General features: G+C 46.7%; 5 protein-coding genes across 10 annotated transcripts; all 5 read left to right on the top strand.

Moving 5' to 3' along the window:
* Nucleotides 1–10,299: 10,299 nt before the first annotated feature.
* ZNF148 (zinc finger protein 148) lies at nucleotides 10,300–51,896 on the top strand. 3 transcript variants are annotated; one of them, XM_082314649.1, is made up of 7 exons: nucleotides 10,300–10,496; nucleotides 31,074–31,419; nucleotides 32,627–32,752; nucleotides 35,813–35,936; nucleotides 36,606–36,689; nucleotides 42,626–42,744; nucleotides 43,092–51,896. In XM_082314649.1, the coding sequence occupies exons 2-7, from the start codon at nucleotides 31,090–31,092 to the stop codon at nucleotides 44,682–44,684; spliced, it is 2,376 nt and encodes a 791-aa protein (XP_082170775.1). In that variant the 5' UTR covers nucleotides 10,300–10,496; nucleotides 31,074–31,089; the 3' UTR covers nucleotides 44,685–51,896. The 3 variants fall into 3 exon arrangements, with proteins under 3 accessions (XP_082170775.1, XP_082170774.1, XP_082170773.1); XM_082314648.1 differs by lacking the exon at nucleotides 32,627–32,752 and having other exon boundaries at nucleotides 10,381–10,496; XM_082314647.1 differs by lacking the exon at nucleotides 36,606–36,689 and having other exon boundaries at nucleotides 10,381–10,496.
* An 11,208-nt stretch (nucleotides 51,897–63,104) lies between these two features.
* On the top strand, nucleotides 63,105–112,780 carry SLC12A8 (solute carrier family 12 member 8). The gene is given in 15 exon segments (XM_082312554.1): nucleotides 63,105–63,183; nucleotides 63,983–64,129; nucleotides 66,991–67,182; nucleotides 70,775–71,006; nucleotides 88,116–88,229; nucleotides 95,499–95,586; nucleotides 97,078–97,165; nucleotides 98,339–98,405; nucleotides 98,408–98,436; nucleotides 100,336–100,482; nucleotides 103,427–104,102; nucleotides 104,966–105,063; nucleotides 107,363–107,480; nucleotides 109,720–109,780; nucleotides 112,450–112,780. Coding segments are annotated over 15 exon segments (2,292 nt in total). The 5' UTR covers nucleotides 63,105–63,114; the 3' UTR covers nucleotides 112,616–112,780.
* Nucleotides 112,781–121,682: 8,902 nt separating this feature from the next.
* On the top strand, nucleotides 121,683–177,786 carry HEG1 (heart development protein with EGF like domains 1). 4 transcript variants are annotated; one of them, XM_082312047.1, is made up of 23 exons: nucleotides 121,683–121,884; nucleotides 141,194–141,472; nucleotides 142,490–142,714; nucleotides 143,091–143,342; nucleotides 144,086–144,274; nucleotides 144,797–145,105; nucleotides 145,517–145,822; nucleotides 146,889–147,212; nucleotides 148,153–148,461; nucleotides 149,157–149,486; nucleotides 150,047–150,346; nucleotides 150,886–151,224; nucleotides 152,199–153,566; nucleotides 155,819–155,938; nucleotides 157,572–157,666; nucleotides 158,969–159,027; nucleotides 159,513–159,673; nucleotides 161,448–161,582; nucleotides 167,092–167,134; nucleotides 167,246–167,283; nucleotides 167,828–167,915; nucleotides 169,412–169,586; nucleotides 171,109–177,786. In XM_082312047.1, exons 1-23 carry the CDS (start codon nucleotides 121,704–121,706, stop codon nucleotides 171,256–171,258), a joined length of 5,775 nt encoding a protein of 1,924 aa, XP_082168173.1. In that variant the 5' UTR covers nucleotides 121,683–121,703; the 3' UTR covers nucleotides 171,259–177,786. The 4 variants fall into 4 exon arrangements, 3 of the variants coding, with proteins under 3 accessions (XP_082168173.1, XP_082168172.1, XP_082168171.1); XM_082312046.1 differs by having other exon boundaries at nucleotides 144,086–144,283; nucleotides 149,160–149,486; XM_082312045.1 differs by having other exon boundaries at nucleotides 144,086–144,283.
* A 5,753-nt stretch (nucleotides 177,787–183,539) lies between these two features.
* On the top strand, nucleotides 183,540–205,855 carry MUC13 (mucin 13, cell surface associated; the record flags this gene model as incomplete). The annotated part of the gene is made up of 15 exons (XM_082311481.1): nucleotides 183,540–183,597; nucleotides 188,222–188,278; nucleotides 189,426–189,482; nucleotides 190,285–190,341; nucleotides 192,030–192,068; nucleotides 192,728–192,853; nucleotides 193,793–193,899; nucleotides 195,524–195,582; nucleotides 197,012–197,157; nucleotides 198,442–198,567; nucleotides 199,728–199,839; nucleotides 200,922–200,959; nucleotides 203,207–203,294; nucleotides 204,367–204,571; nucleotides 205,805–205,855. The coding sequence occupies 15 exons, from the start codon at nucleotides 183,540–183,542 to the stop codon at nucleotides 205,853–205,855; spliced, it is 1,326 nt and encodes a 441-aa protein (XP_082167607.1).
* Nucleotides 205,856–220,014: 14,159 nt separating this feature from the next.
* ITGB5 (integrin subunit beta 5) lies at nucleotides 220,015–283,885 on the top strand (the record flags this gene model as incomplete). Its single annotated transcript, XM_082314482.1, has 15 exons — nucleotides 220,015–220,123; nucleotides 224,012–224,097; nucleotides 231,927–232,131; nucleotides 237,134–237,383; nucleotides 241,501–241,669; nucleotides 247,835–247,996; nucleotides 249,471–249,566; nucleotides 250,570–250,659; nucleotides 254,684–254,818; nucleotides 258,046–258,475; nucleotides 276,703–276,925; nucleotides 277,638–277,741; nucleotides 281,274–281,390; nucleotides 282,546–282,712; nucleotides 283,304–283,885. 15 exons carry the CDS (start codon nucleotides 220,015–220,017, stop codon nucleotides 283,397–283,399), a joined length of 2,439 nt encoding a protein of 812 aa, XP_082170608.1. The 3' UTR covers nucleotides 283,400–283,885.
* Between the last annotated feature and the right edge of the window lie 1,155 nt (nucleotides 283,886–285,040).

The raw sequence follows: 285,040 nt of genomic DNA, 5'->3' as shown, positions 1-285,040 counted from the left end.
TTTTCTTCATCTGCTTGTCTGGTGTGCACGCATCCAGCCAGCAAAGAAGGCCAGTTTACTTTACAAAGAAACACGCTTTTATTTATTACAAGCCATTTTAAATCATTTATTTGACTTTTAAATTATCCTCAGCATTGAACTCTCATCTGCTTTGCAGATGGAAAGCAGCACTTACCAAACAGCCTTTATTGTCGGGGATATCCCCAGCCCACAGTCAACCCGTTTTGATGTTCTTCTGACCACTTTCATTTTACGTTGTCCCTGAGGCTCAGCCGAGCTCCCTGGATTTCCAAAGCAGGCAGTAATTGCTATTCTGGAGGCTCTCTGAGCCTCCTGATCGACCTCCCAGGCTTTCTCAATCTGCCTGGGCATGAAACATGAGGGTGTGCTGCCCTTCTTCAGGGTCTCACCTGCGGGACGCTGTTGGTCCTCCTTATTCCTCACCAAAGCCTCCTAGGGCCTTATGTCAGTGTGAAAGGGACTTCATAAATGCCGTGCCAGGTGTGATGCTCTAGAGCCTGTAAGCTCCAGGAGACCAGGAGAGATGGTGCTCTTCCATCAAGCTGGTTGGAAAGCATGTACGATTTGAAAACCACACCAGTGCTGTTAGCTGAAAATAGTCTGGTGTTGCTACATCACTAGCTCTAATGTTAAAAAACAACCGCTGCCACTAAGGTCCACCCAGTCAACTGCTGCCACCAGGTCATCTATGGTCATGTATATCATGTGCAGCCTGCCTTCCGTACCAAAGAGGACCCGTGGAGAGAAGCTGAGGAGGGACCTCTCTCCTCATGGTAAAACACTGTGATGTATCAGCATCACAAAGGTCCCATTTTTCTTAATGCCCACATGCAGCACCACGTTCCTTCCCAGAAATTGGTCTTTTGATGTTTGCTTTGTGTTTTAAACAAATTTCTGGCCAAATTTCTGGTATGTCTCTGAGCTGTGTCCTTAAACTGATCCCCCTTCAAGTTCAGTTCTTCATAGGCACTAGCTGAAATGTATAAATAATTGAACATTTAATGGTTGGAGTTATTCAGTAATAAATAGGTTTGTTAAGTCACCTGTGGGTAAGACTTTGCAATGAAGACCTTTGCCCTTCTGTTTATAGGTGCTGTCGCTGCTGCCATCCGGGTTGGAGATCCTTTGTCGCTGTTTGTTCGTTATTGGGTAAACCAGACACACAGAAACGCCTAGCTACACCTCCTTCATACACACACTCAGTTTTCTTAGGATGATAACAAGGCCATGATTTTACAAAGTCTGTTCAAATTACTGTTTTGGGGCAAAGCAGTGGTTTTGGCTCAGGACATGTTATATCTAAGACAGAAAGCGCTTGGATCAGACCTGTCCTCCGTTCTTTCAGCCATGCACAAGTACGACCAGCCAGTCCCCAGCCTACTGGGATGAATAGCGTCCTCTTAAAAACAAGCAGTGCTTCTTTTTGGCCTCTTTGCTGCCTTTTAAAAGAGCAATATCTGAACCTTAGGCTTTTTGGCTGCTTTCCCCCATTGCCGGCCTGTTCTGCGACTGCGAGCAGCAAGCTGGGTTTGCAGTGCGACTTCCCCACGGTTGAGGGGGCTGCCGGCCGGGACGGGTTTGGTGGCTCTTGCCTCGGTCCTCAGGCTGGCAGGAGCACTGCCGCCGGTGGCAGAAGGCCACGCGTGCTTCCTCCAGTGGCTGGTGGTGTTTCGGTGAGGAACAGCTCTAGAGGGACTGAGCGCAGCCGTAAAGGGCCCGTGGGGGACAGCAAAGTGCGGTGCAAAGGGCTGATGTCAGGTAAGCTGAAGCAGACATTTCTTCACAGACTTTACGGTGTCTGTTGGTAAGCCGTTTTCTTTCTGAATCCTTTTGTTTTTAGCATCAATGCTTTGGATGCACCATAGCAGGGAAGTTCCCCATTTTCATCTCTTGTTGTATACTTCCTTTGTTTGTTTGTTTGTTTGTTTTTTTAGCTTTTTTAAATTTTTTTTCTAAATTTATTTTTTTAGTTTTAATTGTCCCACCTTTAGTTTGATAGTTCAGAGAAGGTCCCTTTATTCTACAGTATGAGGCAGGAAGAAGAGAAGTTCCTGATCAGTCTGTACCAGACATTACTTCATGTACTTTTATTCTGTCTCCCTTGTTTTTCTCTGAAGATAATAATCCCAGTCTTTTCAATCTTTCATGAATTGCCATGCCCTTAATCCTACTTGTTGCTCTGCTTTGAATCCTCTGAAGCTCCCAGTCTCTTGGAGATGGCTGGAGATGGCTGGACCACAGCAGTCTGCTTGAGGTTGTACCACAGATCTGTGTCAAGATACTCTATCTTTTTATTGTTCTTCATTCTGTTTTATCTGCTTGCTTATTTTATCTGCACACTGAAAGGCTGGAGTTGTTGGGCCTTCTGTTGCACAACAGCAAACAAGGCCGGGTGGCCCCTGGGGGCAAAGGCAGTGATCTAGGTTGCTTCCTAAAGCATTCCTGGTATATCTGTCTGATCTGTTCCCAAAGACCTCTGGTGACTCCACAGCCCTATAGGCCATCCCAGGGTTTTGTGACCTTTGCTATTAGAAAGACAGAAAAATACTTAACCTAAAGCTTCCTTGCTGCAATTTACATCTTATGCACCTCCCATGGGCGGGCAGGGAAAACAGCTTTTTCCACTTGTCTGTGCAATGGCCTCTTACATGTTTGAAGACTCTCATCATGTTTCCCCTTTAGCATTCTCCTTGGAAACAAGTGCAGTTTATTTAAGCCATTTTGGTCACGTTTTCTCGATCTCTTATCATTCTTACTGTCCCTTCTGACTGGGCCATGTCTTTCCTGAGCTTCATGCCCCAAACCAGACCTAATACTTCTAGCTGAAAGCTTAACAACGCTGTGTAGACTGAATGGAAATGTTTCCTTTGTGTCTTACAAGGTGTAAGCCAGTTCATACATAACAGCATGATGTGCACAGCGGTTCATGTCCAGCTTGTGAACAACCCTACTGCCCTACTAAACCATCTTCTGAAATATTGCTGTCCTGTAGCTCAGCCGTACATTCAGTGCAGGTCCTTTCCTCTGTCCTTATGGAGCTGAGCTCCATCTTCTCCAGCCTACTCCTAGACTATCAAGAGGAGGCTGCACCTGAACCTGGACCCCAGCCATTCTCGCACCCATCTCCAGCTTGGTGCCATCTGAAAATTTAGCAGTCTTCATCCTCCAGCTGAAACACTGAATCGTCTGGTACAAGTCCTGAGCAATTCCATTCAATGCATCCTTATACTTTGAAAGAAAATCAGTCATAACTACTTTCAAGAAAGGTTTACGAATTAGCTTTGCATTGGCCTTAGAGAAATTTCATCTAGTCCACTTCTCATATTATGAGAAAGGCATGCGAGAAAATTACTTAGCAACAGCTTTACCTTCTTGCCTTTCCCTGCCAAGAACCCCCCACCTGAAGCTGTACCTTAGCCATTTTTCATTTGTAAGGTATGTTAGCAGTTTGCCTTTCCTCCTAAATGTGTAACTTCATGCAGATACAATGAACTTCCTTGGCCATTACGTTGTCCATTCATCTAGCTTCTTTGAAAGTCTCTGAAGTTTCTTTAGTCCCCTCTGAGGCCTGGTTAACTTAATAAATTCATACCCATGTTTTCTATCCATCATATCCCAGTTTAGCATTCATCTTTTCCCAATCTGTACTATATAACAAACAACATGAAATGGATTTAGGAAGGAAGGCTGAGGCCTTTGCTGTTAAGCTGATGCCCTGATGAAAAGTGACCACCTAACCCTCCCCTCTGCTTTCTGTCCCTTGGACAAATTCTGACATCGTAAATTGTCAAATATATTTTGGAAGACAAAGTAAACTTAGGGTTTTCCTTATTTCCTACCCTACCAATACAATCAATAATTCTAAGAGATTAGTGAGATCTGATTTTCATTTACAAAACCTTACTTTCCATAACATGATCTTCCAAATGTTTTGAAAGGCCGTTTTGACCGATTTGCAGGTAAAGATGTGTTGCTGCAGTTTTGCTGGCAGCCCAGTTATTTCAGCTTCTGACAGTCATGGATATGCTCGATGTGGTTTGGAAAATGGCTAATAGCCTGTCTTGTTCCAACATTTTCTTCTTATTCTGATGCAATTTTTGAGAGTGCTACCAGAAGAGACCAGCAAAGGGAGGGCAACTCTATCATGTTTTTGATGACGAGACTGCAAAACCCTAGACCCCTCTTTTTTTTTTTTTTTTTTTTTTTTGTGTCGAGCAATTAACTATAAGTTTTGAAGACTGAAAAGCTTGTCAAGAAGTAGCATAGACACTAAGGCCTGAAAAGCAAATGGTTACAGCCAGGTAACTAATTTAGCATGCCTAAGTTTTATCACGCCCGATCCGTACCCTGTCTGCTAGATTATAGAGGTCCAATTCCAACCTTTTAAGGCTTTTTTACTTCTTCACTTCAAAAATCTTTCCCCGTTTGGTCTTCAAGGTCCATTTGTGCCCTTCTCATTTTCCCCTTCTCCACTGCCAACTGAAATTTGAGATTTTCCTTTTGACTGGCTTTCGTAGATTCACATTTCCATACTCTGTCAACTTTCCTATTGGCTCAAATAATGTATGGAAACTTCCCATTTAGCATAATGGCTTGATCCTTGTCACCCTGGGCTTCATTGTTGTTAGCAGTATCCATGTCATGTCCAAAAAGCGGGGGTTTTTTTGGTTTTTTTTTAGGTATTCCCATTTGAACTTTTGGTGAATAAATATCACTCTCCCATCATTATCACTGCATCACAGTTTGGTATCCTACCTGCTCTTCGAATCTTTTGAGTCTCGCTTTTAATAGGGTAAATGTTAGATTCGTGAAGAGGTGTGAATCGGAATTTAAAATACAGTAGTTACTTTAGACAAACTCAGTGCGTATTAGGTGGTGTGATGCAGCCTACAGCACTTTAATGTAAACTAAGAGTACTGACACAAAGTAGATATGAAGTAGCTGGTTAGTGTGCACTGAGTAACCTCCCCAAACGGACAAGCCTTTAGCTAACGGTTCAGCTAATGCTATCTTTTGAGTTAGATCCACCGTAATGCTTCAAACTAAAGAACTCAGCTGCAGTGGGACGCTTGGGAAAGATTAAGATGAATTAAGCAAAGGTGTGACATTAAATTGCATTAGTTAAAGCCCACCAAATCCCTGTGTGGATGCTCTCTCTTTTACAGATAAAATATCCCTAGTTTCCTTTACATTTAATTCTGAAAGGCTTAATTCTAAAATGTTCACGCTAGGGTTTAAGGCCCTCTTACTTTCCCATCTTCAGTTAATTCAACTTAAATGTCTTAGGTAGACAGCCAATCTAAGTTAAGAGCGGATGGTTTTCTGCTCTGCTTATAACTTGTGTTTCAAGGCAGAGAAATTCGTTCTCTAAATTCTGCCTCATTGTGTCATTTGACAATTTATGTTAGGCAGAGTACTACATTATCATCATTTTTGTTGCTTTTTCTGCCTATTAGGCATCTCAGCATGGGACATTAAACATCCTCTTTTCTTTTAATCTGGAGATTTATAATGCTAATTTTATAGGAATGTCATCTGGGACCAAGTCAAACACACTACAGATATCTGAATGTCTTCTGTCTACACTAAACCATCTTGACTGACGCTGACTTGCTGTCTTTCTTTTTTTCAGACAGGTATGTCTCTCATCAAACCATTACTTTTCTCTGGGATTTTTGCTATGTCTTCAGCTCAACTTTTAAAGCACTTCAAGCTGCTGTATTATTGTAAAATAAATGAATGAGTCAAGTCGGGCGTGTTCGTGGCATTAGAAACTAATCTGATATGAAGACTTCTTCAGGGCTCGGGTGGAAGCAGAACAGCGTTCTCCTCTAATAGATTTGGGAGCAGAAAAGATTTTGGGAATAAGGAAAAGAGCCAGGTGACTTGCATGCACCCTCTCCTTCTGACGAATATCTTCCATAATTAATTATTTTTGTTTACAAGCATCAGGTGCTATTTTGAGACATACCATATCATCACATTTCTCTGCATTAGTTAACGTCAGGACAAGCATACCGTACAACTGTGTGACTGACAGCATGGCGATTGCCTCCTGATCTGCTAGCAGTACAGGGCAGTGCAGACTCAATTGAGTCGGGCTTACGTGGGATCATGAATTGAAAGCCTGCTATTAAAAAAAATAATTAAAACACAAATTCAGTCATGGATGCTGAAATGAAGAGGAGCAATTTACAGACGTGAGTGGATGCTCAGACAATGGACTCATTTAATTTTCCGCACTGAATATTTGTGTTAGTTCAAGCCCTGGTGAAATATCTGAATTGAAAAAATCGATGGAAGGAGGGTTTCTAACTTTCAATAGCAAGCGCTCCCTGATTATATCCACTGTTGAAATGTCAGGCATTCATCTAGGCATTTCTGAAGCATCATTTGTTGTATCACTGGCACAAGCTAGTATTAACCAGGCTACAGCACCCTTACTGGTCCAAGGAAGGAGGGGAGGAGAGAAACCAAAGAAGGCATTTAGTTCTCTTTCTGATTCTGTATCTGATAGCTCCATTTAATTCAATGGGATATTTGCATTTTTGAAGCTACACGTGCTTGGCGCTGTTGCAGAGCAGGGAACGAGACATAAATCTGCGACGAAGACTAACCAGTGTTTATCCGTCTCCACTTCTGTGGCGACAAGCCATTTACAGTAAACCAGTTTATATTCACTTCTTTCTTTCTATCCTGGCTTTAGTCCCAATGATGATTACCGTTCCTTTATGCAGTCGTGATTTGGTAGCCATTTTTGCCAAAGGGGTTTCCAGGCAAAATTGCAGGTGATGCCCAGCATGTAGACTGGTGAGACAGACAGACACTACAGCTTAAACTAACTTTCACGTTAAAAGAATAACTCGGGTGGGTGGGGGAGAACACATCTGTTATCTCCGAAAGTCAAGTTAATCGCATCCTGCACCAAAGTTATTAACTTCAATTGTTTGTTTGATGATTGCACAAGCACAGAAAAGGCTGGTTTAGCATTGTTTGGGAAGATGAATTGTGTATTTCCACACCTTAACACCCCATGCTTTCTCTTGGATTTACCTTCCTTTTGAACTTTCTGTTTGCAAATATCTTTTTTGGAGAAGATAAAGAATTTTCAGGCAGTGTTCCCTATCTACAAATTACTGACATAAACTCTTCACTGATTAAAGTCTTTGAGATTCAGCGTAGTAATAAAATACTCAGCAAAAATACTGATAACTGACACGCAGATTGCTTTTCACACTTCCTTTGGCCTGATCCTGTAACCACATACAGACCTGACTAGTTCAACAGATTTTTTTTTTAACTCTAGAAAAGCCATTTGTGTGTGTTCGAAGGAACAAGACTATTAAGCTCAGCTTAGATGAATTCAGACAAATACGAAAGCATAACTTTAAGAGTTAGGCTAAGTGCCCATCTTGAAAACCCACCTAACTGGTGGACTTTTCTTTTCAATTCCCAGACTGGATCTTTCCAGAGCAGCTGCTGAAGTTACTGGCTTGATGCAGAAATTCCTGAACGAAATCCTTCAGTTTGTCATGCAGGAGTTCAAATGAGGCGGTTCCGCTTGTTATACAGTTACTTCTGAAGCCACTTCCTGTTTAAGACCTTTTAACACACACACACACATATACATTCTCCAACGATTCCCCAAAGCCGCTCTTTTTACTATACGGCCTACTTGTGCTTCCTATTTTTCATGTTTTCTAGATTTATACAAAAAACGGAAGAAAAAAAAAGTGCCTTTTACTTTCCACTATTTAGCCTTCCTAAAAAAAGGAAACTGAAACGTACTCTGCTCCACACTGTGTGCACATTGCTTTTTAGAGGATTTCTCGTGGGTGGGCCATTTCTGGAATTCAGAAGGGAGAGGGAAAACTATATTAAAGACTATTAAATTTTTCCCTAGGGAAAAGCAGAGTTTGTCTGCTATTTACAGAGAGGCATAAGGAAAAAAAAAATATAGGTCAAAATGCAAGTGCTCCTTTAAGCTTCTCAAGCTACTGACTTTATTCTTTTTCTAGTTTGTTATGTCGAAACACTAATATTAGTAAATAAACACAGCAGTATTAAAGGTGTGTCAAAACACTAATACAAACAATGTCAGTGCTGTGGCTGTGTGGCTTGGTGAGGAACTACCATCATTTGAAAATACGGGTGGCAAAGAGGGAAAGGTCCAAGGTCTGACGTGCCCCTTTCTTACCCCTGCCTCGGTGCGGGGGACTTCCAGATGAACAAAGCACGGTAAGATTCTCACTGAACGTAATTTGTAGGTGCTCAGTTCCTCCTAAAACAACAGAAAACTCCACCCTAACCCAAACCGACATTTGAAAACTGGAGCATGTCTTGATTAAGGTCATAGAAGAATGGTAGGGGAGTAATGAACAGAACCCAAATATGCTGAGTCTTACTTCTTTGCATTAAATACAAGACAGTCTTTCTTCTTCATATTGCACTGTTAATTGCCAAACAAAATTTTTTGAAAAGCAGGTTCCAATTGATGTGTCCTTGGAGAAAGACTTGTGCTCACCCTGCAGAAAGCTTTAATTCCTCAGTGTATTTTAACATAAGGTTTTAGTGCTGAGCTTCCTGACTCAGACTTAATGAAATTCAAAAGATTTTTTTTTGACAGGTAAAAATGAATAGAGTCACCAAATTAATTGTCTTTGAAGGGGGGAAAAAAAATATCAAAGTTGCATAAATGCACATCTTCCCTCAGTTTCTAAAACTCTATTTTTGGAAAAGTTTCCCATTTTATTCAGCAAGCAGGTTAATAACACTTCTTGTATGCATGTAAAACTGTAATGACTGCATGAAATGTAGCCAAATTTTATTAACTCCTTCCTCTGTTCGTACAGCCTGAGTACTCAGGGCAATTATTTTGAAATACACGCATTGCACAAAGTCAGGGCAGACCTTCAAACTGGGTCTTAATGTCATTAATATATTCTTCTTAATGCAATATATTAGACTGTAACTGGATGGCACAATCTATGACCTGCATAAGGATGCAGAACCTTATTGATGCATCTCGTTAAAAGAACTAGAAACCCTACATAAAGCTGACTCACCAGGCAGATGCGTCTTACTTCTAACAGGACCCGAATGAAGGGCATAAGCCTTGTCGCGGAGACAGGGTGATCCTATAGGACAACCTGGGAATAACTAAGCTTGTAGCAAAAAGCTTTGGGCTGCTCCTGATTGAATGACTCACAAAGCTAAGCCCGATGAAGCTGGTAAATTTTACCCAATACAGCTTATGCAGATTTTGGCTTCAATCCAGCAGAGCACTTAAGTACATGCTTAATTATAAGCAAGCGACATAAAGCAATTTAGTTAAGCACGTGTTTAAGTGCGTTGCTGGGCTAAAGACTATTTAGAGAAACATGGAAAAGTTGGTAACCCCTAAAAGAGATGAAGCTGAGAGATGCAAGAGAGACCAAGACGCAGCCAAAGTGGCCAGGGCAGTTTGGGTGGAGAGCTGTTCCAAGGAACCTGCGGGCTTTAAGAAGATTTGGCCTCTAGGAATTCTCCAAACTGTTCATCATGTGGGGCCACGGAGGACATCGCGATCATGGAGGCTACAGCACAGAAAACTCATCTCGGGACTTACTGATGGACTCAGAGGCCCGTGAGCCCCACAGCCACCACCTCCGTGTGCACGGCAGCGGCCTGGGGTCTCCCGCCGCCTCCTGGACCGGGCCCGCACCCCTCCGCCCCAGAAGGCCCCGAGAGAAGTGGGGTGCATCGGGAGCGGGGCACCGGGCTCTGTGGGGGGATCGGGCTTCACCTCAGCCTCCTCCCCGCCACCGACCGCGGCCCTGCCGGCCCCCTCTCCCCCCACAGCCCGTACTGGAAATGAAGCCGCCGAAACGGGCACCCCCAGCCCCTCCGGCAGCGCCATCCCCTCGCCCGAGGCCTGGCCTCCCCGCCCGGCCGAAGGGCCCTTCCCTTCCCGCCCCACCTCCCCTCAGGGCCGGTGCGGGGCAGCGCTCGGCCGGGCCCGCCCGGCGGGGCTTCCCACGGCCGCGCCGGCCTCCTGACCCGCGCATAACCCGGGCCGCCGGCACCGCCCGCCCCGGCCCCGGCCCCGGCCCCGGCCCCGGCGGGAGGCCCGGCCCGGCTCCCCTCTCCTTCTCCTCCTCGCTTCGCCGCGCCGCCGACCCGCCGCGCCCGGGCGCCCGCCGGTCCTCCGGGCGTGTTTCCCATGCTGCACCGCGGCGCGGCGGCGCTCTGGCCGGGCTGTCGCTGTCACCGCCAGGAGGAGGCTGAGGGAAGGCGCCGCTCGCCCCGCCGGAGCAGGAAGAAGCCGCCGCCGCCGCCGCCAACTTCCCCTCGGCCTCCCCTCCCCCGCCGCCACCGCCTCCCCTCCCCCGTGCCCCGCCGCCGCCCCGCCATGCCCGGGGCCGCGGCACGGGCACTCTGAGCCGCCGCCGCCGCGCCTCGGCCCGGCCCGCCTTCTCTTCGCAGCTCTGCGGCCGGTAAGTGCCGGCGGGCGGGAGCGGGAGCTGGCCGGGTCCGGCCGGGCCCGCCCGCTCGCCGCCGCCGCGGCGGGAGGTGCGCGGAGGGAGGGAGGGAGGGAGGAGGAGAGGGAAGGGAGGAAGGGAAGGGGGGGCCGCGGCTCGGCTCGGCGCGGCGCGGCCCGGCCCGGCGCGTCCCGCCCGCCCGCATGGGCCGCGCTTGGCCCCGCCGGCGGAGAGGCCGGCGAGCAGGGGATGAGGAGAGAGGCGGCGGGCGCCCTCCGCCCCAGCTCCCCGCCGGGCCGGGGGCCGCCGGCAGCTCCCTTCCGCTCCCCCCGGCCGGCGGCGGGGCTTCCCCGGCGGAGCCGGCCCGCAGCGCGGCGGGCCGGGAGCCGCGGGGCCGCTGCGGGGCCAAGCAGGCCTCGGCGGGGAGGTGGGGATGGGGCCGGCGCTGCCAGCGGGGCCGTCTGACAGACGGACAGACAAAGAGCCGCGGACGGACGGACAGGCGGGCAGGCAGCGCGTCCCCCCGGCCCCGTCCTGCCGGGCGGCCGCATCCTCCCGCTGCCCGCCTCTCCATTGTTCCTGGTGTAAGATAGGTGAAGCGTGCCGACTTGTGAAAATTTATTTCATCTGATTTCATTTTTTTGCATAACCTTCTGCGAGTCTCCTCTCAGCTGCTCGGAGGAAGCGTTTGCGAGGGACCTCTCTCCAGCCTCGGGAGCTGCTAACAAGTGCCGGGCTGGAAGCGGTCGGGAGGGCAGCGGGGAGCAGTAGGAGTTGAGGAGAAATTAGTTGGGCTTTAAACACTTTCACTCTTCATCGTCTTTCCTCCCCCCCCGTTCCTGCCAAACCTCAGCTGGGATGTCTGTGGCGATGTCTGTGTTAAGCTGGCTCATAAAAAGGGAAGACATTTATGTTGCAAATGTTATGTTGCATCTCTCTGATCGCTTCGTTTTCATAAACTGTTCAGAGCAGCTGTGAGGGCTTTTGCACAACGATAAAAAAACTAGATATGTAAAATCCAGCGATCACAGCTTTAGTCTTGCTTTAAAAGTCTACCTGGAGCATGACCTATATCTCTGTCTGCATACATGTGACATTCTGGTCCAAGAAGTTTTAGGTGGGAGAGATGTCTTGTTTCTGATGAGCAGCATCTTCGCTGTTGGTACAAGACATATGACAGAGGACTATGTTTTTTTTCTCTTGAATAGGATCTCAGTTGCTTTGTTTATTTGCTGTACTTATTCGCAGATTTCGGTCATACTTTACAAGCTTGCTAGGAATATGTACCTGGGCCTGTCATGCTTAAACATTTTGGAGTGCCCGTATCAGATTTCGTCCTTGTAAGTGATACAACTTTTGCAGTCGTTCTCCATGAGTTTGGTGATGCATGCCTTGTGAAGGAAAGAGGGGGAAAAATAGTGCTAACCTGTATCAATTTTTGAAGGCGTTCTTATGCTGTACTCAAAATCAGACTAGCTGAACCAATGGGCCGACCTAGACTTAAAATCTATCCTGCTATGTAAAAAGTTTGCATACCTTTGGGCAGTGTTCGTTTTTCGGTGTTCTGGTGTTTGGGATCAGTGCACGCATCCAGTGACAGCTGTCATCTGCAGAAGCTTTGGCTGTGCTGGGAAGCTCCAGAGCTCACGAGGCCTGCTTTCCGGTGGATCTCATGGGATCTGCAGACTCCTTGTACAGGGTGCAGTCAGATTCATAGCAGAGGCAGGCAAACCCCTTGATTAAGGAAAACTCTACAAAATTAATTTTTCAATTGCGTGATTTCCTGAAAACAGTTGTCATGGCCTTTCTTGATGAATACTCAGCTGAATGTATGTGTGTATTCAGTTTCCAAAAGTGTTTTCTTTGTAGTTGTTTCTGGATGCCTGCATGCCCCTCTTCCCCAAATATCCATGTAGTTAGTCAGTGAGCTCATGTAACTGAATGAAGCTAAAAAAGATGAGGCTGACCTCTTGTATTTAGCTGCCATGTGCACATGTACTTTTTCTGTCTTCACTCCTCAGGCTAAGGCCTGAGAGAACAGATGTGTATGTAATCTATGTTTCTGTTATTGTCCTTCTTGTCCATATGTGTTTAATTTCTACTGTATTGCAAACATATTCTATTTATGGAAAATCCCTAATATAATGGATTATGAAATCAAATCATAAGTAGGTAAGTAGCTACTTGAAGAACCACAATGGTTAAAAAAAAATTGGAAGAAAAATTACTCAGAATGTGAACAGTTATAGTGCAGGCTAAATTGTTCCTTCACCTGAAGGAACACATCTGTAATATTATTATGTAGCTTCTCAAAAGATGGCTTTCACTCTCAGTTTAGTGTATTCAAGTTTACTGGTATTAGGATTTAAGGCTCTGTGGAGCATGTATTCTAGAGAGAGTTGGCATTGTAAAACCACTGAGGTTGGAAGTTCTTACTTCCAGCTGAGAACTTCTGTGTACCAGTAATGTTAGAGTTGAACTATGAGAATACTAAGAATGTATTACTCTAGTGAAATATGGTGACGGTACATCTAAAAGAGTTTAGCTCACTTCTAGATGGGTTCTTTGCACCACAGGTTCGATAACGTAAATTTGCAAATAGTGAAGTTCAGGTTATCGGTTGTTAGTGTATGGATTTAGGTAAAACATTTTAAAATCTAGTAATGGGGAGGAAGGGTTTGATGTATTCTAGTATTTTGGGGAAAAGCAGAGTGGGATTGTCTTCTGTATCTGCTGCTAGAAATTTGTGGTGTTTTTTGTGACTAGGATCTTTGTAGAGTCTTCCTCTGGTGAGGACTACTAGGTGGGCTGTTGTCCCATTGTAAATATTACAAATGGAGAGCTGTCTGTATGGAGCAGCTTGATGGAGTGGGTCTTAATCTATGAAAACCACTTGAATTATTTAGCATAATTTGGGATTAAGTTTGATTTAATTTTGGCTTTAATATAAAATACATTTTTCTGTGTGAATAACAAAAGTTAAATGAGAAATAGTAATGTTGGTACAACGTCTCTGATAAACAAACATACTGCTATTGTTCTGGAGACCCTAGACACAAAACTGAGGTGTCCAACTTTCTTGTCCAAACTTAAGAATATCTTTTATATTAAATGAATGGGACGAGGAATGAAAAGTAAATGCCATTGGAAATATTTTTTACTTTGAAGGCTCTTAAGTGGATCTAAGAGAGAAATAGATATCCTTTATTTTCAAAAAGTACTTTTTGTGCCTTTGCCTGGCATTTTAATGGTAGCTGCCTTTCAAACCAGCATCATTTATGATGAAATAGATTCAAGCCTTCAGCTTGCAGTCTGATCTGCATAACTGAATGTTTAAAGACAAATGAAGACCCACAAAGTCTCCATGGATGTAAGTAGTCATGGGTGTCTGCTTCTATCAGGTTGCAGGGCTTATGTGAGGGATCAATACTGTGATTAACTTGCACTTTAATTTGTTTGTTTTTTTTGACAGAAATACTTTTGGGAAAATAGCATTTCCTGGAGTACTGAGATTCATGAATTTTGTTTTGTTTTCCACTTCTGTGTACTGGACTCTATGCAGAAATCCTTGAACTAGTATTGAGTTTATGCATTTAACTTACTGGTTTTTAAGAGCTGAGACATAGCTATTGACAGGACATGTCAGCTAAACACAGACATTGGCTATAATACATAGCTATATGCCAAGCACAAACTTCTAACAAAAGAAAATCCATTCAGGTTTTCATGAGATTTATTTTCATTTACACAAATGCTGTTAGTTACTTTATTTCAGTACTTTCCAGTGAAGTTAAAAACACAACTCCATCTGTTTAGCTCATTAGTACTCTATATACATTTTAAATATACATTTTTTTTCTTCATCTACGTAGAACAGAGTATTTTATACATCAGCAATAATGCTGTAAACTACGCAAGTGGCATAGGTTTAACCTATTTGAATTACAAATTACCATACAAATTAAAATACAATAACATATGTGAGTATTTCAATATTATAAGTGATTGTCTTCCCTTGACTGCATGTAGAGATATTTTTCATATATCATTCAGATGTTCAGCATGTTGGATAAAATATCTGGAAAAATCTGTAATATGTTCTCACAGAACTTGATTATAATTGTAAGGGGAAATTCAGTGTCTTTTAGAAAGACCGTGGAAAACACAACATGCAAAAGGGTTAGAATCTCCTAGTGCTTTCTTCCGTACTGTCAGAATTTTATTTTGGGAGATAATACAGAGACTGATATTGCTTTTGCTCAGAAATATTTTTTAGTGTATTCTTATGATATTATCAGTGTGTTAATGTATTCAAGGCTATGATGTCAAGAGGTAACGGTGCGAATACTGTAATATAGTTAATGTATTACTAATTTATATTATTTCATGATTTCACTGTGCTTTGGAAAACAGCAAGACATAGCTCTTTAACGGGCTGTATATATATTGGCCTGATCCTGCAATTGGTACACTCTGCTGGCATATTAGTATTACAATATCTGCATCTTGTCACAGTGCAGAAAACTCTAAGACAGTACTGTCTAATTCTTCCCTTATGACTAGGATGACATTTTTATAAGCACAGAATTAAACAGTCTGATGATAAAATGAAATCTGTGTGGGAAGAAGTTCCAACCTGCAAACAGCAGTAGGGTATAATTTATGAACAGCCTATCAAATATAAACTGTCTAGGTCTCTTGTACTGGGGGGAAAAAAATCAAACCAAAAATCAAGGTGCCTGTAAAATGTCTGTAAAACAAAATAATTTCTTGATATAACAAATGATATTACTAATGCGTAAAGCTGTTGTGATATCTGTGTAAGTGAGCTCGTATATGAGGCTGATAAGTCTTCTGCTCTGAAATTGTTTCAAATGGCAGCTACATTCATAAAGTAAAAAGATGTCCATTCAAAAAATTTTCGACAAGTATCTTAATGTTTTTGTAATAATTTCCCATAAAGTCTGTATTAACTTTTACTACTTATGTACCCCAAAATGGATATAAAAGACATCATTAAAAAGGTTTACGATGCCAGTAACATCATGACCAGGTCACGTTAGCTTAGTGCAAGAGGTGAAGTGAGAAATATTGATGCTGGCCGGATTTGACATAGTCATATGTTCACGAGCAGTGTTTAAGAAAAGGGAAACAAATGTCTTTTTACACTCTCTGAATTTTAACCTCTACATGATTGCCCTGAAAATTTGTCAGATTTCTTTTTTTCTTTTGTTGGGATTAGATTTGAAACAAGAAAGTGGTGATACACTCCTAAAAAGTATGTGCGCACGTGTATGTATGTATATGTAAAACACTTGCAGCAGGTATTTATGATGATGTCTGGCCTAAAGCTCTAGTCATCGAATATGAGAGGTGTTCAGCATAAGGTGAAGTTTGTTTTGCCAAACAGTAAGCAGCATGTTATATGACTTAGCTGCCTGGGATGTAGCTGTGTTTTGTAGTTTACTGGGAAGGGGCAAAGCAAGTAAGTAATTGTAAATTCACCGGCTTTCTGCAGGCTTCCTTTGGTAGTGAAAACTATTTAGTCTTGCTTTCAACAAGTGAATCTGTAGTATTGCATTGCAAACATTCTTAAGTTTTGTAAAAGAAGGGGAGAGGGAGCAAAATGAATATTAAAGTCAAGAAATTAGTACATTTCATGGGATCCATGGATGATTTTTTAGTCTGTAAGCATTATAACAGTCAGTGTTTCCAGATGTAGTGGATGATTTCAGAGTTTTTCAAATAAGAGCACTCTAAAGCAAATTATCATCTCAGTTGCTGACCTCCTGAAGTATGATTCTCCCCTGTTTTTGATCACATACATAGTGGTTCCTAACATAAGTCACTGTTACATGTGAGTCTCTGTCAGATGAAATATATGTGAGATGGATGACAATTGTCAGGCCTTTAAGTTGGGTCATTTACAGCACTGAGCATTTCTAGATACAACAGTAACTATATAAATAAGTTTATGAAATCCTCTCATTTTGTGTCCTTAAAGTTTCTCTTAACAAAGGAGTTTTTCATGAAAGATTGGTAAACTCAACCGACTCCCTTTTTGCTAAAGTAATCTTACACTTCTTACCTTGAAGAAAATTTTTGTAATGACCACAGTAGGTCAAGTGCAGAGGGAGGTGGTCAGTCCTCAGGGTACCAGGATGTGATACAATTATTTTAGACCTCAGTTACTTGCAGGTTTTCTAGGAGTGTCCCTGGAATATTGGTTTTCAGCTTATGTTTTGTCCTTATAACCATTTTTGTTGGTAGAATCTAGTGTGAAGGTGCCCTGCATGAATATTGCTTTAACAATATCAAACAAAACCAAATCATTCATATGGGAGAAAGACTGCCGTCATCCCTCAAGAAGGAAAGCTTTATTAGGCTGCTGCTCTCAGGAGCTTCCTCTGTCACTGGTGAACCTGACAATTATACTTTGTGATGAATTTTCATCAGAGTCAGCAAAAAGACGTATAAGTTATGTGATTGTCTTCTGGGGATCGGGAAGGCTTGTATTGTTAGGGGCTGTAAGGAAGTAAGGGAAAGCTACTTGGCTTTAATGTTGCCTTTTCCTTATACAGATTATGAAGTTTTCTTTTTAAATGACTTGTAGAAAAGAATTTTTATGTATTTAAAATGTATTTTTTATGATCACAAATTATTTATACCCAACATGAAATTAATTTCATGGGGAGGGGGAATAAAATAGAGTTTATAGGAAAGGAGCATGCAGAGGATGATCATCCAGTTGTCATAGTACATTGCTTGAATATGTAGAATAGTTGGCAATTTGTAGAAAAAAACAGTGGGCTTGTTGTCTTAATCTGTCAGCTGAAAGTAGATCATGCAAACCAGGCATGTTCAGGCTTTTCTGGTGCCTGTTAGGAACCTATACTCCCTGTTATATGCGCCACATTGGATCAAATATAAGGCAGCTTTAAGTGTGAGTTTACTATCACTTTTCAAGGAAGAGTGATGTAAAAGGACAAACTGACAGAAAACCTAATCTCTTAGTTCTTTGCATGACCTTGCAGTTTACTGTCTAGTGAGCCTTTGTGTCATCCCCGGCTTACATTTCTTACAGGTCACAGGACAGGCGTGGGGCTTTCCACAGTTGTGGTGGTGATGAGAGTATGGCTGCATATCTAGAAAGCATGTGACCTGTTGTAGTTATGTGTTACATGCCTAAAATTTGCTGTAAGATTGGGCAACTCTTCATTTCCCATCTTTGTCTGGGCACAAGTTCAGGAAAGTGGTCGTGGCTCTGGTGCTTGCATCTTGGGTGCCTGAAATTGTTGTCCTGTCACCTATGGGACATGTCTGTGCATTGAGGGAACCTGGGTGACTGCAGCTGCATCGGCGGGTTGAGAACTTGAGACTCTTAACATGGTTGGATGAGAAAACGGTATCAGGAAAGCAGTCCGTAAACACAGGGCATGCTGGGTTTTTCTTTTACCAGAATCCTGTAAGAATATTTTCTTTACAGGTTGGTTTCCTGCTTGCTTAGTAGTATGGATTGTATTGAATGTATTTCACTAAGGCTTGGCTTCAATGTGAAGTTATTTGGCTATGGGTTCTCAGAAATTTCAGACCTGTTTGGGATGGCAGCTCTTAATTGTTGGCCTGTGAGTTAACGGCATCAAGAACCTTCAAGATTTTTGTTCCTAATAATTATAGGCGTTATTATAAACATGAATCATATCTTTTGATCAATCTGAATTTCTGCTTTAGTGTATTCTAGCACTTAATTAGCAAGAATTAGCTGCAGGGTACCAAAGTTATTGAGGTAGAATCCAATTTCCACAATCTTTTTACTCAAGAGGGCACAGTCCTGAGAAGTCTGAGTTTTATTTTTTTGATTATTTTCAATGTCAGTTAATGGGCCAGGATATCTACGTTACTGTTGCTCTTATAAAATGGCTTCTAGACAGCTCATGTTTTGGCTTGCCTTGAGGAGAAAATGGGCTTAAGTGCTTTAAAATTGTTTGAGAAATGTGAAACTGTAATGGGGAGTAATCACCATGGGGTATGTGACAGAAGTCAGCAGGTTTCCTTGTTCATGCCGTTCTCAGAGTATCAAGGTGAAGAGTTACCTGAAGTTCTTGTTGGGGTTGTGGATAGTCTTTTGAAGAGGATATGCTGCAGAAGCACGTTGGATTTAGTAGTTACTTGATTTGACCTTTTTGTTCCTTTGGAGTGAGGATCAGCCAGATTAAGAGGCTGATTTACAATTCTGGAATTTTATGTAAGCGGGATAGAAATAGTTCTTAGTTGATTTAGTCTGACCACAAACGTTGGTTATCAGTAGGGAGATGGTGGATTTGTTGCAACAATGTGGAAAAAAAATTCCTAGCTGTACAGAAGAGTACTCTTAAAAAACTTTGTTGTCTTGGCAAATTTACATGGTCTGTAACATGCTTGTGTTCCAAGAGGGGGTTTTGAGAAAGTGACCTAGTTGCTCACTTCCATGAATTTAGAGTTTCTAATTCTACTAAGAATTCTACTCCTTCTCCCTCCGGCTGATTTCATACTGTCTTTAAATACTAACGTGTCTGTTTATGTGCTCACTCTTCTTATTCTTGATGAAGATGCTTGATACTGTTCTGATGCTGTTGTAACAGAGCGCTGGTTAGGCCACAACAGCCCCTGATTCCACTGATGAAAATTGCTCCGTGGTGCCCAGTTCATAACTGGTTGAATACTTTGAAGAACAGTGATAGATTTCTTTTTTCTTCTTTCTGTCCACTGTTGGTCAGTGGTCTCCCTAATGGAGCATCGCAAGATCCTCTGCTCCTTGTTTTTCATCGTGCATTAAAGAAAGGGCTACCACCAGAACGTACTGTCTGAGATTCTGCTTCTAATGATACCTAAATCATTGTCACTTCATTGTTTTTATGTTCTTACACAGCTGCCATCTCTGAAGGGTCCTAACACCTTATGGAAATGTCTTGTGCATTATGATTAGTAACTGTCACCTGTGATTCTTTTTCTTTCCTCAGGGGATTATTATATGGGCTTATTTTTTCCCTCGACTGTTATGTGTGTGTTGCCTTGTGTTTATGTTAGCAAATTGAAGCAGATATTTAGGTGCTTGAAGTAGTTTATTTTCTATGCTTCATGTTTAGTTTTGTAATTTTTAGTTGCTAGGTGTTGTGGAATAGGTCTGTGAAAGGCTTTCCTTTTTATTGTAGGTAGGGTAGACCTATGGTGTTTGAGGAGTGGAGTGAAGCAGTCAACTGAGATAGATGTCTTCAAGCTTTAGGAAGGGCTCTTTCAGATCTTCTGGTCCAGACCACTGGTGGCTTTGAAAGATGGCCACTGAAGGTAGCACCGTGGTGTTTGAAAAACGATATAGAAAGCACAGGATTTGCTTGGTCTGCCTGCAGTGAATCTTTTACTGAAGAGGTATTCATTCTATCATGTTTCGGACTAATTGGATTTTTTGAGGTTACTGTTCCATGTATAGGTGAAGGTATGTTTGAAACACAGCTGAAATGCAATAAATCTACATTAAAAACAAAGTTGCGCTGGGATATGTTGCTGCCTCCTCAGCATGTTTAAATGGGAAAATGTTCCTTGCTGGTACCACTATGTGAAAAGTTAGTCTATAGAGAGCCAAGGGTATTTCTCAGAATGTGTTTCTAGATGTTACACAGAATGTAATATTACCCTGAATAAGTTTACCCTAATGAAATTAGGGGAAAAAAGTGTACTTGGTGCATGCTGATGTCCTAAAATTGAAATTGCAACTTAGGGGAATGGTTCCTGTATTCTACACCACGTGCATTGCCCTCACAGCCTGAGAGCCCGTGTTGAAATAATGCTTTCAAATACTGAAGTAAGATCTAGAAATACTGGCTGTGCTCTGTAAGATCTGTTTTGTATCCGTTATCCATGTCCTTCTCGCCTATGATTTAGATTACTGTTGGTATTTTCCTGAAAGTTTTCCATATGCTGTCATGTACGTAAATGAGGGATGTCTTCCAGAATCTGAGACCGTGTTCGCTGCTAACTTCCAATCTTTTGGATCAAAACCTTCTTGATTATACTTCTGTTAGCTTATTATCCAATGTTATTTAGCCTACATGGACATATTAAGTAATTGGCTTGAATTCTTCTGTAATGACTATTTTTCTTTAATGCATGTACACAGCCTTTTACAAAACAATGAAGCTGAAGTAAAGATATTACAGGCAAGAAAAGCATGCTCTTAAAAGAAGAGTTTTAGGTAGAAGTCAAGCATGCAAACGTTAAAATTGCAGCATTGAGCTTTACCTATGCCACCTTAATTTTGCCATCCTAAGTGTATGTACATCACTATATTACTAATATATTGTACCTTAATATTATATTGTAGTCTTTCATGATACATGAACACACTATTCCCCCCCGCAGAAGCCCCTGCCTTTTTGAACGTACAGGATCCATGCTGCTCATTGAATAAGCAGCTGCTCTGTAATTTGCTTTCTTCTCGTTGCATAATGTGTGTTCTCTTACTGTGCTCTGCTTAATCCTGCTCTGAAGGCGGAATGAATATATTTCTTTGTGAAATTGCTGTAACGGTTATCAGTAGGTTTGTGAGGCCTTCATAGACAGTTCCTACTGCTCTCTTCACACCTAAATCCCAGGTGGGTCATTGCCCCTGTTTTGGAGACAAGGAGGTGGAAATATGGGGCAGGGAATGATTTCTAAAGATAACAATTTGCCCAACAGCAGTGGCAGAGCTGAGAAAAGAAGCCAAATCTCTTCTAGTTCTGTTACAACATCGTGGTGGTCACCAGTGTTTCAGTCTTACTATCACGCTTACGTTTCCTTGATGACAGTCCTACATCTGTGTGCCCCCATTCCTCCAGTGATTCTCCACCAAAAAGTGGCTACTCTGTGTTAGCTGGAAACCTACTGGTTGGGCTTTCTGATCAGTGATTAGGTCCCAGGAGAGGCCAGACCCCTCTTGCCCACCTTCTCGCAGTAGCTACCCGAGTAACTGATGTGGGCTTACCTTTTCATCTTACGTGTGCCACCTTCTCCGCTCAGGAGCTGTGCTGGCCGCTGGAACAGGAGCACTGTAAACTGATTAGTTCACCCTTGTGACCTATATTGAACGTTGCTTATTCTTACAAGTATTTCACTATGCCTCAGGGAAAGGAAATGGATATTTCTTATTTTATGGCCGGAGAATTGATGCCTGGGAGTAAGATGAAATTTGTGTTTGGTATGGATGTCCATTGAGCTCTTTAAGAGCTTTATTTAAAAAAAAAAAAAAAATATACAGCATTGCATCCATCTTTGTATTTTCAAAGTGTTGCTGTCATTGATTTAATTGCAGCCTTGAGTACTCAGCATTTAGGGTAAATCTGACCCAAATGTGTCAGGATAAGCACCCAGAAAATGAGGAAAGCATAATTATTGGTCACCTATTTAAAAAAAAAAAAAAAAAGAAAAAAGAAAAGGGTTGGTAGAAATGGCTTGTGTAGAATTGTGTAAGATCTCTGGCAGGATCAAGGATAGGATCCTATGTTGCAGGATAGCATTCAGCTGCTTAAATGATCGTGACTTTCTTTTCCTGCTGTCCGTGTCTTGTTTATACATATTTCAGCCCTTGCAGCAAATGGAGCAAGGATGTCATGAACTATCTCGCTAGTTTCACCTCTTTCTATGGAATAGATCCATCCAGTGTGCCAAAGGAAATGATGCTTTGTAGAAAAATATATATATATAATATGTATCTTATATATATAATCTTTTAATTAAAAAAATTAATCTATTAATTAAAAAAAATTATCACAGTGCCAATAGGCTAGAGAGGCAAATTATGATGAACCAAGGTACCTTAATCATGGTATCCATGACTTCTGTATGTTTGCATGCGTCTTCTTGTATTCTCCCAGGGCTTTTTGTGTATAATGTTTTTAGGATTTTTAAAAAGCAATCTGGAAAGAAACAACAGGAATTCTGTTATACATACATCTATACAGACCTATGCCATTTGGGCCAGTAGGGTAACTGATAGCAACAGCAGGTTGTCATCTTCTGTAAAACACCGCTAGCACAGTGCTAGTGATGAGAAGAGATGCTTCACAAATACTTGCAGATAGTAGAGGAGTGGTGAGACTCAAGGAATTTAATGGCTTGTCAAAAAAAAACCAATCACAGTTTTTAAAAAGCAACATATTTTTCTTTTCCGTTTATTTTCAAGGTGAAATTATATGAGATGGGCTGAGACAGTTAGGCTGCGAATGCTGAACAGGGAAGGGCCCACTGCTGCACCCTGTTTTGAGCTGCTTCTGACACACCGTCTTTATGGCAAATACAGTCGGTGAGTTAACCTGGCAGAAAATTAATAACTAAAAAAAAAATATTTTGCCAGGCTGGCGGACTGCATAAACAAGTATGTATTTATATGAGCACCAGAGCAGGCACAAAAGGTAGGGTGGACTCTCACAGAGACGAGGAGGGAGCAGGATTGCCCCTTTCAGTGACAGCTGTTAGATTGGCTCAGCTATGTCATATAACTGCACTGTTATCAAAATCAAATGAAAAAACATTTGATACTTTAGCTGAAATATTTTTACAGAGATTCAGCTTGAGGCATGCATGCGATACGTGAAATTTCACAAAATTTTAACCAGTTGGACTGAAGTTATAAACTACTGAAAGTACTTAGCAGGTGCGAGCTAGCCTTAGTTATGTGTAGTGCTTTCTTTTCTGCATCTAAATTTCATCTGAAGTCTGCGGAGTGAGCGCTTTGGAGTGCCTGAGTTTCATAGTGTAGGGGCAGAATTCTGCTTTGTTCTTTTGGGGTTAACTGTACGGTGGTAGAAATTCCCATATAAATTCTCAAAATAACTATTTTCTCATAGTTTATAATTTAATGCCACAAAATCAGTGGGCTTTTTTTTCCAGATAAAAAGTAACATCGCCTATGATTTTTTAAATATTTAAAGTATGTTGCTACACTGGTGACATCCTTGTGGATTTTGACATATAACTGGCTTTGTTGTTAACAAAGCTTTCCAATACTCACATTTGATATTAGATTATGGTTATGCTGGTGATGATCTAATACTGATTTTAGGATAAGCAAGGCGGCAAAGATGTTCATGCATGGACAGTTTTGTGCACAATAAGTACGTTTTCTGTGAGTAATCCTGTTGATTGTAATAGGACTATTGACAGCTCAGTATGAGTGTAAATCTTTGTGGGATCAGGCCCGGTACTAGCATGTGTTCAGCAACATGGAGCATTTAGAAATAACTGTGCAACAACTCTTAAGAGTGCTTGTATCATATGTTACATTTTAGAATGTGTTAATTTTATGATCTGTGAACCTTTTCACAATGATTTATGCTTGATTAGTTTCTTTTTGCAAGTCAACACATTTTAATTCATTCTTATAAACACTTGTGTGTTAATTTCAAAATCTTTCTTTTGGCTATGTCTTATTTTTCTGAGTGGGCAGAAGAGATAATTTTATTTAATGTTCTTTATTTAGAACCATTAAGTAGGGTATTATTTTTTACTTTCCAGGCTTCTGCAGTATATTAAAAATTGAACTTTTGATATTGTGAAAGCTAGCTGTGTTTCCTTTTATATTGGACTATGTCCATATTTTAATAGTGCAAATAAATATCTTTTCCGATGTGAAAATACTCAACATGTTTCATTGCCTGATAGAGTTTTTAAGTGGACGCTAGGAACCTGCCAAGTTCTAATTTTTCTTTCATTTGGAGAGAATTGCATTGATGGCAGTTCTATTCATGCTAATGCTTAAACATAACATGAGTTATGCACTTGTAGTTTTAAATATGCTATTAGGCCATGTTGTGCTCTCTTTCTTCATTAGCATTAGGAATTGCAGAATTATTTGTGACTTTTATACTTCCTCTTAGGAAGAAAGCTTTGAGAATGTAGATATACATTTTCCCCCCGATCTAAATTTGGCATAGCTTTTAGGTATGTCTGTGTGGCAGCTGTAACTCCTTCGTTTGTGTGTATACATTGCGTTTGCGGAGCAGTTTCACAATACTCTTTCATCTAATCTAACCGCTGACCGCCGCTGAAAGAAGCGGTCCTTTTCCCTCCTTCCTGCTTCTCCACTTGTCTATCTCCCGTACACCCTGTCTGCACGGTCCCTCTGATCCAAAGGAAAGCTAATGGCTTTTCTGGTGGGTGCATTTTTGTCCGACTCCCTTGCACAGTGCTGTGCTCAGCCCAGTGAAGGCAACAGGAAGGTCTAACGAGGGGAGAGGTGCGGGGCGCTACCCCTCTGGGCAGGTAGCCCGTGTATCGGATTGCTTCTTGCACCTGTATCATTGAGAGCTGGGTTGACTTTTTCTAAATAAGAAAACACAACAAATGTCTGATTGGAATGGCCTTTTGGTTGTTTGTTTCCTTATCTGAATTTCATAATGGATTTATCTTCACTTTCTGATAGACGAATGTGAACCTCTCTTGGCTCGGTAGCAGTCTAGTGGGGTCTCAGTTGTAGTTGCTTTTTACAGGAGTTTGTCTACTTAGAAAGGTTTTATTAGCAGTGCCAGCAAAACTGCTCTGATTATATAACGATTGGCTTTTTTAGTTTAGCTTAAACCTTTCCAAAGTGAATTACACTAAATAGGGAAGGAAAAAACCCCCCACAATTCTGTACTAGAATAAGAATGGTTACTTAGGGAGTTTTGTAGATTTATGTACGTTATCTTCATTTAAGTTTACAGTTTAGCACAAGTCATTGTAGTGTGACCGTAGAGGTGAGCCATAAGAAGCAATAATATGGTTAGGGGTTTCCATAGATTGCCTTTAATTTTCTTGTACACACATTTTGTGCTAGTAGCCTTTATACAGTTTGTTGTTCAGTCCCAGCATGCACGCGTTCTTCCAAAGGCTGTTGTGGTAGCAAGGATGTGTTAGGAATGTACTTGTGTACATCTCCTGTAGCTTCGGGTATTTGTTCATTAGGAAATTTGCCTTGTCTTACCTTAAATGAAAACACACTTCCCAAAATGTGGAACTACAGTAATGTCATCGGGCTACTTCCAGTGTAAGGTTACCCTGAAACCATTTAATACCTTGAATTGAGCTCAGTCTCAGCTTTTGTGAGGGGAATCTCGGAGGTAGATGTTTTCGTCAGAACAGTATCAAGTTGCTAAAGGCATGTTAGAATTGCTCTCGTGCATCCTGGCTCTTGCGTTTGGGTTGTTGAATCTTAGAAAATACGGTCAAAGGGAGTTTATGGCTATATATGGAAGTAATATTTCTATCTCAAGTCTTTGTTAGAATCCTTCAGAAAGAGCTAAGGTTTAACCCAGGAAAATAATTAAATTGTAACAAACTTTATTTTCCTGTCTTCCTCAACCTTCCTTCATTCTATTTTGCCTTGGAAAAACAGGGAGAAGTTAATATAGGAAAGAAGTGGAGTGGGATATGGATATAGAAAGTAGCAAATCCTGCTTTTTAATGCTTAAAAAAAAAGAAGTCTTAAAACAACAAAGGCTTTTGCAGGAAAATATTTACAAATAGAAAAAGTCCATCTTTAAAAAACAGAGCAAAAACATTAAATTAGTTCTGTTCTACAAGTAGATATTAAAATGCAGATGATTTTCATCTTTTGTCTGTTATTAATCCTTAAGCATATTTTCTTTTTTCATCTCTCATAGATCATCTTTTAAATCGTAACTACAGAAACTCCACCCAGTACTGCATATATTAATTTCATTTTTAGTACCAGAACTAGAACCCAATTAGTATCTCTGGGTGCTTGCTCGTTATTAAATAATGCTTTACTACTTGCTTAAGAAAAGAAGGGAGAAGACAGAATAACCCTTACCCACCATCAGTCGAAGTGGAGAAAAAGAGCTGGACCATGTGTTGTACTCTGGTAGCTAACAGGTTTTGCCACTTTCCTTCAGGGTCTCTGTTCAGCTTTACTTCATAGCAGCCACCATCCCAGCAGACTTTTTAAGATCCAGTAATGTTTTCTTTTGATTGTATTTTAATTTTTGATTCTGAATTGGAAAGGTCATCATACTTTTCACTTAGTATGTTTTTGTTTAAATGGCTGTTTCTTTAATTAGGAATATTGTCTTTACCACTTAGCCCTCCAACTTACTGCACCAGTAATCTTTGGAAAAACTGATGTCAGGGTTACTGAAATGAATAGTTCTGAAGTACTGCCGTAGGGTTTGGCGTAGCAGCAGTTTTTGAAATGAAGCAACATGGTTCACTGGCCGTGGATGTTTTGCAAGCAGCTGTGGAGCCCTGTGTGAGAAGAGAAGGTGCTGGGATGATCTGGGAGACCTTTTCTGGGCAGTCCCTCCCCTGCCCCTTTCTCCTCCTCCAAAATGTGTGCACACCCAGTGAAAGGCTTTGCCTAGAGTAAAGGTTTGGAGAACCTCTGCCAAGAAAAATGGATACTTCAGAGATTTTGTTGACTGCTTTTTTTCCTTTCAGTCTATAGAGAAACTACATCTTCAAAGAAAAATCTTAGGATTATTTGGTGAAGCTTAATAAAAGTTCTGCAATTCCATGGAAAGCATCTCGGCAATAAGGATGTGTTTTATGCCAAGAAATGTGCTTGTGTGTGTTAGTATGTCGTTTTCATTATTGTAGCTACCATCAAGATAATCTCAAAATAAGTTGATCTTTATTTCACAGATGCATCTTGCACTTAAAATTTTTATTTAATCTTTGCATGCTTGGTAAAGTGAGCTTGTTTGAATGCTTTTAACTTATATTTTCTTTATCACACTGTCATTCTTCCAAGAACACTTCTCATCTTCAATTTAAATGATAGGATTCCTTTTATGTGAGCCAAAAGGTGTCAGTTGACAAATTACACACGTTTTACTGAATTGATTGCAATTGGGATACTTCTCTTTTGGATTAATAGCTTATTTTTGTTTGTGGTTCTTCATTTTAAAACAGTACCTGAGTGTCATATAACTTACATTGTGTTTCATCACTTAGAATATGCAGCCTCATGCTATGAGTTCTCGTTATTTTTCTATGAAAAGCCAGATGTTTGACAGCCTGATTTAATAAGCAGTACGCTTACTGTACCAGCTTCTGATATGACTCAAGATCATGACTGGAAAACAACTTGAGTGGTTTTGGTTGCATGACTCTACTAAGCCTACTAGTAAGGGTGAGAAAGAAAAAGTTTCCATATCCTTGACAACTGAGAGAACTAACAAGACCGATAAATACCGGTGCACTGCTAGCCTCTCCTCTGTGCAGCTGCCGTACCTTGCCAGCTGTCCTAAGATTCTGCATGTCATGAGTCTTTCCGCCTCTGCTGGTGAGAGTAGCAGGCTCTTCTGCACTCTGAAACACTCAGTGTCTCTATTCGTATTTGTCTGCCTACCTTCCTGCCAGGAAATGGCTTTAAATCCAGGATTTCTGGAATTCATATGTAATTTCAGAGTGATACGGCAGTATCCTCCATGCGGAACAACCTTCTGTGCTGTTTTCGTCTGTGGCTTGAGCAGACAGATCAGGGCCACTGCGTTCTTGCGCTTGATGCTGTTTGTTCTCCCTTGAATGTGTTTCAGCATCTTGAGTTCTTGTTTTCTAGTACCTGTCCACGTCATTCCTCTAAAGCATCTGGAGTGAGCTTATGCTATCACATTTCTGTAGTGTGGAACAAAAGCATATTGAATGATGATCTGTGTAAGATGTACCCTGAGTATGGATTAACTTGGGATGAAGGCTGAAATGAATAAATATATCTGCTTGTTTTCCTTGGAGTCTGTCTTTCATGCTAACATATTTAAAATGCCCTACCGAAGAAACCAGTCTCAACCTTAGATCTTTTGCGCCATCTTTTATCAAATAATGGCTCCATGGGAGACAGATTCTTAAGTTCCTTCTCACATTTCTTACTTGGCACAGGATAATCCACGCTGATAAGATGATAAATTCCGCCTCATTTTCTTCTTTTAGGAGCACTAAGGTCTGTTGTTGCAAGATCTCTCTGGGAGATCTGCATTGGTGGAAAAAAATACAGCCTTAGCATTGTGCCAGGCTTGCTTTTTGTTTGTTTTTGTTATTGCTGAGAAACTATCAGTGTGGTTTCCCAGTTACCTCCAAAAAATACTCCACGGATTATATACTGTCTGCAGGTGGCTGTGTGGCATACCGGGCGTGCGTTTTCCCTTGAAGACATGTGAAATCTCATTCTCTTACTATAAAGTGGATTAACTTGGGTGTAAACTTGTCACCCAGCACTACCTGAGCTCACTTAAGGCATTGAGGAATTGTTGTCCGTATTTGAAGAGAGATACTGTGAAAATCAAGAGTAAGATTTCAAACTTTTTTATGTTAGAATTGCAGAAGAACAAAAAAGGACAAATTGCAAGCGTAAATGTTCTGAATAGGATTTTTCCCCATGTTCTCCTCCTGTCACAGGCTTCTTTGGTCCCTAGAATGTGCTTTTTACGTAGGAAGGAAGAATATTAAAAATTTTGATGACATTGTCATATATAAACAGATTTAGCTTGGTGACTCGGTCCTCCTGACTTCCAGCAGAGGAGGGCTACTAAAAAAATCTAATTCACTGAAAAGCTTCTTTCTTTGGCGTGCCTCTTAAATATTTGAAACTCAGAGAAGTTAGACCATCCTGTCTGTCAGCCTTTCTATCATATATTCAGAAATTTAGAACCTCTCACGGTAGAGAATAGGGACAAATGTTCTTTCACTTTAGACTTAGACGTATGACATGAGTTGCTACCAGAAGGTGTTAATGGACTTTTTTTAAATTTGTTGGGGTGTGTGGTGGCTTGGTTTGTTTCTTTGTTTGTTTGTTTTTTTTAAGAAATTGAGTGAACTTTACTTTCAGAAGGTTAAGAACTAATAGTAGCATTTGAAACAAAGTATAATTAGCAAAACTTGGAGATCTTTTTCAGCTGTTTCTGCTGGTGGCCTGCATTCCTACCAAGTATTCTAGGATCTCACCTGAAGAAAGACTATTATTTATTTTCTAAACTCAGTGTAGTTTGGTTATATATACAAATCTTCACAAATGTTTAAGATACATTGAGAATTTTCAAAAGATTTTCCTGGTGAAGAAAATGATTTGGAAAGTGATCGAATGGATCAAACTGAAAACTGAAATTTAAACATTTTGTGTACATTTGTTTGATCCAGTCTTTTTGCACGCTGGCAGGCTGTTAAACTGGCAGGGGTTACAGAGGTGCAGTTCTGCAGGGTGATGGCCCGGCCGGTTCTAGGCAGAGAGATTTGATTTCTTCGGGTACGAGTTGTCATCGAGAGCTGGAGGGAAAGAAGCATAGCCTCTGGTTTAAAACTGAAATGGAGCTGGAGCCTTTCACCATGCTGTATGCTCAGGGGGACAGAATTTGAAGCTGATGACTAGCAATATACCAACATCACCGTTATAGCCTAATTCTGAATGCATCAAAATGAAGGGTGCTGATGCTATCGTAATGCTCCCCAAGACACCCGTCTCGTGCTCTGGCTGGGCCTGCTCTGCGTTGTCCAACTCCGCTGTGCCTCTGCTCCCATCCCTGTGTCTGCTGTAGCCTTTGTATAGCCTTTGCCCTCCAGCTGTGGGGAGGTGGAGCGATGGAGGAAGGATGTCTGTCTGTCCGTCTGTCTGAAGGAGTATTGCAAAGCACTGTGGAGTGGATAGAAGTTAGGGGCCTGGGGAACAGGGTGAAGGAGGCTGACTGCTGTGACTGGACATGCAGTACGCCAAGGAGAAGAATCATCCTAGGACTGCCTTGCATGTGTAATAATAAGTAGAATAAATAGATGCTGCCACTTCCAGCTTCACAAAAGCCTGCTGCCCTGTGTTAAAAAACAATTAATGATGCCATGACACTTGATGGAATATTATGATTTTATTACCTATCTGTATATCATGTCACTGTAATGGTATTGCTATTCATGACTGGAATTCATATTTCCTGACTAATGCTCCTGCTTAGTGGGTGTGAAAGTGAATGCCTTTTTAATAAACAGATTTGACCTCTCTATAGTCTTTCTTTGACATATACCTTTAGCCAGAAAGTTGCCTTTTCTCTCACTTGTGGATATTAAGATGTTCCAGCAGCTACAGTGTGCCCTGGGGTAGCGGTAGTGAAAGGGCGCTTAAAGAACAAGGAAGTGGGGAGAACAGGACCAATATGAAAGAGGCATTTGTAAAAGACAGTCAAAACGGAAAAAGGGAACAGAGTAAAAAGGGCACACAGGAAAAAAATGTTTTCTAAGGAAGGAGGAAGAGGAATTAGCTATCATTTAATTACCAGAATTTTGCCAGTAATCAGAAGGCACTTTGATTTGAAACTTTTTCAAAGACTCATAGAATCGTTAAGGTTGGAAAGGACGTCTGAGATCATCGAGTCCAACCTGTTTTTATTTGAAAGTGTTCGTTTGTGTACACATGCATGTGTGTGAAAGGAGAATCTTCTCATGTTGAACCAAGATATCCAACTTTTTGCTTTTATTTGGATATCAATTTTAGGAATGCATGTGCGTATGTTGAGTACTGACTGACTTCTTATAAAATGTTTTTAAGTAAAAATTTGAAGCAAGAGCACCAATTGTAGATGTTTACTATTAAAACTTTCTTTGTAGGTTATTGCACTTAAGAATGAACATTGAAGACAAGCTGGGAGGATTATTTCTTAAATGTGGTGGCATAGACCAGATGCAGTCATCCAGGGCTATGGTAGGGATGGGTGCAGTATCTGACCAGTCTGGAGTCTCGGGAGAACGGCAAGAGGCAGTGCTTCAAGATCGGACTATGGCGCACCAAGAAATTCTTGCAACAGATGACGTATTACAGGAAAGTGAACTTCGACAGCAAGAGATGATTTCACATGATGAACTCATGGTCCATGAGGAGACGGTAAAAAATGATGATGACATGGATACGCAAGATAGACTTCCTCAAGGGCTGCAGTATGCTGTTAATGTCCCTGTAAGCAATTTCTTTGTGAAATATTGGAGAAATTACTAGGAAGCTTGATCTGGTAGCCTAATCCTACTCTGGCAAGAATCTATTAATTGCTTGTTTGGATTTTGATTACCACAATATTTATGAATGGATGCTATTTATGAAAATGTCATTTGCCTCTGGCTGTGGATAGATTTTGCCAATTAAGTATAATCTTTAAGTATCTGTTTTATAAATATTTTATAAGCAGGCTGTTACCATAGAATTAATGCGTTAAAATGTGCTCTTTTAAATATATTTAATGTTCAAGGGTAACTACAAACCAGAATAAATAGCGTTATTAAAAGGTGCATACTGTTTATGCTGTTCATAGTACTATTTAGTTTCTTTTGCTATAGGAAGCATCTTGTATGTTTTCAAAGTATGTGGACGCTTAGCAATTGCATTCACACTGCAGGTTGGACTGTGACACTTCATACATGACCATAAATATGCCCCTCCTCGATATCTCATAGAAGGTGTACTTCAGCTTTCCCAGAGAGAATATTGATGACTTCCTTTTTGAAAACAGAGCATCTGTCTGTAATGCAGCACATCATCACTGTTACCCTTCAAACATAAAGGATAATTACCAGGACCTTAAAAGTAGATAGCCTTATATACGAAGAATAATCTTTAGAAAGGTAGCATTGTTAAAACACTACTCTGTTAGCTGTAGATCAGGTGATTCAGGCATTAGAAAACTGTAAGAGTATCATGCTCTTTATTAAAGTTTACATTAGATGATTTTTTGGAAAAAACTTCAGTAGCACTATTCTTGTTTTCTTAAAAAATACTTCTGTCTTAAATATATAATAAACTATTCCGTTAAATCTTGCATTGACAACACACGGACTAAAGTAAAATAGGTATGAAAAACTGAATGGTTTTACAGATGGAAGTGATTTTAATACAAGAACTGATCTCAAACTCACCACAGGTCAGAAGGAAAAAAGACTTTGGGAGATGAATGAAAGGATACATCAAAATGTCACTGTAGAAATTAACTATGCCCTTTTTATTTAAGATACTTATTATTCCTTTCACTTAAATTTCTGAAAGAATGAAGCCACAAAGATCATTCCCTTAGAAAAAGGTTTTCTGTTTCAGCAGTTTGTCATCTTCTAAAATTGAAAAATTGCTTTTCTGTAGTGAGAACCTTACCTGAAACTGGCACTTGGTATCTTAACAGATCAGTGTAAAGCAAGAAATTACCTTTACTGATGCATCTGAACAACAGAAACGAGACAAAAAACAAATACGAGAGCCAGTAGATTTGCAGAAAAAGAAGAAAAGAAAACAGCGTTCACCAGCAAAAGTAAGACATTGATTTGGCAAAACCAAGATTAAAAGAACCTGAAGATTTGGTTGACTATGACTAATTTCATTAGCATTTGAAGTAGTTAGGCTGGAAATTGTTTGTTTGCTCAGTAAAGATGCAGTTCTGAAGTTCACCAGAGACCCAAAACAAAACCTGATATAACAGTGTTTTTCTTTGAACTCCTTTTAGCAACATGAACCCTTGACATATTTTAACATCTGTCTCTCCAGGCAGTTCTCTCTCCAAATATTTTTTTTTAAATTATGAGTCAGTAGCTCTGTAGACAATTTATAAATCATTACTCTGTATCTAATAATTGTGCTTTTCTGTGAGCCTGATAATTTTATATGCTTCATGCATAGTAGTGAAAAGTTTTTAAAAAGAAATCTAAAATGGTAGTTTTGAAAATTCTAAAAAATTTACTAATATATATAAAATAATTTACCAGTAGGGAATATTCCTGTGGTCATGATCATCTTCATATATGTATTTATTTATATCAAAAGATTCTTACCATAGCTGCTGGTTTGTTACTTCCAAATTTGTTTTGTAGATCCATTCATGAAGAGTATGTATCCCTGTATGTCTGAAAACAGTTTTCTTCTATTGAGACGCACTTCAGATAAAACCAGAGTCATTTCACCTCATGAGGTAGCAGTGTTATATCTTCTAGTAATTCCCCAAATCAGTATTAATCTTGAGACTTAAAATAGAACATATACAGGCTGCTCTGGTAGGCAAAAATCAGTACTATATGGTCACACAGCAGCGTTAAAATACGCCTACTCTGAAATCAATCCAGACTGTGTATACATTGAAGGAAAACTCGTCCTAACACCAAGAAAAACTCCAAAACCTCCTTTTTGTTGGCCTGGGAGTGGAACCCCTCAGTCCTCCTCAAAGCGCTGTCACATTAGGTTGCATCTGTAGTATTCTTGGACAGTTGAGACGTTGTTTCAGATTGGGTGTGGAAGCAAGTTCCAAATCCTGTGCATCAAGATACTTCTCCCTTTGATAGAAAAAGGACATCTAGGTTGAGTACCTCCAGATCACTTCCATGGAAACATGGCAAGGTAGGAGAGGCACGTGTCCCTCTTTCTACAGACGTGTACTTGCATGCTTCCTTTTTATCTCCCAATCTGTCAGTGTTAGTCTTTTGAGATGACAAAAGATTGAAAAATGATCAGGAGAATCGTTAAACAGGTTCCTTCTCAGTCTCTCTTCCCCTTTTTTCAAGCTTGTCAGAGTAGAAAGGCAGAAAGAAGCTGAAGAACTGGCATAGGTGAGAGCCTACTGCAGTTTAAGTTAGTATTCCCAGAGTAATGGGGTTGATTTTCCATCCAAACAGCAGCTGGGACTTTTACAAATGGAAGTCAATTAACATACTGAAACATTTTAAAATTTATTTTATATTAATGTAGTCATCATATAAAGAAAAAGTTAACAGCTTTTATGAATCCTGTCTACTTTTCCCTCTTCCATGCACACAAACACACGTGCACACGCATACACACATGCACGCGCGCACACACACATGCACAAGCTTTTTTGTTGCTTTTATTAGGAAAACTGCACTGATAAAGTTAACTTTCTTCATTTAAGAGGTGGTACCACGAGTAGATGCAATAGAAGAGCCCAGGTTTAGGATAACTGTGAAATTAAGTGTATTTTCTGCACAATTATTTTAAAATTTCAGTATACTATATGAAAAACATTTCATAACATATATTTAAATTTATTTTAAATAACCAGTCAGTGTTTCATTAGCTGTATGTTGTTACAGAACAGAGTTTTTATAATTGTCTGTGTCTGTGACTTACTGGAGCTGTAACATACCAATCTTACAAACGTATGAATGTGCTTGTCCTTCAGAGTGAATGCACAAGAATTTGTTAGCTCGAGACTTTCACTCTTGCTGAGTTTTGATGCAGCAGAATTAAAAATTGTTTAAGTAGATCCTACAGTATTTGCTACTATTGCATAGATATTATTTCAGTTATTGACTCTCTTTCTCATCACTGTCATTATCATAAAACCTGAAACATCGTAGCTAATCAAATTGCAGATGTGTTTCCCCAGCAGACTTTTATTTTTTGTTAATAACAAGGGACTAAACTGTTTTACTTAAGGTTACTTAAGCTCTTCTTTATAGTTCTGTTTCCAGTTAAGTAAGACTTTTGGAAATGTAATTTGTTTACTGGTTTTCTTATTCTCTTGCCAGAGATAGTAGAGAGTTTGGGGTTTGTTTTTGGTTTTGTTTTTTTTTTTTACTTTTGACAAATTAGAGAAAACCTGTGATGAGCTTTATTGAATAAGGTAGATATGGTGCAATTTTTTTCGTTTAAGTTTTTTCAACTTTATATGAAAATAGTGGCTTTGTTTGACAGCAAAGCAATTGAGTGTGGCAAGTTGAATTCGTCAGAGATGCTCTAATATGTATATTGAGTGAGCAATATTTTATTGACTGAAAAACTTGAAAGGGGAGAAGAAGAATAATACTATTTTCTTGGTTGTTTGGCTTTGGGGTTTTGGTTTTTAAAATATAATTTTGTCTCTGAGACTATTGGTATTATGTAGATACAGATAATTTGTATGACTATCCTGGATAAGTTTTAATGCCTTTTAGCACACATTAACAATCATGATTTGAAAAAAGAATATAACTTTTTGCTTTTGCTTTAAAATATGATTATCCATGGTTCAGTGCCCAGAGGTGGTTTGGTTACTTTGCATCCTTTCCAACAGACGGACAAAGTAAACAGTAGCATATAAAGCGACTCAGCTGTGAATAGGGGAGCTCTAAGCTGATTTTCCATGAGCTGCTTTTGTCTCCGTCCTGTTGAAGTATCTCTTAATACACAAGACGCAAGTTGGATTGGACTGCAATTGGAATTATATACGAAAAGCCTAACACATAGCTTTGTAGAAATTAGCATTGTTTTACCTGAAATATTTAAATTTTCTGCATCGAAAAAATTAATGTTTTTTTTTTTTTTGTAGTTAATAAGACATCTTTAGAGGGTAGTGTGAGAACAAATTTTACTCTTTTTAAAATAGATCCTTACAATAAATGAGGATGGATCACTTGGTCTGAAAACCCACAAATCTCATGTTTGTGAGCATTGCAATGCTGCCTTTAGAACCAACTACCATTTACAGAGACATGTCTTCATTCATACAGGTACTGCTTGACTTCAAATTTGTCTTTTCTACTATATAAAGAGTTGTTTACTTATGTTAAAAATGTTTTCAGCTCTATGCGAATTTCAGTTTTAAGAGTGTAGCTAACTTGGCATCTAAGCTTAGAGATTCCATGCACCAAAGTGTCAAAAGAATACCAGGAAAAAAAAAAAAATCAACATATGTTTAATAAACTGAAGACCTAGCTGTTTACAAGGTTTCTTTTCTTTCTTTATCAGAAAGTAATGGGTTGACTTGTAGCCTAAGTGCCAAAATTGACCCCTTTGTAAAATGTGCTCCGGCTGCTTATTTGCCTGATGAGGTATCTCTCTGGTTCGGAGAAGTGAAAAAGGTACTTACTATTATAATAGCTTGCCAGTATCCTGAATGCAGTCTTATGCCAGCATCGTGATTGATCTTGTTCATGAGGAGATTACAGCCATTTCAGATCACTCTTCCATGCTAGTCTTAATGTGACTCTTAGGATCATGGAAACAATTCTGCAGTTTATATACTTAGTAAGGCTAATGTTTTTTTGGTATTAGAGTATTTTTGGAATTCGCTCAGATGCTGGTTTTTTAATAGACATTTTTAATATTCCTCAAAAGTAGTTATCAGAAACAACAGTGTGTAGTTATTAACTTATGGATGTGGAATTATATTGTTCAAGGTGAAAAACCATTTCAGTGCAGTCAGTGCGACATGCGTTTCATACAGAAGTACCTGCTACAGAGGCATGAGAAGATTCATACTGGTGAGTATAGTGCCTTGAGTATCTTTACTGGCGTGCTTAAAAACTGTTTCCCCACTCAGGCAAGGTTTCTGGTAATATGCAGCCTAAAACCCTGTTGTAGTTTGTTTTAACTTAACAGATGTTACAAAACTTTTAAAAATAAGTTAGTTTTGTGCTTTCAACTTGCTCCACTTTTCTTTGGCTGTAAAGTGAGTATAAACTCTAGGAAGCAAATCTGAAAGTAGTATTCTATGAATAACCCCAGAGCAGCGAATCCTGAAGTTTGTGCATTCATAAAAGTCAAGGTTTGTTAAGCAGTTCTGTCTTTTGTTGTATCAAGTTAATTCAGACAATGGGGACTTCCAAATTACATGTCAGTAGATTTATTTATTTATTTATTTTGGAATTTGATGGAAAAGTGCCAGGACTAAAATGGCCAAAATGCCTATTCCCAAAGGTATTAGTATCAGCTTTACTTTTCACTTTTTTTTTTTTTTTTTTTTTTTTTTTCTGGAAGGTTTAATTCAGAACTGTTCTAAAAATAAGAGCCTTAGTTTAAAAATATGCAATATAGGTCAAATAAGGCCCGAAGTTTTAAGCCAGAGAGTTAAAGTTTATACATGTTTATTTTTGTATCTTCTTGCACCGCACAAAACCACATTCTTTAACAGGTTTGGCTTCATTGGGTTTTTGGCATTTTGGTGCATGGCCTTTCAATCCCTCTTTAAATATTTTGTAATATGGTCCCTTTGGACTAGATGCCAATTTCTCAGCCTCTTTTTCAGAAAAGCAGAGCTGGTGAATGTGCACAGTGTTTCTTGGCTGTAGCATTTAAATGGATATGAAAGCTACTAACATGCAGTGCAGTGTGTGCATGTGTAAGAGTTGAGAGGGAGAAAAAACTCTGCAAAATGAATTTTCAGAGCAGTGTACAGGGAGTTACATGCACAAATGCCCTGTTGTTCATGGGATTTTTGTATCCTAGGTTGCCATGAGTCCAGACTAAGTAGGTTTCCTTCAGCCAGTCAGCCACAGAAGAGTCCTCCATTCTTCTGTCCAGTGTCTTTGTTCTGTTCCTAGTCGTTCCTCTGGCTCTGAATTGGTGAACCATGCTGCCTTCACTTTGTGTAGATATTATTCTTGAAAAGAATGCTCATTCACTCTCTTCCGTCTATCTGCCCACCCCCCCCAAAGGCAAAAATTTAAGTGCAGTCTTCACATTTTTCTGAAGATTTTTTTTTTTAAATGAGGATTATTCCCTGTACGTGGCTTTGAAAATGAGCGTCTGAGCAATATAGTTAATTAACACTTGACTGCAAATATTTTATAAATGGATGTAATTATCTTTTTAAATTCAGCTTCTAGCTCTAATGAGAATTCTCTGTTGATTGTGAGCTTTGGAGGGAGGGTGTGGTGGTGGTGGGGTTGCAGGTTTTTTTGACAGCTCTTACATATACTAGTCTTTGTTTAGCAGAGAATAAGTTGCCATTTAACAAATTAACCATATTGTTATCTGACTTTTTAGATAACTATGTTTTCCTCCTTTCCTCAGCATCCTGAGGTATAGTTTGGTTGTTTCTCAGAAAATTGAAGATGGCGATTGTGTTTAAATTGTTGAATTATGGGTGTTTTCCTAGGTGACAACTAGTAGCTGGTTAGGAGAAAACATGTAAGACCCAGCTGCCAGGAGTGGAAAGAGCTTTCTTGACGTCCATTTAGTTAGGAAGTATTTGACTACTGCTTAATTTTTGATTTGGCCCAGTTATAGTGCAGCTAATTGGCATTCTGCATACCTGTCTGTGCTTTCGCTTCGGTATGACAATATCCACTACTGGGCCTTAGCTGTTCGTGTAGTGTTACTCTGTTGTTCAGAACTGGATGACTGAACCCATCTAGGAAAGCTGAATTTTCAGCTTGCTTCCCTCGCCAGAAGGTGAGCAGTGGGTCTGTGTTTCACTTTGATGGAAGTAAAGGAAACCATTCTTTGTATTATTCATACTCTTTTAAGAAATATTCCTTATAAATTCAATATTGTATTTTTTCTTTTAATTTTGCATTTTTGTCTCTCTGAATGACTGCTTTTAACACCAGCTTTTGTACAATGTTCAAAACACTGATGAAGAACAGGATGTTTCTTACTCTTAAAGATGTTTATCAAATTTTCCAGTTTATTTTAAGCCAGTTGAAGACAGCCATAACACTTAGAAGCCCTATTTATGCCTATTACAAGCCCTGAATTTACAGGTGCTCCAGCTAGTTCCAGTGTGATTTGAACTTGGTTCTCTGAACCACTCCTTCAGATGAAATGTTATGAGGGAGTTAGGAAGCAATCAATGAACAGCCTTATTCTGTGTAAATAATTAAATAGTTGCATCTAAAAGCAGACATTGCATTAATACAAAATTCACTTACGAGAAATAATTGTATGTAGAGGAGGGCAGCAGTGCTAGAACCCTGCTGCTAAACTTGTCACTAATGGTACAGAAAATCACCATTTCAGTTGTAAGAGAGGGAAGAGTCATTGGTACACAAATATTTTCATATTTTGAGTTTACTAGGCTCATGAAGATGCTGAATGTTTTTTTTTTTTTCAAATATGTCTTCTTTCTTTTTGCTTAGAGACGTTTCTATACACCTTACCCACTCATGTATTCATGTGTCCTAATTCCGTAACCCACCCTACTTTCCATTTTAAACACAAAAAATGAGATTACATTTAAAAAAAAAAAACAAAGCAACATTGGGGCTAACAATTCAAGCGCTTTATTGTTCAGTCATGCTGCTTTTTTATTGCCTTCTTCAGTATTTTATAATTTGTATTTTGTCTGTTTAGATTTTAAAACACCTGCGGGTTTATAATTGTTCCAGCCTTCATATACATAGTATTTGTACTACACTTTATAAATAGTTCTATTGCTCAGTTTTAATAGATTTCCAACATAGACACAAAACACAGGCTGTTTTCGTAAATAATGCATATAATCATTGTACCGTGTTTTTAAATTTTGATTTTTTTTTTTTCCTATATCCGATTCTTTCCCACTCACCAAGACATTTCAGAAAAACATGTTCTGGATTCTCTCTACATTAGCAAAAGGTTATTATTAAAGATCTCCATTTGTGATAGATCCTGTTTGAAAAGTACAACAAAATTTCAGAAAGCATCTGAAGTTTCAGGCTTCTGCTAGGAAGAAATTATAGGAAGCATATCTTCATATTAATTTTTAATCTTTTTCTAATATTATCTTCCTTATGAAGATTAAAGCAAGAATTAAGTATGCTATCAGTTTCACAAAGTGTTTCTTAATCTTACTTCCAGAGTGTTCTGGAATTCTACTGAAAATTATTATTTTCTGTGTTGTACTGAATAATTCAAGGGCAGTGTCCCCAAACTTTTCTTCCTGTTGAGGCATGGCCAGCAGTGCCCTCGTATGTACTCTCAAAGTCTCCAAAGTAGCTGGTGGTGGTAGTACTCTACAATGAAAAACCTCAGGAGCCCTGTTTGGCCCTGTTTAAGCCTTGAAAAGGGACTAGGTAGCTGGGAGAGTCTGCTGCCAGTAAATAGCCAGGTCGAGCAGACAAATGTTAAGGAACTCGGTGAGCATTCACTTACAGGAGTGGGTATAAGGCTGAAGGTAAGTCTATCAAGGAAGCATTCTGCATTCGAGCCTTCCTGGGATAGCAGGATAGCTCCTCAGAGGGCTCTTCAGAGCTCGAACAGGACTGAGCCGTCTTGCTTCTCTGACTTGGTTTGGCTTCTCTAAGGCTCAGGATGGTTTTCATCCCAAACAGCTGCCCCTTTCTCTAAAAAATGTTTAAGATGTGAAAGCAAACTTCCAGGCAATGTAAGGAGAGTTGTTCAAAGGGGAGACTTAAAAGAAACACGAAGTAGAATAGTGGAGCAAAGGGAAAGAAAACAGTAAGTAACAAGGATTAAGTAGCTGTGTTTGGGAATGGAAGGGTTCCCGTGTATTAAACTAGAACAACAAGACCTGAACCTCTTGCCTCATCTTCTTTAAAAGTGAAGACAGGGATTGGAATTTGATCCAGAAAGTCTCAACAGGCTTGGTGCAAGTAGTAAGAGTGTAGTAGTACCATAGTAGTAAGGGTGCCTAATGAATAAAGAGAACATGAAGAATGAAACCGGAGTTTGAAAGTTAAGAAATAGGCCAGAGAGGAGGATTTGCTTATAGACAGCACTAGAGAGGATTATATGATAGGCATTATAATTTATAAAGGGTGCTGACAAAAGCAAAATTTTATGGTGATTATTAATAAGCAAGAAACGGTAAAAGTTAGTCTCTGACTAAACATGAAAGAAGAGTTAGGATGCCGAGGTTGTGAGCCTGTAGAAAAAGAACTGATGGAAGCTGAGAGATCTTAGGAGAGGAGATGATTTGGTTTAGGAGAGAATAAATTGGAATAATTTCATCCAAGAAAGGGATTGGCTGAGAAGCCACATGGAGAGGTAAGAATTAATAATTGGAAATAGGGCATAGGCTTACAAAGAGAGATTTAGAAATTGCTTGGAATTAAGGTTGAAACCCTGGGCATTAATGATCTGACTAGGAGCAAATGTCTGGGTGACACAGATATTTTCCATTCTGGTTTCTATAAATACTGGCATCTTATTTTAAGGTACCATATTTCCATTTGTAGAAGGATGTGGCTAAGTATCTCTCTTCTAAGTGGAAAATATGCACTCTAACAACATTTTAAATAATAAAATAAACTGTATTAACATTTTAATTCATTATTAGTAATAATTTAGTGAAATTAGTCAATAAAATAATTTTTAAGAATAAAACTACCTCAGAAAAATGGAAGTAGTCTGCATATTTCTGGAAACAAAAGAACAATGTTTTATATCCCCAAAATCAGTGCAGGACAGTATCTAGAACAAAGACGATGTTGACCGATGCTGCCAAGACAATCCCTGATCTCTATGTCAATTCAAAAGATTTCCTAGTAAATATTAAGGGGAAAGATTACTGTTGTTCAGAGTGAGTTCTATTAAATAATAGTGAACTTTTGTAAAAGCAAACCTAACTTTTCAAGGCACTTGTCAGAGAAACCTAGAAAATAAAAATATCAGAGGAAAGATGTAAGGCAAAATTAAAAGAAATATAAAGTTATAGTTGCTACATGTTTTGAAACGATCATTGCAGGGTTTCTTTCTGAGGAAAAATAAGGGGAGAACTGAAGATGAATTCAGGGCAATGGATATTCTCTGAACAGATATTTCACGAAAGTAAAAAACAAACAAAACAACCAAACGGAATAACCTGTGAGTTTGCCAGCAGTGTCAGTTCAGCTACAGAGGTTTCTTGTTTTCAGCTTAATTTTTTAAATAAAATATTTTTCTTTAATTAATTACTTTTATAAAACTAAAATAAAATAAATAAATTTGGGTTCCATCCAAAATTTTAGGATTTTTTTCAGAGCAGTTTTTTCAATTCTCAATACAGGTAAGAGGAAAAAAATATGGAAAATACAGAGTACCCTACAAAAATTTTAAATTAAAAGCTTGGAAATGCATAATTCTCTTCTAGAAAGGATGGGTTTGAGTTAAATAAGTTGGTCAGAGAATTGAAGTATTTTTATACAATATTCTGCCCTAAAAAAAAATTATGTAGCAGCAGTTTAGGAAGGCTATCTTTGTAGTTCTTCATTTGTTAGATTTAAGACAGATATCTGCACCTACTTTAGAAAGAGGGGGAGAGAATCTAGTTTTGAAGGTTTTTAGTGTAAAAGTTTACAATAATTTTGAAGCATCAGCTACTGAGTTGTGGGAAAACAGGGATGTGAGCAAGCCCTATGTTATTTTTCAATAGCAGCAGACTAAGTCCTCTTGTTTATCACCTCTAATAGAGAATGTAGTATTTGACCTGGTAATTGTATGGAAAAACAGCGATTTATTTTTTTTTAGATTAATATTGCTACGTGTTTTTTGTCAGGTGAGAAGCCATTTCGTTGTGATGAATGTGGTATGAGGTTTATTCAGAAGTATCATATGGAAAGGCACAAAAGAACTCACAGCGGAGAGAAGCCTTACCAGTGTGAATATTGTTTGCAGGTAAGATGACATAGTGAAATCTTTCGCAATTAAAAAACAAAACACCAGTCAATTCCCAAGTAGTACGGATAGGACTTTCTCCAGGTGCTGTAGCCATGTGCATACAAATAAATGCATAAAGAATGTTTTTTCTGTTAAGGTGGGCAGTCTTGGTGCACAGGTGGAGCAGAGTCACAACTGTCTGCGCTTGATTTTATTGATTATATACTGTTGTTTGACACTTCATTTGAAGTAGGTGAAGTGGATGAATTGTCAAGTAAATTTTTTAGAATGAAAAGTTTCTTTTCTTTCTGCTAATATATTTATTTTTCTATAATAATAATGATAATAATAAAAATCTTTTGCAGTATTTCTCCAGGACCGATCGTGTGCTGAAACATAAACGTATGTGCCATGAGAACCGCGACAAGAAACCGAACAGAAGTGCCACCAAAGTTGGCTTTTTGCCATCAGAGGAAGATTCTGGTTTCCCTACGCCTATGAAAGACAGCTCCTTGCCAAAGAAGAAAAGGCAGAAAACAGAGAAGACAAAATCTGGGGATAAGGAAAGTACAGATAAATCCGAACAGAAGAAGGACAAAAATGACTATTTGCCTTTGTACTCTTCTAGTACTAAAGTAAAAGATGAATATATGGTAGCGGAATATGCTGTTGAGATGCCACATTCTTCGGTCAGTGGGACGCACTTAGAAGAAGCAAATTCTGGAGAAATACACCCACCTAAGCTCGTTCTCAAAAAAGTTAACAGCAAGAGGAGTCTGAAACAGCCACTTGAGCAAAGTCAAACCATTTCACCTTTATCCACATATGAAGACAACAAGGTTTCAAAGTATGCCTTCGACCTTGTGGATAAGCAAAGTTTACTGGACTCTGAAGGTAATGCTGACATTGATCAAGTTGACACGTTACAGGAAGGGCCCAGTAAACCTGTACACAGCAGCACTAATTATGATGATGCAATGCAATTTTTAAAGAAAAAGAGGTATCTACAAGCAGCTAGTAATAACAGTAGAGAATATGCCTTGAATGTAAGTACCATAGCATCTCAACCTTCAGTAACACAGGCAGCTGTGGCCAGCGTCATTGATGAAACTGCTACAGCCTCAATATTAGACACACAGGCACTGAATGTTGAAATTAAAGGTAACCATGACAAAAATGTCATTCCAGACGAGGTACTGCAAACTCTGTTAGATCATTATTCACACAAGGCTAACGGACAACATGAAATATCTTTCAGCGTGGCTGACACTGAGGTGACGTCCAGTATATCAATCAATTCTTCTGAAGTATCTGAGGTCACCCAATCTGAGACAGTTGGAACAAGCTCTCAAGCTTCCTCATCAGATAAAGCTAGTATGTTACAAGAATATTCAAAGTTTTTACAACAAGCTTTGGACAGAACTAGCCAAAATGATGCCTATTTGAACAACCCGAGCCTTAATTTTGTGACTGATAACCAGACTCTTACAACCCAGCCAGCATTTCCTTCCATGGAGAAGGTCTACACGTCTATACCCGTCAATAGCTTTCGATCGGGAATGAACTCTCCGTTAAGAACAACTCCAGACAAGTCTCATTTTGGACTAATGGTTGGTGATTCGCAGCACCCTTTTCCCTTTTCAGGTGATGAGGCAAATCATTCTTCTTCCTCCTCTACACAGGACTTCTTGGATCAAGTAACTTCTCAGAAGAAAGCAGAGGCACAGCCTGTTCATCAAGCATATCAAATTGGCTCCTTTGAGCAGCCCTTTAGAGCTCAGTACCATGGGGCAAGAGCTGGAATATCATCTCAGTTTAGCACTGCCAATGGACAGGTGAACCTTCGGGGACCAGGGACAAGTGCTGATTTCCCAGAATTTCCCTTGGTGAATGTAAATGATAACAGAGCTGGGATGACTTCGTCACCTGATGCCACAACGGGCCAGACTTTTGGCTAAGAAATCTTTGTAAATAATACTGGCACTTTAGAACACATTTGTCAAAGGGGGTTGCTCTGTATAAGATGGAGTTCTGTACAGCTTTTAAGAGCGCTATGTTAAAACAAAAGTAAGCTGATATTAGCAAGACCAATAACTGCTTTTTTTTTTTGTTTGTTTGGTTTTTGTTTTGGTTAGTCACCAGTCATTGAACTGGCTGATGTTGGTGCCCCTATCAAAGGCAGTTTATTATTCACTTGTTTGAATCCAGAAAATATTTTACCTTTTATGAAATTTAAAATAAACAAAATCCCCAGGTAAGACTTTCCCCCATGATTGTTTCCTTACTGGTTTACTTGTATGCTTTGGGAGGACAGTTTATTGTCTGATACTATTCATATTGTCATTTCTAAGCTTGTCAGCATAGTCATTGCTCTTCAGCAGGGAATCAATATGTACTAAACACAGAATAAAGAATAAGTTTCAAAGTCAAGGAAATATGGCTTTAAAAAAATGGCATTTTCTAGAAAAATAGTCTTTCTTCCATCTCTCTCAAAAATAATTTTAGACCATGCGCCCTTTATTTCTGCTTTGCATTACCTTGAGTTGTGTTTGGAGGAAAAAATGAATTCTGATAGACTAACTCTACTATTTAAAAGTCTAATTAATTTAAAATACTTTAAACACTTTTTTTAAGCAAAATGCCTAACTGCTCAAGCCTTTACTTCATTCCTGAAGTAATGTGTATTTCTTTGTACAGCTGAATCTAGATGTAACTTTTTAATGACCTTTTCATACGCAGATATCAAGATTTTGAAGTTTTAGTTAAAATACTCTGTAGATGACATTCCCAATTGCATAATGCTTACACGGACTGTGTATTCCAAGATTTAAAAGCTTAATTGTACCTTACCCTACATACTCATAATGATTAACATAGAGCACTTAGTCAACTTGATAGTTTTTGGTTTCTCAAAAAATAAAACCATTTTTAGATTTTTAGGTTTGATACGGTTGCATCATTTTCATCTCATACAGCTCCAATTATTCTTTTCAATGTACATTGAGATTGGGTATTCTCAGCTTCTGAAAAAACTGTTTTAATTCTCTGTCTAGAATTTTGACAATTCAGATCATTAATTTTATTGAAGTATACCCAAAAGCTGGAGAAGTGGGCATTCAAATCCCCTATCTTTTTAGTGGTTGCTTAGTGAAAGTCATTACAATTTTACCAGCCGAAACCGCTGAATGATGCCAGTGAACAGGATTTCTTTTTCCAGCATAGGAGAGTGATCGGAAGTTTTTGTTGCATTTCACAGTATAAATAAACTACAAAGTTTATCCCTGTACCATGGATATGTTTTTTTGAATAGTACTTTGTCTTGAAGTATGCAGTATGGTACGATAAGTAGTTCTGTGTGCATTTTTAAGGTGGTAAGATTTGAGTAGCATAACTATTGTGTAGTTTAAGTTAACAAGTTACAGATTTTTGAACTGTATATTCATTCTATTGCACCTTCCCTAAAGGGACACTGTCTGGTAGTTAAGGCAGTTTAAGCCTAATGTAGGCTGATTAACCAGGGAAAAACACACACACATACACACCGCCACGTGTGTATATATATGTATGTATGTATATGTTTTGTTTTGTTTTTTTTTAGTAGGATTACATACATCCTTTTACAGCACTATGGCTAGCTGGTATCTCTCAGATGAAGCCATCAGCTAGGAGAAAAGACTGCGTCTCAAGGGGCTAAAATATATCCTGTCTTTTAAGACAGGACTTGAGCAGGACATACAACAGTTCCCACCTCTTCCCAAAGCAGTAGCAATATTTTTCTTAATTTTTGCCACTAGGAAGCTGATCCTACTCTGTCTCTTTTCCCTTACAGTATCGCTATTACGGCACTAGCTTCACGTGGTACAGTTGAGGGAGAAAGTGCGTTTGTTATCCATAGCTTGCTTCTTATTTTGACAAGAAATACAATTTATGTAAAGTTCTAACTTAGTACTTTTGTATAAGGAAACAGGTTCTGTTTTGATTCGTTGACCCTGTGTATAATTTAGGAAGGTGTTTCAGTGTGCTATGACTTACCAGTAATTTTGTCTGAATATTTGGCCCTGACTTAAGAAGAATGAGCATCAAGGGAGAATAGTAAATTCCTTATGGATTATTAATGATACATGTAAAGAAATTTCTTTGAAAGAATGTTTTAAAACTGATCCATGTCTCTCTGTTTTTCTTCCTTTATGGTCAGTTTGGTTATTTCACTTTCCATTCCAGTTTGCACAGACATAATATTTATGGCCCCTATATCCCGGGAAGCCACCTCTGGTAACGCATGTTTCGTTTTCAGTCTTTCATTTCCATGACATCCTAGCTTGTGCTGCCTGAATAATACTGTGCGGGCATCTTTCTTCTAATGTCCTGTTGTTGCAAGTAGATGGCCATTAATAGTACTATTTGTTAAATACAACAAGCAGCAAAAGCCAAAATAAAATAAAAGGGCTAGGTTATTACTGCACTTCTCTGGCCCCATAGGGAGGTAAGAGGAATAAAGCCTGCTTCTCCCGAAGGAGATTGACTCAGCTTTATTTAACAAGTCGTGGCATTGATACTCTGCTGTGAGAAAGGGATTGGGGAGTAGAAGGGCGTAGCTCTCCCTCCACGCCATCGTCCCACTTAGGAGTCGCTGCTTGGGTGCGTGAGTGAGCGAGCTATTGTACAGAGTGAAGGAACCTGCTGTTCCCTGGAGCAAAGTGGGAGTCGGAGGAGGAACTGTTATTCCTTATGTCGCAGCTCATTCCCTAGCCTGCTGCTGAGCCGTTACAGCTATACTCTGTGCCTTAGGACAGGTTGTGAAGTCCCCGTCTAGCCCAGGGGGACTGTCTCGTAGGGTTCTTCCACATTTACAGTGAAAGCGGTGGTGTGAGTAGTTGATCCGCTGACGCTTGAAGCTTTCTGTACTGGAGGAGTTAACCAAATATACTGCTATGATTTCCTGAGTACATGCCCTTTTATTCTGGAATAAGTGTGTATGTAGTTCTGGGGGGTTTACCTATGTAAAAGCTCTTGCTTGTTTAATCATTACATTATTTAAGAACATTTTCCACTGCTCATGTTTTGCTGCTTTTAATCTGCTAGAGATGCACACTCTTCATTTTGATCTGGTCAGTGTTCGTTTTTGTTAGTTTTCCGTGGATGTCTGGAAAAAGGCGACTTTGGTTTTCTGTTCTGTTCTCGTACTGATACTGTTCAGTCGGTCAGCGTAAGGCTGGGGTGAGCATTTATATTCCACAGAGCTAACAGCACACGTTCTTACTTAAAGGTCACGCAAGCACTGAATGTGTGTGTGTGTGTAAGGCGGAATTTTTTGGGGATATCTCCTAGTGATGGAGCAATGACGATTTTAAAAAAGAGGAAATTGATGACATTTATTACCGAACTATATATATACACACACTTACTATGTGTATATATATATACGCACATATTCATAGGCCATATTTTGGTCCTAAATTACTTGACAGTGTCCCTTTTAGCATGAATCCTTTGATATGTTTTACCATTAATATAACAGACAATGAAGGAATCAGCTTGTAATGGTATACTAATAATAGGCATTTACATTTTCTTCATTTGATTTGAGAATGAATTAATCATAAATTACAAGGTTTGGGGAGAAGGATTAACCATGTGTATCGCTGTATGTTGGTTTACGAATAACCACATAAACAATTTAAATGGGATGATAAAAGAACTATGTTTATGATCTTGTGTCTCCTAGTGTTGTCTTTAGGAAAATTGTGTTTCAAGAAGAAAATAGGACAAGAAAGTATTCATGTGAAATAACACTTGTATTATTTTTATATTGTACTTGTCAATTTTTTGGATGACGGGAGCTTTTCATTGTTCATTGAGAAGTACAGTAAAATCTTGCTAATTCGCTGACCGCTAATCAGAGCATCCGATAGGTTTATACATCCCCGATGGTCTCTTCCCCACCTCTGCAATGGTCTAAAAAGTACTGTAGCGAGGCCTCGTATTAGTAATACTGTACTACTTCATCCAAGTATACTACAGAATCTATATTAGTATACTGGGAGGTAGAAGAAGTATTGAAAACTAAATTACAGTTGTCAAAATAAATGAGCAAAGTGCATTTTGTGATGTGACATCCTTGCTTTTATTGCCTGCTTCTTCACTATTTTCAAAATTGTCATTTGTAAAGGGTTTCTAAGGCATTGCTGCGAATTATTGGGGTTCTACTGTAACTTTTGGAGTTTATTCTAAAGTATTCATGTTCTCCTATGAAAACTTTCGACCTGGACAGATACATTATATTCCATGCTTGTTCAGAATATTTTTATAGTATTTGTATCATATGTAGTAACTATTTGAAATGAACCAGAATATTTGGATGAGTCCACTCTGAATTTTGCAGCGTTGGATTACTTTATGTCTGTATATTTGCTAACTAAATTTTCTTGGCTTTGAGAGCTTTGATTTTTATTCTTCTTTGTTTGCTTGTTTTAATACCATTACAAATCGCAGGGAAAATCCTAACACTCCTGGGAATCCGTTTGGAAATTTTAACAGGCAGAGATATGCTTATGCAGTCGGTACCAGTACGCACGTGAACTTTCAAATTACATGGTTGGTACTGAAGCAAATGAATAATGTTACAGTTTCCTAGTGTTAAATGTTTTACTAAAATGAAGCCTTGTAACTTTGAAAGTTCATTCGACTTAGGGTAATGCATGTTTATGTTAGGCATGTAATGCATTTAGCTAAACCTCACTTTGCAAAGGACAAGTACTAAGAAAGTATTACTGCTAATGAGAAGACATGTCTTTAAGTTAAAATTTAAACTTTTGTTCAGTTTTAATTTGCTTTGTGTCAGGGAAATAAATCTGTAGTCGCTTTGGCTCTACTCGGCGTATAAAACCTTACGTTTCCTTTTTAAAATTACATCTTTTGGTAGGAAACACAAACTGAGGCAAGCAAACATTTCTAAGAGTTGTTTCTTGCTTTCCTTAATCCAATGGATGGAAAGGTAATATTGTGTAAACAACATTATTTTATTTTTTTATGCAATATCATGCTGTAAATATGATTTATCAAATAAGGATGTACCTATGATTGAATCTTTGATTCTGCACAGCTAGAGTTTATATATAAATATAAATGTGTCTTGACAATCAAGGACTTATGTCAGTCTTCCTTTATGACGTTTCTTATTGTTATGCATTCCATTTGTTTGACTTGAGTATTTGTATTGTCTGTAAAGTATGTAATGTTTTTATAGCTTGTTTAAAAAACAAACAAAAAAGCCTGTAAATACATACGAACTGATCGCAGTACCGCTCTGTTAGAAGGCAAACGATGATGTACTGTTTGTAAGCAATAATACACGACAGTGCTAACTTTACAAGTAGCACAAGGATAAGTTCCAAAAATACCTTTGGGAGTTAATAGCCTTGTTTGCGTTAATGAATATTCTTAATCATTTTTTTATAAATAAATTCAAATGTCCTCCTGCTGGAGTATCTAACATTGTTTACACAGCACAATTTCAGTCACAGAGGGGACAGTCTTTAGATCTATGGCTTCATCCGTACACAGCTTGAGTAAGAAGTGAATGGCTTGGCTGCACTTCTGCGAGATGAGGAAGACCACAAAAGTTGAGTAGCTGTGTCTCTAAGGATGAGAGATACTATTCTGCTTCTGTGCTGATGCCTGACAATTCCTCCACTTAAATTTGGAGTCTTTAAGTCCTGATACTGAACTGATGAGACTTGGGCCTCCAGTAGAAAGGAGTAGTTCTCTTCTTATTTCATATGCAGATAAACAGTGAACTTACAAGTCACCTCTTCATTTGAGTTGCGTATTTTTCAAATTATGAGCTATGAGATGTGAGATGGGTTTATTCCGATAAACTAAACGTCAAACTTATAGTTTGAATTGAATAGGTATTAGACTGTACAGAGCCGCATAACTATTTGAACAGTCATCACTGCTTTAGAACCCCCACCCCCAATTTATAAATGTATATGACCTACATTTTATAGAAAAAAAATGTTTTTAAATGCTAGTCATTTATATAATATGTGCTTTGAAGGATTTGCTAGTCCACTTCTGTCACTTTTAGTACACTGGTATCTTTTATATGTAATGTATGCTTTTTATTATTATTATTATTATAATATTATTATTATTATTGTAGTAAAGCATTTCAGTAGGAGGAATTTTGCAACAGTATGAGGGGTTGAAATTTTCATTGTCAGAAATGAATTATACTGGACTTTGTCTGTGTAGTCTTGTCTTTCTTTTATGCTGTCTGGAAGGGAGCTTGGTATTCAATAAAGCAAGTGACCTCCGTTTCTTTTGAAGGCATACTATGTAGTGCTGAATTGGATCTGGAAATACAATGAATTTGAAGACAGAGAAATTAGTACAAAAGCTAGTGTACAGAAGAAATTGTGTTATGAAAACCCCGATGATCTATCTAGTGGAACACTGTTACAGTGCATTTTCTGATATAGTGTTATTTTCCTGAAGTCCATATGCCGCCTTTGTATTTCAATTAATAAAAAGAAAATGAATCCATATAGATAAATTTAGGATAATAGGTTTATTTCAATGATTATACAGTATTTCTTTTTCCTACAACATCTATTCCGTCCCTTTATTATCAGACAAAAGACCGTAACCTGAATTCCATCAGTAAAAATATGTATATAGGTGAGAGATGCTTTTGTAGGAACCTGAAAAGTATGAATTTGTATATTCCTTATGTTTCTGACAGAAATCAGTATGTGAGTCTTTCTTTATTCCTGTGAAATGAGGAATTTCCAGCTAGCGAGAGAGAGAGCGTGCGTGCGTGTGCGTGTGTGCGTGTGTGTGTAGGTACGTGAAAGATGTTTAGGTCTCGTGGCAAAAATGCCAAAATGACACAAAAGGATTTCATGTAGTTCAACACTTCACTTACATTTAATATGTGAAAGAAACATTTAAATTTCATAATTCAAAAAAGACAAAAATAGTTTTGCAGGAAACAAAACTATTTGGATAGCAGGCTTGACCAAATGAATTTTTTTTGGTTAAACTTGATATATTTTAAATGATTCTATTTCTGCCTTTATTTCTGCCCTAAAAGCAACTTAAAATATTTTGGGAGTTACTCTTCCTGTTCATTTGACTGTGAGTGTAATTTATATCATGGTTTACAAAATGTGGCATGAAGGATTGGATTGTTTTATCTGTATAATACAATGAAAGATTGCTTTTTTTTTTTTTTTTACATAATCATGGTGAATGGTATTGTATTCTTAGGATTGATTTATTCATTAAGTGACTTACTGAGTTTCATCACTTTTGACATTATTGTTTTCTTAATGATTAACTTAGTCTTTTTGGGTTTATAATACCCTTCTATGTATTGTGATACTAAGGGAAGTTATGTTTATGCTTTATTTTTAATTAAACTAATAGTTTGATAATTTATATTTGCAAATGATGCATTTTAAATGTGGTCACTTGCCGTTTGAAAAATAAAAATATAGAATACTGTTTTATGAATAGACTTTAGCAGTATTTTTCATGTTAGATAATTTCAAACAAAATCTGCTTTCTTAATGAGACAGATGAAGGCATGTAAAGATACGTATCGTCGTGCAAGAACTGAAGTGGATACTTTCGACAATTAAATGAAATATTTAAATATTTGATTTGAGACATACAAAACTTATTTGGGTTTTCTTCCCCTTTGGATATCCTTCTTGCCTCCTTTGATTATAGAAAACAGAATATCTGACCTTAGTTTTAATGGTCGTCTTAGAAGATTGCACTGGAATCACTTTAATAGAAACACCTCGTGTGAGACCAGCTTTCCTTCTCTGATTTTTGTTTGCACTAGAGGGAATTTATTCAGTGCCAGCAGCCCAGCACGTAAACGCGAATCAGGACTTTGTTTTAATCTCAGCTGTAAGAAAGGTGAACTTGATTACCGACGTTTTCGAGTCTATGGGAGATAGCTACGCCGTGTGTGCACTGCAGCATTTTGTAGCACGTGTAGTATACAGAGTATTCGTAACATGTTTTTTTCTATCCTTGAAGCAAATATTTAAAAAATATTGAAGATCATAGCATTTATGCACTTACAAAACCAGAAATGTGCCCCACAGCATTAATTACTGATAATTTAGTTTTCTCACCTTCATTTATATATGTGTTAAAGGCATTGTTTTCCCTGAATCTCTTGGTAGGGTCCCTTCTGATAAAGACTCGATTTTTGTGAAATGCATGGCTGTGTTGGTATCACTTCATGTAAGAACAAGTTTTATATAAGAAAATGTTAAGAGTCGCACAATACCTTTTAAAAAGAAAAAAAAATCTGGCGAAGTTCCGCGTTCAGACTTGAGCCACGATGGGATGAGCCCTGCAGAAGGAGCGGTGGGGGCCCAGGGTGTCCGTGGGTCCAGCCCCGCTCCCGGGGCCCGCGGCGTCGCTACCCGGGCGTTCCCCGCCGCCGCCTCGGGGAACCCGCTCCGGGCAGGGGGGCTGCGCGAGGGGGGCTTTTCCCCTGGCCGTAGCCTAAACCCCCTTCCCAGGACGCTTGACCCAGCTGCCTGGATTTGCATGGTAGCAGAGAAGGGGCACGCAGGAGATCGGCTCTGGTGCCTTACCCGGGGGACAGCCAGCAGCCCTAGCAGAGACGGCCGCACGCAGCCACGGTTGTAACCGATTAAATCCGCGCAGACGTTTCTGCAGGGACTGTCGGAAACCGGCCCTAGCGAGGCCGCCCTTTTTCAGTCCCTCGTAGCTGCGTGAGGCCACAGGCGTTGCTGTCTCCTAGTGCCTCGACGTACTTCTGAAGCACGGAGCGAATAGAGCAGTACGACGATATGACACTGTTTCGCTAGTACTCTATTGTGCATATTTTGGTATTGTTTTTAAAACAGCCTGTCGAGAACTTACCGTGGTACCTTAACATCCAGCCAGTATAGTAACTACTTTAAATGGTTTCATGTTTAATAGCTTTAAATTGTGGGTGCACTTTGCAGTATGCCTGAGGAAGCTGTGTCTGCGCGCTCAGCCACCCTGCTTGTCTTTAGTTTTGTTATGTCTGCTTATGTTAGTTATACTGATTTTTATTTGTTTTAATTATGCGGTGGAAATAAGAAAGCAAACCTGATAGTTTCTGCTTATTGACTTCCATGCTTAAAATTGTCAAATAGTAAAACGATCCTGAAAAGAAACATTCTTCAATATTTTGATGTTAAAAACAATTGCCAGAACCAACATTTTGTGTTGAGTGAGAAAAATAATCCATTAAATTAGCCTTTTTTTTTTTTTTTTTTTGCTAGGAGAAGGAAACGGTTCTATGTTAAAATGATTGGTTGGTTGGTTGTTTAGAGGGTTGGAACAAATCTCTCTCTCTGAAATTAGTATTTGTCTTGCACTGCACAGGAGAAACTATTTAGTAGCTCCAGAATAGGCAGCAGTTTTTGAAAGTAGAGAGATTTGGAGGTGGATTGGCGTAGGGAGGTAGTCTGGAAGCGTCCAATTTGTTGGTTATCTTCTGCGTTGCGCTTGCCAAATCAACAGAAGATAGTTTCCTATAGAATATTGTTTGCTTTTTTGTCTGCTCTAGTTGCCAAGATACGGAGTTTAAAGAAGAGAGCCTCCCAGTGGAACGGGGGGTTAAAACGGAGCCCGCGTGTGTCGTCCTTTGGGAAGCCAGCAGCCCGGCCCTGGTTGCTCAGGTAAGTTGCCTCCTCCGCAGCATCCTTCCCCGTTGACATCAGGGCTGGTCTTCAGGTTCGTAACATCCCTGCTGCAGCATCTGCTCTAGCTTTGGAATTTCAAAGGCAGTCGAATGCGTACGCGTACGAGTCACTGGCAGACATGAAGTACGATGACGTGGTGAGGTTCCATCTCAAAACGCGCGTGTGTGCGTATCTGTTGCAGACCAGCCAACTACATCACTTTTGCCGGTGTCGGCAGCCATGACCATCATGCAAAAAGCATGGGATGCAGTTCCTCCCTCCGTTATTTGTACTCACTTCTGGATGTTTGCTGGGTGTACAAGTAACCGCTGTCTTTTCCGCTTGGAGTCCATCTCCCTGGGCAGCTCTGCCTGTCTCAGAGGGGAGAGCCAAGGCACGTGGCTGCGTGATAATTGTACGCTGCTGCCTGCGGGTACGCAGCAGCTTCGCTTTTGTTCGGCCAGCAGCTGCACCTTTCAGGCTAGAAATGTGGGTGCCTAGTCCCAAACCAAGCCTTGTGCTGGTATCTTTTGACATAAGTCAGTGCCTTGGCAGTAACTTGTACGTAGCTGCCTTCATTTCGAGGAGGTAGCACCTTCTCAGCTGCACAGCCTGGGAGAGGCACGCTGGCCCAGCTATTGAAGTGCAAGCTGTGCCACTGAACACGTTAGTTTTCGCTTTGACTTGCACATACATTTTTTTTCTCATGGTCGCATGTGACGATTAGTGCCGTTTCAGAGAGGCAGAAGTAACAGAGCTTTTGTAACCGCTGTTAGATCAAAAGCAGCAGCCTGGCCTAAGTGAAACCAAGAGGATTCCATTATTTTAGCAGTGTAACTCATAAAAAAAAAAAAAAAGTCTTGTAATATGAATAACAACTGTTCAAGATATATAATTTTTACACTCTGAAAGCTCTTCAGGAGCAGCACTCCCTTAATCGGTCTGTCTTATCGCGAGATAAACTGAGTCACGAGCGATGACAAAGCAACGACTACGAGTGCTGGGAATATGCTCAGGGTAACGGCAAGGTAATCTCGACCATGCCGTAACGTGTAAGGACAGAGGAGAGGATGCCATCGGAAGCTCAAAGGATGACTTGTTTTCTCTCAAGTCCTGTGTTTTCTTCCATTTGTCTTGCCAGTTCCTGAAATCATCTTTGTTATAAAACTAATTATAGACAGATCAGAACAGCCTAAGAAATTCCAGCTTGGAAAGACGGAGAAGCAAGTGCAAGGATACCAATGTGCCAAAGTGATCTTTTCCTCTAAAACAGGAGTCAGAAAGGAGGATTTTCTTTAAGACAGTATTTGTTAGCTTAAAGGAAAGCATCAAATCAAAGCGAACAGGATGCTCAGTCACCTGGTCGAACGCGTAGCGAGCGTGGTAGATGTTGCAGCTGCTTGAAAACGGGCGGCGAGGCCAGCGTGGGTCCCCCCGTGGGGCACGGGGACGCGCTTCGGCAGCGCGGGCTCTTGAGTCGCTCTGCGTCGCCTCAAAGTCCGTTTTAAGGAATTGAAACAGGAATGTTGTTTGTGGTGATGCTCAATAACTATATCGATACGTGCTGTATACACGCGCTGAACAAAATTAGGTAAAATGCGTTTTAAAAGCAAAGTGGTTCACAGCTATGAGTGAACTTGAACAGAAAAAGGCCGGCTCTTCATTTAGCCTAGGAACATACTCTACACGTGACAGCCCGTCTTACTGTTGATCTAGGGTTTGTCTGTAGGTCGGTAAGCGATGTGATTAGCTAAATCGTGTAGTTTATTCACAGTTCTGCCCTCGCGTAAAGCACGTGCTGTGCGTGTACGTGGAATCGGCTTGCGCGTTGCTGTGCTAGGAAAGACAGGTATGTCTGGCAACTGAAGACGACCGTGACGAGGTATGTGATAATTAACATCCATTCTACTAAGAATCGAGCCTCTCCACGTTTCACGGGATTGCTCAGACCTGTGGACGTTTCAAATTCACATCTTCTCTTGCTGACCGACCTCTGCGCTGCTACTTTCCCTGCTTTGGGGGGCCACGTTTGTATCTTTGACACCCCTTTTTCCCTTTGACACCCTCTTTTTCCCTTGACCTGTTTTATCCCGCATAACCTTTTTGTCACCTCCTTCACTCTCTTAAATCCATCTCCAGGCTCCATCCGCTGGAGCAGTTTCCACCGAGTGGCACCATAGGGACTGGCGAAAGTCTTCTCAAATCACAGTTCAGGGTGTCCGATATTTGGATCTGCCAGGCTTCGGATGGTCCATCTCACAGTCCCCAGGACCTGCGTAGCTTGAGGGAAAGGATTCCTGCTGGTCCGTGGCATTCGCGGCGTTCGTTGCCAGCCCTGAAAGCACCCAAGAACTGGACTTTGATAAAACGATTTTAGCTCTTAGTTGCATTTCCCCCCCCTTTTCCTCCCAGCAGAGCTAAGGTACTCAGCATAAGAAGAGAGAATTTTTAATTAGGCCTTTTTTTAAAACTTTCTCCAATGGTTTGCGATGGTTTTCTGGAAGGTGGTGTAGGCCTCGGAGCGGTGCGGAGGAAGGCTCGCATGAACGCACCGGTGGCTGAGCCAGCTGTGAGTCAGGCAGCCATCCCGAATTGATACCGTTCCACATCAGCATGTATTTCTTATGAGTAATCGAAGTTAGAGCCGCTTCTCTTGCGTTCGTCTTACCTCCTTATTGTCAAAGCCTGTTCTTTAAAGAAAGCAAACCGCTTTGCACGTGACTGCCACTTGTTGGTTGCCCTCGGAGAAGTGACAGTGGCAGCCTGTGGTTTTGCTCGCGTGCTGAGCGTGGAAAAGCAGCCTGCTCCTCAGAACCGCAGGCGGCCCCGCTGGAGGAGGGCTGCCGACGGGACTCACGTGCCAAGGAGGACAATGTCGAAAATTGCCATGGCTTAAACAGGAGCAGACGGAGACCAACGCCGAGCACTCCTGAAAGTGTTTTTTAACAGCAGCGCTTGGTGATTTTAACGTGTCAGTGTAGTCCTCGAAAATACCTTTTGCTGGATTTCTGCTGTCGTCGTTTCCAGGGGAGAGGCAGGGTTTCCTAAAGGAGTGAGCAGCCGTGGGGGGCGGCAGCGGCAACGGCCCCAAGAAACTTCTGTAGCTCTCGCTCAGAGAGCAGACGCGTGTGTAGGGGCAGATGTGCCTGCAGGCGAGCACAGGGCTCGGCCCTTGGTGAATTAGTGACTCCGCCAGCTCTGCAGCAAATCGACAATAGTTATTTCAGATTTTGCCCTGGCCCTCAAGACGAGAGAATCTGGCTGAACCTGTTCCCGGCTGGTTGTAAGGAGCATAAAGAGAAGGGAGCCGGAGGAGAGCTTCCGAAATATTCCAGGAATGGGATATCTTGGGGAGATATCTGCCGATTTCCTCAGTTAGGCTTCATCCTCCTCTGAGAAGTTGTCTGTCTTCTCTGAACTCTTGCTTTCCTGTTCTGCCCCTCGCTCGTCCTTGCTGTTTCTGCCCAAGGGTAAAGGCTTGTTTGCATTTTGCCTCTGCAGGACACTCCGGAAAATCAAAGCGGGTTCGCTAGATTACATGGATGTCTTGTACGGATACTTTATTGAAAATTAACTGACTCATTTTGCCTTACTTCATTTTGGAAGTAAACGGAGTCAGTGAATGCTATTCAAGCTCTAAGGAAGGGTGTCTAGCTTTAGGTTTGATCCTGTTTACACTGAGACTATCCAAAATTCGTGCCTTTAATTCAGATGGAGCTTCGTCTACGCAGGGTCACAGGGTTTCTTGGCAGCCCTGAATGGCGAAGTTACACTGAATTAAGTTTGTTCTGAAACCAGGTTGCAACCGCTCCTGTGCGGGACCGGAGTCCCGTTTCCCTGTGGTTGGCAGCTTTCCCTCCCGCTGAAACCGAGCGCCTATGAATTTGATTATTTATTTTTTTTGTCAGCCTCCTGAGAATTTCAGATTAGTGGAAGCCTGCTCCTAAACCCTAATTAGTTCGGTTTCCTACGTTCGGCGACGCGCGTGCCGCTGCCGATGGCTTTGGCACCGAAGGCTCTCGGCCCCTCCTGGAAGCGAGAACCGGCGGCTCCCCCGGGCGCGAGTGGGAGCGGTCAGAAGGCAGCCGATAAACCCCCGCAGGGAGGCAGGGGCTCCCCGCCCGCCGCAGGGCCCGCCGCGGGGGCAGCGCTGCCCGGGTAGACGTGGCAGCCGCCCGGGGCCGGGCCGCGGCGGGAGGCGGCGCCGCGGGAGAGCGGGGCCGGGGGCGGCGGCCGGCGGGGAAGGAGGCAGGGCCCGGGTGAGTGGGGCCGGGGCGGCCGGGCCGGGCCGGGGGGGAGCAGCCTGAGCGGCGGCGGCAGCCCGGGGACCGCGCGGGTGGCACCGGGCTCGGCTCGGCTTTGCCCGCCGGGCTGGGGCGTTGCAGGAGCTCGCTCGGGGCGGGGGGGCGAAAACGGGGGAGAGAAAAGCTAAAGAGTCAAAACTGGGGGGGGGGGGGGCGGGGAGGCAAAAAAAAAGGGGGCAAAAGGAAAAAGAAAGGCAAATAGAAAGGAGAAAAAAAAAGAAAAGCAAAAAAAAAGGCAAAAAAAAAAAAGCAAAAAAGAAAGGGAGAAAAAAAGAGAAGCAAAAAAAGGCAAAAAAAATGCAAGAAAAGGGAGAAAACAAAAGAAAAGCAAAAAAAAGGCAAAAAAACGCAAAAAAAAAAGGGAGAAAACAAAAGAAAAGCAAAAAAAGGCAAAAAAATGCAAAAATAAGGGGAAAAGGGCAAAAAGAAAAATGCAAAAAAAGGGAAAAAATGCAAAAAGGGAAAAAAGCAAATAAAGGAAAGCAAAAAGGCAGGAAAAAGGCAAGAAAAAGACGACAGAAAATCCAATAAACGGCAAAAAAAGAATAACAAAAAAGCAAGCAGAAGAAAGCAAAAAAAAAAAAAAAGGGCAAAAAAGTCAAAAGGAAAGCAAAAAAAAAAAGAAAAAAGACAAAAAGAAAAAAGGCAAAAGATTAGCAAGAAAAAGAAAAGGAGGAAAAAAAGGAGGGAAAAAAAGAAAAAAAAAGGACAAAAGACAAATAAAATAAAGACAAGGGGAAAGGAAAAAGGAAGCACGAGCAGGTACTTGGAGCGTTTCCCGGGCGCAGCCCCGGTGCGGCCGTGGGCCGAGCCGAGCCGGCGGCCCTGAGCTGGGCCGGTGGCCGGAGGGACGGAAGGTGCTGGCACCGCCGCGGCCTCTGCGAAACCGAAGCCGTCTGACCGCACCGGGAAATTAAAGCTGCTGGGGTGAGCCCAGGCTTGTTTCCCACCTCTCGCGTTCCGCAGCGTTAGTTAGGCTGCAGAGATACGTAAAAACAAAAAGAGCTGGGTAATTGGCCTGGCTGCGGCAGTAAATGAGTAACCGGGAGTAACTGGGAATAACCGAGTGCTCCTATGCGTGGCGTTACCTTCGTTGCAGTGATGGCTGCTTTATTTCCCTTTAATTCCTGCCTTCCTCAGAGTCCCCTAAATTAGGTGTTTTTAAGAACTTGACCTGCAGAGGAGTGGAGGGGATTTATTAAAACTAAAGTGCTGTTGGCTGCTGGGTCCCTTGAGGGAGGGAGGCTTGGAAGTGCCTGCTCTGGCAGGGACGGAGGCTTCGGAGGTCGTGGGACCACACGCAGTTGTGCTTGGGAAGGTGTTAACCTTTCCTCTTTAAAATCAGCAGCTGTTGAGTAGCTCAGAGCAGCGACGCTTAGCTCAGAAATGGCTTTAATGTGACGATTAATAAAATAGTATTGCTTTGAAGGGATGCGGAGGGCACGGAAATTTCATCTGTAGGAATCTGGTTTTGTAATTAAATATAGAAGTGGCGCAGGAAAAGGAGATGAACCTTTGTAATGTTTCTGTGAGGTTTGCTAAGGGCACTTCTGCTCTCTCGAGCACTAAATGGCATGGAAAGATTAAAACAACCATTCTTCTTTAATTTATAGACCGGTTAGTGTCTTTGGCAAAAACTTTAGGAAAAGTAATATCAATTAACTTTCGAGTTAGAGGCTCGCTTGTATTAGAGGAAAATTGTGCCTGTTTGGTTTTTTTGGCAGACTAGCCTGTATCGGAGGAAAAACTTCTGCTGGGTTGGGGACCTAGATAGATGATAACACCCGACAGCATCTCTGTGCTGTGCGGTGGCGTAGAAACCGCGCTGCGCCGGTAGCGCGCTGCATGGGGCGAGAGGAGGGCTCCTGCCCCACGGGCTTTCTGCTTTCAGAGCGCCAGTTGCAAAAATAGGTGCACGTCGTGTGGGTCGGGCCGTGGCCGCACCTGCAGCGTCCGTCCTGGCGTGTTTGCTCAGCTCTCGCTTCTGCGCCTTACACACCCTCCTCTGTTTGCTTCGGTTACCTCGTCGGGCTGAACGGATCCATACGTTGAAGAGGGATGTAAACACTGCAGGATTAAGTAAGAAGGCGTTGGGCGGTTGGAAGCGCCGCAGAAGAGCAATAGCGGAGAGGCAATTTCCTGCGATTGCAGAGGAGAAAGCTCTTACGCTGAGGGGAGCGGGGCTAAGCAGAAAGGGCACGGGAGCACAGGAGAGGGGTTTTAACACTGAGAAAAAGGGAGGAAATTGTGAGAGAAAGGGGTCTAAATGTCTAGGAGGGGAACGTTTCCTGCAATGTGAGCTCCCGGTCTGAAATCCGCGCGCGGAGCCTTTCTCTTCTGTGTTGTACAAGTTTCTGATGGGTAACACGGGTGCATCGAACCTACCCGCGCTGTCCCACGCGGGGCACGCTGAACAGGCGGCTTCGGGCACCCGGGGCTGCTGCGAGGGGTGGGGGCCGTCTCCTTCTGGTCTCCCGTGGTGGAGCGGTTTAGGAGAGCTTTCTACACCCAGCTGGAGCTGCTGTGAAAGGCAGGAGTTTGGGTGACCACAGTGAACCCTTTCCTGAGTGAAATCTCTGGCGAGGAAGGGCTGCGTTGGGGAATCTTAGGAGAATATGGGCATTCAATTGTAATTTTGTTTCACGTTGTGTATTTTCTTCCTTTTTTTTTATTACTACGGCTATTTGCATAAAAACATGAGCTTTTTTTCTTTAGAGTTCATCTGCTCCTGCTGTTTTTGCCCTGCTTGAAGCCCCAATCTCCGCGTAACAGCAGCTATTTGTGATATTGTGAAGGGTTATTTGCTTCAAAAAGAGGGGAGGGAGCAGCGGGGAATCAATGAACTCGTACGGCTTTGGTGCTGCTTAGCCGGCCACGTGGACAGGGCGAAGAAAAACCTCCCGTGCTGGCCATTGTACCCCAGCTGCAGGAGACCTTCTGTGGTGGAGCAGCGGCAGCATTGGTTATTTATTATAGGGTATTTAAAAGTAGAATAATAAAGGCAGGATGGTGAAAGTGCTGATCTGCGAGCTGACATTCAGACCGTGATGGAGAAATCCTGAGTGACCCAAAGTGGCTTCTCTGTGTCTCTGTCCCTGTGAAATAGGAAAAGCACATTTCTGTTGGTTGTCTTGTCTCCGTAGCTTGCAAGCTTGAGGAGTCAGAGATTCCTACACTGTGCCCTGGTAAATTGGGTCTGTGGGCTCAGGTAAGGTGTCCAGCCATTAGTACAAACCTTGCGTGATCATGGTTGGTTCTGGTAAACATGTGAACTCAACTGGCCAGGAAGCCATCGGCTCCAGGAGAGCAAAGGATCCAGATGTCTGGCTCCCCTCTGGCTGCAGCCCTCTGCGTTACCTAGGCATGGTGAAGCTGTGCTGAGAAACAGGCAGAAAGGCTCTGCTGGCAATTGGTGTGGGAGACTGGGGGCAACTGGTTGAAATAAAGCCTGGTGCTGCTTTCTTGGTACATACATGGTGTTGAATTAAGCCTGACCCACTGCCAGAGTCTGCCTGTGGCAGGTACAAATTTGAAGTTGGGCCACTGCAGGCAAGACGACTGTACCTTCAGGGGTGGGTACGACCATGGAGAAAGGCTCCTGCACATCAGTGCAGGGGATGTGACTGAGAGCACCAGGGCTGCAGGGTGTGGGTCTGTGGTGGTGGCCGCCTTCAGCTGCTCCAGTTCCATCTCGCCATGATACTGGAAGAGGGGGAGAGCAGGGTAATGAGGCCACTTGTCGGGGGAGATGTTACATCGGCAGGACACCAGTTTGCAAAAGGTGCAGCTGAAGGGGATGTGATCAGGGCTGTGAAGTGATTAGTGGTGCTGGGAAGTAAATAGTTCACGTGTCCCATGTCACCGGAGCACGGGGGCATGCAATGAAATTACCAGGCACCAGATTTAAAACCAATGAAAGGAAATACTTTTCCCAGACAGGAAAGCTGTGGAGCTAGTGCTGCAGGATGCTGGGGACGCCAGGGGTGTGGATAGATTCGGAAAAGGCCACCAAAGGCTGTTAAATGTAGGGCTGATGACAGCCTGTGCCATGGGCAGGCCCTGGGAGGGTGCTGGGTGAGTATTACTCTCTGCTTGCTGTGGTGTCACCCCGTGGTTCAGCATCTGCTACGAGCCGCTGTCGGCTCCGTCTGGGTAACAGCCTTGTGCTTCTGCTGCGTGAGAAAGCAACAGCCGTGTCTTCTGTCCTTCCTGCTTTCACAGTAAAGTGCAATAAAACCATGATTCTTCTACAACGGAGGATCCAGCACTGTAGGAATTTGACCGAGGACCACAGCTGACCTTCTGCTCGGATCAGCCTCGCCTGTTGTAGTGTCAGGGCTGTGTGTTTGGCAGGCAGAGGCAACGCAAAGGATACGATGTTCAGCCTGAATGGTGCCAGAAGTGAGGGATATGTCCAAGAGCTGTTCCACGAGGAAGCACAGCAGGTATGTCGGAGAGCTGTTTCCCTTCGTAGCCCAAGTTCCCATCTCTGTGGTCTCTGCATCTCCTCCTGGTCACCTCTGTGGCAGGTAAACAGGACTGAAGTAACAAAACTGCCCTTCTTTTTGCTATGGAAACCTGAGGTGTATTATTTAGAAAGGGAAAGAGGGACTTGGTTTCCAGAGGGCAGGAGGGAGCAGTTGCAATAGGAAAACTGCAGTTCCCCTGGAGTTTCAGGTCTCAGTTCCAGCAGCTCTGAAATTCACTGGTGCCCCAAGTACCAGAGCCCCGTGTCTCCTCTAGAAACGCCATGTTCTGATCAGAGAGGACTGTGTGTGATGGGAAGACCATCTTAACCTACTCTGTCAGTCCCGGTTGGTCCAGCCTGGTTTGTCATCTCATCTAAGAGACTTCTCCAGTGCACTGAGGACCCTGCTTGTCTTGGTGGGGTGCTTGGCAGGGGCAGGAGGAGAAGCACAATGTATAGCTGCAGGCTCTGTAGAGGACCCCTTGAACAGTGTTTTTGGTTCACGTAACATCATCAACGGGGTTAATTCGCTGAGGCTGAGTAGGATTCTGTTGCTGCTTATCCTACAAGAATATAAATAGGGTATTACAGGGAACCCTCTCTTCCAGGGATCCTAACAGCTCTGCTGCCCCTTCATCTTAGAGACAACTTGCGGCAAAGCTGTGTCTTAGCAGCTGTTGGTGCCCATCCCACTGTTGGTGGCCGGCTGTTACACCTCTTCTGCAACCTGCCTGTAAAGCACGAGAGGTACAACCGAAGGCTTTGCTTTCCTCTAGGTATCTCAAACACAGACCAAGCCCTGGTGGAAGATCCAGCTGTTTGTGTGGGAGCCGGTGCTTTTTGGAACATGGGATGGCGTCTTCACCTCCTGCATGATCAACATTTTTGGAGTGGTTCTTTTCCTGAGGACGGGATGGCTCGTGGTGAGTGAGTGCTGACTTGGTTGAATGTGTGAACAGGCGTTTTGCTCCTCACCTCTTTACCTCGTAGCTCCATCACCACCCAAATGTTTTGGATCCCATGCTGTTCATTGTAGACATTGCTTACGTCCTCTGTTTTTTTGTAGCATTTGAAAAAGTTCCACTAAAATGTACAGCTGAAGTGGCCTTTGTAAGTGGTTTCCCATTTTAGCTTTAGGAGAGAAAAAGAAAAACACAGCAACCAACCTTGACAAGGAACAGGGACACCCTTGTGTTGTACTGTTGAGATGAAATAACCGCTTTTCAAGTAAAGCGTGTTGCTGTAGTTACAGCCGTCTTCCCAACACCACTGAAGCAGGTCTCTTCCAAATGTGTCAGTGTTGGAGTCCCCAATGTCTTGAATGGAGAGTCCTCAGCCAGGTGAAATTGTCATCACTATCAAAGGGACTTCCACTTGTGGATCCAGAATCGTATCTCAATGAGAGTGTCCAGAGACAGTGGAAGAGAGTCTCTGCTCCCCTCCTGATGCAAAATATTGTATTGTCCCTTAAAATTTCCCCTTAGAAGAAGGAAAGCTCCCCTAGGGACGGGTGGGATTTGAACTTTGGGCAGAGTTCGTGTCACAGGCACTGTGGATGTCTTTCAAAAGGAGCATGAAGACACTTGCACTCTGTATTGAAAATTGCTTCACCGGAGGGTTTGAGGGGAGCTGCAGTCATCGTGGTGGAGAAGTCGGGATGATTCTCCTAGCTCCCTTTTCCTCTGCATCTTATTTCCTCCATGTCTCCTTTGAAAGCAAGTTACTGCTGGAGCAAACGCAAATAAAAATAAAGCCAGTAAATAAAAGAAAAACTGAAACAGCTGGAAGCCAGCATAAAAGGGAAGGGAGGAGAAGTCAGGGTTGGCAGAGAGCTCCCCTGGACGGTCATATGTCGAGCCGTTCGCAGACTCAGGCTTTTGCTATAAATTTCCAGAGCTGGGGCTGGTAAAGCTTTGCAATTCCAGGGGACCTTAATCTTGCCAAAATGTTCAACAACTATTGTAACCCTGCACTAACCCCTTCCAGCACGCATGCATAAATAAGCATCCGTGTTTAATGGGGGCTTTTTCTTCCCACTTTCTCTGCTTGCTGTTGTTGTTGTGAGTCCAACCTTCTTCCTTGGTCTTCATGTTAATCCCTTCTTCTGTGGGAACCATTGAATTGCCCATTAACTAGCTGCTGCCATAGCCTGGTGCCACCAGCAGATTCTGGAAAAGCCCATGGCTACGTGTATGTTTGCATATGTGTGCTTTGTTTTTTGTTTTTAGTTTTTTTTTTTAACTGAAGCATGTCGTATTTATTAACCCTTTTAACCTAAGGGTTGAAGAAAAACAACGGTTGTCCTTTTAAAAAAGGAGTATCGGGTTGTAGTGGGCTGTGGTGCTGACCTAGCCAGCAGCTGTGTTTATAGCAAACCTTGGCTCCATTCCCTACTGACCAGATAAAACCCCTGTCAAAGGCAGCGGGATGCTGAACCAAAATAGGATTTTATGATGGTAGCAACATCCTGGATATATTTCTGTTGTTTCACAAAAAAGAGAAAAGAAAAAAAAAAAATCTGGGATTTCAACCAACCCCAAAGCTGAGAAGCAGCTTTTTAGTGCTGGTGATACACAAACCCCGTCAAGGCTAGCGTGACCTCAGAAATGAGCATTGCGGGAGCAGGAGGAGAAGGAGCAAGGTTGGAAAGGAGTGATGGGGACATGGCCTGTCATACGAGTAAAGGCAGCGGAAGGGAAGCCAGATGTTAACGAAGCGCTGGGCATGGGAGGAGATTTCTGATCATACAGTTGGAATCACCATGCAATGGGCTGAGCGATTTATCAGCAGGGGAAGGTGGGCTGGAGCACGAGGGAAAACTTTTGACCCTGGAAAATAAATTACAGCCATGTGCGAGGGAGTTGGAAGGTCCCAAGCTCAGAAGAGGTGCTTGAATGCTTTTGGAGGTACTGAGCGCCTTCTCTTTCTGAAAATCCAACCTAAACTGAAGCCCCAAAACCAGAGGTGATGCTGACCCTTAAAGCTGCCAACAGAGACCTGCAGCTGGTTTTGTTCAGAGACGGTGGCTGGTGCAGCGGCTCTTCCCGGGGCCCTCCCTCTGCCCCAAGCAGGAATGAGGTTTTTTTTCAACGGGGCTGAATCCTCTGCAGGGAGAGGGAGAGCCACCTGCCCCGGGCATACGGCCTGCAGAGAAGGCCCAGCGGACACTGGTTTATGCAAGTGGTATCTGTCTTCCACGCCGTGTTGCCTTTGGGGTCTTGTTCTTTGGTATCTCATTGTTTGGGAGGATCAGAGCTTTTAAAGGTAAATGTTCTGAAAAATTAAAATGCGAGCTTGATGCTGTTAATAAATCAGCTGTCGCAAATCCCAGAGGTTCAATTTTGACAATACTTTTTGTTATGAAAGTGGTTTTTTTTTTTGTTTGTTTTTTTTTAACCATGTCATTCTAAAACATGCAGATAGGCGGTGATCCCCTCCCCGTGGTGGCTGAATCGTTGTTTGACCTTGTTCTTTTTAAACCAGAGGACAAAATCAGTGATTCTTGCAGGAGCCCAGTGACGGAGCAGAACCTACTCATGCAAAGGTCTGTCCAGCCCCAAGATGAGGCAGGTCTTCTTCAAAGGAGCACTAATAGGAGCTGTAAATTTGGCAATGAGTTACATTAATTAGATAAGTAGGGGTGTGTGTGTGTGTTTCTTTTAATCTGTAATGACTCAAGATTCATTGATCACTAGTGACTAGAAGCAGATAGGTCCTTTTTCTGTCTCAACAGGGTTGATGTGAATTGATCTTTATTTGATTTTTTTTCCCCCCCTCGTTCCAGGGAAACACTGGCATTGTACTGGGCATGTTTCTGGTGTCCTTTGTCATCCTGGTTGCCCTGGTGACGGTCTTATCTGGAATTGGGGTGTGTGAGAAGTGCAACATCAGAAGTGGAGGAGTCTACTCCATGATTTCTACTGTCCTTGGAGGTCAAGTAGGGGGGACCATTGGCTTCCTTTATATTTTTGGCCAGGTAATTAAAAAGAGAAAAGTTATTTAAAGAAAATGTAGAAACTTTGCAATGCAGATATTAATCTTGTGCTTTCCTGCCGCAGGAAGTAATGCTCCAAGTAAAATCTGAGTAATGCTCCAGTATGCTGGACAGCATGGGAGAGCAGCCCAGGGAGCGTTCAGCCCCGCTCTGCTCCCCAAGAGCAAGCCTGTGCATGGCAATACGCCTCCCGGCATGGGTCACAACGGTGGAGGAACTGGGTGTCTGAACAAGCGAACCATGCAGGACGTGCCCTCCCATCCCAAATTACCCCCATTGCCAGGACATGCCCTTGCTGGCGAGAGACTTGACTTAAACCGAAGTGGGAGAGGCCAGGGTGGCCACCTAAGGCACAGCGAGCGGCTGTGGGCTGGCAGGTTGGCCTTGGCATGCTCCCCATGCCCCTAGGCAGTGGGCAAGCCTTGGCTGCTTCTCTGCCGGAGCTGGTATGGGAGGAGAGCTGGGCAGCAGTAATGGCCACAGCTAATTGACTTCTTGAGATCCAAAAGTCCCAGTTCTGGGTTTTCTGAAAGGCCCCAAGGAGCCGTCATGGTGGTGAAGCACCCAAATACACAAGTAGTAAATGTAAAGAATGGAAAGTAATCTCTTAAACCTGCAGTAACTTAACCCCCTCCCCCCATAAAGATGTTATGAACAGTATAAAATGTGGTGAGCAGAGAAGCATTTTTATTGAGGTTTGTTTTTAACTGACTGGCTTGCAGCAATCTCTGAAACCCCTTAAAAACCCCCAAAGCAAAAATAATCCCCTCTTCTCCTTTCACTCCAGATTAAAAGCAAGTGTGCGTAAAATACAAACTGAACACAGTTACAAGCCAAGATATGGAAATGGGCCACACATGAGAATCCTTCCTGTCATATTTTCCACTCTCGCTCTCCGAGCGGACCCTGTCTGGGAAAGCAATCAGGTTGCAGCCTGTCCTGAGGGTCGTAAAAGCTGGGCTGCGGCAGCCCCGGCCCCTGCCTAGGCATCCTGTGCGCACGGGGGGCTGCGGGGTGGGAGCTGGCCGCTCGCTTAGGAACGCTTTGCCTGCTCCCGAAAGCTGATGCCTTTCCCTTCTCTTTGGCCGTGCTTTCTGCCCAACGTGCTTTGCACCAGCTGCAGGCTGCTCCCCCGCTACAAGATGCTCACGGAGCGCTGTAACCTCCGTCACGAGGCAAGTCTGGCCAGAAATGGGGGTATTTCCCATTCCCTGGTCTGACTGGGGCAGGTGGGGCATGACTGGCCACGTGCTGCTGATGCCTTGGGACATGAGAGGTGGCTCAGTGCCCTGGGGCTGCTGCGGAGGTGGGCTCCTGCTGCATCAGTCAAGGTGAGCTGAGACCTGGTTGGGCTTTGGTGTCCTCCTGGGGTGCTCCAGAGGAGAGGCTTAATCAGATTGCCCTAAACGATGCAGCACGCGTCTACTGGGTCCTACAGAGACTGACGTGTTTGGTCACCTCAGCTCTAACCGTGAGGCCAGGGTTTGGTGCTTTTCTCTGCAGTCTCCTGTCCTGGAGTGGTTTGCAGTAAGACCTGTCTGCGCAAGCAGAGTTTTTCCAGGGTCCAGCCCTAAAATCCCAAAAGCAAAGATAGTGGCAGCGCTTGTCTGGGTGTTGAAAATCTGTTATGTTCCTCACCCAGCAAAGTGCGTGGTTTATAAAGGCTTGTAAGGGACTGATTTCTCCAAATTTCAGCCTAGAACTCAGTTCTGATTTCAAGACAGGTAGTTCATGAGAGACCAGCCTGTGTCACAGTGGCGCTGGGGCCCCGGCCATTGCTGCGTGCGGAGCAGTGGGGTGTTTGTGGGCACCCAGCTCCGCCGTTCTGCTGGTGATGCTCATGGTTCGTCAGAGGAAAGGCTTCAAGGAGGCTTGCGGTGCTGAGACTGTCAGAGGCTCGCTCTGCTCTGCTCCCTTCAGAGTGTCCTTGCCCATTGCCATGCCTGGTGTGAAAGGAGAGTAAGCTTACTTAGTTAAGAAAATTTAACTTCTTTAAAATCTGATGTTGGTCAGATACAGGGAGTTGGGGTTGGGTGATACCACTTTCTGTCTACAGCGCTTTTCTTCATGTGAGAAGCAAGAACTGCACTGGTTTTAATGCGTTTATTGGAGTTACATTCCATTTGGGGTTTTTTTGGCTTTAGGTCTCAGGTGCAGTTTTTGTGGGTGCCCCAAGCGGAGCTGTGCTGGCGCAGGGTGTTGTCCTCTGCTAGCTCAGGAGGGACCTGTTTTCTGGAGAGAGCACCCATGTAGGACATGCGTGGTCCACTCAGTGGTGGTGTAGGCCATGCTAAACACAAGTAAACAAGAAGATATCCACTTGTTGGGGGACCACCTTGCAGAGTCTGAGACTCCTCTGGTGGAAACATTCATGGTGGGACTACTAGTGAGGAGAAAGAGAGACTTTCAGGGTGTAGTTCCCCAGATCTGTGCTAGGTGTCTGCCTATGATGGAAGTGAATCCTTCTCCAGGATCTCCCAAGTTGTAGGTGTCTTGAGTCTGAACAGGTGAATCCCACGCACCTTGCTTGCCAAAAACTGTGCATGAACCCACAGCTCTTGGGTATGGGTCAGGTTGTCCTGACCACCCTCAGTGGAGTGGTGCTGGGTCGGTCCAAGGTGGATATGCAGCGAAGGAGGGGGTCTGCTCTGACTTTTGCAGGCTTGGATGGGGATTTTCTCCCTTCCAGTTGCGTGGGAGCTGTGCTGCACATCCCTCGTCCGTGGATGGGGATAGTGGGGCCGCAGGACCCAAGGTCACGCCACCCGTGCCAGCGTGCGGCTGTGTGCCCCGACCTGGTTTGCCGGGGATGCCATGCACTGGAAAGGGTTCTTGCTGAAATGTCTGCTAGTGGGGACCTCTGGAGGGAAATGTCCTGGTATTTAGGATTGCTGCCCTGCAGTGGGGTTTGAGGCCTGAACCTGTGCTGCAGATGTCCCATCCTGCGGAATCTCAGCCACCCAGGGCAGAGCGCGTCCTGCCCTGCAGCAAGACAAACGAGCAGCTTTCCCGGGAGCTCAGGGGGCATGGCTTGCACAATGCGCTCTCCTCAAAACTGCAGGCTCCGTTCCAGCAGCGAGATGGGGAGCCGGTGAAACATCAGACTTTACATCCAAGCTAAACACCGAGTTAAAAATAACCCCTGGGAGGCAATGAAGGGGGAAGCAAACTGCTGTTCTTCAGGCAGGTGTTGAACTGTGACCCTTTCCTTCAGAGAAACAGAAGAAGGGAAGAAACTTGGAGGTTGACTCATCCTTTTCTCCCTCGGAGGAGCCAGTGTGCTTTCTCCTGGAGCATTAATGGAGGGTAAATTTTAAAGCCAGTGGAAAGTTCCTGGGCTGCTGGCCCTAGCACCCAGCCTTCTCCATTTACCCAGGCAGTAGGTGTGCTGCCCTGGCAATGTGCTGTCTTACAGCAATGAAGTTCAGAGCCTGTAGGCCAGAGTAACATTAAAGATTGTGTTGTGACAGCAAATGTCTGTCTGCCTGAACAGAGACCCTGCAGCCCGGCATGGGGGCTGTGGATGGGGATCCCTCGTTCTCCCGCGGGGCACTCACAGAGCTCTGTCCTTCAGTGCGTTGCAGGTGCCATGTACATCACTGGCTTTGCAGAGTCCATTGCAGATGTTCTGAGCCTCAGCAACATCTGGGCAGTGCGCGGGATCTCCCTGGCTGTCCTGCTGGGCCTGCTGGGGATCAACCTGGCCGGGGTGAAGTGGATCATCAGGCTCCAGCTCCTGCTGCTCTTCCTACTGGCCGTCTCGACGCTGGACTTTGTCGTCGGGTCCTTTACACACCTTGATCCAGGTAAAACTGGGGGTTCATCACATTGGGGTCAGGAGGCGTTGATCCCCCGGGGTTTTCTCCTTAGGTGTCTTTGTGAAGTTACACATCTGAGCAGAGGTTGAGTTCAGTGCTTCCAGATGCGTCCCCTGTCCTTTGGTACCAATCTTTTAGAGGCAACCCTTAATTTTTCAAGGAGTGAGTATTTCTAGAGCATGACTGAAGATGCCTTATTAGTTTAGGTGTTTAACCTCAGGAATCAAGCTCTCAGTGCGTGTGCTTGTTATACTTGTATTGCACTCGGAGGTTTTCTAACAACAGAAAGTGTGCTTGCAGTTGCTCTTTGTAGCCTTCTACTGTCTAACTCCATGTTAAGCATTGTGCCCACGAAAACGGAGGATTGTGACCTTGCCTTAAGGAGATCTTCTCCCCAGAGACCCCTGAGGTCGCTTAGACCCTGGCTGTGGCGAGCTGTGCCACCAGCGCTGGCCCCGGGCTGCACACCGCTGGATTTGTTGCCCAGGGCCGTGTCGGGGAGCCAAGGAGGGAGCTGGGTGGGCTGGGGCAGGTGATTGCTGGGGTTTCAAGGAGCCGTGGGTGCAAGTCTCCCCCGTTAACCTTCCCCAGCCTGACTTCAGCCTGCAGCGGCAGCCCCAGCTTGGGCAAGGAGGAGGTTCGGGGCTCCCACCTGCAGCCCTGCTTTCACCCCGAGCCCCCTTCATCCTCATCCCCGAGAGGTGTTTGCAGGGAAACACATCTCAAGACTGGGGAGTTGCAGTGAAAGGGTCCATTAGTCCAGCAATAACGAAGTGTGATTAGCTGAGTAAACAGAAGGTGTCAGCTTTCTCTTGGCTTCCCCCGTGTCCAGCAGCACCTTAGGGGGTTGCAAGAAACCTGCTAAAGTCGGCTTAAAGGAAAGATCTTCCGTTTCGATTTAGTTAGGATTCAGCCACCAAGTCGGGCGGCAGGAGGTGTGTCACGTAGGCGTTCATAGCTCTGATGACACGGCTGTGCTTTCCCACTGCTGGGTTATTTTGTGCTGCCGGTACGGTGTATAAGGATGGTGGGGTGGGGGCAGAAGCTGCTGCACCAGCAGCTGCTCCCCTCTTGGAGAGAGCCTTGTGGAAAGGCGTTTGCATTTTATATTTAGCACGTAAGAAATGCCCCAAATGAAAGGTGGTGCAAGTCTCAGCAGACACTTGCAAACGAGAACGAAGCGAGGACGGTTGTGCTCGGGGTGGCGTGTTTTGCAGAGAAAGCAACTGACCTGCTCCAAACAGCTGCGTTTCATAGGAAGTTGTTTTCTAAAGGAAACGGGGGGGGTCGCATTTTGGTTGTGCTCGGAGGAGACCTTTAATGTGGACCTAGAGACCTTTCTAATAGTAGAGAGAAAATGAATGCTTGGGGTGAGAGCTGATGATAGGAGAGTGAACATGGGAGCAGGAGGAGAGAATTAGAGGAATACAAATGTCAGCAGGAAGCATGCCCAAGTTGAGGTCGACGTAGTCGTCTTTGATTTCCTCCACTGCCGAGCACTATGGCATTTTCTTCTGACAGAAGATAGAGAAAGGAAAGGAGTGAGGCAGTTGAGCATCGCAGATGCTGCAGTTTAGCTGTGGCTAGCTAAAGAGAGGAGGGTTCCCAGGGCATGGAAGGTCGGGCTGATGGTGGCTGGATCCAAGCCCCAAAGCCCAGTACCCCAGAGCAGCACTGCCCATACGGTGGGACCTGTGGCCATAAGCCTGGTTGGGGAGAGCTGCGGGTTTCTTTGCTTTTACCGACAGCTTTCGTGTGAGAGAGCGGTTTTGAGTCCAGGCTGAACAGTTGGTTCCTCCCAAGTCCTGCATTTCCCCAGAAGGCCTCTGAGTGGTGTGTCAGCACCAACGGTGAGCGCTGGGCTTCAAGAAGCCTTTGGTCTTGCACGCTTTTTGCACGGCATGGATGGATGCTTGTCTCCTGGGTGCGATTGCACCCAGTCAGCAAAGCATCATCCCTCCTGCAAGGCCGTGCAGGAGGCTGCGGGTGGGACGTGCAGGTGTTGGTGACGCTCCATCCTCGAGAGCTGGCTGATGGCAGCGGCGGGGTGCGGTGCATCTGAGCCCAGCACCTGGGGAAGCATCTGAGACCCTTTTGGGGCAGGCAGGCAACTGATCAGCTCTCTGCAGCCTTTGCCTGTGTGCAGTTGTTTCGGGTTTGGATCTTTGGCTGCGGTGGTGACTGAGCTGCGAAGGGCAGCATGCAGGGAGAGCTGTGGGAGAGGTAATTTTTGGGGACAGACCTGTGAGCTGGAAGGATTTCAGCTGACATCTTGCCTGGCTTGCTTCCTTGTTTTATGACAGGTTTATGGGGTCTCAGCTTGCAGCGTCAGGTCTCGGTCTCCGAACCTGTAAAATGGGCCTCGTGCAGTCATCCTGCCTTCCCTGCTCCTACCATGGCAGCCTTTTCCCTCACTTCACATTTCCAAGTGCTGCACGCATACCAAAGGACTGCGCATCTGCCAAGCAGCAGTTATTTGGATTTAAATAATCTGCAGGAATGCCTGTCCATCTTGAAGGTCTTAAACGACTGCCTTTGTGTGGTTGCGCTGGGTGGAGTCCCCTGCTCTTCTCCCCATTCCCTCAGCTCACACCCAGGCACACACCAAATCGGATATTGTCCAAGCACTCACTCCCTTCCTGTGGTTTGCCTTTATTTTTAGGTTGAGGACAGAGTGTGTTTATACAAAAGGGGGCTTCTCAGCAGGGCTTCCCGCTGCTTTTTCTCCTCTTTTTTTTTTTTTTTTTTTTTCCCTCTCTATTGCTGTGGCTCACTCCTGCTCCGGGAGCCGGCTGGGCTCCTGCAGCCTGGAGCTGGGGCTGGAGGAACTGAGCAGTTCCAGCAGACAGGGAGAGCTCTGGGTCGCTTGTCCAGATGCTGCTGACCCCTCTGAGGCTGCAGGCAGGCCTGCCTGCCTGCCTGCTCCCTGCCAGGCTGCGGCAGCCCTCTGCCTGGCCCCAAGGGCTTTTGCTCCTTTCCGCAGGCTGCCTGCAGGGTGGGGTGGGACTGGCTGATTTGTTGGAGTTAATCCTAAATCCTCCCCTTGTCTCTGGCTGGCACTTCCACTGGGGACGGGTCATGGTCCCAGGCTGGGATCTTGGCCAGGGGTGGGTAGTGAGGAGAAGGGCTGCCTGTGCTGTCTGAAAACCAGTCTCCGGACGCTCACCTTAAAATTCAGTCCTACTTCCAGAAACGGAGCACCCGTGCTCCTTCCTCGGGACAGAAAACATCCGTATTCTCTTTCTCCCTAGGCACAGCTTAATGTTTTTACTAAACCTAACGAACGCAGGTGAATTGAAATCAAGGCAGTGCTCGACTTCTCAACCCATAACCAAGACCCAGCGCTTGCTGCAAAACTGAATGGTAGCAATGCAGGGTTTCCTTGGCTTGCATATGTTTGCAGTTTAATTCTGGAGGTCCGTACCTCAAAATCAGCCTGAGTTATTTTGGGGGGAGCGGTGAATGTAAAGGAGAGGATGCTCCCCTCCGTGACCAGCTCCTCAGAACAGTATGTGCAACTTTTTGGCCTCTTCACGTCCCGAACGTTAGAGTCATGGAAAAAGAAGATAAGCCTGCCGTTAATGCCCACCCTTTTATTTTCCTAGCATATCTCTGCTAATTTTTGTGTAGGGTGACTCCCAAATACTCCCTTCCAATTAGGCGCCTGCTTTCCTGTTTTGGCAGGGGCTCTCAGGTGCCCTGTTGGAGCAGAGCGGCTGCGGGAGTGCGGGGGGGCATCGGGGGAGAGCTGGTGTTAGTTTCATTGCGCTTTGTTGGGGAGATGAAAAGAATCGCAACATGAGCAAAAGGGGCCCGACAACAGCCTCTTAAATGCCTGGGGGGAGAAAAAACAAACGTTGTTTTGTTGGGAACTCAAGAATTGGAGGGTGGGACCCCTAGGGCTGGGACCCCCCATCCTGCAGCAGACGGTGCTGTGTGCCTGGGGCTGAGCCCCTCTCCTCCCGGCTGGGGAACCCGGGTAGTTCATTTCTCAGGGACGCGGGGAGGCTTGAAAGGCACGTTGCTGTCAGGGTGCTTCTGCTTGGGATTACTTTCTATGCAAACCACATCCTTTGTGCCACCCGCTTCGGCTTTAGCTTCCCAAAGCTGCTCTCACAGAGCCCAGAAAACCCATTTATTATCGTTACTTCTTTCTCCGAGGATGAGTCCTTTGGAGGATTCATCCCCCTCGGGCATCCTGCGGCAGAGCTGGGGAGCTGGTGCTCTCCCGTGGGTACCGTGGGTACCGCTGGTGAGGAGCAGTGGGAGAGGAGCTTCGCCTGGGGCTGCTCCAGCAGACAGGGAACCTGCAATTGTTAAAGTGATTTATGTATATAAACACTGGTGTTGTAAAGATCCCTCAAATGGTGCCTCGGGGGCTTTGATGGACTGAATTAATTAAATATATTCCCACATATTTAATGTGAAAGTGATCAAAGCCTCCTTATCAGGGGCTTTTGCTTGGCTCTGGGGTGTTTTGTTTTATTTTTGGGCACGAGGGGTGTGCCCCAATTTCATAAGAGAGGGTGCAGGAAGGATGTGTGTGTCAGAAGATGATCTGCAGCTAATCCCAGAGGCTTTATCCAGGCTGATTGCTGACTTCCTGGCCTGAGACACATCTGGAAACTGGCATCAAATTCCAAGTAGAAATCACTGAGCGAGCGGCAGCAGAAAAAAAATCCCACTTTGCTACTGAACAAGGTAGACACCGTGGTGAATAAAAGCAGGAGGCTGCTAATACGCTCTTTATTTATTAAAAAACACGGGATTGCTTTCCCCAGGTTTTTCCAATTATAGCGCATTGAATGGCCCTGACATCACTCTTGAGCCAGGGCCAGCCTATTCAACAGTCTGGCGAAGACATTTATTAACTGGTTACCTGCCAATTGTCTGGGCTAGGAGCTGCGGGACAGATGTGTTTTGAAAAGTGATAACATTGTTAGGGGCCTTATTTAGATAGTGAGAGGAAAGCTACACCACTCTGTCCAGGCTCTCTGAAGTAGGTATTTAAAGCAGTTTATTTAAAAAAAAAAATGAGGTTGAGATATAACTTTGCTGCGTGGTTCCACTCTGCCTCCCTGTTTGTAGGTAGGTTTTCACGGTGTTTCCTTGCTGGAGGACACCCGGCAGTAGGACTTTGTTGAGGAGCAGCGGTCTCGCCTGCCGGTGGACGCTCAGGGTGTCGGCACAGCTGCTGCTGGCCGGGGGCTGGGGCTGGCATCCCTGTGCCCCAGCTCCGTCGAGGCCAGGAGGGATTTCTGAGCCCACAGCCCTGAAGCATCTCCCAGGAGGTGGGTAAGGAGGAGGGGAGGAGAGCTCAGGGCCTGCGGGTCCCTGCCCTCCTGCACCCGCCGGGCTGCGCTGGGGATGCCGTGTGCATCTAACCTGCTCTTAAAAATTTCCAGTGATGGTTCCTCGGCTGCATCCTTGGGGACCCTGCTGTAGTCACTGCTATCTCAGGCTAACCCCTCCTTGCTGCAGCCAAAACCCACCACTTTGGGTCTCTCGAGGACTTGGGGACCAGCTGATGTCCTTCCTTTCTGCATTAAACCGCCTTGCGTGAAAGACCTCTCGTGCTCCTCTTCAGTCTTCTCTTCTCCAGGTGAAGTCTTCTCTTCAATGCAAATGGCTGTGTAGGGCATGGGAGCGAGCTGCCCTCTGCCACATGCTGCCGAGGAGGAGGAGGGTCCTGGCCTCATTTGACACCCTAAAATGTGCCACTGCATGGTGCTGTCAGGGCCGGGCTGGCCCGGGTCCATCCCTGGAGCAGGAGAGGGTTTGACGAGGTTGCTACAGGTTTAAACTTGCTTAATACGTAATACTTCTCCTGATTTATACAGGAGATTTTGTACACGGTTGATTTAACCTTTAATTTCTTTGCTGTTTCCCTGTGAGGCAATGCTAAGCTCGTCTTCCTAGAGCTTGTAAATAAATCCAGAAATACCTCAGCTGGCTTTGTCCCCTGCTAGACGCTGCCTTCACGTGGGCTTTCCCCACCCGCTCCCCCCATAAAACCTCCTGTGCAGGCTCTCCGTTCAGCAGCAACTTGTTTAATGCTAGAGACCTCATAAAACCGACTGGCTCGAGGAAGATATATATCATCCCATAATCTCTCCATCTCTCTCTGTTGCTGTGTTTAAACGGGACAGCTTTATTTAATTGCATTGATTCTTTTTCCCCCCTCTTTTTTTGGTGCCACTACATAATTGTTTTCAAATGATGGAGATATTTTACCTCCTCTTTTTTCATTCCCCCAGTGTTTAATTCTATTCACAGTTCAGCTGTGCCCCGAATCAGCTTTCCTTATTTAGGGATTTAATTTATGAAGGTAATTTCTAGATATTAGATTCTCCAGCCGCTTCACTTCTAGTTTGCATTCCTCTCCTAGGCTAAAAAGAAAACTTTGCGTGGGACATGAGTCTTTATCTACTGCTCATCATCTTCTTTGCTGGCTTGTGTTAACAATTTTTGGCCTTTTTTGGCTGTAGGTAAGAGAATTTAGCCTGGTTGTACCTTCACTGGCCTGGATGATGGCCCGGTGGTTCTTGCTGGTTTTCTTTTCTACGCAAAGGGGAAATGCATTCATTGAAAAGTGTGATTTTGGTAAGGAAAATATATTCTCTTGATTTAAACTGAATTCAATTAATAGTTTCAAACAAACAAACAAAAAAATCCTTTTAGGTGACAACATCTTGCTCAGCCTTTCCAAAAGGAAACACTGTTTGTTTTCCAGTCTGAAACTAGACTTGAAGCTGTGTGTGTTGTATGGATAATGAAAACCTCCCCAAAATAAAATCAAGCTATTATTTTGGACACAGAATCAAAAAATCAACAAACAGAATAGTTTTCTTTGGAAATACCATTGTCATCTGGATAATATATCCATAACTTGGAAGTCGGGGATGCTCTAGTCATGAGTATGGCAGAAGACTCTGTAGACCATGGCAGGGTCCGGTGGATTATGTTGTATTTTGGTTAACTGCTTTCTTTTGAAAGATGGGGGTTTGATCGGCATGGATTGGGCTTTGTCCCAAGCAATACATGGGGTAGCTCCGAGCTAGAAAGGAGGTCACTCCAACGAGTCCAAAGGATGTGTGTCATCGCCGCTGCCGCTCAGCTGCCGTTCATTTTCCTCCAATTGTTGTGCCTTGACTCAGCCTAAATTCTGATTTCTCAAGGCTGGGTTTTTTCATCAGAGAAGTTCTGCAGAACCTCCCACAACCGGGGACTCTGGGCACGACTTCCAAGAAATACCACTCTATAATTAATAATAATATCCCATTGATGCAAAGTATTTTCCTAGAAAAAGGGTGAAGCAAGGAATGTTTTACTTCTCATCCTCTTTGTAATGAATAAAACCATTTCCGCTGGCTGGTTTGAATACCGCTGAACAAGCCAGGTAGCAGATACCACATCAAAAAATAAAATAGTAATGGAAGGATTTTATATATTACAGCAAGTCTGGTGGTTAGCATTAAATAATATAAAACATAAGTGGACTTTATAAAGTTGAAATACCCATGTTAATATCTCTTCCTTTTTTCTCCTAACCAAAATTTCAGGTTTTCCACCTGCAGAAAATATAATTTTTTGGCTTTTTTGCAAAAAATAATTAGAACCCACCAACCTGTAGAGACAGAATGAGTGCCAAACAGCTCTACTAGCTACTTTCACAGGCACGTTCCTGAGTTTTCCTTTATTTAAGCAGTGCCGAGGCGCTGGGCTTTCGTCATGAGGAGCTGCCCGTGTGGGCGCTTTTGGGCTCTGTGTGTCCTCTTGTGTTTGCCGGTGGTTTTCCAGTTCTCCATCCTCCTGAGAAGCTGAGGTGGAGATAAAGCAGGCGCATGGGGAGTTGGGCAGAAACTAGCGTTTCCTCCCACCCAGCCTGGTCCCTCAGGAGATCTGATGTGGCTGGGGAGAGCCCGGGGGGACCGTAGGCTGCTTCACGATCTGAGAGAGGTGACAGCATCCCGCAAATGAAAATTGCCCCATTAGCTAAATACGAACGTCAGAGACAGATTTAAGCAGCTCCCTTTGTTTATTCTGACTTTCCTGCTATTTTTAGCTGTTGGCCAGCACCCATTATTGCAGGTCCGTTGGCTTTAGGGAGAGGAGGATGCTTGTGACCTGATGGCTCTCGTGGCTGGGATGCTCCACGAGGAGATGGATTGAGGATGGAGTGCGAGTGCATTTATCGGGGGTGCGTTTACCGGAGGGGAAGGATGTGAATACTTGGGTTTGTCACATATGCAAAGGCCTGATGGTCCCGGAGCGGGTTTTTTGCAGGTTTCCTCAAACAGATCACCCCCCATCGCTTCTGCTCTAGGCTTCGTTGCTTGCTCGAGGGTGTTCAGTGCACAAATCCCACGCTCCTCCGTGCCTCCCATAACACAGCAGACCATTGCACCAGCCGGTGTTAAACCTCTTTCCGAGAGCGTCCTGCGGCAGGCCAGGCTGCAGGGCGCGCTGCCGAAACCCCGAGCAACTTGAGAAGAGGTCGCCTGCTGCATCCGGAGACTTTGGAGAAGAGCAAGACAAGTGCGTGCTTCCTCTCGACAGCGCTGTCAGTCTCCATGCTTGCTAATGTGTCTGCTCAACTGAGAATTATTTATGCACGGGGGTGATTCATCGCCCTGCAGCAAGGTTGCTGGCAGCCATTGGCGTGATGCCTGTCTCCATGCCGGCACTCGAAGCGTGATCTAAATACCCCGTTTTCATCCCCAGCGGCGGTGGCCGGGACGGACAGGTGCGGTGGAGGGTGGTTTTCGGTAGAGGGTTAACGGTGGGATCCCTCGGAGCCCATGGTGGCAGGAAGCCGTATTGTGTGTTGACTTTAAACAGGAGATTTGGGAGATCAGCTCTGGAGCAGAAAACAGGGGCTCGGGAGGAACAAACACTCGCTGCTTCAGAAGGGCGGCGATTTCCTTTCGGGTAAACACGTCATTAATCTCAGGGAGCACATTCTTTTCCATCAAAAGATAAGGGATTCAAGTTGCCTTTCTCAGGGCTTGGCCTTTTTAGATTGTTTTAACTGTGGCTTTCACTCCTTCAATTACAGACTTTACATAATCTCTCATTTTGGGTTTGCCGGGCTTATTATGGGTGCAGAGAAAGTCTTGGGCAAGGGAACTCCTTTCCTTCTTTCTTTAAAATTGCTCTGATCCTTCTCCCCCCACCCCACTCTTGCCAAATTTTTTTTTCACTAAAACCTGTCTATTTTTTGCTACTTGCAGCTCTGACGAATGTGAAACATAAATGTGCTGTTTGTCCTAATTTATGAAACCATTTCCCTAATGCTAATGATAAAATAGGAGCTTATTTGTTCACCACAAGTGGAAAAATAGCAATGGGCTCCTCTCCCCGCCCTGGGCTGCCTCTTGCTGCTTAGCTTTGGTTTGGAGTTTTTGATGCCACCGCTTGCTGTGGCCAGTGAGGCGTGGGGAGATGCCGGCTATGGCACCCAGCGCTTAATTTTCAGCTGGCACCATCCTGCCGCGCGGGGAGACAGCAGCGGCAGAGGTGCTGCTTTCACTCCCACTGCCTGTGGCTCGGGGTCTGTGATCGCTCTGAGCTCTTTTGATAGTAAATGTGTTTAACTGGCATTTAGGGACGAAATTACAGAGGGAATTTAGTCCCTTCCCGTTCTTACCTTCTCTTCTTCCCGGTACTTTGTGCTGCCAGCAGCGGTGTGGGCTGGGTTGGGGTAGAGCAGGAGCTGGGGAGCTCCCGCATCCCCCATCTCTCGGTGCCCTGCAGTCTTTCTGCACCGGTCTGTCAGTGTGGCCACACGCCATTGTGTTAATTGCGTAATAGCTGCGTTTTTATCACTGCATAATCATTGACCTGCATGTATTCAACACAAAAATTCCTCTCTGTTTTTTCCCTCACCTAATTTAAGACTCCCAAAGCAGAAATACTGAGGTTGTGGGAGCTGTCAGCAGGTAGGACGTGGCCCTGAGGACTGAGACAAACCCAAGGCATGACGTCAGTTGTGACGTACAGAGGATGAATCCGCAGGGACAGGTATCAGGAGTCTTGCGTTCGCCCTTTTCTGTCTGGGCTGGGCTGCACGTGCCCTGTCTCCAGCTATGGAGCTGTGCTGCTGCCCACAAGCCCAGCACGGAGCAGACGTGCTCCTGGCTTGTCGGAAATGTGCGCTGATCCACACTGGCTCACGTGGCACGTGTGTTGCACCGGGGCTGCAGAAAAGGGCGACCTGCGTTTGGTGAACATGGTCCCCTGGGTAGATGAGTCCGGGGGTAGCTGTCAGGAGACAGGGGCATCGATCTCTTCAGTCCATCGATCCTCCAGCTCTGCTCCCCTGCAGCTCTTCTCTTTCACTTCTCTTTCTTCCCAGTATTCCAGCCAAACCTTGTATATCTATAGGTGAAGCAGGAGATGCCCTGGAAGATGTTAAAACATTTTTGTATCCCTGCATGAGTTCAGTGAAGGTTATATATATATATATCTGTACCTGCCAGCGCAACTCTGCCTCTTAATGCACTTTGCTTTCGTGACTCACCCGCCTCTTAGAGGACTGGGACTTTCTGGTGAAAATCTGTTCAAGCATCTCAGGCCAAGTGTCAGCCCACAGCAAGTTGAGCAGTGGAATGGTAGCATGGAAAAAACACCATGCTGTCCTCTGTCCACCTCCAGCGCTGCTTCCCTCTCACTGTTTTCCTTCCCAACCTTTCCGTTTTTCTCATACATCTCTGCCTCCACCTGCCCTGTACCAGGCTGGCAGCAGTAGGGCAGCGCCTCAGAGCAGCAATGGCAGTGTTGGACTTGCCTGGGAAAAAAATATCGTGAGGACCTCGGGAGCTGGAGCTGGGCGGTTGCAAAGGCACGGCTGCAGAAGCAGCCTGGCCTTGGAAGAGCATTGGAAATGTGATTGTTAATGTTGGTGTTAAACAAGCCCAAACACAGGAAGCCACGCGTGTGCACGGAGGGATGCAGCTTGCCACTACACCGCTTTGATTGATTTATTTTTTTATTCTGCTGGGAAAGGTGATTCAAGTGTTATTCATGACCCCCGTGCCCTTTTCATGCCTCTTTGATGATGCCAGTCCGCTGGAGAGGTGCACTGTTTCCAGTGGCCTTCCTTGGGTGTGCTGCGTGGCGTCGCTGGGCTGTGGTTGCGGTCAGCTGGACCCACATCGTTCTCCAGCACATGCAAGTACCCCCTTCGCTGGGGAAGCCCAGAGCCATCCGGAGCGTGGCTGCGTTGGCACAGAGCATCGCTCAGAGCTGTTGCATCAGAGGATCCTGTGCTGCTTGTTGCCTCAAATTAATTCAGCGTTTGCACAGGGTGGGGGGAACACAAAGATAAGACTGTGGGGTTTGGATGAAATTCATGGCTTTGCACCCATCTTTTCACATCCATGGTTTCTGTGTGGATGGTTAATCCTACGTACCTGCAATTGCACACTGAGATGCTGAAAAACCTGTTGTTGGTGGCGGTTTGGCATCAAAATGTTGCTTCATTAAAGCCAGGCCTGCCTGACTTTCCCTTGGTAAGTGAAGATGCTGTTCTTGTGTGATGGGCTATGGGTAGTATGTATGTTTTGGTGGGTCTGGTGACCACCAGACCATCCATGGATGAACTACTTCTGCAGGCAGGGGAAGAATTAGTATTGCAAGGGCTTTTGGAGGGAGAATTTCACTCCTTCCCGGCTGTAGAGCACTTCGACCTATGTAGAAATTAATTCGGTTTAGGCCACCCAACAGTCATCTGACAGACCACAACTTCTGAGAGTTACCAACCTGACAGGGCTTGACTTACTCACCAGGGAGTTAACAGCTCGGATGTCCTGGCTTGTACCTTGCTTTTGGCTAAGAGTTTGGAGGAAGAAAATGCAAGCATATGGCTGGTGAGGAGTGAAACTTTATCTTACTGCAGAGGTGTGTGTTCAGGTGAGGACGGCAGCTGTGGGACCAGGCTGTGAGGACCGTTCTTGTTTTCTCCACACTGGTGTGCCTGGGTATCTCCAGCACCCGCACCAGGACCTCACTCCGGGCATGCACTTGGACTGGTGTCCAAGGGGAGTGACTGGATTTCAGAGCTTATGCCGGAATGGTTTAGAGATGGAAGAAGAAATGGGAAAGACAGAGAGAGGAGATAATTATGCCAAGGATATATAATTACTCTTTGGCTCTCCATGTCTTACATTGCACAGGATCCTGAAAATGCTGGGGTGAGACCTGGGAAATGTGCTGCAAGACAAACACTTCCAGCTGTTCCTCTGAAAGCAAATCTCAGCAAGTACCTTCCAGGCAGGAACGTGTGGGCTTACTTATTTAGGAAAAGAAAAAAAATCTCACCATTTCAAGCCTTCAGCATTCACCTTCGTAATTAAAATCTCTAATCACAAGCAGAGTGCAATACGTGACCGTCTTCTGGGAGCTGTTTCTTAAGGTGGTTTTCCATTTTTGCACTATTTAGCCCCTGCCTCGGTGCCAGGGTTTACTTAACCTTAAGCTTGTGAACAGGCTTATTGAATTTGGCCAAGACTTGACTAATCTGTAATGAGCTCCAGGTTGCCTGGAACTTGGCAGCGCTGTCGTCCTCTGTGCCGTTGCATAATGGCCTGACCCCGTGTAACCACGGCTTCGTCTCGTGCCCCTTCCCCAACCTCCTTGACTCCTGCTCCGAAACCCCAGGCTTCACGCAGGGGCCACCCTGCTAAGGGGTGTCCCAAGTGCCGAAAACCTCCTTGGCTGCTTTCATCCTCTTCCATGGGGCAAGAGGTGGGAGAAAGTACAAGAAAAGCTCAAACGTGGAAACCAGCCGGGGCGGAGGGGGGATGCGGTGGTGGCAACCAGGCGAAGGCTGGTACCTCCTCCCAAGCATCCATGGTGGCTGGGGGGACATGAGAATCCTGGCCATCTTCCTGATGTGCCCTGTGGTCCCCCTGCGCTTGTGAATGGAGGATGCTTATCCTGGAAGCTCTTCCATTTGAAACTTGCTAGGTGGTTTTTATTGTTTATTACATCATTTTAATAAGGGCAACTGGAAGGACTTAATTTGTCAAAAATCACAGGAATAATTCAGATGTTGTTCTAAGTCAATTTTTTCCCGTTGTTTATTTACTTCGGCTCAACCACTTGAGAAACCCATTATTTGCTTACCCCTTATTGAGTATCTAATGATGAAAATAAATTGTTACTGATCTTTATTGTGCGTTTCCCATAAGGCTTACATGACACAGAGAAGGAACCAGATCCTTTTCCTTCTAGCATGACGCCGGGAAGATTGTTTATAGCACTTCAGCTCCAGCCCTCTGCAAGCCAACCGAGAGCAGGATCATTAAAGGCAGGATTTAGAGGTTGTGGGGTTGCATAAATTAATTGAGAGCAAGATTTGCCAGACAAACATTTTGTAATGAGCGAGGAGGGAGGAATCTGGCTTGGATCTTGTGTGCCCAGCAGTAAGCTGGAGGAAAAGATCCTCTTACAAAAAAAAATTAATAAAATGATCTTGCCTTGTTTGGAGATCAGAGAGCCAAATATAGACCCTATCGCGTTTCCTTCCCTCCTCCTTCCGAAGCTCGTCCTTTTGAAGTGCACTTTCAATGGGATGTGGATAATTGACTCTGTGAACAACCGACCGAGTGCTCTGTTGGTTTAACCGATTGGTCTCAGTTGCTGATTCCTGTTTTGTTTTGGATGATTTTCAGCCCAATTGCCCCGTCAGCTACAATTAGTCCCATTAATATGACAGCTGAAAGGTCACAGATGACTTGCTCCGGTCGCAGGCGTGAGGGCAGGCAGGAGATGCTCACAGCGTGGTGTTCTCAGCTCCGCGGTAGCGTGCCGATAGCTTGCTTGAATTGATGGCGATTGCAAATCCTGGTGTAAAACCGATCAGAAAGGGACGTGAGATTTGCTTCACGGGAGGGTGATGGATTGAGAAATGAGGTTGCAATAACAAGTAACATTTGGATGAACTTTTCTTTCATTAGACAAGAGAGCTCCTGGTTGTGTGTAAAGGGGAAACGTGGAATGGCTGGGCTTCCTCTCGCCCGCCAGAGCCGCGAGGAGAGGAAGCAGAAGTGGGATGGAGTCGTAGGCGCATCCTGTGGCTCTTTCAACAAATCCACGGCTGTCGTTTTCTGTGGTTCCAGTGACATCTGCCCTGGTTTTGGGCTTTGTCTCTTCCACCCAGGATTTACACTTAGGGGAGTAAAGTAGGAAAGGGAACAGCAGACGAATGGGTGGAGCACGAGGGATCGTTTGGTTTCTTAAGATTAATAGAGGTCAGATGCATACAGGTGCAGGTCAGACATGGGACTCATGGGTCTCACAGTCTCTTTGGCCATAGTATGGCCAAAACAGTATCACAGAAAATGTAGTCTGGTTGTATACTTGGCTTTTTGTATGAGAAGGGAGACATAAGGCACCCGAACTGCCTGGATCAGCCCTTTGTTGAATTATATAGCCCCAAAACCCGGTTGGAAGACCCGGGTTGGAGATGGTTCACTCACAAAGCAGGATGCTGTGCCTGGTGAGGTTCTGCAAGGGTCTGGTTTTGGTTTGGTGTTATTTGGTATTTTCCTTAACTGCTTGGATGATGGAAAAGAGAATATACAGATTCAGTTTGCAGATGACTCCCAGCAGCATGGCTGAGAGGGTCAGACTTCCAGACGACCTCGCACAAGCTGGGGAAGTGGTGTGAAAGGGATGATTTCTGGTTTGATGAAGACAAACATAAAGTTTTACAGCCTGGCAGAAACCGTCGACTGTGCTAGTGCAGGATGGAGGCTGTTTCCAGTAGGTGAAAGGATGCTATTAAAAAATGCAAACAGCTTAATATAAGCAAGAAATAGCATCGTGAACTTCAAACAGGGTGATTTTGGTTAGACAGTAGGGGAAACCTAAATGATAAAGACAGGAAAATATGAGAGTACACCATCAAGAGAGGCTAGAGTCCACTTTACAGGAGATTTTTAAGAATCAGTGGGGCAAACTTCTGTCAAGAGTGACATAGATATATTTGATGCTGCTGCTGTGAAGCACAGGTTGGAGAAGGTCTGCAGATCTCCTTGGGGCAAGATTAATATTTTGCCTGCTCCTTTTGTTTTACTAATGAAACATTAACATTTCTATGAGGAGCATATACTTTGTGAAAAATCCCTTGGCCAGGGACCAAACTTTTCCTCCTGCAGTTTGGTGGGAGCTTTGCAGCCAGCCCACGTGCTGTGCCGTTGTGGGCACGAATTCCAGTTGAAGGAGCTCAGGTCTGGTTTTGCGGGAATGTACAGCCTACACAAATCCCCCCTTTATTTCTCCAGAAGCTGCACTTTCTGCAGACATCTGTGAGGTCCAGAGGTCAGTGTGTTGCGCTGAGCTTATTCCCTTTAAATCTCATCTGGGACTTGTTCCTAGTGAAGATAGCTGGTGCTTTTAAAAAGCCTAGCAGCAGGAGACCTCTTCTATCAGTGTGTTTCCATCCATGTTTGGGCAACACAATGAATGCAGATGTAGTAGGAAACTTTTGATTATCTATAGGATTTTTCTGTGGCAACTTCAAAGCTCTGTGGTTAGTTATATTCTGAGTCTTTAAATGGATATGTCTTGCGTTCAGAGTCTGATTTAATTTTCCGGTTTAATCTATTGTCCAAACATCATTAATGTTGTCTTTGAGGCATGGGACAGCTTTGATGGAGTCTTTTTTTAATTTCTAGCCATCACCCTGTGCAGCCATAAACAACATCCTGCCTGCTAATGAGAAAATTCAAGTTATTGCAGTCACATGTCTTGTGGAAATAGATTGTAGTGGCAGGAGAAAAAGGAACCGACTTTGCTCACCTCCCACCCCCAGCTGGCACGAGCATTTGGGTTACTGGCAGGGAGGAGACGTTTCCACAGATTAAGATACTCCATTAAAAAGCAGTGTTGCCTGTTGAAAATGAAATTATTAATTTCAGAGATGTATCGTTAATTCCTTAACCTGCTTTGATCCGTTATCTTTTCTACCTATAAGCATCTCAAACCTTTCCTAATTAATGCTCTGCCAGCACCTCAGCTGTCAGGCTCAACTATTCCTAACAAATCCAGGCTTGTGGAAGAATTTGGCCTGTCCTTCCAGTGTGAAGTGAGGGAGCACGATCCTCCATTACATACCCCGTAAACCAATTGCATGACGTTGATATCCTACCCATTGCTTTCCCGTCTCTCCCATCTTCTGTAAAATTTTTTGTTTGGAAGGTAAAACTTGTGTGTGTATGACCTTGGAAAGACTTGGCAGAAGTCAGCGTGGGGAGCGGGGCACAGCCCAAGGTCTCGGCATTTGCTCCTTGTTGCACCGTGAGACACATCTGCAGAAGATTTGGGAGGGGGGCGGCTGGTCGTGATGCACAGCGCTGTGTTTAGCCCTGGTTTGGAGATGATAACGCAGCAGCAGGAGAGCAGTGGCATCAGGAGGGTAAGTGCCCAATGTGGCAGTGGGCAGTTGTAGAGCACCTTATTCCTTCTCCACTGGGAGACCCACCTTGTAGGGGACAGCCTGCCTGCAACAAACTGGGCTCATTGGTAACCAGTGTATAAACCGGGCGCGTTGGTAGCAGCTTCACAGCATGGGCACATCTCAGGTCTTGTCTGTGCAGGAGCTTGACGCGCAGAAACACAGAATTGGGATATGGTGTGAGGGCTTGCTCGCGGATGCAGTTGTCTTATGGCAGCATAATTTTGCTCTAATTGCAAAGAGGATTAAAGTGGTATGGATAAATAAGTATAACTATTAGCTGATCTCTACAGCCAGGTTTCCTCCATGGGCAGGTTTTACAGGAAGATGTCCTGCTTGCTCGCAGGCAGGACTCGATGTGATCTGTGTTACGGCTTGGCAAGAGCTACCCAGCCTGGTGGTGCCTCTTGACATGCTGGCCTGCACAGCTGCACCTTTCCTTGGTATTTGTACCCTTGTAACCACACTGACCTCTCCTCTGCCTTCTCCCCCCACCAAATAAGTTGACATTCATCCTTTCAAACTATCCCTGGAAATGTGTTTAGAGGACGGGTGGTCACCAAGAGCAGGCTGGAGGGTCTCCTGCAGTCCCCGTGGTTTCTGAGGTTCTCCTCTCGCCCTCCATGTCTTTGCAGAGCACGGCTTTGTTGGCTACTCCGAAGAGCTTATGTTCAACAACACGCTGCCGGACTACAGCCAGGGGGAGTCCTTCTTCACTATTTTTGGAGTGTTTTTCCCAGCTGCCACAGGTGCTGTAAGTTATATCCTCCCCCTCTTTCCCTCCACAGTCATATCTTGGAGATGAGCAGAAGCAAGGGGAGTTCCTCTGGGCTGCGAGGCGAGGCGAGCAGGACCGTAGTTGGCCGTAGCAGATTCATGTGGTCGATTCAAAGTGTTCAGGCTTTCCTCCAGCATCTCAAATTTTGCACGCTCCCATCCTGTTCATTTGAATGTGCTCTTCTGTCTCTCTCTGGTCAGAAACTGCTGGTCAACTCTATGGGTTGATGTGGTGATGTAAATCCCACCCTGCCAAGGACAAGGCTCAGGCACTGATCTTGGCCAGTGCTGTCAGGCCACAAGGTATCAAGCCTTTTTAAAAGTGCCAGTCATGATTTATCTTGTTAGATAAGCCTTGTGACTTGATTGCACTGGGAGGGTGGGAAGAGCACAGGAGGGCTTTCCCTCCATCCATACCGCAGGCGGGTGGCCGAGCTGGGCTGATGCCATCGCTCGTGAGGCTGACCCACCACTCTCTGCATGGTGTCATGGATGCATCTTTGTGTGTCAGCAGAGCTCACATTTATGAGCTTAATTGGATGCTTTCATATTATTCATTCCCTTAAATTACCAGGAAGATCCATGTCCCCTTTCCAAAGCTGGCAGTCTCCAGTGGGAATGAAATAACTATGAATTGGAGTTACAATACCTTTTGTTGATGCTGGGTTTTTTAAGCTATAAAAAGTACCGATTATAAGCAGTTTCCATAGCGATGAATCCTTGGATTACAGAATGAATTTTCAGAGGATTAGCTCTAAGCAACTCACTGGAAGTTGTTCGCAGAATTGCTGCGGTACAGGGAGACAAACTAAAGGGTTTTGTGAAACAGATGGGACTGGAGGAATGGTCTGGTAGCAGAAGAAGTCACTTTGCCAGGTGCACCTGGTGCAGGACTTCAAATTTTCCTTTGAAATCCTTTCTCCCAGTTTATCAGACTGGCTATTGCCTCTGTGTAGACTTCCTCCTGGAAAACTCACCTGCCTGAGCTATTGGCACCGTGGAGAAGTTGGCTTCTGCCCTCTTTTTTTTGTCATTTCTGCCTGGCCCAAGTGAGTCCCCCAGCTAAAGGAAGAGACCTTCCTCATGAGCCCTGCCTCTGATGCAGGAAAGCAGTTTTTTCCAGCTCCCTGGTTACAGAAGAAGGAACAGTTATGACAAAGCTGTGCAGAAAATTACCGTCATTAGCCACATTAAATGGTTCTTCATCACTGCTAATGCTTGCCTGCTAGGAGGAAGGCCAAAGCTAATAGATATAATTTATTTAAAGCCCTGGCAGCCTGTTGCTTTGTTAGTTAGCAGTAGTAATACCAGTAGTAATGTTAAACATTCTCTGAAAATACAGTTTGTGCTGGTGTATAATTACTTTGGTTGCTGCACAGCTTTTTCATGCGTTCTTTTTAATTGCTTGGTTATTTACAGGATTTAAATTATTCCTTTGGAGTAGCAGTGCCAATGGTACCATATAACATCTCTATTGCTCCTGTTATTGCTGTTTGTAGCACTGCGGAGTTCAGGAGCCTCATAAAATGTAGGGTTGTGTTTGGTGCTCTACATGGAAGAGCTCGTGATCTGATTAAGAAATTTTTAGGGTGGGAGTCAAGACTAGGGTGCGATGCCAGGGCTGCAGAGGGGACCCCAGGTTTCTCGGGGTCCCACGTGCTGGAGCAGAGCTGCTTCCCACCGCATTGCAGGCACTGCCTGGACGCAGCCCGAGCCTGCCAGCAGGACAGGCAGTCCACGAGACTGGAGATGACATTTCAGGGATGGATTTGGCAGCGGCATTAGTAGCAGGCTGGAGAGATGCGATAGGATTGCCAGCATCTCCAGTGCAGGGCAGGCAGCCTGATACAGATTGCAAGCGAGAGGCAGCGTTAGCCCCCAGCACCTCCACGTGAAAAGGAGCAGCAGGGATGTCCAAACGTCACTGCCAGGCTGTCACCTCCAGCCTGTGCTCCTGCTCCTGCCCAGCCCCATCCCCAACTGGTGCCTGCCTCTGCTGGGACCTCCGCAGTGACCCGGCCGAAGCACTGGAAGCAAAATTCTTTGCGTTAAGATGCATCAGAAATTTGGTGAGAGTTTCAGTGAAACAATATGTTGTTTAGTTTTGAGGGGTTACTTTGAGCCAGTTTGAAACATTTCTGTGACCCACAGCAATGTTCTGTTTATCTTTTATTATTAAACCTCGTGTTTACTCTTTTTAATTTTTAGCATATGCTACTTTACAATCTAAGATGCTCTTTTGATAACAAAGTTTAAAAAAAAAAATGTTTAGGAAATTGTGAAATAAGATAATTGGGCCTTTCTGAGATGAAATGTTCCCTGTTGAAGTGAAGCTATTTTGATGTCTTCAGAATAAGCTCTTTATTCACCCTCCAAAATGGTTATCTGAATTCAACTGGTTTAAGTTCAGTCTCTGGGACATACGAAAAAGTGGTTTTAAGTTGCCTGTTCCACCAGAAATAGCAGTGAAACTGAAACTGCAGAAATACAGGCTGGTAAGCAAAGAGGGGCAGCCGCTTTGGGAAGGGGGAGTGGGCCCTGCGGGGAGACCCTTGCCGGGACCGAACGGGCAGAAGAAGCTGCTGCCTTGGCCAAGGATGGTCGTCCCAGCCTTTTGTAGACTGGTCGCAACATGCTGCTTTCTACGAGCATCCTCCTTTGATCGTTTTGCTCTGAGTCTGGTTGTTTTCTCTGTTTCTCTTTATTTTATCGGTACAACTCCAGCAATGTGAGTGAAGTTATCCCGATTTTACAGTTGAGTGGTGTTAGGCAGAGGCTGGTCCAGTTGCTTCCTGGGTAATAGCTGTTTAAACCATTTCAGCCGGATGTGCAGTGCAGCTGGCCTTATTCCCCCAAGTTTGTCATTTAATAATAGAGAAATAGCTGACTGATCCAAAACATACATCTAGAGCTGGCCTAAATGGGAGTGCATAGGCACGGAAGACTCAGATTTGCCAGCTTCCATTGAAAAGATTAACATACTCGCTGCAGAAGATGTGAGCATACCCCTATCGAGATTCTGTACATTAACCAGATGTTTTTCTGCATGTTTGTAAATACCTTCTTTATGCAGATGTTGTGCTGCCACATTGTGATACGCAAACACCCAGCCACGCATCTCACCAGGGCTTTGCACGGAGAAGGAGTCTCGGGAGCTGCCTGCCCATGTTCAGCGCTTAGGACTGCACAGCAACAGTAGCAGCAGCCGTACAACCATCAGTGCAGCTTTAAAATGAAGTTAAATGTCATTTCTGTTGTGCAGAGAATGTTTTCCTTTTTCTACTAAATCCCCAAGGTTTTCTGTCTAATGAAAGAAGTGTGTTGTCATGTGATACAAGAAAGTAAGACGCGTTTGAAGTGGCGTTAGTGGAAAATATCATCGTGCTGAAACTAGTTCTGAAGTAAACCATATTTGGCACTTGCAAAATGACAGCACATAGATTTAGAAGTTTTGGGCTAAGTTACCAGATGATGTAAACTGGCACAACTCCATTGAAGTCTATGGAGAAGTGCCATCTTACATCAGTGGAGAATTTGGCCCTTTTAAAAAATTAGCTCCAATTCTTATCTAAGATTTTTCCATTCTTCACCTCTTGGGTGAAGGAAAAAAAAACCCGTTATATTTTGTAGTAAATTTGTTGGAAAATGCAATGGGTATTTGCAAGCAGTCACATCTACAGTTATAAACCGTAGCTAGTAGAGTTAGAAGCCGGAGCTGGTGGAGCTGATGGTTGTGTCTAATGTACAATGTAGGTGGTCCTCTCGTGCACGTATCCACTGCCTGGATGATGCCCAGGACAGGATTACGCTGGGAATAGCAGCAATGTACAGACTGTCTCAGCCATAATTTCCTGGCTGAGTTGACCGTGTTTTCATGCTTCTTTGTCCAGAAGCTTTGTCATTATCTGCTGCTCTCTGAGATAATAGCCAGTGTGGAAAATCCAGCCTGCTATCTCGCTGAAACAGAGAGGTGGATAATTTTCTCCGTGGACAATCTGCAGATATGATTGCTTGAGTTCCGAAGGGATTGGCCATTTCCCTAGGGACAGGTCTGTGTCTGGAGGAAGGAACGTCCCAACTTCTCTACATCATTGAATTTTATATGCAAGTGTAGGGTTTTTCTTCTCTTGAGTAACTAGAGTCTCTGGAAAGGCTGTTTGTGGCTACTCACAAGTCAGACCAGTTCTCTGGCAGGGGGGACCGAGGCTATGGATGGTGGAGATTGATTAGGTTTTTTTGAAAATTAATGAAGTTGTCCTTTCATTGAAAAGTCGGGTGGTTAGTCTGCTGCTTGCAAAAGACCTTCTTATTACTGCTCTTTGGCAGCTGTCATCCTGTCTGGAAAATGACTTTTTGGGTGGTGGTGGAGAGGTGCCTTTAGCATAGTCCATACTTCTGTACTACCAGATTGTCCATCCTTCTGTACTAGTCAGGGCTGAGGCATAGGTGCAGCATGGAGGAGATGGCTTTGGCCTCAGCGGCTGAGAATATCCACGTCGGTTCCTTCTGTGGTGGCCTTGGCCATTGGCAGTGGAAGCCATGAGACTCTGGTGATCTCCTGGGGGTCCTGACAGAAGCTAATGATGTGCACTGTCCTGGGTCTGACCCCTAGTCGCTGCCAGGCAGGAGGTCAGTCATCAGTCTCAAGATCCTGTTTATGTGGGATGTTTATGTTTATCTCTCCTGGCTGCTCCTGAGTATGCGTGGGTCTGTGAGAGGGAGGCAGTGAGGTGGCTTGGGCTGTGCAGTCATCGCTGCACAGATGACTCACATGTCTTCAACTTTTTTCATATTCAGTCCAGAAAATGCCATTTTGGTGTTTCCCCAGCGCTTTGCTGAGGTAGGAGTTTGGATGAGGAAGAGGTGAGTCAAGCTCAAGCTGGGAGATTTAGAGGTGGTGCCAGATGTTTGGGAAACTTGGCCAAGAGGCACATGAGATTAACAGCTGTCCTTCTGACAATAGTTTGTTCCCTTTAGAACAAAAATTCAGAGTATTCTCAGCTTTCTGCTTTGTCTCTGAATTGCAAAGTCACCAAAGAGTGCTTCATAGCAGCTTCATTTAGCATGATGTTTGTGACCATTTCCATGGACTTCTGCCTTCCTAACTTTTCTCACCTCCAGCTAAGCCTATTGTGTAGCTGTTGAAAAGGAGCAGTGCTTGAACAGCGCTTGGAAGCTTTATCCAGGGAAAAGCGCACCAGTTGACAGGCTTTTAGCAGTACTGTTCAGAAGTACGTCCACGGAATAGTCTTCCAGGAGAAAATTAAGAACTCATTTTGATTTGTAATGTTTTCGGTATGGTGTCAAGGATTTAAATCTGGTCTGAATCTGGAAGGCAGCTCTTCCAGGAGCTGAGGAATGCCAGGGGCCCATAGGGACCATCGGGGGTCTGGATCTGTGGTGGAGAGAAGGACAGAAAAAAATGGCTGCTAGGTGGGATGATCAAGGGGGGAGGGAAAGATGATCAAGGAAAAAATATTAATAATAAATAAATAAAGCCCTGGATGCTTAGCCAATGTGTTTGGCAACATGTGAGTGCCTTGTGCTCATTAACGTGCTATCATCATGGCAGCACAGCGAGAAGAGTAAGTGTTATGATTTCCATCTAGCAGATGGGGAGATGGAGCTATAAAGACGCACAGCAAAGCCTGGGATGGAGCAGGGAGATGAGCCCCTGTGTCCCGATTAGCAACCCAACCGTTGCTCCCTGTTGGCAGTCCATCGGTGGATACGCAAGGTCTGTAGGGAAGGCACCCATCCAGCTGAGCCGGGTTTGTCCCCTTTGCCCTGGGATTTGTCCTACGGCTCCTATCTACCCTTTATCTTGGGAGAAAATCCTCCTGAGCAGCAGTCAGCGTTTGAGCTTTAAAATGCAATGGGTTGTTGCTGATTTAGAGCTGTAGTCACTCAGATTTGCAGCCTCAGAGACTGACTTTGTCATTCTTGTGCCCTCTGAAAATGAGGAATGACTGCTGGACTTGGCAGCCGAGTGGCAGACCGACGCGTGGTCGGTCCCCTGCTGCCAGGGCTGGCAGATGCTGCGAGCACCGTGGCGCTGGCCTCCTCCTCCTCATTGTTGTTCTGTGGTGATCTCACCCCGGCTCCCAGGGACCGTCCCATGAGCACTGCTGGCTGGCACCTGGCCCGCGCGTCCTTACGAAGACGTTAGTCTGACACCCGAGGGCTGGGACAGTGATGAGCACAAGTTAGTCTCTTAAAGAGGCTCTTCTCTCTTGCCTTCGAATTGTCCAAATTCTCAACAGCGTTCCAAATCATGGATTTTTTTTTTTTTTTTTTTATAGCAGATATCTGAAGTCTTCTAGGAGAAATTTTGGGATAATTTGATGAAAATAGTTGTGTTTTCCTGTCAAGTCTGGTATGACTCCTCCTTCAACTGTGAGCAAAGTCTCATAACCCATTTGTACCTCACGTTCCTAGCCTCAACGTGGAGATCTTTTGCTCCATCCTGTTGTCCTTTCTTCTGTCTTTAGATGGTAATTTTTTAGGCTAAGGACTGTCCCTGATTGTACAATACCCTGTACTCTGGCCTAAAATAACAGTTCAGTACTTTATTCTTAGTCCTACCATGTGTTTTCTACGTGACGCTGGGACAATCACTTGCTCTCTCAGCGCTTCTGTTTTCCTATCTGCAAAGTAGAGATAATGCCTACTTCCAAAGCAGATCCCTTGACTGGAAGGTGCCACCTACGTGCTGAGCACTGTTATTCCCTCTGCTAAATGTGCATGTGATCGTCATTAAACACGGACAGGGCAGGCCGTTTTGTAGCAGCGGTTGTCCCCCATGAATGCAGGGACCTGTAATGGATCTGGTCTGCGGGGGTAGTACCACCTGCTGAATGCGCTGCCATGATGAACGGTAGCATTTTTCTTTTCAACAATTGGATGGCACTGTCTTCTGTGAGGTTTGCATTAAGATAAGATGGGTTTTGTTCAGATTTCTGCTTCTTTCCCCCCCTCCCCAGCATTGTTCAAACTGGACAAAGGGTTCTTTGTAGATGTGTTAGTGGTGGCTTGCTTCGAATAAAGACATTAACAGTTTCTTACCGTGCAAGCGATGGGAGCCAGTATTCGTGTGTGTGGAAGTGCAATGAAGTGATATAGTTACTGTTCTGAAGCAATCAATTAACTGATTAATTAAATTATATTACATATTATAATATGTATTATATATGCTATAACTTAGATTAACTGTAAATTGCATTTGTGTCTACAAAATACAGGTGTGATGGTTGGGTTCAATATGAGCGGAGATCTCCAGAAGCCTGCTACCAACATCCCCCTGGGGTCTCTGGCTGCTATTGGCACCTCGTAAGTCATAGATTGGGGAAAATTTACTCTTTGGAGACTGCCCTGGATGTGACCAATCCATTTCATATTCCCATCAACCTTTTATTACTCAGCCATCTGGAAAATTAAAGTCTGGCTCTCATTCAAATTATCATCCATTACCACCACCCACTCTGGGTGGGTTAGAGAAGAGGTTCATTAATGTGGATGTAATCAGTCCTTCCTCCGCTGGGTGGGATGTGTGTTGGTGCTCGAGCGGTTGTGCTGCTGCAGCCTGGCTGTCCCAGAGCAGGATGCAAAGTTCTCGAAGGCTTGGGGTGCGTGATTTTGTCACTTATTGATTTCAAAGTGCTTTCTTTTTCTATATAAATAGAAAATACAAAAAATATAAAATATTAAAAAATTGTAATTTTTATTATTGGGAAAATGGGGCTAAGACAGGTGAGATGACCTACCCACCTGCAAGGCCAGGGGAATGCAGGTGCCCTGCATCCCCGAGCAGTGCTCTCCCCTGGGAAATGCTCCTTTCCCGGCGTAAAATACTGTTACATATTTAAAAAAAATCTCAGTAGGTTTTTCCTGCCTGCTTTCATTGCCACCTAAATTGCTTTTGAGGTTATTACTTTTAATTGTGTACCAAGGTTCAGACAGAAAGGAAGGATCTTCAGAATTTAGAGGGATTCCTGCTGAAATTGGTGCTTGTTTTAAGTGAGGGAGTTCCACAGGACGCAGAAGTATCACAGATGGATGGACTGTGGTCATTCACCTCTCTGCTGTGTGGGCTTTGCAGACAGACTAGCTTATCCCTCCACCTGAGTACTGGAAGGGCCAGAGACACCAGAGGAGGGTCATAACTCAGGATCAGCCTTGTAGAGCAGGCTGGCTGTGGTGTTTCATGTTCCTGCCAGATGAGGGGACCTGTGGACCTGCAGGATCATAGAATCATGGAATGGTCTGGGTTAGAAGGGACCTTTAAAGGTCATTTAGTCCAACCCCCCCAGCAATGAGCAGGGACATCTTCAAATAGATCAGGTTGCTCAGAGGCCCGTCCAACCTGACCTTGAATGTTTCCAGGGATGGGGCATCTACCACCTCTCTGGGCAACCCGTTCCAGTGTTTCACCACCCTCATTTTTAAAAATTTCTTCCTTAGATCTAGTCTGAATCTACCCTCTTTTAGTTTAAAACCATTACCCCTTGTCCTGTTGCTACAGGCCGTACTAAAAAGTCTGTCCCCAGGACTGGGTTATTCCCCCTGTGCACACATCAAGAGTGCAGGTAGCTTCCCCTCTGTGCGGTCACGCTGCAGTTGTCCCTGGTACGTTGTAGTGGGTAAGTAACGTGGACTGGTGTTAAATTCAGCCCTGAGGCTAAATCATGCAGCAAGAGCCCATGCAGAGTGATTGAAGACCCAACTTGCAGGTACTTGACCGTCTCCTGGCTCTGCTAATGGGCAGAATTCTCCATGGTCTTGTCTTGCTGGAAGAAAATAGTTTATTTTTATTGTTTGCAGGTGGTTTCTGTACATGGTCTTTGTTTTTTTGCTGGGAGCCGTTTGTACCCGTCAGTCACTCCGCTATGACTTCATGATAGCAGAGAAGGTAACTTGTTCGAATAACCCAGCATGATTTTATATAGTGGTGCTTTCTGGTTGCCATCTGCCTTACTGAATGCTTGAATTTTCCAAAAGCCTAAGGAATTTGGGTACCCATCCCACATTGAAATTCAGGGGGATTTCCCCATTGTAAGTCCCAGTGTACAATTGATTTGAATAGCTTTGCATTCACCAGCATATCCAGTAATGCTGAATCTTGGCATAATCACCCGGCAATAGCTTTAAGAGCTAAAATATGCTAATGTGGTCTAATGATAAATGCTGTATTTTATTCAATGTATCCTTTCTCATTGGTGAAAGCTTAGACCAAATTGAAATCTCTAAAGAACCCCACTGCTTATCTTTACTAAGTCAAGCGAAGCTTACATTTCCATATCTAGCAGGCTGTAATTGCAGGGCGAGCAATAGGATTATTAAACTCGAGACATTCCGCATGGGTGTATATACATGAGGGAGGTTTGTAGTGTTACAGGCAACGCACCTTATCATTGCAGGCCTTTAAAAAGAGAGCAAAAGATTTTGGTGTGTGCCATTGTCTTACTTTAAATGGGATATGGAAGGGCTGATTTTCTGTTATTCAGCATTATCCAAAATCATGGGTTCACCATATTTGACACCATTTCTTGTGATTAATTGAAAATTGAGATGTTTGCCATTTATTTGATTCGTAACATGGTTTTAATCTAAAATATAAATTTGAAACTCTGGCTTTGTTTTCTTTCTAAGTAATTGTAGCTCTAGACTTCCTCCAGCCCCTGAAATAAACTCCAAATTATTGGTGGGGCTCCTGCCACTGCCTGCTAAGGTAAAAAATCATCTCTGTTTCAGGGGAAATAAGAATGAGCCTACTTTCTTTAAGGCAACATCTGTGTATGTTAATGACTTAGTGGGCGAAAAGTACAGTAACTAAAAGTATCAGCTTTAAATGAATCAGCTGAAGAGAAAGAGATTGTTGAAGCTGTGTTTTAAATTCAAAACCCACAGGGGGGGAGGCGAAATGAAAAATCGCCCAGTAAAAAATGTGAAGATATTTAATAATGTTAAATATAAAAAACCAAGCAAACAAACAACCCCCCCCCAAAAAGCAAATTCAGTTTTCTTCTCCCTAGTATGGAACAAAACAATGGTGCAATCCCGATATTCATGTTGCTTCTTTGAGTTATTACAAGCTGCTTTAGATTTTAATGACTTTGTTGGGAGAGAGGGAGCAGGGAGAGATCATTACACATCCAAACTCTCCCTTTCTGTCACTCACAGGTGAGCGAGTGCTTCGCTGCTTTTCTCCCTTGTTTGGCTTTTTAAACATAAAAATGAGATTCAGTAATTTCACTTCTAATAAGCTCGAAGTGCCAATTTCTTACAATGTATTCACACTCTCCGTGCTCAAAACCCCCAGCAAACCCTTTCATCAGCCTTGGTGAAAAGGACTCTTCCCCCCTAACCCTGATTTGAATGTCAAGTAGTACATTTAAATGCAAGCATTTTTGGTGGCTAAAATAATATATGATGTCTGGCACAGCTGATTGTTTCTTCCAAGTGTTTCTCAGAGCAGGGCAGGATTAGAGGAGAGGGAAGGGAGGATTCCCCATCGAGCATCTGTCTGTTGGTCTAATGGAAGCTGATATCTCCTCATCTCAGCCTCAAGTTTCTTCTGCCCCACAAGATAAAATTCACAAGGCCAAGTCGATTTTCATGGGGAAAGGAAATGTTGTGGTAGGAAGTTCGTACAGTTCTGGACCACAACGTTAATTTTACATCCCTTCCCCAAACAGCAAGCATTTTGGGGGTTTTTACCCAATCTCCGTTTAGCTGTGTGCGGATTTCATAGATGAGGAAAAGGCAGATGTAGCTTGAATCGTCTTTAGCCATGTAAGTTTTTGTGATTCCTTCTAATAAAGTGTGTGCCACCCGACTTCAACAGGGGCAGAAGCTGGGAGGACCCGTGTTCATTTTGACCTTATTTTCCACGAGAGGATGGGTGGGAGCGAAGGACATGTGGGATGTAGGGGACCTGCATTCAGTGACATCCTCTGCCACGGATGCCTGCGCCTTCAGCAGCTCGCTTCAGTGGAGCATGGGCAGGATGGATCTGGACCAAAATTTGGGGTTTTTCTCCCTGCCTGGCCTTTGTGCTGGGGTTATCCCCATGCCTTGCCTTTCTCTGTGGCTGGCTGCTGGCTGTCAGACTCGAGTGGTCTTGCAGGACTTGGGGATGGCTCAGGTGACCCTAGACCTTAGTCTCCTTGGCTGTGTCTGCCCACGTCCTTACACCATGGTACCAGGAGCACTCCCATTTCAAAGCTTTCTTGCACAGTGTTCGTATTGTGGGGTTTTGTGGATTTGGGTGGGTTTTTTTTAGACATGCTGCCTGTGCTTGCAGCTCTTGACAGTGGAGACCTGTGCAGGGGGACCCCAGTCCTCGCTTCTGCGTGATAGACCATGAGCTGCCCTCCTTTCCCTCCCCACCTGCAGGAGATGCTCCCCATTTGAAAGGGTGCTCACTAGAAACCGGTAATAAACCCAGCCTTGTTAGCACTGTGGCTTTAAACACTTTTTTTTTTTGTTTCGTGTTGGCCAAAGGAAATTCTTTTCTCATTGAAGACAGGAAAATAAGGTCATTGTATTATATCCTTCGGAGCGTATTTTTTGAGATGCCATTTGTTTAAGTGGCAATTTTGATTTGGTTTTACTGTGGGTTTTCTTTCAGGATTGGTTTTCCCCTCTGGGACACAGGGGTTTGTCTTCCTGTTTTGGATGGTTGGAAGCCTGGGCAGCTTTTCCTGTATGATGTGCTCTGTATATAAGTGATCTCTCCTGAAATAAACTCACTTCCAGTTACTTAAGGGGAATCTAATAGCTGCTGCTTTGCTGCAATTGCTCCATGTGACAAAGAATTTCTTGGATATGAGCTTGTCAAATGTCTCTGTCGGTACAGGATGTTCAGTATTAAATTACTTTTATGGGATAATTTTCCTGTATTAATTGCTTGCACTTTATACCACAGACCAGTTAAATTGCTGCTTTCCCAGGGCTCGCTCTGTTCATTTAGCAATGTTACAAAATATATGTGATCTCTTAAAATACATGTGTTTAAGACTGCTCGGGGGTCTTTAAAGAAGAATATAATCAACTTTGCATTGTCTCTGCTTCCTCCAGGTATCCTTGGTGGGTTTCTTGTTTTTGCTAGGGCTGTACATCTCGTCCCTGGCCTCCTGCATGGGAGGGCTGTATGGAGCACCCAGGATCCTGCAGTGCATCGCCCAGGAGAACGTGATCCCCATGCTCGCCTTCCTTGGACGTGGGGTTAGTCATCCTTTCTCTGAGATTGCTGGCAAACCTTGACCTGAAAGAAAACTGGTGATTTAAGAAGCCAGGATTTCTATGTGTCTGTAGGGTGAGATGGGGGTTCTGGTACCGTATGCATAGGCAGAAAAGCCAGGAAATGGGTGGTTTTATTGAAAAACCAAGAGCCCAGCTGCCTGTGGTCCTTTCCCTGCCTGTCCCCTGCGCCGCACCGCCTCCGCCCCAAGCCCTCCCACGGGGCTCGGCACCGCGCAGGAGCAGCCCTGCTTCGCCCCAGCATCTCGCTCCCCCACCTCTGCGCCCCGGTCCCAGGGCCGGCTGTCCTGCCCCCGCGCACGGACAGCCCTTCCTGGGCTGCCGCCCGTCCCCTCCCTCCCTCGGGCCCCCTTCTTCGAGATGTCCCCAGTTAAACAGCCACTTATGATAGAACTTTGCCCGTGGGGGTTTTTTTTGCAAACACCCTATCTACACTGGTGCTGATCCTAACCATGACCGAGGGAGGTACTGAGCTCTTCTCTGCCCTCCTGTCCAGGGCAGAGGCCTGAAGCTTTTGTCCAAGCACTTGGTGAAATGGATGCCTCTTTATCTTTTTTTTCTTTTTTTTTTCCCTTCTTTTTTTCTTACACATTGTCTTTGAGCTGTTCCTATCTTCTTTGGTAACCTCCTAGCTGAGTACGTGGCTAGTCGTGGTGTTGTGGATTCAGTCCGTGTGCACTGGAGAAGATGACACTTTTTTGTAAGAAAAGGTGCCTTTTGGACACTACAAAATAAAAACAAAAAATAGATTTGAAAAGTTAAGTTAGGGGGCTGCTAAGCTTTAGATATGCTTTGAAACAAAGCCTTGCTTTGAATATGACAAGAGGCTTTTTCCTTGTCCTCACAAATAATCCTCATTCACATGAGTCGTTCTACTGAGGTCAGTCAAAGTACCAGTCACTAAGGACTCTGTGGTCTTGGGCTATACATTCAGAGCAAACTATTTTAATGGTTTTCCCTTCTTCTAAACAGAGAGAAAATAATTCCATCAGTCTCAATAACCTGCGGTACCTAACTGTCTGTACCGAGCAGCTGGAAAAACCTTACAATGCTTTGCTCCTTCAGAGCAGCTTGTAAATACAGAAAAATATTTTACAATATTGGTATTTATGAATGTTTTAAAATATTTAAATGTTTTACAAGTATAATCATTTTCTCTTCTTTGTTTTATGTTCCTCAAAGTAATTTTCTAAAATTAAAGCCATAATAATAGCAATAATAATAATAAATAGCAATAATTATAGGGGAAGCAGGAACAATAATGACAGCAAAAACTTCCAGCTCCTGGAGGCAGTTGTCAGGTGATCGCAGAACAGGCTGTTCTCCACTTGGCAGCCCTTGTGAAATGCTCAGTGATTTAGCAAAGTTGACTGCAAAGTTGATTCCCTCTCTTCTCTGATAGTTTTCTGTCTTTCTGTCAAATTTTCTGCTCTGAACTCTGTCCGGGCAGAGTGCCATGATGGGAAGGGCTCAAAAAGAGGTGAGAAATGAAAGGCAGATCACTTTCCCCTCTTCCTTTTCTCTGCCACCTTGAAAATTGTCTAGATTCAGTTTATGGAGAGTTAATGAATTTAGTTTGCACTTACCAGTCTGTTCCACATCAGTTCTTCTTTTTCATGGTTGAAGACAGTGTTGTAGTGACCATAACCCCCGTTGATGGGAAGGACATGAGTGTTTTCTGTAGAGTTAAACCCAAGCCAGAGGCATTCTGAGATCATCCTATCTGTTCCCCATCTCAGTGCGTCTTTCTGATACCAAAGATGCTTTCTGAGAACCATGTCCCTTTGTCCCCGAGCCATATTTCTGTTTCATTGTGGAAAGACGTAAGGTCCAGAACTGGTCCCCTTTTCTATTCATAAATAAGAGCGGAGGAAACAGAAATAGTTTCCATTTGAGCTGTGTGTTTATTAAAGAGGCACATGCATTAAGTGAAAACCTAAGATATTTTGTAAGATATCTTGTAAGATATTTTCCAGCAAGGCCTTTACACAGCCTGCACAGTCTTCTCGGGTACCAAAATGGCAAGACAGTGCCTGGTCCAAGGAAGGGCACATTAGACCTGGGATTAAAGTTCATGAGCTGATGGCTCAAGTCTTTCCACCCCCGATGCCCTTTGCTTTGTCTCTCTTTTTCTCCTCCTGTCTCTGCCTTCACCCCACCCCAAAGGAGAAGAGCAGGCGGTGTTTCTCCTGGCTGCCTGCCTTCCCGACGCATGCCCAGCATCGCTGGGGGCTGACTCCCGCCCTCCAGCATCCTGAGCTGCCTAAACTTTCTGCTGCTTTCCTCCTGCTGCTGGGCAGATGCAGCTTGGGTGGATGAAATGAGGGAAACCCCAAGTGCAGAGGCTCAGCAGACCATGGATTTAGCTCAGCCTCGTGTCAGGGCAGGGCCAGAGGCTGCTGATGTGAAGGTGGCACTGCTCCATGCAGTAGGAGCTTCCTTGGCTGTGTCTGGCAGGCGAAGCCTTTCCAACGGCAGCGTGTGGGAGCCTTTTGGGTAGGCAGCGATGCAGAGTCCTGTAGAGAAATTAGAGACGAACAGTTAACTCTAATTAACACGTTTTATTGCCAGACTTCCCATAAGCCCCACAAATCTCTCTGAAGGTTTATTGCTGCTTTAATGACATTGTTTTACCATGGAGATACCGAGCAAGAGTGGATGAATTTTCCAAAGACAAAGTTTGAGTAAGGCTCAGAGGTGAGGAGCAGCTTTTGGCTTCCAGCCTGTTCTTTAATTTATTAAGCCGGTGAGCCTCTGCTTCCACAGGCATGCATGTATTTCATGGCCTTTAAGGGGGTACTGCAGACCGCCCAGGTAACCACCCATGGCAGCTGAGCAAGTGGGGAATCCTCATGGTGAGGTCCATGGTTATTAATTTAAATGTAAATTTGTTTTATTTATGAACTAGAAAGGACCCAACAAGACTCCAGTGGCTGCGATTTGCTTAACAAGTCTCATCACCATGGCTTTCACCTTCACTGGACAAGTGAACATTCTTGCTCCCATAGTCACCATCAACTTCATGTTGACGTATATTGCTATAAACTATTCCTATTTCTCGGTCTCCATGAGCTACAACGTGCAGCAGAAACCTGACGAGACCCAGATGGAAAATGCTAGGCCTGCTCACTCTTCCCAGCCTTTAATTTTCAACAAGACCTCCAGCCATGCAGCAGATGGAGTAATTCAAAGCGGATCAAACGGCACCTTGCTGGAATTCACAAAAGACATGGACCAACTTTTTAAACCATTTCTTAGTGAGCCAGGTACTTGCAAAAAAGGAGGATCTCAGAATTTAACCCAAAAGGTCAAACAAAAGAAGGCAAAGAAGCCAGCCAAGCAGACGTTACAAGACAGCTTTCTCCTGGATCTCCATCACGATGCTCCCCCGGCTCAGTACAGCTGGGATGAGGCTGCGAAGCCCCACAACAAGAGCCAGCAGGACCTGGCTGAGCAGGGCTGTCGGCGCGACGCGGGTGCGTGCTCATCACCCGCTGCCGATGCCCAGCGGACACCTGGGCTGCTGGAGCGCGGGGAGCAGCTCTGCAGCGGGTCGCCGACGCTCACCGGCCAGAGGGGAGAAGGTAAGGGCTGTAGGAGATGGGCACCTCTATGCTCACAGGGGAATGGTTTATAACCTTGGTACTCCTGGTGCTTTCCTGAAGGCAGGCGTGAAACTAGCTTTATACGGGGCTGTCTGGTGATTTATAGCAATAATATCATTTATTCCAGGTGAGGATAGAGTTCATTGCAATGCATCACAGGAGAAGTTCCAATGCAATTTCCTATGGAAGATTAATCACAGGAAAGCAGGCAGGACTATATTTAGTGTAGGGTTGTTTACTATATACTCATTATTCTACACATGCACGCTTAACACTGTACATTAAAAAGGTTTTTAGTGTATCTTGGGGTTTACTTCATCCTGGTGCGGGGTAGGAGCGATGGAACCACGTGAGTCTAAAACTCAGGCTATCAAAATGCAGTGGTCCCCATGCCAGAGGTGGAGCCTGTAATTCAACATCCACAGCTAAGGGTCTGAATTCGTTTTGTTGGCGATGTGGGTATTTGGTACTGTGTGTTTGCTTGGAGTTTGTCATCTCAGCACATCAGCGTTAGTCAGTTAAGCTTCTTAAACCCCTCTGAGGGAGAAAAGTATTATTTCTCTTTTTTTCACAGGTAGGGAAACTGAGGCAGAGATAGGAGATGTGGCCTTCAAATGGACTCAGTACCAGAGCTGGCAACTTTTTTTTCTTTTTTCTTGCACTTCTTTTCTGTTTTCATTTTAGAGGTTTTGGTTTAACTCTGCCATACCCAGCTGTCAGCTAGAATTTCTGCTTTGGTTTTCTGGTATCTGGTAATGTAAAGTAGGTGAAAAAACCCCACATTATAGCTCATTTCTAATGTCTCCTCTTTTTTCTCTTTCTTTTTTTTTCCCACCCTGTAGAATCATCTATAAAACAACAAAATCCAGAGCTGGGAATTCAGCAAATACCAGAATTCTTCTACTCTAAATTCTGCAATCACTGGGTTTCCTTTGCTGGTGTAAGTAATTTTCTTTCATTTTGAGCACTGGTTTGTGATTGTAGAAAACAGAAGGAAATTCATCACTTACTGCAATGTAAATACACTCCAGTACGTTAAAAAGGCTTTTGATTCTAGTATTCCATGTCACCTGAATTAAATACTCAAGGTACCATGCATCCAGCAGTTCAAATTCATAGACAGCCAGATGGCATATTAATTAAAAAAAAATAACAGAAAAAACAAAACAAAACAAAACAAAACCAACAACAACAGAAAAAAATCAACAACAACAGAAAAAAACCAACCCAAACCAAAAAGATACAAATTCAAAGTCTGGCATCTTAGGACTTTAGAGGTCCATGGCTGGCTGGGAAAAAATCAGTGCCCCTCTTTTCACTGTGTGCCAGCCTGCCTTTTGTTGCCCTGGGATGGAGTGAGACATCAGCTTCAAAGCTGCGTTGCTTTTATTTATGAGCCAGTTTCTGCAAGCTCGGGGTGGGGTTTCATTAGTCCTGACCTCCTGATAACAGCAGCCCGGCTGTGAAATTCCACCTTTTGAGGGAGGAAAGTAGAGCATTCCTCAGCACGTTACTTTAAAGAATAAATAACTTTTCAATACCTTCTGCCTCAAGCCGCTGAGGAGTTTAGGACATTTAAATTCATCTTGGGAAGACAGATTAATGGGCAGATGACAGGGAAAGGGTCAGATATGCATAATGAATGACCCATATGGCTTTGCTGCATGGACAGGGATTTCGTAGCTGTGTGTAAAATGTAACAAACCCGCTCAAACAACACACCAAACCCTTTTAGTTTAATCTTCAGATGGAGTTTGACACCTACTTTTAAATTCACTGCTGCTGCTGCCAGCAGCCAGCTCCTGGCAAGGGGTCCCGCTGGATTGCGGTGCCAGGGGTGGGATGGATGTGGAGGCTCCTCTCCAGCGATGACATCTTTAGGAGGTTGCACCCTGATGCTGTCTCTGGGCTCAGTAACTAACGTGGCTCCCAAGGGTGTGTCGTTGCGGGGCGGTCAGCTCCCTGCCTTCGAGGGGGAATTTGCTTATGGAGATGACTGAGGTGTTCATTAAAGCAGATTTGGTTTCCTGTCAATAGTCAGACTTGGGAGGAGGTTGCAGCAGAGCCGAGAAAGGATCAACGATGCAAAATAAAATCACAGAAGCAAAAATCAGATGCATTTATTCATCCTGGCTCCTTTCCCCTCTGCCCTCTCTCTTCCAGCTTCACCAATCGTGTCAGTCTGGACTCATTTAGCTCTTTCTTTGCGTGCTGCCCCTTGCTGCTCCTACCCTGATCCATGAAGATGCTACCCCTGCCCCCGTTCATATGCCCCTTGAGCCAAATCCACCTCCTGAGCTGGTCAGCCTCTGGATACTCCTCTTGGAGAGTAGCCCAAGCAGAGACCTGCTTCTAGGACTCAAGGTAGCTCTCTGAAAGCTACCTGCATGCTGCTGAAGGTGACACTGTAAACCTGTGCTGTCCCTCCTTTTAACAGTGAGACCAAACGAGGCTCCCTATAACATGGCAACCTCATTACCGAGAAACTTCAGCCATGCCATACCCAAATCTTTTCAGATAACACTGGGTGGAAATGCTCTAGATGTGGCCAAAAGCCACGCACCATGGCATGTTTTGCAGGCAGGAGGTGATGTGGTTCCCCAGGGGTCCTGCTGCACCACCGTCCTCAGCCACCGAAGCCCAGGAGCATCCATCCATCCACGTGGTTTCGACTGGCATCGATCCTGCCATGGGCAGGACCTCGGCTGTACAGCAGGTCTTGGGCAAGGAGAGCCTTTGTTGTGTCCCCATCCCAGGGCATCGTTAGGATGGAGACACCTAAAAGGAAACGCTCCTCAGGATAATGCCTAGTGGCTGCGTCCTGGGTCCTGACTGTGCACATCTCTTATACAGTACTCCTGAGAAGTCCCTGAGAAAGCTGGAGGTGCGGAGATGCCATCAAAACACTGTTTTTCCATGAATTTAAAGCCAAGATTCAGAATTTCTGGAAAAAAAAACAACCAAAAAGTTATTGGTGCTCTTATAACAACTTGAAAGCTCCAGCACTACCTCAGTTATTAAAGAGGTTTCGTTAGAGTTGCAAAGCATGCTATCTTGCATGGGTGAAGAACAAGTTGTTGACCTGATGTGAGGCTGTGTCTGAAGGGGAGTAGTCCTTCCTGGGCACTGCAAGGAGGTCAACGGAGCCGCTGGGCTTTGCAGAAAAAGGACTATCAGCTTGTCACCAACGTCTTATCTTATGGACTTTGGGGTAATGCCAAACCTTGTCTTCCCAACAGGCGATCATGTCCCTCATCATAATGTTTGTCATTCAGTGGATCTACACCCTTACCAGCCTGGGTGCAGCGGTTATTCTGTATTTCTACATCGGCAAAGTGAGCCCAGGACTCCCCCTTGGTGAGTATTTTTTTTCTGTATTATTAAATCTGCTTAAAAATTCATTAAGCTTTAACTTAATTAGGAATCGAGACTCTTGTGTTTAATATGCAGGTGACACAGTGAATGATGAGGTTTTGTTTCATTGCTAGTTTTAATACATTTTCTCGCTGGCTCTTTAATTTTATGTTGGATTCTAACTGCAACTAGCATGAGTTTGATAGTTTGAACATTGTGGTTATTGCTTTAATATATTGTACTTTAAATGGTAAAATCAGATACTAATACTAAGACTTAACAGGGTTGGCAGATTGTAAATGTATCACAGCAATGAGAAAAATCTGCCGTAAATACGTTTTAATAAACTTAATTAATCAATCTAAACCCACCTGAGAAAACTTTAATGAAAATGGGAATTATGAGGAGTATCTCATTAAATCTCAGCATTCATAACTGCAGAACAAGAGAGCCTTTTGATTCCAGAACTAAACAGGTTGAATATGTTGGGAATGTAATCTGGGAAAATACTCTTAGGCAGAGGGCATTAGAAAGGTCCGTGCATGTGATCGGCTTAAACAAGTTCAAAATTAAACAGTGAAGCACAGTCAGAAAGCAGCTCATGAAAGCCTACAGCTCGTTGGCACGGCCGCAGGAGGGGTTTGCATTGGTCTGCGTCTCTGAAGGGAGAGGGTGATATGCACGCAGTGTGCACATACTCACGTATTTATGCATAAAAACATACGTAGGTGCATACACACATAAGTACCTGCATGTGTGTACATGCAATTTTTTGTCCAAGATGAGAAACTGAGATGAGAAAAGTCAGAAGAACCTGAGTTCATGTCTTCTAAGCAATGCAGAAATAGCTACTGGGGTTTATTTAGGTGAAAGATTATTAGACACTAGATAAGTAGGTACTAGATTTCAGAAACCCAAACGATGAAAAAACAAAAAATAGTTGTCACTCAGTAACAGTCAAAGCATCGCTCACCAATGCTTCTTGTTCTACTGTAATTGATTTCTTTTCTATTTATCTATGTATAGATAAATATGGGATAGTAGAAAAGAGCTGAGATTGTGGATAGTACTTGTTAATTTGTATTTTTGAAATATATCTAAGTTTTAACAAAGTTTTTTATATATTAAACATATATTAAACAAAACACAAATAAGGTTTTCAGGCTTTGGAGTTTTCTTTGCCTTTCTTTGTATATTCACTATTTTATATATCTTGGTTATCTGCTTTTGAAATATTTATCAAAAATGACTTTAAAAAGAATTTCTCAGTCAGTGTGTAGAGGATTTTGGAAGGTGATCTGAGGAATGGCAGCATAATTAGACTTTTTTTTCTTGGTTTCCTTTGCACATGCATTCCCGTGCATACAGTAAAACAACTCACGGCAAAGAAGAAGCTAGAAATGAATGCTCCAAGTTCAGCCTGATTTTTATTTGGCTGCGAGTGAACGTCATTGTGCAGCCACATGGCATCCAATGATCCATGAATTTGTTCTCCAAAAGACTGAAGGACCCATCTGTCTAGAAAGGTTGGGAGAGATTAGCTGGAGAGGTGCTCTGGATTAAGGATTAGATTAAGACCTTGGGAGCAGAAATGCTCTGGGATTTTGACATGTCCCATCTCCTCTCTCTTTCTCCCCAACAGCCCAAGCCAAATCCAGCAGGCACTGCTGGGTCTCTGTTCTCCTCCCTGTCCCTCACCACAAACTTCTCCTGCTGCTAGCTCTGGCACTTTGCTGCCCCTGCAGTGAGCCAATGCAGGAAACTAGCTCTCCAGAGAAATCAGAAAAAATTGGTGTTGGTCTAATAAGCTAAGCCAGCTCTCCATGGGATCAGACGGGAGGGAATGAATGGTGAGAGCACAGCCACCCTGGCTGAGGTTGGTTGAATGTCTCCTCCCATCTCCCCATCCCTGAGGTGGGAATGAGCTTTGCAGTCCAGGGAGGAAAAGGTACTGCAGCGGGGGGCTGTGCTTTGCTCACTGCTTTTCTGGGGTTTTCACAAGCTGTCAGTCTGGGAAAGGATAGCTGTTCTCCATGGGAAATTTGGGTTAACTTTCTTGACAATTGTTTAAAAGCCGCAGCGTGTGGGCAGACTGCAGGAGTGTTCTCACCATTGAAAAATCTTCGTGTACTGAAAGCTAATAACAAGCATGTTGGTTTGAGATTTATGTAAAAATTCAATGGTGTAATGCTATTATGAGAGAATTACCAGCATACTGATTTCTTGTGCCTTTTCTCTGTAGGAGCAGCAGCGAATTTCAGTTTCTTCAGCTGGATTAAGTCAGTTTTGGTCACCTTGTGCAGGTTGGTACCAGTCTCTTGGCAGTGACTGAGGCGGTGCTCGTTGTTCCCGTGACCCACTAATGTGCACAGAGAGGGGTGGCAGAGTTGACTTGCTTATTACCTTAAGCAGTCCCTACTTGCACACTCAAAGTTATTCTTAATGGTAAAAATAACTGTTTGCTCCCGTTAGCCTGGTGTATGGCTGACCACGTAAGGGGGAGAGCTGGAGTCCCCTCTGCCTGATGCATGGACACGTCAGCTGCTAACTATATCTTGGTGCCTGAAGTTTTATCTTACCCCAAAGGTCTGTGCTCAACCTTGGTGTCTCAGGTTGAACTGGAAAATCTGGTAGGAAATGAGGAACAGGAGACTCCATCTCTTCCACCCACCATCCATTGAAAGCGAATTACTATGGTAGTGGTGGAACAGGCACATGTGGCAGCTGCGCTCGAATTTCAGAGAGGAAATTTGGGGCGAAGCTGCAGTAGCCACAGGGCAAATACAACAAACAAGGTCTTCAGTGAAGGAACCATTCAGTATTAAGTTTGCATGGGACTGCAGTAGCGTTGTCTTGGGGTTTTCCTTCCCAGAAGACCTTAAGGGTTTTGTTTGTTTGGTTATTAACTAGTTTTGTTAATCTGTTTTGATCTTATTAATTATTAATTCCATCACATTTGGGTTTCCCACAGAGGGTAGTGACCATCTCTGTGCTGTACAATGCAGTGGGATTTTGAGGTTCTCAATCTGTTGGGTTGCTTCTTTGTTGCAGTGGGTGAACACTGTAGTAAGGACTGCAAAACATGAGCTGCCATGCATTATGTGGGCAAATTTGGTAGCTTCTTTACAATAAATGAAAGTCCAGGCATTTAGGCATATTGGGACACACCCGTGCCTGTCTTGCCAGCTCCTGCCTCTGCCTACAGTCCCTATACCATGGCCACATGCCTTTGGTAGCAGAGGTGGCTTGGGAGAGGAGTCAGGGGTGACGGGACCTTTCTTAGGTCTCCACGGCAGGTCTGTGGCATGGCCGAGAACAGACAAGTCGATTCTCCCACGTCCCATCCATCCCTCTCTCTACCAGACCAGTGGATGTCTCCGAGTTTTGGAGTGGGTCCCTGACGACCCACCTGTCCTGCACACCTCTTGCCACAAATAGCTTTGTTCACACAGCTCCTGCTGCCTCACGGCAGTTGTGTAAAGCTGCACGCTTGCCTAAGTGTTAGTGGATGAGAGCCCAGCTTAGGCTACCCAGAAGAGGAGGAGTGAGGGGGTGCAGAGGGTGTGCACTGTTTTCTGCATATCTCATTTGGAGTGAGGGGCTGTTCCTGGCCCCTTTTCACAACGTCTGCTGGACTGGTGACATGAGCCCAAGCCAAGGGTGAGGAGGTGAGGATGGGAACAGGGTGCGTGGGGCCATGCTGAAGCACTGCCAGAATTGCTCATGGCACAGTGAGTCAGGCCCCACTACTTCGTATCCCGGACACTTGTCTGTCTGGTTCCACCTCAGTGTCCAGGCGGATTCATGGCAGGTCATTTTAGCTCGGTGCAGCTATGATGGTAGAGCAGGATTTTCCTCCCGGTTGTCCCTCGGTGCGTCTCAGCCCTGTCTCCTGCCCATTGTCAGAGGTTCCCCACAAGAGGCTGGTTGAGACGTGAGGCTTCATGGAGAGTTACCATGTGTGGAAAGGAGAAACTACCCCTCTTGGAGAGGCAGCCCCACCTCTCGTGGGTAGAGGTGCAGTTGTTGGGGCGGGATTTTATCCTGCAGGTTACCGGACCGGCACAGTCCTTAGTGCATCAGTCAGTGCAATCGATGAGCGAAGACCCCGCTGAGGAGGGCTGAGTGGGGAGCTGGCGAGTGCCCAAGGCAGAAACTGATCCTATTTCTCTCTCCTCAAAGAGTGCAGTCTCTGGGTCAGCCAGCCAGCTTGGTCGCCTTATCCTAATGCCAGTGCTCCTGCTTATGCTGGCACAAAGACAATTTCGGCTCTGCTTGGGGGTCGGGTGCGTCATTTTGAAGCCCACTTTTGCTACACTGAAAGAAATTGCATTGAAGTCATTTACAGGTTTTTCCTAAGCTCTGTTTTCTTGAAGTCCAGGCAAGGTATTTTAATGAATTGGAGGTAAAGAAGAAATCCCATTAGAATGCAAGAGAGTTGGAGGCAACCAAGGATCATTGACACCTCTAAGGCTCTTAGGTGCTCAACGAGGTCTGAGTTGGTGCTATCAGCTCTTACAGTTTTGATTTGCAGATGTGCAATAAGGTTTTTTAAAATCAGCCTCTGGAATAAAGAGATTGCAGGAAAATCTCGTCTTTCATTTAAGAGTTACAAAAATAATTGTACGCTAAAGCTTAGGAAACTATAAGAAGGGTATTTTTCATTAGAAATGGTTCATGCTCCTTCTTCTCCTGCATGGTGTGGAAAGTGTTTGCCATAGCCAAGGTCCAAAGAAGAAACTTATTTGTTAAGAAAATGTATATTTTCCAGTGTTTGCTGGGGGAAGGGAGTATATTTTTTGTGCACCTTCTAAGAAAAATGTTTTCAGATTGGCTCTATGCCTCCTGAGGGCGCCGAGAAGGATTTAACCTCTTCTCAAAGCGCCCTGCCTTGTTTGCGCAGCCGAGAGCACAGCTGCTAATGGATGGCAAACGAGGGGTGATGCAGGCGCCTCTGCTTCTCTGTTTGCAGGAGAAGGCCATCTCCCAAGGAGCAGATTGTGGTGACACCGTCCCTTGCAACAGTTGGCATGGAGACCACGCAGCTCACCGAGGAGAACGCAGACTTCGCCTCACGGGACCGCTATCACCAGTCCTCGCTTATCAGCAGAGAGGAGTTTGGGAATCAATTCCAGTAAGGGACACAAAGAAAAAAAATCAAGCCGTCACTTCAAAAAGCATTTACAAATGCTAATGGCTGCCACGGTGCCTTGTGAAATACTTGAATATATATGGAAAGGATGTGAATAGTTATTTATATATTCGAGGCTTGTTTGTTTATGCAAACTACAAGATTGCTGGGTTTCAAATCTTATGGAAATTGGGGGAAAAAATGGAAATGAAAGGGCCAGTCCAGGGAAGTGATGAGTTACTGAGGACAATATAATCCTTTTAAAGAATTCAATTATAAGCACTATTGAGCTCTAAAGACCGTCACCACTATAAAAGCTTACAACACCTCATTTCAGATGTCCTCTGGGTGACTAGGGATGCTTTGTGCCTGGGAGCGGTGACCTCGGCAGCAGGAGGCAGCGCCCCGCTCCCAGCTGTGCCACGGATGGATGCGACCTTCCAGGTCAATTCACTTCTCCTCTCAGCATGAATTTGCCTGCTTGTAATACAGTAATTTTCTACCTCAGCATTTCAATTACCAAGGTCTTAGAAAGTACTTTAAGGCATTAGACAATAGGCCAGAATCAGTGACAAATGCAAGAAGATTATGAAATATATTCACAACTGGAATCGCACATTTAAATGCAGTAATACAGTATAATGACCTCTACTGTAAAACTGTGAAATGATGTCTTAGAAGCTGTTAGTCAGCTCCCACAAGGAGCTGTTTCTCCCGCTGCCATGATTTGGGATGCGGGAGGTTCAGCCGGGGATGCTGCAGGATTTCCCGGGCAGGCCTCAGGGCTGGTGGGCAGTGGCTGTGGGGTGAGGTCTTGCACGGATGCCCCTGTCACCATCGCTTCTGCTCCCCAGGGGAAAACCCCTCTGCTGAGCACTGTCCTGCCCACAGGCAGTGGTCCTGGCAGAGACCTGGGGAGGTGCGAGGGAGGGCTCTGGGTTGAGGCAAGCCCCAGCACCACAAATCAGTTCTGGGGGGGGAAATCACTGCCTTCATTTCCTTTCATCTCTGAGCATTTCAGCCTTCAGTTTATTTATTTCTCCTTCTGTGCAATAAAAGCTTGAGACACCAGAAACTCCTCTCCGTGCTTGCTGTGAGCATGCTTGATGCCTTTGAGCACTGGGGTTGTTCAGCTTGCCAGCACTTGGTGCCCTGGCATTACCAGCCATGGGGGGACCCTCCATCCCATCTCATGGTCTGGCCAGCTCCAGCTTTGGCTCTCCCAGTTTTCTTACAGAGGGAAGCAAAGGAAGCTTTCTGCTGAGATGAAGAGAGCGATCCTGGTGCACTGCAGAAAGCATATTCATTTTTCAAGGTCGCAGGTTTGTTACTGTTTTTAACCTTAATTATCTCAATAGAGGCAAGAGGGAAGTTATGCTTGTGGGGCCAGCTCTGAGCCACCTCAAATCAGTCATTCTGTGTTGGAAACGCTCCTTCCAGGGTTCCTCCTTCCATTGCCTTTTGCCTTTGGTTTCCAAAGAGTCTGGATCTGTTGTGGAGATGTGGCTCTGCGCCGAAGCTTCTCCAGGGTTCCCTGGGGCCAGCAGCTCCAGAGAGACCCCGTGCTGTGCTCGTAGCATCCTTGACCTTGGCAGCTACTGCTGTTGTGCAGACTCCAGACGCTCCTTGGTGCTGATCCACCGCTGGCAAGCCTCATGGCACCATGTTATCCCCTATTACGGTTTGATACACAACCATAATGTAAAATGTTGTATTTCATAAAGTCCTGTCGCATCAAAATATTGCGGGGTGCCTTCCCTCCCGAGACGGGGATTGCCCCGCCCTGCGTTTCTCTGTAGCTTGGACAGAAGAAAACCTCAGAGCACGGCATGAAGTGATTAATGGGCAGAAATTCCTGGGTTAACTTTGTTCTTTGTTAGCTCCTTAACAATGTAGTTCCCTTAAAATAAGGCAGCAATCAGGAGATCCAGAGAGCGAGGATGAGGAGGGTCCCTTGGCTGTGTGCCCTGCCTGGGAGCTGCGCGCTGGTTGAAGCCAGATGACTTGGTGGTGGGGAGCATTTGCCTCTCTGACACTGCGGTCCCTGCTTTCCCCCAAAACTGGGATGTGATGAGCCAGAAATACAAGCAGCTTCTCCCTTGGGCTAGCAGTATTGGGAAAGTGCCGGAGGAGATGCTCTGCAGAGCACGTCGTGCCGGGGGTTTCTGGTCTTTGGGCTCCACGTGCTGCTGCTGGAGAAACTCTGCCACCTCCTCCGCTGGCACCACCAGCACAGCAGGAGCCAGCTCCCTCCACCGCCCGGGAAGTACAGGCACCTGGCCCTTTCCTCCCCTCGTATCTGCAAGGGAGGAACGCATCACGTAGGGCTGGTTTCCTTGGTTCCTTGCTGCCGTTACAGGTTATGAGTAGAGCAACTTCCCTGGGACATGCTGATCTTTCCCGGAGTGTTAGCTCTGGCACGGTAAGAGTGGAGGGAAACCTTGTTTTAGCACCGATAACCCCACAAACTCGGTAGCGTTGGAGACTTGATGAGTTCAGGCCATACAGGTATGTGGGGCTTTGCACGTCAAGGGAGCTTTTCCAGCGAGAAAGAAAGAGCAGTTGCATTGCCAAAGATTGGAATGTCATCTCAAAAATGTCTGTAGCTTCTGTAGCACTCTAAAAAATGAGTGAAATTAGGGGTAGGAATTTATCAGCTTCACGTTTAGTGGTTGAAGGGAAGAAATGCAGGTGGGGATTGCCACAGTGAGTGGTAACATGCCGCTTTCACCCGCCAGGAGCCAGGCTGTGACTCCAGATGCTGCGGCTTTCAGGAATATTCAGGTTGCCTGAAGGTGGGTTTGGGACCCAGCTCTGAGCATCATATATGTCCCGTATAGGTTGCAGATTGGTTAATGTCATTATGAAAAGGTCCTCTTATCTTCTATGCCATGTAAGCTTTGTTAGCATCTATAATTATTTTCTTTTCAGCTGGAAATTTTACTTTATTATTGTTATTTGAGAAATGAGAATGTTTTGCAATGGGTCAGCGTGTGAAAACATTTGTTTTTGAGAGAGATGTGGATGTAAAAGCTCAGTTTTGTTTCTTTTTGAAGACTCCAGCTGTAAACTGGTGGCTCTCGTTTTGATGGCTTCCTTTGCAGAACATAAAAGCACAGAAGGCAGCGGAGGATAAATATTTTATTACTTGCCTTGCAGCATTGCCTGGAAGCTCATGCTGCGTTTGTGATCCCACAGCACTAAACGGATCTGGAGATCAGGATCTTCTGCCTCAAAAAACTCGCAGCCCAAATAGTCAAGACTAAGAATGGGCAGGAGAAAAGTGAAGTTTTATGGTGATATTGGGATTAAGAGACAGCTCCTCAGTATAAATTGTCATCAGCCACCTGGATCTGCCTGTGTGTCCCATTAGGAGTTCGCACGGGGAGAACCAAGCTCCTTAAATCCATAGCTTAGCTCAAACCTGTCTTTTTTTCTTCCCTCTTGGCTCTCTCTTGATCAGCTTTGAGTGTCCTTGGATGGTCTTTGTTGTGTACGGTGGCCAAAAAATCACACACCTGCCAGGGTCACTTATTCATAGTGGCCAGTCATGCTCACGGTGTTGAAGTAGCAAAGAACGATGACAAACTATGAAATGATGCTTGTGTGCATGGCTGAATTTAGGGACGGGGGCTCTCTGCACCCCATGAGCTGGCGTGCTCTCACCCATGCACCTCTGGTGCAGACAGGCAGAGTTTCTTAAGCAGCTTCATACTTACACCTGCAAGGCTGGAAGAGATTTGCTGGATCACAGGAGCCAGCCTAGGATTAACATAGAGATTAGTGGGAAACTGAGGTTATTTGAATTATTGCCCTTGCCTGGTGAATTTTAGAAAAGGCAATTAGTGGGATAAAAGGAAATTTTGTAGACAACCTATAAATTGGGTAACTCCATATAAAAGAAGTATACAATGGACTTGCTTATATTCCTGACTCTGCAGTGGTGTGTTGCTGAGACCCAGATTTGGCGTAGCATCACTTAAACCTGAGATGAGGTGCAACCTCAGTGGTAACAGCCTTAAAAGCTATGGACGAGAGGCTCTAGCAGCAAACTGCAGGCTAGAAATAAGTAGCTTTAAAGCCCGTACGGCACAAGAGAGGCTCCTTCCCTTTCCACCTTCTGCCCCTTGTGGCTTTTTCCACATGACTTCATGCACGTCCCCCCACCTGCCTGAGCCTGTGCCCCTGATACCTGGTACTTGCCCCCCTCCTGTGAAAGCAAGTGGAAGCATGGTCACGTTCCCAGAAACGCAGCGGTCAAGGAGCGCACCTGTAACTTTATCGGATCCAAACGTTGCTTGTACATTTTGGCAGGGGCTTGGTTTTGGATTTTAAGGGAGCTGCTGTGCAGTGTTTTGCTCAGCTCCAAAATGGCTGGGTTTTTCTTGACACGCTCCAAACCAGAGCTGGCTGAAAAGGGTCCTAAAAGAAATAAATCAGAAATTTAGAATTGCTTCTTCCCAGCAAGATTTAAATGGCTGGGGTTTTTTTTGTTTGTTTTTTTTTTTTTTTTCCCCAGAAAATAAGGGATTTATTTCCAGTGACAGGATTCAAAATGCAACATCATTTTAATTTGTTGTGCTTTTTTCTGTGAAGGATGAGAAGAGTTCACAAGACCTGTATATGTCAAGTGTCTGGAACAAGCAGCTTCCAAGGGAGGTACAAGGCAAGCAGTTCTTGTAAAAATAAATCAATAAAATACCACCACCCCCAAAATTTCAAGAAAAATGGTCAGGTACTAAGTGCCTTTTGGATGATTGGGATCCATTAATGGATGGCTTACGGCATCAAGAGGAGATGGGGAAGGTAATTAATTACTCAGTTAGGAACTATCTGTCCACTTCGAAAACTCAGAACTTTTAATAACAAATTCCAGGAGTAGAAAATATTCACTTTGTACCTTAATTCATCATGAGCTTAAAACTTGTCTGAGGTTTATGAGCCTGATCCAAGTTTTGGACAGATCTGGGCTGAGTTTCAAGGGAGCTGCAGGAGTTTCATGACATTGGCTGGGGCTGCGAAAGGCTCCTATAGAACCGGAGAGAAGGGACCAGTCAATGCAATCCTGACGAAGTGCTACAGAGATGCCTCTTCTGTAGAGACCCCGGGGGGTTTCAGTGATTTCAGACTGAAAAAATGCAGAATGGGGCAAATTTGGCCGTGTGTCTCCAGCCCCCTGAACTGGAAAGTGGAAATCAAGGTGAAATAACAAACTATGGTTTTCCTCCCCCAAAACAAGGTGATGGGTGCGATTCAGTTAATCAACGTATGATATCAATCGTTTTATATAGTTATGTTTTAAGGCTTCCTTTGTTGCTGTTTTTTTGTTTGTTTTTAGCTCCTTCGTGTATGGAATGTGCTGGTTGCTTTCAGATGGAAGCATTAAATGCATTTTATACATAATTTTGGGGAGATGTTTGAGGTTACAGGCTCTTTCAGGAGGATGCTGTGGCATTATTTTACATCAGGGCTTGCCTGATGCAGCCGACTCCTCAGGCATGATTTCATGCATTTAAATCTCCTATTAGTTTTGTGCTCTGAAGGAGGGAGGGGAGCAGCCCTCAGCCTGGAGCTGCCCTGTAACCATTATTAGCAGGATGCGGCAGCGGAGCGTGCAGTCGTGCCACGGGGATAAACAACTCCAGGACCACGCGGGGAACAGCCAAGCGCCGGTGGCCTTCGCTGAGCGCTCGTGCTCCACACAGCTACCTTCATCCTGCTGCATCCTTCGTCCTCCTCCCACCACCGACGCTTCTTCCCCGGTCTCCCAGGAGGGTGTCTAACGCAGCACGTGGGTGGCAGGGGTGGTATCCCCACCACACTACCCTCTGCAGCCCCAATGGATTAAAAAAAAAAAATCCACCTTTTTATTTAAAAAAAAAAAAAAAGATTTTTTTCTCCATGGTTTCGTGTGGTTGTTGGAGCTGGAGATCAAAAATACCAGTCCTAAATTGACTTCTTTGGTGCAGGGATATTCCTTACGAAGTGGTGAAGGTAGGAATAAAATAACAGCAGGAAAACAGTAGCTTTAAATTTACAGCCACTAAACCCTGGCAAATTAAGCACATGGCGGGGTGGGCGGGGAGAAGGGATTGCATTTGGGAAGTCTGAAACTGCCTAAATATTGGTGTTTCATTTCCAGATGCTTGTGAATAATCTGCTGCTCATGACGGGAACCGAGATGGAGAGAGGAGAGAGATTATTTTCTGATGGTAAATACTGGTTTAAACGCACAGGTTTATGCTGTGGGGCTTTTGCCCCAGCTGGGGCTGGTGAAGGCAGCAGCCGCACCGCTGCCATGTGCGTCGGCAGCTGCCCCGGGCAATCCCCAGCCCCGCTGGCCGGCCCGGCGGTGTGTTTTCCCACCTGCCGGGATGTGGCCAGTTCAAGGGCAGCGCAGGGCCCTTCGGCCGGTGTTTCCTGGTGCTGGCCGTGTGTACGGGCGTACGGTCCTCGTGGTCACCCCCCTCACGGTCACAAATGCCCTGTTTGGTTCAGAAATGCAGCATTACAGCAGCTCGGGCAGATTTAGTGGCAATTTGGGAGGGGGTGTTGACTGCCCTCCCCTCGAGGGGGTTAATCCGGGTCCTCACTGCTCACAGCTCCAAGGGTCATGCTACGGACGCACTGCAGGGGCACGGGGAGATGGAGCCATTCGATACGGACACCGGTCGTTCTTTCAGCAACGTTTGTTTTGCGTTTGCCTGCTTCTGCTATTGCTCTCGATGCGCCTGTTGAGTAAAACAGTAGGAAGAATTTATTGAGATTTTTTTTTGGAAAAGCGTTTGATACCGTGCTTCCTGCTGGTTGGATTTACAGCTCGGGAGGATGCAGTAAGAGTGGGGAGCTGCTACATGGCTTAGATGTTGGGGAAGTCTCTTGGGAATGGTGGGGGGAAAGGGATGAGAGCTCTAGGCTCCGTGTTAGGGCCTTCAAGTGTGAGAGTGAGTGGACCCAAGAACATCCATTTCATGTCAGGGGTGGGTTTAGCTTGGATGTGCCCCACGCAGCCCTGGTGGCGTACCGTTGGCCTCGGAGAGGTTTCTGTGCCCCTGCTGCCTCACCTGTGTCGCATAGTTAAAGGATGTAGCAAAGCATCAGATTTGTTTGTTGGCAAGACTTTCGTACCAGGGACTAAAAAAACTTTCTGAAGAATCATAATTATTACTGATATGACTTACAATCTTAGGAACAGGTTATGTGGAGTCCTGCATTTCATGTCTAAAGATAGCCCCAAGTATTTGAGCTGCTGCTCTATGCTCCCTGCACCACCTCCCAAAGTATCAAAATACTTCACAGCTCTTCACCTGAGCTTTAACTCAGTCCCATGATGGCCCGTTGCTTAGTTGTGTCTTGGTATCTCCACCTTGTCAATGAGGAAGTTTTTTTTTTACATAACCTATTCTATAAAGAGCATATAAGTACATTGACATAGGCTGAAGGAGCCGAAAGATGTCCTGTGTGGATCAGGCACCGTGGTGGTACCTGCCTGTGGTTTCTGGGTCGCTCAGATGTCCCCCTTTGCTAGGACTGGGATGTTTACTTGTATAATTAAAGTGTCGTTGTGGTTTATTTGTGCTTCATTTCCTAACGTGTAGTACTTCCCAAACTGACACTAGCTCGACTTGTTCCTTGAGTTTAAGTAAATTTCAAGCAAAAAGATGCCAAAAGTTGTAGGGAATAGAATAGCAAATGGGTTGATAGAGGGGTGCCTCAAAGGGCTGCCTTTTCCAGAGGTTTCATCTATGGTTATGGATTTATACCCGTGTCTGGGTAAAGCCAAGGACGTTACCATGCTGGTCCGGGCTCATCAGTGCCACCTTTTGGGTGGAAAGAGGCTTTCAGGAGAGTTTGTGTTTATCAGCCATCCACTTCTGCTTCTGGTGAAGGGAGGAACGGGGAGTGGGGGGCTATGGACCAGATCTGGGTTTTGTCCGAGGCTGCAGCTAGCGGGATGTGGTGTATTGTCACTTGTCACCCCCCTCCGAAAGGTCCCGTTCTGCTTGGCTTGTGGAAATTAAGCCTGATTCTGAAACAGCTCGAGGGAAAAGCAGAGGGCCCAGGAGCGACTCAGTGGGTAGGGGCTGCCCGGGGGGGGTTGGTGCTCCCCGGGGAGGGGGAGCTCAGCGGGGGCGCATGGGGATGCCAGCGGCCCCCGCAATCCCCGGCCCGCTGCTCTCTCTCGCCGAACCAGGAGCATGGAGTTACGAAAGGGAATTTCAGAACAATAAAGGGAAATCCTTTGCCTGCCGTACAGCCCAGCCTGGGAAATTCACCCTGCAAGACGCCGCAGCTTCCAACGCCGCTGCTGGCATTTAAAAGCGAGCAGGTTAGCTTTATAACCGAGGAAAGATTTGAAGTTTATTTGGCGAGGACTCGATGGGGATTGAGTTTGGGGCTGTCTAATGCTCACCGCACTCATCTGGAAAGAAACTTTCCCTGGGGTGGCCGTGCCGGCAGCGGGGCCGCCGGGGGCCGTGGCGCGGAACTTGCGCGCCGGCTGCGCTTGGGCGCGGTGGCGGCAGGGCTGCGGCCGCGGGGCGGCCCCGCGGCGGGCGGGGGCGGCGGGCAGGGGGCTTCCCGCTCGCCCGCTGCGGCTGGGGGCTGCGTCGGGAAAAGGAAAAGTAAAAGTAAAGATAAAATGAATGTAAATAATAAGGAGGAGGAGGAGGAGGATGCTGCACGCAGGCGGGTGAGGGAGCGGGCGGCCCGACGGCTGCGCGGGGCGGGAGGGGGCGGCCGTTGGGGGCCGGGCCGGGCCGGGGGGGGCCGTGCGGAGCCCGGGCCGTGCCGAGCCGAGCCGAGCCGCGGGTGGGTGATGTCAGGCTGAGGAGGAGCCTCCGCCGCCTGCCCTTTTACTTTCGGGCTCCGGCACTTGGCCGCAGGCTGCTGCCTCTGCTGGCCGCCCCCCCTTCGCCCCCCCAGCTATGGGCACCTCGCACTTTTAAGGCCGGGGCGGCCGCCCTCTGCGCCGCCCCGGCGGGGGGGGGGGGGGGCACGGTGAATTAATTCAAAATCGCTATTTACGTGGTTATTCATTGCCCCGCTGCGGGCATGTGAACAACCACCCCCCCCCTCCATCCACCCCCAGCGCCATGCCGGCAGCCTGCACCCTGCTGCTGCTGCTGCTGCTGGGGCTGCTCCCGCCGGCCGGGTCGTTGCCCCTCGCTTCCCCACGGCGTCTTCCTCCTCCTCCTCCTCCTCCCCCTTCTCCGTCCCGAAGCCGTCTCGGCCGCCCTTGCTCGACTCCCGCCGCGGGACACGCCGGCAGCCCGGGTGAGTGTCCCGCTCCATCGTGGGAATGGGAATAGGGTTAGGGATGGGGATAGGGATGGGATTCAGCGGTCGCGGTGCGGCGGAGAGCGCGTGGGGTCCCACGCCGCGCGGTTCCCCGCGCGGCGTGGGACCCCACGCGCTCTCCGTCGCACCGTGACCGCGGGTTGCTGAGCATCCCAGCATCACCCAGAGCCGCATCGGCTGCAAAGCGCAACCCCTCCCTGCATCCTTCTCCCGAACACTTTTAACCTTGCCCAGCCCATCGTGGTACAGGCAGGCACTTTGGTGAGTGAAAATTTGGGATGGGAGTTGTGAGTGGGAAACTGTAAACACGTTGTAGCTGCGTGGACTGACTCGAAGGCGAGCGGTGGAAAGTTCACAGGGGAACTTGAGGAAGGCTCTGGTGGGTAGCAGGGGCACGGCCGACACGCATCCACCCATCAAAGTGCCTCCCAGGTGGGAAATCAGTGGCTCCCATAGGTGGTCTTCAGGGTCTGGGTCACCTACTGCTCATCTTCAGACGTGCCCTCATCTCACCTTCGGTGCTGATCCACATCCAGGTGTGGGGACAGATGCCAGCAGCTCTCTATAAATACCCTCTCTCTCTGCGTCGCCTACAGACCGTCACATTAGTCATATATAAAGTCACATTTTTCCTTGCGTGCCACATCTACAGTGTCATTATCAGGAGCAATGAGTAGTCTGGTGCTTTACAAATGATGCTGAATTTGGTTTCAGCATGGGATAAACCATATTTTTCGCAGAACAAGCAGGGCTCATTTCAAGTGTCACCCAGTAAACTGGTTCACTTACTCGCCGAAGAAGACACATAGCTCTAAGGATGACTAATTCTCAATGAGTTTGGAAAGTGCTGGGTGTCTGCAGGTGGTATAAGGAAATCCAATATGTCAGAATAGTCCTGTGTAGGTTTGCAGTAGGTTTTAAGATTGATGACCTGCCTGAGCTGGACCATCAAATTTCATCTTTTAATTCCTGATATGAAGAGAATATCATGCTTTGGTACTCGGGGTTAACTTTATCTTCATGGAGCTACGCAATTTCAGGAAATGTGACAAAAACATTTATAGCATTTAAATTTTCTTCGCAAATCCAAAGCGTGCCTGCATAAGATGTATCCATGCTAAACCAAGCGCATAGTTGGGGATAGCAACTGGGATGTACCCTGCAGTGGATTAGAAAGCTCTGAGCTGACAGCGTTTGTGTGAGAGCAGCCTGGTGACGAGGATACCGCACCGAAATTAAGGAGATTTGGGTCTGTTCCCAGCTCGGCCACTTCTTTGTGCGGCTCCAAGTGTCAGTTTGCCCTCCATACCGGGAGAGAAGAACGCTGTCTTACCTGCTATCAGCCTTGCGAAGATAAAATCTGCAACTTGCCAGCAAAGTGCTCGCCTATTATTTGATAAGAGCTGCACAAATTCCTCGGTGGATGGAAAACAACTATTTAATTTCATCTCAGCTTTCGATCTGGCATCTTTTCCTGTGACCTTGATGACTCCTGAGAGTCAGCGGAGGAATGCGTTTCCTTTGTTAAGAGTCTGAAAAGCTCAAACTATCTGTCCTCATGCTGGAAAAGCCATTTGTCTGGCTACCAGTGTCTGGCCGCCCAGCTCAGCAGTGGAGGCTTTGCTCCGTGCTGCCCGTGCTCAGCAGCTACAGGTGCTCGTGAATCATGTCAGCTCCATCCAGAAAGAACGGGGGACGTGTCGTGAAGGAGTGATAAATCGCCTGGCGGTAACTCACTCCCTAGCGAATGGCATCATGAATTACGCTGGGTCCTGACAGCCATGATTCACTCGCTGTTAGCTACAGCTCTGTGCTTGTCAGTCAAGGGAATTGTTTGGTGTTATGGGAGCGGGCTGATGGGAGCTCCTGAATCACTCCCAGGTTGAGCTGTAGGTGCTCGAGAAATCCCTGTTCTCTGTCTCACCGCCGCTCCTGCCCCTCTGAGATGTTTTTCACCTTTGAAAACGCTTGCTTGAAGCAGGGCAGGGAGTGTTTCTTGTAAACCCATCACCCCGGCACTACGTGGAAATGAAGATTACATCTCCATTTGAAACCAGTCTGAGGTTAAGCAGCAAAAACCCTTTCTCAGGCAGGGCTTAGCGAGCAGACAGTGAGGCAGTGGGTGTAGAAACGGGGCTTTTCAGTCTCTCAGAAAGCGTGGGGCGAGGGAACAGAGCGGGCTCCAGGCTGCCCTGCGGAGCCTCGCTGCCTTCCCGGGCCGGCCTGCGCCTCAGACCGCATCTGCCGCCCCTCCCTGCCAAACCCACCGTGGGCTTGTCTGGTGAAGAAACGAGGCCAGATGGATTTCTCGTGTTGTTTAAAGTACAGGCTGAATCCGGGGAGAGGAAGATAGGGAAAAAACAGATGAACTAAAAGCTGGTGACAGTAGAGTTAAAGCATCATCAACCCCCTCTGTGAAATTCCTCCTGGCAGCTGTTTCACATGGGCTGCGGGTGAGCTGAAGGGCACCGTCTGCCACCAGCCTGGGTCGGGCGGGGGTTTGGTTACAAGCTCCGTCCTCTTGCAGGTCTCCTTATTTCAGGTTTCCCATCTGTAAAATGGGAATAATTCCAGTGACACCACAGGGACAGCAGAGGTGGCACCGAGCCCCCGACAAAGTCGCTGTGGCTGGGGTCTCCCCCTGTTTCTGCAACGTCCCTTTTCCCTTTACTTCTGGCGCGGGGCCGCCGGCAATGGGCTTGCCCTGAGAAGCTGATCTGCTTTTCTGCCATCTGTGTCCATCCTTCTGTCCTTTCTCCCTCTCTCCCGTGCCAGCTGCCGCCTTTCTTTGCAGCTTCCCTGGTGGGAGCCCTGGAAATAAGGTGTGAAATCACCCGAGAAGGAATCAGCTTAGCTTGCAGCAGAGATTTAGGCTGGCTGCTAGGAGAAACTTTCCAACCCTCCTAGAGGGGCAGAACAGTCTGCATTTGTTTATGTATTTTTTTAACTTTCTATCTCTGAAACTTTCTGTATGTGGAAGAAGCAAATTTAGGAGCGAGGCAAGAAGATGATGAGGACGCCTGTTTGCACCAAAGTATGGTATTGCCTCCAAACCTGCCACAAATTTCACCGTATGTATTTCGTGGCTCCTGTGGGGCAGAAGCCCGGCTCTCCGTGCAGAGAGGTGTAAGATGCTGCTGTTTAGCTTTGATAGGATTTCAGGTGCCCGTGGGTGGTACAGGAAGGATGCTTCCTCCCCCTGCAGCACCGGGACAGGGAAGGGTCACCTCCCGCGCCTCCGCATTGCTATCAGAAGACCTGTAGGCTGCAGGGTTTTCTTTTCTTGGGCATCTTTGCTGCTCCTCTCTGAGCTGTAAGTGGATTTGGTTGGTATGCTGCAAACGTGAAGTCCCTGGAGTTGCATAGATTTAGCTCTGCTCCGTTGGGGTACATAATTAAAAGCAAAAAAGGAAAGAGAAGGAAAAAGAAGTGTTTCAGAAAAGGAGGGAGATAAGAGATCAGCTTCCTTGCCTGTTCGCCCCTGAAGGTAATGAGGGTCGTGCACTGACAAGATGTGTTCGCATCAGTCTGTAAAAGCACTTTGCGTGATATTTAAGTGGTAAATGAATATGGTCCAAGAGATAATTGTGTAACCCGACTGGCAGGGAGCACGTAGTGATGTGTATTGATTTATACCTTCATACGGAGTGACAGCGAGTGCTAAGCTGTGACGAGGGCACAGCGAGTAAGTGGACAGCTGTAGCTAAAACCTGTTATTGGGCTCTCCACAAAGTTTAATTTCCTAGCAGCAAAACGCTAGAGCCAGCCCGCGCCCATTCAGCAGGCGTTTGCAGCACTCTCTGCTCCAGCAGCCATCACCACTTCAGAGGGATAATTTAATTTGCTTTAATTTCTCTTGTGGCTGGGAGGATGAGGGAGACGGGCAGTTGCTGCCATGTCCGTGGGGGCTGATGCCAGCCTTGCTGGTGCAGGGGTGCCTTCCTCAGGGAATACTATTTTCAGTATCAAAAGTTGCAGATACTGATGAGTTTAGAGGAGTGTGGGATTTCTGGGACAACTTGCTTCCTTCACCTGCTCTTACAGATCCTAATTTTGGGGCTGGCAGTCAGAAACTCTCCGTGATTGAGCTCCCAAGCTGTTCTGCATGCTGCCTCCATCCTCCCCGTCCCGTTCATCTACCGGGGGCATGTCACAGCAGCTGAGTGCCGCGCAGAGGCTAATGGCTCCATCCCCATCACATCTCTAGAAGGTGGCAGAGGATTACGGTCATTTAGTGGAGGAGATGTGGTACCAGGCTAGAAAGGCAGTTGGTGTTGGTGTGGTTGTAGTGCAAAACTCGAATGGATGCTGCCATGGCTGGGACTGTGCCTGTCACCCAAAATGTAAAGTTGCTTCTTCAAACCCCCAGCGTTTCAGGCAATCCTGCAAAAGGGATTTCGGGAGGTGTCTAGGCAACGGGAGCAGGGGATTGCTCTGTCCCATGAGCTACCAAACCGGGCGTTGAGCCGTCCCTTGGGTGAAAGCGGAGACCAAAGCCCAGCCGACTGTAGGTGCTGGCTGCCTGTTTGGGTGCTGCTGCCGGCCAGCCCGGGCTCTGGGGCCGTGCTGCGCTGCTGCGGGAGCGGCTGCTGGCCCCGCTCACTGCTCTTACGGCTGTACAGGAGTGAACTGAGGCCTTAGTAGCATCAGTCTGGTCATGATGGTTTTATTTATGAAGCATTCATGCAAGCTAATAAAAAAAAGCACAGAATAAGGAACTATATCAATTAACAAGTTAATCAAGCCAATAAAGCCTGTCAGTGTAGCAACAGTGTTTCAGTGCTGTGATGTAGAGACTAAGGCACGACCGAAGTCTGCGGCTCTTCTGCAGTTGCTGCTGGAAGGACCCATTGGCTGGTGCTGTGGGTTCCCCATCAACGGTAGCTACGTACCATTTCCAAAATAAGGACAGGTACAGAGTGGTAGGGTTCAACTATGGCTGAGCCTGCTGCCTTTTTGCAGCACAAAAATGCTGTTTTTCTGCCTGCATCTGTGCTGCTACAGGGAGGCCAGAGGGGGCACGGCATGCTGTGCCCGGCACGGCTGCCCCTGCCATGCCTGGGGTGCTCAGGGCAGGGCTGCAACCTCCTAAATACTCTGGGGAAATGATCTGGAGCTGGATAGCTCATAGATAGCCAGTTTAAACTGTCTGGATTCTAGCTTTGCTTCCCCACATAGTTTAAAGAAAGTTTCTCAGGTATGGGAGGTGAGGAGGGTCTGGGTGGGTCAGGGTGTCTCTGCGCAGAATAACGGCACTGCTCGTGCTTGGGCTGATCCACTCGGACACGCACAGAGCTCCTCTGGGAAGAGGCATGGCCAGATCCTGGCACCTGTTATGGTGTCTTTCTCCTGTTGCAATGCTGCAAAGAAGCTTTCGGGGCAGTTTGACCAGCCAGAGGGTCAGAAGGTGCTCCAAGCAAATTAAAGGTTGGTCATTCATAATATTCTCCTGATAATGTCCAATACAAAATCTACAGTCTGTAGCTCATGAGCAAGCTCATCACGAGGCCTTAATACCCCAACCACAGGCCCTGTTATTTACATTCGATTGAAGATGTAGGTCATACGATGTTTTTTCTCTTTCCTGATCAGCTGAGCATAAAAGGCAGAATCCAATTTTCAGTGACAGTAGACCTGATTACAAATTCAAATTTTTATTTCACCGAGCAGTTTTGCAACATTTGCATTGTAATTTGCTGTTTCCATAAATATTAGAAGTTCATTTGCTGGGATATTCACCCAGAGTAGATGCAAGAGGGCTAAAAGCACAGGCTTGGTGGAAGAATTAAGTCTGTGGATGCCTATCAGGAGAAAATGGCTTTGTCACATCTGGCCACCCTTCCCTCTCACCCTGTTCTGCATATATACAGCCGATGCGTGTACACCCATCGCTATGTAGTTTCGATGCCCAGGTGTTATACCATAACATCTCGCTGCTTCGGCAAGGGGCACGGTTCACTTATGGCTCTTTGATTATGCAGAGAGTTCGCATTCATCCTTTCAGGCTGAAATCATTGGCGTCTGAGGACAAGGAGAGAACTTTCCCACCCAAAAGGGAAATGATGTTGCATTACTGAGCGACCAGCCCAAGAAATAATATAATCTTAGAAAAATGCAGTTCCCTCGAGTAAAGGAAGCTCTGTAAACTTCAGCTCCTCCAAGCTGTTCGCGTAGCTGTTGCCTGCGTTATAGTAACACTGCTGTCTGACCCAGTCTACCGAAGTGCTCAGGAGAGCACTGGGGAAAAAGGGAATAAGATCCAGTTCCTGCTTAAAATGAGGACCTCTTGTAGGATCTGAATACTGTGAGGTTTATAATGCAGATTTTAGGATCTTGGGTCACATCCCTTCTTTGCTGTTAATTTGTTTTTTATCTCAGCTGGGTGCTGGACGTGGTGACAGTCACCCTTGGTCCTGAAGAGCTTGGAGAAGGGGCAGGCAGAACCAGGGTGAGCAGAGGGATCAGCTGGAGGAAGGTAAAACCACTGCAAGGCTTCCACAGACTGGGGTGCTGGGTCAAAAGTCTGGTTGTGTAAAACCAGGGGAGAAAGAGGTTCGTTTTTGGAGCTGTCAGTGTCTGGGAAAACCCATGCAATGGAGAGGCATGTGATAAAGTTACTCTGTGAGCAGTACCTGTGGTTTGATCTCTTCTGCTCTCCACGGGGTGGGTGGCGTTAGCGCAGGCCATGGTTTATTTTGGTTTATTATGGGCTCTGTGGGTGCCGAGTATGTACTGGTCCTACGGCCAGGGTGTGAACTGAACCACAGGGACCCTCCTTTTGGTCTGAGGGCAGCAGCTCCCCAAGCCGGACACTTACTAGAGTCTTCTCTAGCAAAGTGCCCGTCTTCATGAGACCTGTAGGAACTTGCTGTCTTGGAGGTCTCTGACTTCCAGGCTAATTTGTTTCAATGTAGGAGGACAGACAAAGCTGTCTCAGGAGCTTCATCTCTTCAGAAACCAGTATAAAATGCATGAGATATAAAAATATAATTTAGAAAGTGCCTGAAATGCAAACCCCAACCTATTTCCTATAAGCAGGGCACTTATAGGAAATATCCTACAAGCTGTCGCTGCTCCCGTGCTGCCGCCCCAGGTCCCTCCCGTGGCTCTGGGTTAAGGTGTTCCCCATTGCCTGTCCGCCGCGCAGGCAGGGCGGTTGGGGAGGGTTATATCTGCTTCTGCATCTGCTGTGCCCTTGACTTGGAGTCATTTGATAAATAGTTTCGCAGTTGGTTACTTAAGCATCTCCCGAGCTGCAGTCAGCATCTCGGCTGTGGGCGAGGGAGCATTGCTGCCAAAAGTCAGGATCTGTGTTGAGAGCCTCCTAAAATTTGGCTGTCTTTCCTTAAAACCCCAACTCCTGGAGTTGTCGTTACAGGAGAATTGCTTAGAGGGGGAGAAAAAGAGCTTCTGGCTGTTGAGGTGGTAGATAAAAAACCCCTGAAAACGTGAGCTGCAAATCCAGGAGACGGACAAGAAGTCCAGGGTGGCTGTATTTAAAAATACCACTAGCTCAAAGCTGATCTCCAGAGGGTTATGAGTCCAGACAGAGGGGCTGTTTCAAACACTCTTGCTTGGCAGGGCTCTGCCTGTGTGTCTGCAGAAGTGCAACCATCTTAATCGTATTGCTTTGCTAGGAAAAGTGACAGTGTGCAAAGAAGTGCAGGGCAATGCAGCAGGAAAACTGGGTGCAAACCCTGTTGTTTTCTGTCCAGCTGTCCGAATACCTTGTGCAAGCGCCTTGACCTTGGCAGATTGACTCTCCGCTGGGAGAAGCAAGCTCCATCTGCCTTTTCATTCTTTGCAAGGACGTGAAGCTAGGAGGACTTTTAAAACTGCTTTCGCAGCACCCCTGCCATGGTCTGGCCAGTTTAAGCTGTTTGAGGGTGACTGTGTCACTTGCAATGCAACCAGATGCTGCAGGTCCTTCTCTTGGCCCTTCTGCGTGAGCACCTCGTCTTGGGCTTCCAAGTCAGCGCTTGCGGAAAGTCCTCTGGAAACACCGTGACCTTTGTGGTTTTTTCGCCAAGGCAAACACAGAGATGTTTGAGGGACCTTTTGTACAGTGGTTAGATGGCAACGAGGCTCTTGCAGCTGAAGTTTGCAAGAAAATACCCTTTGCTTTTTAACCCTGAGCTAATTGAGCTCTGGGATGAAATCAGCTGGGAAAGGACTGAGGAGGAATTTTAAGTGGTCTAATAGAAAGGCGTGCAAACTGTGCATGAAGGGTTAACCAGGCAGGGTTAATGGTTGTCCCAGGGGTGCAGCCTGGGCTGCATCTCCCCAAGGACATTGTGTTGCACACACGCATTCAGGGCGTTTTTCTCAGCATTTTTCAGAGTGCTGTGATGGCAGAGGTTTTAAAGGCCGTTACAGGCATCAGTCTGACCTCTTGCCTCTATAACAAGGCGGACATCGTTGTCATTTCTGCTACCAGAACCACCCTCAGATTCCCTCAGGGATCTCCAGACCATGGAAGAAACCTCGTGTGGGAGTTTTGGACTGGTGGGCAGGCTCCTTTGGGTTGCCGGTAGCAAAGGAAGCCTCTTTTTTTCCTGAAGAGCATGCTAAAGGGCACTTCTGCATCTGGAGTGACAAGAGGAATTTGGATCTATGGAGCACAATTATCCACGTCACCGCTTGTTAGGACACTGGCGTTAACACCCTTCCTCTTGTGGAAAATCTCTCAAGCCCCAAGGACCGGCGTGAAACATCACGCTCTGTTGAACTTCACTGAAGTGGGGATGAATCACACTAAGTTGAAGATTTGGCTTCAATATATTATCGGAAAGATACCTGCAGTGATAGCCTAGCAGGAGGGTACTGCAGCCCACCCAGGGTGGCAGGACTTGTTTTGGGGGGAGGACAGCACTTCTTGGAGGAGCAGAGGTTGGAGTTTGGATATTTGAGGGGTTTTTCATTTGGTTTTGGTTTTGAGTGGTCTATAAAAGCAAAAGGCAAGTCTGGAAGGGATCTCAAGACATCTCCCCTTGCAGGATCACCACAGTAGATGTTTATCTAACACATTTTTAAACATTCACTCCAGAGAAGGGTTTCACAGCATCTCTGAATAGCTGTCCCTCTGCATCTGTGCCATTATAGGTAAGAAAATACTTTCTTATCAGGGAAACTATAGCAGCTGGTAGTTAAACCTTCTGCAAAGAATGATATCCTGTACAAGTGGTGGCCAGGTTTGACCCTGCATAACTTGCAAGATCTCATGAACTGACAAGTTAAGGTAATTTAGCAATCTAGGGAGGTAATGCAAAAGGTAGCCCAGGGTATTGAACTAATTTTTACCCCTGCGATGGGAATGAATTTCCAGGAGTGGAAACATCAGCAAACCAATGGCGCATGATTTGCTTTCCTTGTCAATCGGAATCAAGGACCCTGATTGTGGAGCATAATACTGCTCTTGTAATTCAGCCTTTATCTTTGTGCCGGAGCTGGGCATAATTGTATCTGTGTCTGGAGGGACAAGGAGAAGGGTTTCAGTATCTGGTGCTCACAAAGGCATCTTTAGAAAGCTCCTTACCCCTGGTACAAGCTTGGAAGAGCTTAAAGGAAAATACCCCTGAGTAGCTGTAGGCATTTGAACAGTCATCATTGTTTGATTCGGATTCAGTTACAGGACTAACATCTAAATGTTAATTCTTTTTAGGACATTATCAGCTCTTTCAGCAAATACAGAATGGGGCTGCAGTATTAGACTGGCAGCCAACCCTGCAGATAAAAGCCCTTTGAAAGGATGTTTCTTAGGAGGGAAACTTGATCAGAGAGTGCAGAATAATCATGAAGATGGTCTTTTCTGAGGGACATGGAGCAAATATGATGCATGAAGAAAGCCAAATGAGGACCAGGAGGCTTCTGACCTGGGGAATGGGAGTACCAGCAATTTCATGGCCTCTGAGAACAGTCCATACCATGCAGATGGAGATCCTCATAATCCTGTCCTGCAAATTGCTGGTGCACCTGGAGATCGTACGGATGCTGGGTTAAGACTGAAGTTGATGGTCACTTGATGGCAAGAACGTGCCAAGGCAGTCAGTGTGAGGTGGCTCTGTGCCGGTTAATATGGGTTAGTGTGTGGGCAGATGGGGTTTGGGCGCAGATATCTGGCCTCTTGATCCTCTGCGCTGCCTTGCTCAGCACACAGTGCCTGTATGCATCAAGATAGGCTGTGACCTGACCCAGGCTCCCTGTCAGTCCTCAGTGACAGCTCGGAGGGTGACAGCCCAATCCTGCCCTTCTCCATCACCCATTTCTACTGCTGGTTGCAGGACTCGGCCGCGGGGCTGCCTGCTGCAGAGCAGAGACCTGCACGCAGCCGAATGAAGGCATCTTGTTTTCAGCCTCCCCAAAATACATGCAGAAAGGCACTGGAAATGGTAAATCCCTTCCCCCCCCGGTTCTCAGAAAGGAAACGTGTGACTGCAGAGGCAGTGGGAGAGCGGCGCGGGGCAGCAGGAGGGACGCCTGCTCCAGCCACCCCGGGGCACGCTGCTCCTCCGCGGTGGCCGTGGTGACCGGCTGGTGGGTGCCAGTGGGGAAGGACCTGGCTCGTCCCCTGGAAGAAGGAGGTCTGGCGCCGTCCTGAGCGCTGCCACCGCTGCTTCCGGCAGCAGATCGGTGCGGTGTCATCTAGGAAATGCGCTTTAGATCATCATCCTTTTGCAGCAGATGGGGGAAGGGAGGTGGGGGCCCTTATCTCTTCTGGGGATTAATTTATCTTTAAGCTGCTTTATTTTTTTGCCTGTTTGCCTTTTTCTCTGTCCCCCCCCAAGTCCCACCATCTCTTGCTGGAAGAGTGGGAGCCACAAGAGGATCTGTGGTTCCCACTGCCATGACACTACGTCCTGCATCCCACCTTCACCTGGGAGGTGAGACCTGGGTATAAGGCTCGGGCCGCCATCAGTTTTCCCCTGGGATGGAGTTAGGTTTTGTTAGTCCAGACGGAGGGAGGAATCCAGAGAGCCTTGTATTTGTGTGTCACCAACCTTCATCCACCCTTTGGTAGCCTTGTGATCCTCCTGCATCTGAGAGGGCCCTTCATCCCTCTCGTCCCCACCACGTCCTTGAGAAGTTACTCAGTTCCCAGGTTGGTCATCATTCCTGGTGCGGCCGCCGGCCAGCAAAGCTCGTTGGCGCGTACTTAGTGTTAAGCACGGAGAATAGCTCCCCGGGGAGCTCTTCTTAAGTGCATTGCTGGAATGAAGCTCTGTTCAAGACACCTGGACCAAAGTCCACCCTGCAGCGGTGGGCAGCATCACTCAGGAGCCTGTGACAGCCCCTGGCTGCTCTCGGCATGGCCTCTCAGTGTGGCAGCACCCCTTTTCCTACTCCCTCCTCCATCTTCCTGGTATTTATTGTCCCCTCCTGGCTGTGGGAAGCAGCTCCTGGGCTCAGACCACTTTGGAGCAGGGACCTGTGGTTTTGTTTCCAGAGTCTGACATGAAAATACCGCCTTGTTTTCTCCAGGGTCTGAAAGGTGCTGGAGTCCTTGGCTCCTGGGGTGGACGGCTCCTGCCGCACATACGCTTCACAGCACTGGGCATTGCTTTTTGATGTGTGTTGAGGTTTTGTGCAGAAAAACCTGTGCTTTGGCCCATAGTTCTGGTGGTTTTAAGCACAATCCCAAATAATCAAAAATACCACTAGTTGGGTTTTTTTCCCTTCAAGATCCATTTAAGTTAAATACAAGTCACTGAGCTTCAATTGGGAGTAAATAAGCTACACAGAGTGACTTTGATTATGCATGAGGTCAGGCAGAATGAGCTAATGCTCCCTTCTGGCCTTGAAATTAAACTTTTCAGAAAGCAAAATTTCATCCTGCAGCTTCTAAGCTGCTAGCACCTTTCCTTACGGAGAAGCCCAAGCCCCGGGGCTGCACAGCGCTCTGCACCCTTTGAGGCTGCTCATCCCCTTATCGCCAAAATATAGCCCTGCCTGGAGGCAGTTTTCTTATATTACCCAGTTCAAATGAGTGCGGGCAGCTGCTGGGGGCGTGTGATGGTGCAAGAAAGCTATATGATGGAGTGTGATGCCCTAGTTAACATGCAAAGGGTAATTTATCTCTCCATAGCAGCAGTGGGCTAGCTCCCCTGGAAATATTGTTCTAGCAAGCCCCATGTGAGATTTTTACCCATTGCAAACCTTGTAGACAAATTCCAGGTTTCTGGAATTATTTGTGTGAGAGCTCTAGAGAAAGGTCCATGTTAGAAATTAAAGTCGTCTGCTTACAAAAGCCAGCAGCGGCATCATCCTGCTTTCTCCAGCCCCGTTTCTTTCCACTTAACCAGTGCTGTACACACTGCCATGGCTTTTTTTCCTTTTTTTTTCCCCTTTCTTTTTTGCAGCCAGGATGTTTTTTCTTGCCTTTTTATTGTTCCAGTGACCTAGCAACTCCACTTTGGTGGAGCCCTGCCAGGAGACTTCCTCCCCGAGCCGTCTGACAGTCTCCAGCAGCACTGCCCTCGGACGGGAGCACAAGTTAAAATGACACCGGGCTGGGTCCCTGCACAGCTTTTGCTCTGCCCTCGCGAGCACCGGCGAGAGTGCCGCTGCCTTCCCGCCGAGCAAAGCTTCCAGGGGACGTTAAAAACCCTGGAAAGAGGAAGGAGAAGTGCTACGTGGGTGATATTTTCTGTAACATTTCTGCAGGGTGTTACAGAAAAGCCTGGCGGATTTTAGAAGTGAATTAGGTGTTGCTGGGTTTTAGCATTTGGAATCTGCGGTGCAGGCAGGGTGGTTGGAGACATTTCAGCATCACAGGGTGGTGGGAGAGGGGATGGAGAGGAGATGTGAGTGCTCAGAGAGCTGTGCCATTCGGGAGAGTTCTTTTGGCTTATTTTTATTTGTTTTTCCTGAAAATGGTGAGAAAGAAATCCCTTTGGTAAGCGCTCCTGGGCCCCGTCAGCTGGTGCTGGGGCAGAGCTGCCTTCACGCCGCTGGGGCTGCAGGGGTTTTTCCGGCATTAACACTGGGAGACAACGCCAGAGGGGATACTTTTGAGGCAGAAAATAAATGAGCCAGCAAGCAAGCCAGCAGAGCTATTTCAGGCTTTTTGCTCAGGAAAGGCACGAGGGACGTGGGTCCCAGGGCCTCTCTGGGGCTGGAGGCTCGGTCCCCTCTTCCCTGACTGTATGGATGGATGGACTGGGATTTTACTAGAGTCTCAGCATGGTTATGGGGTTTTTTAGGAGTATGGGCAGTCACGAGACAGCTTATCCCTGTTGGAAGTGGACTTGTATTTGAACGTGTTTTCCAACGACTTGACAATAAAACAGGACTTTTTTTTTTTAATTCAATTGCCAAAAACTATGCAAAACCAAGAGCTCATGAAAAGACGTTTAAGGTGCTGCTCCGAGCCCTGGGACGGTGGTTTTCAGGCAGCGTGGGTCCGTGTGGTCCCAGGGATCTGTGCGTTGAACGCAAACTGTCCAAGAAAGATGAGTAAGATACGCAGGGTTTCACAGGCTTGAGCTGGTGATCTGGGAGCCTGCACCTCCCCAGGGAGATGTTTAGGACACCAAAATTAAGAGGCTGGAAACCACTGGATAAGCAGGACGGTATCCTGTCCCTGCACTGTGCAAGTTTTATCCCCGGTTGCAGGCGGGCCGTATGCATGCATCCCATGCTTTTGGAAATGACTATAGGTTTCATTTCTGTGTGCTCTTTATTTTGGAGTACCTGTTTCTCTGCTTTAGGGTACTGCTCTTAAGAGTGATAATTGGATCCTTTTTTTTCTTATGGCATCTCTGAGCATCAGGCTCTGGGATCATGAAAAAAAAGGTAGGAAGCAAAAATGGCCTTTAGCATCCTCCATGGTTTTACAGGTCCCAGAGGGGAGGTGGTGTGGAAGTGCAATGTGTTTTTGTCTCATAAAGCAGCACTGCAAGCAAAGTGCCGTGGCCTGGCATAGGAAGGACTGAGGACGATGCCGACGTCCCCAGCCCCGTGGGCATCCATCACCCGTAGTGGATGGGTAGGTGTTAACCACCCTTTGGCACTTAGAGCTTGCAGAGTCTGCAGCTGGCATTAAGCCTCCATGACCTTTCTCGAGCTGACATATTAAGCTCCAGCCACCTTTGGTGGCTGCATAAATCCTTCTTATTATGGTTAAGATGATTTAATGTCCTGCAAATTGCTGTCTTGCACTGTGTGGTACCCGGTGGGGAGAGGATGAGGAGCATGAGGACGAGAGCAAGGCGCTGGCGGGGGATGCATCTATAGGGCACCCCATCCAAACCAAGCCCCGCAGCTGGGCAGGAGGCACTGGCAGGGCCATCCTGCACCTCTTCTCTTCCCTGTCCACCCTCGCTCACCACCTTTCTTCATCCACCCTGAATAATTCCTTTTATTAATATTGAAAGAATTAGCAAAAAAGGGTTGACCACTTGTGTTTAAAAACCTCTTGCATTCCTCCTGTGCTTAGTGCACACGAGGGACCTTCCCTAACCAATATTATCAACGTGTTTACGCTCAACTGACCCGTCCCAAGTATGAACATTTTTTTTAAGCTCCATTTCAGCCCCCCCGCTTTCCCCTCCGCCTCGAACTGCTTCTTTCAGGGCAAGAACAAGGAAGGAAATTGAAAATCCCAGAGAGCCCTGGACGGTCCAGATTTAGGGCTGTAGCTTTTGTTCGCACAAACTCACTTGGCTCCTAACCGGCCTCCACCCATGATCCCAACATCCGCAGCAGCCGTTCAAAACACAGCGCAGAGCCCGGCCCCGGCCCCGGCAGGGACCGGCAGCCACCCGTGCCACCCACTGTGGGGCCAGCAGCCCCGGCTTTGCTCCCTGCTTCTCCTCCCTCACAGCCTGCCTTTCTTCCTAACCTTTTCCTACAGCCGGCAAGGAGTTTTCTAAGTTGAGATGAGTTTTTTTTTTCTCTCCGTGAGCCTCAGATGATGTTAAGATTATGCAACGTTAACAGATGTGGGCTTTATAATTATAGCTGCCTGTCCTCGGGAGGAGCCTGCTTTAGCTTCACGCGTGCTCGGCTCAGCATGGGATGCTCCCGGGGTGGCCGTAGCCCTGGCAAAACAGCCGCCGCATGGGCGGCTGTACTGGGAACGGTCCCCTGGGAATCACCACCCTCCTGAGGAGGGACAGCTCTGGCATGAAGGGCTGTTCTGGGCAGCCAAGCAACCACTTTTGGCTTTTCTCATGTGCAAACACAGATTAAATTTGCGTTCCCCGGTCAAGGGAGTGTTTTTCTGCCCTTTGAGGAGAAAAATCCCTTCTGCAGGAAAGCAGCAGGGCTGGGATAGCTCGTGCGATGCTCCTGCCAAATGCTGTCCACGGGGATCATGCTGCCCTGGCGTTAGCAGGAGACGTCCCTCCTCACTCCCTGCCCGCAAATGTCCATGAGAGATCACAACCACTGCTGAAAACTTACAGTACTGTGCTTTTCGGTGTTGTGCTGTCCCATATTGAGCCTTGAGCATCACCATGATGTTGCGCCAGCAGCAGCCACCTCCTGGCCAGGGCAATGCCTGTGCTGCACCTGGGCACAGAGACAAAAAATTGCTGGTCCAAAAGGGATTTTTCAGGAGTCGCACAAGGTAGACATCCAGCTGGGCTGGCAGGGGCAAACCCAAAGCCTTGAGAGATCAGCTGGAACTTGATCTGTTTGTCCTGGCCACGTTATAACTCAGCTCCCAGCAAGCCACGGACTTATTATGCTTGCGAAGAAAAAGTAACTCCGAGCCTCGACCTGTCTGGTGAGCATCACTGCTAGTTTTAACTGTGAGGGAAAACACTGGTCCGGCGGGTGGCAGGAGGATTTTGCGCTGGAAGTCAAATAATTCTCATGGTTGCTGCGGTTGCGTGGAGTTAAAACGTGGAAAGCAATTGGCAGCTTAGGATGTGATGAAATTGTTAGTGACACATCGGTACCTGAGCTAAAGGGCTGCTCTGCTTTAAGCCTTTAATGCATCAGGGGAGGCCATACGGTCCCGCGTTTATTTTTTTGGAAGAAGTTTGCATCTGGTCCGTCCGCTGCAGTAGAGGGTCATTTTTGAAGGCTAATTTCTGCAGGCAAGTCAAAGAGGAGCTTGCATTTATCTTGCACTTCTGGCAGGCTTGATGGCTCTGTGATGAGCTGAGACTTCATGACTATTTTGTTGAGCGGCCCGATTTTTTGGGTTTCCTTACTAGATGCTGTGGGTAGGATTTTGCAGCACGGCTCATGCTCTGCACACCCCAAACTGGGGACCTGAGCCTGTCCTGGCACAAGGTTTTCCTCCCTGCACCGGAGCCTGGCATACCTTGCGGGGCAGAGTTAAAAATGCCAGATGACTCTAAAAAGCCTGTGTAAATAATACCTTCTTATTCAGCCCGTCCACTCCCTGGCTGCACTCAAAGCCAGGTTTGCTGGCGCCCATGATAAGGGGAAGGGTTTTGCTTCATTTTATTCCCAGCAGCTCTGCAGAGCCAAAAGAGGATAGAGAAAACTCTGGGGTGGATTTGCAGGGTGAACAACAACCAGACAAGCAAACAGCAGCATTTTACTTTCAAACCAGTTGCTGTTCAATCAAGGGTCATAGCTGAAGGTACTGCTTGCTGGCATTTTCAGGGTTATTTTTAAGAAGTGGCAATTAAATGCCTGCTGCAGTGCCCCGCTATATATTTTAGCGTGCCTGGCTGGAGTGCTTGTTGACAAATGACTTGGCAACCTGAGAAAGCAAATTTCCCTCTGTCTATTCTCATCCCCTAAGGGTTTCTTTAAGTAACTGCTGCTTTGCCTTTTTTCTGTGCAGCAAAGCTGGCTGCTGGGGCACAGTAAGCAAGGGTTGCACAGCTGAAAGCTTTTAGCGAGAGGGGAACGGAGGGAAATTCAGTGCGCCGCCCTCCAGCACACCCAAATTTTTCAGCATCAGGGCTGCTATAAATGGACTTGTGGGCTACAATTACAGGCTGGGTATTGGCTTGCAAATGAGCGTAGCGAGCATCCCCTGTGACTCTGCATCCCTTCATCCAAGGGGCAACAACAAGCAGCTTGTTACACGGGACAGGAGTGGGCTCACGGGACAGGGCAGGCTCCAAGCGGCAGCGGCCGCTCGGTGTGCTCGGTGTGGTGGACATCACAGCCACTGCTAGGGCTGTCATTAAAGGCACCCAAGGGGCTCTGCTCCACTGCAGCTCTTGTCTCCTTGGGCCTCGTGGTGCTCAGCCTCCTGGGATGAAATGCAGCCTGTCCTACCTACGTACCTCTTTTTTCTTCCACTGAAGCTGTTGCAGGAGAGAGGAGACCGCTCCCGAAATTGCCACCTCTGGTGTGGCAGGTACAGCAACCCCAAAGGAGACACACAAGGCAAGGAGGAGAGGTGTCCCGTGGGGGTTTCTCTGAGGCACAGCTTTCTTACAGAAAGTGCTTGGAGGCCAAGGACAGATGTGCAAGGCTCAATCTTGAACATCAGAGCTTTTGGGCAGAGCCTGAGTGGTGTCTTTAGCCACTGCCTGTGTATCAGCTGCAGCCCTGATTTGAGATGCTGTGTGCATGCCAAGCAGGTTACGTCCCGTAGCCTGGTGGATCTTTGAGCTGCAAAGTGGGGAGAGTTCTTCTCCCTATATGACTTTTCTCAGTTTCTTGAGAGGCTTTAGACCCTGCCACCCTAAACTGCAGTTTGTCTAGCCAGGCTCCTATTCTGCCCATCCAGAGCATGCTATGGGCTATTCCACCCCAGAGGTTGTGTTTTGGTTATAAGGAAGATAGGCAAAACTGGGATCTCTCCATTTCGGATGACACAACTGTGATTTGGACTTGCTTTGACTTGCTGTGGACTTGGAAGAGCATCTGAGGCTGCAGTGCCAGCCAAGCCTTGGGGCTGTAACATGGGGCAGGGACAGTCGCTGCTGGTTTTCACGTGACTGATGTGCAGGGAAAGCCTTGCACAGCCCTGGCTGGTGCCGCGGGCTGGAAACCCCGATTGCTCCAGTAAATCTCACTGGAACCGCTCATGGCAGCTGTCAGGAGATGCTCTGCTCCAGGCAGTATCAGGCTGGATGGCAGACCCCCGGCTGAAGCTACAGCTACCGTACTGAGTCCTGCTGCTGCTGCCAGCGGTCAGCGTTAATGATTGAGCCAAGAAACTGGCTACTGAGTAACGTCTTCAGTCCTTACTTAGGGCCTGATTTGGGAACGTGTTTATATTCGAGAGATGCACACAGCCATCTGTGTGCTTTTGGAGATCCCATAAAGCATGTAATGCCTGTTGACCTCCCTGGGAGAAGTAATTTTTGAGTCCATGAGATACAGCAGGTGGTAGAAATGCAGAAGCAACTTGTGCAAAGAGGGGACGAGATTGCTGATGTTACACATCACCATGGTGTGGAGCAAGCGGGGGGAGGGGAAAAGCTGGCTAAGCTAAAGGGTAATGCTGGCTTGGGAACCCACATTTATTCCGTAAGTGTATTTATTCATTTTCTAATGAAATGAGAAAATGATTCTGGATGATGGGAGACTTTGGAGCAGCCTTCCAGCAGGAGCAAGAGAGCAGACCCAAGCACTTTCAGGATGGAGCAGGGGTTCCAGCCACATTTGCTCATAGAAAATGGACCCGCAGATGCACAAACTTCTCCATCTTGTTTCTCATGTTCTGGTACACATTAACATCACATATGCCAAAACGTCCATCACCTGGGGTGCTTCAGCACCTGGATGGCCAGTGTAATCCACATCATATGTTGATCTCTTCTATCCCAGTGCCTCGTGGTAGCTGGATGGGTTATGCCAACCCTCCTGTTTGCCCTGCAGTTCTCAGACAGCTTCACGCTGGCTCTCTGGAGGCAGTGGGATTCAAGGTCAGGCGTCCAGCAAGCACCGGCTGAGTGGAGAGAGGGGAAGAGCTGCAGGGCCCTCCCTGCTCCCATCACGCCCTCGGGATGGGGCACACGGGCTGTGCTGGGCTCCAGCTGGCCATCAGCTCTGGAGACCTACTCACTCCTCACATGGACTCCACACTGCATGCATCTCCATCGGTTATTTGTTTAAGGCTTTTTTTTTTCTCCTTTAAACATTTATTTCTCCTAACACATAAAAAGGCATGGGGGTGCTGAACTGAATGCACACAAAGGTGGGTTTCAGCATTTGGCCCCACAGACCAGTTTAATTTCCACTGGTGGGAATCCAAAAATAAATTTCATGTCTGTGTTTTGATTATGCAAAATTTTCTCTAGTGTAAATGAGATCAGAGCTTGGCCCCGGTGTTACTGCAACGAGCTGAGCCTGGACATCCAGCACTGATGGGATTTTAATTTTTTCTTGTTTTTCCCTTCAGTCATCGAAAGCAGCCATCAGGCAAGAAGAAGTTTGGACACGGAGATAAGGACTTCTGGCGCTGTCGTGGGCAGCATGGAGCTGGTGACGATGCTGGCCGGGGGCCAGGAGCAGGCATCGCTGCCTGCCAGGCACAGCATGGTGCCGGCGGCGAGCGGGGCCACGCAGCACGTCAGTCCCCCCGCCGGCGGTGGGGATTTCACCTCGCCGGGAGCAGGGCCCCCGGACAGCCTGTCTGCCGGGACAGCGACCCACCTGCCCACCCACAGCCTTCCTCCCGGTGAGTTTTATTGACGCAAGAGTCCCTGTTTGCCTTACCCAGCCCATGGACCGAGCGTAGCCGGTGGGTTAGGAAGGTTTCTCACCCTATTGCTAGAAATTCAGATTTTTGGAAGAAATCCAATCCCAGAAAAGCTGATATTTTTTTTAAATGTTACAGTGAAGGTGATTTCTGGGAGCTGCTGCTGTCGTTATTCACCACCCAGCAGCACCCCAGAGAGTCTTGCCCATCATGGACCTCAAAGCAGAGTGGAGACCCCCCTGCATCCCCATGCCTCCTCCCCATTGCGAACTCAACCTAGATTAAGGGTGCCCAAGTTAAAAATATCTGACCAGCTGCATCATAATTTGTAGCTGAGGTCCTCACGTAGAGATCGTGCAAGTGAACACTTACCTTTGGGCTTGTTCATAATCTTCACCACTTTTGGTGGGACTGTGGTCATGAGTAAACTAATGTACTTTCTTAAGCATGCACTAAATCAAAGCCTGTTTCCCACACCAGAAGGACAAGGCTGTGCTGATTGCCCCGTCTCCATTTCAATTTTTTTCTTAATATCCCCAGATGAAATAAGTGTCTCGCTGAAATATGACCATAGAGGCTATCTTTAATTTTTTAATTCTTCATTTTTTACTTCCTCATTTTTTTCCCTGCTTAGGGACTAGAGTATGGAGCTGGCATGCCCAGGCTGCCAGCTGCTGGCTGTCCTGGCATAAGCTATTTACTGCTTTGTGCATTTTTAATGTTAAAAAAAAAAAAATCTGTGTTTCTCTTGCCATGCACAAATGAAGACAAGTTTTGAAATACTGATATTTTTTGGTGACAGAAACCCTCTGTTCCCAGCAGTCCCTCTTGCAGCGTGCTCTATGTTAAATAGAGGAAACACGGGGGATGCTGCTGTGACCCTGTCTATTGCATATGGTAGGGCTGGGTACCACTGCGGGTGATGCTGCTGCCACCCCAGCCAAGTCACGTTAGCTTGTCCAGGGGGAACATGACTCTCTCTGTGTTACTTTCCAGCCACTGGAAGTCATCACCGTGCTGTGGGCAGCTGGGAGAGAGGCAAGAGGACTTCTCCCGGCACCCCTGTGGCTGCGGAGGGCATACTGCAGGTTTTGGCAGCCACCAGCACTGATTCGGCCGAGAGGACGCTGGGTGGGCGCCATGAGGCCTGGGACATGGCAGGGTTCGACAATGCAACGAGGACGGTGCTGCTGCCTCCCTCCACAGAGACTCGTCCCCCAGGTGAGCCATCCCAGTTCAGCCTGGGAATGAGGTGGATGCTGTTCCCCGGAGAAACTGGGCATCGGTTGAGCCTGGCTTCCCTGCGTTGCTAGAGCTTTGTGCGCTGGATCCGGCCCTCCATCCTCACCATGTGCTCAGGGCAGTTTTCTGGCTTGCTTCATGCACAAGGGTGGAGAGCAGGATCCACGTGGCTTCTCCTGGCCTTGAAAATTAGGAATTACTTGGTGCAGCTCCCAAACACGAAGTTGCTGTAGGCAGAGTACAGGCAAGGGGACTGCGGGCTGTGGAGGGAGGCGGAGGGTGACAGCGGAGGATGCTGGGTGGGCAGCTCAGCCTGTCTCTGTGCTCTCATTTGCCTTCTCCCACTGCCTTGCAGGTGCCGGCAGCCCCTCTCAACCAGCAGGCACTGTGGCCGCTTCACCCAGCCCCTCGGGGAGCAGTGGGGGGATGCTACAGTCCCTCCCCAGCACCCCCCTCCCTGGCTCTCTGGGACCGCCCCAGTCCTCCCCCCGAGCTCCCAGTACCCAGACTGGTGCGAACCTTGTGGCACTACACCTCGGGGATGTCACAGGGGACTCCACAAGCCCTTTTCTCACAGCATTGCCTGCCACGGACAGCACTTTTGGAGGTGAGCTTTGCTGGCCCACGGGTTTGTTTTAGAGCTTTAAAAAGCCTTTATATAGCTTTTGCTTTCTTGAAACAGAGGAGATGCTGTGTTTTACATGCGCTCGGTTGGTTATTATTTGGGTGGCTAGCTGGAATTCCCTGCTGAAAGCAGGAAAAAGCAATGGAAAAAATAATTTGGTCAGAATCCCGCAATGTTTTCCACTTAAAAACAAAACAAAACAAAACAAAAAAAAGGTCTTTGGACCTTATAACTGTGTTCTGCAGGGTGGGCAACTGCAGCTGCGAAATGTCTTGGCTGGTTCAGTGCCAGCTGCAGAGCAAAGGCGAGGTCCCAGCCCCACCTGGGCTGTGTGTCCCACCCGGGCTGTGTGTCCCACCCGAGCTGTGTGTCCCACCTGGGCTGTGTGTCCCACCCCAGCAGTGCTGTAGCAGGACGTGAGGTTGGTAACCCACGCTGACAGCCACGCTGGCTGGGTCTGCTCTCAGTTAGACCGGGTGAGACACCCGTGTTCCAACAACCTGTATGGGACAACAAACCCAAGATCCCTGGGCTCCACATTTTCCCCTCATTTGCTTTGCAAGAAGCTATTTCTAGAGCTTTCAAAAACAGATACTTTGCCCCACTGCACAGGAACTTATTGAAAACCTTGGCATTGCCAAGTCCTTATCCTGTGCCCGGGGCTTGCCAGGAGCAAGTGCATCCCCAGGGCTCTCACATTAACGCGTCCCTTCCCTCTGCCACAGCTGCTGGGAGCAACAGCACAGCTGCAGAAAACCTGAGGTCTGGTATCCGAAGGGCAGCACCCGGTTCTGCGGCTCTGCCCTCGGCCTCGGCGCGCTCCTCAGTGGCCCCAGCGTGGGGACGTTTCCCAGGGTCCTCCACGGAGCACCGGCTCACCCCTTCTCGCCCGGCTTTGGAAAGTGCTGCCACGGGTGAGCTTGGTTAGTCTATGAGTTGTTGTTTTACCCTATTTTGTGCTGGATTTTGCACTTCCTTAAGCATTTTTCCTTGTGTCCTGTTAAACCCTGGCATGTATTGTGAGCTGCAGGCTCACATGGGAACGTGGCCATGCTCAGGTTTCCCCTCTTTGCTGTTTGATACCATATTCAAGCTCCAAAAAAATACTAAGAGAGCTTGCGCCCATTTCCACCAGTCTTAGAGCAAAGGTGGGATTTAAAGGCAAGTCCCTGCAGTCCTTGTCCCGTGGGATTTCCCGCTGGCTGAGCCGCCCTGGCTCTCGCAAAGCCGCGCTGTCCTGGCGGTGAGCCCCAGGTTTTGTGCAAGGTCTTCCTGTGGCGAGGGGATTTATGCCTTTCCAAAAGAGCACTTTGCCCAGATTGAAAACTTCCTATGCTTAATATCCGTATGTGCGCTGTAAGCATCTAGGAAGAAAATGGATCAATCTGTTTATAATTTCATACGTCTAAATCCATTTTTTTTTTATTGTGCTGTAGCCATTGGAAGCAGCTATGAGCCGTCCAACGTCTCGGCCACAGAAAGGAGAGTTTCGGATTTCCCCACCACCAGTACCTCTGTTTCCACAACAGGCACCAAGGGTGGAGGGAGGATGTTAAGATCTCTGCCAGCCAGCACCAGACTGGCCCAAACAACAGAGATTTCCACCACTGGTACCGAAATCACCAGCTCTTCAGACCAGACCTGGTCTCCTGGGATGTCTTTGGGAGGCCAGGGTGGTGGTGGCAGAGGTGCCACAGACTTGCTGCTCACGGGCTCGCTGTCTGCTTCGGAAAGCACTTCCACGAGTGAGTTTTGATAGCTAGCTGTATAACTCAGAACATTATTTAAAGACTCTTTATAAACAAAATACATCCTTTTTATTTTAAAGAAAGGAGGAATAATATTGTATTTGGCACATTCTGTACATTTGAAAACATTTCACAGAAATGAAAGTATGGATAAATATTATTCTTGTTGGAAGAGGAGGATAGATTTTCCTTGAAAACTTTCAGTTGAATTTTGCAAGCAATAACTTCAGGAGTTCCTATGTAGAGACCATTTTTTCCCCCTGTTTTAATGATTTCCTAGTATTAAATATTTCCGTATTGAATATTCACACATACATTGTCTACATCTACTGATAGCGGGATGAAACATACCCAGCTGTTTTCATTTACGTGTATGCAGTTTTATATTTCTGTTCTCCTTTTTGTCAGCCTTTAGCAGCAGTTATGAACCAAAGAGCATCCCAGCTGCAGAAGAGGCGACGCTGCACTTGGATGCCCGTGGTGCTGACAAGCCCAGCATGGTGCCGGGGTCCCCCCCAAATGGCCGCACAGCTGGGGTGACAAGGAGCTCTGCCACCAGCACCGACCCCACCAGCTCTTTGGGAGGGACCTTCTCCTCCTCGGGGGCTGGGACACACCGTCCTAATGGCTCACGGGAAGCCACCGACCTCCCAGCACCTCCTGGGCAGCCTTTGCTCACAAGCTCCCTCTCTGCCTCCGAAAGTACTTCCAGAGGTAAATTTGTTAGTCTGAAAGTTGGCTGCTTTGGGGTCGGATGGGATTTCACATCCCGCGCTGTTTTTCTTTAGATATGGCCATCGGTCGCTATTGGATATGTGGGTATTTTTATTACTGGCTGCCTCGGGCTGGGGGGAAGGGTGGGAGTGGATCTCAGCTTTTGGGTGAAAAAGTGAAAAAACATCAATGTCCTCATTGCTAATGAAACTCCCGTGCTGGGAAAAGCAGCCATCGTTTAGAAATACGTGCATGCACTTTTTCCCTGCCGGAGACACTTTTGCTGGGGATTTGCAGCCGTTGCCTGGCACTGCGTCTGCCGTGCAGGCTGGTCTCTGAGAGAGGTGGCATGTTGAGACTCACCCTGTGCCCTTGGAGTGGTCCCAAGTGAGCTCTGCCCCACCATTCACCATTAATGCACAATTAAGCCCATCACTTTGCGAGTCGTAGTGCGGCTCCTGCTCTTAGTGAGCTGGTGAAATATTGGCATCCCCAGCACTGTGGTTTGGGAGAGCCCTGGGGCAGCACGCCTGCTAAACGTGGGGTAAATCAGGCTGGGTCGAACGCCAGGCTAGGGTGCTGGGGTGTTTATGAGCATCTTATGGGTGAGGCTGTGTCTGGCCCTGTGTGGTCCTCGGTGCCCGGGGCTGTGGGGGGCTCGGCCCCACTGCTGTGTCATCAGCCCGGCACTGAGATGGCAGCCTGACTCTCTGGACTGTCACCAAAAAACCTAAACCAGGCCTTTTTTAGCTCATCCCTTAGAGTTGCTTTGAAGTCAAAGGTATATACTCCTGATTTAAATAGGCTCAAAGGCACCTTAAATGCGTAAATTGGGTATTGTGCACAGCCTGCAGTTAAAAACCATGGTTTTAAGTTGTGATTTTCATGGCTTTTTGTAAGCCACATGTGCCTGAACATAGGGGATTCACCTCTTCCCAGAGCAGCGCCTTTTCCAGGTTGAGAGCTTGGTCTATTCAATATCTCAACAGTGTACAAACATAGACTGTACAAACAATCCCTCAAATGTATATATGCATACATCAAACCTGGTTTTATTGTATCTTAGGTGTCAGAAGCAGCCACCAACCAGTTAACAGCTCAACGACAGAGAAAAACCCCCTTGCTTCCTCTCCCACCGGCGCTTTCATTTCAGCCACGGCCACCGGCAGCGGCGGCAGGCCCCCGAGGTCTGCCACAGGCAGCAGCCGATGGGCAGCAGAAGTCTCCACATCCAGTAGTGGCACGTACAGGACCTTGGGCACGATCGGATCCTCGGCTGTGTCTTCTATGAGAGAGACCTACAGAGTTCGTGGGTCCGGAGAAACCACGGATTTCACGGAGCATAACACGCTAACACGCTCTCACTCTCCTTCGGAAGGTCCTTCCCAAGGTGAGCTCAAGTTAGAAGGGAATTACCATTTTTCTTGTAAGTAAAAGGAGGACAGTTGTTGTATCTTACACTTGCCTGACTCTTTTCCCCTGTCAAAAGACGTGACAGCTATGCAGAATATATTGTTTGGAAGGATGCAGTATGATTTTTGTATCTGAAATATTTCAGCTCTTGCTGGACCAAAACATGTGGTTTGGGTTTTTGACAGAAAGGGTCCATGTGTGGAAAGTTTTGTTACGCCAAGAAAAACAATTAACTTTCAAATCACGATTTCTTTTTTTTACTATCACCAGTTGCTATCTCTATTTTATAGGCAGGAGAACTAAGCAAGGGAGGATTAGATCATGTCCCTGCAGTCCCAGGGACTGGACCTCAGTTCCTGCCCTCTGTCCTGCCCCTTGGACCATGCTGCTCCCCAGAAATCGAACCAGTTCAACAAATTTAAGGCAACTTTGAATGTGGTCTCGGAGGCCCTTCATGCCGCTGCTTGGTCCTAGACCCTGCTGCGATGCTGAAGGGGTCTGATCCCCCTGGCCCCATTTCTTCAGACCTCTTCTCTAAGATTTTCACCCTGCTCAGTGTTGTGCCTTGTCTGAACTGATTTCCAGGCTTTTCTGGGTTGTTATGGTATTTGTTTGTTCTAGCAGCATGGAGTGCACTCAGGCACATAATGGTGAAATCAAGTGTACGGCGTAGCGGTTCAACGGTTTTTATATAATAGCACTTTTCTCAGCATCAAACCATGTTTTTTAGAAGACAAATTTCTGTAGGAAGGATTCACGTGTTTGGAAATTTCCTATTTTCTCTGGATTGACATCTTCTCATATTTTCTACTTGTACATGTACTTGCTGCCTCTGGGTGTTACTGGAGGAAAGCTCGTCTGTTTATTTATAGTTTGACATGTGTAAAAATGTAAATTGTTTCTTTATCACATCTTAGCTACTGGAAGCAGCCATGTGTCATTCAGCATCCTGTCAACAGAGAGAAGAACCGATTTCCCCACCACCAGTACCTCCGTTTCCACAACAGCCACCAAGGGTGGAGAGAGGACGTTAAGGTCTCTGCCAGCCAGCACCAGACTGGCCCAAACAACAGAGATTTCCACCACTGGTACCGAAACCATCAGCTCTCCAGACCATACCCAGTCCTCTTTGGGAGGACAGCGTGATGGTGGCAGAGGTGCCACCGTGTTGTCCATGGACCCATTGCTCACAGGCTCGCCGTCTGCTTCAGAAAGCGCTTCCCCAGGTGAGCTCTGACCGTCCCTGCGGGGCTTCTTCCTGTAGATCTCAGACATCTACTCTGTATGGAGGTGTGAGGGCATGCTAGAAGGTGCTGGACAATGGCATTGGGCATTATGGAGGAAAATTTCAACTTCCAGAGAAACATGCATTAGCTGTTTTTTGAATTTAGTCCCCAGAAAAACCCAGCTTTCTTACAAGACCAGTCTGGCCCCGAGACGGTGTGTTTTCTGAGACAGCACAATTTCAAGACTGCCCCATTGGCTGTGTTTATACAAGCAGGAGGCAACACCAGTCATTCCTGACTCCCTTCCTGGGATGCAAATGCAGCATTTACTGACACCGTACAGCCCTGCCAAGCTTTATTTCAAGTATCAGGGAGTCAGGAGCTGCCATGACCCCACCTCGCTCACCGTGGGCACGCAGTGCCCACGGCTGGAGTGCAGTGCCAGGAGCAGTGCCGAAGGGAAGCAAACCCAACCGCCCTCCCACGACTTGTTCCTAGTGCCTTCTTCAGGGTGTCTTCCCGTGAGCAGCACCTCCTTGTGCAGGAAGGGCTTGGGTCTTCACAGTTTTTTCCAAGTTTAGATCTTCTGCTGTGTTATATCTGTGCCATCAGCCTAACAGTGGTGATGGAAGAGGGCACGCCCACCTGTTTATAGCTTAGGATCTATAAATCCATTTTGCTTTGTCCTTTCTTAGCAGAAGGGACCTTGGCTACAGGAGGACGCCTGCCCGATGCTCCTCTCACCAGTACGCCCAGCTCAGTGGTAGCCACCAGTGGTGGGGAGAGGAGCACAGTGCCTGTGTCAGACACCCGCACAGCATCCAGCACGGCAGGGAACTCTGCTCCCACTCCACCCCGCACCAGCTCCCTGGACGTGGTCTTTCTGCCGTCCTCATCGGCAACAGAGCCTGGGAGGCAGAGCGATGTTTCGCAGAGCGGTGCCAGACGTGGTGAGCTTCCAACGAAGCTGCTGCCTGCATTTTCTCCCAGCATTTCAGTGCCTTCGCCTTCACCAAGTGCTTCAGGTGAGTCTTGTGGTTTCCCAGTTTGCTGTGGAGGACATCCCTCCTTCTCACCTCCTTCCCGAGCTCCCACCCTCCCTTTTCTAGCTTTAAAGTAGATTTGCCTTTTTAGTAAGCCTGGTTTATAGTGAAGGGCATCTGAGGGCATTTCTCGTGTTGGGAACTAGATGGCCAGGCAGCTCTTCTGGGCCACATGTGAGGGCTGCCATGGAGCCTGGACCTCAGCCTTCAAACCAGGGAAGTCTGGCACGAGATGTGCCAGAACTTTCTGCAGGACACCCAAGACCAAGTCCTACCTCCCTGCCACCATTCTTCTTCAGAAACACCATGCACCACGATCTGTTTTATTTTTCTAGTGTAAAAGGGAAAAGTACAGATCGCCTGGGAACCCCACTTAGCAAATAAGTGATGTTGGTCACCAAGCACCACCTCGTCTGCGGGAATTTAAATATTCAGATTTTAGTCCCTGTAGAGGCCTCAAAGGTATTGTTAATACATAAAATATATATATTTTATATATATATATACACACATGTATGTATATCTCTGCTTTGCAATTCCAGAGAGAGGAAAAAGAGTTTCCGGTGCTCCTACTGAGACCATGTACGTCTCAACCGCACTCTTCAGCCATGAGGAGGGGACATCTCGAGCTGCTGCTAACCATGGCACATGGAGTACGGCGGCAGCAAGGCCCACATCTCACCCGCACACGGCTGGGGAGCCCCACACAGGCCCCCTCCCGTCCTCCACGGCATGGCCTGGAGCAGGACACATCTCATCCAGCCGTGCGGGGTACCCTGAACCCGAGGTCACCCTTTCATCCAGGGTCTCCACCTACTTCTCGGCTGCCAGTGAAGCTTCCAGTGAGTTTTTCTGAACTCCGGGATGGCATTTGAATTTGGAAAAAGCCCACTCCCTCTCCCTCCCACTCTTCTGTGGGGTTGGTATGACCACCAACATGTGTCAGAGCTGTTGTGGGTGTCACGGGCAGGATTGATAAGCAGTGGTGATTTTGCTCCTTGGTGTTGTATATCTGCAGCTGTTGATGCTTAATAAAAAAGTCTCAAGAATGAGACATATAGCTTCTTGCTGTAGGACACATCTACTACCTCCCCTGGGTTGGGGTGATAATTATAAATAAAATAAATATGCCCATTATGACTCTAACGGTACTGATTGTCCCCCTGTATTTGGACAGTCCTGTTTCTTCGGACTAGGCTTTGTGTGTTAAATCCACATTTAAGGTGATAGATGTGTGAGATCTACATAATCTGTATTTAATCTGTGTTTATCTGTGCAATTTTATTAATCTGCATTTCCAAACAGAATTATTGTAGAACTCACAAGTGCTCTCTGCTCTGAGATGATAAAATCAGATGCCTACTTTTTGATCCTATTCCAGCCATGGGCAGCAGCCATCACTCCCTAAGCAGCTCGAGTGCCGAGGAAAGGATATCCAGCCCCATCACTGATCCTGCATACAGTTCATCCACGTCTGCTGACGGTGGAGAGAGGACGCTGCACTCGGTGATGGACGGCGCGCTGGCTGGTGGCACGGAGAGCTCCTCTTCCTACGCCGAAACCGCCAGCTCTCGAGGGCCGGTTGAGCCAGCGTCGGTGGAGCAGAGCAGGACGGCCAATGCCTCCGCCAGCAGTGCAAGTTTCACGGGCTTTGCGACAGAGACGCTCTTCACACGCTCTTCCAAGATACCCACTTCTTCTTTCCAAAACGATCTCACAAGTAAGTTAGTGTCTCCTGGTGTACATTTCTGGGGAGGAAGGTCACATTGTCCTGCATTTATCTATGTTGTATACAAGTTCTCATTCATTAGTACATGCAATGCCACCTGTGGGTGCACTCAGGAGGATATTTTCATCAAAGGACTCAAAGCCAGACCCCACCAGGCTGGGGAATCGTTCCAGGGAAACTTTCCTGTTTTGATGGCCGCATTATTTTTTTGCAGCCTACTTGGTTTCTTTTGGGTGATGCTTTCAGAAATGCTTCATGATGACCTAAATCAATTGTAGACTTAAACCAAATTTTCAATACCCTATTTTTTATTTTTAGAGATTGCTGAATTAACTGTACATCCTGAAATTCATATTATAAGACTGACTGCACCTTTTATGCTAAATAATCTGATTTTTTTGCAGACTGATGTGCTACTCATTTAGGATTTCCTGACTGCAAAGTTTTCAATCAATGAGATCATGATAAGCTGCAAATTAACATAATGGAATAATTTCATCCTAGAGAGGCATGAAGTTCACTGTGTCTAAAAACAAACCGACTGAAGAAGATGGATATTCTTTAGTTGGGAATGGAGGATAAAGAGGGAGATGATACGAGTTTTATAAATTAGGAGTGATAAAGAGAACAGATGGGTTTTCCTGCTTAGCTTGCCACAAAATATCACAGAACGCTAAGTGCTCAATCCCGTTAGAAAAGCAGTACTGGAAGAATAGCGTTTTAGAAACCTACACGTTTCATGGGAGGCTTGTGTTTGTCTGAGTTCACCATTTTAGAATGAATTAAGAAGTGCAGAAGACTTCTAATTCAATAGCCTTGCTTGCATGGTGCTCTAAATTGTTGGAAGAGCATGGGCCAGTTCACAGACAAGAACATTTTATGTATTTAGCAAGTGATTTTAATATGACATCAAAATACTTTCACGTTAATCTGTCTTTCTAATATATTTTGTCCTTTTACTCCAGGCTTTTCAAGTAGCCATCAGCCAGCCAGTAGCATCGATGCTGAGAAACGGACCTCGGTTTCTCATACAGACGGCATGTACATTTCAACCACATATACCAGAGGAGGAGAAAGAACCCTCTTGTCTATCTCGAATAGCAGCACCTCTGCTGACTCCTCGGAAAGTTCTACCTTTTTTTCTGAAATTTCCAACCCTTCTGATTCATTGAAGTCTTCTGTGGCACAGGACAGGACAAGCAACGTATCCAGTGATGACAGTTTTGTTGAACCATCTACAGAGCCATTGCTGGTACACTCTTCCAAACTGCTGACTTCTGCTTCTGCAGGCAGCGTACCAAATACAACTCTCTTCAACACTGACTCTGAGTTGTTGACCACTGGCCGATCCTCTCTGTCTTCATCAGCACTTCCAGCCTCTTCCTCAGTGTCATCACTGCATCACTCACTGTCATCAACACCACCACCAACTTACTTGTTTACATCAGCAGAGTCATCTGAGCCACTCTCGTCCTCTGTGATGGCGTCTTCACCCCCTCTGCAGGCTTTGTCGTCCTCCTTGCCCACTTCTTCATTGTCTTCCCCATCTTATTCATTAGCATCTTTATTGCCTCTGTTCTCATCACCATCATCCGTCTCACAGTCCAACGATCGTGGTCAAGTAAGCACCTCTGTAGCTACAACTGTGGTCAGGCGAGTGCCCTCCACAGCTGCCGTGGCCGGGAGCTCGCCCAGAGGGACCAACAAGCACAATGTCACACACCATCCCCAAAACAGCACCACCTTCACCTCCAACAGGTCTCCTCCTCTCCCCACAGCACCCATGGAGCAGCTTGGTGGACACATCGTGTCCGTGTTTGCTCCCGTGACGGTAACGGAGACCACCTCGCTGAGAGCCACCACTGTACAGGGAGGTAGCTTTGGAAAGGCAACGTCGCTGCTCACCACAGCCGGTGATGCCCCCCAGGCTGGGCCGACGGATGCACCCCTTAGTCCCTCACCAAGTGCAACAAACCACAGCATCATCATTCCTGCAGTGGCACTGACCACGGTGAAACCTCCTGTGCTGACAACACTGGCCAGTCGCCAGCCAACCCCAGGTGACACTAGCACCACGAAAGCCCACAGAGCTCAAACACCAGCTGCCACTAAGCACGTGTATACCACTGGTGAAAGCACAGAAGCTGTGGATCCCACCACTGCAAGGCCTGATAAAGTCACCAAGGAAAACATCCCTGTTACAAGTCCTTCTGAAGCCCCTCCAACCAGCAAGACCACTGTGAGCATTGCAACTACTTTGGCTGCTACCAAACCAACCACTGTTCCTCCGTTGAGTAGCACAACTGGGGTGAGGACATCATCTCCAGCAACAGGTAACATGTCTAATGGCACTCATCAGTGGTGGGGCCAGGGATGAGGGGGCCAGGAACACCTGGGTCCCACTTTAAGGGTCTTCAAAGGGTTATGTATGATGGCTATTGTCAGCAGGGTTTGAAGATAAGAACTTGGTCTCCGTGTTGGTATTTTTAAGCTGAGGGTTTAGCAATCAAGCAGAACTGCTGGAAAAGGGTGAACATTTTGGTGAACATTTCTGATAGAAACGTTAAGCTGAAATTTGAGAATTTTAAGAAAATAAAGCTGACTGGCCTTCCAGGTAAGCGTAGGATGCATTTTATATTTGTCAATCAGTCGACAATATCGATTGATATCAATCAATATCTATCTTATTCATGAGAAAAGGAAGTTGGCCAGCACTTGGTATTTGTGTTGGAACTTCTGTTATTATGACCTCTGGTCATTTTCTTCCCACCTCACTAAATAATCTCCTACTCAAGGGCCTGTTGCTTCTCCTGGTAGGCTACGTACCATAGTCTTGCTGAGTGTGTTGCTACAATCATTTATTACTGCTGCCAGGCTCCTTATCTTCTCAAGTAAATTCATTGACTGAAGTTTTATATGAATGGAAATCAATTGTGTGTTTAAAGTTCAGGAGCCTGGCCCTCATGCCACTGCAGGATATTGTGTGTGCTAAATGCATTAATCTCGGTGAAATACTGGCAATAGTATATATTCCATCCGATAATTAAGTATTTAAAGGTTATTTCTCAGGATGATTAGTTTTAATTGCAGCTATGGCTTCATGCAAAAAAATTCACTGTAGGGGAATGGATTTTTTTAATCGAAAAATTAAGGTATCATATCCTTTTTACCAACTCATTCACTCTTTTGTCAAGTTATTCTTTCCTTTAAATACCAAGTTTTGCCATTTACCAGAATGCAAAAGATCCTTCTGCTCCCTTGGATAGGGTGCTTTGTACATCGGTACTCACTGCCGCGAGAGAAGAAGCTGCCCTGGGCCCCACTGTTCAAAGCGCAAACTGAAGGACGACAAAGTGAAAGCCAACATTTTAAAATACACCCACTCATTTCTGGCTGCTTAGATCAGAGACACGAAATCTCCTTCTCACTGATGCTGAGGTAGCCATGCCAGGCTAGTCGAAACACAGAGATTGCGTCAAACGGTGTGTCCTGACGCAAAGGTCGGCTCGGGACTGTCTGGTCTGCAGGGCCTGCGTGATGCCATGCGGTATCGCAGCGCTGTCAGAAATACACGCACGGGTTTGGCTCTCATGCTATGTACTTGAACCGCAAAGCCCATCCTTCCTGCCTCTGCTGCAGTGCTCGGCAGCAGCAGCAAAATAGGTATGAGTGGTGTGTAAGCTGTCTTGCTCATCTTGTAGTGCCTTGTTGCCCACAAGTCCACAGTCCTGCCTATGGTCTGCCCTTGCATGCATGTGTGACATGCAGTTGTGCTCGTGTGAGTCATATGCACAGCAAGAGGAGCATTTTTGACCAGGACATGGTTTTTTTCAAAGGGAAGTATTGGATATTGTCTCCAGAATTTGCAATTTGGGTTGGCTAATCTATGAAGCATCTGAGACTACAGTCATTAATCGCCTGATACTCCATATTTCACAGTTGGTGTCTGCTTCCCAAGCCCTTGCTCACCCAGCGGGAAGTGCATTACGAGCGGTGTCACAGGCAGGTATCGCTGCTGTGCCCATCCTCAGCCTGGCACGGAGGAGGCTGCAGCCCTGGTGAAGGAGGTGACAGCAGCCAGGGCTGCCTCCACCATTGCTGGGTAACCTACGGACTGCCTCACTGTTCAAGCACTAGCTTTGGATCATGGAAATAGGGCTTGGATGAAAAGGGCAGGATTTTGGCAAAGAAAGAAGCCTGTGCTCCCATGTCTAGCTCTGGCTGTCAAGGTCCCTTCTTCGGTCTCTCCATCCATAACTGTGGGGTTGTTTGTCTTTGAAAAGCACCCTGAGATCTGCAGATGAGCAGTGCTGTAGACAAGCTGGGGGTTCATGTTAACATGGATTAACACTGCATCCCAAGGGCTTTTGAGTGAATATTCAAGAGAAAGTGGTTTGTATTTATTCTTTCAGCTCCAACAGAATAATTAAGAACACGATAAATAGTAAGCACAAATGATGCAATGAAGCATCTGATAATGCTCAGGGGGTCACAGAAGAGGAGCCAAGTTTATCTTTTTTAGCCCAACAGTTGATGATTTTTCCTATTCTGTAACTATAGCCTGTGTTTTTTTCTGCTTTTGTAGATGTGGATAAATGTCTTTCCAACCCTTGTCCTGCGCTGGCCACCTGCAACAACACCCGTGGCTCCTATATCTGTCAGTGTCCTCTTGGATATGAGCTGGAAAAAGGAAAGTGCAATTTAGGTAAGAAAACAAAAGTGAAAAACCAGGGGAGAAAAAGATGGAAATAATTACCTGTAATCTTCTAAACTAAATTAACCTAGGCTCAGACTAGTTCAGGAGCTTAATGTTCCTCCCAACCACCGCTTTTAACAAGAGCCTTTTACTGTTTATACAAGTGCAGTGTCTAATGCCTGTCGTGTCGGGGTGCCCCGGGGAGCAGGCGCAGTGATAGCTGAGGGTTTCTTAAAAACACAGCAACAGAGCGGTGGGCTCAGGCTTGTTAGTAAGGACAGATGTGCCTCTTCTGTTCCTAATGTGTTTTACAACCCCCAAAAAGCGTTCAGCAGCTTATCGTAGCTCCCAGCTCTGCAAACCCCGGCGACGGCGCTTGGCTTGGGAGAAGTGAGTGGGGCTATTGTGTAACCTGGCTTCAGCGGGATCAGCCATGTGCGGAAAATTAAGCAGCCGTGAAAGTCTTTGTAAGATCAAGGTCTTGTTTCGTACCTTTAGCATTTTTCAGGCAGCACAGTTATTAGCTGGAACTCAGGTTCTGACCCCCTCCTTTCTGTTAGAGGACTCTCAATCTCAAGGACTTACAATGTCCCATTGTAAAGGGGAATTTGTTTGGCTAGAGTTTCTTCTGACCCTTAATCAGCGAGGATTAGAGGCATGGAAATTTTGCTAAGGAAACATGGGTGAGGTGTCCCTGAAGGGTGTTTTGAAACATTTCTTCGAGTTGGAATGTGTCAGCTTCTAATTTAGAGAGTTGTTTTGATTATGCCTTGAACTGGGATACGGGCAGATTATATAAATACTGTGAAGGTGATTCTCATCTTATTTTTACCCGGAGTTGCTACATTAGAGCTGTCTGATATAAAATTTGTGGTGAAGATAGGCTCTGTGGATGGGAAAAAATGGGAAAGAATTGGAGGCTTTATAATGTTATCTGCAACCGTATTTGTTTTTCTGGTGGAACATAAAACTGGAGCTCTGAGTTCTCATTTCCACCGAGTATCTCATGACACTTAATACAAGATTTAGGGATATTATCTCTCTGAGTCTGGACAACTTGGATTATTACATTCTGCTGCCATGAATCAAATATGAATCTAAGCATGGAAAAATGCATCATTTGGATCTCTTTTCAAATGTCATTGCTCATTCTGTCCAACAATTTGAAAAATGAAAATGTCCTTTCTGCAGTGCTTTATTTTGACTTGCTGATTTCCTTTCCTTCCATTGCAGGGAAGGGTAAGAGATTTGACATGTTTACCTCTAATTATTATAAATAGCTTTGGTACCTGAAACCGTCTTGTTACTAAATTTACCCATCTCCCTCTGTGTTCAGGGGTCCTTTTAAATCAGTCTGTGTTTCTATATAAAATGTTTGAATGCTGCAGTGAAATGGTGGCTGTTCAGCAGCACTGAGCTCTGGAATTTGACTGGGGCTGTGGGAACATCTCAGCAACCCTTGGGAAAAATCCCAAGGCTGGGACTTTGCTTTAATGGGGCAGTGACTCTCAGATGTGAGTTTTCTGTCCGCTGCGTGAAGGAGTTTTCCATGCAGACAGGCTCTCATGTAAGGCAGATGAAACCGCAGCTACGCATGGCATGGGAATGTGTTCCAACTATCTTGTCTTATTCTTCTTTTTAGTAAGAACATTCATCGGCCAGGTCCCCCTGAAACTTAATATTACCCATGGGAATTATGCAGAGCTCCTCCACGTCGAGGGTGAAATCCTGGCGATGGTGAGTGTCATTGCTGGGACTTTGGCAATGCTGATGGGACAGGTCCCCTTCGCTCCTCTTACGGTTGTCATGGGAAGGCACGAGACTCTGTAGCATGGATTTAGCCTTTTTAATCATTGAACCATCCTGGTCTGGTGTAAGTAGGTCTGGTGAGATGTACACTTTTGAATCCCAGCACGCTTCTCTCCCCTGCCCTGCCCAGGCTGCCAAGACAGCAGCGGAGAGATCCGGCTCCGATGGGGCTTAAGACAGTGTATCTGCCCAGAAAATCCTGAAGCCCTTTTCGTGAAGTGGTGTGGCTGGGTTCACACTTCTGTAGCCTCCATCCTTTCCTAGTGTCTCCTGGCTACATTGCCTTTACCAGACCTCGAAAGGGCATTAGTGCTCCTCCAAGGTCAAACATTAAAACAGTAACTCTGGGCTTCATTGTTCATCAGTAAATCTCACAGGTGCTGGGGCGGGTTGGACTGTAGCTGGTGCCACCTTGCTCTTCGCCAGACCCCATGGGATGAAGCACAGCAGCAGCACCCACCCAAACATACCTTCCTCTTGGTGGAGTTTCCCAGCCATGCTATCGCAACCATGTGGCCCTTGGGCAGTTGAGAGCAAGCTCTGGGTGAGCTGGTGGCTTCCCCATATGCTGTGCCATCAGTTGCTCCAAAAATACCACTGGGCTGGGGATAGGTACATCTCTGTGCATTTTTTAGCCAGATCACTGCATGCCTGAGTTTCTCCTGTTAGCAGTTCCTGGGCCAGCTGCAGTTCATCCCAACTCTTTTTGGAGTAGGTGATTTGGAGACGCTGCCAAAGGAGGGGGGAGCCGGGCTGAGTCACCTTGATTCTGCCTGCACGGCTTGTGCTGGGGAGTGAACACAGACAACCGCATGGATCTGGGGAGAGGGAGGCTCCTTGGAAGATGTGCAGTCTCCCAGGGTGCCGCTTTGAGCTTGGCCTCACATGGGGCTCTCTCCCCGCTGGCTTCTGGCTCGTCCTCGGCCTTTGCGGTCATTGCACAGTGGGGCCCCAGGCAGATGCTCATGTCAAAACCCCCAGGTCTTCGTTCCTGTCCAAGGATGCATGATGGTGTCTTTGGCCATCCCTTGCTGGCAAAAGGACGGCGCATCTTTCTTATCGAGCAGCTGAACTGCTGGGATGCTCAGAGCCCCCTCGGCCTCAGCAGGCAGCTCTGGCGAATGCAGGGGATGGTGTCGGTGACCCAGGAGGGGTGTCCCATGCTACGTCCTGCCGGGCTGCCTCCCTCCATCCCCCCTAGGGCACTAACAGCTGCTCTCTCCTCTGCAGCTCAATGCATCGCTGTCGGGCTTGCCGGGGTACCGCCACTCCACAGTTAAGGCGACCAGGTAAGGCTAAGGCTACCAGGGGAAGAATGAGAAACTCGAGCACTTGGGATGTTCAACTTGAGATCCATGTTCTCCATTTTGAGTTGGTGCTGGGCTTGACGCAATCCGGCCTGGCAGTAGTGCAGGGCATGGGGAATGCCTGACCACCTTGCCCGGCTCTCCTGGTACCCTCCTCCTGGCCTGAGCGGCTTGGGGGCGGGCTTGTGAGCTTGTGAGGGATTTATGGCTGGTTTTAAAGTGAGCTACCAGCACCCCTTCCAGCCCCAAATTTACCTCTCTGTGTGTAAGTTTGTCCTGTTTTTAACGTCTGTTACAATGCACGGCTGTTTCAGTATGTATGCAATATTGTGTCTGCGATAAGCATTGCTTGCGTTAATGAGAGTCCTATGTATAATGTGCGTTAATGAGTCCTATGTATATGGTGCTAACAATGACATCAGACTGACCCGTGGTACTCAGGGCTGTTTTGTTTTGTTTTCTGTTAGGGAGGCAAATTTTGTGCATGTTTCAGTGCAATCCACGTTCTCTTTAGCATCCAACGTGACTTTCTACGATGTTGTCAGCAGCGTGAAAAGCTACATTCGAGATTGCAAATCCCCCACCGAAGCCTGCCAGCTCTTCTCCAGCCTGAAACCGCTCCACAGAGGTAAATAGCATCTGGAGGGGGTGTGACGGGAGGGGAAAGGGATGTTTTATTTGGCTCCTTTTATAACAGGGGGAGAAAGATTTTGGCGTTTGGAAAAACCCTTCTGAATCTTTTTTATCTTATTTAAATGGGAGTCATCTTAAGAGCCTTGCAGTACAAAAGGCATGCAGATATCGAGCCTTATCTTCGCCACATGTGTGAGAAATCTGCCTCTCTCTGAAAACATCGCGTAGCACAGGATTAGAGGCATTGTAGGGCAGCCTTTCATCTCTGGGATGTGACACCGGGCCCTGGCCAGATCAAAAAAACATAAGTCTTAATTCTACCCGCATGGCTGGGAGCCGGGGAAACAGTGTGAAAGTCAAGAGACAAAACCCCCCAGTGAAGTCGATTAGAGCCGCTGGAGGCTATGCGGGGAGCTGCGCTCTCCTGCCCGCCCGACTTTGGTGTTGCAAGGTGTAAAAATGGTTCACAATTTAAAACTTTCGATTTCTGTACCGAATCCTCTACCTGCCGAACAGGAACATGGGTGCGGCACAGAGAGACCTGGAGAAGCACATCAGTGTTGTGCAGGACCTTTTCCAGGTGGACTCCATCAGTGGTGGTGGCCCTGTGCCCTGCACCTCCTGGTCCTCGCTTTCCGAGGGAGCGATAGAGCAGATTTAGCCGTGAGAGGTACCAGCAGGACGCAGGCAGTGAGCACCCTTGAAAGACGGGCTCCTGCGAGGAAACTTCTGCACATGGAGCTCTGTGACTTTGGGGTTCAAGGCTTCAAGGTTTGGCTTTGAGGATGAAGGGTGGCAGCGCTTAGCCTGGGTGTAGTGGAAAGTCCTCAGATCGTTTTGGCGAAGTAAACATGAAGATAAGAAATTTAGCATGTGCTTTTATTTTAACGTGCCATATTTTAAAGCCACACTCCACTGTGGATTGAATTAAATTATTTTGGTAGACCTGCTCAGATTATATATAGTCGTTGCCTCTGACAGAATGGTTTTGGTAAAGTCTACTTCTAACTTGAAATAAGCAGAATGAGAAACAAATTATGTACTTGTGTAAGTACTTAAAAGAAAAGATGTCAAATAATAAAAAAAAAAAGCTGATGGATCTAGCAGGGAGAGGTTTATAAAAGGTGAGTGCCAAATGAGTGACACGTTTTCCATAAAATAGTATTTCTCATTCATATTTTTTCATTTGTTCATTCCATTTAGTCTGACCTCCCAGTAAAAAAATGTAAATTCGGTGACACAATTTCCATCATTTACCCATAGTTTTGCTGAATGCTCATTGTAACAAATCTGACTTTCTAAAGTAAAACACTGCTTCAAAGTAATGTAAATGAAAGGACAAATTCTTTGTTTGAAAAATGAAAAAATACAGTGCTTAATATTGAAATGGAAAAAAATTGTTTTGGGTTGAGCAAAATGTTTTGCTTGATATAAACATAAAAATTGGTTTGTTGAACTACTCAGGGGGTGAATGTGTTTCAGCTTGAGCCAAACCAGATTTTTCTTTTTCATTTCCCCTTCTGCCTCCAAGCTGAAACATTTATTATTTGCCCCCCTCTACTTGCCTGTACAAATGATGGTAGATATGCAAGAAATGGTGACATAGTGTAATGTTGACTGTCTCCTAATGGAACAAATATTATTTAAAAAAAAAAAAGAAAAGAGACTAAAGCAGCACATGAGCTGAATGTGATGCCTGGGGAAAGCAAATGTGCGTACCGGTGGGTTCAGAGAGAACCGCGCTGATGTTGGCCACCTCTTCCCAACAGTTGGCAGCTTGTGCAAGCAGAAAGACCCCGAATGCGACAAGGAAACTTCTGAATGCACCGACTTCGATGGAGTCGCACTCTGCCAGTGCAAAAGTGGGTACTTCAAATACAACAAGATGGACCACTCCTGCAGAGGTATTGCTCTTTATGGGGTGTATTTTGCCTGAATTTTGCTTAAACTGTTTGTTCTGATGGAAATGAGTGTGTGTGTGTGTATCACTGTGCATGCAAGAAGCTCAATATTATGAATAAATATTAGCAGCTCAAGTTTCTTTTATTTAGTTAGGGGATGTTTCAGCAGACGCTGAAGATACAGTCTCTCTCTAGGAATAATATTATCTCTTTCTGGAGCACGCTGTGAGTCACAGTGATCGAGAAGAGGCAGAAAGGGGCCCGACGGCTTTGGGCTCCAGTTCAGTGGCACAGAGCAGAGATGACGTGCGGCTCTGCCTGTTTTGATTTTGTCTGAACTCTCAGCGAACTTAGGAGAAGTGCTTTAAACTCATAAGCTTATATTAATACATAATCAATATTTTTAAAGTAAGTATCTGAAAATGATTATGAATTTATTTTTCAGCTGGGTTCCTAATAGAAATTTTAAGCTTAAGGGTTATAGTATTTTTTAGCTACTCCTCAGATCATGAAATCTCTTTTTGCTGCATGTTAAACAAGGTCTTTGTCTGCATACCAGTGGTCAAAATGACTTCTGTAGGATCAGGGTGTCCATTCCCTAGTTCCAGCGGTTGTTGTAGGGCTTCTTAAGAAATGCAGTTTTCTGATGACCTATCAATAAGAATTGCAGTAGTGGTTATACGTTGCTTCTGGCAGTGTCTGCTGGGTTGCTGTTGAAATAGGAGGAGGTGCTTTGTCGATTCCGAATCTCATCAGAAAGTGAGAAAAATGTGCCTGGAAATAACTCATGTACTGCAGGCTCTGGGATGGACATCTGGGAGCTGGGCATCTCTGGGTCCCAGGTCACGGTCCTGCCTCTCCTCCACTCTGTGGCTCCAGGCAAAACCTTTCTCCTTTGTGTTTTCCTTCCCTCCCTTCATCTTGTATGTTGGGGGAAAGATTTCTATCAGGAAATACTGACCATCTCCACTGACCCTTGGGAGACAGAGAAGGGCTTGTATAGTGAGTGGGGAGCTGAGCTGAAACCTGGGAGGCTTTTGCCCAGTTCTTGCTCCCTCATTGACGGTGGGGACCCAGGGTGAGTGACTCCATTTTTCTTGTCCATGTCTCTTGCCAAGCAGTGTTGTGAAGATAAATACATGAAAGGCTGTGAGGCACTCGGATGCGATGGTTGCAGAGGGCTAAGAGATCTAACATCTTGTATGTGTGGTTACTCCCTACTTACGGATCTTGTTTGCTGTGCAAAATATAAAAAACCCTGCCTGCACACAGTGAGGCCTCAATTCCACCTTCATCTCGCTGCTGTCTGTAGGAAACATCTTACTGACCAGCTTGAGAGTGTCTGAAGGACAGGGTTGATGCAGGATTTAGGCTGCAGTGCAGGGGCGTGAGGGTAGCACCGACTGCATGGTGCCACGCTCCGGCAAAATACCAGATTTTCAGCATCACTTCATTCCCATCTGGGTAAGCCAGGTGGTTGGGATTTTTAAAGGCTTTTTCAAAAGCCAGGGTATGGCTCTCATTTGATATCTAGGGCTATTTTCTGATAAATATAGCATACAATATGCCAGTCTCTTTGAAAATCTCTGCCCTCTTAGTGACTAAACAGGAACCAAGGTTTCCTGAGCATCCGACCCTCATTGTGGGTTGTGAAAATGTGGCGTGGTAACTCCAATTATAGTATTTGCAAAGAGGGAAATGGCTATTGTGCTGCCCTGTCCGGTCTCCCTCGTGGGAAGGCGGGTGCGGCTGGGAGAGCTGCTGGGGCAGAGGGGATCAGCTGCCCTGACCCCCAGGGATTGTTCTGTCCTGCCTTGTGGTGTCTGTCCCCTGGGGCATGCTTGAAAAAGCATCCCCTGGACCAAGGAAGGGCTGGGTCTCTGAGCCACAGGAATTTCAATGTGTTGGCCGTGGTACCTCACAGTGTGCGGTTCAGTGGTCTCTGGGTCATTGCTGGCTTTCAGCCTTCCCGGTATCTTCAGGGCTGTTTTAGAAATAGGGCGACAAACTCAATGTGCCAGCTTTTCAAGGGCATGCTATTTTTAATAGTACAGAGCATTTCTGGAGCGAAGCAAGAAGCAGCAAAGCAGGTTTCCAAAGAGACCCCCGAGTCTCTTTTGGGAAGGCAAAGGCAAAGGAATCCTGAGTAGAAAAGCACAACTCCGATAGCTTTGCTTGGCCCCTGACACTTAAGCCTGTTCCCTGCTCATGTTTGAAAGCTTGCCGAGTGAGTGTGACAGTGCGAGCTCTCTGGGAGCATGTTCAAAGGAGCAGGAAAGATGCCAGAGGAGAAAGCAAAGTGGCAGGAAAAGGCAGAGTGAGGAGAGGAAAAGACATAAGCACCAAGCATTTAAGTAACACAGGGATATGCATGTTCAGGATCTTGCGTTTCCTCTTTAGTGCCCCTATAGCCTCCTGGCCTGAGGGCTGTGTGCCAGTGGGGCCCCAGGGCTGCTTCTGCCCAAGGCACGGCTCCAGCTTTGAGACCGCTCAAGGTGTGTGCCCTACACACGGTATTGGGCTATGGCTGAGGGGGTGAGATTAGGCTGGGCTCCAGCATCTGCCTGCGGGCTCCTCCAGGCCTGCCTAACACACAAGCGGCGGGCTGGGGCTGGGGTACACGGGGCTCATTAGAGAAGGCAACTCCAGCAAGTTGTCGAGGTGATGCCTCCCTCCCTTTCACTGCCGATTTCCTTATTGCCTGATCTTGTGGCTCGCTTTGGTAGAACATTTGCTCCATAATGTTTTCAGTCTCCTTTTGTTAGCAAGTGAAAGGAGCAACCCATCCAGTCTCATTTTGCTAATGCCTCGGTGTTATGAATGAGCCAGGCAAGGATCCTTTGGGATTTACTACCCTTGCCCTGGCTGTTTGTTGACTGAGGCTCTTAACTCTTCTCCAATTGCCTCTAGTCTCTTCCTTGACTTCAAAGAAACCATCTTAGAGAGAGAAAAATAAATCCAGTGCAAAAAGCATCATGATGAGATACTGCAGCGCGGCTATGTAAAAAGTCTCACCCTCCCCATCCCCAGCTCTGGGGGAATAAATGGAGTGAAAGAGGTAGTGGGGGAGTAGTGGGGCTATGTAGGGCAGAGAAAGGGGTGCCAGACCAGCTATTGTGGACATCAGCCCCCCTGTCATCATTGGTGCCAGTTGCTATGGCAAGTCTGTGCCTAGAGCTGCAATATTCATGATGTGAGTGCATCACTCATCTGCGTCCACACACCCCGCAGGGAAAATGGCATGCTGAGTGACATGAGACCCTTAGTAAATGGTATATAGGCAAACAGTATTTCAGTATGATCACAAGCAAGGCCAGGCATCCAAGAGCAGAGTGCCAGGCACACTGTGGGTTGCGTCTCCTGGAAAGCAGAGACTTGGGCAGAGCCACAAAGGGGACTTGGCAGGCAAAGAAGAGGTCCCCAGCTCTGGCTTGTAAGGCTAATATGATCCCTGGGTGCATTTAGGGATCACGGGCAGGCAGAAAAGGGGAAGTTTTGTTATCCCTGGGCTTGCAACATCTATTTCTGGGAACCAGAAATCGAAAGGGTCAAAGAGAACCTGTGAGCGTTCAGAGAAAAGCTGCAATAACCAGGGACACTCAAAGATCTCAGTGCACTTGGCTTTATTAAAGGCAAAGGAGTGATTTGATGGTGAGGAGGAGAAATGTGTTCATATAACCTTTTCCAATCTAGCAAGTAAACATCCAAAGGCTGGAATTTGACACTGGGATAATTCAGACCAGAAAGAAGGTGAATGTTTTTAATGGCTGGGGAAATTAACTTTATGAACATCTGACCCAGGGTTGTGGTTGATTGTCCATCACTGAAAATGCTAAAATCAATCTTGGATGGTTCTCTAAAATGTATCTCCAGTTCAACTATTTGATTTGAAACTGGAATTAAATTTAGGGAAGTTCTGTGACCTGTATTATGAGGGGGAGGTCCAGCCACATCGCTCCCTGCTGGCATCAGTATCGCTTGTTACTGGTGCTGGAAGAGCCACAAACTCCTGAATCCAGCCAGAAAACGAGTGCTCTCTCTTGGTTTACTGTGATATTGCCACCCCATCCTAATGGACAACGTTGCACGTTTGTCCTTCTTTTCTTCCTCCCTCCCCTCCTGTGCTAAGTGCTTCTGAAAATACAGTTGCCGGCTGTGCCAGAGGGGAAGAGGCATCTGGCGTGCTGGGAGCAGCAGAGGAGGAGGAGAGGAGGTGAGGGCTTTGCTGCGGCTCTGCTGGGCAGCCCCCTCCTCTCCCCGCGGATTTCCTCGCGCTTGCCGGGCTTAGACAGCACCCGAGCTTTCGGCTGCGGGTTTTCCCTGTGGTTGAAGAGCAAGGCAGAGGGAAGAGGGCTTGAGACCTGCTGTCTCACCATTTTTAAGCATATGGTGTTTGAGGGGGGGAAAAAAATCCATGAGTATTTTTGTTTTCCCCTAAAAATCTAGTTTTATTCCCTGTGGAGTGTGCTGCAGGCGTTTCCCAGACCCCTGGGTGATGTCTTGCAGATCCCCAAGGGCTGCTACCTGGGCTGGCCCTCGCTTGTCCCTCTGCCCAAAGCAACTCCATCCCTGTCACCCCTACTCAGGTCTTTGAGCAACCACCTTCGCTGCCTCTGCAAAAGGCAGCAGATCTGCAGGAGCTCTGGTGGGACTATTGCTGAGAAAAACAGTGATCTTATCAGTAATTTAAAGCTTATAATTCTATGTCCAATGTGTCATCACCTTTGCTGTTCATCAGAAGGGTAGTATAATTTTCTCAGATAATTCAGATGATAAAATAGCTATCCTTTAAGCACAGCACTTATTTTGAAGCGATGGCTTCAGTTTTTTACCAATATTTTGTACACAGCAGTTTTCTGGGTTATTTAGACCTAGTAAAAAAATTAATTTCTATTCTATAACAAAATATGATATTTAAAAATTTGATTTAGCTCCAAATTTGAAATAAATTTTAAAAAGTGACATTTTTCATGAGGCAAAACCTAACATATCACTTTGGGTTAACCATGACTCTGTTTGCATAACATTTTGTTGCAGTACTAACATTGAAAAGTAATGAATAACGTGCATCAACAGTGCAAGTAGCACTGTTCAAACGAAGTTTCAAAACAAAAACTGGAGACACTTGCAGATTTTTTACACTGCTATTTTGTGGGAAGCAATACAAGTGTGCAGTGAGTTTCCATTTGGGCAAGGAGATGTTCTGCTGGGAATTACGTTACCAGCTGCTTACCCTGTCCCAGGCTCTGGGCTAGCTCTGCCGGGAAGCCCTGAAATGGTCCCATCAAAGCCAAGTGGGAGGTGAATTTAAGTGCGCAGTGTTTTGCCTGAACCGGAGGAGATCTTGCATCACGTCAGAGTGCATGGCGTTGCTGCTGTGCCAGCAGTGCAGAACGGCTTGTCGGGCCTCAGTGTTGTTTGGGGTGAGGCTGCCGTGGGAAGCAGCGCTGGGAAATGCCTCCCCTGCACCACTACGCGGTGCTCATGGCCCTTCTCTCTTCTCTGTTTTTAGCCTGTGAAGATGGATATAAGCTGGAAAATGAGACCTGTGTGAGGTATGGTGACTGTTCTGCCCTCCTCCTACCCCACCATCCTTCTTAATATTGCTTTGGTGATCTGTCAGCACAACTAAGCTGATGAAACTCCCTGTTTTTTTCTGTTACCAGCTGCCCGTTTGGCTTAGGCGGATTCAACTGTGGAAACCGTAAGTACCGAGTTTTGTTTCTTTTAATTTCCACAGCGTCAGAAATGGGAAATTTGAAACAAGTAATTGCAAATGATTGTGTCTAAAATGCAGTAGGTACACGCTACTCTTGTCAGTGTTTTTTGTTTCTTCATTTTCTGTTGAAAATTACTTTGTTGATCTTCTTTGACAAAGTTGACTTAATGTTGTCTCCTAAGGAAAGGAGGTGTCCTTTCTCTGGATACTCTGTCACGATAGCACATATAGGGGGCACTCTTGAAGCAAGATATTCAGAGGTGAATCCATGAAATATCGTTTGAATTATTCTGATCTATCAGTGAAGGGAATCTGTCCCCTAGGGAAACAAGAGCTTCTTCTTCCTTCAGCAGGAGATCCTCAACTCCATCCGTTTCACTTGACAATTTAAGGCAATATTGCTTACAAAGTGAGCTAAAATGGGAAATAAACAGTGAATCCCTTTGCCTGAAGACTGTAGATATGTTTACATTAGCATATACAACCACATCGCTGTTTCTAAGTGAGTCTCTGTCTTTCCCGTTTGTAGCATATCAGCTCATCACTGTGGTGATTGCGGCTGCAGGAGGGGGACTTCTGCTTATCATGGGCATAGCCCTGATTGTCACCTGCTGCCGGTAGGTACCACCACTGGCCACGGCTCGCGTGGCATCCTGTCAATGGGTTACACCACACTTAGTGCTCCACACGTGAACCCTGAAGGACCAAAACATAGGTGAACACATAGGAAAGCTAAGGAGGTGGGGTAATCAGAGATACTGAAGTATTACATTGTGCTTTCTTTTGGGGCATGTCTTTTTTTTTGTTTTTTTTTCCCAGCAACCAGGCTAAAAAATTCAACTCAGTGTCTCTTAAGGATGCACCTGGCAATCATGTCCTCTAAGGATGGAGAGGCAAAGGACTCCTTCCCACTCAAAGCTGTAAGGCAGCCAGGTAGCAGTCTCCAAACATGCAAGCTAAGTAGAAAGGAGAAGTTTAGGCAACAGGAGGGGTTACAGGCCATTGCTCAAGTGGTGTTTGAGTTTATTTAAGGCTATTTTCATTTTCCTTTATGGACAAGTCCTGCATTTGCTCTCAGTCTGCCTGTCTCTCCCTCTCAGACACACACACGCATGTACACGTAGTTCCCATAATGTACACACGTAGTTCCTGTACCAACAGGTAGGTTTGGACTAGAACCAAGATGTGCTTGCCGAGGAAGCTCTGCTTCATGATTTACATCATGAAAAGGGCTGCCTTGCAGTAACACCCTCTCCCTCCCATTCCAGCTCCCAAATCTAGGATTTCAAAGCTCTCTGATTAAAGTCAGCAGCTGGATTTATCAGTAACATAGACGAGGCAGTGGTTTGTTTGGCACAGTGGTGTGCACTTGTTCCCATGTGTTTTGAGCCAGGGGGACACCAGCAAGCCCCAGCCAGGAGGTATGATGGCCAGTATACCTCCAGGCCTCAGAGATCAGATCTCTGCAGGGATGGACTGATCTTCTCATGAGTCCTGGCCTTTGGCAGGTTATGAGACTTCCTGGAGGGTACTCTACTTTGAACTGGAAGTGTCACCAAAGTCCACTCATACAACATGGTATTCATGTAGGGGCATATGGTGTCATTCAGACTGGCAGCTTGCAGGCCTTCCTTCTTAGGAATTAACATAGTGCCTAGAAGTGCTATAGTTAAGCACTTGGAGATTTGAATAGCATGGGGGCTCCCATACATTTTTCTTTCTTCTTGGATTTCTATCATTTTTTCATTGACTCAAGTGAACACACATATTTTTAAGAGACAAAGGGCATAAGTTGGAACAGGAGAGGTTGAAACTGAATGTAGGGAAAAACTCTTTCACCAAGAGGACAGTAAGGCAGTGGAACAGGTTGCTCAGAGGGGTTATGCCATCTCCGTCCTTGGAGATTTCAAATTCCACCCTGAGTAGCATGATCTGATCTCATATCTGATTTTGCCTTGGAGCAGAAGATTGGACTATAGCCCTTCTGAGGTGATCTTTGTTCCTAGTCAAGGTTAACAGCATCAAGTAAATCTCCTGAGATCACATCAGAAATGCATACAAGATAGCAGGATAAGTTATATGTTTTCACTTTCCTTCATTCTATTATAAACAGGAAGAATAAAAATGACATAAGTAAACTCATTTTCAAGAGTGGAGATTTCCAGATGTCGCCATATGCTGAATATCCGAAGAACCCCCGGGCACAGGAGTGGGGCAGAGAGACCATCGAGATGCAAGAGAACGGAAGCACCAAGAACTTGTTGCAGATGACAGATGTGTATTATTCGGTATCTATCCATAGCTTAGCTATTAACCCTTTGGGCCTCATACAGCAAAGACACATTCCTTTATTTTTGGAAGCACAGATCCCTTTCCTGCAAAATAAAAGAGCAAATAAATGGCTTCCATAGACAGCAAGGCATTGGTAGTCCTATGGACTCCAGCTATTACACATGTGGTAAATATCACAAAGAGATGTCATTAGGAAGAGTGCTACGGAAATGTCTAGGAACATTTTGGTAGATGCCTAAAAAGCCCAATCCTAGAGTAGACAAGGAGAGTTAAAGGTTTTGGACAGGCTGCTAGGAATTCCTGTGGGTAGTTTTCTCCCTTCTGCCCTCACTGATGATGCTGGAAGGTTGAGACCTCTGCCTGGGGAACTTCACCCCAGGATGGGAAGATGCTGGAGCATCCCTCCAGCTCTGGGGGAACAAACGGTAGGGAGGAAGTGGTGGAGGAGTAATGGGCTGTGTAGGGCAGAGAAAGACGCAGCACATGGTTGCTACCACCTGCTAATGTCTGTGTCCAGAGCTGTTATGCTGCTGTATCATCTGTCACTAACCTACAGCAATACACTGGATGTACTTAAGGTGTGTGGGGGTTACTCATGTGAGTGAAGGCTGCAGGATTTCACCCAAGTCACACATTCTGGATTCCTACTTTCCAGAGCAGAGGGCAGTGAGCAATATTTTTCTGGCTTGTATTTTAGGTTTTCCAGTAAGCAAGTTTATTGGGTTACACAGTATGAAGGGAAATAATCTTCCTTCCTGCTTCCAGTAAGAGTGAGAGATTGGGAAATTAAAATGCATTTCCTAAACATTTTTTCAGACTTTTATTATGCTGGTGACTAGAAAGGGGAGCTTTTTAGCAAGGAGCATGTGATGAGGGCTTTGCATGGATCTGCTCTGTAACAGATCAAACCAGGTGGCTTGATGTTGTTTACTGGGTAAAAGGATTGTACAGTCTTGGTCTTAGACATCAAATTTCCTCAACCAAGTGTCCCCAGGAGATTTTCTAAAGTAAGAGAAGGGAAGAGAAAGGAAAGTCAGATCACTTTGTATTTCGAGTGCCTGTGTTGGGGGAGAAGGTACCTATGGTTAATGGGGAGAGAAGTGCTCCCAGGTAATACTCAAAGCAGGAGCCTGACTTTGATTTTCTAGAAGCATTTCCTTTAAGGATGGGTCTGGGACAATATCCTTTTCGTGAGAGTTGTTTCAGTGCCTGAGCTCATCAGCACAATTCTCTTGGATTAAAAATTAACTGTGCACTTAGACTGTACTTGGTGGAGTCAGATAAACTTCAAGTCTGCTAATTGGTAAGATGTCAAAACTGGATTGCATCAGAATAATCCCTTCAGGCAATGCATAACTCCTACAGTAAAAATCATTCTAGGTTATAGAGATCATTAGCGATCACATTCTTCCTTCTAGGTACTGAAATAACTGCTGGGAAGGGTGGTAAGGCTGTGCCTGAAGGAGCATTTGAGTGTGAGAATAAGACCCTTTTTATTTAATTTTTTTGCTAATACAGCCAACTGGACTGAGAAATCCTGAACTGGAAAGAAACGGACTTTATCCTCCCTACACTGGTTTGCCTGGATCTCGACATTCATGCATCTACCCTGGACAATACAATCCATCCTTCATTAGTGACGAAACCAGAAGAAGAGACTATTTTTAGCAAGGAGTGGAGAGGGAGTGGAAGATTGACACGGTTTTGTGGCCCTTGATCCCTGGGTACAATCTGTCTCCTGGGCAGTTCGGCCTGCCTCAGTCTTACTCTTCCCATTTCATAGGAAGGACTTTGAACTCCATGCCGAGCAGTGCCACCCCGAGGAACGGTTACACTTGCTGAGCAACAGAGAGAAGAAGGAGGAGGAGGGAACGGCTTAAGGTGCACACCACTAAAAGACCCAGACGGAAGTTAACACGTACTCTGGATTTGTTCTGTGCTGCTTCTTCACTCTTTACGCTACATGGCAAGCATGGATCAGTACAGGCAGATGAACTGTGCCCAGCACTCTGCATTGAATACCACTAGGGAGTGTTTTGTTTACAGATCTTGTTCACTGTTGACTGTGCTTGTCTTCTTAGCCAGCCTTCATGCAAAGATTCACTGTGCAACTCCTTTTGGTAGGGCAAGTTTGTCCACTCCTTTTCCATTGCTGCATTGCTTTCTGCTTCGTATACGTCAGGGAAGCTGGCTGGTCCTCTGGCCCTCACCTTCTTACTGGTAGAAGTTCTCCAGATGCCTGGGTCCTTGCGGAAGCCTGGGGCCTGGCGATGTTGGCTGAATTCATGGGTTGATTGTCTCCAAGGAGTATGGGAAAGTGAGTCATACCACTGCAATTCTAGCTGAAAAAAGACACAATTGATCCTGTCCACTGCTTTGAAAACTTCCTGTATGTAGGGAAGAGTCTGAGCATGTTGTTTTGTCAACCAGTGTTGTTCAGAAGTGATGCCACTACACGTCATCATAGTGCTTCTGTATAGGATCTTATGGGGCTCTATTTCCCTGCAGGGATTTAAATGCCTGTAGAAACAGCAATATAATGTTAAATAGTTGCTCACAGGGAAGAAAAACATGAGCTGGGAATTCAGCATGCTCCTTACAAGGAATCTGGGAAGGAGCAATAATGCTATAGCCCTGGTTGGGCAGGTGGAACATGAATTGCGGGCACTGCAGATGTGACACAGTTTTCAAACCTCCACAGCCCACCTTGACTTCAGTAGGAACTGTGGAGGCTTTCAGTACATTGCAAAATAAGGCTCACTGCAGTCAGTTGCATTTAAGGAAGAGAAAAACATGATGCTTTCAATCTAGCGGAACAAAGATGGTTTACGTTGAAGTGTTTTGCTTTCTTACATCCTGGTTTCAAGTGATTCAGACTAGGCAGGTTTCCTCACCTAGGTATGTTAATTCATATTAATCACCTCGGCAGAAGCTGAAGCATGTAAGTTATTACATTTCTCACCAAAGATCAGATTGAAAGCTCACAGTCTGTATTCTGACCTGAGCTGGGTGTTGAAAGAGATCTTCCTAATGAAGTGTATTTACTGCTTATGTTTACTGCAGTGTTAACCTGAGTCATCCAAATCCTGTTCAGATACAGGGTCTGGATACGGATCCTTCCCCTGAATGTGACTGTGCTTTTAATTAAAGGTGGCTGCTTGTATGAGGATAACAAATAGCACAATTCCTTAGCCATTAACCCACCATCTCTGTAGTGCATGCCTAGGCTAGTTTCACTGAAGGGCACATACCCTCTGATATTGCCTTCTCCTCCACAGTGCTGGAAAAGACACTGTGCCTACAAGTAAGTTCATAAGGTAGCTCAGCTCACTGAAGCACTGAGGACCATGGGATGCGTCCCCCAAAGTACCTAACCTCCAGTGAGATTGGCAGTTCAGGTGCTGATGTGTTGCGTGGTTCCTCACCGGAGGCAAGCCTGGGGTGATGAGGAGCCCCCCATCAGGGAGCAGGTAGTAGTACTTGCGTCCTACAGATGCTGTGAGTCCCCAGATCCTTTTCCAGCACTTCGAAGGCTGTTGTATTCCCTATCAAAAGTGAGCAGCAGCTACCCAGAGGAAGGGCAGCTAGCACTAGGCAGTCATCAGCTGCGTGGGCTAAGAGGTTTCTGGTTCCTGCTCACCTTTACTTCTGTTTTCTCAAAACTGCAAGGCAGGAAAGGCCCCACAAATGTGCTTGAGAACACATAGTTTGGTGCACCAGCTATAGCACACAAACACAGTGTCTTTTTATGCCTCACACCTTATCTACTATGTAGAAACAGCAGTGTGGGCTTGCAGAAAAACAGGACTTTATGGATGCCTAGGACAATATGCTTTGCACCTACATGATCTTATGGTGACGATGCATGCAACTTCATGTCTGTCTGATCCATAATCAGCCTTGCAGGTGGTAGTACATGGCTTATCTTAACTGTAGGGAGGAAATGAATGGATGCTCATGGGAAGTACAGCTGCCTAAGGAGCTATATTTAAGGAAAACTCTAGTTACAATGTCCTGTTCCCTGCCACGCTGATCAGTGTTTCCAGTCCGTGAATGATGATGTTCTCCCTTTCGTTAGCAGCCAATATCTTAATTACACAGGATCCACTGGATGATGCAAACTAAGGGCTTGGCTCTGCTGTGCTGTGGGATCCTTCAAAGAGGACACTGGCAGGGTCGTTTCTGTGTGGGTGAGTTGCCTCTGTTTTTGAGAGTGCCTAGGACAGAAAGGATTGCCTTTCCCATGGTATGGAGGAGGGTTTTGTATGTGTTACAAAAGAAAGGGATGGGATTCATGCTAAATCTAAATCCAAAGCATAGAGACAAGCACTGGGCTCTCCCCCTGTTTACTAAAGCAGTTTAGCAAAAAGGAAGAGCGTCCCAGCAATGATGGCAGGATTTAACCACGGGCCAGCATTTTGTCAGATAGGGAAGAGTTTAGGCACATGCTTATAGGTAAATATGTTTAATTGCTTGGTTAGTTCAAAGACTGGGAAATGTTCCTCTGTGTGTGCCAAGTACAAAGGACAAAGTAGGAAATTCCAATTCACAATTGCAGATCAGTCCTTCTATATAAAGAGTAACATGGACTATATGAACAAAACTCCTGGTCTGTATCTCACAGGAAATTGCAGATCGCAAGGGATTTGAGTGGAAATGAGATAGGACTGTTCTTAATTGAGATCACACAAAAGTTGGCAAGTAATTAATTTTCATTTCTTAACGGTCTTCAAATTCTTCTTAATGCTGTATCTGGAGTGAAAGGGTCTCGGTAAACCCAGCAGGATTTCTTGAGTGAGGACTGCAAAACTTGGCCTTTTCCAAAAGAGAGAACTTTATTGCAGTGAAATTTTCTCTCTGCCAGAGCAGGTAAACATTGGGAACTTTCTTATGAGAATGTGCCCATTGCAGCCTGACCTTCCTTTTGGCTTTGGTAAGAAAGGAGTCACGGAGCCGATGCATATTCCACAGGAGGAGGAAAAGGGTCTCTCCTGACCTGCAGCACTTCTCTGGGTTTCCTAGGATGCCCCGCTCAGCAGGCAGGGGAGGATTTAGGCAGGTGTCAGTACCGGGGTGAGCGCCGGTGCTTTCCCACACAGTGATCCAGGAAATCTTTGCGGAGCCGGCGGGTGCAACCCGGGGTGATTCAGCCCCCGGGTCTCCAGCAGCCCAGCCGCTCCCCGTGCTGCAATGCTTCCGTCTTCACCCAAGCCCCACCAGCTCCCAGCTCCGCTAGGGGAGAAGGGGTGGGTGCAGTGTGTTTTGCCACAATTTAGGACAGTAATTTTACTGCAATTATTTACTACCACATCCCAGTATCAATGGGCTTACCCGGCCACGGCAGGGATGTGACCTGTTTCTGTGCAGCTTGCCTCCGTTAGAGCTGCCACCGGGATCCTCTCTGTCTGCTTCCATCTCTGCCATAAACGAAGCACCCTCTGGCAGTGGCGTGGGGTTTGTCGCTCCTCTCGCATGTGAGAGGGGTCTTCACATGCCCTTAAGCCCACTTTCAAATGCAGATGCCTCTTTGTTTGGTACCTAACTCCCTGTAGGATGCCTAAATAAATGCAGCTTATTTCTCAGACTATTTAGATTACTTTTAGCTATCCCAAATTGCAAATTTTGAGCATACTGGATGTTTTTTGCCAAGGGGAATTGCTCTCTGTCCAAGAGGATAAGGTAGAAGTGGCATGTTTCTTGTAAGGAGGATGCAAGTGGTTCAGCCAGATGTGGGGAAAGGAAGAAAAACTACACCAACACTGCACAGAAATCTGCTCTTGCTCCTGGCTGCTGTGGAAAGCTAGGGGAGCAGTCAGCAAGGGCCCACAGGCAGTTGTGTGGGTGGATTTTTGATTAACTTTGGAAAAAATGCTAATTCTGTTGCTTGACAGGAAAGGATGTGGGAGGCACACGTTTGCTGCTGTGGTGCTCTGCCAATTGCGCTGACAAAAGCCCCTCACCCACAGAAATACCCCTGGCAGCCAGCCTAGGAGAGGCAGCCCCAGTGAACAGAGCAGAAAAACGCAGATTTGAGGGATCATTCAAAAGGGAGACTCGTACGCACAGCCTTTCTGTGTCCCTGCCATGCACCGCTGCTCGCCCTGGCCAGCCCTCCCTGCTGCACTGGAAAAATCAGGGGCCTTTTGCATACTGTTGAAATCTCACAGCACTGACTTGGGCTATAGGAGGAAAAACAGGACAGGGGCATTTTGATGTCCTTTGCCCTCCATGTTGAAAGCAGTAGGTAACACAGCAGCGTTGAATCTCATTGCTGTTGCAGCATTTCCCATGTGTCCCACTGTTACGGTCATGTACTGCGTCAGCCCTTGTGACCAGCCTTCTAAAAGGTATTTGACTCCACACTGAGCGGCAGTAAAAGGCTTTAAAAAAGAGCAACAAATTGCAGTTAGAGGTGTGTTTGTCATTGTGAAATTGTTTGTGCCAATACTTGTAAAGGTTGTTTGCCGGGAGCCGAGTGAGCAGCAGAGCGGGTTTGGACATTGCTGCAGACACACCAAGTGCTTCCCCAGGACTTGTCTCTAATGCTGGTCAATGGCCATATCCATTCCAAATCCAGCTGGATTTCTCATTCCCTCATAATGATGTTTAATCCTTAGTTTTCTTCCTTAAATTAAGAAGAACGTATGCATTTTACTTAAATGCTCTTCCTATGCCAACTAATGTTTTTACCTCTTTACACACAAAGGACCTAATCCAGCATCCGTTAGAGTGACTGGGGTAACTCTCTCATGGAATGTAATGAAGTTTTTTTAGGCCTAAATTATTCCACGGCCAGGGTCACCTGTGTGTAGTACATGCTTTCCCGTGGCTCTGTGTTCTGCCTATTTCTATGATACTGTTGCTGCCTTTCCATGTTGTATTTTTTTTTTAGAAGTATACTTATTACTGTAGCAGGACCTGTATTATATGAGATTGAACAAACCAGGTTCAAGATCCGAAACACTTTCCTGAGAAGAGAATGAATGTGAATTTTGCAAGTTGTTTTACTGATCAGCCAACCTGTTTCCTATCATGTAAGATCTTCTAGGGATGTAGAGGTGCTTTCTGAAGTCACAGATAAGAAGTACTCGTCAGTTCACTCTTACTTGTTCCTTCATAAATGAAGCAAGATTTCCCAGTTTTGAAAGGGGTATGCACTCTGTGCTTGTAAGATTTTGGGAGCTTTGCAATGTGTATTTAATTCTTTTGAACAGCTGAAATTGAAAAGCAGGACAGAAATCCATGAAGGGGTAAGAAAATAAAAAAAAAAAAAAGAAGTAAGGAATATGCTTACTGGTTTGCAGAAGTAAACATCTAAAGCGAGTGTGGCTTCTGTACTGTAAGGTCATATGTGGGATGACACCTCTTCTGTATCTAGTTTGTGTTGCATGAGTGTAATATCCTTGGTGAGGGAAAACCTACAGAGGGTGCCTGATGTTCCTCAAAAGTAGCAAGTAAATGCTAAGTTCCCTGGTCTTTATTGGTACAATGCTAGAAGGGATGGGGGTCTTGCTTGGGTTAATGACTGCAGCAGGCAACCCCCAGATCTGCAAAATCCTGTATGGAAAAGTCCTGTGGAATACAGTAAAAACTGATCACTTCTCTTGAACAACGCCATAGAATTCGGCTAACATAAAAGGTCTCCAATAAAATCTGCTAGGATTGGTTTACTTTAAAGAAAAAAAAAACAACAGAATAAACATTGAATAGTTTCCTTTTTGGAAGGAAATTCTGTTAAACTCAGTCATTTTTTTTAAGCCCTGTTAAATTCTACAGGACTTTCTCCTAACAGAAGGTCAAACTTGGTGTGTAAAATCATAATGGTTTATTTGAGCAGCTTTCAGAATTGCAGTAGTAAAGCTCACCTCTTGTGAGCTCTATTTCAAAAGGTAAATTTTCAGCATTTGTTTGTGCTTCTTTTATCAACCTGAATGTAAACCTGCTTTATGTTCTTGACATTGTCCTGTTTCCTTCCCTGTATCTCCGAATGTTTGCTTCCAAGTCACCGGGGTTCTGAGAACATTTTTGAAACCAGTGTTATTTAAAGTTGTATCATATTTTCAGCCTCCACTAATTATACAGTACTGTAGTAGCAAAATATAATTTTTAAGGATTGGATTATTTTTATACCTGCATCCAATATTATTAAATCTGGCGTTCTAGTCAGTATCATAAAAGGATACAATAAAACTATGAATATTACTATGTCTTGGCTTTTCTATTGTCTTTAGCTTTCCCTGTAGAGATATGCATATGCAATTTTAGATTGTTTTAATAATAATTAGAAATCTAATCTATAAAATAAGAAATTTTTTAGTTCTTTCATTCCTCTGGTGGTGCGTGGTGATTGAATAACAAAAATGAAAAGCAAAAAGGAAATGAGTATGTTCTGTTAGTTGTGCTAAAATAACTTCTGCTCAGCTGAAATACAAGTTCTGTTCTGATGTTTATTTCGGTAGCATTTAGCAACTCCAAGTTTAGTTTTAAAGTTTTCCTCAATTTAATTTTTCATCCTGCTGGAAATGCAAGAGGCTTGGTGAAGTTGTGTGTTTGCATGTGTGAGTGCATGTTGGAGGGGAGGAAAACGTCAGGAGAGGTTGGTGCAGCAGGGCTGTTTGCAAGGGCAAGGGACTGGACCTGACCACAGTGAGATCGGTCCTACCTCACTAAGTGCCACCGGGGACTGTGAAGAACATACAGCTGAATGTCTCTTGGAGGAAGAAGGAGGGTATCTTGAATCCGGATGAACACAATGCCCAGCCCAGGCTGCTGAGAAGAGGCGTGATGTGGAAGAGCATCTGGAGTAATGGCAGGTACGTTCGTCTGGGACAATCTTTTCCTGTACTGCTCCAGAGGAGTACAACACTCAACTGCGATAGCAATTGGATGGGACTATGGTGGGGTTCATCTGCTCTATCAAAACTTAGGTAGCCAGTTTGAACCCACCATCTGGCTCCTCCAGTAGCCATGAAAAGAGACAAACATCCGCAGAGGGTAGCTCACCCCATGGTAAGATTTCCCTTACCCTTGACAGTAGTGTCACAAGATCCCACACTAGACAGCTGCCCTAGATGAAGTGAGTGCCACTCACAGAGAAATGGTGAGTCTGGAACATACTTCTTGCTACATCCTGACACTATAGTCCACTTTCTATGGTGACATAGTACAGAATTGTTTTATATGCCTGCTCCTTGTCTAGTAAGACTCCAGGGGGAAAGTAAAGCAGAGAGGAACCCTATTAAATTCTGAGGTTCTGTTCATTTGCAAGAGAAGGAGTGTTACAGTGCCTCAGTTTTATTACCAATACTATTGCCAATTGTTCTATTTTCTGTGTGACGTTGGTATCTTTTAAGGAAATTGGCAGTGCAAAAGGACTGTTCACAACATTGCCATGAGCCCAGGTAAAAGACCTTTGCAGTTATGGACAAGCACGTGATTTAACAGTCCTGCCCACTTCAGATTTGCATACCAGTGCCTTGAAGACCATCGAATGCGTTCCCAGTGTGGGCCCTCAACCATCTTGGGAACCACCTGAAAAGAAGTCAAAGTGCATCTGATTCCCCTGATTATGGGTGAATCTGTATGTATAGCACTTTGATTTAGACTTTCTGGAGGTTTTTTTGAACTTTTAGCTAGTTACAACATATAATATACAGTGGATGTACCAAATTTACATGAGATAGCAAAATGTATAGGAATCTAGTAAGGAATGGGACTGAAAAAATACACAGGAAGGAAATATCCCTCTGATGCACGTGAAGAGCAAAAAAAGACAGTTATTCCTACTTTAACATATGTCTTCCAGCAGCATGATTGCCTCTTGATTACATGCAACTTACAGTTAAATAATGAGGCTGCACCGGACTATGCACCTTCTAATAGACAAACAAGGCCTTTTACCTTTGATACTTCTTTTTCCTGCCCTAAACAAAGATTGAGACAAGAGAACAACTGCTGTGTTTGTTACTAAATATAGCACACTTTTTATTCCATAATAATCATATGACAGTGTTCTCGATTGCCATACCTGAGCTTTGACGCACAACAGTTTTGTTTTACAGCTTCTGTAAAGTTCATAGAATCATAGAATCATAGAATCGTTATGGTTGGAAAAGACCCTTAAGATCATCGAGTCCAACCGTTAACCTAGCACTGCCAAGTCCACCACTAAACCATGTCCTCGAGCACCACGTCTACACGTCTTTTAAATACCTCCAGGGATGGAGAGTCAACCACTTCCCTGGGCAGCCTGTTCCAATGCCTGACTACCCTTTCGGTGAAGAAGTTTTTGCTAATATCCAACCTAAACCTGCCCTGGTGCAACTTGAGGCCGTTTCCTCTCATCCTATCCCTTGTTGCTTGGCAGAAGAGAGACCAACCCCCACCTGGCTACAACCTCCTTTCAGGCAGTTGTAGAGAGCGATAAGGTCTCCCCTCAGCCTCCTCTTCTCCAGGCTAAACAGCCCCAGCTCCCTCAGCCGCTCCCCATAAGACTTGTGCTCCAGACCCTTCACCAGCTTCATTGCCCTCCTCTGGCCACGCTCCAGCACCTCCATGTCCTTCTTGGAGTGAGGGGCCCAAAACTGAACACAGGACTCGAGGTGCGGCCTCACCAGTGCCGAAAGTTATTTAGTTATTTCTGCAAAGAAAGTTTTCTCTGTAATTCCTTAAAGGACATCACAGCTGCTGTGGCTGTGTGAGTCTGTCTGGACTAACAGTCAACTATCTATTGTCTAAATATGTGCTTAATAACTTCATTAATACTTGCATTCAAGCTCCTGATGTTTCACTGACATCAGTTCTCCCGTTTTGGTAATTCTCTGTGTCTGTTCTCCTAAACCATCAAATCTCTATTACTAATTCCGCCACAAATAAATTGGCAAGCAATGGGGCACAGACAGCCTGTCACCCCCCTTCTCTCCGAGAAGAGCCTGTCGTGACCACCGGTGTGTCACAAAATGGGCAGGGGAGGGCAAGCAGGGCCAAAAAGATCTGGCACGTGAAGGTGTATGTCTGTTCAGTGCATTATTTCCTGGAGGAACTGGTGCCTTTTGCATTGCAAATGATTCACAGTTCCCAAACTGTGATCGTGATGAACAGGAACAACCAGGTAAGAATGGAAGTCAACTCTAAAAATACAGGTAATATGCCAGCTCCTGACATGCATTCACTGTATAGAAGAGTTTTAATGTGCAGGACTACACACTCAACCAGTAGATACCAGCGTAGCCAGCAAAGCTGCACCATTTACACCTGCTGAAGACCTGACCCTCATTCTCAATAGTGCTCTGGGAAGTTCTCTTGGTCCTACAGGCTCGCTTCACAGCCAACAGGGAGATTTTAAGACCTGGATTAGTCTAGCTGCACCTTGAGGCAGCATTGGAAAATCAGGATGTATCGCAATGACTGAAGAGTCTAGAGATGGGAGACGGACATCGCCAGAGGACTGGTGGCATACAGCTCTGTCACACACCCTCCACAGCCAGGTTTGTCCCCCTCTGCACACCCATTTCCAGCTGAGGCACGTGCTATGGCTCCCCAAACGGCCAGTGTCCGGGGGCGTTGGGTCTCCCTGGGGGCTCACAGCACAGTCTGCTCAGGACTGAAATGCTTTATTGTAATGAGACTTTGGGGTTAGTTTTCGGGTGCCCCCTGAGGCGAAGCGGCGAGGGCGGTGGTGGCCTGGGGTGGAGGTCGGACGCTGCCCGAGCAGGGAGGCACAGCACCCTGGTGCCAGACGCTTCCCAGGCGTTTCCTTCCTGATTTCTGTCAGCTCCCCAGCAAAGGGGAGTTTTAAGGAGGGGCCTGGAGGAGCCGAATGGGCTGGGATGGGCGACTGGCATGGGAGAGAGCAGCAGCAGCAGGAGCAGGAGCTGGATCCAGCATGGCCTGGAGGGGCAGCTGGAGGGAGAGGGGGGCTGCGGGGGCCCCGAGCACATCCCAGGCCGCCCCAGGGACGGCTCTGAACCTGGCCACCCTCACAGGCCGGCCCTGCTCCCTGGCTGGGGCAGCGGGACAGACCCTGGCTGCTCCTGGTCCCCCGCAGCTCCCTGACAGCGAGTGTGGGCTGCCTCGAGCCCAGGGCCCCCCCACAGCACCGGCTCCTGAGGGACCCCCCCAGCCTGGCCTGAAGCCCCATGGCACTGCCCCCTGCCCTGGGCAGGCCCACCGCCCCGGGGAAGCCCTGGGGCAGCCCCTGTGACCGGGCCCTGGGCCTGTCACCCCTGGAGGGGGGCACATCGAGACCCCAATACCGGCCTCCCCTCACAGCTGGGGATCTCCCCCACCCCACATAACCACCCTGGCAACCGCGCAGGGTGTCCACCATGGGGCTCCCTCAAGAGCTGTGGGCTGGTCCCAGGCAGAGAGGCAGCAACCAATTTTGCTGTCTGTAAGCCACTAATGTTTCCTGGTTCGGTGCAAATTAAATGTTTAGGACAACCCTAAGGTCAGGAAAGACTTGAGTAATACTTCTGGTCTCTCCCACTTTCCTACACACAAGGACACCCACCCTCTGAATATATGAGATTAGTACACAAGACTGCATGTCTTGTCTTGTTCTTAAAACAGCAGATCAAACAAAAGCAGGTGAAGGAAGGGGAGAGGTGTTTAAAACACACAGAGCTGTTATTTCGCATTCATAAACATGTTCATAACCTGCCAGTGCTGCTGGCAGTGGAGTTTGCCAGAGGAGACCAGCTCCACAGCTATTAGAGGTGGCTTTGCGAGGGATACACTGATGGGTTGCTAATCCTTCTTGTCCATGCCTGATAATGACAGGATAACCTGTGTTTATTTCAGAGAAAGACTTTACTGGCAGTTGTGGCAGGATCCAGGGTCACACAGACCTTTGAAGTGAGAGAAATGACACCTTTGCCTGAAAAGGAGGAACTGGAAACCACTGTGGGCCATCCGATTTCTAATGGTCTCAAGCAGTGCATTTTACTGGAGCACAAAGCAGAACAAACACACTGTTCAGCTAGAGAACTCGGGCAGGTAAGGCAGCTAAAAATAAGAGGGTCTGGGAAAACCAGGTCCTGCCCAGAGAGACCTTTCTTCCTGTCTTGGTCTTTATCTAGCGATTTTTAGAGGCTTCCTGGGATGCAATGTCAAAAAGTCTCTGTCTCGCACCTATTTTCCCTGCATCACAGCTCTGTTACCTGTTCCATGGCCTTCCGAGCTATTTCTCATTTCTAGATCTGCTGCGGGCTGCCGGCTCCAGCCTGACCATCCCTGCTTCCAAATGTCTCCCCGGCACAAACACGCTTCCTCTCAAGAAGGGAGGGCTGCCACCCAGATAAAGTCAAACACCTGCTGGCTGTCCTGCCTGCTCTCCCTTCTCTTGCCGCACCACTTTAGTGAGCCCGTAACACACATAAGATGGCAGCAAATGAAACAGCCATAATCGCTGCCAGAAGGGCCAAGATCAGTCCTGTTTCTTTGATGTCAACGATTCAGGTGTTGTCTGTTGCTTCTTACCCTGTTGAGCAGTGAGAAGTGTTTTGGCACAAAATTTTGCTTATAAGGAAAGAACAATTGGAGTCTGAGGCAGAGCTTGTCTGTACTGGTAATTTATTGCAAGGGAAGCGAGCAGATTATACAGCGCCCTCCATTTAGTTTGCACTGAAGGTGTCAGTATGGAGAGCTGGCAGGGCATAGCTGATGTGCTGTCAGTTCTCCCGTCAGCTTATTTAGCAGTAACTTCCTTGTATCGACAGGTCTCAAGCATTTATGACTTAAAGGAAGAACACTGCAGGCCCAGAAATCTTCTCCCAGCCTGAGGAGGAAGAAAAACACAGCTTGGATCTATCATTTGCTGTTTGCCACCATGACGTCAGCTCGGGGCTGAACTCTCTACCTGTGCTGGGACCTTAAATGAGCTGACGCCAGAAGAGAAAAGCACTTTCTCTTCGGTTTAGCAGCAAGTAGCAGCAGCAACAGAAGCGACAATGAGACACCGTGTATTCCTCGCTGTGTTGCTCAGCCTGGTGTTGAGCCTTTCGGAAGGTAAGAAACACTATCTTCTGCTTTGGGATTTATCAGGGCAGCTATTCTGTGGCAGTGAATGGATTGCTTAGTACTTTCAGCAGCTGCTGAGAGGCTGGAGGTCAGTGGCGATACACAATTCGGTATGTCTGGTTTTTGATTAATTAACGATGAAAAATGTCACTGGAAGCCAACAGTTCTCCTTGTTCAACAATGCAAAATCACTGGTGCTTGTGATTAACCTAATTTAGCCTATTCCAAGAGCAGTTTTCAGGACCTGCACACTAAACCCAGGTAACTCAAGCTCTATTACAGTCATAACAAAAGGTGCGACTGTTCCACCCCAGTACCCAGGGAAAGGAGTGCTGCCACTGGCCTTCCAGCCGGAGGCTCCTTAAACAGTCAGTCTGGAAAGCAGCGCTGCCTGAGCTGGCTCGCAGAGCATTCACTCCCTCCTGTTGAAATTAATTAATGGGAACTACACCACCAATTTGGGTGGCAGAAGGTTGCACCGTGGTCTATTCAGACTGAAGGGCAGGTGTCATTTCTTAATACGCTTGCTACTTTTTCTGGCATTGTGACAAACTTGGTAGTTGTGGGCCAGAGCCTCTGCCCAAACTTGCCTGTCCCCAATATACGTGACAGATATGAGGGAGAAGGAGATTCGTAGAAGCAGAGTTAAGGCAACTATATGAAGAATATTGTGGCGACCTGAAGCTGTGAGAGGACAGGAACTCCCAGCTAATATGGAGATAATGTCACAGAGATATGAGCCAAATTAAGACCTTCACTGATGCTGTTAAGCTTGCAGCTGGTGACAGGTGGTTGTGGGTCTCTGTTGACTACTGTGAGTGAACGTACGTATTTCCAGCAACACCTACAACATGCTACAGACCAACTTTTAGCTATAAATTATAAACATAGAAGTCTTCAAGATTGTCAGTTTGTTGGTTTTCTGTTTGGAGGCTTGTAGGTAACAGCAAGACGTGAAAAATCTTGACCCAAGAGCTGCTGAAAGCAATGTGAGCCTTTCACTTACTTGAACTTTGCATCAGGATGGGCCTGCCCAGAAACCTTTTTCATTCTAAGCAAACATTGTAAAAGCTGTGCAGGATGTGTCTGAATAGTACTGACTAAGGCCCTGCCCTGCTCAGCAGCCAGATGTCTCTGTTATTCCATAACCTCGGTTGTAACATCCATTTCTTTATCTCCGTAGTAAACGCCTAAGTCTATTAACAGATCCTGTTTCCTTACACAGAAGGTTGAGTCTAGGCAGACAGAGCCATAAAAGAGCCACCTTTGCTCAGGTTGCCTTTGACAAGCCCATCAGCAAGGTTCAACTGCAGCTAATGTGCTTTGCTGTCACCATGGACATGATTCCTCCCAAGTCCAAAGGGCACTCTTGGAAAACCGTTAGCGAGAGCCTCTACAAGGCTAACAGTTGTTGTAGACTAAGAACTAGCTCTGTAAGAGGGTACTGCCCCAACATCCTTTTGAGAAGGCAGTCTAAACCTGTATGAGAAATACCGTGGCCAGCGGGACCAGGGAAGTAATCGTCCCCCTGTACTCGGCACTGGTGAGGCTGCACCTCGAGTACTGTGTTCAGTACCCTCACTCCAAGAAGGACATGGAGGTGCTGGAGCATGTCCAGAGAAGGGCAACGAAGCTGGTGAAGGGTCTGGAGCACAAGTCTTATGAGGAGCGGCTGAGGGAGCTGGGGTTGTTTAGCCTGGAGAAGAGGAGGCTGAGGGGAGACCTTATCGCTCTCTACAACTGCCTGAAAGGAGGTTGTAGCAAGGTGGGGGTTGGTCTCTCTTCTGCCAAGTAACAAGGGATAGGATGAGAGGAAACGGCCTCAAGTTGCACCAGGGCAGGTTTAGGTTGGATATTAGGAAAAACTTCTTCACCGAAAGGGTGGTCAGGCAGTGGCACAGGCTGCCCAGAGAAGTGGTTGACTCTCCATCCCTGGAGGTATTTAAAAGACGTGTAGACGTGGTGCTCGAGGACATGGTTTAGTGGTGGGCTTGGCAGTGGTTTACAGGTTTACAGTTGGACTCGATGATCTTAAGGGTCTTTTCCAACCTAAACAATTCTATGATTCTATGATTCTAATACTCCAAAACCATTCCCTGTAGCCAACATAGATTCATATTATCAGGGTTATAGGAAAAACGTACATTTCTTCACATTGACGGGAACAAATAATGCTGCCTATAGGACTCAGTGACCAGTGGAGGCAGAAGCCTTGGCAGAGAACTGGCACAATTGCTTGTCTTTCCTCTTCACCTACAGGAGACTAATGGATTACTTCAGTCATCGTCTTTTTGATATGCGTTTTCTACACCTGCTTTATTGACTAGAAGAAAAAAGTTTATAACATTTTCTACACTTTGGATTTTCAAAGCCCCACAAAGCTCTTGAGAAGTGGGGTCTATTTTTCAGATGTCTGTTGAGATTTGCAATATCTTTTTTAATATACCAGCTCTAAGAGTGTGTTAGTGCCAAGTATTTTACTCACAGATACGTTAGACTTCTGGCTACATGTTGTTAATGTTTTAGATTAAATTATGATTGCAGCAGCATTAATTCAGAGTAAATATGTTTATTCCTAACTCATATATTAACTAATTTAGATGAAAGTTAGATCATATGATCCAAACTGGCCATTTGTCAGTATCACGCATCTATCAGCAAGGCTGTTTTATTATTTGTTCTCCTTACTTCTAGATAACAAAACCCCAACACATTCCTTATATCAAGAGTGAAGAATGACATAGTTTAGATATAAAATAAACATCCTAAAAATAAGTAGATAAAATACTTTGGAAGAGTAAACACAGTAACAGGTAATGCTGAAACCAAAATGTGAGGAAAATTTTTATCAACTGTTCTGTTATCAGCCAGGTTTCTCTTTATTCAGAAAGAATTATAACAAGGGAGGGAAAAATGACAAAAAATAATGTATACTGTCATAACTGCATGGAAGTGTAGTCCTGGAAAGAGGGTCTTGATACCACTGATGATAATGTAGCAGTATATGCATTCTTTGAATAAAAATACTGTGCTTTCATGTCCACTTGAATTTGTTACAGCGTAGGAGAAGGTGTTAGCAAAGGCAGTCATTCTTCCACTGCTGCTCTGAAGTAGTCCATATAGAGTTTTTAATGATGCTTCTCCTGAGAGCACCTTCCATAGTTGCAAAATATCTATATATGTACATCTTGCAGCGAATGTATTTTTTGTGGATTTAGCTGAGGTCTAGAGCAAAATCTGAACAGTCACTGTGAACATGTTAACTGTGGAGGGCAATGTCATGAAAATCTAATTAAAACCAGTGCAACTGCTGAAGATGCGTGATGGTAAAAGCACTGCATGTTTAAGGGATGAGCAAAGCAAATTGACATAGCAAGAGAGGGTGGCAACACTGGCACTAGATCAGACAAGAGCTCTGCTGGCTCTCAGGCTGGAGCATATGCCCAATCCAATGAGGTGCCCTTGACTCTGTTCTGGCAGCTGGTGCTGGCCGTGTGGAGCTGCCTTGGGCAGGTGGGGGGAGCTTTCCTGCAGGGAGACATGCGTGTGCCGGTGGCTGAGCCGGCTGTGGGCAGCGAGTGCAGCTGAGCTGGGGGCAATGCAGTGCCCGTGTGGGGCACGTGCTGAAGCCCTGGGATCTGGAGGACAACAGGTCATGGACATGTCAGACTACACAGGCATCATGGCCAGGGAGAGCCCAAAGGCAGGGCGAGGGTGCCCAGGGCTGTGGCTGCTCAGCCCCAAGCAGGTCCCCCACTTCCCTGCTCTGAGGCTGTCCTGCACACACAGAGTTCCCCAAGCCACAACAACCCCATGCAATGCTACAGGCTTGGGGAAGAGCAGCTGGAGAGCTGCCCGGCAGAAAAGGACCAGGGGGTGTTGGTTGACAGCCAGCCGAACATAAGCTAGCAGTGTGCCCATGTGGCCAAGAAGAAGACCAAAAGCATCCTGGCTTGTATTGGAAACAGTGTGGCCAGCAGGACCAGGGAAGTGATTGTCCCCCTGGACTCGGCACTGGTGAGGCCGCACCTCGAGTCCTGTGTTCAGTTTTGGGTCCCTCACTCCAAGAAGGACATGGGGGTGCTGGAGCGTGTCCAGAGAAGGGCAACGAAGCTGGTGAAGGGTCTGGAGCACAAGTCTTATGGGGAGCGGCTGAGGGAGCTGGGGCTGTTTAGCCTGGAGAAGAGGAGGTTGAGGGGAGACCTTATCGCTCTCTACAGCTGCCTGAAAGGAGGTTGTAGCAAGGTGAGGGTCGGTCTCTTCTGCCAAGTAACAAGCAATAGGACAGGGGAAAATGGCCTCAAGTTGTGCCAGGGGAGGTTTAGATTGGAGATTAGGAAAAATTTCTTCATGAAGAGAGTGGTTAGGCATTGGAACAGACTGCCCAGGGAAGTGGTGCAATCACAGTCCCTGGAAGTATTCAAAAAACATGTTGATGTGATGCTTAGGAACACGGTTTAGAGGTCGACCAGGCAGTTAGGTTAACAGACTGGACTCTATGATCTCAGAGATACTTTCCAATCTTAACAATTCTATGACTCTATGATTCTATGACTTTTCCTCCACTCAACGCTAATCAGTGCTACCATCTCTCTTCTTTTCCCTTCCTCAGAAAATGACACTGAAACATCTACTCACCCAACCGAGATGACAACCCCAACAACTACAGGTAAGGAGCAAAAAGCCCTCAGGGAGCCCCTTTTGAGGACAGGTTGGAGTAACTCAGTCTCGGGGAGCTCTGCAGCCCTCACAGGCAGGGACGTGTTCCCCTGCCTGTGTTTCCCCGCATTCCTCTCCCAGAGGAGACAAAGGTCCCCAGATGAAGGCTGTGAATCCTCTCCACTCTTCCCTCTTTCCCTGCTGGCTTTTGCTGCAAGGGGAGAGCATTGGGGAAGTGTGAAGAGGCTGCTCTTTTCCTCCTTGGTGCCTTTGTCTCCCTCACCAGTCCCGGGTGCCAGAAGATCCCTACAGACGAGGTGCCCAGGGAAGCCAGTGACGGGGCCCTGCAGAGAGTTGTTCCTGTGCCTGCTTGGAGCATGGGCAGGGAGGGAGCTGGGGCACACACCAGCATGGGGCTGAGTGCCAGAGGCAGCGCCTGGAGGCCATGGAGCCATCCCTCCAAGGCATCCTCCCTGCCCCTGCAAGCCCCGTCCCAGTGGGATGCTGTGGAGCCCCATCCTGGTGGGTCAAAGCTCATTCTGGGGTCACCCTGAGGAGAAGCGTGCCCAGCCCCTCAGCTCTTCCTCCATCGTGGGCTTGGATGAGCACATCCTTCCTGCTGGCAGCTAGCTTTCCCATCATGCCAGCCCACCATCTGGAAAGATGGGCTGCCACAGACATTCCCTGAATGGTCATGGGGAGAAGGCCACTATGTGGTGGTGGAGGGTGTGCAGGCTGCGCGCAGCCTGAAGGTACCGCTCGACCTGCTCTGGCAGCTGGTGCTGGCCATGTGGAGCTGCCTGGGGCATGCAGAGGGAGCTTTCCAGCAGGTAGAGATGCGTGTGCCGGCAACTCAACATGCCACAGTCGTCTAGAAGAGAAAGTCAGGAAGGGTACAAAACTGCTATTGGTGGGAAGGAGATAAATGTTGAGGTGTGGGAGAAGGACTACGAGGGAAAACACAACACCAATGAGGCACTGAGACTGGGGAGAGCCCAAAGGCAGGGCGAGGGTGCCCAGGGCTGTGGCTGCTCAGCCCCATGCAGGTCCCCCTCTTCCCTGCTCTGAGGCTGTCCTGCACACACAGAGTTCCCCAAGACTTTTCCTCCACTCAACGCTAATCAGTGCTACCATCTCTCTTCTTTTCCCTTCCTCAGAAAATGACACTGAAACATCTACTCACCCAACCGAGATGACAACCCCAACAACTACAGGTAAGGAGCAAAAAGCCCTCAGGGAGCCCCTTTTGAGGACAGGATAGAGTAACCCAGTCTCAGGAAGCTCTGCAGCCCCCACAGGCAGGGATGTGTTCCCTTGCCCAGGTTTCCCCGAGTTTTTTTCCTGGTGGAGTCACAGAGCCCCAGATCAAAGCTGCATCTCTTCTCCTGCATTCCTTCTCTGACCCTGCAGGTCTTTGCTGCAAGGGGAAAGAGTCGGTGATGATTTCAGCAACCCTGTCCCTCCTGCTTGGTGCCTTTGCCTCCTTGAACAGACCCCAAGACCCACATCTGTTTCACACATTGTTGCTATGCAGAAACAGTTGCTGCTGCACGGTTTTCCCCAAACAGTGTTGCCAAGCAGGCCATCATGGGTAGCATGTTCACGGGCTGATGGCTGTCCTCAGCCTACTCTGGCAGCTGGTGCTGGCCGTGTGGAGCTGCCTTGGGCAGGTGGGGGGAGCTTTCCTGCAGGGAGACATGCGTGTGCCGGTGGCTGAGCCGGCTGTGGGCAGCGAGTGCAGCTGAGCTGGGGGCAATGCAGTGCCCGTGTGGGGCACGTGCTGAAGCCCTGGGATCTGGAGGACAACAGGTCATGGACATGTCAGACTACACAGGCATCATGGCCAGGGAGAGCCCAAAGGCAGGGCGAGGGTGCCCAGGGCTGTGGCTGCTCAGCCCCAAGCAGGTCCCCCACTTCCCTGCTCTGAGGCTGTCCTGCACACACAGAGTTCCCCAAGACTTTTCCTCCACTCAACGCTAATCAGTGCTACCATCTCTCTTCTTTTCCCTTCCTCAGAAAATGACACTGAAACATCTACTCACCCAACCGAGATGACAACCCCAACAACTACAGGTAAGGAGCAAAAAGCCCTCAGGGAGCCCCTTTTGAGGACAGGTTGGAGTAACTCAGTCTCGGGGAGCTCTGCAGCCCTCACAGGCAGGGACGTGTTCCCCTGCCTGTGTTTCCCTGCATTCCTCTCCCAGAGGAGACAAAGGTCCCCAGATGAAGGCTGTGAATCCTCTCCACTCTTCCCTCTTTCCCTGCTGGCTTTTGCTGCAAGGGGAGAGCATTGGGGAAGTGTGAAGAGGCTGCTCTTTTCCTCCTTGGTGCCTTTGTCTCCCTCACCAGTCCCGGGTGCCAGAAGATCCCTACAGACGAGGTGCCCAGGGAAGCCAGTGACGGGGCCCTGCAGAGAGTTGTTCCTGTGCCTGCTTGGAGCATGGGCAGGGAGGGAGCTGGGGCACACACCAGCATGGGGCTGAGTGCCAGAGGCAGTGGCTGGGGGCCACGGAGTTGTCCCTGCCAGGAATCCTCCATGCCCCACCAAGCCCCCATCCCAGTGGGACGTTCCAGGGGAGACAAAGAGCCCCTGGTCAATGCTGTGTCTCCCCTCCACTCTTCTCTGCTGGCTTTTTTCTGCAAGGGGAAAGTGTGTGGGATGATTTCACAAGCTTTGTTGCTTTCTACTTGGGGTCTCTCCCTCAAGTAAAAGAAATTAGCTTCAGTAGGATATCTGGAAATACAGCACCTGGAGATGACTCCTGTAGACAATGAAACTTCATTAAGTGTTTTCCTTTCCACTTTTGGGGGGAGGAAAGAGAGTTACTGTATTTTTCCTCATTGCACAGAAAATCTCCTCCTCATCTATGATAATGTACCTATGGAGTTAAGTGAAAGAAACCAGGCAGGGTGAAAAGCAGAATTTGGTGACTTGGAAGAGAACTGTATTTACCATCCTATATATAACATATATTGAAATATTACTTTTAATTACTTATAAACTAATAAATTATGCATAGATTTGAAACACATATTTTAAAATCCTAACAGAATATATAATTACTTAGAGAAAGTATAACTGTGACCATTTTAGGCAAAGAGCATACCCTATAAAAAATTAAATTTAAAGTATATTTGAGATTTTCTAATGTGCTACTGCTCCCTGAATTTCTTTCTTCTGGTGGGTTTGGTATCACATCTTTCTAAGAGTTTTCTCCTTCTTATTGCTATACATGTTTGCAGGCTAGCCTCTTACAGGACAATTTTCAAGGAAGGATTAGCTGGAAGTTTTCGTGTAGTGCTACTAGTCTTCCAAGTGTTTAAACACATTGAAGAGGACCTGGGTTGGCTCAGGACAGAGGCATGAGGCACAGGATGCTCTGGATACACTGAAGATGCTGTGAGGGCGGAAACAAGAACCTTGCCCTGGTTGGGGTAGCAATGACAAGCTTGGCATTGGGGGAGAGGGAGAGACGGTAGGAGCCTGCAGAGCTTTCGGACAGAGAAAATTTGCAGGGAGAGAGCAGATTAAGTGGAGAGAGAGGTTGCCAGAGAAGAGATATCACAGGCAGGCATGCAGGGTAAATCACACTGAGCAACAGGTTGCAGGACATAAGGACAAGGCACTGGCTAGAGTACGGGCCAAGGTAGAAGCAGGATTGGGAAAGGTTTTGAGGCATCATACCATGCTGCCTTCGATGGCCTCAGTATAACCCAGACACTAACAGGGCTGACATATTAAGCTATTTTCCTTTTTCCAGGAATGACCACAGCATCATCTTCAGCAACAACTACAGTAGGTAAGTAGAAGGCAGCAGTCAGCACAAATCTGCGAAGTTTTGCTGCTGTAGAAGTATGGTGTAGTGGCCAGTTAATATAGTTAGTCATGTTATGGTGACAGCTGTAAGCCCCGCAACAAATTACTTAGCAGCATACTTTGATATCTATTGAGGTATGTATACTATGATGATTAACGTGGGAGCCTTCATTTTGTTGATGTGTCTACAGTAGAAGACCCTACCATGACACTATATTATAACAGGACAAGTACATACTAGTGCAGTATTAAAGATGCACGGCTATTGTAGTCTGCCTTTTTCTAACTTAGTCACTGATTTTGGCAACCCTCAATATACTTTTTTTGTTTGTTTTGGTTTTAGTTGTATTAAGTAGAGTTAGATTGTGAATGCTCAGTATGACAGATAATGAATTTTAGCCTTACTCTGTGTCCTCACTGTGATATCCTGTGGGATTGTGTAGGGAAAACAGTTACTATACGGACATTAAGCAAGCAAGACATAGCCATGTGCTCTTTAATTGCATCTATACTCTATAAAACATACTTGTTGTTTCCTTTAGTAGAAGTATATATGAACTATTTAATATATGAACTACTTTATATATGAACTGGCTATTGAAATATCATAGAAATCCTGATGTCAATTATCTTTCATTTTAGTACCAGGGGACCTGTGCAAGCCGGGCACTTGTGGAACAAATTTTGCTAAATGTGTTGCTTTACATAGCACTCATACCTGCGTGTGCCAATATGGATTCTACCATAACAACAGTGATTGCCACAGAGGTGAGTTGTAGAAGGGCAACCTATATTTTTAGTTACTTCACAGGTAACTGCTCAGGTGAATTTTTCTTCCCATATCCCTTGTTCTTATGTTATAACTGAAAACGTAATCAGTCTGGGAAAGCAACTGCTGAATAATGCCTTGCTTTGCAGACAGCCACTGCTACAATGACCTAGATTGTTATCTCACAAAACAGTAACAGCCAAAGAGGTTAATGTACTAGGGAAAGGTGAGTTCTCTGTCAGGCGTGCTGGAGATTAAAATGAGTAAAAAGCAGGAAAAAATGCAAGTGTAAATCTGACATCAGTATAAATGGCCAGGATTTAAAAAAGCCCAAACCCATGAAGACCTCTGAACCACCGGCTTGATTTTCCCTAGTGCTAAACGCTCATCACATTCCTGTTGAAGTGCATCTCTGAGATGCTGCTAATGGCCAAGCGTGTGAGCAAATGGGGCTTCTTATTTAAGTGCCAGCAGGGAGGATTCTCAAATTTACTTGTGAGCCTAAAGAAGCAGGTAGATACTGAATCACTTTCTCAGATATGGTGAACCATGTTAGCTGTTTAGTGGCTGCAGCTGCAAATTTGAAGTCCTTAATATAGATATTTTCTCACTAAATGCTGTAACACTTCAGATGGAGTCTTTTGTTAGCTTCAGGCCACGCTTACGGTTTAACATTATTCAGTTTCATAGTCTGGCCAGTTTGGTTGAGCCCAGGATCCTGCCTGTTTCCCAGGTAGCCAGAGTACATCCCCCATTGTGGCTGAATTGATTGGGCAAATATTTGTCCCCTACTGATTCCTCCAGTATATGAAAAATAACACTGATTGATTGATTTCTGCATTGTATTTCCCCATCTCTGACAGCTGGAGAACTCTAAGGTGAAACCCGACTTAATTGAATGCTTTCTAATTAATTAATATTCTCTGTTCTCATTCCAGGGCTACTATTCCCAGGGGTCATTACACTGAATCAATCTTACAGTGATAGTGTTCAATCTGTAACTTCTGTGCAGTATCAAGAGGTGTTCCAAAATATAACAGATTTTGTGAGTAACGATTTTTTAAATCTTTTGTGTACATTTAATGCTTTCCTGAATGTCATGCAGACAGAGAGGATACACGCTGCCTTTAACGTGGAGCCTAGGATAGTTGCACTTGAGAAATCTACTTCTTTCAAAGAATGCTTCATACTAGTTTAGACCTGTTCATAAAAGATTTTAATTTTGCCCTCAGATGTGTACATGCATGGCTCTTGCTGAAGTGAAGGGAGGAAATAAGTAATATCTGCATTTTTAGCGCCATTTCTATTCTGGGAAGTTCTCACATAAATTGCTCTGTATCTTTCACCATTCCCTCTCCAGAAACCATGGGGCTGAGCGGAGTATTCCAGCCCATTTAGTTTCCGATCTCTGCTGTTTGCTGAGGGTTCAGTAATACTCAGTGGTATGTGTAAAAATGAACAGTTTTATTTTTTTAATAGAAAGCTATCGTTTCCACACAGCACAAACTTTTCAGAATGGCTGTTCAGCCATGTCCAATTAACTAAATAATAAAGCTTTTCCATAAGCATACCAGTATTAGTATTTTAATGCTATTAGTGAAATGGATATCACACATTTTGAGCGTTCTATGATTGTACATAAAATCTTGTAACGGATTTCCTGGAGAATTAAGGTGAACAGTTTAATTTATACTACCATGTTGAAACAAGTGGATTTGCTTATGTCGCTTTCTGGAAGTAAGGAAGAAGAGTTATGCAACTCTACCAGACAGCTGATCAAAAAATATTCTTTATGTTATTAATGTTATATATAATGTTATAATTCTTCATGTTACTATATTGCTTCCTGTGAATGTTTTATCAGAAAGTAACTGCAAATTGTCCCTCCAGAATGTTAAAAAATATTTTGCTCAATTTTTTTGTCCAACATTTTTTCATAACATGGCTATATCTAGTGCATGATATGCAGCACTAGAATAGATATGTAATAGTACACAAAAGTGAAAATAGCATAGAAAATAATTTTTATTTTATTATAATGAAGGATAGTTTATCTTTCATTTCAGTTGACTGAGACACCTTATCCTTTTCTCATGGTGCCTCCTGCTTGTGTGGCAGTTGGAGGCAGCTGCCTCCACCAGTTGTTCCCCGCTTCATACAGGATGAGGGAGAGCAGTGACTTTTCTACCAACACCATCCAACCCCCAGTGCTTTCATCAATGCTGTGCTTCTCCCCACAAGATCAACCCCTGATGATCCCACTTCACTGCATCTTAGGGACACATGCCATCTGTAAAGATGCCTACTTCTCTCTCTTCCCTCTACTTGTATGTAGGTTGGTACCATGGAGACATGCTTCTAAGCGATGAGTCTGCAAGGGAGTATCTGTAGCTATCCAGCCAGTCAACCCTAATGCACTGCCTGACATTCATTCAACTTGTGTCTCTCCATCCCTCCACTGCTCTCCTATATTCCCTCTTTTACAGCACCATCCCACCGATCCTCTTCTGCAATACCTTGCGCGGTGGATGTGACAGATCAGCTTGCTTTATTTGTGCCTATAGTAGCATGTTCTGGATTAAAACTTTACAGCTGAAGCCTCAGTGCTTCATGTGATTTTGGTCTATGTTTCTGCTTGCCTTTAACTCAAATTAATTTATCTTTTACAGTTTAAGAATGCCTTCACTGATTTAGAAACCTATGGACAGACTGTCATTGTGGAAATTCAGTAAGTTCGACAGTTTGGTTTTTGCACAGTGCGTGCTTCCTACACACCTCCTTTTAATTTGTTTCCCATGGAGTACTCAGTTCAAGAAAGGATATGGAATGAGTTCAGTTCAGTACGCCTCCTGTTAAATGAGGGCATTCTTTTTGTATTTTTAAAGTTTCTGTGATGCTGGCCCCATTTTTACCCCATGAATTTCCAATATGTTTGTGAAGTGGGCTGACTGAGACAGCTCCACAGTGGATCTCCCACTTTTAGTACCATGTAGGACATAGCAGTGTGCTACAACTAGCAGCCCCTGTGATATCTGACATGTCTCTGAAATTGTAACAGTTAACTCTGAGGTTCCTATGAACAGGTCCAACTTGGAGTCCCAGTTTAATTTAAGAAATACCCTCATTGCAGAAGCTCACTGCTTCTTGTTGTGCATTTGCCAGTCTCTCCTGGTGGCAGGCTTTGCAAAGATGTTATTGAATGGGCTGTGGTGACTGTGGCTGTGGGCAGAGCTCCTTGCTGATCCAGGAGGACACTCTAAGATGTCCCTCCCTTCCCATCCCCATCTGTTACAGGTTACTGTCCCCAGAGCTCTGGCAGCTTCTCTGTGAGTACTCCCTAACCCACATCAAGCAAAACCTGGCATGCTGGCACACACAGCAGTGTAAACCCTCTCAGCAAACCCCATAAATTAAGCAGTTAAGCAGACTGTTGTTCTAGCTGAGTTGTGAGGGCAGTAACTTCCAGCAGAGCGGTTGTGACAAACACATGGGGCACAGTAACATCTCAAAGCACTGCAGCAATCTACCACTTAAAGGTATTTGTGTGCATATCCCAGCAGCATGAAGTTCAGCTGCAGAACAGAGTAGTCACTGCTGTTCTCCACTTCACCCCAGGGAGATTGCTGTCCAGCTGAATCCAACCCAGCTAGCATGGAATTAGCAGAGATACCTCTAGACTGCAAACACACCTGTCTGAATTCATTGCGGTCATACCCTGAATTATTGTCACCACGCTTCAGGATGGGTTCTCCACGTCGTGTCTGGATGACACCACAGGCTGATGTGAGCATGTAAAAGTTAGGGTCTAACAGATGAGGTCCTCCGCACTGCAGCCAGCTTGAGGATAACCCAGTAAAAAAATATCAGTTGCATGCCAACAGCACACAAAGGAGTGATGTTGTTAGCATTAAATTCAACAGCCGTTGCTTACCAGCTACCTATTTACGTCTGGATCTACTGGAAAGATGGCCATTAATGTATTCCTATGCAAGACTTGAACTTATTTTCAGGTGTCTTAGCAACCACCTACATTGTGGGATGAAAGAAGCTAGGGGAGAGAGGAAGGTTTGGCAGAAATCTTCTCTTGTCTTTGCATCTAGCTTGCTATCCATATGGATTATATAAGACTTTAAAATGATGCTATCTGTACTTTTCAGACCTGTAAAAGAAGGCAAAGCTTCTGTTCCAATGACTGTAACACTGATGAACCTGTTTACGGAGAACTCAAATGTAACCAATGAGACAGTTATTGCCGCAGTAAATAAAGCATTAGAAGGGTCGTCCTATGTCTCTCAGTACAGAGGTATGTAATTCCTTACTGTAGAAGTAAATAATCAGTAGAACCAGAGGTTCCTATCTTCAAAGCTGTTAGAACATTTCTGTGTGCAGCAAAGCCCATCAGAGCATAAGCCGTGTTTTTAAGGAGCTGAATGTTCAATCTTAGCTAATTTTGAAGACTCAACAATTCAGTGCTGGGCTTTTTTGTCTCATTAAGGCTTTCTACTTCCTGTATAAAGAAAAGAAGGAAAATACTTATTTCCAAGTAAGCAATGGCACGTTGATTTTAACCCGCTGGGTGTTAAGTGGCTGGAAAAATCAGGACACAGTATACACAGACATATGTTGTGCTTCTGAGAATAAGCCAGTGTTTTACTGGCAAAATAGGATGTTTTTAGATCTAAACTCTCTTTAGACTTCTTCCATAATTAACCATGGTAATTGGAATGAGGCCTCACTGATTAGCTACTGAGCTGAGTGATTCATTAGTCTAAACGAGTAAAGTCTTGCGTTACTAAAGTGTAACACTTGCAGAACAATTTTGTAAATAAAATATAGATTTGTTTTTCTCTTTAATATGCTCCTATTTTGAAATCAGCTTTCACAAAAGGCATAGCTAATAATTAAAGGAGTCCCTTTCATAGTTTATAGCCTGAGTTTGGTCTCTGAAGGTGACTGTCTGCACCTCAACCATAACATGTTCTGTGTGCTAGTCATGAGGGGGAAACAGAAAAAGCCTGAGAGTTCACAAAGTACCCGTGCAATCACATCCCCCCACTGCATGTCACCCACTGAGGTTTGTAAACCATTCCCACCACTGGGACATGGATCTAAAGAGCAACATGCTGGGCAAACAGCATGCTAATGTTGCTCATGAAATGAGCTGCATACCCATAAATATTTATATCTATATAGAACTGTATGGGATCTGGGCTTCACAGTTCAGTTGTAGAAAAAACTAGGGGAGTAGTGCTGGGGTTTTTCAAGATTAGTCAGAAAGTCAGTGTTCAGAATATGAACTTATGGATACAATTTCCCTCTTCATGGACTGGGGGGCCTGAAGGTTTGGAGGCTGAGAAACAGAAGGTCAGAAGATGGAATGGAAACAGGACCTTAACTGGTAAAGAGCGAGGGAAAAGAAAGGGCTGGTCCAAATGCCTGCAGTATCAATGTCCCAAAAAAAAGGACTTACAAGTTTTCTTCAGAATTGCTAAATAATTGGCTTATGATTTACTGAGCAAGTGCACTGCTTTCTATGAAATGATATTATTAGCACTCAGTTTGCTTCCTGACTCTTTCTCTTTTAAAGTTGCATCCTATTGCGCTGTTTTCAATTGTGATACTCAAACCACAGAATGTGAAGAAGATGAAGTTCCAACATGTAAATGCAAACAAAATTTCTCAAAGACAGAATGGGATGTTCATTCTTGTTCAGGTAAGAACCCTGCTACTTTATCTATCCCTGAAAGGCTGACCTGGTTATTACCTGTCTCAGTCCCTTTTTGAAAAGGGCACTCTGCAAATGTGCTGACCTCTAAAAACTCAGGGAATGTGTGCCTTATTAAGAAAGCCATAGAAACACATTCTCACATTTCACTTTAAACACATTGCTAATTCTATTCCAGTAGAATAAACTACTAAAGCCTGAGAAAATTATCACTAAAACCAGTGAGTGGGCAACTTTTTAAATGCATTGTTAAACTCTTGGTAAGAATTGAAACCTAAATAGGTAGAGGATGGAACAAATTGAATCCTATATTCACAGCCTTCTCTGCTAGGACATATTTTGGGAATAAATTCTACATGCTACCTCTTGGCAGCTATGGGGACGCTGACAGAACTGGAAGTCTCATGATGCACTACAATGATCTGTTAAAGCTCTGTCCATTTTTGGTAGTTCGAGGATTGAATTACCTGTGTTTAGACAGGTTTTAGAGGAAGAATGATTAATGGGATTTTTAGGAACTGTTAGTTGTTGGGGTTTTATTTGCTTGTTGGTTTTGAATCTTTTAATGACTACTCTCTTTGTATTTTTAGCTGTCCGCTTCAGAGTCCTGAGACGTACCTTATTTTCTTCTTATGAAAACTAAAATTTTCATACAGAAAAAAGGCCTAAGATATGAGATTTTAAGAAAAACAAGAAATATTGCAAACACTCATGATAAAATCATGAAAGCTGGCTACAATAAAGGCCAGTGACATGTGGTGCAGTGTAGGCCTTTGTGATCCCTAACCCATCTAAATCTGATCCAGTTTCAGATCAGTTGCAATACAAATCATCTGCTGTGAGATCAAACTGCAGGTCATTGCTTGCCTATGTAAGATGCAGCTTAGCCAGATTTCCATTCTAATGAAGCTGGCTGGTTTAAACAAAGACTGTTTAATTTTAATTTTGTGCTTTTGTATTTCAGTTTCTGTTCTACATAGGTATAGCCCTAAAAAAAACCATTCTGATGCTTTGAAGCACAACAAAGTTGTGTGTGTTTACAATGCAATTAAAAAAAAAAAAAAAAGAGGGGGTGGAATTTTCTCCAGTGTGGATTTTTTGGGGGCTATCTTCAATTCATTCTGTATTTCTTCCCTTTGAAAATACAGATTGTAGTAAAGACTGTTCTGCAGAAGAAAACAAGTACTGTGTAAAAGAAAATGGGACTCCAAAATGCAAATGCATGCCTAACTTTGAAGAGAAGAATACAAAATGTGTATCGTGAGTACTCAGCTTTTTCTTGCATTCCTGTGTTCTAGGCAAAGATAGGGGAGAAGAACATCTAACACAAGGTCACCTTCAATCTAGAAGAACAGCCTTCAGTTATGTGAATCAGAGAGGCGCCTAAGGTGGTTAGCAGGTGGACAAATTCCCATTGCGTCACAAGCTATGGCATTTTAATTGTTTGGCATTAGCCGTTGGTGTGCATTCGTAATACCTCAGAGGAAAGTCAAGGAGATCCAAAATCATCTGTGAGTCAGTGAAGAGGATAAACTACCTCACGCTTATTTTGTGGGTTGCCTACATAAACATAAACTATTCCCTCAGAGTAATTGAGCCATGGGAACTGGTATGCTGAAGCGTTTAGTAAGCAATAGGCATTAGAGCAAGGCTTGTCTCAAATTCCTGGAAAGTTGCCACTGATATCAGTGGGGACTTTGTTTCCTGATAACTTTCAGACCTATGTTATTTCGTCTTGGTTTTCCCTCTGAGGGTATTTCTGTCAGCTCAGAACCAGAACAGAGCAGTGTTGTTTGCTGGTGAAGCTGAGTAGCTGTCTGGTTGTGCTCTGCTCCCAACGAGAAGCAGAGGGACCTTACTCCTCATATCCATTAATGCAGCTCTTTTAGTAGTTATTGCTGCTACATACTGAACACTTCTTACCGTAAAGTCAATATATTTTAAATATAAGAAACTAGTATGGGAGGAAGATAAAGAGCTGCCAGTCATTATAGACCTTATATTGAGGCTTTTGATAAAGACAGTGGGTACCAATTCCAAGTGGCTCAGAGGTGTAGGGCTTAGTTCTTCAGAGAAATCAGGCCCTTTTAACATTTTTCAGGCTGAGAACCTGAAACTTTGAGTGCCCAGCTCACCAATCATTCTGAAAATCTCAGATTGTTTTACTTTAACAATGAAACTAAACAATTCAATATTAAGATAGTATTAAAGAGGAAACCTGTAATGAACGCACCTTGCAGAGAAATTGCTGATAAAAGGTGGAACTATACCATTGTTTTGTGATCATCTGCTTAATGACATTATCTTTCTTTTCTTTCTTTTCCCTTTTTTCTCTCATGTAGTTGTCCAGTGGGCTACTCTGGAGAGGACTGCAAGAACAGTAAGTACAAGAATTTCTGATTTGTAATTACAGCATGGAGAAATACCCAGTAATGTTTAATCTGGCTGAGATAACAAAAATAACTAGTAGCCGTCTTTAGGGGTGCCACCATCCTGTATTGATAGCAGGAAAACGTTAGAAAAAAATGAGAGAAATTCCACTGTTGCCTGGAAGGAAAAATCCTTCTTGAAACTCATGTTCAGACAGTAGCATTTCCTCTAATGACCTCTGCACTAAGCCCAATAGTTTTTAATCAAACACAGGTTATTTGATAGAAAAGCATTCAATCCTCATGTAAAGACATACAACGCTGAACTCAGTACCACTAATGCATTAGTTTCTCCTGTCATTAACCGCTCCATTAAAATGTCAGTGGATTACTCTCATTTGAACTGTTTCTGCTTTAATATCCAACCACCGATTCATGTTTGTGCTTTACCTTGCAAGCAAGCACTGCATAGTATCTAGTACTCTGTAATGGTGAAGAGATGATGGCCCCGACTGTGTTATCCCATAATTGTGATCATCTGGACCAGTTAACCAGACTGGCCTTCCAAAGCTTCTTCCCTTTTCTGAGTCAGTTTTGCAGCTGTTTGCTGCACCTTCTCCAGTTTCCACCATCGTATAGATTAGGAGAGGACATTCTGCATGCCTTCTAGTGTTTGCATGTGCCTACACTCAGAACATCTAATACGGTCAAAGGCAGGTTGAAAAATGAACAGTTATGGCTCTTCACTTCTCCGAATTCCTTTGGCTTTATTTGAGCAAAAGGTACATCCTCATGTGGCCCTTTGGAGTCTGCTGCATTCTTAACCTTATACATGTTTAACATACCTGCGTCTGCAGCTATGAGATCTTCAAGGGTTTTCTTTTAGTTTTGCCTAAAAGCTTTGGAGATTGGCTAATGGTAGTTGTAGAGCAGCACAGAGAATCTTGCCAGGTGTAAATGTTTGGCAGGAAGGATATTTTTCATCACATGGAACATATTTTTCTAGAGAAAGTTTTGGGAATTTCAAGGCCTTTTTCATAAAGCAAATGAAAATGCTAAATTGACATAAAATCAACACATTGTGAATTTAAACACGAATTTGAGACCTGCTAATAATAAACACTATTAATAGCCTCATCTTCTCCATATGGCACTTGGTGGGTACTGATGTGAAAAGTTTCCTGAGCAATAACCAAGGATACTTTACACATGTGTTTGGCATAACGTTCTTTTGAGAAATCATATTCCCTGTTGTCTCGTTGTATGCTCCTATGACTAAACATGCTGGATCGTTCTGCTGGTATTGGCACAGTTGCTGGTTTCATGTTGTGTATTTCCAGTATAGGCATTCAGTATACTAAGTGGCAGAGTCAAAAATCCAGACTGGGATCTTCAAGTAGGTACCACCAGTAAGGTTGGGTAGCTCAAGAGAGGCTGTCTTACTCTTCACACCCTTATCTTGAAATTATGCCCTGCAGGACACAATTCTCTCTTTATTTTTTCCTTACCATGGCTATGCAGAGCTAAGACTAGGTTTTAGTAACAATTCCATTCACAGTTGAAGGAAGATATACAGAATTCAGGTCTTCCTCCCTTACTCATTCTGGTTCTGAAGCAAGTTCAGTGAAAATGAATTTTCTTTGCCAAACATTTATTCAGATATGGGATATTTATGCAGTGTTCATAGTGCCACATAACAGACATCTCAAATCAGTGTGCCTTATGTGCCTAGAGCATGGGAAGAGCCTATTTGACACCTAACTACATATTTTAGCAGCAGTTTAAGCAACCCCTGTGCCCTCCCAGTTTTTCCTGTCCCTCAGCTATATGGGAACAACTACGTCTGAAGCCATTCAGTGCATGGGATTAGGAACTTGAGCTGGGATCAAAATAGCCATCCGGAAGAGATGGTCTTTAATGCAGATTGATTCCTTCATTTACATCATTCTGTGGCCACAGACAGTTGTACTGAGAGAGCACCAGGAGCTGGGAATGAATAACATTCTTTTTTTTCCTTCCTTTCTCTCTTTCTCTCTTTTTCTCTCTTTCTCTCTTTCTCTCTTTCTCTCTTTCTCTCTTTCTTTCTTTCTTTCTTTCTTTCTTTCTTTCTTTCTTTCTTTCTTTCTTTCTTTCTTTCTTTCTTTCTTTTTCTTGCTTGCTTGCTTGCTTTCTTGCTTGCTTTCTTGAGACAAAACTTGGTTTGCAATATTTACCATGAGCTTTCAATTGCTGTTTCTTGTTTGTTTGTTTTTTTCCAGATAGTGAACTCATCCTTATAATAGTGGGTACGGTGTTTGGGGCAATTATCCTGAGTTTAGTGATAGCAGTCTCTGTTGTTTCAGTAAGGTAAGATTATTTCTGACAATTGAATAGAAGCTGCATTGCTGCATGTTCCTAGAGAGCTAAGCAGAAATTTAGAGGGGGGGAGCGCTGTGAATGTGGTTGCATGCCTAGTTGGGCAGACAAATTCATTTAAGTCATGTAGCCATTAGAATTTGGTTTTGCCTGTGTGCTCTCCCCAGAAGTATTTATTCTCTTGCTGTGAATCTGAGCATGAAAGCTTCAGCCAAGTCTTTCAAAACACACACCTGACCCATTAATCATAATCTTGCCCTGACCAGTACTGATATGGCATCTGGATGAGACTGAAGAAGGATGCTGATATCGGAAGACTGTGTGGCCCAAATTCAGACCCTCTGCAGCTTTCCCTGCTGGCACTTCACCTCAAGGCCTGGCATGCCCCTTTCAGCTCAATACAGGTGGCATTTCCAGCCAAGCATTGATTTAAGGCTTGCTATTCCTGGTGTACTGGCAAATTCCCAATTGCAATTACACCTCCTCACTTCTTTCCACACAATATAGAAACACTCAAGCAGCTCCTCTGCCTTTGCTCTCAGCGCTGCACAGGTCAAGATGCCTACAAGCCCACCCGTAGCAGGCATAGCTTGCCAGCAGGTGCACAAGCTGGTGCCGAGAGTGTGCGATGTATGGACTTGTGATCACAGGCAATTCAAATGCATCATTTGAGTGTCCAGCTTTGGCTGCAGGCACAAGGGCAACTTGTCTTAACTGGGCCTAATGAATGCCTCATTTCTTCCTCTGAATAGTCAGTTAGAGCTAGTGGTGGTGAAGGAAACTCCTTCGCTCTAGCAACTAGCTGAAAGAAGCCAAAGTGCCCCTCTGTCTCTCCTAGCAGTTTAGCCCCATCTATGATAAGAGATGCCAAACTTTGCACTCTGTCATTGAGAACAAGGGTTTTGCAATAGGTATGCTAGAAAAACCTGTTGCATGTTTCAGAACAGACTGAGCATTCAAACTACGGTGGGAGTGGACAACTCAATAAGTTGGACTTACTCAATAAGTAAGGCACACTAAAAGGTTTTTTAAAACCTCCTTTGTTCTTTCATTTCCTCTGAAGAGCCAAACACAAACAAGATCCAGAGAAGACGAAACTGATAAAGTCGGGATATTCCAACCCAAATACCTCGGATAGACAGGCCACGATGTTCCCCAGAGTCCAGACCACTTCTGGCCATGCGAACCCAGGATATCAGCCAAACAACCCATATGAGATGCATTCCTCAAATAGGGCTCGTTTTTCGGACAGGGATTATGATGATTCGGTAAGTGTTTCACACAGGCGTATGGGAATTGTGTTCCTGCACTGTAGCATTGTGGGCTACAGACGTTGCTGGAATCTAAACTCCACTCTGTCCACGCTCCCTTCATCTAGAAGGCCAAAGTGGTACAAAGGCAACCAAACAACTGTAGCTGCAGCTGAAAAAATTTCCAGAGATTGGCACTCATGACCTTTCTAAAGCTCCAGTAGTCATCCTTGAGTCACTGGAGGGATATGTGAAAAGCAAGGGTGAAAGCGACAGTTTGGCTGCCCAGTGGTCTGCTGTGTCATAGGACATTTGTCTGTATTGACCGAGCACATCCTTCGGCACAGGCATGCATGCAGGCACCACAGGCTGTTACAACCTGTGCTTTTAAGCCAGCTGTAGTGTCAATAGGTGCTGCAGTGGCACTTCCCAGTTGCAGCCTCATGCAAGATCCACAGTCAGCTTAAGCTGGCACAGCTGCCCCAGAGGGTGGCTGGCCTCCCACCCGCTCTGCCACAGCCTAGTTCACAGCTAGAGCCTCTGCAGTTGCTGCAGCATTGCAAAGGGGTAAAGTGTAAAGTGCCATGAAAAAGCTAGCACAGCTTTTGCATTGATATAGCCCAGAGGAGCCTGTTCAGCAGAAGCGTGTCGTTAGCTGGAAGGTCTGTTCTGAAAAAACTGCCTGTTTTGTCCTTGAACTCTGTAAGGGAGCTGCAGAGGAAGCAGGGGCTTGAGAAGTGCTACGCTGTGATACAATTGATTTGCTGGGTTCTGCATGCATCCAGTAAATGGGAAGCACATTGTCCTTTCAAACCTCATTTAAATGACATTTTAGCTCCACCTCTGCGGTGCAAGAAACTACCCCTGATTAGTGAAGAAGATCTGTTTAGTTGTAATAGACTTATGTGTTTTGCAGAATTGAGGCCTAAACTGTGATAGAAGCAACACAAAAACCTGATGTTTAAAAACCAAAAAAACCCCACAACCCACTTTTAAAAAGCTGCCAATTAAGAGAAGAAAACCATCTATTTAGCTAGTTGATTGATCAGATTCACATGGATTTCAGCATTTCTCGCTTTCCAAAGACGTCAACTTTTTACTGATCAACATCTGCCTGTAAAATATATTTGGTTTTCCTTGAGGGCTAGTGTGTCATTTAGAGAGGGCTAGCATGTGCCGAACTATTCTGAGAATGGAGCTTTCTGACCCAGACCTACTCTTTATTTCTTTTCTTGTCCAAATTCTCTGTAGTACGAAATGTCACGGGAGCCTCAGGGCTTTAGGTTGCAGAGCAGATACTAAGTGACCAGAGCGGTAGAAGGATGGACGACCACTGCGCCAATGGGTCAGACGAAAGCCTCTCACCAATGCAGTTACTTCAGCAGAACAGACAACAAAGTCCATAACCTCAGATTCTCTGAAGATTTGCTAAAGGAAGACCCCTGCTTGAAAGAGATCATGGACAACTCTGAAACAAGGGAAAAATGAAGCAGAGGGTAGGGAGAAGAAGAGGACTTCTTTTAAAAGAACTAATGGGCTCCAATAAACATTAGACTTCTTTCAGGAGGCCAGTACATTGGCAAGAGAGTGAGTGTAGACAAGATACCAGGATTTTAATCCTGCTGGTTTTCAGTTCTTCTGGAAGATGGTCTACGCAATATGTGTGATGCTGAAAAATGTCAGCACCCAGAGCTTTGCCTGTATTTGTGCTCACTCCATTTCAGCTACAGGCAGCCTGCATGGCTTTGGGCAGATCAAAGCAAGATCAGAACTGTTCTTCATGAGAACCTGTTTCTATTTCCTATATCAGATACAGTCTTTTTTCCCTGCTCAACCCCCCAATATTTCCTATCTGAAAGCATTCAGTTCAGATCTCTGCTGACACACGTTGTGTGAGACAATGGTATTTGTCTGACCTTTTATGCAGCCTTCCTTCCCAATACAATGACAAAACCCAATATCTTCAAACACTGTTGTTCTCCATCTTGTACAAATATATTGATTTTACATTCTCAGCTCCTGGGGAAAGTGTTAGCATTTTTTTTCCTTTGTACTCTTTCTTTGTATTTTGATTGACTCATCTTAAGTCTTTTTATTTTTAATTTCTTACATACACTCAATAAATCTATCTGTAAAAGAATCCACATTTTACCATGTTTTACTGAGTGTGCATTATCTATTGACTAGCATTAACATTTCCTTATATATATAATATATATATGCACAAATATGTACATATATTTATAGATTAAGTTAATTTAAAGCATCATTTAATTCCATGTTATATTTTGTGTTTTGGTTTTTATATATGCAGATTAACTTTTCCTATTAAACATTATCGTTTCTCAGTACCAAGGCTTTCTTATGTTGCTGCCCAGTGGTGTAAGCATTTTTTTTTTTTTTTTACAACTCCAGAGAATATTTTATGTTAAAATTTGTGCAGAGTTTAGATGCAAGTGTGCACAGACTGGTTGCATCAGCACCCAGCTTTCACTCAGAGGTTCTGATCAGAAATATTATTAAAACTTAACGAATCTAAAATGTTTATTGTTGTAGGGCTGGCACCAGTTTTCTGTGATCGCTTTCAATGGGAATTGTGTAGTTAGTTCTACTGGGTCTCCTTTGAAAATGCTGGACAAGCTTCTCTCTGTGATGGCAGCTTTGTGCGTAGCAGTCTGTTAATATCACACGGCTAAAAAAAGACATCTCTTCCAACTGAAATGACAAGTTTAGGGGCCAGTGGTAGAGAACACTGTATGTGGCTGTAGAGGTTACCAGGATGTGCATGCAGATGGGTTGTTCCAGTGCTCTTGGTGATCAAAACCAGCTCCCACTTGCCAGTTATGTGGTTGAAAACTGGGAACTAAACAGACCTGATCTTTCTCATGTGGCTTTTCTAGCAAAAGAAGATAGACCCTGCTTTCTCTGGATTGCCTGCAATGAGCAGTTCAGAGAAGTAGCCTTGTGAGAAAAGGTGCGAGTTTCTCTCTGTTGTTTTCCTGGATTTTCACTGTTAACTGGCAGAATGTCCTTCTTCCAGTTGACTCCTGTCCCCTTTGCTGCTGTCACCTGGCTGCACAGTGCCTGCCGTTGGCAGGCGTCCGTAGGAGGCCAGGTTCTGGTGGCCCTAGCCACCCTCCATGGGATGTGTGCATCTCAACGTGTGCAAGGTGACCTTTGCTCCACGCGAGCAAGGCTAGCTGGATTTAGGTATTCATGATACCTTATTCAAAGGATGGTAGAGATTTGATCTTGTTTTTTTGACGTTTCCTCTGAGAGCACTCACCCGTGAGGAGTGAAGCAAGGCATGGGGGCTGCCCTTAGCATAAGAGGCTGAGAGGCCCTGTCCTTCCTCCAGCTCGGAAAGCCCTAGAAGGGGAGCTCCCTTCCCCAACAGTTTCATTAACGTGTGGCCCCCCATGCCTGCTGCCCCCTTCTTTTTCTTTGAGCCCTGTGTGTCCCCATCATTCCCTGGGTGAAGGAGATGCTCCCTGCTTCTAATCCCTCTCCTAAGTCCTTTCATTTTCACCTTTTTCCTGATTTTTCAGCAGCGGGAAAAAGTCCTGCTGCCAGCAGAACACACCAGGGAGTTTGCACAGGGTGAGGCACTGGAAAACGGGAGGGCTACAGGCAGAACAAATGGCAAAAAGTCACGAAGCTCAGTGTATTCTACTTCGTTCAGCTGGCTGCTTTTGCTTGGATGCTCCCTCCTCCCCTTCTTTGTATGGCAGACTGAAACTTGGGGTTACGTGGAGTCTAATAAAAAGATTTCTCTACATCAGGAGTAACAGCCCATGCATCATGGTCTTTCATTGAGGTAAATTGCCTCGTTCCATCAGCTTACTGCAGAGTATCCTTAAAACACATGTAACAAGAGCCTGCTATGGAGGCATATGAAAAGGCTTTTAAGTGTTATCTCTTATTCTTTGTCAAAGCAATAGGGGATGGAAATACAGCTGAAAGCTCAACGATAAATGAAACTTTAATGCAGTAAAACTTTATTGAGGGTGCGATATCTCGACTTTTGCTGTCATTGATAATAAAAGCAGCAAAAATAGTCAGGTGTTTGCGTCATTTAACTGCAGAGGAATTTTCATTGCTCTAGCTCAAAGCCAATTTCTGCAACTGCAACCAGTTCTCATTGAGCCTGTGCTGGGGAGGGGCTATCAGATACTACTGTAAGCCTTCCACTCCTTAGCATTTCAAAGGTTGCTACAGCTATTTTATCTGGACTGGAATTCTGTACCGAAAGGGCAAACTCTCAGATATTTCACTTCTGTTTGGCTATTAGCAACGTGTGATTCTGCTGGGAAATGTGATCATGGAAAACAGCTCTTTGTGGTGTTTTATGACTGCTGCTGCTTGGCTCATGCTTTGTTTCAGCTGCCCATCCTTCAGCATCCAACCGGGCATGGGAAACAGAGCCGTGTGCGATCCTCACCTCTCAGTGTGAGAGAGGAGGCGCCTGCAGGCAGGGTCAGAGGCTTCGGAGAACAGCCATGACTTGTTTCGCATCCTGGGATCTCCCGTCCCTCCGCTCCCCCGAGATACGGGGCGTCCTGCTGGCATGTGTCCCGCAGAGGAGGCTGGAAGCTGGTGCCACTCAAGTCTGCCACCTACTTTTGTCCTGACCCAAAATTACACTAGAGAGATTGCTTGGCACATCTGCACAGGGTGTACTAAAAAATGCTAAATGAGTCAGGGACAGAGGTTTGCATGGTTATAACACATACTGGTATGGGGGTACTGGGATCGCTTAAGTCACATGCCGTTCTTCGTTCATCTGGATGCACCTGAGCATGTTCAAGTGATGCGAGGAGGTAGGGGAGGGGTATGGTGCCGTGGATGGCTGTGGGGTAAGAGCCTGGGTCTGGGCAGCTGTCTAAGAGAAGCTGTCACACAGTAACGTGATGGGGCAGTGGGGTAAGGATGGGCTTAATCAGGCCTGCCAGATCTTCTGCTGTTGGCACTGCTTATGCCTGAAACCAGCCTGGAAAATGAGACATAAAACCCCGCGTTCAAACCCAGCAAAGCCCGGCATCCAAACTTGCATGTGAAGGCAGCACCTTTCAGGCCTGAAAGCAGGACGCATTTTGCATTTTTCTGGTTACCTGCTGGTGAAAACCACTCCTTGTTTCCTTTATGAGACTATTTTTACATGGATCCTGCATGTGATGTGCCAGGCTGGAGGCATAAACAAGTAAGAGCGAGCAATGAAGGTAAGACACCATTGCAGACTCAAGGGCTTGACTTTTCGCTTCTTGTGTACTTCCTTTGACTTTGATGGCTTGTTGTTTTCAAGGTGGACGATAGCACTCCTTCCAACAGGAGGAACAGGCATAAGGGGTAAGGAACCTCTTCCCTAGCAAGAAGAGCTCCTCTCCTCGCCAGGAACAGCTTCCCCGACAGAAACCCCCGGTACAGAGAGCTTTTAGGGAAACTCAGGTGAGGGCTGAAGAGATTCAGGCAGATGCCCTGGTGAACATCACTGTCCCTAGCTGGTTTTGGGGTGACCACCTTGGCTTCATCCCAGGCTCAGGAAGGTGACTGGACCCTGGCACAACCCAGGGACAGAGGATCCTGCTTGAAATTTGGGGTTCATTAGCCCAGGGCTACAAACTGCAGAAAGGCAAGCGAGGCACCCTAGCACTGCCTCATTCTTCTGCCACTCCTGTGAGAGGAGGACTGTCATTTTTCAAGTTTAGCAACTGCAAAGTCATCAATTGCTATTTTTTCCCAGTTTCCCACCCTTCACCATTTTTTTTTTTTAGCCCAGTAATGCTCCCTGTTTCAAAGCCTTGTGTCTGGTGTTTGCAAATGGAGCAGCTTGGCTATTAAGTGTTCCCAGGAGGATTAAATTGACTTGTCCCAGGTTTTGGGGTGTGAGCTGAAGATACTGATTTTTGCAGCAACTAGTCAAAAACTGGGTTAAAAACTGGCTGGACAGCTGAGCCCAGAGAGTAGTGGTGAATGGAGTCAAATTGAGTGCACCCTCAGTAAGTTTGCAGACAACACCAAGCTGGGTGGAAGTGTCGATCTGCTGGAGGGTAGGAAGGCCCTGCAGAGGGACCTGGACAGGCTGGATCGGTGGGCTGGGGCCAACTGCATGAGGTTCAACAAGGCTCAGTGCTGGGTCCTGCACTTGGGTCACAACAACCCCATGCAACGCTACAGGCTTGGGGAAGAGCAGCTGGAGACCTGCCCGGTGGAAAAGGACCAGGGGGTGTTGGTCGACAGCCAGCTGAACATGAGCCAGCAGTGTGCTCAGGTGGCCAAGAAGAAGGCCAATGTCATCCTGGCTTGTATCAGGAATAGTGTGGCCAGCAGGACGAGGGAAGTGATCGTCCCCCTGGACTCGGCACTGGTGAGGCTGCACCTCGAGTCCTGTGTTCAGTTTTGGGCCCCTCACTCCAAGAAGGACAGGGAGGTGCTGGAGCGTGGCCAGAGAAGGGCAACGAAGCTGGTGAAGGGTCTGGAGCACAAGGCTTATGAGGAGCGGCTGAGGGAGCTGGGGTTGTTTAGTCTGGAGAAGAGGAGGTTGAGGGGAGACCTTATCGCTCTCTACAGCTACCTGAAAGGAGGCTGTAGCCAGGTGGGGGTTGGTCTCTCTTCTGCCAAGCAACAAGGGATAGGATGAGAGGAAACGGCCTCAAGTTGCACCAGGGCAGGTTTAGGTTGGATATTAGGAAAAACTTCTTCACTGAAAGGGCAGTCAGGCATCGGAACAGGCTGCCCAGGGAAGTGGTTGAGTCCCCATCCCTGGAGGTATTTAAAAGACGTGTAGACGTGGTGCTCGAGGACATGGTTTAGTGGTGGACTTGGCAGTGCTGCGTTAACGGTTGGACTCGATGATCTTAAGGGTCTTTTCCAACCTTAACGATTCTATCATTCTAAGAAAAAAATCCCTAAACTCAACCCTAAAAGCCCAAAGTAGTCTAAGAACAGGGAAACCCATAAAACATGTCAGGTCACAACTAAACAGGAAATAAGTAGAGCTAAAAATAAGAGTCCATAAATTGCCCTGCAAAGGATGCTCTAACTGCTGATAAAAGGCTCTTTAAATATATCAAAGCCGCAAAGGCAGCTAGGAAATCGGTGGGAATGCTGATGACAAAGGTATAAAAGGGGCAGGTGGGGACGATGAAGATGTAGCAGAGAAGCTCAGTGATTTCTTTGTGTCTGTTTTTACAGCTGAAGCTGTTGGGGAGCTTCCCACATCTGTCATGCTCTGCAGTGGATCAGCTGGAGGAGCCAGAGCAATCAGAAGTAAAAAGGTAACATGGAGTAAAGAGGTAGCAGGAGTAAAGGAAAGTAAGAAAAGTAACTAGGTAACAGGAGGTGTAAGGTCATATAGCTGAAGTGCTTGTTAATAAGTAACCAAAACCAGGCGGCGCTGATCCAAGGGACCCAAAGGGGTGGCGCAGCCCAGCAGTATGGGAGGCTGCGGTACCCAGCCATGTTCCCAGGCCCAGCCAGCCCATCGCACCCCATAGGCTCGCTGGGAGGCGCTGAGCCATCATTGATGGGTCTCTGAAGCCATTGGCTCGGGGTGGCAGCGAACCACCCACCAGAATTTGGGGGTACGCAAAGCTAAAGGAGGTCAGCGTTAAGCAGACAGTAAAAAAATACTTTACAGGCGCAGGTGGTGAACTTTCTGCCGCAGGGGGTTGTGGATGCTGTATCTGCAGGTTCAAAAAGAGAGATTAGGCAAATTCAAGGATGCAAATGCATGACAGAGATGTACCCTCTAACAACAGGATAAGTGGGGGTGCTGGAGGAAGGGGCTGTAAAAGGAGGCAGGCCTCCAAGATAGCCCCTCCTGTTGCAGCCCCTGCAGCAGAGCCTGGGGCTGGATGGACATCCTGGGCCAGGGGGACATTTCTCACTTTCTGAACATATTGACCTGCTTTATTCAGTGGCAGCACGGGCTGAAAGGTGATGCCTGGGGTATGCATACATAGCATGTCTTGTATGCCCTAATTATGCCCAGGCTGTTCATAAACTGTGGAGAGGCAGGGTAAGATGCTGTGCACCGAGCTCTTTACTGTTTATGTAAGAACAGCCTTATAAAGCCTCATATTTCGAGTTATCTGCTTCCATAAATTTTCCCTTGTAGAAACAAGAAAATGCAAAATGCTTCCTGCTTTCAAGCCCAAAAGGTGCTGCTTTTCTCATGCAAGCTCCAAAGAGCAACCTCTGGAGAGCAAAGTCTATTCCTCTCCTCTCCACAAAAAGCAAACAAAGCCCAACAGCTCCCACCCTCCCTCACCTGGTGGAAGCAAAACAGCTTGTGAATGAGCTGTGCCTCACCTGCTTCTCTCTGTCCCCCGACCCTGGGCAGCGTCCCCCATGGCACCCGCCAAGGTGGGTGACATTAAGGGGAGTGAAGAGAAAATATCTGCCCAGCTGCTGGCCCAAACATGGCAGAGGTTTCCCCAGAGGAGCTGGGAGACTTGCAGGGCCAGATAAGGTGGATAAAGGGAAAATACGGCATTGAGAGGAATAAGAAATTTTGCCCAGGACTCCAGAGAGGGCTGTGGAGGGACACTGCTTTGGTGGGCATCTATGGCAACGGAGCACTTTCTTCCTTTTTTTGCCTGTTCTGAAACACTCTCTGGTAGCACCCCGAGGGACATTTGTCCCAGCTGGTTTCCCAGTTTGGTCATTGCTTTGACAGTCAGTTTTCTAAAGTGACATCAACAGCTTCCCAGAGTAACGTCTGTCACGTCTCGGTGGGCTGGGGAGGGCGAGGAAAGCTCTCAGCCCTCCTGAGGTGGCTCCCCTAGACCCTCGCGGCTGTCATTGCTGCCTGCCCCGTGCCTGCTGACATGAGCCTGGTTAAACATTAGGGGATCTCTGCCTCTCCTTTAGTCATGCACATCTAGGTGTAGCTGGGGAAAGAAAGTCTGCCACATAAATGAGATTTTGGAAAAAAGGCTTTCTCTGAAGTCCTTTATGCGTAGAGATCCTTTTAAGGGGTAAATCAGCCAAAAATTTAAAAAAATGTCTCATATCTGGGACAGTCAACAAATTCAAGAGGTTATTATAGTGCCAAGGTACCTAATTCCCCCTCAAGTAGAGGAATGTTTAAATTGGTGGGAATCAGGGGTCAAGTCCAGGCAGGTATTTCAGTGCCTAACTTGTACCGACATTAATGGGAATAAGGGTCCCTGAGGAGGAATTGCAGAGCAGGGCCTATATATCATTCCTATAAATGAAACAGGGCTTGTGTTGCACATGTGTAATGGTACGTTATTATTCTTTTCAAAGCAAGGTCTTTCCTTGTAGACTTTTCATCATTTCTCAACTGTTTTGTCCTTCCAAGGTTGGTGTGAAGAGATTCTGCAGCAAGCTCATGCTGGGCAGAAACTGTTTGCCAGAAAAATAAGCAAAAAACCAGAGTCCAATGATTTATTTCAGATAGTGATTAAATAGCCAAGTGTCAACTGAAATTTGAAAAACCTGCCTGGGGCGTGGGGAGGCCCAAACCGCAGAGATCCAGGGTGAATTTCTTGGAAAGCTGTTTGTACCTCCGGAGCACTCCGCTCACCTGGGCACTTGGGACCTGGGCTTTTACTCCATTCAGTGGGAATTTTGCCAGAGATCTGAGTGGAGCCAAGCCTAGCTGGTGTTACCTGCTGACATATTAAATCATATTTAATGATGCTTCCCCCCTATGCATGCATACAAAGGGAATCTCTTTGGGCTTTCCATTTATGAGAAACCCTCTGCTAGGGTTATGGAGTACTAATCAAAATGGGTCCGGTTTATTTGAGGCAAGATGTGCAGGAAGAGAGAATATTTCTTAATACACCATCCAAGGCGGTAGGGACAGACCTTCAGCCTATCAAACCCTCCTCCCGCTCCCTCCTCTCTGACTTGGCAGAGTCCCTGGCCACAAGATGGAGCTGGCTCTTTGCAGTTGCAGGAAAAGCCACAGGAAAGGCAAAACCTTTTAATGAGCACATTTTAATTGGGGCTAACCATTAACAGAGACCACAGGCAGGCTTCCAGTCAGCTGCTAATTTTTAACCCTCTCCTGTGTCACAGCCTTGTGCATCCCCATGCCCGTCCCTTTGACGGCATGCTCCGTAACTCTGGGGATCGGGGCATATTTTTTGGGGTGGCCCATGGCTGGAGACATCCATCACCCATTTCTGTTCAACGCATCAGTGAGCCCCTCCTGAAAACAGCCGCTCAGGCAGCCAAGTGCCCCCCAGCCTGCGCCGGGAGCTGTATGAACACCAAAACTTGCCCAGTTTGGTCTGGCTCCATTGCCACTGTTTGAAGAACTCATGTTTATGCACTTTAAGGGCATGAAGAAAATCTCCCCCATGTACCTCCCTTGCTTTCCATCCCAGCAGCTCCAGGCATGGACTTGCACAGAGATTTATTCTGAACGCTGCCTTTTTTCATTCCGGAGAGGGACAAAACTTGGCAAGGCAGCTTTAGGTGCCATTCTCTGCTTTATTGCAATGCTTCCCCTCAGCAGGTTGGGAGTGGTAGCGTTGCTCTTGAGTAGCTGAGGACAGAGGTTAGTCCTCAGGTGCTAAAAATAGATATTTTTATGACTCTTTTTATAGCAGGCAGCAGCAACTTGAGCAGCACCTTTAGCCTGAGGATAGCACATACTGTTTGAGAAAGGATAAAATTAATGACTGTCATTTTTTGGCATGTGATTGTTGCCTATTACTGACACGGATTTTGTGTGAATTGGAATTTTTTTGTAGCTTCCACAGAAAAAGCAGGAGACAAACTTTTTCCATGGTTGTGAAAATCCCAGCAGCCAGGTCTGTGAGCAGGTGGGGATGGCAAAGCCAAGCGGTGCCCACAGCGTGTGCATCTTACTCCCACTTCCCATCGCGGCACGGCCAGGAGGACCCCGCAAACACAACAGTCAGGAACTGGAAAGGAAGAGAAAGTGTTTTCCTAATACAAGAATTGCTCGTAACACGGTGGAGGTCCCCAAGGTTCAAAGGAGTTTGCCTTTTATTTCATATCCCTGATCCTACCCCCCAGCTTGATCCCAGCTCCCGCCAAAACTCCTTTTTATTAAAGCCATAAATCAGCCTAGCTTGATCATCATCTAGGTTCCCGTTTTGCCTATCTTCTGTTGTATGAAGAGCTGCTTGGACCAAAGGATGGAGGGACATTCAGGACCCGCTGTGTGCCGGCAGTGCCCGAGGCCAGGCTGCATCTGGATTCCTCTTCCAGCAATCGCTGACTTCACTGACTTCTGGAAATGGGTAATCTCAGCTGTCTTTCTGGCACATGAGAAAGCTGCGCTTGAGATATTATGGTTTCTGAACTGACTGCAGATATGGTGGTTAAATGAGTTATATCCAATAATGAGGTTATAACGAGTTATATCCAGTCAGAAGATGTCTCTTCCAGCTGGAGCTGCTAGTAAGTAGCAACCCTAAACTTATGCCACAGAGTCTAGAAATGGGAGAAAGTTGGAGATGTCCTGGGATTTTACTGCAGGATCAAGGCAATAGTTTGTGAAACATCAAGGCAGAGGTGGAGTGTCACCCTGAAACAGGCTGTGGCCGTGGGCTGGGGCTCTGGGACCGGCATTTTGCTCTGACTGGTGCAGAAAGAGGAATCATCATTGAAAATCTAGGACCTCTTCAGTGCCATGGCAGAAATCTAGACATGACTCAGGTGCTTTTATCCACCCTTCCTGCCACGAGGAAGATATGACAATGAAAACTTATCTTTAAAATATCCCAAGTAACTCTGATAAAGCATTTTATTTGTTTTGACTGATAATAAGAGCCCAAGAACTAACTTACAATTGCATCACTTGCAGATACACTGGGTTTATGTCCTGCTTTGACCATAGCTTTAAAATGCAAGTGATAAGAAAGCAAACACAAAGATTAGGCCTTTCCAGCCCAGGATTTTCCTCTCTCTGTTTCATCAGAACTGTGCAATGATACTCAAAACTCAAGTTCAAGGACCTCTGTGGCACCTAAATACTTGAAGGAATCTGAGGGATCTCAGTCCCATGGACTAAGTGATCCACAAGAATGGCACTTTGTAGACAGGAGACATGATGGTCAAGAGGGAAAAGACATGGGCAGCGGTGATGGCTGTTCCTGGAGATCAAGAGTGACTTTGTTGCTGGTCATCCTTTCGCAATCCCCAGGAGATAGAGCCCTTCTTCGGGTTCCCATCCCAAAATCGTGGTCCTGCCTCAAACTCATCTTCTACTGGTTTGTACGATCCCTTTGTCCTTAATAATCTTGTTAACACATGGGCACTTGAAGCTTTTTTTCCTCAGTCCCTTATTCAGCACAAGGGAATCCCAGGAGGAAGACGAAGGGCCTATCTGGTTTTGTACATGGAGGCAATCTTTTTGGGCATCTGCTGTCACCCTGTTGCTGAATCCGTAAAAGCAGCTGTCACACATCGGTCCAGCACCCTCATCACGGGTAAGCAGGAAGGATTAATACAAACACACTCTCTGGGGACCTCATTTCAGGCCACACATTGCCTCTGATGATGCTTCATTTCTTGGTCTGCAGCCGATCTCAGGGATGCAAAGCTGCCTGCTTGCTCTGGAGCTGAGCTGCCCACCCCATGGTGGGTGCATTGCCCAAGTTCAACCATGTTCAACCACCGCAAAGTCCCCCTCTTGAGGTTACAGCTGCCAGCTTGGTCTTTAGTGTAATTACATCCCCTTTTTTGCTGCATATGGGGGCAAGAGCGCAGCGCTGGCTTCGGAGAAGGGTATTAACGTCGTTCTCATCGGGGAAGCTGCGGCACTTCCGTCCCTGCAGTGCTGCAGGGTCTTTCCTTGTAGAGCAGTGGGCCCACACCATGGTTTGTGGGTCAGCAGTGGTCTGCTGGGACGAGATACAGAGCCTGTGAATCTGCGGGACCTTCACAGGGGGTTAGCTTGAGAAATATGATAAGGGTACATGACTGATTGATAGCAGATGTTGAGCACTGACAACAGCCCACGGCTCAAAAAATGTGTAGTAGCAGCTCCTGACCTTCTCCCTTCTCTCAGGGGTTTCTCGTGGGGGCTGCGCGGTGAGCTCAGACTGGGCATGGCAGGCACCGGGTGCTCGTGGCAATGCCGCAGGCGCCCAGGGAAAACGAGGGCAGGCGCTCGACCTCACCTGAGCCCAGCTAAATATAACTGGTGATTGATGAGCTCCTACGCCTCGCCTGGCTCTGGTCCCGCAGCAATACATTCCTTCTGAAAGTCGTTCCCCTCTTCCTCAAATCCTCTTCTCTACTACAAGTCTCACAAGGTGGTTTTCCTCCCTCTGAGTAGTTTCCTCCTCCCACAACGCTGCTTTTCCTTTCTCCCTCTTGCTCATTCACCACTTGCCCCTGCTCATTCACCACTTGCATCTGCTCCTTCCCCCCAGCGCTCCCCAGGTGGCACAGCAGGACACAGGGACAAGGGATGAGGGATGAAGGACGAGGGTCTCCCTGCTCCTACGGCCAAGGCGATTAAAGCTCTCACACACAAGTGTATCTATGTATGTTTGTACATGTGGTTGTGTCTCAGGGTACTTGGGCATGGCCAGAAGCTCTGAGAAGGGACTTCTAGGTCTACATGAGGCTTCTCTGGGCACTAAGGCTCGCATCAGGCATTTTATCTCATGCAAAAGTAGGATCTGCTTTTCATTTTCTTTCTCTTCACAGAAATACCAAAAACACACCACAGAGGAACAACCTGCTTTGAAGTCCCTGCACACCACGGTGTCTTGCATTTCCAGATCAGTCACAACGTGGCCAGTATTACTTCTATTATTAATAAAGGGTGACGGGATCCTCCTTATTGGGCTCTTGGGATAAGAGACATCTCTGATGCTGCCCCTTGCCCACGCACAGCCGGCGGCTGGAGAGCAGCCCGTAGGTCACAGCCTGGCCCACGCATCACGTTCCCACCACAGCAGATGTTTTGGTCAGGCATCCAGTGATGTGTCTGCACTGGTTACAAGCAGTACCCTTGTGATGCTCCTACAACCCCAGCAGGAGTTAACTCTGATTTAGCAGCACCAGGATGGTTAAAATGTTACAACTTTTGTAGGCGGGTATTTCCTAAGACAACAAACAGTCACTGTAAACCCAAAGCCGTGTCTCCCAGGGGTGTGGAGAGGCTGAAGAAATCAGCGAGGTTTATGAATGCAGTGTTGGAAATCAGTGCAAATAAGGGGAAATTTTGGCAGGTGGCGTTACCATTAATCATTTCTTTCTGAGAACAGCAATGCAACGTATTGGATTGAGGGCATGTGTTTCAAGCAAAATTAAATGGTGAGATTTAGTAGACGTTGTAAGTGGCATGAAGGTCTGCAGGCCATGGGTAGTTAACTGTTACTATAAATTGCCTTTAAAATCTGTGATCAGCTCTATGGTTGATTTATGATTTCTTTTAAAAACAGAAGAAAACAGAAAGCTCCCCAGCAACCCAAACACAATCATAAATCTGCTGTTTCCTTTAGATCCAAAGTGCTGACGTCCCATCGCGCCAGGGACAGGCGGTGGGTGTGCGGACAGTGCCAAAAAGCCGGCAGGCAGGGCAGCGCTGCCCGGGTGCCCTTGCCTAAGGAGCCATTTAACAGATGGACGCAGTTTGTTTGCACAGCGAAAATCCCTGAAGCAGGAAAATGCCACGTAAGAGTGGCCAGTGACCCGTGGGGACATCAGCGCAAGCCCTGCTGTGAGTCAGGAGAGGAGGGAGCGCGTTATTCGTGTGCCTGTGGGCACACGCGTGTCTGTGGGTGCCTGCGTCTGTGCAGGCTGTGCGTGTCTGCCTGTAGGTACGTGTCTGTGGGTGCCTGCGTCTGTGCAGGCTGTGTGTGTCTGCCTGTAGGTACGTGTCTGTGGGTGCCTGCGTCTGTGCAGGCTGTGCGTGTCTGCCTGTAGGTACGTGTCTGGGTGTGCCTGTGTATGTGCACCCCTGGGTCTGTGCAAGTTATGCATGTGTGTGTGCACGCGTGCGGGTGTCTGCACGCATGTATGCACAGGCAGGTGGGTGTATGCGTGTGTGTGTATGAAATGTGCACGTGTGTACACGCGTGATGTGGACATGCACACGCACGTACGCGTGCGCGCTTGTGTGTACGGACGTGCGGGTGTGTGCAGATGCAGCCCGTGTGTGTGTGTGTGCATGTCCGTCCGTGCACACGCATCCACGCGTGTGCGCGGGCCAGGCCGTGCCCGCTCCGCGCCCGCGGGGGCCGGGGTTACGCCTCGCTGCGCGGCGGGGCGGGGAGGTGGCAGCGCACCCTCGGGAGCGGGGCGGACAGGCGGACGGACAGGCGGACGGACAGACACGCGGACACGCAGACCCGCCGCCCCCGGGGCAGCTCCGCGGCGCCGCCCCCGCCTCCTCCTCCCGCCGCCGCCGCCGCCGCCGCCGCCGCCGCGGCTGCACAAAAGGCGGCGGGGAGGGCCCGGCCGGGAAGGGCTGCCCGGCCGCCCCGGCCGCCCGCACCATGCCCCGCCGAGGGGGGCTGCCGGCCCCCGCCGCCGCCCGCCGGCCCCCCCCGCTCCTCCTCCTCCTCCGCCTCCTCCTCCTGGCCGCCCCGCTGCAGCCCGGCAGAGGTAAGGGCCGCTCCGCTCCCCGCCGCTCCGGGCCCTGCGAACGCCGCCGCGGAAGGCGGATGATCCCCCCAAACCCGCCTCTGGGCTCCCTGCGCTTCCCCCGCCGGCCCCGGGGCCTCCCCGAGCCGCCCTGGGGTCCGCAGCCCGGGCCCCCCCCGCGCCGCGCTGCCCCCGGTTGCGGGGCGGCGGGGACCCGCGCTCCAGCAGCGCTGCCGGGCGGGGACCGCATCCCCGGGCTTCGCCGTGCGGGGTTTTACACCTTCGCATCGCGAAGCGTGGAACGGCTATGTGTACACCTCTCGCTATATACATAGCTTACTGGAACAGCTATAACCGCTGCTATTCAGGGAAAAGCACTTCCCTGGGATGTTGGAGCGGCGTGTGTTAACTGATGGATGAAGAACAGCAGCATAAAGCCACCAGCGTTTGCTCTGCCCGTGTCTGATCTCCACGCTCACCTTGTATCGTTCCCCCGCGTCCTTGCCTTGTGCCCGGGGAGCGGTCCTGCTCCCCAGCAGGGATGCTCTCCTGGCTCCCGGATGCACTCGCAGGCTGCGGTGAAGTTTGTGACTCTGCCTCGGTAGTATTGGAAATGAGTTTTCTCTTCCCTCTGAGCACTTGGGAAAACTTTTTATGTAAAGGGAGCCCACAAAATGCCTGAGTCCACCATCCTGGTACTTACTCTCAGTGCTTAATGTTTTAATGAGTTATCTTAACAAGAGGCTCATCTTACAGAGTGCTGTGGCACACCGCTGCAAGAACTCTGAAGAGATTTTTCTTAGCTTTTTTATTTATTTATTTTGAGGGTCTGATCCTTAGAATCGATTATTTGATCATGCAGGAGACCATCTCAGGAAGAGGCTGTTAGAATGCTTATTGTAAGCCTAAATAAAACAATCTTTTTTCACCCTTAGCTAGATAAAGAATGAAGTACATCACTTTTTTTTCCCCCCCAAGCAAGCCAGTACATTCATCTCAGTTGGAGGAGCTGCCCAAACTAGGATTTCTTGCAGAACAGGTTTAAAATGAGGTCTGATTGCCTGGAGCATCTTTATGAGTAAATTGGTTGAGTACCTTTCATGAGTTTCCTATCTCGCTCTGCATCAGCAGTTTGATGTCTTAAAATCTCAGCTGTCTAGTGGCATGCGCTGTCTTCCTCTGCCTTTTTGGGCTCTCCTGCGGTTCAGCCCGAGGGAAGGATGTCATCTGGAGATGCCCTTTGTGCCTGCTGGACACTGCTCTGCAAGATGAAATAAGGTGCAGGGCTTAGGAGTCAGTGTGGGTGTGGAGCTCAGCCATCCGGGGGGTTGGATTATTTTCCTCCAGAGTAATCCCAACTAAATCCTGGATGGAATTTTCCCCATTATAAGAAGTTTAGTCAAAGTTTAGGAGTGGTTTCATTAAATATATCAGAATCAAGGAGCAGACTGAGTTTCTTCCAGTCTTACCTGGTGACTTGTTCCAGCATCTGGAAGGATCTGGACTAGCATGAGCATCTTCAGGTCCTTCCTTTGCCCAACTTGGGAAAGACTGCACTGAATCAAGCACAGCAAAGACTTGCATCTGGAAAATCCTGCGTGTTTTTACTCCAACTCAAAAAGCTCAGGTTTCAGTCCAAAATCAGAGGGCTTAACAAAGCTCCGTTTTCACAACAATGCTGGAAACGGTTTGGTTTTGCTCCAAAGTGGAAAGAAAAGCATACTTGGAAACTTCAAAAGCTGCCACCAGGAGGAATGTCGCCCTGTGGCCAGCCACAGGAGCGTGGGCTGCTTTGGTCATGGCACCCAGTGGAAGGAGGAGACCTTGGTTTTCTTTCAGATATTACCATTACTAAGTAAACTCTCAAAAATCCGGCAGTCAGGAATGGAGGTAAATATTATCCTATTTCCATGCAGACGGGCAAGTGAAGCCGTGGCAGAGCCGGGGCTGGGTAGCCAGGGTACAAACGCAAGTGTTTGCTTTATAAAGCCCATTATTTCTGCTGTGTTACCCAGCGTACCACTACGAGAATAGCGGCTCTTGAGGAAAAGCTTTCAGCTGTGCTTTAGGGTTTGGAAATGCAAGTGTTAATCTCTGTGCGAATTATAACTCAGTCGAACAAGTTACATTTTACTTTATATTACATCTATGTTTTGAGCTCTTGCAATGTCCAGGAACTGGAGTGTAACTTCTGAATGTGAACAAGGAATGAAACGCCTGGGTTGTGGTAACAGCCAGCGAAAAAAAAACCCTAAGAAGGCTCTTGTTCAGTATGAATGAGCCCAAGCAGCCTGTCTGAATGAGGGCCATAGAGAAAATCCAGGGCTTCGTGCTCCCGGGTGAGAGTTAACCACCTTGCGGGCAGCAGAGACCCGTCAGCGCAGGGCTCTGACACGGTCATGCCTTGGTGATGACTGAGAATTACTGACAGCACCTACTTATCCTCTTTTTGCTTTTAGCCTAGGGCACGCTAAGTTCTCCTCCAGCTGTCCGGCTTGATTCACTGCTTCCTGCGCTCACAGCCCAGCCCCGGACGGGAGCGACGCAGGCAGCCACCGCTTTTCATTTTTTGGTGAAATATTCACATGGGATACGGCAAAAATCCCTTTTCCAAAGCTTTTGGGGCAGAAAGTTCTTGGGACAGGAGAAAACTCCGTGTGGCTCTTCAGCAGCCATCAGCAAGTCTGTGTGATCTGCAGATTATACCCAGCAGTGGCGTGGTGCAATGGTATCTGCAGATGCAACTGGCTGAAAATAGAGGCCTGACAATGCTTTTATTGACATTTGGGATAGAAAAAATAGCAGACTCGGAGTTTGTGCCCGAGGCATTTCATTTGGAGTGTGCAGCCTCTGTGCTGAATCCTTGGTTGAAGATTTGTTTAATCAGTTATTGACAGTGGAAGTTAATAGCTGCACCCGGGAGAGCTGGGGCATCGGTGGTATGGAAGGGCACATTCATAGCCACAGGCATGCTTAAATAAGCTGCCACATTCAGAGCCGATACCATTGATGATTGCTTCAGCTTAACTTGTGTGGTTCCGCTTTATTTTTAAAACCCAAAGCCCAAATCATAGATTTTGCAAGCAAGACTCGCTCGGTACCCCTTGTGCTGCTGGACACCAGCAATCTGGGAGCAAGGAGCATCACCGCTGCCCTGGTTGCTGCCGCCTCGGTGGGCACAGAGCCCCTGCTGGCATCGTGGGCAGGGAGAGCCCTTGGCCGCGGCGTGGTGTCTTCCACCCCGGCCAGCCTTGGACGTGCCCCAGTGCAAACACCCTGCCCGGCTTAACCTGGATATCCTGTGGAAATGACTCCCGTAATAAGTTAAAAGTAATTTACTGTAACAGGAGTCTACTATGGAAATCACCTGTGTGGATGGGGGAGGCAATTATCTTCCAATGCTGCTTTAAGATGAAAATTTTGGGGAGGGGACCTCCGTATATTCAGCTGGAAAAATTGAGAAGATGTGCTTAGTGTGACTTTAAAAGTCGGCATCCCGGAGGGTTTTGGACAGCCACCTCCGTGTTTCAGGCTAGTCAAACAGCTATTGCATTCTGTCCAGTGATGGAAGTATTTCGTTAGGAAGATGAGTAGATGAACCCTTTGATTAACCAGAAACCACTGAAAAAGAGGGAAGAAAAATCACCAGTCATATTTTGGTGATTCTCAGCCCCCCCAAAACCAGTTTCTATCCTTTTCATTTTTCTTAGGGAAGGAAAAAAAAAATGAGAGCTCCTTACAGGTGAAGAGAGGTGTACTTCTTCTCTGGCTTTTAAGCTCCTGGGAGATTCTTTGCTCTTGACAGTGTTTGAACTTACGGTGTGTTTAACATTAAGAATATCTCGGAGAACCCCTGAGCACTGTTTTGGAGTGAAGCCTACCCTGCTCTGTTGTTCTCTCTTGCTGAAGGTCTCAATCTGTGCACCAGCGGAAGCGCCACGTCCTGCGAAGAGTGTCTCCTCATCCATCCCAAGTGTGCCTGGTGCTCCAAGGAGGTAGGTGGGCAGACTTTGTCTTGCATGCTTTTTGTAACGCAGAAAGGGAGCTATTCCCCCTCTCGCCTGTTGCTGACAGCATCCCATGCCAGAAGGGGTGGGTGAGGGCAGCGGGGGCTCCCACGCCGAGTGTATTTTGGGTGTATGTGACTCTCCGGCTCTTTGACGCTGTAGGAAATAAGTCTCCAACCCCACTGGCCCCTGTGCATCCTCAACAGAGCAGCACTGTTCCTTCAGTCCTTCTGTCCCTTCAATTACCTTCTTGTTTTTGGTGGGTGCAGGGTCCCTGCATGGGCTCTGTGTTGCAGGGAGCCCTGCTCAAAAGTGCTCTCCCTAAAAAGCCCCAAGGCCCCGGCTGGTGTCCCGCTACGTGTCCCTTGCTGCGTGGCCTGGCATGGCATGGGCTCTTTGTCTGTAACAAAGATGATTCTCCTCTCTGAATCTATTGTGTCATTTTGGGGGACGACCCATGCTTCTGGCATCCGCGTCGTGCCGTGGCGATGAGTTACACAGCTTGACTGCGTGCTTCGGGGTGAAAATGCATCCTTATGTTGGTGCTGAAGCTCCTCACCCATAATTTAATTGGGCCTCCTTGGTTTGTGAGAAATTGCAAATATCCTTCCCTGCTCCCTAAGGACTACTCATGAGTTTAGAGAGTGATATATGTATATCTTATTAAATGTATATCTTATTAAATATACATCTTATCACGTACACTTATGATTTTTAGAGAACAAGGTGTGTGAAAGACCTGATCATGTCCAATGCATAGGTAGCTGTTGTCTGCTTAGTGCCTGCATCTGTCCTAAATGTTTAAGAGAGAAATGAGGATGCTTACAGATGTGTGGAAAGACCCTGCCTACTTGCAGGCAGAGCTGCTGTGCCAGGAACCGGCTTTGGGCTGTGGGAAACCCCAGAGCAGTGGATGATCTTGAACTTCTCGACGGGCACGGCCAGGAGTGATGCTCTTCTGTTCCCTGCTGACCCTTTTTCCTCTGGTGTGGCTGTCTTGGTCCCGTTTTGGGGGAGGCAAGCTGTGGGGTTGAGCACACACTTCACCTTCCAGCTAGAGCTAGTGATGCTGAGCTGAGGATGCAGGTGCTGCCGGCGTGCCCCTCTGCTGCTCCCGTCCCTCCTCCCACCAGCCCTGCCTGGGGTGGATACAGCCCCTCGGGGATGGGGATGGAGACAGGGATGGAGCGAGGGGGGCTCCCGAGGCCCACGGCTTGTCTGGGTCTCGGGAGGTATCCTGGCTTCTGTATCTCCATGTCTGTTTTGCTGGGCTTTCACTTGTAGGCTGTTTTCCAAGGAAAACCTCCTAATGCTACTAACACCGTGCTACCTGACAGCGTAATAGCTTTCATGTTTTTTTTCCGGCAAGGCGGATGGCATGCGGAAGGGAAAGGGTAAAGCAATAGATCCCGCTTTTTGAGACATCTTGTAAACAGCTGTAAGAGCTCCTCTTCCAGCCAGCTCATCTGTGGTGGTGAGACTGGATCCAGGAACGCTGGCTATTAAGCTATGGGTACCCAATAGCTTGGTTTTTTTTTGTTTGTTTTTTTCTCTTTTTGGCATCAAAAGACAACTTTTTGCAAAATGCTGCCAGTGGAAATGTTTATCTGGTGGTCGCTGTGACCACTAATTGTATGGCAGCCCATGGGACTGGCAGCCTGGCTCTTTATCTTGCAAACAGGAGAGTTACCAAAAAAAAAAATCCCTAAATGGAATGGGGAGGGGGCAAGAAGGAAGACGGGTGTTTACAGGGAAGTGCAGTAATACTTCCTGACCTTTAGCCTGCAGCAGCTATTTAAAAATACATTTCAAGGTGTTTCGTGCCAAGAGCTACGTGTTTAAAAGCTGCTGTCCCTGTTACACACGGCATGCTAAAACTTAGCGAGTTCTTATTCTAATTCTATACATTTTTTTTAGAATTTACTGTTTGAAACTCTAATTATTTCTCTTTAACTGACATAATCAGGTGAGGTAATGGGATTGCGAAAGATATCTAGAGGTTTTTGGCTTCAAAAGTTTTAAAGCAATATAAACTTTTAATATCTGCTTTCTTCGTGTAGTCATTTCACCACTTTATTTCCCTTCCCTCTGCCCCAGCCTAGTCAAGTACGCTTATTAAATTGCTTTTAGTCTGTTTTCCTTCTCTATTTCCGTTAGATGTCATTCGCAGCAGTATGTTGCCCGGGAGCGTATATGCCAGTCAAACTCTATAGCTCTGCTGCTGCTTAAGTATCAAGGCTAAGATGTTGGAGGGGTTTCCGCAGACGCTAGTTATGCTGTGCTGGGAACACGATCAGCTGATTTAGCGTGCATTTTCTGCTCCCTTTGCATTTACTTAACAGGTTTGGGAGCAAATTGGGCCAGCTGTTGTCATCTTTGTAGGCCACAATTAATAATATTGTCAGGAAATGTAGATAATAGAAGTCTATAAGTATATATAATATAATTCTATATATAATTATATATATTGTAATATGTATATATGTATTATATATACAGGAAGTGTAGAGATGTATATAATATATATAAAATACGTATATACAAAGTATATTATATATATTATTATACCTTTCTGTGTATATACACCTTCTTATATATAATATTTCTCCCTTTGGGGAATAACATCACTTGGCGGTGCCATCATACCTGTTTGTTCTTTGTCCCCCTGGGTGCCCGGCAGTGCCAATGCTGTGAGGGACACTCTGGCTGTGGGAGAGGAGCAGTATGAGCAGGAAAGCCACGCTGTTCCCTAGAGATGACCATGGTCCACGCAACTTTCTGCAGTGTTGCATCCTCCTCCATCACCCTCTGCATTCCTGGATCCAGGCTCCACGTGACTGCAGAGGAGCAGAAAGTCTCGAGTGCTCATGGCCTGCAAATAGGGGTTAGGAGTGTGTGAAAGCAATTCTGCAGATACAAGAAGCCCTATCCCTATGGCTTTCCAAGTGGGATAAGATTTGTTGTATTTACATTGCCTTGAATTGGGAGGGTAAGAGCATGCGTATAGATAGATGCTTACAGCAGAGTAGTCAACATGCTATAAATTTGTAACTACCACCTCCTAACCTGTTAGTACAGGGTGCATCATGTCTCCTCAGCTTGAATCAGCCTCTATTCACTTCTGCTTGTGTTCAGCATCTCTGCTCCCATCTGAGAGGGTGATGATGGATGAGTTGATGATAGCAGCTTCTGGTATCCGGCAGCCCCGGAGCCCCCGGGGGCTGCTGAGCTAACCACAAGCCTTTGGGCTGTTGGAAATTTGGAAGCAGACATCGATTCTGTTGGCTCCCGGAAGAATACCTTGAAAGGCAGGACTTAAATGGGGTGATCTGTTTAAATGGCACTTAAAAGAGGAGGTAGATATGTGTGGCCTTAACCGTCACCTAAGTGTGCCTTGAAACAGGGCTCTCTGGGGGAAATATGTGACTCTTGGGTGATGGAGACTGCTGCAGCCTTTCCATCCGTGCTGGAATCTGAGGAGATTCCTCAGCTCCTCCTGCAAGCTCCCGAAGAAGCTGGCAATGACTAGAAATTGCTGGCACGCTGCTGGTGAAAGACTGGCTGGAAGCTGCACGCTGGCCTGTGGGGTTGCTGCGATCTCTGCGGCAGCCTGGTTTTTGTGGGTGGGAGAGGAGGGTGCTCATTGATTTTTTTGCGGTGGCATCAGGTTGCCCAGGCTCGCTGGGCTTGCTGGGGAGAGCAGGGAGCTCTGGAAGTGGCTTCAGCATCGTCTGTCGAGCTGCCAGGTAGGGCATGATAGACAGGTGGGGTTTGTGTTCCTAATAAACCTACCTGGAGTGATTGCAGGGGGAATGCTCTCCAAAAGAGTGTTTGGGAGTACTGGTACGGAGGGAAAAATTATGTCATTATGTTGCTGTTACCTTCTGTTTGCTGCTTTGGGGAGCAGCATACCGACGTGCAGAGGCTGCTCTTGCTTGTTAGGTGTGTGTGCATTGTGTGTGTTCAGCCATGCATTACCTATGTGGACACGTTTATGTGTGTACATGCCAAATAGAGATGTGGGTTAATTACATTAATTAAACTGAAATTTCCTTTTTGATGAATTGAACTGAAATTTCCCCAGTGACGCCCTCTGTTTTCTAGCAGGTTGCTCGTACCCCATCCTCTCCCATCTCAGGAATGTGTGTCTGGAGAATGAGGAAGGAAAATCAAGGATGTTCCTAGAGGGAATGTGTCAATTTTTTAAAATGGAGAAAGCAGGCATAGTTCAGACTGAATTAATGCAAAACTGGATCAATTAAAGCAAAAAATGATAGGGACATGTCTAGTCAGAAGTTAGATATAGTCAGTTAGACACAGTCAGTGCTATTCTCCGTTTTTATGGCATGAACCAAGCAATTTGTCTTAAAACTGTCAAACTGATGAGCATGTAATTGTCACACTGTTGTTGCCATTCACTTCTGTCCGCTTGCGTGCATTTGCTTTTGTGAGCTTGTTAGCGCAGAGGCCGGACCGCAAAGTGCCCACCGGGCTGCGCGCAGCCGGCGTTACCAGCAAGGACGAAGCGGGATCTTCCCGAACCGATGCTTTTCTGTGGCACGAAGCAATGCTTGGGGTGGTTCCTGCTTGCTGTGGGGTAGGTGCTGTGTTTCTCTCTGAAGCAGGCCTGTGGACAGATGAGCGGTAGGTATTTGGGTGCACCGAATTGCTTAACTAACTGTGAGGTGTCCTCTGCTTAGGGGGAATTGAGGTTTGAATCGGCGTGCCACGTCTGCCATGGGGCTGCCTTTTGGCATGGTTGCTCGTGAATTATTTGGACCTGCGCGATATCCTTTACTCCTCAAATCTTCTCATCATTTTTCCCTTTCACTTAACCTCTGTCAGCCTCGATTTTTCTCTATTGAAGAAAACTTTGCGCTTGAGTTGGATGGTACCTGGTAGCCACAGTTTTGGCTTTGGGTTTTGACCTGTGGGTGCACGTGAGTGGTGTTTGCAGGGTGCTGTGGCCATTGCTGGGGCTTTCCTGAGGCCACTGTCACTCCCCTGCTCGGTGTCACCCTGCCTGGGTTAGAAACCAAAGCAGAAGCAGGGGTCAGTCCTGCAGCACCTGCGTGCTGCACTGCACCCCCTTCCCTGGGGTGTTTGCACCCTGAGCGGTTTATTTTCTCCTACCCCGGGTAATGCAGCATTTCGCCAAACAAGAAAGGGCCTGGATTTGATCTGAGCTGCCATTTGTCCTGTGGCAAGTCCTCTGGGCCCATTTTAGAAGAAAGTTTAAGAGAAAATAGCTGGGTCAAGCAAGGGGCACCTGTGCAGAGGTGCTGCTGACCTGAGAGCTTTGTGCAGCTCCCAACAGAAGGAGCTGTGTAGGGGCTTTCCCCTGACCTCCTGGGCTTCCTTTGGAGAACTTTTGTCATGGAGGCTGCGGAAAAACACATTGCAGCAGTAACCGTTTCTCGCCGCTGTGCAAACGGACAGGCTTGGACATGCACGGGTGCCCTGCCCCAAAAACGCTCCCGGCAGGTCCCACACAGGTGTGCTCCTCACCCCACGGGCCAGCGCTGTCTCGTCCTTGGTGTGCGGATGCTGCTTTCGTGTACACCCCTTGCTGGGATGATGAACATCGGTATAAATGGTACCATACCCAGAGCTGTCTCTCGTGGTGTTACGAGCTCGACTGCTCAAGAGTAGCAGCTGGGGGAGGAAGCCGCCCTCCTCCTCTCCCCGGGCTGCCCGCCCCTCCGGGCTCTTGTTCTGCTACCCCAGCCCCAGCCAGAAAATTAAGCCCTAATTCAAAGCCCTTTGAAGTCGAGTCTTTCCCTTCACATCAAGAGGCTTCGGAGCAGACCCCAGGGAGGATTAGAAAAGCCTGATAAAGGCTGCAGTTGCATGAGCAGCCCTAAATATCGTCCTATTTGGATACTTCTCTCCAGTGTTAATTCCTGGGGAATAACTAAAGGTTCCTGACTGCACTCGTGGTGCTGTTTGTGTTGCATTTTGCACAACCGGAGTGTCCTTTCTAAGAGGTGGCCAGCAGAAATGAGCTGGCAGAGGTGCTCACCTGGAGCTGTGGTCCAGGCACCGAGAGAGCAGGAGAGCATCTCCCTGCAGGTGCCCTGCTCTGGGCAGACCAGCCCGCGAGAGTGCCTGGACCCCGCCGGCTTTTCACTGACTTTAGGTCAAACCACATCCAAGATAAACTTTTCTCCAAGGCTGCCCTAAACATGCTGCTCTGAAAGGCTGGGTGTTGTTTTCGGTTTTGTAAGGGATTCTGATTTTTATTTTGTCATGCTGGAGATGATTTAAATAGTCCCAGTCCTCCTTTCTGGAAGTTCATCTGTTTACACAACACGTTCCAAGAAATTTGTGTTTGCATCCATCCAATGTGCCGTCTCCTTGGCTGGATCTCACTGCTGGATGCTGGAATGCAAATCTCACATTTTTCAAATAGCGTTGGGACCTCATAGTGAGAAAAAGCAGTGGAGAGCCTCTGTCTGCATCCCCAAGCCCCGTGGCCGAGGCTGTCCTCGGGGGACCCCTGGAGCACCCCGTGGGGTGCGAAGGTGAGATCTGTCGGACGACCTCTTCCTCCTCGATGTCTCCCCCATCCTCTGCCATGCCAGAGCATCAGCAAAAAGTGGGGTTTATTCAGCTCTGCTCCAGTTTTCGGCTGTGCAGCTGAAGGAGGGGCTGGCGTGGCTGTGAACATCTTCTCTGCATTATTTCTTGTCATTTCAGTCCATCAGCCCCGGAGCAGAAGATGGTTGTCTCTGTTGTGATAGTGCAGAAATAAGTAGGAATTGGCTGTTGAAAATTCAATAAGTTTTGGGCATATGACTCGCTCCCTTTGGCCCTTTTAGAAAAAAAAAAAAATTAAAGAAAAAGGCATTCTAACAAATGGGCTCTTTGCAAAAGGCTGCATTGTGCAGCCAGTTGTTTCCGAGCGCTGCCCCGCACAAGGCTGCATTGTGCACCACGCACGGGGCTCGCAGCGAGGGCTGGAGCTCTGGGGCCGGGCGCTGGGAGACTCCCTGCCATGGCAGCCCGTCCTCCGGGAGCGAGCGGCTGCCTGCGCCTCGCTGCCTGCGGCGGGCACAGGCTGCCTTTGACCACCTCCCATGCAGGCTCTCCCACCTCCCTTATTCTCCAGCAAAGCCGCCCAGGACAGCCTGCCCACATCAAACCGCTCCGGCTCTGCTCCGCCTCAGCAACCGCTTGCTGTGGTCACTGTTTTTCTTCCACGTGACGGTGTCATGCCAATGCCTGCAGTGCAGAGGTGTGAGGGAAGAGGGACACGCGGTGCTTGTGTGGGGACCTGCGGCGTCCCACCTGGGGAAGAGGGTGCAGGTTCCTGGAGCCACCCAATCTCAGTCTCCAGCTTCACATCTTGACTTGTCCTGCTTCCCACGGTGCCACCTCCTTGTCCTCTCTTCTCTCTTTTGTAAAGCTCCTTCAAGGTGATGTGCCTGCAAAAAATAACGGCTTCTCACCTTTTCCCCTCAAAGAGATGGGAATCAGCTGTCCAGGCAGCAAACCAGACACTGCCTTGCTTTCACAGGGCTGGGAGCAAACGCTGCTGCTGTGGCTGGGGTGAAAACCCAGGCTTAGCTTTCTGCTGCGGTGGTTTGTGAGCAAATTCAATTTTCAAACCCCTGCAGGATTTCTTTTTTGGTAGATCCCTTTGATAGGCTCATGGCTCAGTGCAGGCTGCTTTTGACTACAGCCACCACAAATGACACCAGCTTCTCCTTGTCATCTCCTGCTTGCTACAGATAGCAGCGCATCCAAACAAAGCTCCTGCTGTGGGATTGATGTCTCTCCCTCCCCTTCCCTTTTGCCCATTCTTCACCCCCCAGGAGTTTGGCAGCACAAAGTCCATCACGTCACGGTGCGACTTCCTGCAGAACCTGATTGCAAATGGTTGTGCCGGAGCCATCGAAAACCCCAGCAGCAGCATCAACGTGGTGAAGAACATCCCTCTGAGCAGCAAGGGCTCCGGCCAGACCCACCTGGACGTCACACAGATCATGCCTCAGAAGGTCGCCTTGAACCTTCGTCCTGGTGAGTCCCCAGTGGCTCTGAGCCGTATGCTGGGGTGTGCTTGTTGGGGGTGAGAAAGGGTGGCCGGGACATGCCAAGAGCATGTTGTAGCCCGTGACCTTGTAGCATGCTAAAGAAGGTCCCTGCTGGCCCCTTCCAGAGCCCATGAACTTCAGTGGTGCATCACGAACAGGTTTGAGGCTGAGGTGTATGTTCTCTATGAGAGGACACTGCTGTTATGCCAGGTCAAACAAATCCCACCCAAAACTGTTGTCAGTACTAGTCTTAACCTTTGCATGTGTTTAAAAGGAACCTACTTAAAAAATGGAATTGCTGGGTGGAAGGAGTTAAAATAACTTTGGATCATCCACCAAGTTGACAGTGCTTGACTCTAAACTGAGACAGCTCCTTCTATAAATTGGAAACAAAAACGCATATCTGTTTTCTGTTGGTATGCAAAAGAGACGTGGGATCAAGGCTGAAGATGGAGATTTGAACTTGTGACTCAGGCCTTGGACTGTGGCCAGATCCCTGTTTCATTCCCCTGAGCCATCACTTTTCTTCAATCTTTTCCTTTTAATTAAAAATTAGAAGGGAAGGGCTAGGCTGAGCCATGCTTGTTATCAAAAGTTTTTGCATGGTGGGGGGAGGCTTTAATGTGGGTTCAGAATTCTTGCAAAAATTTGGCAGCCGCTATTTCTGAAGGGGGGAAAAAAAAAGCTCTTTATTACAAAGTCAAGAAGCAAATATAAAAGCTCGATTCATTATAAGCAATTGGTGTGGGTTTCTAAGGCTTACAGTTTTGTGACAGCTCTCATGAGTGTACAGAAAAATGAAATATGATGTTTTGCCCAAGAAAAACAGGCGTTTGAGCTGGTGCTCATGCTACCACTGCTCTCCCAGAGCCTACCAGTTGCTGCAGGATTTTTTGTTTTAATTCTATGGGTTGGATAGTCCTCATGTCTCTTAATTAACTCTTCCTAAGCAGTATGACTGCTGTCATCAGTCAGACCCTGAAAGATAAAGAGATTCTGCTTCAAAGCCTTACAAGCAGATAGCTGAGGGTGGTTGTCACTGGATGTGGGGCTAGATGCATGGCTTCCGCAACTGAATGTTGCTGATGAAACAGGTTTTCTTCCATAAAAAAAGGGAGTTGTTATTGCTCCTGTTTCTTGAGGCAATTCCTGGCAGAAAGGGCTGGCTCAGCTTTGACATCTCACCTCCTGCAGACCCTCCTTCACTCCCAGTGCCCGGTGCCCAGCAAATTCCCCTTTCCCAATCCCTGTCAGTTTTGCCCATCCAGGGGCGCGGATGCCCACCGCTCCGGTCGGCGGCAGGGCATGGGGGTCCCTCTCCCTGCGGTTTCCCGAGGGCCGCGCTATCGGATGCTTTTGGGCCGGGGAGCTCCCCTCCCTGTGCGCCTTTTGCAGAACATCAGAGTCATTGCAGGAGGAGGGACATACCTAGATGTTTTTAATAGTATCTCCCATCCCATTTTTGCTCTCTTTTTGATGTTGGGCAGCACTCCATCTTATTCAGGGCTGATGACTTCCTAAACCCTTGTATTAGCATCCCCAGTTTAAATTATCCTTGATCTTGAGAATGGGTCCTGAGGGTTTCACCCTGTGAACCCAAGACAAAAAGGAGACAATGTTGATTTAATTTTGGGCATGAAGAGTGTACTATTTCAAAGATGAATTCACATGGCAGTCTGTGGTGATGGTGATCCTTTATTCTTAGACCACTAAGCAGAAGCAGAAGGGAGCGAATTGTCAATTGTTCACTGATCCCAGCCAGGCAGTTTGATCTAAGCGTCCTGTGACAGAAGTCACATCCCCAAATCTCCGTGCCCACAGCTAGTTTCCAAAGGTTTTAAACTGATGTCCTTCACAGGGTAGCTTTCAGATTTCACGTTTAGTTTTTATAGTATTGCTTTTTAATCTTGGGTCCACCTATAAAGCAGTGTGTCCTGGTTAGATGAAAAATATGAAGAGCGTAAAAAGGAATTTAAAAAAATGAATAGTTGCAAGTTGTGTTGCCCATCAAGCCATAAGCCTCACCAAGCAGAAAGAAGAGATTTTCGTGGATAAGTGATTGTTGAGTTTGTGTTCACAAGTTGGCCAAAAGCAATTTTTCCAGTTTCTGCACTGCCTCTGTGTGACAGTATCCAAGAAACATTTCTGAATTCAGTTTTGAGTTAAAAACTTTTCAGTAAAAGCCCTAAGGAGAGGATGGTGGTGACAGTACATGGGGAAGGAGGAAGCTGGATTGTCTCTAGTAGTGTGAGGGTAATATCATGCACAGAGAATAATGAATTCTTTTGCACTTACATCTGCACACATTAGCGATATTTTTTCTGAGATAATCGATTTGCGCAGTTAGGAATGACAGAAGAACTAGGCCTAGGTTCCTGTTATTTTTGGTGCTTCACAGGGACTAATAAATTCATAACTATTAAGAGACGGAGGTTTCATTACAGCATCCTAAATACCCTTTCTGGCACAGGAATTCCCATCTTAGGACTTGCTTGGGAAGAAGAGTGTTTTGGAGATGGAAATGTTGGTAAATGCAGAAGGACATATCCTCTTTTTCTGAAAGGGCTGGGTATTCCAGTGGGAAAAATACGTAGGAATGAAAAAAATAGGCATGGGAATGAATTTTCCAGGAGTTAAACACATTCTTGCAGCACTGAATTAGAGTCAAGCTTGCAATCACCATTTCTTACCCTGCAATCAGTGCTAACAGGTATTGCAGTATATAAATGATACGCTCCTTTGTTTCCCCACAAAATGCGTGCCAGGTACAGCGTCAGGCCTGCCTGATTTGGTTGAGCCACCTCCATCGCTTTGCTTACTGCAGGCCCTGTGCTGAGTTGCGTCCTGCTGCATACCACATCTCAGTGCTGTGCCGGGAAAGTCCTGCTCCTGCTGGAAAAGAAAGCTGGGGAGAATAAGGAGGAATATTTATAGCAAGAGTTTCCTGCTTCCTACGGCGGGTATCTGGGCAATACCTACGTGCGCACGTTTGGGGATGGTGCCTCTCACAGCCCTGCCTTTGCCAGGCGGGGTTGTAGCAGACTGCAGGGGGGAGCGATTACCTGTAAGAAAGAAGCCCTGACTTGGATGCCACCCTTGATCTAAATGTGCAGGGAAATCATTAAATAGAGGGAAGGTCTTGGTTTAGGAGCTATAGCTGACTCCTCTGGTACCCCAGCACCAAGCTGGCTGAGATGCACGGAGAACTGGGGGAGCAAAGAGCGCAGCCCCGGATCTAAACCCTTCACAGCTTTGTTTGCAGAAGAGGCAGGCTCTGACCTTTATGCACGTCCCCCTGGCTGCTGGGACCCCTTGGCTCCTTCACCGAGGGGCTGGCTGCTGCTGGGCCAAAGCAGCTGCTGCAGAGGGCTGGGAGAGGGTGTCCGCTCGCTCCCCGCACACGGGGATGGCTGCAGGAACCAGTACGAAGCAGATCCTGGAGCCAGGGAGGGTGTTTGGCCCTGCGTGCAGCTCGGCGCAGCGTGACCCCAGGTGCCGCCTGGGACTGCCGCCTGCCAGGCTGCAAAGCCCCTCATGCCATGTCTTGCCAGCACGGCAGTTTTGGGGTGCTGCTGCTGCATGTTGTTAGGCTGGAAGTAAGTGGGAGCAGCTGTGCTGCTCTGGACAATGAGGAGAACAATAGAACGGTTAGGGAAATGTTTTCATAATACTAAAAAATGTGTGTTTCATTTCTGGGGAAGAGGGGAAGTCACCAGCGTTTTGCAGAACCTGCCAGTACCCAAAGTTCAGCCTTGGCCATGAAGAGCTGGGCGAGGTGGGCAGGAGAGGGAGCGTGGTCTTGAGAGCATCTGAGTCCCTGGGTCTGAGACCCCACTGAGCTGGAAAAGGGGCCGAGATGGCAGCTGGGGACGTGGGATCTCCAAACCAGCTTAGGGTTTGAGGGTGCTGAAGTCTGGGGATTTCATTTAAACCTCTCTCTCAGTGAAGCATAAGGCAAACATTTGCTTCCTCCTCTCTGGCTCTACCAAGGTCCGTCTGGTGTGAAGTTGGGTTCACTTTGAAGCCACTTCACCTTTTTTGAGGCACGGGCAGTGCCGGTGGCAGCCTCCCCTCCTGGGCACCCCTTCTGCAGGGCATCTCTGGCGAAAGCGGTTTGGCAAAGGGGAAGGTCAGGGGAAAGGCTTTCCTCTGCTCTTCTTCACATTTGCACAACCTGTGACTCAGCCCTGTCAGCTCCTTCCCTTCATCACTTCAGGAAGCTTCATCTCTGCCTGGGTGCTTCCCCAGGTGACCCTAACAACCTTCTTTTTCCAGTTCACTTCCCTTTTGCCCTGCTTTCTCCAGAATGATGGTGGCATGGCTCTTTTTTTGGGGGAGAGATCCTTTTCAAAGGTGTTTCTTCTGTGTCTGCTTTGACTTGACTTCCCTGCACAGCTGAGAGGACATCTTGCATTCATCTCACGCTAGCTGTTTTCTCCTGACCCTCTTTCTTCTCTTGCTCCACCTCCTTCTCTCTTTTGGGCAGGACTTCTTGGTCTGCTCCTGCTTTGCTTTGAGGACGTACCCAAGTAAGCACATGCAGGGTCCCTCTTTCAGTAGTCCATGAAACATCCATTTGAGGTTCAGTCTTCTTGCTTTTCCTTCCAGTTTTCTAAGAAAATGCCCCTGGACTGTACACAGTCCAGGGCAGCAGCATTTTTCATGTGTCCCCCCCTTAGATGTTCTCTCAGCTGAGATGGAAAGATCCTTTCCCATATCTCTGAAGTAAAATAGAGACACGCACTCTATAGATGTGTCTTTTCCTTGCCAGCCAGTACGCTACATAGCTTAAAAGGACCCAAAGTCATTACCTGCTTTCCTGTTAGTCTCCTAAGGGATGGATTTGGAAAAGCTTATTCCCCTCACCCTCTTCTTTGGAAGTGATCTGTCTGCTCTGCAGGGGAGGAAAAAAAAAAAAGCCTGTGGTCTGGATTTTATGGGTGCTAGGAGTTTCCTTTTCACCGCTCTTAACTCTTGTGTGTGTGCAGGTGACCGGACCTCCTTCCGAGTTCAGGTTCGGCAAGTGGAGGACTATCCTGTGGACCTCTACTACCTGATGGATCTCTCCCTGTCCATGAATGACGACCTAGATAATATTCGCAATCTGGGGACCAAGCTGGCTGAAGAGATGCGAAAGCTCACTAGCAATTTCCGGCTGGGGTTTGGATCTTTTGTGGACAAAAACATTTCTCCTTTCTCCTACACGGCACCAAGATACCAAAACAATCCCTGCATTGGGTAAGTAAGTGGTAGGTGTACCCTGAAGGGACAAGCCCTGTGTTTGCACAGAGCCTGGCTGCAGTCTTCTCTTCCCATTCTTCTTTTAAATAATGAACTACACTTAAGCCCCAGCTTTTGGGAATGCTGATTAGCCACGGCTGTCGCTGTGATGCTCCAGAGCGATTCAAAATAGGACAACTTCCAATTTTGCAGTGGCTGTTGGGAGATCTCTGCATCTAGAGATGGGAAACTATTGTATTGGGAGCCTGAAGCTATTTTTAAGTACCTGAAGAGGATGCAGACATAGCAGGCTTTTTTACAGACTTTAAGAAAAAGGAGCAAGAGCCAGAAATTCCTGATTTCTGATCCTAGCTCTGAGTCATAGCTTGGCCTTGAGTAGATCAATTAAGCTCTTTGTCTCCATTTTACAGATAAGGAGACCAAGGCAATGTAAGTCCTTCCCAACAGAAGTGTTAGGGGGAAGTGAGATTTGTGAGGGCTTGTAGAACTGACTAATGAGTTCTTGCAAAGTGTTTTGAAGATGTCAGGCAGGTTTTTTTCCTCTTAATTGCTGTGGACGGAAAGCAAACTGGCAGTTGCAAAAGACACAAATGATGTGGTTTGCTTTGAGGTGATATCAGTCTTCCTCCCTTCCCCCCCCCCCCCCCCCCCCCCCCCCCCCCCCCCCGCTAGAGTCTTTTTGTTTGCCCTTTAACCACCAGAGTTGGGATCAAGTCCATTGAATCCAGGATTATGCCAGAGTGAAACTGAGTGTAGTGCAGGGTATCCAGGCTCAGATAGGTTTGGACGTTGGCGTGAAAGGATGGATACAGCAGCAAGTGCCCTCCTGGCAGAATGTCACTGTTGACACTTACCTTTGTGGTGCTGTCATCATCTCATCCATCCTTGGGGTGCTTCCTAGTCATCTAAGGGCAGTAAGGTTAGCACTTTTGTTTGAGCCACTCGTGGATACTTACATTGTAAGATCACAGCACAGACAGACACCAAGCTCTGCAAGCGTGCATCCTTTAAGTTTGCCATATGAGAGGCAGATTAAAGAGAGCTTGCATCAGCTATGAGTTTCTAGGCCAACTTTTGGGGTCGACCAAAACATTTGGTGTCTCATTGCACATTGACCAAACAAAATTATCTGTGTTCTCTTTTCACCAGTTCTGTCTGAAGAGGAAAGTCAAATAGATTTTAACACTAAAAACTCATTCTTTGGCCATGAAGCATAGCCAAAACCGACCATGCTGACTGAGCCAGGGAAGTGGCTTTCCGCTGCTGCAGCACCATACACCATGCTCTTCATAGCTCTTCCCCCCGAAAATTTGGCATGGCCTCAGACAGATGCACTTAGTCATCTCCATCATCCTCCGTCTCCATCACCCACTCATGTTGCTCACGGGATGGGGACAGGGTTTCGCTCCAGCAGGGGAAATCTCTGAAACTTTGTTTGGCCGCTGTGTGATTTAATCAAAGTGACATGGCTTTTGCTGAGTGAAATAGAGTGAAAGGTGCAGGAGGGGAGGGTGAGGATGGGAGAGGAGGAGAGGATGGAGCTAGACAGCTCTGCAGTGAGGCATGCCTGAAACTGCTGATGCCCTTTCATCAAGGGCATCCAGACCTGTTGCCTCATCTTACACCACAATCAGGCTATCTGCATGTCCTTTTGGTTTTACCCAGGTGGTTGCTTTTCTGTTTATGGGTTACATTAGGCCAGCCCAGTCCTGGGAAACCATTTAGGAAGGATTGCCCAAGGCAGCTAGGCTGGTGGGTGCTCCCTTCCAGTCGCCATCTGTCTCCTCTTCATCCAAACCAGGGGTGCTGGCTCCTCGTTGTTCTCCGGTGGCATCACCTTCCCCTGCCTGCTCTGCAAGCAGGCTGTCGCTGCTGCCAGGTGGCTCATGGATGTGGCAGCGAGGTGGGTTGTGAGGTGCAGTGTTGTTTGCAGCTATTTCTAGTGCCAAAGCAGACTTCGTCCAGTGGCCTGCTCACATCTAAAAAAAGCTGCAAATAAACATGAGCTGCGGTGGGTGCTTTTTGCCCCCGGTCCAGGCTCTCTCCTCCTCCTCATGGCGATGGACGTCTAGGTGAGGTGTGGCTATGTTTTCGTGTGGGGTCTGGCTGGGATCCGTCGTGCCTCTTCCATCCCTCCTCAGCTTGCTGCTCCCCCCCTGCTCCTGGCTTAGCATCCTGGCTGGGACCTCCCGGGGAGCCGGGACGTGGCCTCTCGCAGCCATGGTGTCATTCAAGAGAGATAATACGAAGGAAACAAACACTAAATTAAAAAAGATAAGGAAGACAGAGGGTTTGACTGAACACTGAATTGCCCATCTATCTGTGATATGACTTTGGGAGGTTACAGCCTGAGATAACCCACCCTCACTGCTGCGTGCCCTTGCATAGTCATTCAGATATCCATCGTCTCTCCTGCTGCTGCCTGCAGCTTCTGCCAGCAAACCTGGAGTGTAAAACAAACAAAAAAAGGATTAACTCATACATAATTCTTCTCTTCTCTTCTCTTCTCTTCTCTTCTCTTCTCTTCTCTTCTCTTCTCTTCTCTTCTTTCTTCTCTTCTCTTCTTTCTTCTCTTCTCTTCTTTCTTCTCTTCTCTTCTTTCTTCTCTTCTCTTCTTTCTTCTCTTCTCTTCTTTCTTCTCTTCTCTTCTTTCTTCTCTTCTCTTCTTTCTTCTCTTCTTTCTTCTCTTCTCTTCTTCTCTTCTCTTCTCTTCTTTCTTCTCTTCTAAATGATTGATAGATTCTCTTGGGATTGTAGAGAGTAGACAGAGGGTGAGACCCTAAGAGGTGGGACTCTACAGTATGTCAGTGTTTTCTTTCTGGACCAAGACTTTGGCAAACCAAGCACCCAGATGTACAATATGGGTCCAGGGCTGCTTGCTGAGACCCTGCAGTGCAGAAGTTTCAGACATCGCACGCTCCTCGCTGGCCCTAGGTGTGAGCAGGATGCAAGTCTGAACATGGGGCTGATCACAAGGGATGGCTCTTACTGCCAGCTGGGACCTGCCCCATGGTTAGGTGTGTGCTTGGCTGTGCGGGTGGAAATCCCTGCTCTGGGGTCTCTTGTGAGGGATTTGAGTTCCCAGCAGTGGTAAACCTTAAATACTCCTTTGTGTAAAAAGCCTCTTACAGCTTACCCATAGTGGGTCATGTGTCAGCAGAGGCCTTTAATTGTTCTCCTGGTTTTATCTTTGAAGATAAGAGTGAATTAGTGCCAGCCCAACTCCTTTTTAAACACATTTTCTTCTTAACCCTTGTTGTCCCTCTCCCCTGCACACACTCACTGATTCCCCAGGCCACAGGAGCTGCCCTGCTGAACTCTCCCAGCCATGTGGTGAGCACCAAAGCTGCCTCCTGACTGTTTTGTATGGAGAAAGAAGTTTTCCTGGTAGCTTGCCGAGGCATTTCTCTGCCTCAGGGTGCCACTCCTACCTTTCTGCTCCAGCAGTGCTCTGGAAAGTGGAGATGGTGTTTGCTCACCAGCTTGCAGGGAGAGTGGGAGGATGCATGAACTAATGTTAGCTATTAATGCATCTCGTGGTGTGCAGTTGCCAGGTGCCCGGTGACATGCAGTGGGTGCAGGGTGGCACATATTGCCAAGAAAACTGGATGACAGAGTGAAAATGCATGTTGAAAAATAGGGGAAAAGTAGCTGTCGGCAGTGATGCTCCTGTGTGATGCCCTTTGATACCAACCCGCCATCCTGGGCTGCTAGGGAGGGTGGCTCTGGCCCTCCTGCCAAAATGTGCCCTCTGGGCTGCAGACTCCCAGTGTGAAAACCACTTTATGGGTGCTGGAACTCTAGAGCTGCATGGCCCGACGCTTGGTGTCTCCTCTCAGACCTTACGTGGAGAGAGGCGTTTGGTCCCAGTGAGATCTCTGGAAACTTCAGCTGCTCAAAGCCCCTCAGGGGGAACCAAAAAGATGGACTCTACTGTAGAGTTTCGCAGATAAATAGCCAGATATCAAAGTGTCCAAAACATGAAGCCTTGTGGAAGTATTTCATCCCTCTGAACAGAGGTTTGGAGCCCAGCCTGGTAGAGCTGGGAGCTTCTGCAGCCCTTGGCTGCTGGTGGGGTTCCTCCTAGCTGACCACTCCTCTGTTCCTCCTGCAGTTACAAGCTGTTCCCCAGCTGTGTCCCATCATTTGGCTTCCGTCACCTCTTGTCCCTAACGGATAAAGTCGACCGTTTCAATGAAGAAGTTCAGAAACAGAAGGTTTCCCGCAACCGAGATGCTCCAGAGGGTGGTTTTGATGCAATTTTGCAGGCTGCTGTGTGCAAGGTGAGTTGCTCTGATTTCTGGAGTTTAAAGGCAAAGCAGAAGAGAAGGAAGTTTCTTCTGCTTTGTTCTTGGACCGGGGTAAGGCTTCAGTATGGCATTTCTTGGAGGTAACTACGAAATTTTTCTTTGAGAAAACATGAAAGATGTCTTGGAAAGTAGAGGCTGTTTTTTTCATGTGCTTTTGTACATGAACTGGCAAAGAAAAAAAGGTTAATATCTTTTCTAGTTTAAAGGGGTAGAAACAGAGCTTTTGCAAATGCAAATTTAGGGATGAGATTTCATTGCACGATTAGACTTGTAGGTGCTGATCCCTGAGCACCTGGGATGAAATCCTTTATGATTCATGTACACTTGTGCACAGGAGCACTGTGCGTTGGCTTAATGTGTTTCTTAAGCGTGTGTCAAACACATCTTACAGTGGTTGACCGGTGTTGAGGGTTGGAGCTGGTTCCGACTGCTCGTACCTGCCCCCTTTGGCGTGTGGGGCTGGATAATCCCACCTCCAGGCGCTGATAGCCTGCTCTTTGTCAGCAAAACTGGAGCTGTGAGCAGTAATTAAAGACAGAGTTCACTAGCTTGGTGCCATGTTAGCCACATCCTTAGGGTTTTTGGAGATGTTTGCTTGAGGATCTTTCTGGAACAAGGAAGTGGGTTGCTCTGTATCCCTTTGTGCGGCAGGGATGGAAGTGTTTGCTCCCCTCTGCCGTGTGGCTGAGCTGCCCGGCTCGCCAAGCACAGCTCCAGTTGCTTTTTCCCCTCTTGACGTACAGTTTGTTTTTTGTTTGCTCTAGCCTTCCGTAGTCCTTTTGGTTGGGCGTGTTTTCTTCTGGGTCTCGATTTTGGGAGCTGGGAGATAGGCATTGTCTGCAGGTATGATGGGATGCAGGCTTGTGGGAAACAAGATCTTCCCTCGCCTGGGTTGGCTTCATTTACACTTCATGTTTGTGACAGGACTGAACCTGCCCTGTTGGATCTGATGCCATCCAACAGCCATCTTCCCTCTCACAGCCTGGCATGGATATTGTTGGCACAACTACAGTGCTGCTTCCAATACTCATCATCTCAGTTTTGGAGAGCTGGTTCTCATGGTCAGAGCAGAGACATCTCAGGACAGTGACTCAGTTGTGCCACCCACCGTGTGGTTCTTTGCAGTCCCTTCCACCACATTATTGCAAAAGTGGGATGTTTTCCTCCGGTGCAGAAATACCGCAGTGTGTATCACAAGGGCTCATTTTGGAGGTGTTGCTGGAAGGCGGGAGACCTGCGAGGTATTTCCTGCACATTTGTGCTGGTCTCAAACTGTTGGTAAGGACCAAAATCTTTGACTGTGGTTCTTGAGTGCACAGCCTGGTCCCTTCTAAATTCAGAAGATGAATTTAGATGCTGGTGCCATCTAAATTCAGGACTGAACATCCTCTAGGAAGGGCGCACAGAGGTGAGCGTGTGCACTTGCATGGCTCTTGGCACGATGTGGCAGGTCATGACAGAGGAATTTCTGCAGCCGCAGTGGTTAATTAATTACCGGAGCTTGGGGCTGGGAAAGAAGGTCCATGGGACCAGTGTGTGAGGCAGGAGAACCAGCTGCACCGCAGCTCGCGCTGCCTTGGCAGCTCCTTGCTGTGGGTGGAGCAGCTGCCTGCTGATCACAGGCGTGAGCAGCAAAGGCTTCATCCATCCAGAGTTAGAATAGCCAAAGTTTCAGGCCAGCTGATTGACCTCCTAAGCCCTGTAGCCAAAACGTGAGCTTAGTGATTAGTTTCCCTCATGGCAGCTGAGTAATGGCCCGGACCGGTTGGTGGCTGCGGGTTGTGGTGGGGCTCAGCACCGTCAAGGCGGGTGAAGGTGGCAGACATCTGGGTGACAGTGAAGTGCCGCTTCCTGGTGAGGATGCTCTTTGCTGTAATGAATGGTGCTTCACATCTGGTGGTGATTAATGAAGTATCGTGGGGACTAAACCCTGCACAGACAGTGCTTTCTGGTAACTCCGGAGCTGTTTTCCCTGGTGCAGGGCACGCAGCATACAGGCAGCATACAGGCTTGGTGCCTTCTGGGGTGGGTTTCCGCATCACCACTGTGGCACCTCATTGCATCTCTCTGGCATGCTCCAGCTTTTTCCAGCTTTCACCCTCTCTACCATATTCAAAACCCAAAATTTAAACCCAAAATTTAAACAAAACCCAAAGCCCATTATGATCTTAGAAAGTCCCCTGCCTTCAGGGCAATGCAGCCTGTTGACCGTGACATACTTTGTGCTCAGCAGCAGAGTTTGTGGCATTAATGGGGGCATCCTGGGGAAAGCCAGTGGTGGCATGGCAGAGCCTTGCTGTTTCCAAACCACCGTGTCCGAGTGTGGTCTTTTCCTCCCCTTCAAGCACTGAGGTGTCAGAAACAATACTTACTCTGTTGACTAGGTATTTTTATACTCTAATTCATATCAAGCATTTCTTCTGCATGAGCTGTCCAAGAGCTCTGTAATGCTCAAGTCATTTTTTGGCCTGGTTTTCAACCCAAGGAGTGGGGAAAGTTTGTACAGCTAATACAGACTAACGAGCAGGCCCAGGGTTTGGCTCCTTTCTGAAAGATGAAGATATGGTAAATGTTATTCTGGAGGCAATGAAAGAGCCAGAGACAATAAGCCTTTATCCTGATGCTAAAATGGTTAGCCAGGAATATTAATCAACCTTCTGTAATTACATTTTCCATTTGCAGTATTTTGGTTTTCTGCCATTTTTTAAGTGCAAGCATCATATGGCTTGGTGGTATGTATAAGTTTCAGATCTTATATACTAAGATGCAGCAAGGAGATAATGCTGGATTAGAAAATAAAGTGTCTTTTGAAATAGTTTTGATTGGTGCTTGCTAGACACTGGTACATGGAGATGGCCAAGACATCGGGGAGACACTGAGGCGCCTTTCAGAGCTATGCAAAATGAAGGAGGTTTTGGCTTTTAATCTCTAAGGCATACTTGTCTTGCACCTGTATCTGTTTCTTCCTTCCAAAAAGGTCTGCACCTGAGAAACTGGTGGGGTTTTGGACATATTGATGAATCCAGGGGCGTCTCCTGGCAGTTGATGTCTTGGCAATTGAACCCTTTTTATTCAGCACTCAAAGCATAAATTTAGATATTTATTTCAGGCTAGGAAATACTGATGCAGGGTTTTGCAGCCTTTTCAATAGGATTTGGAGGGCTGGGCTGTGCTGAGACAGCTGTGGCAGTTTCGCCGGTCGCTGTTGGGTGTAAGGAGTGAGAAGCTGGCCTTTCAGGGTATGGGAGGCACCTGCAGCAGGTTGTAGGAGTAGGGGCAGGATCCATAGCGTGCCCAGCCCTGCGGAGACACGTCTTCCCACTTCGCTCTGCTTTGGGTCAGGGCCCACCCCTGCTTTCAAAATCCTTTATATCCAATGAGGATCAAAAAACAGATGAGGGGAGAGACGTCAGTGCAGGTATTTTTGTTCAACAATCCCAGTCCAGTAAAAATAAATGAAAAGTCTCTTTAGTTATTTGTTTTAAAGAGAGCAGAGTGCTGCTCTTGGTTTTGCAGTGGAAACTGCGTGCTGAAGAGCTGTATTTTCCAGTGCCTGCAAGCTGCTGGCAGAGGCAGTGTGAGATGCGGTGGCTCCTTGGTGTGCCAGCCTCTCCGGATCCTTTCGGTGTGGCATTGGCACTGGCTCGGCCACTCCATCTGAGACACCCTGGCCTGATGCTCCAAGGCATCAAATGCTTTCAGTGCCCAGATATTGGCACTGACACTGTGGGTGCTCATTGCTTTTTGGAAGTGAGCTCCTGAACTAAGCAATCAAAGTGTTTCTGATGTTGTTTATGTGGGAAGGTGTGTGTTGGAGACGCGGGGAGTTTGTCTGTAAAAGGATGCTTAGCCCGTGATTTAAAGGTGGGCTTAGCAGGCAGGTGAACAGAAGCATCATCCCTGAAGTGGCTTCATAACTGCTGCTTGAATGCAGCTCATTGTCTTTGTGCGTACCACATTTCTAAGGAAACGAAACTCAAATTAATCCTTTTAATCTGTTTGGGAGTTTCTTGGCCTCAATTGTTTAAAAAGAAAAGAAATCAGCTTTGGATACACAAAGGAAAGTGGACTGGATGGGCTTCTGTCTGGTGGCTGAATAGACCAACAACTGCTTCTTGCATTGTTAGAACTGTAATCACCTCTGGGTTGAGTTCTTAAGAAATTATGTTTTGGCATGAAGATTTTGCCTTTTGTCCAGTGCGGTCACTTCAGTGGAATGAATCCTGCCTCCTAGAGCAAAAAAGTCCTCACTGCTTACTGAGCTGGACTGTAACGTGCTAGTACGTGGCAAAGGACGTGTGTTGCCAATGATTTCTTTCTATGGCCCTGCTTGCATTGTATGGGTCTTTAAAATACCATTAAATTAAAAAATACCTTCTGCAATAGGGAGGAAAAAGAAAGCTATTCTGGAATAGTGTCCCTGAAGCAAGAGTTATATTTATCGGGAAGATCAGCACGCTTTGGGCTATGACTTACCTTTGCAGGTGAAAATTGCACTGGCAGCCGTGATTCCGCATCCTTCTGCCTGCTCTGCCCTCTCGCCCTGCCCTCGCCAGTGCTTTCCATAGGAAGTGTCTTTGCAGCTGGGCTGTGGCAGCTTGTAGGTTAGCATCTTACTGTATAACAAGGCAGATGTCAGATGTTGCTAGATAAGCTGAGCAGTAAGCTCTAGAGGAGTTGAGTGTATTCATCTGCATTGCTTTCCCATCAGTAAGTTTTTACCAGCTTTTCCCTCATCCCTTTCCAAGGGATTTGCGCTCTTGCTCTGAGCTGGGGGCTGCAGGGAAGGGGATGCTGGATGTGTGTGGGGAGGAAAGGCGTGGGGCTGTGTCTCTGCCGGCAGACGGGCAGGGTGGCCAGCCCAAGGGGAAGCTCTGGGAGATGGGGCTTTCTGGCTCCGGTCTCTGCCGCGGCAGGATCTCCTTGCCGTGGTTGCAGGCAGGAATTCAGCCTGCCCAGCTTGGCATGAGCTGGCAGTGGGAGCAGCTAGCAAGCACAGGGGAGTGTGCTGCAGCGCTATAGATTCCCAAAATTTCCTTTGGGCTTCTCTGTTTCCTTCCACTTCCATTGCAACAAACTGCTTCAGTGTGCTCTTGTAGGCACAGATCTGCTTCTCGGGCCGATGAAAAGCTGGAAACCTGGGGAAGCTCCGTGGAAGGGAAATGTTTATCATCTAAATCTTATCCCTTTACTTGAAAAAAATCTGTCCCTGCATCTCTGTCCATTCAAAGACGGTGATAATATCTGGCCCTTGCACAGAGGGACCAAGGAGGGTTCAGAGGACACTTCTTGTGCTGTGCTTGATGTCTCAGTGCTTTCATAGGGACCACTAGAGCATGGCTTGGAATTAGCGTGTTCTTAAATACAGAGAAGTTGCTCACAGCAGAGCTGTGCGGGGCAGCTGTGCATGGATTAGTGCAGGCAACCACTGCCAAAGCTCCCACTGCCATGCTCTGCTCCAGCTGTGTATGTCCCTGCTCCTCTGGGCTGTGGCGCAGGGGGACTGATCTGTTCAGGGCATGTGTAGTGGTGCACAACGAAATGGCAGGAGGCATGGAGGCACCATCGCTTCCAGAAGATGTGTGCAGAAGGCGACCAAGGCAGAGTGCCTGTGCAGGCATGGGCATGCGTGTGGGTGCACCAAAGCCAGTTCCCTCAGGCAGGGACCTCACTTGGTACATCACAGCTCAGAAACAGCCTTTATGAGCAGGTGGTAATGAAAATGCTGAGTGGGGATATTGCAGCTCTTGGCGTTGCCTTGGCCGCTCCACAGAGCTGAGGAAACAAGGTCAGATTAAATGTGTGTGGAGGAATTTGGCAGGTCTCCTTTGGCTATAAAAGCAGATGAAATTCTTATTCTTGGATCTGGGTAGAGAAGGTCTGGTGGACAGTCCACATACCTCCTCATGCCTTTTTAAGTAAGTGTGTTGGAAGGAGATGTTGGGAAATGCTAGATGGGCCCCTGACATTTTGTTTTCTTGCCAGGGATGGGTGGACAGGAGCATGGTACTCTTCTAATTAGTGCTAATGGGTCTGCTGCTGGAGGGGTACATGGCTGGGACCATGTGCAGGGTGAGGGGCCAAGCGTGGGCTGGGCAGGGGCAGACCGGCTGTCTCACAGGGTTTGTTTTCCCCCAGGAGAAGATCGGCTGGCGTAAGGAGGCATCTCACCTGCTGGTCTTCACGACGGATGACGTGCCCCACATAGCCCTGGATGGGAAGCTGGGGGGGCTGGTGCAGCCCCATGACGGCCAGTGCCACCTGAACGAAGCCAACGAGTACAGCGCGTCCAGCCAGCTGGTGAGGGGGGATATGGGGTGCCAGCCCTCGGAGACCTCGAAGTGTTGGTGGACCTCTCTGGAGACCAGCGACCCCTGACACCAGCAGCTTTTGGCAAATGTGGCCCCTGACCGGCACGGTTTTACCCGGTCCTGCAGTCTGCAAATAAAATTTGCCGTTCCCCTTCAGCATCCCCCTGCAGTGAATGCTTCTGTGATGCTCAAAAATAGGTTAGGAGCTTAGTGGGTTTCTTCAGGGCTCACTGCAAGGGAGGGAAAAGTAACTTGGTGTCCTGAAGAGCATCAGGTTTGTTGCAAAGTGTAGAGGAAACATCAAATATGTCATCTCTTTTCTAAAATGTCCAGTGGATTGTCAGCTTCTCCGGGGGAAGGCTGAGCCTACCTTCATGTGGCTACAATGGCAAGTACAACAGGATGCTTCTCTTATTTACAGCCTTTGAGCTTGACACTAACATAGGTCTTAGTAATAAATAGACAAACTGGCCCTTTTAATTTAGACTCAGTGGAGGAAACTTCTGGGGTGAAGGAACACTTGCCTGACACCTAATTAGCACATCCTTCTGCAAAAGGGTGCTTTATTCAGCAGATCACAAGCACTACTTATGATTTTTGTTCCTGCATGGATGTCACCCTATAAGAGGATGTGTTTCTGGATGGCTGCATTATGGCCAGAGGCTAGGATCCTCAGAGAAACCCTCTTTCCATCCACCTGTGCAATCCTAGCAAGTGTATACGTAAGGGAGCACAGCCCCCATACTGACGTAGAGTTACACTGGGTAGCTGGCATGGGGATGCTGCCTTGATGTTTCTGTGTTTGACTCTTGGACACTCTCAATCAGCCCTCCAGTCTGCAAGTAAATGAGGTGTTTTTAAATGAGGACAGCACTTCAGAAGCAGCCTGGGGTTTTAAACTCAAGCTGGTCTCTTGAAAGTGCGCCCTGGTTCATTATTTTGTTGCTTGTGGGTAGCTAGAGCAGTATGTTCCTCCTATCCTCTCTGTCTGGGAAGTCTGCAGAATTAAAGAGCTTATTGTAATCTCTTTTAATTCCAATATGCAGAAGGAGCAGGGCAATGGATGTTTCAGCTTTGGGAGAAAAATCATACATTTGCACTTACTGCAGTTCTAGATCTCCCTGCCTCACATCCCTGGATAGAGCAGCCAGTTTATTACACATGTGCGTCTGCTGATGCCAAAGCAGAAAGAGGAAAGAAAGAAATCCAGTATTTCAGGTGTTGCTGTAGCTAATGGTGTTGTCAGTCATATATTCTAGTGAAGGGTGCAGCAGAAATATTTAAGGGATGACAGAATTTCTACTATTTCAGTTGGGATTGTGCTGGTACATCAGGGACTTCATCCCGCAGCAAAACATGCCATGTGGCTGGAAGGAATTTTGCTGTTGGGAGGAGAACAGCAATGAAATTAGTTTTTGTTTCTGTGTTACCGATCAGTCTTTCTGCCCTTTTTGTGCCCCTAGGATTATCCTTCCCTGGCGCTTCTTGGGGAGAAACTCGCTGAAAACAACATCCACCTGATTTTCGCTGTTACAAAAAGCCATTACGTCCTGTACAAGGTAAGCACCACCGAGCTGCCTGGGCTGCGGGGAGATTTCAATGCCTTGTGAAAGCATCCTCCTGCCGGCACCGTGGATCGGAGGCAGCCGCAAGCACGCATGTGTGCAGGTGCAAGCAGGGCTGGCAGGGGCAGGCAGATACAGGCAGGCGAGGCTCAGCCCGTCATCCTTCCTTGCTAGTCCTTTCATTGGAAAGCACTAAAGCTTCTTAGAGCAAACAGATATATATGTTAGTAACCATGTGAAGACCTAAAATAAACTCCAGCTTAATCTTGATGTTCGGATGGCTGCCAGCCGTGCAGCATGTGAGAGAGCAGAAACCTGTTCAACCCATTCTGCAGTGACTTAATCCCATTACCTAATCGCACGCAGTGCTTCTGCCCAGCTGTGTTTTTCCATCACGGAGTCCAGAGTCCTGACGCACCACATACAATTTCTTTTCTCGAAAGAAAAAGGTGACCCAAGTCGCAAGGGCCGGCCTGTGTCTGGAGCTGCCCCACGGGGTTTTGCTCCTCTGTGAATGTGGGGAGGTGTTTCAGGCAAGGTTGCTTTCGGAAACCTCTGCTCCAGCACTCGAGGCTCTAACAAAAACAAGCAGCCACGTTGCTATGGTCGAGATGCTGCTGCTCTCCTGCAGAGAGCAGGAGGGCTGAGCTCATTCTCCACCCCTTCTCCAGGGATGCTTGCGGGTGGTGAGGCGAGACGGGACAGCCGCACCTCCCTCCTCCACAGCGGCTGGGTCTTGGCCCCTCCAGCAGCAGATCCGGGTCCGTTAGTCCCCGTCCCGTGGCCATGAGCTTTGTTTAGCATTTGAGGTGCTGCGTTAGCAATGCTTTGTTTTCAAAAGCTCCACGTTAGCAGGAGCCAAGCTGTGCCATGTACACCACCGGACGATGGGACAGGGTCTGTGGCCAGTGTCCCTGGTGTGGAGTCAGTCCCTCCTCTCCCTCTGCTTTCCTCGCTGCATCTCAGCATTTTCTTTCGTTTGCTTTTTTTTTCCAAGAACTTTACCGCCTTGATTCCTGGGACAACAGTGGAGATTTTGCACAAAGACTCCAAGAATATCATCGAGCTGATCGTCAAGGCCTACAATGTAAGTGCATTTTAATACCACAGCTGCTGTCGTGCGAAGCGCCAGGAGCTCGGCCAGCTCGCCCCTCCCCGGCGTGCTCCACCCGGCTTGGCCGCCTTCCTCCCCAGTCTGCTGCACACCGCCAGAGCTGGGGCATCCACCCTGGGGAGGGAAACAAGAGGGGTGAGGTGGAGAAGGAGCACAGGGATGCCCAAAGGAGCCTGTGGCACAGCAGAGGTTTCACCCCACATCTCTTGTGTGCAGCATTACCCTCAAAATACAGCTCTGATCTCAAACAGTTCTCTCTCAGAGCACCCTACCAGTAGTAAAATAGGTTATTTCTTTACTATCTGATGTTCAGAGGCCTCCCAAGGACATGACTGGGCTCTGGCTAAGGTCGCGTCCTTGCATTGGTCTCCATGCAGCACAAGTTGGTCCTCAGCAACCCATGAGCATCACCATGTCTCTTGGGTCCCAAAGGAGCCCTGCCTATGTGGCGTTGGCCAGCGCACCCTGCCCTGCCATGCTGGGGCCCAGGGGGGACAGCGAAGGACCTGCAGTTGTACTGCTGAGCTGATGTTGTCCATCTTCATGGAGGTCAGGGGAGCAGATCAATTAGAAGCAACTGAATTGCACATTCATTGAGTAGTTAGTTGTCAACATTTCTGTTGACTTCACCCTGAATTCTTATGTGTCAGCTCTTTGTGCTCCTGGAAGGATATTGCTGTTTAGGTGCTGGGCATGGAGATCTGAACCTGTAATGGGTCAGCCTTCAGGTAGGGTTCCTTATGCATGGGAATTGTGAACACAGCTTTCGATGGCAAGTCTTTCTTGGTACTATGGTCATTAGGGCAAGGGAGTGAGGAAGGACTTTTTTTGAAGGAGTTTACACATCCAGAGGTCATGTAGGATTGTGCTGTGCTTTGCATGACCTGTAACGTTCATCTTTCCTTCCCCCACAGCTCCCTGCAGTTAAAGCAGGATTTGGTTATGCCCTTGGGAAGAGTGCTTCCCAAAGCTTTAACCTCTGAGGAAAGGCAATGAGCAGCTAATGCTGCTAACGAGGCCTTGGAGATACTGCAAAACAAAAGCCCAGTTATCCCAGTCTGTTCCCTTGAGGAAGGAGGGTACTGTGGATAAGATCCTTGGCTGGGGAGAAAGAAATGAACATTCACTCCATGTTGACTTTGCATGTAGTTTCAGTGCCATTGCATGAAAACCTCCCTTTGCCTCAGTTTCCCAGCTGTAACATGTATCCGTGCCTCTATTTCACCACCCCTCGAGCCTTAGCTGATAGATATAAGCTGATGAAAGCTGCCGGGGATCAGATGCCCCCACCCCTGCTCCCTCCCTCTCTTTGCTTGTGAGCTTTCCAGTGCAGCTGGCTGGAAACCACCAGGACGCTGAGACCAAGGTGCCCCACGGAAGGAGCAGTGCAGGATGAACTGTTGCTGAGACTGGGGCTGGTTTCTTGCCTGTTCAGCTGGGTGGTGGATGCGGGCTGGGACCCCTGGGCCTGCTGCCGGGAGCTGGCAGCTCCCGCCTGTGCTGTGGGCAGCCTGCGGCTGCGGGAAACCTGGCGCCCTCCCAGCTCCTCTCCTCTCTGTAGCTTTGTTTTTTCCTGAAACGAAGGAGGAAATTCTCACTGAAGGAGAAGGCTAAAATTTCTGTTCCCAAGTGGGAGCGAACCGTTTTTTATTCCTCACGGAAAGGAAACTAAGCCTGGAGAAACCCTTCTTCTGCAACAGGGACCGTCTTCTCCTGCAGGGTGGCAGTGGCTGGTGCCCTGGGCCCAGGCTCAGCCTCTCCCCGTCAGTGCTTTGGCCATCTCTGGTTCTCTCTCGTCTGCTTCCCTCCACAGATGCATACATCAGACTTGCTCAGGGCTTACGTTACCCCCGAGATCCCTTTCCCTCATCTCTTCATCTTCTCTCTCCCTTTTTCTTCTGCGTGGTGTGCTGCCGCCCCTCCCTCATCCGGAGGGGTGTGAAACAAAAGAGAACAGGAACAGCTTTTTTTCTCTGTCCTCACTAAGAAAAAAACCTTTTCCCCCAGATCTCAATAGGCCTGAGAGATGGAGAGACTCCTGGGGGCTGTGCCCGGGCTGGCACAGCGCTGGGGTTCTCTGCCCAGGCACGCAGGCTGGGTTTGGACCCAAGGGAGCAAACGGGACGCTGGCTTAAAAACTGCTTTCCTGAACCCAATCCGGGCCGGTCTGGCATGTGTTTCTAGTTACACCACTGATGGGTTTCCCATGGCAGGTGGTGGGTGGCCTTCACATCAGCCATCCCTGGAGCCACTGCCTGTTCAGGATTTCCTTGGTTTTACACTGAAAGGATCCATCCTTTGCATTTCTCCTGGGCTATAGCAGACAGCTTTATTTCAGGCAGAGACATTGCTCCATCACAGGACCAGGTCCTTCCTCTAGGTCTGTCCAGCATCCTCTGCTCACCCCTGAAGGTGCAGCAGGCTTGGGGGCCACCAAAGGACACAGCGGCAAAATCCTACAGTCGTCCTTAGCGGTGGCTGCGGTGCTGTGAGAAGGTATTGCTGTGTAACGGTGCAAAGTGGCTAATAATAATAGCATTACAATTAAGCTAATAGCATTACTACATAGGGCTAACAAGAAATCTTGGCATCTGTATAAGAACATAGGAGGAGCCCGCACAAGGTCATAGCGAGGTCTGGCCTGATGCCCTGTCTTCCGCCGTGCCCCAGGTGAGATGCTCTGGGCAGGAAGACTGAAGAGCGTATCAGTGTGACAGCTAATTTCTATGGGATAATTTGGGGCAGGGCAGCACGTTCAGCTTTACCAGCACGCATGGTGTTCATCCCACAGGCGATGGATGCTCCGTATGGTCCAAATTGCCACCCCATGAACAGCTTCTCTGTTACAGCAGAGAGATGGGAAATTATTCCTTTTTTTTCTCAAGGGCTGTTTAGATTCGCCTGGCCAAAACTCATTTATTTCCTGCCTGTTTCCAAAAGCATTAGCTCTTTGCTGGCATGTGAACCTTGGTTTTGTTATCACATGGACTTGCAAAAGGTCTGAATTAGTACTTTTCCTTAATCTGGCCACTTTGGTGAGGGTTAGGGACAAGGGGGAGAGGGATGGAGCTGCAAGCTGGCTTTGGAAAATAAATGTATTTGTACAAAAAGCTCCATTTTGAAAACTTTTGTCTTTTTTGGACACCACTCATAAAAAAATCAGTTCCAGCCATTAGAAGAATGAAACAAAACTCTCTCATTCCAAATTAATACTTATAAACTTCATTTTGTTTTGACTTAGAAAGTCTGTGTGTGCAGCAGGGAGGGTAGATGAGAAGCAGACAAAAGCGGGTAGGAGCATACCAAAACCTTGCTGATGGGAAACGTTTTTCACTTTGAAAAGTTTCGCAAAGAAAGAGATTTTTCTTTTTTTTTTTTTTTTTTTTTCTCGTGGTGGTGATTCCAGCTGACGCATCTGAAAGGGTATTTTTTATTTGGCATTTTCTCCAAAGAGGGACAATACATTTTTCTGACCAGCTGGGTGAAATCAAGAAAGCAGGACAGAGTTAGTGCCATTTTACACCTTCCCTATGCAGTACAATGGACATCACAAGGCAACTGCCAGTGGAGAAGGAGGCTTTGCACTTCACTAAGGGGCTGGTTTATGGGGAGGAGGAGGTGCAGATGTGTGCACGAGGCTCTGACCTTCGGCTCAGAGATGCTCGATTTGTGGTCAAGAATGTTTTCTTCTTTCTTTTTCTTGTGCATCCATATCTTTTCAGTGCTGGCTACAGTGGTCTTCACGTCTGTCCTAGAGGGCATAAGCCACCTGCAGGGGTTGTAGGCAGCTCCCCATGACTCTAGTTGCGTTCATCAGAAGTCTCCTGAGCTGGTTAAGTCAAACCCAAATGTCAATGTGTGTGCACAGGTAATTTTTTTCATATAGGTGCGGAGATGTCCTAGTCACCCTCTGGAAACCTCAGGAGAAGAGAGTAAAGCAGAAGAAAGCCACCCGCCTTTGGGAACCTGACAGTTTGCTTTCCCCTTGTGTTTCTAGAGTATTCGGTCCAAGGTGGAGCTCACAGTCTGGGACAGCCCTGAGGACATTGGCTTGACCTTCACTGCAACGTGCCAGGACGGGTTGTCCTATCCCGGGCTCAGGAAGTGCGGGGATCTCAAAATAGGAGATACGGTGAGTCTGCTGTTCAGTCCATCCCTTGAGAGTCTGTTTCACGCCCCATGCAGCCGCTCACCTCTCTCGATGAGTGGTCCTGGCTGATAAAATACAGCTTTGCTCATCTTCCTCTGCTCTCATCATGCTGTACCATGTTAATATAGAAACCCATGGACAGCAGCTCTGCTAGAAGTGGCTCTGGGTGGTATAGATCAGCCCAAGGTCAGCTATGAGGAAAGTCAGAATACAGACGTCTTGTCTACAGCACCCTGAGCCAAAAGGTCTTGATCAGGCAGCAGGATGCAATAGTCAAGAATGGGCTTTTTTTCCCTGTAATCCCAGATATTCACATCACACTCTCACCTGTGAAATTTGTATTGCTATGGTCTGCTGTTTTTTTCCTGGTCCGTTAAATATTCAAGGTTTTCTTGTTATTGTTTGAGAATCCTGGCTTGTATTAGCATCCTGGCTTGTATCATGAATACCGTGGCCAGCAGGACCAGGGAGGTGATAGGGCCCCTGGACTCGGCACTGGTGAGGCCGCACCTCAAGTCCTGTGTTCAGTTTTGGGCCCCTCACTCCAAGAAGGACATGGGGGTGCTGGAGCGTGGCCAGAGAAGGGCAACGAAGCTGGTGAAGGGTCTGGAGCACAAGTCTTGTGAGGAGCGGCTGAGGGAGCTGGGGCTGTTTAGCCTGGAGAAGAGGAGGCTGAGGGGAGACCTTATTGCTCTCTACAACTGCCTGAAAGGAGGCTGTAGCGAGGTGGGGGTCGGTCTCTTCTGCCAAGTAACAAGGGATAGGATGAGAGGAAACGGCCTCAAGTTGTGCCAGGGGAGGTTTAGGTTGGATATTAGGAAAAACTTTCTCACTGAGTTATCAAGCATTGGAACAGGCTGCCCAGGGAAGTGGTTGAGTCACCGTCCCTAGCGCTTAGGGACATGGTTTAGTGGTGGAGTTGGCACTGTTAGTTTAATGGTTGGACTCGATGATCTTAAGGGTCTTTTCCAACCTAAATGATTCTATGATTCCAATCTAAACCTGTCCTTCTTGGAGTGAAGAGGTCATGGTTAACTTTGGAGGTATTGCAAAAAAAGCCAGGGTGCTCAGCAAGGCAGCAACCCTCCTCTCCTGTGTGCAGTTCTTAGGGTTATCGGACAGACTAAGAATATAGTTTGCTCCTTAATGTTAACATCCATCCTGTGGATTTTTTTATAAAAAGAAAACAGAGAAGCTAAGCTTTGCTTGTTAAAATTTAATATTGATATAGATAAATGAATTGTCGGGCTGCAGGGCTGGGGCAGGAGGGCTCAGACCAGCAGGGAACCCCCTCCCCTTCTCCAGGCTTTTGCTGTCTGCGAGGATGTGGGTGTGGATTCGTTAGCAGCCTGATTGCCTTATTTGAGAAAAGTGGCTCTGCAAACATACCAGAGCTCTAAGCGCTGAGGCATATAAAAATAGTTTGAAAGAGTCAACAGTAGCTGGATTTTTACCCTGCCAAACAAGGATCATGCGAAGTGTTAGAAAGGGAGGTGGCCTCAGCTTTTTTAGCTGAATTTACTGGATCTCCGATCAGCGGGTAAAATCAATCCCTGGAGCATTGCCATGCTAGGCACGTGCCCTCCTTGTTCCCACAGCAAGGGCTGAGCCCTGGCGGTAGCAGAGTTAATCTGGTGGTTGATCCTGGGCTCATGGCTTCGGCACGAGCAGGGGGGTCGCTCCAGCTGCTGCAGCTCGTGCCGTAAAGGGGTTTGGCAGCGGGTTTGTGTGTGCCTGTATCCGCAGAGGCTGATGGTGTAAGCAGGAACAACTGGGTCTCCTGATCCGGATGAATTGGGGGTACCTTCTGCCCAGGCAGCAGATGATTTGGGCTGCAGCAGAGAGCCAGCACTGGTACATCTACCATTTTTGGTGCACCAGAGTATTGAGGTGCCTGCACAGGCAGACATGCCACAGGATCACAGGGGTCCCATCCCTCCTTCCCCTCTTGTTCAGCTGCTCTCAGCCCCATTACTTCCACATGGATCAAGGTTTGACTCCTGCTAAGAAAGTTTCCCCAAAGAGGATAATGCTGGCACTGGATCCTAATCTGCTGGGGTTTAGTCCTGGGGGCGTGGGTGTCAGCAGGTGAAAGGGAGCAGGATTACCCTGATCCCCTTAGCTTGCTTTCTGATCTCCTTCTGCTCTGTAATTTGAGTTTGTTGCCTGATTGCTTCAGGCCTTGGGAATGGGAGGGGGTCAAGGGAGGCTTCATGGGGTGCAGCTCCCAGCTGGAGGTGGCTGCTGTGCCACCATCCATCCACATGTCACCCCTTGGCATGTGGGACGGCGCAGGCAGTGTGAGCTCAAGGTGACCCCAAATGTCTCCAGAGAAAAATCATTCCCTCCTGATGCCTAGGAAAGGGGCTTGTTTCCTTGGAATAAGGTAAATCCTCTTTGCTAACCAGCAGCTCCAGGCAGCGCTAGCCAGCCTGAGACTCCCCACCAAACAGCAGGATTAAATCAGGGGCCAAGCAAGTGGCCATTGGATGGTCTTGGTTTTCCCAAGGAGAAAATCCCTGACACTGGATTATTGCAACAGAAAAGGAGTAGGAGGGTGATGTATAACTGTGTAATGATGTATAACCCTTCTGAAGCCAGTCTTAACAGAAGCATCCACCAGAAATGGCCCGTTAGTAGTGTGCTGAAGGCTTGGGACTGCATGACTGATGCACATCTCTACGTGCAGATCAGGATTCCCATAAAACCTTTAAATCCATGACCTCGTAGGCACCTCGGACCCCTGTGCTGCATTGGTTAGATCCTTGCTAGTGCTTGGATTGAAAAGAGTTTATTATTTGTAATAGCATGAAAACGGCGCTATTTGCTAGAGTTTTGCCCTGTTTATTTCATGGGAATAGGCAGGCTCCTTCCCACTTCACAGAAACCAATGGTCTCTGATGGGGAAAATTACTGCTGATGGCTGACAGTAAAGAGTTTTAAAACATGAATGCCAAACCCCTTGTGGGACTGGCAGATGTTGGTGCATTGAGCTGCAGATGCCCTCACTAGACGTGCAATCATTTGGGGGAGTTTTTGCACACCTGGGAGTGAAGCTTGACGTGCTGAGTGTGGTCCCGCTCCGGGGAGTCACTCTATGGCTTTTCCATGGGACGTTTGCCCTTCCCTCCTGCCTTCCTTCCTGGGACACCCTTGACAGCCGTTTTGGGGCCACGTGTGTTAACTTACATCTCAACCTGTCCCCCCAGGTTTCCTTCGAGGTGGCCGTGGAGGCGCGAAGCTGCCCTGCCGAGGACGTCTCCCATGCCTTCACCATCAAGCCCGCCGGTTTTCGGGACACGCTGGAGGTGGCGGTGACCTACAACTGCCTCTGCGGGTGCACCAGCCACGCCGCGCCGGCCAGCGGCAAGTGCAGCGGCAATGGGACCTACACCTGCGGGCTGTGCGAGTGCGACGCCGGCTACCTGGGGGCCAAGTGCGAGTGCGAGGAGGGTGCCAGCGGGGACATGCACCATGCCATGTGCCGGGAGGCGGAGGGCAAACCCCTCTGCAGCGGGAGAGGGGAGTGCAGCTGCAACCAGTGCCTCTGCTATGAGAGCGAGTTTGGAAACATCTATGGGCCCTTCTGCGAGTGTGACGACTTCTCCTGCGCCAGGTACAAGGGAGTCCTCTGCTCAGGTAGGAGCCTTTCCTCCCTTGCACCCTCTGCTTTGTGGTGATGGGCAAACCACCCCGAAATGGGGAAGGCAGCTGGGCTGGCGTGTGCAGGGAGTGCGAGGGGCTGCGCCTGCCCCGCCTGCTGGTATCTGCCCTGTTACTGGAGGGATCTGCACTCCCTTTCTTTTCTTTATGGAAAAAGGGAGGCGGACGTTGAAGTGCATCCACACTAATGAGCAAAAAGTGCATTAACCCCATCAGAACTGAGTTTCCAGCATGAGAGTGGAAGGCGCTCTCCTGGCAGGCTTGTCCTCTGCCCAAATTGCACGGAGATGAGCAGAGTCTTGGCTTTGGTGTTGTTATTTTGACATAACCATGCACATCTCTTGCACACTGAACTATATCCCTAGGAAACAGTAAACCAACACAGGCTTGAATCCTCTGAAGCTTTTTGGTGTCTTCTTAGGTTGGTTTTCTTCTACGTGTGCCATCCTTCCCTGCATAGGCAGAAACAATCTTTTTTTAAAGATGAAGCATTTGAAGTAATCCACTGGTGCAGTGCAGGTGAAAGAAAAGGTTGTGTGTCAGTCTGTTACTTATTAGAGAAAACCTGTGTTGAAGATTCCTAAAGGTGTTTTATATATAGATATTTCTGCCCACTGGGAAAACAAGTCATTTACTGGGAAAGATGTAGCCTGTCAGCTTTGCTTAAGCAAAGGTAGAGGAGTTATTTAGCTGTGTTTGCTAAAATGGCTTTAATTCCTTGTCAGTCCACGGTCACATAATTTACCTTGCACGTAATTGCCTGGATTAGCCCTCGGACATAATTCCCTCAGTTGGAGCTGGGCAAAAGGTTATTCTTTAAAACTTGCCTGCTTTCAAGCAAGTAAAATATTTCCTTAACTGAAAATCTTGGACAAAGTTTCCAAAACAAGTGTAAGCTTGGAAAAATAGCTGTTTTTCACGTTTTCTCCAGGGATGTGGTGGGTTTTTTTCCCTGCTGTCTATCTTGCCCTGCAGGTTTCTGAGCTGGGCAGTAAGTGACGGGGCACCTTTTGGTTGCAAGTTTCTGGCTGTTTGAGATGATCATGTTGTTAGGCGGGTAGAGGATGTTTGTGCTCATTTTCCCATAGCCTGGCTAGTGATGTTTTGGCACTGCTGAAGGTGGGGCAGGCGATACCCCGGGTTTTGGCATTGCCCTGGGGCTCCCCACTGCAGAGCAGTGAGAAAGGCCAGTACCACCTCCCGCAGCGACTATCCCGGACTGGGGGGGCTGGAGCTCTCCCTGCTGATGCAGGAGCAGAGAAAGGGGTGAGCAAGCAGGAAAAAGGTGTATTTTAAGGTAGATGGGGGAAAAAATAGACTTAACTGTGGGAGTAATTAAGAGCAATTCTGCCTGGGGGTTCTCCATATGACTGTATTGCTTTGGTAGCATCATCCCACCCAAAAAGAATATATTTATTAGCAAGCGGGTCAGTGATGCTGTAAAGAGAGGTTGGAAGTTACTGGTGAAGTGGTTGGCACTGCAAGAGAAGGATACCTCTTTGCTGAAATTTCCATTTCATCAGGAGAGCCAGAGCTCAGCCACTTCACAGGAAAAGAAGCTGTGTGTCTTCTGTTGCACCTGCTTTCTTCTGTCCCTGTGGAGAGCTTCTGGTGCTGGGAAAAGCAGCATAGCTGGTATGGGATTTGCCAGAGTTTTTTAAAGTAATTTTAAAGTCCTTTTTATAGCTATGGAAGAAAACAAAGGGTATGCTGAGGCCAAGTGGCCTCCTCTTTGCTCCAGGGGTGGGATGGAGTCTGGCATGGCTGCATGGGGTGGGGTGGTTCTCCCTGTGCTTCCTGGTATTTCCATTGCTGTTGTTTTGGTTTTTTGGGTTTTGTTTTTTTGTTTTTTTTTTAAATTTCAGCAGTTAGTTACAATGCTAAATCTGAGCTGTAGCAAGGGCCGTGCCAATGACATAACATTTCAAGGTGGTTTTGTCAGCCCAAGAGGCTTGGGGCTTCTTCAGCCCGCCAAAAGTATCTGAGCTTGCACAGCAGGATTGTGCCCAAAGCTGCCCCTAACAAACAGTCCTTTGCTACACAAGCATCTCTGGTGGCTTCAAGCAGACATGTGCTCTCTCCTCCCTACAAATGGGCTCTTCTTGAAAAAGGCCATGTGTTCAGCTTGGCACTGAATGTCTCAGTCCACCAGCACATGTAGACTTGGCAGCCAGGGGAGTCTGGTTCACGCCTTGGGTGCACTATGTCCCCTGGGGTGGTCGCATGGGGTCCGGTCGCTGCTTTTGTTCCTGCAAGTGGGAGAAATGACACCCTGCCCTCCCTCTGTCTTCTTCTGGGCGCAGCGTCTGTCCCTGAAAGGCTCCGGCATCCCGGTGCCCACCACTCTCGCAGGCTGAATTCCACCACAAGGGGAGACCAACAGGTTTTAGCAAATGCAGAAACCAAAAAAGTAGTGTGTAGGGAGCTGTCATTTTGCTGCAGATCGTTGTTGTCTCTGTCCTTGCTTGGGAGTTGCTTGGCTTGGACCCATGAGGGGAACTCATCACGGTTGTCAAGGGCTTTATTTATACTGTATGAATCTCCTGGTAGTGCAGAAGGCACTTAGTGCCTCTCAGTGCATTTCTGATGGCTGTATTTTGAACAGCGTTTTCACCGCAAAGGAACCCAACCTCAGTTTTAGCCCATGGGCTGTGGTGTCCCCCGTTAAATGCATTTACACTTGCCCAAGCTGTTGAACAAGATGGTATCGTGAACCTCTGAGTGCCCAGCCTGGCCAGAGCAGGTGGGAGAGCAGCCAGTCCAACGCAACCCGAGCTCTGGGGGAACACGAGGAAGAAAGCGGTGTTTTCCAAGCTGAGAAGTAAAAATTCACACATGCAAACTGCTTTGCATGTACGTGGCCATGCTTTTTGCATGCCTCAGTTCAGAGGCACCGTGAGTCCATCAGCAACCAGCCTGGGCATTTCTTCCTTTCACAGTCCACTGTCCCAGCTGAGGCACTGCCACGACACAGGGCTGGGCAGCAGATTGCGCTCAGACATCTCGTATTCCCGGCAAAAGCCACAGCAGATTTGAAATACTCTGAAATAAACATTGAGCTTCTTGTTTCATGCCACTCGGTCCTTTGGCCAGCAAAAGCTTTTTCATTCCTGGGTCCATTTATAAATATTGGCACCTCGTTTTGTCAGGGTTTGAGAGGAGAGATGACTGCAGACAGTACTTGTATGGATCCTGTCCTTTCATGGCCCCTCGTGGAGTGGAGAAGCAGATTTTGGGTGGGAGATAATCTGAAGGAGAAGCAAGAATTTGATTCCTGTTAGTGGGAGGTTTAATATGCCTCCTGCATCTGTGAGGCAGGCAGGAAAAGGAGTCATTTATAGCACGTCATAAATGTTGATTCAAGTTGCATCCAACTCTTAGTCAATGCCGCTGAGTCACTAGTAAGTGGCATTTGTTCTGCTGCTCCCCGAGTCCAGTTAACAGCTCCAGAGTAGCTGTTTCAAACCATTAATCCAGCTTCTGGAAAGGCCATCGGGGATGGCTCGCAGCAGTGCTCTGTTCCTCCAAAAGAGATGGAATGGGGTTATCCACAGCATCGTGCTCCAACAAAGCAGGGAGTCACTTCCCAAAGCCTTGAATGCTTTGCTCCCAGTTTTTCTCTGGATGGAGAAGTTGCCCTCTTGCACTGAGACCTTTGGCACATTGCTCTGGCCTCTGCTCTGAAATGTGGGTGGCTGTGGGAGAGGGGAAGAAAGCCCTCCTGCCTGCAGCCAGGCTCGGGAAGGGGCAGCTGGCTGTGCGGCCCCGCAGCTTTTGAACCCCTTGGCTGCCTGCCAGGCAGTTTGACAAAGGAGGAAACATCTCGGCGCTAATTGCATTCCTGAAGGTCCCATAAAACTAGGTGGCAAGAGGGAGGAGAGGCCCCGGTGGGTGCGGGCATCACACGTTTGCCTCTAATGAAGAGAGACTGGCTTGCCGGAGGCCAAGCTTCATTAACTTCAGTGCCGCAGACCTGTTTTTTTTTTTTTTTTTGAGGGGGGGATGCAGAGTAGCACAGCATCATCTTTACTTTGGTGTCTCTAGAGAAATTTCCCTTTAACCATCACTGCTGTTACCTGGCTCCCCGTGGGGGTGTCATTTGTGCACTCTTCAGCCCCGGACTGTGGTTATGCACAGGAACATCATTACTAAGCCGTAAGTAAAGAGCACTTGTCACGCTGCAAGCCATTTCTCCCCCTAAAACACAAGGGATCTCGTCCTGAAAATCCATACTGCCTGAGCAACACACAGGTTGCTGACGTTGGTGCAGCTTTGCGGGATCAGGTCTTTTGTCGTTTCTCTTCTCTATTAGACAACAAATCAGATTTATAAACAATTTGCAATTGTAAGTCAAGCCCTGCAACTTCTCTCTAGCTCTTAAGCAGCTGAGAGCATCTTAACTGGTTAAGATGGCTAATGATCGTGGCTGACTAAAGCATGGCACTATGGCCATGCCTCGGAGCGCAGGAGCCGGGAGTCTGGCCTCACTTGCCAGTGCAGGGCTTTTAGTGACACGAAAAGCTCAGGTCAGCAACAGAGCATCGGGTGTCAAATTTGCAAATACATGCAAGTGCCGGAATCACTTCTGAAATGGGATTTAGGAAGTGACAGCTCATTGAAAATCCGTGGCTTATTTCGCAGAGAATAGCCAAGCCGATGTGCAACGCAACTCCAGCTGCCCTGCAGAAACCACTTCAAAAACTGCTGAGGATGTACACATCCTCAGTACTTATTTCTGACTGCTTCCCTTTCTTGGTTTTATTAAATGGGGAAGAAGTGTGAGGTTTTAGCCTGTACCAAGGTCCAGTGAGATAAGGCTTTTTTTGTTTGTTTTAACACAGCCTCAAATTAGAAATCTCACTCCTGCTTCCGCAATTTGTTTTTGGCGTTCCCCATCCCGGGCACTGTAATGGCATTAAACAGCGCTGCCTTTGCGGGAGGTCTGGTGGGATGATGGCTCCGGTGCCAGTGCAGCAGTTTCTGGTTGCGCAGTAGAAGCCCTGTGCTTTGAGAGCAGCGCTCAGGGTTGATGGCACTGCTGGTGTCTCCACCCTGGGGTTTCTGGTGGGGCCTGTTACCACACAAATCACTGTGCTCATGGACACGTCTTATGGAAATAAACCTTTTTCCACACTTAGTTTTGTAGCTATTATTTACCTGCCCTGTTATAGTGCCTGGATGGAGGATGCTGGTGTGTATCTGAAGGCTCAGATGTGAAAATAAAGGTGATTCAGCTTTAACAAATATTTTTTGTCTTAATTCTCTTCGTTCCTAGTGTCTAAGCTTTTACCAGAAGCTGCTGTTAAGAAATAAATGGGTAGTATTTGATTTACTAACCTCTGAGGTGCAGAGGATGGGTTGAGCGTGGTTTGGGGAGGAAGGGGAGCTTGCCTATACCCACTGCCTGCGGCGCTGCCAAGGCGGGGGGGGGTGGTATTAAGCAAATATAGCCCCTGCCAGAAGGGAAGAGGGTGGCCTGCGGCAGAAAGAGGATAGGGAACAGAGCCTAAACCACATCTGTAATGTTTTCTTTGAAGTCATGTCAAGTCTTGTTATCTTTAGGTTTTTTGATTTGGGGGATTTTGGAGACTTTTCATTTAGTTTCTGTAAAAAGGCAGAATCTGAGCACTACCTAGAAAAGTGGGACCTGAAGGGAAGAGACAAAAGGACCATATAAGACATGGAAGTTAAAAATAATCCTCTGGTTGTTGCTAAGTGCTTGCGCGGCCATGAGCCATGCAGCTGCAGAGGAGATGTGGCCCCATCTGTGAGGCAGCTGCCCCACAGGTCATTCCTGCTCTGCTCCCCGGGCCGGAGGAGGATGGGGGAGCAGACGCCTACCAGCGTTTCTGAGGCTTATTTTGGTGACAGAGGGTGTGGTGTCAGCTCAGGTCATCATGGTGCAACCTCACAGCGCCGGTTGCTGCGTTAGCAAGTCCCCATCATTAGCAGCAGGTCGGGGCTCACATGGGGCCAGGGAGTGGCTGCATGTGCTGATGGGGCTGCAGGCATGGGAGGGTGGTTTGGGGTGAGGTGAACCTAGAAAAATCCTCTGAACCAAAACCCTTTTCGATGAGGGCAGGTTATAGGTCGTGCAAGCGTCTCTTTTCCCCACCAAAGAGCAGGGTGTGGGACAGGGAGCTAAAAAACAGATGACATTGGGCTAGAAAGCAGAGAGGTGGGTAAGTGTCGTTACACTGCATGGGGCACGGGGTTCCCATTGCTCCTTCTTAGCAGCCAACAAACCTAGCTTCAGGCATCTTGAGGTCTCCCGCCTACACAGCTGCTGCATAGCCCAGGGGGACCTTATGGCCAGAATAAGTAGTGACGAGATGGCACTGTGGTAACATCTCTCTTTTAAAATGTGGTCAAGAGTCACTCAGGCTGTACATTTATCCTACAGCTTCCTAAAAGCCTTTGTCCTTGCTGCGTTCCCATTCTGCCTTGGCTTTTATTGCCTGCAGAAGCTGCTCAGCCAAAGCCCTTGCCCTGAGACATCTGCATGCCTGAGAAGAAATGCATAAAACAAAAAAATCCCCCTGAATAAGAGGAAAAAATAAACCTCTGACTTGCTGTGTTCTGTAGCAGCGATGAACTGAGGCCAGAGCACCCATGCCTGGCATTGCTGCTGGGTGGGCATCCCCACTCCAGCTTACATCACCCCTCCCTCCACCTGTGAAACATTTTGGCTCCAACAATAACAGACTGCAAACATTTAATAAGAAACGAATCAAATGGGGGACATCTGCTGTCCTCTTCCTTTTTCGAGGTTAAACTGCGAAGCTGGGCATGTTCCACTTACTCTCATCACATGGATTAGTGTACAGAAATGTAAGGTTTAGGTCAGCTCCATTTACGGATCCTGTGGGTCAGCCTAAAGAAATGTAAGGTCCAGGTCATCGGAGGCAGGCAGGACTGAGGGCTGTGATGGGGATTAACTGGAAGAGCAGTCAACTAAATTCACCTTTGTCCCACTGGGACCGACGCCGCTCTCGCCCTGCGTACAAGCTCCCTGGGGATGCTGTTGGCCATGTGTCCAATGTCATTTGTCTGCATGACAGCATCTGAGCCCCAAATCAGGAAAAACTCTTTTTATTTTTTTCTGAAGTGTGTTTGTATAAACCAGATCTTTTCTGATGTCAGTTGTTGATATTCCTGCTTGACCTCCTGTGGAGCGTGGGGGCTGCTGTGCCGTTGCAACATTTTGGGGAGGCAGAGTGTGATTGCTTAAATGGTGATTTGGAAAACATTTCCACAGGTGATGAAGGAACTGTGGAGGGGCCTGCTGCTGCCAACACACATAGGATGTTGGCTTTTAGGTCTCACTCCAGCAATGGGAGCCAGTGGCCGAGCCCTGGGGTCATCCCGGGCTGCTACTCGCCATGCCTTCCCAAAAGGTCAGGTCTGGCCATGCTTGGCCTGGAGGCAGTGAGCTCTGAGAGCAACACTTGAAACCTCTCAGCCTTTAATGTGGAATGTCATTGAGAAACTCTCTGCTCTTTACACAGTGTGAAGAGGATGAGAAACCACAGGGGCGCGTACGGGACGCTCTTACCTGCTGTGGGCAGCCCGCGATGCCCCACGCTTGCGTCCTGCCCTGTGCCAGGGTGACACCTTCTGCGATGGGAAGCAGGGATGCCCAGCCCCGGGCTCCCAGATAATTTGAAAGGGTGGAGAGAGACTCCCCAGGAGCTGTGCAAGCGGCTGGCTGGTGTTAGCATCCCTCTTTAGCAGTATTTGAATTTTCCTTACGAGCAAGGGGTTCCTGAGCATCAACCGCTATTATTTTGGAGGGCTGTGGCGAGGCAGGGAAATGGAGGCACTCATGCCTTGTCACTGTGTTACTACTGACCACTGATACCTGTCACCGCGTGTTAGAGGACTGCTTGTTATCTGTGACAGAGAAGCCAGAGAGGATTTTTATTTAAAACACACCCTCTACCAATGCAGGCTTTCTGAGTCACGTGGATGGGCTTTGGCTCAGGCACAAGCTCCTTCCTCGTGGCAGCCCTAAGTCGAAAGAGATGGACACCCCGTAAACCACCGCCTTCAAAGGGACCTGTCGTTAATGCTGTCTTGCTGGCGTCTGTGCAGCAGACCAAATTTCATCTTCATGAAGTCTGTATTGCCCTGGCATGCAAACCCTTGGTGCCTTTTGAAGGAGCATGGGGGTCACACAGTGCATGTGTTTCCTCACGTCTCCAGTCCTGGGAGGCTCCTGAAACCTCCCTGCTGCTTCACCTCAGGGCATCGTTTTCACCCTTCCGCAATCTCTCTCTTCTGCTTCCTCTCTGAATTATTTTTTTCCCCTTTAACTTGGTTTCTGTTCTCTTCCCAATTTAATCCTGAGACATGTGCTGCTCTCCTCCGAGAGCGTGCGCCTCCCCATCCTGCTCCGTGCCCATTCAAAAGGCTGAAGATCCCAAGGGGTTCAAATGGCCGCTGGGCTGGGGCAAATGGCATGGGGTGACCCTTGCCTGCTGGCTGTGACCTGTGAAAGCACGGCCAGTGTTTATAGCTACAGTGTGTAAAAATGCCCAGCTTCCTCCTCTGATTGCTCTGCTAACGACCTCCCATGTCTCCCAGTGCAGCTGCTGTGGTTCAGGGCAGAGGTGGCTGTGGTTCAGGGCAGGTAGATGGCTCTTAGCCAGAATGCTCTGTGCTTAATGTGTATGCTCCTCTGGATTTCTTTCACAATAAATAAATGCAGTATTAGGTATTACACCACCAGGCATTACCGTTACATTGTTGCCTGTTAAATATTATTATTTGGGAGTTGGACTTGAAGATCCTTATGGGTCCCTTCCAACTCGAGGTATTTTATGATCTTTGCATGGATTTCTCACGGGAACACAAATGATATTTCCATCCATGTTTCTGCTCAGCGCTGTGTTTATTCTTTGTCATCCTTTGTGTTTCTGGCAGCAGGTATACCCTGCCCGCCCTGCCTTGCTCACACCAAGGGTTTGTGTTGGTTATTCACATCGAAACACCAATTGAGTTGGACTTTTTTTCCCCAGCGGATCGAGTACTGCTTCACCAGCGTTTCCATTCCTGGCATGAAAGGGCAAGGCTGTCTTTTCTTACCCCTCCTTTCCCCCTGCCCAGACCATCATTGCTGTCAAAGTCTTGCAGCTCTCCCCAGACCTGGCAGCAGCTCCTTGGAGGACCAAACCTCACAGAGCACTGCTGTTCCTGCCTCTTTTCACTGGGGTTTCTCCTTGTCCTTGAGCGGACCTTTTGCAAGCGTTAATGCATGCTAATGAGGCATTAAATGCCAGGGCAGAATTAAAGAATAAAGAAGTGACGTCTTCAACATCTTTATGGGAGCCAGAGCTCTGTCTGTGGGTCTCTGCTCTTAAAGCGGCATAGCATGTGGGTCGCAACCGGAGGTGTCATCTGATGGTACATGCACGTACCCAAACCCCCCTGTCCTGCTGCAGCCACCGCCTCCCACGGCCAGAAACCTGCTATCTCAGAAAGAAGAAAGCTCCAAAATAAAAACAAGATGAACTTTAAAAACACAGTGCATCACCTGCTCGCTCCCCAAAGTGAGAAGATGGTCTTAGAACAAACTCACTTAAATGCTCTGCCTTTATGGCCGACATCCCACTGAGTTTGGCATTTGCATTTGGTCCTTCTGATGATAGTAATTAACAGAAATAAACATTTGGAAATGAACACTGTATTTGGGGTTTAGAGGCAGATGAAAGCCTCAAACCAGCAGGTGAGTTAAATTTGGGGTCTCTGCATTTCTTCTTGGCATGTGCTGACAACCTGTGAATTTTGTTTGGTTTGGTTTTAAAAATTGAATTTAAACAATTGACCTGAAAGGGAAATGCAGCACAGGCTGCGGCTTCATTCTTTCTCTTTTTTTTTGTCTTATTTTGAATGAAATTCTGACTTCTTCTGGCTTCTTTGGGAAGGGAGAAGTCTGTTCCAAAACCATGGACCTTGGGTGAACTTGCACCAGATTATGTGTTTGCATCCAAACACAGAACTGGGCAAGGCTCCCATGGCACTGGCTTTTGCAGAGAAAGAATCTTTCTCTGCTCCAGGGCCCACTCTTCTTGACAAGGTCCAGCTGAAAGGACATTCAGCCCATTTGGGCTTCAGCAGGGTGGGAATTAGCCTGCTTTTCATTTGAAGGATGGATCTGAACCATTTGGCCCTGGAGTTCAGGCATTTGGGATTGTTTGGCTTTATTTTGGAGTGAAGTTTTATTTTAAGAACAAATCTGGAGGTTTTTGGGTGGTAGGAGCCTGCTTGGGCACCAGAGCAGGGAGACGAAGCTCATCCTTCCTGGAGGCACCATGCATCGGTGAAAGGGTTGTAGCACTATAGCTTTTCTCAAGCTCTTTGTCTGCATTTCATCTAACTGTGTGCTCACCATATGTCCCCTCGAGTTTCTAAATCTTCCTTCACGGTGACAAAAGCTGAAGGCTAAATGTAGAGTTGTATAAACAGACCTGGGCAAAGAGATGGGCCAAGAAGTATGTAAGTGGGAGAGAAGCTCCTGGTTCTGGACCCATGGGTGTTGGCGGCATCTGGGCAGGGTTGGGAGACCCAATTGAAAATGAGTCTTTGCCAAGCGGTTTCCTTTGTCAGGCTTTTTGGGGTGAAGGGAAACAAGTGGGGGGAGCTGCAGTGAGGGGTTTTTGTGCACTGGAAGAGCAGATCTCGTCTGTTAGGGGTTTGCAGATGAAATTCCTTAATGTGCCTGCTGGGCTGAAAGAGTTGGCTGGAGCAGGAAGCACCATGGTGGGAGAGACGTCGGTGTGTACCATTGGAGACCCAATAAACACCTGCATCAGAGGGGATGGAGGTCAGTGGAAAAGGATGGTGGCATCGAGCCCTTTTTGAGTTAGAAGACTGGAGGGAAACACAGGAGGGGGAAAAACAGGATTCCACACACACATACATACCTTCCTATCTGGCTTAAGGAATAATAAGAATTATTAGTAGTTTCTGCAGTGCCTTCAATGTCAGGTGCTTAAGAGGTGACGAAGCCAAGGATGAGCATGTGCCCAATTTGGTGGGATGGTATTTGAACTCATGGCTGGAAGGGAACCGGCACACCCATCCCAATTGCCCCTGTTCAGGATGAAGCACTGTGTCTCTGGGAGGGTCTGGCAGCAGCCCTTGCCCAGTATTGCTTCCCTGCATCAGTAGCAGAGTAGGCAGCAGGACCTAAATGCTCCAATTCCCAGCTCTGGGTCTCCATCCAAAAGGCCACGTGTGGCAGGCTCAGCTGAGGTGCTAACGTAAGCAAAAGTCGAGAGATTTGTGGAGTGCTGAGCTTACTTAAAAAAAAAAAAAAAAAAGGAAGGCTTTATTTTAAGAAATGCAGCTTCAGATCTCCTTCAGGAAATGACTTCTTGCTGCCCGTTTTGGCTCTCTGGTGGATCATCAGCCCTATCTCGTGATTGCGTTTCAGCTCCACTTCTGTAGCGGAGAGAAGGAAAATGAGGAAAGGCTGGCCAGGGCTGCCGCAGGAAATCCGCTTGCCCCGGATCGCTTTCAGCTGCCTTCATGAGACAGCAGTTTCCAAAGCTCTGTTTTCCCTGCCCAGTTCTTATTTAACCCAGAAGTTCCCAAGGGAGTGAGAAATTGGGGTGCTGAGGGGTTTTTCTGTAATGCCAGTGCTGCAAGGTATGGGATGCTGGCAGTAATGTGGAGCGGGTGATGGGGCTTGTGGTACCTAAGGCTGAATTAGCAGCTCAAGCATGTATTTATTCCTCTAAGTTTGGTTTCATTAGTCTGTATCTCTGATACTATTTTTGATGATTGGTGAGCTCAAGCAGTGCTGAAATAAAGGCTTATTTAAAGCCTTGTCGATTCTTGGCCAAACCTGTACGCTTTGAGATATAAATATCCATTGAAATTAATGCAATGAGAAGATGGGCAGATCCATGGTGTCTGGTGCAAATAACATACAGAAAAGCACTATTTACTTATTACTAGCCTCTTAGTGTTTGTTTTGTTGTGTCAGTATTGCGGTGTGGATAAATGAGTGTAGGCGAGCTGTCTTTTGGTGTGAATGGAGGCAGTTGGTGGATATGTTTCTGTTTACACAGGAACCTTGGACCCTTGACGTTTGTCTGTCTTTGTTTATATAGTAACCTTCTTTTCACAAGGAGGTTGTTATGCTCTGTAGGCTCCAGGAGTTGGGTATGCTCCTGCCAGCCTGCTGCCTTTTTTTTTCCTGCCAGACTGGTGTGACCCAGGGGATGGATCCTAAGCCCATCCCCACTATTTAAAATTTCCCGAGCTCTCCCTGGCTTCCTACCGGTGCCGACCATCAGGCAGCAGGACGGCGCCGCAAACCTGAGCTGTGCCGCGGACCGGCTGCCTCGCCTTGCCTGGCCTCTTGATGTGCAGCACTGGCTGCTTTGAGTCATGGAAAGAGATTAGTGGGGAAGTCGATGATTTATTTGCCTTAGCAGGCACTGTGTCTTACCATAGCCCTTTCCCAAATGGAAAGGTCTACATTTTCCAAGTGTTCAAAGCCTCTTCCGCTGCCCTTCCTCCTCCCACTCAAAATGTGCTGTTCCCAGAGCCTCTACTGCAGACGTCGGATGCTTTTGCTGGGAGATTGGCTGGTCTGGTACAAAACCGATGCTCAAGCAGTGTCCCATGTTGGTAGGGTTTGAGTGCTTCTTCTTTCATAAGCAGATGGTGTTGGTGCCTTCACCCCTGGGCAGCACAAACAACATGTGGCTTCTGCGCCGGGGCTCTCCGGGTGATGGGCACAGCGGCCAGGGCTCGTTAAAGGGATGGCACCGGGGAATCTGGAAATTGCTTGCCATAACTTATTTCTCTTAGTTGGTTTTCCTATGGGGTTTTTGTGGTTTTTTTTCAAACTAGTTGTTCAAGTAACCAAAAATGACAAAAGCACAGCATTTCAAAGGTCCTGACCCAAAGCCTGGATGTGAGCATGGAGGCACAAATATAAGTGGCTTGATTTAATGGGTACAAAATGCAGTATGACTTTTCCCCTCCCAAGTGCTGAGAAACCAAGAAACTGGCTTAAAAATCATGAGGATTTTTTTTTTTTTCTTGTATGGTAGGCGCATCAATTTAATTTGCTAGAAGGTGGGAAAAAAAGGAGTGTTGGAGGGGCTTGTTTTCAAACCCTTTCTTCCCCTCCATAAAAGCTGGGATAATTCTTTTTTTCTTTCAAAAGAAAGCTGGTATTTTTGCATAATTTTGTGGTCTCCAAAAGTAGGGGGCTTTAGGAAAACTGCTTTGTATGAAAAGATCAAGCGACAGAGCTTTTAGTGCACCAAGTTTCAGACCTCTTGGTGCAGCAGCAGTCAGTGCAATTCCTACAAGGCAAACTCAGTTATCGCAGAGGGCAGGCGGGCTGTCCCTCGAGCACTCGGCTACCGCAGGGTCCCACTCTGCAGCCGGGATGAAATCAGGGTCAGAGGCTGGAAGTTTCTGCCAGAAGCTGCTATCCCGATTCCTACTTGCCGGCGACGACCCCGCTTGGGGATCGGAGCCGCGGCATGCAACGCTGGTGTCGGGCTGCCAATGGGTTTGCGCAGTGCCGGGGTGAGGGCAGAGGGAACTTGGTCTGTGGCTGGCATCCCGGCGGGCAGCTGAGGGGGAGAGGCAGAGGCGGCTGGGGTGAAACGAGGACGGCTGGATGTCCTGCCAAAAACCGCCTGAGTGACAGTGAGACGTGCAGCCCAGCCGGGGCACGGCAGTGGGATGGGGATGTATTTCGGGGCGGGGAGAGAGACGGAGGGACCAGCTGGGCTGCCAGTCTCGGTGCACCTCGGTGGCCTCCTTGGGAGGAGGGTACCTCCAAGCAGCGGTGTGCCCCATGGCTCCCGCCCCACCAGAGCCCAGACTAGTCCAAACCCAGTCTGGGGACTGCTCTCCCCTGCCAGAAGCATTGTTTTCCACTGCTACACCCTCCCAGCGTGTTTCGGCAGCCTCCCTGACATGTGTTTCATGTTAGCCCCCCCAACAATCAAGAGCTGGCTGGAAAGTATGTTATCAAATTCAGAGGGAGCATTTCATTTCCCAATTAGATCTGGATCTTTTAAACATCTAAGCTTGTCTCATTTCAAGGATGAGAACAGAAGAAAACATCTCTTGTTATGTTTGGAGAACATAATTAATGTCTTTTGGCTTCACAAACCAGTAATAGAGAACATGCAAACTCAAAGGGTTCAAGGGGGTTAAAATCCGGAGTAATGTCCTGCACCATGAGACTTCTGCTGGTGCAGAAGTGTCTTGAAACACACCCTCCTCGAGGACACATTTTCGTCTTGGAAATGAAACTGGGAAGTGAAACTAGGTTCATCATTGGTGTAGTGGTGGAAGGCTTCCTTCAGGCATGATCTTACATGGCATAGAGACTGCTTAACCAAATCAGCTCTGTGTGTGACTGTAGGATAGCTGAGACTGGAAACATGAAGCACATTTTGCTGCGAAATACGATTACCAAGTAGCACTCTGCATGCTGCAAACCTCAGCTCTGGGTCACCGTCACCAAAAGACTTGCTGTGACCAGCATGCCATGTTGCCTTGGGGCTCCTCTCAGGTTTTGTCCTGAGCAAGAGGACAGAGCGGATTCCCATCTCTGGTGCTCCAGGTGGACGTTGAGAAGCGGGACAACTCTTGCCATGCCCGTATGAGAAACGAACATATCCCACTCACCATGTTTCTCCAGTCTTCAGGCTGTGTGGGAGATGAAAGGAGAGCACCAGAAGTAGAGCTCACGGTACTTGCAGGAGTGGCCACTCTGTCAAGCTGATGCAGGCAGTGAAGATTGTAACATCTTTGCTGTTAAAGGTCAATGTGGAAATTCCCACTCTTGGCACATTCCCCATGATGAGCTTCAGCCAGTGACTTCTTGTACATTGAGCCAGTGTGGCCGAGGCAGAAAACACATTTCAACATGTTTTTAAATTTTAAGCTCCCACCCCACACTTAGTCACCCTCATATATAAGGGCTTTTTCTTCATCTCCTTCAATAAACAAAACCGTTTACTTTAAGATGCTGTTTCTTAAATTTTCCAATCGCAGTGGTTTAAGGATGTGTTATTTGGAAACGGCTGTTTCCCTTCCCTGGGACAGTCGTTCCAGGCTCCATCCCCAGCCTGCCAGGGGCTGGAAGGGGCATACAGGCTTTCTAGCCTCCTATACTGGCCTGGCACTGACGGCTTTAAAAACCGAACCGTTTCATGAGCAATAACACTTCCAGAGATGGATTTCAAACGGATTTGCATGTTGTGCTGGGCTCTGTAGTGTCCAAGGGGGGCCGAGCTAAGGCTGACGATGCAGGGGCTCTGCCCCTCTGCCTAAGAGCAGGGAGGTGGCTCCCACCCAGGTCGTGACCATGGGGTGGTGGGAATGCAATCAGCTTGCTTCTCTTGGCCCTCACAGCTAAATTCAAGCTTGAGCACATTTACTAAATGCCATATACACAGAGCCCCAATGCCAGCTGCTTTGGATTCCTTGAAATAGTGCCTGTTTAAGAAAACTGTGATTTATAGCTAATTTGGACACATGCTTTGCCATGGAGGCCCCAAACTTGCTGTGTGCCAGAGCCTGATTGCCTGAATTAATTGTGAGTAAAAGCCAGCCACCCCATTTGGTTTGCTTGCAAAGCAGAAGGTGCAGAGGGTCCCCGCTCTGCAGCTGTGCCCCGAGCAGCAGCGGTGGTGGACATAGCTGTGTCCAGGGGCTCAAAACTGGAGCTGTGTACAGAAGGGGCAAACCAAACCTGCCTGTACGGATGTGTCTGGGAAAAGGGCAAGGCTGTCGTCGTGAAAGCAAACAGAGCGAGGGATTTTTAATCTCCATCAGATGTAGGCAGGGAAGGAGGTCACCTCTAGAGATCTTGTAAACATAACCTCCTCTGTCTAGTAATGTTTGAGTTTGCAGGCTAGATCCAAAGCAAACGGAGAGTGCAAAAGAGGCTGTAGGAGGGCAGCTTGTGATGTACTGGGACATACGAAATGCCTTGTAAAACAGAAGGTGTTCCCATGACTTTTGGCAAGGGATATAGCCTGACAATTCATAGCCTCTCCGGTAATCTTGGGGCGATGGGAGAGGCAGGGAGATCAGTGGGTTTGTGCCGATGAAAGGAGAGTGTGTATAATTTATCTTGTCTGAGGCGCTTGAGGCTGTTTCCAGTGGGAAAGCTGAGCTGTAATTAGGTTTCTGATGAGTCTCGTATACAAACCCTTCAGCTCTATAAACTATGCCTTCAAAGGCATCCCTTCTCCTAGGGACCGACCAAGGAGAAATTCGAGCAGTATTTCCAGCGAGCTGATGGATGCCTTTCTGAAACCAGATGCTCGGCAGCCAGCCACTCCACTTACCATCACTGAAAGCTTTTAAGCCTGTTGACTTTCTCAGCCCATCACTAAACCCCATAGTTGCAAGGGGATGCTTCGGTAGAGGAAAACCCTCACTGGATCAGTTTCTTCATCCATCTCTGCTGTGAGCTGCTCTGAGCTACTCCCTGGGGGAGGTTCAGCTGGTCCCAGCAACCTTCATGGTACTGGCTGGGACGTAGAGGTCTTGCGTGGACACAGGAGATGGTGCTTGTTGATTTAATTTTTTTTTAAGGAGTTTTAAGGTTTTGGGGAGTACTTCTTAAGTAAAGCTGTTAGGAAAGCAGGGTAGAAAAAACCTTATGAAAGAGCAACCTGCTAGGCTTTTTGCTGATAAACCCTGGGTCCAAAACCAGCAAGGAAGCACTGCTGCATTCCCATCTTCATTTCTCTCGATGTAGACAGAGAAAGAAGAGATTAATTCATATGAAACACCAGCCAGCCCAGGAAACACAGAAGCCCTCGCAGAAGCCCCCTCTTTTACATCAATTTGAGAGCCCAGCAGTAATACTGATCTCCAGGTCTCAGGCTCCACGGTGGGCAGGAAGCACGGAGCAGGAGGAAACTTCTTGCTGAGAGATGTGGCCTGGAGAAGGCTAGGCTGGATGCGTGGCTTGGGCCCCCCCATTTACTGGCACAGCAGCTCTGCTAGCAAAATCCGATGTTGTAGCAAGACTGAGCAGAAAACTGCCCACAGTCTGGCTGTGCTGCCTCCTGTCTGGCTCACACGGTGAGTAGCCAGATCACATTGACTCTGCCACATCCTCTGGTGCCCCAAAGTATTTGTCTGCCCAGTGCTATGCCTCTGAGACAGACACATCTGGTTTGAGAAGCAGTATTTTGAAAGCTGCTGCCAGAGACCCTTCGTCAGCCTGAATATTTTTGCTATTCCAGTAGCAGTGGAAATCATGGTACTAAACTGCACATAACCCTCCTAGCTTAGCTGGAGCCTTCGGGTGGGCACACGAGTGAAGTCGAGTGATGCTTAGGAAGCGTTGGGGACTGAGTGGCAGAGATGCTGCTCACCTTCTGCAGAGGTGGGAGGTGTAAGGCTCTGCAAAGCCCAGTTACACAGTGCTGGGCGCCAGGAGGCAGGGGTGGGGAATATTCACTCTGCAGGTAAGAAAGGCTCATGACAACACGCTGCTGAAACGTGCTCTCAGGTGTCAATGTTTGCTTGGTGGTGTCAAGCACTGAATGGGGACAAACCAGGAGGGTGCAAAAGGGCACCTTGAAAAGAGAGGGATACTTGGGAACCCTCATCCGGGAGAGGAAAAGAAGAGAGTAACAAGTTTGACACCTGGTCAGAGCATGCAGTCTCTACCAGCTAATTTGGAGCTCTTTGGGCTCTGCAATAGCAGGTGGTTGTTCCTCACGTGGACCCGCTCATTTTGCTGCCCTCCATCTGCAGAAGGATGACAGTGCTACTCTGAGCGGGGGTCCCAGGGGGACTTGGGGTGGAAGTCACCTCCCCCAGCTGCAGGCTGTGTCTGCTCGAAGGGAGCTGCCCTGTCCTCCCCATGGTCACCATCGCTGCTGGTACCTCCCAAGGGCAGTTTGTGCCCCTGTCCTGGCCACCTGGTCCCACCTAGGAAGGGAGAGGTGCACATTTGTCTTGAGCGACTATAGAGGGAAGCTGGAGGAGCTGCAAGTAGGTATTTTTTGCTGCTAAATGTAGATAATAATTTGACATCTAGGTGTTTCCCATCGCCATCTGTTTGATGCTCTGCCAAGTAAGGTCCCTCTGGCAGCTTTTCCTGCTGGTCCCTCCTGCACAGGGGCAGCTGCAGCACCCGGCGCTGGCCTGGGATGCTGCTGATGCCTCCTCCCTGCTCTCGCCTTCAGGCCACGGAGAGTGCCACTGCGGGGAGTGCAAGTGCCACGCCGGTTACATCGGGGACAACTGCAACTGCTCCACCGAGACGGACAGCTGTGTGTCAAGCGACGGGCAGATGTGCAGCGGCAGGGGCACCTGTGTCTGTGGGAAGTGTCAGTGCACCGAGCCGGGGGCTTTTGGAGAGACGTGTGAGAAGTGTCCCACCTGCCCAGGCGTCTGTAGCACTAAAAGGTACTCACGGCGGGGGGTTCAGGAGGGACTTCTCACTGGTAGAATGGGCAGCTCTTTGGTTCCTGGGAGACTTTTCAGCTAAGGAATTACTCCCGCTTCATTAAACAGGGTTGTTTAGCCCTAGGCAAGCCTGCTGCTGCCCAGAGCCCACGCTAAGCAACCTGAGAGTATCCCAGGCAGAGAAGCAGCAAGTGTTGCTGCCCAGGTTTTCATGGAGGTTCACATCCCCATTCATTTCCAGTGCTGTCCCGCTTGGCAGAAAAGGATGGCAGTTTTGCTGCACCCCGAGCTGCAAACCTCTGGGCCTAGAGAGCTGCAAGCTGCAGAGGAGGGAAGGACGGGGATGACTGCCTGCCTTGCAGCGACAGAGGTGTCCTGGGCATCAGGCTCAGACTGGCACAAAGCAGCAATGCTGTCTGCCTTGATCTGAGGCAGGAGAGATTTTGCAGTAGCTAACGTGCAGGTCCTGACATCTGAAGGGCAAACAGACCCCAAACCTACCAGCTGTTGTACACCTTCATTGAATCCACCCCTAGAATAAATCCATCCTTGAGATGGAGATGCTTGGCCCTGAAGTTGCTCTTTCCTTGTGGTGCAGATGTGCAGCCTCCAGACCAACACCCAGGGAGTCCCTTTCCAAGGGGTGAATCTCTATGTTCATGCAGTTTCTGACAGGTGCTTAATCTTCCCCTCCGTGTGTCTTCTTCTACAGGGACTGCATTGAATGCAAGCTGTTTAACTCAGGAAGACTGGCTGATAACCAAACCTGCCAAAAGCACTGCAAGGACGAGATCATCACCACTGTGGATGTTCTCGGTAAGTAGGCAGCAGCAGGACTGCAGACAGTGGGAGCCAGCGACTGTGGCGTTGAACTCCTCTTAACCAGACCAAGACATATCTGTAAAGAAAGCCTCAGGGAACACCTGGTATTTAGAAATGTATGAGTATGTATATGTGTATAAGTGGTAAGTGCGACCCTCTCTCCAGGCTGTAATCTATAGTGAAGTAAAAAACCCTTTGATTTTAAATAACATCTTACCACATCTAACCACTACCGCCAGTGCAAGGAGCAAAGAGAGTGGGATAAGATCAGATGAGACAGATTAGATGAGCCATGAGAGAGTGCAAAAGGACAAAGTGTCACCCAAAAAAGGCATTCTCTAATATTCTGAGAGCTCATCTTGGGAGGAGTGAGCTTGTAAGAGAAAACAAAGCTGTTTTGGAGATGATGAGTTCTGCTTTGGTGGAACTGACTGCTAAAAGCCCCCCTGGCAAGCTTCTCTCCTGCCCTTTGTGTCCTCTTCTAGAGGTCACCCCACATGTGGATCCCTCAGCAGATGACTTTCTCCCCCCTTATTTTCAAGCTCCATTCTGGGAGTCCCTGGTTGCTATTTAGGGGAGTAGAGGGGATCCAAACTTGTGACAGCTTTAATCGCAATCCTGACCCTAGCCTTAGCAATACCCCTTGGAGGGAGGGGTGGAGATCAAGCAGGGATAAATATCTGTCCACATCTGACATTTCCCTCTCTTCCCATAGTTTATAGAGGTAGGAGTGCTCTACCTTGCTGGCCCTTTCTCTCCCTTCCTCCTGAGCTGCCTGCAGGCAATGTTTTTCCCATTGACTCCTCTGACATCCAGTGTCTAGCTTTTAAATTATGACCACTGGGGTCTCCTACCTTTCCCTTCAGGAGACTTGCTCTCATTCTCTCCGTCCTCCCTGCAGTTTACCAGGGAGTGCACATACACCAGCACAGCGCGAGAGGTTACAAGTCACTTCCAAACCACACGAAGCTCCTTCCTGATGCCTGGCTGGCCTGTGTTTCATAGGAGCCAGCAAATACTGGGGGTTAAAGCTGAACTCTCCTGCCTGGGTGTTGCACCATGCCAAAGCCAGTTTTTGTGCTGACTGCGCCCTAGGAGGTGAGGCTGGGCTGTGGTTTGCCAACCCCCTGCATGGCTTTCAGAGAAAAACACAGCCAAATTTCTGTTTTAAGACATTTTGGGGAATTATGCTTATTCTTCTGTTGAACTACTGCAGTCAGATTGCAGGTGGTGCTGAGCTCTTGGGAGCTCAAGGCACTCTGTGGCTCGGAGATCTGGGCTGATAGAGAAAGAGGTAAAGCAAAATATTCCTAGAGAAAGTGCTTGGGGACTGCAGACTTCTTCATAGGCAGACTCAGCCAAATCCTAGTCTTCAAGCGCTTTTGTGTTATGTAGCACATGTTAAAAGTCCCTGCTGAGAGGCCAAATGCTGATATTTGTCACGAAGACATAGGTCTGCATTGTCCTGGCAGTGGAGGATGAGACCTTCTTAAATATCGAGTTGCAATGAACACATCCTGGAAGATCCCAAGTGCCTTTTGGCTCTGGGTATGAAGCAGCCAGTGCTTTAAAGCTTTGTAGAGCAGAGGCATCTATTGTTGGATTCATGAGCCAGAATGATGCCTTTTGGGAGGCTTATATGACTTGCATTGGGCTCTGCAGGATCTCCTTTGCTTCTGCAGTATTACATTTCCATTCCTGATGGTTCCAGAGAGGAGCTTTCAACACAAGAGGAGCATGAGAGGTCCAGCGCAGAGCTGAACCTGCCAACAGCACGCATCGGTGGACCTGAAAGCTCGTTGGGGCCATCACACCCCTCTCTGTGGATGTGTGACCTCTGAAACCTAGTGAAGACCAACAGAGATCATTACTATCAAGACTTTAATCACTGTATCTCGCAGAATAATGGTGCAAGGATGGGATTGAAAGCTGCTGGGCCTGGAGGAACTAAGATTTGCTGCTCAACTCAGAAGGGCATAAGTCAAGAAGAAACATGGAAATTTTATCTATATTAATTTAATTAGTACTTTGCTTTGTAACCATCAGCACTTCTCCAGCCCTGCCTTTGATACCACTGTGTAGGTAGAGCAGGTTTTCCCATCCCAAGGTAGGAACAGCTGAGGTTTGTCCACACCAGGAACCTTGTCAGGCAGTTGCATCTGGGCTCAGAGCTGTTGAAATGGAGGGTATTAATCTTTTGACTAAAAGCAGGTCAAAGGCATTGAAAGGAAAGACAAACAGACATGTGAGAGATAAGGGGCTGGAATAGCAGTGGTCATTAACGTGATCATTTTTCAGCATGATATACGAGTGAGGAGGGGAGCCATGGGAAGCATTTTCCACGTGCCTAAGCTGAGGTCACGTCTTTGCCAGCCAGTAGCACCGGGTGCCCCAATCCCTTCCTCTCCCTTCAAACTCTCAGCCCATGCAGGTCTACAGAGATGTGCTCCTGCAGAGCTACCTGGCATGGCTGGAGATGTTGCCCCACCTCCCTGCAGGCACTGTCCCTTCAGCAGGGACACACCACGAGCTGTGGCCGTGGCTCTGCTGAAATCACCCCTGAAGCTAGAGCTGCAAACCTCGGATGATGGCTTTGATGAAACTTTGTAATGGCTTTTGTGAAGCAGCCTTCCTCAGGAAGCATCTTACAGTGACCAGAGCAGCGACAGGCTCTGCCTGGTGCTACGGTATGTTAAACAGGCAAGCAAACAGCACTCGTATGGCTGTGAGAATCAAGTAGTCTCATTTCTTGCAACCCCCCATCTCCTCATCCTCCCCTCCAACCACCTCCTCCCTTCCCCCTCCCTCCTCCCTTCCCCATTTTCCTCTTCTATCTCACTCTTTAAAAACAAACTTCTCAATCGTTTCTGGAGCTGGAGCTGCTCAGCACAGCTGGAGCACGAGCCAGCCATGGGCTGCTGCTGCTGCTGGCCCCGTCTGCGTCCTCGCAGGCTGAGTCTGTCACCCTTGCTTTGTCTTCAGCTTCCACTCTTCAAGAAATTTAGCAAATTCAGAAGAAAACGGCATTTATTGCCAAAGCAGACTTGTGCGAAGGAAGACTGTGTGCATGTGTGAGGTTGCGTCTGTTTGCCATGCAATGTTTGTTGAGTGCCACATTTTCTCGAGCAGTACGGCTGGACGCTGCTCCGTTACAATTTGACTAATTCTGATCAAACTGTGCCGCTTTCCAGGCTCGGTCCCTGTTCCTCCACTCCCTGACACCCGTGGGAAGCCCTGCTCAGCTTGCAGAGGAGAATTGTGCTAATTCCTCGTATTAAACCTGCCAACTAAGTCAACCAAGTGCCATACTGCAGCCTTAGACATATGCCATTAGAAAGGGGGACTAGGTCAAAATCAGGGGAATCCATGCCATCACAAGTTGTTAGAAGGGAATTAGCTTAATAAGAAGAGGGTGTTGGAAGCATTTGTGTAAGAAATTAGGATACAAGAGTACTGCAGTCTTTAGGAATTGTTTTTTATATATAGAAAACAAAATAAAACTCTCCGACTCTGCATCTCATTCCAGAAACGGATGACCCGAACGCGATCCTCTGTGCCTACCCGGTGAACAACTGCGTCATGAAGTTCACCTACTCGGAGCTTGCCAGTGGGAAATCCAACCTCACCGTCCTCAAAGAGCCAGGTTGGCCCTCCCTCGGGTTTCTTTTTAATAGCACAGGCTGCCTCGCAAGAGGTGACAGGCTGCTGGGGGACAGAAAGGCTGGTTTCATTGGCCGTGCAAAGGCATGTGCCAGCAGATGAACCAGGATGATTTAAAAAAATGAGGTGTTTTACAACACTGAAATCCAGCTCCAAATGCTCCCAACTGAGTAAAAAAGGACTCTGACCAAGAGTGAAACATGCACCTGAGCCGCCAGCATTGCTAACAAGCGGCTGAAGGGCCTCATGCCAGCTCAGGATGCTGAAATTAAACCCACTCTATTTACATTGCAAAATGCATGCCATGTACTGACTTGGTGATACAGCTACTGTGAGAAAAAAAATCAGAAGGGGACACCTGGTGCTGCTGCTGGTTAGGTCGGGATGTTAGGAAAACCCCACACCTATGGATTTCTGCATTTCCAAAGCACTAGCTCTGGTCCAGGCAGCATAAGGGCTGTGTGTCCCTGCTCCCCAGGCTGCCGCAGAACAGCTGTGCTTCCCAGCATTATTTTAATCACGTGCAACGCAGTTTTTCAATGAAAACCCCACGTGGTGTTGCAGGACAAGCTGGCGAGCACCCAGCAGTAGCTTCTCGCGATCTGCTCTGGTCTTCTGAGGCCCAGGCCAGTATGGGAAAGACTGAGATACCGCACGTTTTATTTTATTTGTGCTGCGGCTTGCACTTAAATGAAAGACCAGTTCATTAGCTGTCAGTTAATGGACTTATTTAAAGTGCGTAGTGATCACCTGTCTCCATGTGGGCCAGAAGCTGAGCTGGCTTTTGCCAGAGGCACCTTAACTCTCTGTGTCCCACATGGGTCTCCTGGCATTAAAACCAGGCGTCACTGTTGAACGGTGGCACTGCTTTTCCCCTGAAGCGCTACATGATGTCCCAGCTCCAGTGACGTCCATGAGAGCTGTGCCTTTGACCTGCCTCTAGCCAGGAATTTATTTAATTTAAAAAAAATGCCTTTGGTTTCAGAGAGGACTGTTGCTTTTTTTAATTTAGTCACTGCTGCTAGCACTGCCCTGAGGTCACTTGCTCAGTGGCTGCGGTCCAAGTCGTTACGTCCCAGTATCCTGATTCAGGATACACTCGCACCAGAGCTAATTCCCTTCTCCCCCTCCTTGCCAGCGTGCAGCTCAGCCCCCAGTGCTGTGACGATTGTGTTGGCGGTGATCGGCAGCGTGGTGCTGATCGGCATCATCCTGTTGGGGCTCTGGAAGCTGCTTGTCACCATTCACGACAGACGGGAGTTCGACCGATTCCAGAGTGAACGCTCCCGGGCCAGATATGAAATGGTGAGTCCCGGGCTGGGGGTGCTGCTGGCAGATGGGGGGGCTATCGGGATGCGTCGGCAGCAAACAGCTCTGCAGTGATGGAGAAGGGTGGCAGGCACGAGGGATGCAGGTGCCTGTGCCCGTGCTCTGCAGTGCCACACAGCAGGGCTTCAGGGTCCGGCACGTCACACTGCCCTTCCCCTTGGCAAGTCACAAATACTCTTCAAAATTATGCCCAGCCTTTGGTTTCATCATGTATTTCCTAGCAGTGCTGGAGGGCTGAAAGAGGTAGGGGAGCAGGGATGAAGCTCTGACTGCGGCAGCAGCCAGGTTGGTCAGGTCTATGAGGGAGCCCTTCTGGGAGGCTTTACGTGGGGTTGCCCAGCATTTGAGGGCATCGCCTGTGCCTGCAGACAGGACAGAAGGTGGGTCTGCTGGACAACTATGGACAAACAACACAGCTTTTGGATCTGAATGCACATTTCGGTCAAAGCCAAATGCAGTGCTATCTCCAAATTAACTGGCAGAGGAAAGGGGGATTATGCACATTTTCACCATGACACAGACTTTGTTCCTCACCTTTGTTCTTTTTGTCTGCTCATTTCTCCAAAGGCATCCAATCCTCTCTACCGAAAGCCTATTTCCACGCATAACGTAGAGTTCACGTTCAACAAGCTCAACAAGTCTTACAACGGTACAGTTGACTGATGGGGTGTCAGCACCTGGGACTGCTGTGGACAATTGCTTGACTGTATGTGCTGCTTCCCCACTTGAAGATGGGATCCTCTTCAGGGGTGAGAATCCCTTACAATAGGACTGGTCGATGACCAAAGCCTGTTATTTGCACAGTAAGGAGAAAAGTCTGGTTCATTCTGGAGACACGGATGCGAAGGCAGGCTCCCTGCCTGTGCTGATGGACTCCAAGTCGTGTGCGACTCCATACCCCAGCTTTCTGGATATATTAAACCTGCCAACTAAGTCAACCAAGTGCCATATTGCAGCTTTAGACATATCCCGTTAGAAAGGGTGACTAGGTCAAAAATCAGGGGAACCCATGCCATTGCAAGTTGTTAGGAGGGGAATTTTAGCTTAAAAAGAAGAGGGTGTTGGAAGCATTTGTGTAAGAAATTAGGATACAAGAGTTCTGCAGTCTTTAGGTATTTTTTTTTATATAAAAAAACAAAATAAAACTATTGTGCATATATGATGCTGTGAATAGAGTTCATTGTTTCCTTGCTGAGCCCCTCACCAAAACTGGGGCTCCCACAAGCAACAGTGGTGCTGCCTGGTTGATTTATTAATAGAGCCTTATCGGTCAAAGCATGGCTATAAAAATAGGAGCTGGAGCCGCAGTGAATGTGCAGAAGGTATGTTGATTTAATGCCCTGGTGTTGACCCAGGGCAGGGAGTGCCACAAGGAGCTCCCACTCCGTGCTGGAGGCATTAAACAGATGGGAAACTGGTGGCAACCTGAAGGAAATGGGAGTTTAGGCTGAGAAAACTAAATTAAACACCCATTCCTTGGGGTGTGCGAGTAGGCATCCGGCCTGGGCGCCTGCAGGAGGGCAGCTGGGAGCACACAGCAGCTCGGACAGACCTGTCACATTTTACAGAGGACTGGAGCTGTGAGGTCCAGCGGAGCCCGGCTGGCAAAGCAGGGGAACCCTGGGCTTTTGGCTGGAAAGGGAGCTAGATAAAATGCAATGTTGTTGCTTCACAACATACATTTTGCTTTGCTTTTGGTTTTTTCCCCAAAAAACTGTTTCCCCAGCCCCATCTGTTGTCCTCTGGAGCTGGGGTTTGGGTTACCCCGGCTGACAGCTGCAGCTTTAAACCCACACAGACTGCAGCGGGGCTGCAGCCACCGGCGGGAGAGAAAAACCAGAGCAATTGCTACTGCCTGCGTTTTTTTTTTTTCTTTTTTTCTTGTCTCTTCGCCCTGAACAGATCACGCAATAGTCAGCTGAAGGAAGCTTGCCAGGGAAAAGCAAAAACAAATGGTGTTCATTGTTTTGACTTGCTCTTCTTATTGGAAAAGGGCCATGGGCCCATCCTTCCGGATTTATTTTTTTTTTTATTTGTTTTTGCCTCTATAAACAGAAGCTCTTATTTGCTCAGTATAAACAGCTCTCCTTCAAGAAGTTTATGGTCCCCCCTCCTTCTACCAGCAGTACTGAAGAAATGCAGCAGACCACACCAAAAATAGCTCGGAACAGGGATTTTTAGGAGTACAGCAAGTGGCGCACTGGAAGCATCGACGCTGATCTGGTGGGGTAAAAAAACCAAAATCCCAAATAAATTAAATCTGTGCCCTGTCTTCCCACTTGATTCCACTAAATCTGCCCTAAT

The sequence above is a fragment of the Platalea leucorodia genome (assembly GCF_965183815.1).
Source record: "Platalea leucorodia genome assembly, chromosome: 5".
Taxonomy (NCBI): Eukaryota; Metazoa; Chordata; class Aves; order Pelecaniformes; family Threskiornithidae; genus Platalea; species Platalea leucorodia.
Note: the sequence above shows the minus strand (reverse complement) of the source record. Positions and strands in the feature narration are given on the sequence as shown.

Bases quoted from the DNA above. Each gene is read 5' to 3' on its own strand.
- ZNF148 (XM_082314649.1), top strand. From the start codon at position 31,090: ATGAACATTGAAGACAAGCTGGGAGGATTATTTCTTAAATGTGGTGGC. The intron at 32,753-35,812 runs GTAAGACATTGA...TTTTTAAAATAG, and splicing joins AACAGCGTTCACCAGCAAAA to ATCCTTACAATAAATGAGGA. The intron at 36,690-42,625 runs GTGAGTATAGTG...GTTTTTTGTCAG, and splicing joins GCATGAGAAGATTCATACTG to GTGAGAAGCCATTTCGTTGT.
- HEG1 (XM_082312045.1), top strand. From the start codon at position 121,704: ATGCCGGCAGCCTGCACCCTGCTGCTGCTGCTGCTGCTGGGGCTGCTC. The intron at 147,213-148,152 runs GTGAGCTCAAGT...ATCACATCTTAG, and splicing joins TTCGGAAGGTCCTTCCCAAG to CTACTGGAAGCAGCCATGTG. The intron at 149,487-150,046 runs GTGAGTCTTGTG...TTGCAATTCCAG, and splicing joins GCCTTCACCAAGTGCTTCAG to AGAGAGGAAAAAGAGTTTCC.